Genomic DNA, 251755 nt, shown 5'->3' on the forward strand with positions numbered 1-251755 from the left:
TTTTCCACCCATTAAATATGGTGTGGAAATTATGGAAAACGAGTAGGAAGTGTCTTATGATGTGTCATGCAGCCGCTTTGCGGCCACGCAGTCCAGAAAGCAGCCTGGAGCGTGGCGGCAGTTGGGTAGTGGAGGTTGGCTGCTGGGGCTGGGTCCCTTGGGGGAGTGGGGGAGGGCTCTCACCCTCCCCACTCTGGGGTTTCCCAAGTGAAAACTGCACGAAGTCTGGTGGCATGGTTACGGGAGCCTCATTTTATGCTCCCTTCTGGGAGAAGCAGCCATGAGTTCTCAAATGATAAATAATTTTTAAAAATTTAAAAGTGGTAGATACCCAACATATGAAAGAATAAATGATTTTGGGTGCTAGCATTTTACACTCCCTTATATGTATGTGATTGAGCATCAGAGACTGGTGATAGCATGGAAGTGACTAGAAACATGCCTTCCAATGCAAAAATATATCAACACTTATGAAATTATCTTGAGGGGGAATGTATCTGAATAGGATCCAATCTCAGAATACTGAGAAGAAAATGACAAATTAAAGGAATTTAATTGTCAAAATCCAGCCTATAAGGAAGCATGAGAGGACAAATAACTTAATTTCTACAAATTAAAAAAGGAAACAGACGGACCTGTAGATCTTCAAGGCGATTTGTTTTTAAGAGAGCTAAATTATTGCACTGCAGAGGCACATTTTTGGGTTAAAATTATTTAATAAGGAAGGAAATGATGACTTTCTAAGTCTAGGAAGAAAATGCTACTGTATAGGACACAGCCAGACTGCAAAGGGATTGAAAAAGATCTGTTGACCACGAAAAATGAATACAAGGATATTTCTTTTATGATTTCAACAACATTTTATGTGGTTTTGTTTGACCATCAAAATTGGTGAAAGGGATAAAAACACAAAAGTTATTTACAATACATACCCAGAAAGGTTTATATCCTTTTCAGTGAAAAGATCTCAAACAATAAAAGACAGTCACCATCATAGAAAAAAATGAGCAGATGACTTGAAGAAATTCTTCACAGAAAGAAAATCCAAGTAAGCAACAAGCAAGACAAGTGTTGATGGTAAAGGCAAAATAAAACCACAATTAGATCTTGCTACACGCCCACCAGAATATAATTTAAGTATTGGCAAGGATGTACATGAACTGTGAAATTGCTGGTGGGAATGTAAATTGGTGTAACTACTTTGGAAAACAGTTTGAAATTACCTGACAAATTTGAAGACATACATCCTATGGAAGCTGTTAAAGATTTAGATTTAATAACTAGTTCTAAGAGAGGAAGGCCCCGATTTGTTGTGTTTTCTGATTCCTATGGTTTAAATACTCCCACCATGACTGATATAAGCTACTAATGTAGCACCACTGAATGGAGTTAAAAAGAATACCCAGGAACCACTCCAGCACCACTATGTAAGCTCCTACAGGCCTTGCTCCAGAGACTCATAAATCTTGAAAGAGATCAACAAAACCCAAAAATTTTTCCAGGCATCCGTGTGTTGCTGGCACATATAGGGCACCCTGGAGGTGGGGGGTGGGGTGGGGTGAGTCAACCCAGTGCCCATCCAAACAGAGCCCCAGCAGCTGCTGCTTTCACACTCCAAAATCACCGCCATGCCCATGGCCGGACTTCACTGTCTCGGGACTAAGCCTCATCCAGACATTAATCTGAAAAATTCAGGTATGTGAATTTTGTGACAGAGATCTCTATGCCTTCTCAGAGTCAGATGGGCTACCTCACCCCACCTCCCTGTACTTCTGCAAGTCCTGGAAGTCATGTCCACACCCCAAAGCTGCCACACAGTTAAAAACTTAACTCCAACTGTCCCATTTCTTTAGAAACTCTGGACTTCCTGGAGCACATAGCTGCAAATGCAGATGACATCTCAAACTCTACCACGCTGATAAACCAGTAGTAGCACACCAGATTGGATGGGATATAACAAAGAAGGCAACCAATATTAATTGACAAAACAGAAATGTTTGGGAACAGTTTTTCCCCAATGTGCCCAGACACATTGCACACCGGGTCCAGGCAGATGTGAAACAAAGGACGATGGATGCGTGGAGAAACTACTCTGGGAGACAGTCGATGGCCATTCACTTTATTGCCAAATACACACATATTTTATAGAAGGTCTCAGCTTAAGAGGATGGTCCAATCACATAAAGTTTAGTATTACTGACCTATCACCTTTCCAACTCTGCTTTACCCCAGCCCAATCTCAATTAGAGCTAGATCCTGCAGTTAGAAATGACTCGATAAGTGTAGGTGACAATTCTTGGGCAGTTGGGTGAGACTCAAGGTTGGATACCTGGTGCTTGTATAATGCACCAGATACTCCCTATCATGTCTCTAGCAGGGACAAGTCTTATCTGCTATGCAGGGACAGATCTTATCTGCTTTGGTGCCTGTTGCCATGCTCCACACATAAACACAGAAGGCTTAATCTGTAACATTTTAGTAATTCTCATACAAGAACTTAATGTCCTCATGATGAGATACAATTTACACTAATTTTCTTCTAAGGAAACTTTTTGATCATTCTGTTAGCAAATTATTGATAACAAGAAGTGTAAAATAAATTACTGAGGGTCTGCAATGAGAGCAGGCTTTAACGTGGTTGGGGAAATTGGAGACAATTTTGGAGAAATTGGAGGCAATGATGGAGGGAAGGTTTAATAGTGGTGGGAATGGTATTGGAATATTGAATGCCTGTAACAAATCATAGTGCAGCGGGTATTTACATAAGTCAAAATCCTATAGTAATCACACATTGGTTCTTATTGATTTATTTTCTGATCATTCTATTAGTCATTTCTAAAGGTTTTTTTTTTTGGAATAAGCAATATAAAGTAAATTTGTTATGTGCCTAAGAGGGCAGGTTAGGATCGAGAGGAAAACTGGGGTATTGGTAGAGGGAAGGCCACACTGGTGTGTCAGAACACTAAATGTGAGACCCCAGACCCATCCAAAGGGACCCAACGCTGACAGCCAAAAACCTCCAGAACTCAACCACCGTCATGCTCATGGCCGCTCTCCACTCATTTGGGCCAAGACTCACCCACAAGTGAACCTATACTTGGACAGGGTGGCTGCATGACACTTCATACCACACACCCTACCCATACTCCAAGAGCACCGAACCACATTTGAAGGGGTTCAAAGTAGGAGAAAACCAATCTTAGAGGAAAAGACTTTCTTTTTACATATATATAAAACATATATGTGTGTATATATAAATACATGCACACAAGACTCAACTTTTAACAACATGTTAGTGATCTCTTATAGAAGGGCTTAATGGTTCCTTGGTGAAGTACAACAATCTTCACATTCTTTCCTCTAAGGAAACTTTTTTGTAGTATTTTCAGTGGTTTTTCATAACAAACAATACGAAATACATTATTTCAGTTTTGCTTTGGGGCAGGGGTTTGGGTTTGGGATGGAAACATCTGAAATATGATGGTGGGGCTGGTCTTTAAATATTAAATGTAGGTGGGGGTATGGTGCCGCCAGCAGGTCAATCTGTACCTGTGAGGCGAGTGCATCAGCAGCCTGATGGCGCCTTCAGACTTCCAGATACCCCAAAATTGCTGCTGTGCCTTTGGCCAGACCCCAAAAACTTGGGGCAAAGTTTACCAAGAAAGTAAACAGCCAAAAGTTAGGTATGTGGGAAACACACCCACAAACCACCTCCAGCTCAGCTATATAATTGGAGGCAAGGCCTCTCTGGTTCCTGACTGAACTGCTTGATGGCCATGATCCCAGAGACTCAGAAAGGAATCTTGGAAACCAGCGGCTTTAGGTAGAAATGTGTCCGGTCCCTGCAGTAGGTTACGGGTGCTGGGCCAACCCAGGTGGGAATAGGTTTCGTGCCTTGGCCTGTTCCCCCTGGCGGCCCAGTGGCCGCCATCCTTCAGAGGCCACTGGATAGTCAGGTTTGGGCCCCCAGTGATGAGACACACAGGGCCTCACGGGATGGGGGTGGAGCCGGGCTTGTCCTCCCCACCCCAACGAGACCCCAAGTCATCGCCCACGAATGGCCTCTCTAGTTCCTGATCCAGCTGCTTAATGGCCATGATCCCAGAGACTCAGAAACAAATCTCAAAACCCTAGCAGATTCCAATAACTTAAGGTACAAAATCTGGCAAGAAGAAAAAGACCCCTTGAAAGACTTTCTAAAGGATAAAAACAAACGAACACCTCAAATAATTTTAGCCTGAATCTCAACTCCTCATTCCTCCGGAGGTGCTAATGAAGATAACTAGAGTAATGGAGGAAGTGCAAGAAGAGGCAGGAGGACAGCGACTTGACAATGAAACATTTCCTTATAGGAGCATGCGCTTGAAGCCTGATGCATTCAAACCTCTCTCCCTGCCCAAATTCCTACCATTCTCTCTTTAGTAAGATAAAGGGGGCAGCAAAAGTAACTCCTGAATAACTACTGGGGAGTTAGAAGAGAAAGGGAGGAAAGTACACCATTTATGACAATCTTGGGAGCTGCTTTCCTGCTGCAGCTGCTTACCACTTGAAGGGGCTTAGAAGGGCAAGGAGCAGCAGCTGGGAGCTCAGGTCCAGCACCTAATGTGGATCCTGAAGGGGCCTTGAAAAGCAATAAGGCCAGGTGCCCCTCAGTTGCTTTTCTATTGTATTGCCTCTCTGGCAGTGATTAAGTGGGCTCAGTGTCCCCTTAAACTTAAAGGGCTCCTTACCTGAGTACTTGAAGCCAGCGGCTTATGACAGCAGATGGCAGAGTCTTTGAAGGATATGACTAAAGAGAAAACCAGGTCACAGTATTTCAAATAGGTCTCCTACCTGCATACAAAATGAGCCACACAGAAATATAGCCAAGATGCTAAATGTGCTTTTCTATGGTTGTGGCTCCTGTTGACTTCCAGGTGAAAAAGAATTAATGGGTAGGCAGTGGTGGGAACTGGTGGACCAGCGTTGGGGAAGCGGTCTAAGCCAATTTTAGAAAAGATATCCACAACTACAAGTGTAGTTTCTCATAGAGCAGGAGATTAAAAACAAAACTTTCTCTGGATTTAACTCAGACGTAAGTGCGTTAGGGGGATACTAATGGCGAGCATCATACAGAATCTTACCTCGTTTTACTTCCAGGCACACACAAAGTGCCTTATCGTCCAGATCTTAGATATCAGCTCTCAAACCTGCTTGCCTCTGAATGCCCTGCAAGATTTGTTGAAATTCGGATTGTAGGGCTCCACCCCAGGGTATCTCACTTAAAGGTTTTGTACTTCGAAGAAGTTCCTAGGTGAAGGTGATGTTGTTGCACAGGGATGTTTCTAGATGCTTCTCACCATCTAAAATCTATGCATGGAAAAGGATAGTGATAATAGCTGAACTAGTGACATAGGGTGACAAACAGGATTCTTCTCAAATGTTTGTGTCTATGAGTTCGAGACGCATTGTCTGAAGCCACTGAGTTCAAAAGGATAGGGGGCATTCATTTGAACTAAGACCTAACTCTCTAAGGTACCCAGTGTCTCCCACTGTGAATGGATTAGATGATGGTTGAGGTTATGTCTGCCTATACTCAGAAGATTCCTAATAACTGTCAACTGAAATTGCTGACTTTTCAGAAAAATGGCTTAGGAAAGCAGGTACCAAAGACTCTATTAAAAACATTTATAAATGAGAATTGCTGAGCAGATGTTTGTTTTGTCTAATCGATTTGACCAAGATATGAGTGAAGTAAACATGTCAGCACCACATAGCTGAGTATATCATCAGTAAATAAAAGGTTTTTGCATGAGTAATTGATTTCATTTCCTGAAACTCATTACCTGTTTTCCTGCCACTCACACCTGCATCACCAAATGCATTGTTGTGGGGAAATTGCTGCTTTGCAGCAGAACATGCATTTGATGACCACATTGTACAACTTACAATAAACCAGTAATATACCGAGAACTTCCACTTATGGAAAGTGCTGCTATATTTATCAAGACATCTGAGTTGCATTTTTATGATTCTAAGGATAGCTTGTGTTTTCTTTATTTGCAGTGACTTTGAGAATGTTGAAAGTTCTGGTGGAAATTATGATCAAAGGGAACATAATCAGAGAAAAGTTTTAATTGAAAATATGGAATTTCAACTCTAAGAGTCCCTTATGACCAAATTTCAAATAATTATTGGAAAACATATTTAAATATTGATGGAATGTTTTCCAAGTCATGTTCCCCCTCCTGAATTAAGGAGTTTTGAATTAAGTTTCTGTTTCTCCTTCAAATATCATCTGTCCTTCTATGATTTGTCTCTATGAAAAACCTGGAAACAGCTATAACCTTCCCCTTTTGTGTATGCTCTCAGATCATCAGTGAGATTATTAGAATTAACTGCATCACCCAAGATAGCTATTTAAGGAAGGATTATAATTTTCAGAAAGATTTAAAAAATACATGTATATAACACATAACCTTGGTTGATTGTATTTCCTCTGCCTTAAACTTGAAATTTTCTCCCTTAAATCTATAAAGATACACTGCAAAGTTATAGTTCACAAGCAATTCTGAGACATTTAAGCCTAAGCATTAGCTGCTGTTTAAGGAAACTAGCATTAGAATGGAGATAACATAAGATGTAATGCTATTTTCTCTGACAATTTAAGTATAGCAAACCTTTAGAGACTGAGAGAATGGTGGCAAGAGCAAATGGAAAAGTTAGCTGTCTTCTATTTGGTGTTACTGACCCCATATTTTATAACTTGCAGTATAATGTTTGTGATGGGAGTGAACAGATATATAATTATGGAATATTTAAGTCATCTGTATCTTTGAGAGTCAGTATTCTCTATATGGGAGAAGATAAGATAAAAGAAGTTAAAGTAAAAATCCAAGAATCATGCATTTGAAGTAGAAATATTAATATGAACTCAAGGTATTTTTATTTAGCTTCCTAACTCTGCCAAAGAGGCCTAGAGACAATAATCTATTTGTTAGCAATGAGCATCCCTAGCACCCACTCTATGGTCTCAAAACTGGAGAAATGGATTATTTCAGGGACAGGTAGAAAACATACCACTATGAATCTAGAACATCCTATCATATTAGAAATAAGGGAAGCCATTAAAGACTAATAGTACTACATTTCTAAGGACTTGATAAAATCTCCATAAACCAGAGAATTCATGCAGTAATCAAAAATGTTTAAATGTGTAAGTTATCAGTAAATACATTATGAAATAACACTAAAATAAAAACAACTCTGGAGTCTGACAGGGAACAAGGTTTTTTAAAAATAGTAAATTTCTAGACCAGAAAGAGGGTACAACAGGTAAGGTGCTTTCCTTACATATGGCTAAGCCAGGTTAAATCTACAGAACCCCATATGGTCCTCCTACCCCTCCAGGAGTTATTCCTGGGCTCAGAGCCAGGAGTAAGTTCTGAGCACAGCTAGGTGTGACAAAAACAAAAGCCCTTAAAAGTAGTAAATTAAGGAGCAGAAAGGTTAGGAGGAAGAAGGGAACTAGAGGAGACAAAAGGGCAGTGATGGACAATCTTAGGCACAAAGGTAATTGAAAACCCAATTTGCTGATAAATTGATTTTCTATATCAAAGCCATAAACATTAATACTATTATAACTATTTTACAATCTATATTTTAAATTTTCATGCAAAAAATTTTAAATGTGGACTGGAGAGACAGTATGGGGGTAAGGCACTTACCTTACATGCCACCACTCTTGTTCCATCTCCAGCATAGCATATGGCCCTGAACTCCACCAAGAGTGATCCTTGAGCAGGGAGCCAGGAGTAAGCTCTGACACAGCTAGGTAGGGCTCAAAAGTCAAAAAACAAAATTCTTAAATAAAAATTGGGCATTTGCCTTGCTCACAGCTGATCTGGATTTGATCCCTAGCATCCCATATGGTCCCCTGAGCACCACCAGGAGTAATTTCTGAGTGTAAAGCTAGAAGAAACCCCTGAGCATCGCCAGGTGTGATCCAAAAACAAAAAACAAAACAAAAAAGTATTAAATTACCCTGAGCACCACTAAGTGTGACAAAAGCGGGGGAGGAGTAAATTAAACCACATTATTTCCCTGTTTTCTCTGTAAAAAACAGAATGACTAAGTAACCAATGAATATGATAACAAATTTCTGTACATAGAAGTAGATACCCTTGACTTCAAGTGCATTCTCTAGTCATTTTTAAAAAGTATATAACTCTGCTGTGTAACTAATAACAAGCAATAATATAAGGACATATATGTTATGAATGAGCCTGGGGTTCATTGACAAGGAATACAATTGACTGGTTCAGCATCTCCATGACTGCGCAAGGAATGCCAAGAGTGGGAAAGGCACAAACAAACGCCTGTCTTTGGAAACTCTCGAGCTCATTTGCCAACGTGGCCGGGCGCAAGCATTAGACAATCACAAGCTAATGTCAGAGCTTGCAAAGCTGTGCAGAGAAGCAATAAAGGAAGACCTCAAAGAGAGAAGAGCAGCAGTGTTGGCTGATGTGGCAGAAACCGGGAAAAGTATTCACAACACCCGCCTGTCCTTCACCAACTGTAAGACCAAGATCACTGCCCTTCGACGACCTAATGGATCTATCACATCTTCCAAAAGGGCAATGGAGAAGATAATCCACGACTTCTACTCGGATCTCTTTGATAGCCATGTTCACCTGCCCATATACCAAATTCCACAGGATGGATATGTTGTTCCCAACATTCTCCCTTCCGAAATCAGACACGCCATTTAATTGGCAAAGAAGTGTACAGCACCTGCTCCAGACAAGGTCAAACCTGAACACCTGAAGAATCTGCCACCAGTACTCATCAATATACTGGCTCGGCTCTTCACACATTACCTAACTGAATGCAAGGTTCTGTCCCAGTGGAAAACCAGCAGGACCATTCTGTTGTACAAAAAGGGAGACATCCACAACATCAACAACTATCGGCTCATCTGTCTGTTGTCTGTCATCTACAAGCTGTTCACTCAAGTCATCCTGAATAGAATAGGCAGAACACTAGACAAAGGACAACCACGCAAGCAAGCTGGGTTCCAAAAAAGATTCAGCATGATTGACCATATCCACACAGTGACCAAGCTCATTGAGGTTTCTCGAGAGCCCAAGATGCTGCTCTGTCTAACGTTCAATGATTGAAAGAAGACCTAAGATTCTGTTGAGACTGAAGTGGTCATCGAAGCCCTAGCCAAATAGGGCATTCAAACTCAATACATCAGGATCCTCTGCAATTTGTATTACAGATTCACCACCAGGATTTCACCATTCTACAAGGAAGTGATCATCGACATAAAGAGAGGGGTTCAGCAGGGTGATACCATTTCACTGAAACTCTTCAGTGCCACCCTCAAGAACGTCATGCAAAGACTGAAATGGGAAGAAATGGGAGTGAAGGTAGACAGTCAGCAACTATACCACCTCCGCTTCACTGATGACATTGTTCTAATAACACCAAACATTAGCCAAGCAGCACAAATGCTGGACGATTTCAACCATGAGTGTGGAAAGGTCAGACTGAAGCTGAATCTCATGAAGACAATGTTTGTAGGATAATACTGTTTTGTCCTTCTTCAGGTAGCTTAGGTTTATCGGGTCACACCCATCCCATTGCTCCCGAGTCACTCCCATTCTTTTGTTTATTTGTAACGACTTCTCTATGCTCTCTCCCCCATACAGTTAATCAACTTATTCCCCTAATCATTTTCTGTTAATTTATAATGTCAGCTCTTTCTAGGACACTGAACTTATATTGTAAGTTAATATTGCCTTTCTCTTCTCCTTACGTCTTTTTAATAGTTTACTTCAAAGCAATGTCCTTTTGTATGGACACAAGAAGACAATTAATATTATGCTTTTGTAACATGGGATTTAATTGGCTTCGAATATTATTCATTTCCAGGCATCTGCTTTCTCAACTTGCCCTCTGCTTTCTCAGTTGCCCTCGCTTCCTCTGCCGTCTGCCCCCAAAAGCAGGGTCCCAACGAGGGACTGGATGGAACCAGGGAAAGTGGTAAGCTATGTGCTACCCTGGCATCGAGCTGGGCCTGGCCAAAGCACCACAATTTTTAACTATAAGTTAAGAGCTTGGTCATGACAAATGCTGTCATGATCCAAAAATAACATTGAGACTAGGACCCTGCTAGGGATAGGAAAGACTAATCTGGCCTGAGCACTGTGGTTTGAGATTGAGATGACCCCAGGAGAGCAATTCTATAGACTTAATGCATCTCTTACTGTGTCCATACAAAATGATTAATATTATGAATGCTTATATGTTTGTTGAACAAGGAGAGGAGAAGCACATCCATGGGATTCCACCATCGGATGGTCCTACTGAAAGAGAATCTTTCCTACACATAGCGTCCCCTGAGGGAAAGAACTTTAACCCTATTTATTGTGACCACACCAATGTGTAAGCCCAGCCCCTCAAGCTTGTGGGGATTTAACTAGACTGTAAGAGTGGGCTGGGGGTGAAGATCAGATCAAGATCCAGAGCCAGAGCCAGGAAAGAGGGGTTCCAGATTGGGGGCCAGAAGAGAAGGAGAGAGAGATACTGCAGTAAACAGGGATGAAAATGGAATAAACTTCATCTGATCAATCCACCAGCTTGGCCCTCTCTTCCTCTGCCGTTTGCCCCAGGGCCCGGGCTGACCTAACTGGGAGGGCAGCCCAGGCCCCCCAGAACCTAGTTGGCCAGGGGAAGAGCCGTCGGAGTTTTTTACAAATGTTCATGAGAAATGAACTAGTCCCTGACATTCCATTTGCTCTCAACAGAATGAACATCTCCGAATGCAGCAGCTATGTGTACCTGGGTCGAGAACTCAACCTGAGGAATGATTTGGCACCAGAACTGCTCAGGAGGAAGAAAGTGGTGTGGAATGCCTTCAAGAGTGTCGAAGAAGTTGTTAAGAGGACAAAAAAACTCCGGCTCCAGGCACATCTTTTTGACTCCACCATTCTTCCTACACTAACATATGCCTCAGAGGCCTGGGTCCTATGAAAACAGGACGAGAACGCTATTTGGGTATCCCAAAGAGGAATCAAAAGAGCTATGCTTGGAATATCACATTTCACTTAAGTGAGAGAAGGAATCCGGAGTTCTGACCTCCATAAACGATCAAGAATCAAGGATGCTGTCTTGTTTGCCAAGATGTCGAAAATCATATGGGCCAGACATGTAATGCGATTTAGAGAGGACCACTAGACTAGAGCTGTTACCGACTGGATTCCACGGGACGTCAAAAGGATGTGTGACCGCCCACCTACGAAATGGTCAGACTTCTTTGTCAAAACCCTGAACAAATGGTTTGAGGCTCTTCGTGTTCCTGGAGCGAGCAGATGCAATTGGGCTACACTAGCATGTGGCAGAGATGAATGCAGACGTTACTGGTGCCCACTCTATCAAATCGAAGATCAACAGGATGACAAGTGACAAGTGACATATGTTATGAAATGAAAATAAAACTAAATGATTCACTGTATCACTGTCATCCCATTATTCATCCATTTACTCAAGCAAGCACCAGTAATGTCTCTATCCCTTCCAGCCCCAAGATTTTATCAGCCTCTCCTTACTCATCTTTCCTGATGATTGGAGGCTCTTTCAGGGTCAGGGGAAGAAGACCGGTTATCGTTACTGTTTTTGGCATATCGAATACACCACAGGGAGGTTGCCAGGCTCTGCTCGTGAGGATGGGATACTCTCGGTAGCTTGCCAGGCTCTCCGAGAGGCATATATATAATTCTCTCAATGATTTGTTTAAATTAAATTAAAACATATTTAATTTTCCACCCATTAAATATGGTGTGGAAATTATGGAAAACGAGTAGGAAGTGTCTTATGATGTGTCATGCAGCCGCTTTGCGGCCACGCAGTCCAGAAAGCAGCCTGGAGCGTGGCGGCAGTTGGGTAGTGGAGGTTGGCTGCTGGGGCTGGGTCCCTTGGGGGAGTGGGGGAGGGCTCTCACCCTCCCCACTCTGGGGTTTCCCAAGTGAAAACTGCACGAAGTCTGGTGGCATGGTTACGGGAGCCTCATTTTATGCTCCCTTCTGGGAGAAGCAGCCATGAGTTCTCAAATGATAAATAATTTTTAAAAATTTAAAAGTGGTAGATACCCAACATATGAAAGAATAAATGATTTTGGGTGCTAGCATTTTACACTCCCTTATATGTATGTGATTGAGCATCAGAGACTGGTGATAGCATGGAAGTGACTAGAAACATGCCTTCCAATGCAAAAATATATCAACACTTATGAAATTATCTTGAGGGGGAATGTATCTGAATAGGATCCAATCTCAGAATACTGAGAAGAAAATGACAAATTAAAGGAATTTAATTGTCAAAATCCAGCCTATAAGGAAGCATGAGAGGACAAATAACTTAATTTCTACAAATTAAAAAAGGAAACAGACGGACCTGTAGATCTTCAAGGCGATTTGTTTTTAAGAGAGCTAAATTATTGCACTGCAGAGGCACATTTTTGGGTTAAAATTATTTAATAAGGAAGGAAATGATGACTTTCTAAGTCTAGGAAGAAAATGCTACTGTATAGGACACAGCCAGACTGCAAAGGGATTGAAAAAGATCTGTTGACCACGAAAAATGAATACAAGGATATTTCTTTTATGATTTCAACAACATTTTATGTGGTTTTGTTTGACCATCAAAATTGGTGAAAGGGATAAAAACACAAAAGTTATTTACAATACATACCCAGAAAGGTTTATATCCTTTTCAGTGAAAAGATCTCAAACAATAAAAGACAGTCACCATCATAGAAAAAAATGAGCAGATGACTTGAAGAAATTCTTCACAGAAAGAAAATCCAAGTAAGCAACAAGCAAGACAAGTGTTGATGGTAAAGGCAAAATAAAACCACAATTAGATCTTGCTACACGCCCACCAGAATATAATTTAAGTATTGGCAAGGATGTACATGAACTGTGAAATTGCTGGTGGGAATGTAAATTGGTGTAACTACTTTGGAAAACAGTTTGAAATTACCTGACAAATTTGAAGACATACATCCTATGGAAGCTGTTAAAGATTTAGATTTAATAACTAGTTCTAAGAGAGGAAGGCCCCGATTTGTTGTGTTTTCTGATTCCTATGGTTTAAATACTCCCACCATGACTGATATAAGCTACTAATGTAGCACCACTGAATGGAGTTAAAAAGAATACCCAGGAACCACTCCAGCACCACTATGTAAGCTCCTACAGGCCTTGCTCCAGAGACTCATAAATCTTGAAAGAGATCAACAAAACCCAAAAATTTTTCCAGGCATCCGTGTGTTGCTGGCACATATAGGGCACCCTGGAGGTGGGGGGTGGGGTGGGGTGAGTCAACCCAGTGCCCATCCAAACAGAGCCCCAGCAGCTGCTGCTTTCACACTCCAAAATCACCGCCATGCCCATGGCCGGACTTCACTGTCTCGGGACTAAGCCTCATCCAGACATTAATCTGAAAAATTCAGGTATGTGAATTTTGTGACAGAGATCTCTATGCCTTCTCAGAGTCAGATGGGCTACCTCACCCCACCTCCCTGTACTTCTGCAAGTCCTGGAAGTCATGTCCACACCCCAAAGCTGCCACACAGTTAAAAACTTAACTCCAACTGTCCCATTTCTTTAGAAACTCTGGACTTCCTGGAGCACATAGCTGCAAATGCAGATGACATCTCAAACTCTACCACGCTGATAAACCAGTAGTAGCACACCAGATTGGATGGGATATAACAAAGAAGGCAACCAATATTAATTGACAAAACAGAAATGTTTGGGAACAGTTTTTCCCCAATGTGCCCAGACACATTGCACACCGGGTCCAGGCAGATGTGAAACAAAGGACGATGGATGCGTGGAGAAACTACTCTGGGAGACAGTCGATGGCCATTCACTTTATTGCCAAATACACACATATTTTATAGAAGGTCTCAGCTTAAGAGGATGGTCCAATCACATAAAGTTTAGTATTACTGACCTATCACCTTTCCAACTCTGCTTTACCCCAGCCCAATCTCAATTAGAGCTAGATCCTGCAGTTAGAAATGACTCGATAAGTGTAGGTGACAATTCTTGGGCAGTTGGGTGAGACTCAAGGTTGGATACCTGGTGCTTGTATAATGCACCAGATACTCCCTATCATGTCTCTAGCAGGGACAAGTCTTATCTGCTATGCAGGGACAGATCTTATCTGCTTTGGTGCCTGTTGCCATGCTCCACACATAAACACAGAAGGCTTAATCTGTAACATTTTAGTAATTCTCATACAAGAACTTAATGTCCTCATGATGAGATACAATTTACACTAATTTTCTTCTAAGGAAACTTTTTGATCATTCTGTTAGCAAATTATTGATAACAAGAAGTGTAAAATAAATTACTGAGGGTCTGCAATGAGAGCAGGCTTTAACGTGGTTGGGGAAATTGGAGACAATTTTGGAGAAATTGGAGGCAATGATGGAGGGAAGGTTTAATAGTGGTGGGAATGGTATTGGAATATTGAATGCCTGTAACAAATCATAGTGCAGCGGGTATTTACATAAGTCAAAATCCTATAGTAATCACACATTGGTTCTTATTGATTTATTTTCTGATCATTCTATTAGTCATTTCTAAAGGTTTTTTTTTTTGGAATAAGCAATATAAAGTAAATTTGTTATGTGCCTAAGAGGGCAGGTTAGGATCGAGAGGAAAACTGGGGTATTGGTAGAGGGAAGGCCACACTGGTGTGTCAGAACACTAAATGTGAGACCCCAGACCCATCCAAAGGGACCCAACGCTGACAGCCAAAAACCTCCAGAACTCAACCACCGTCATGCTCATGGCCGCTCTCCACTCATTTGGGCCAAGACTCACCCACAAGTGAACCTATACTTGGACAGGGTGGCTGCATGACACTTCATACCACACACCCTACCCATACTCCAAGAGCACCGAACCACATTTGAAGGGGTTCAAAGTAGGAGAAAACCAATCTTAGAGGAAAAGACTTTCTTTTTACATATATATAAAACATATATGTGTGTATATATAAATACATGCACACAAGACTCAACTTTTAACAACATGTTAGTGATCTCTTATAGAAGGGCTTAATGGTTCCTTGGTGAAGTACAACAATCTTCACATTCTTTCCTCTAAGGAAACTTTTTTGTAGTATTTTCAGTGGTTTTTCATAACAAACAATACGAAATACATTATTTCAGTTTTGCTTTGGGGCAGGGGTTTGGGTTTGGGATGGAAACATCTGAAATATGATGGTGGGGCTGGTCTTTAAATATTAAATGTAGGTGGGGGTATGGTGCCGCCAGCAGGTCAATCTGTACCTGTGAGGCGAGTGCATCAGCAGCCTGATGGCGCCTTCAGACTTCCAGATACCCCAAAATTGCTGCTGTGCCTTTGGCCAGACCCCAAAAACTTGGGGCAAAGTTTACCAAGAAAGTAAACAGCCAAAAGTTAGGTATGTGGGAAACACACCCACAAACCACCTCCAGCTCAGCTATATAATTGGAGGCAAGGCCTCTCTGGTTCCTGACTGAACTGCTTGATGGCCATGATCCCAGAGACTCAGAAAGGAATCTTGGAAACCAGCGGCTTTAGGTAGAAATGTGTCCGGTCCCTGCAGTAGGTTACGGGTGCTGGGCCAACCCAGGTGGGAATAGGTTTCGTGCCTTGGCCTGTTCCCCCTGGCGGCCCAGTGGCCGCCATCCTTCAGAGGCCACTGGATAGTCAGGTTTGGGCCCCCAGTGATGAGACACACAGGGCCTCACGGGATGGGGGTGGAGCCGGGCTTGTCCTCCCCACCCCAACGAGACCCCAAGTCATCGCCCACGAATGGCCTCTCTAGTTCCTGATCCAGCTGCTTAATGGCCATGATCCCAGAGACTCAGAAACAAATCTCAAAATCCTGTGGCTTTTGGCAGAAATGCATCTGGACCCCAGAGTATATTACTGTCGCCGGGCCACCCCATGGGGGAAAGGGTGCTGTCCCTCCACCTGTTTCCCCCTGGCGGCTCAGTGGCCACCATCCTTCAGAGGCCATTGGACAGTCAAGCTTGGGCCCGCAGTGCGAAACTTGTTGGGCTTTATGGGATGGGGTGGAGCCGGGCCTGTCCTCCCCACCCCAACGAGACCACAAGTCATCGCCCATGAATCGGCCTCTTTGGCTCCTGATCAAGCAGCTCAACAGCCATGATCCCAGAGACTCAGGAGCAAATCTTGAATCCCAGTGGCTTTTGGCAGTAATCCCTCCAGATTTAAGTGTTAAAATTTCGGAATTTCAAAATCACATGGCCCTACCTGAGCCACGCGACATCATATGTTATTCATAACCAGCAATAGAACACAAATTGTCTATTGTTGCCTTTTCAGCATATCTGAGTGTTGGGGTAAAATCTCAAATAATAATGGTGGGTCTGGTGTCGAAATATTGAATGTGATCAAAGTAGAGAGAGAGTAATGTGGAAATCATCTGCCCCACAGGTGGGGGAGGGTGTGGGATGGGGGTATTCTAGGGTTTTTGGTGGGCACTGGTGAAGGTACGGGTGTTTCATTGTATGACCGAGACTTAGACACAAAAACTTTATAACTGCTCTCACGGCGATTCAATAAATAAAATTATAGAAAATGGGGAAAAAAAGTAAGGTGGAGTTCATGCACAATTCAATCAGCTAATCAGTGGCTGAATAAATAGCAGTACTCCTACAAAAAAAAAATTAAATGTAGGGGCTGGAGCGATAGCACAGCGGGTAGGGCATTTGCCTTGCACACGGTTGACCTAGGTTCAATTCTCAGCATCCCATATGGTCCCCTGAACACCACCAGGAATGATTCCTGAGTGCAGAGCCAGGAGTGACCCCTGAACATCGCCAGGTGTAACCCAAAAAGCAAAAATAAATAAATAAATAGAAATAAAAAATAAGGGTGTATGGTGCCGCCAGCAGGTCAATCTGTACCTGTGAGGTGAGTGCATCAGCAGCCTCATGGCGCCTTCAGACTTCCAGATACCCAAAAATTGCTGCTGTGCCTTTGGCCAGACCCCAAAAACTTGGGGCAAAGTTTACCAAGAAAGTAAAGGGCCAAAAGTTAGGTGTGTGGGAGACACACCCACAAACCACCTCCGGCTCAGTTATATAATTGGAGGCAGGGCCTCTCTGGTTCCTGATCGGACTGCTTAACAGCCATAATCCCAGAGACTCAGAAACAAATCTTGAAATCCATGCCTTTTGGCAGAAATGTATCCAGTCCCTGCAGTAGGTTACCGGCGCCGGGCCACCCCAGGTGGGAATAGGTTTCATGCCTTGGCCTGTTCCCCCTGGTGGTCCGGTAACCGTCATCCTCCAGAGGCCACTGGAGAGTCATGTCTGGGCCCACATTGACGAGACATGTGGGGCCTCACAGGATGGGGGTGGAGCTGGCCCTTTCCTCTCTGTCCCAATAAGACCCCGAGTCGCTGCCCACGAACGGCCTCTCTGGCTCCTGATCAAGCTGCTTAATGGCCATGATCCCAGTGACTGAGGAACAAATCTCAGAACCCAGCAGGTTTTGGCAGAAATCCCTCCAGATTTAATTGTTAAAATTTCAGAATTTCAAAATCGAGTGGCCACTACTGCAGCTGCGCGACATCATATGTTATTCATGACCAGAAATAGAAAACAAATTGTCTGTTTCCTTTTTGGCAGATCTGAGTGTTGGGGTAAAATCCCAAATAATAATGGTGGGTCTGGTGTCAAAATATTGAATGTAATCAAAGTAGAGAAAGAGTAATGTGGAAATCATCTGCCCCACAGGTAGGGGGAGGGTGTGGGACAGGGGTATACTGGGTTTTGGGGGGTAGAGAATGGGCACTGGTGAAGGCATGGGTGTTTCATTGTATGGCCGAGACTTAAACCTGAAAGCTTTGTAACTGCTCTCACGGTGATTCAATAAATAAAATTATAGAAAATGGGGGAAAAAAGTAAGGTGGAGTTCATGCCCAATTCAATCAGCCTAATCAGTGGCTGAATAAGTAGCAGTACTCCTACATAAATAAATAAATATTAAATGTAATAAAATATTGTGAACTACTTCATAAATTTAAAAAATTTAAAAAGAAAAATAATGTTTGAAACAACTGTATAATAACTTTGTAAATCATGTTGCTTTTAATTAAAATTAGTTTTTTTAAAAAGAAAGAATACCCAGTAGCACATCACTTTATAGTACTACTACCTGACAGATGTAGTAAGAAGTAACCTCAAAGGCAGAAAAAATAATCAGGAAGTAATATCTTAATATATAATTGAGTTATATATTAGTTATAGAAATATTTAATAGCAGTTTGGAAATTTGCTTATAAAACTCCTAAAATTTTTACTTTAAGAATCTAGCATGAATCGGTTCTAGAGTATAAACTTCCAGGACCCCACCCAATAATGAGAAATTCCATGATACCTTAGATAACTGTTTATATACACATATGGAGAAACATTCAAAATCTTGTGTATGGGGCTGGAGAGACAGCACAATGAGTAGGGCGTTTGCCTTGCACACAGCTGACCTGGGTTCAATTCCCAGCATCCCATATGGTCCCCAGAGCACCTCCAGGAGTAACTCCTGAGCAGAGCTAGGAGTAACTCCTGTCATTGCTGGGTGTGACCCAAAAAGAAAAAAAAATCTTGTGTATGATCATTCAAAATGGGAACTAATCCTAGAACCCAACTATATATATATAATTATATAATATATATTATATATATTATATATATAATATATGTATATATTCAGTATGTTCATACATTGAAAAGGAACAATGAAAAGGAACCGGGGATACATGTAGCACTTAATGTTGGGTGGCACAGATAGAAGAATACATCAGTACATGGGCAGGGCCCCCATTGTACGGCAGGAAGTGTGCTTGCCTTGCATACAATCAACCCAGGTTCAATACCTGGAATCCTGTATGGTTCCCCCAAGCACCACCAGTAGTGATTCCTGAGTGCAGAAAAAGGAATAATACCTGAGCACCACCAAGCGTGCTTCCCAATCCCCCCCCTAAAAAAAAAAACACAACACGAGCACAACTTGGTTTTCATAAAATTTAAAAGTAGGCAATGTTCTATAGTTTCAAGACATAGTCACAGGTTTTGAAACTACTTATTTGGGACTGGAGAGATAGTACAGTGATTAGGGCACTTGCTTTGCACACAACACTGGGAGCTTGCCAGGCTCTGCCATGCAGGCAGGATACTCTCAGTAGCTTGCCGGGGTCTCTGAGAGGGATGGAGGAATCGAACCTGGATTGGCCATGTGCAAGGCAAATGCCCTACCCACTGTGCTATTGTTCCAGCCCATAAGCACTTAATACATTTTAAATGTCAACAAAACAAATAATGCCATATGTAAAACAGGGTGATGATTGAGAGAAAATGAAAAGTTCTACCGATTCTTAACCCAAAAATTTTAATACTGGATGCTGATGGTTTTCTTCATGGGAGATAACAAATGTGACTTAATGATCCTGAAGTTCAAAAAAAAATTACTTTCCTTGAACAATTTCTACTCATTGAGAACTAAATCAAATTACTTCTAACATATTAAGTATTACCAAAACTTGTACAAATTTCATGATCTTGGTTTGGACCATGTCTTTAGTGTTTCAAAAGAACAGAACAGAGCTTTCTGCCTCGACTCTGCAGACCCTGGTGAAAGAAGCTCCTCTTCAGCCTCCTCAGGAGCACCTCCTTCATCCATTTGAGTCTTCAGTGTGTCTCCTCAGGAGCGCCTCCTCCATCCATCCAGCTCCTCAGTGTGTCTCCTTAGGAGCGCATATATATATATATATATATATATATATATATATATATATATATATCACGATCATGACCATCCTGTTGTTCGTCGATTGCCTCAAGCAGGCCCCAGTGACGTCTCCTTCTTCCTAGCCCTGAGATTTTTTTTTTTAAAAGTGCCATATTCAAGGCTCTTTCAGGGTTAGGAGAATGAGACCCACCATTGTTACTGGTATTTGGCATACTGGGTATATCACGGGGAGTTTGCCAGACTCTGCCGTGTGGGCAGGTTACATTCGGTAGCCTGCCATGTTGTCCAAAGTAGGAATGAAATGATAAGATGACGCGCGGCCTTGTCATAAAATATTAAATATATTTAAATATATTTAAATTATATTAAATTTAAATATAATAAATTATATATTTATATGTGTGTGTTAAGTGGAAAGTCCCTTTTTTGCAGACTGGCAGGAAATCTGTGTGGCCCAACACCAGTCTGAAGGATTGACAGTTGAAAATATTGGCTTAAACCTTTGTTTAAGCAGTACATGTGTCCTCAAAACTTTCCTGTGTTGCATTTCTCAATTTTTTAAGATTTATCTACAGGAGTACCTCTAAGCATAATTTTCAGCTAAACTCAAGATAATAATGTAAATGCATGCTAGAGAAATAGAAAAGATTTAGCAGAGAGTAAGAATCCAAAGCATGGCCACAGAGCCAGGGGCCCTGAGCAAAGGTTTCTACTTTCTAGAAATAATTGACCTTATTGAAATTGAGGCTATCCATCCACTGCCTGAGGTCCAGTTATGTCCACATGCTGATGTTTTTAGCCACAGAAAGCACTAGATAGGGCCAGAGAGATAGTACAACAGGTAAGGAGTTTGTCTTGAATGTGGCCAATCCAGATTCAATACCCAGCACCCTAAGTAGTACCCTGAGCTTCACCATGAGTGATCCTGAGAGTGATTGAATATGCTCCACTCCCCCTAAAAAAAAACACTAGATGAATACATTCATAGAGGGTTCTTGGGTCAATGGTAAACTTCATGATCTGAGGAACTTGGAAAAGACAGATTTGAGTCTCTGTCCTCACGGAGAAAAATACCCCTATTAGCTTAATGTCGTCCTTATCTATGCATTCTGCAGGGGCAACAAGCCATTTCTGGGAAGGCTGGCAGGGCGATAGTAAATGTCTCTCATAGATAAAACTCAAGTCACAGTATTTTCAAAACAAAAGTAAACCTGTACAATGAGCAAGCATTACTTAAGTTTGGCACCAAAATCAAAATTTGTTTTTGTCTTCCTCTGACCCCTGAAGTGAGGAGTAATATTTTTCAGAGCCTGAATGACATCTTGGGCAGGCTTTAGAACTGTCTGATACCCAGAGCTGTCTGTTGCTTATGGACATAGACAGTTTCAATTACAGAAATTGCATGTGATGTCTGACCTCGGTTGTCAGTTGCATGTGATGTCTGACCTTGGTTGGCATTTCATTACATTGTCTCCTCTCTTGGTTCATTTCTACTTCAAGATGGAAAACTTCATAAGGAAGAGTTCTTCCTTCTACCTGTTCGTCTTTCCTTACTGAATGCCATCAAGGTCTCTCTCTCATTTTCTTCCCTCAATAGTTGTCTCAGAGAAGGGGGTTATGGGATGACCCTGGTAGTCAAACTTGTTTCACATGGCCTCCACAGAGTTACCCCTCATTCCTCACAATAGATATCCAAATTTCACATAGTCCTTGAAACTGTTAACCCCTAAGTATCCAACTTCATCCTGCTGAAAGTCACTCCATCCTACAAGCTGGCCATACTGAAGGCAACAAAATGGCCTGTGTAAGTATTTCCCTATATGGCCCAGATCTGCAGTGAACCATATGCCTTCCTCTTGTCCAGATTAATTCTAGAAATGCAGTTGTATCATTTTGGCCAGTCTTCTTAACCTCAATATAGAAGCAGTGGGTCATATCTTTCCTCTTCTGAATTTCCTGAATAGAAGTAGAAGGAAACCAGGCCCCATCCATTGTTCATTTTAGCTTTGTGTGGTATTAGTTAGGCCTCAGTTCTAGTACTACAACTGGATGGAGTATAGATAAGACTCTATAATTGGTTTCCTAGAACCACCTTTTCTAAGTTTGTAACAACTTTCTACAAAAGGAAAGGAATGGGACTCAGAAGAATAAAGCTATTCATGCACCAAGCTCCACAACAAAACTCATCCTTACCTGAACTTTTCATTGTTTTGATCTGGCTAAGATATCTATGAGTCACTGAAATGATTGTGTTCATTTGTTAGGATTGTTATAGTAAAGCACCACAGACTGTGTGACTTGTAAAACTAAAAAACAGTTTCTCAAGGTCTGAAGCTAGAAGTATTAGTTAATATCAGGTTGGCTTCTTCTGAAGGCATCCCTTGGACATACCTATCATACTTCAAATAAAAACATTTCAGCAAGCATCCATGTAATGCTATCACTGGCATAAGCCACTCCTTTCTGAGGTTATCCAGCACTTAATAGTGAAATATATATTCTTTCCTCCTTGAGACAAAAAAAAATAACACGGATGACACTAATTTGGCTGGACAAATAAAAGATTCCTAATAGACATACAGGTGAGAATCTGGACAAGTGTTTGGCAACCAGCAGAAGCAACAAAATCTATCTGTGATTGCTTCAGTTTCTCTCTCTCTCACGTCAGAGTTTCTTTTCTCCTGAAAAGTGGTCATTTGGAAGAGCAGGCAAGTAAGCGGCAACCAAGAGGAAGCACTTAAGAAATGATTGATTCACAGTACTTGTAAATGACTTAGCCTCTCCTGCCTCTCAGTAGTAAAACAAAGAGGTTAGACTAGACTACTTTGAAGGTCCTGTTCTGCTCATAAATTTCTATTGTGTTCATTTTGGACTTATTACATTGAGTAATTGAGTTCTTCGACTGGGTGACACAATCAAAGGCTCTTAAGATTAAAGAGCATGGAGTTTCCAGAGCCTGAGGAAAAAGTGGTGCATCATTCTTGGTGGTCCTAAAACTGGGGCCCTCTAGTGGATAAAAAGTTTATTTCGATTTCTAAAAAAACTGAAATGAAACCTCTAGAGTGAAATATTTAGGATCAGTGGCTGGTTCTAAAACCGAGGTGGGGTTTTCTTCCCTCTAGCACTATTTCTTTTTTTAAAAATATATATCATCATGTTTGGAGGTTCTAGCAGGGGAGCGCAGCTACTCATATACCCTCGACCGAAGACCGGTCCGTCTCTATCGGGGAAGGCCGTCCTCTTCGACTGAGCGCGCAGCTTCGGGAGGGATGCACATGGAGCGGTGAGGGAGGAAGGGGACACCCGCCTAGCCAGCCAGATCAGCCGAATCAACCCTGGCAATCAATGGGGTGACAGATGTCACAGCCAGATCGCCCTCACATCTTTTTATGACATCTTATTATCTCATTCCTACTTTGGACAAACTTGCAGGCTATCGAATGTAGCCTGCCCACAGGGCAGAGTCTGGCAAACTCCCCGTGGCGTACCAAATATGCCAAATACCAGTAACAATGATGGGTCTCATTCTCCTAAAGAGCCTTGAATATAATCTCAGGGCTAGGATGAAAGAGACGTTACTGGGGCCTGCTCGAGGCAATCGACGAATAACAGGATGATGAAATGAAATGAAAAATATATCATCATTGCATTGGTGAAAGGAAAAACTTTCTTTACACAGAGTTAAACTGAGGGCTGCCTCTCCCTTTTCCACCCAGGGCAAAATCCATGGACCAGAGGTAATCTGCAGGTGTAAAAAGGTGAAAAACCACTCTGCTACCATCTTGATTATAAGTACCAGTCTATTGACTGGTCTGCCAGAACAGATGCATTAAAGAGATGAATTACTGCTATACATAGTTGGAATAAGCAATTTATTTATGTAAAATTTCTTTTTATTTTCAAGAGGGAAATTTTACTTTGGTATTTAAATAACAAAGCATTTGTCTCTGATAGTACAAGGTAATTCCTGACATCCTGACTAAACTAGAAAATGCATAAATTTAATACAGCTCTTAATCTTTGAGGCAGAAACAATTTCTAGGTTTGAAGAAATGCAAATTAAGAGATAAAATTCATCATTAAGATTTTTTAAAAAAATTACTGGGGATATTAGTCGTGGGGAATGTGCACTGGTGGAGGGATGGGTGTTTGATCATTCTGTGATTGTAACCCAAACATAAAAGCTTGTAATTATCTCATGGTGATTCAATAAAATTAAGAAAAAATTTTAATAAATAAATAAATAAAAAGATTTTTAAAAAATTAAGTCTGTAGTTAAAGTACTTGCTTCATAAGCATGAAACTCTAAGTTGGATCCCTAGTTCCACCCACGTGCACCAACCCCTGCTTCAGTTCTTGGCAGCCCTGACAGCTCTGTTATGTGTGATCCTTCGCACTGCCAATCATTTCCAGCCTAATCACACCACAGTAAAGAGTATGTGAGCTCTACAACTAAAGGATATTACCTCTCTTCCCCCAACCCCCTCCACCCCAGTGAGCATCACAACTGAAAAAGAGATGTGCAGGGCTGGAGAGACAATACAAGAGCTAAGGCACTTGTCTTATATGTAACAGACCCTGGTTTGAACCCTGGCACTGTAAACAGTCCCTCAGCATTGCCAGAAGTGACATCTGAACACAGATCCAGGAATATGCTAGTTTCCCCTATAGAAACTAGTGAGAAAATGAAACCTTCAAGGGCGGCATCAGAAATAGCAGTAAATCCTGCAAACCACATTGTTTGGATGTCCAAAAGGGTTAGTCTCTGAATAAAGGAGGCTCGCAAATGATCGAACTGGGAAATGCTAGGTTCCCCTTATATGAGTGAGATGTGACTTAGCAGGAGAAAGCTTAACTGAAGGAACATGGTAACACAAACAAAAATAGGTCGATGGGGCAGGAAATGTGGCTCAGGTGCTAGAGCATGTCTGTCTGCTCAGGGATCACCCCTGGTGGAGCTTTAGGGATAGACCCAGGCTGTCGCTGTACAATAGCTCCTCCAGCCCCCTGGAGCACACTTGTGAAGTTGGGGTCCCTTCTTCCACATGCCCTGCCTCCTGCCCCTCCCCTAACAAGCCCTTAGCTCAGCTGCGGAGGGAGCGATTCACGTGCACACAGAAGCCTCGAGAACTTACAAAAACTGAGGCGAGAAGATCGTCTAGTGACTAAGGCGCTTGCTTTACACACGTCACCGACCTGGGTTAAAGGGTCGCCTCCAGGAGGAGTGAGTACCACCGGGTGTGATCCAAACACAGCAGAAGAAAAACGATTGCCGTCTTTAGGGCCAGAGAGACAGTACTGCCAATAGGGTGACTGCCTTGCACACAGTCCATCCGGCTTCAAACCCTGGCACCCTCACGAGGCAAGGCAGTCCCAAAAAGTACCACAGGAGACACGCAGCAGAAACAGAACTGGGCTACCCTAGACTTCTCAAGTACTTCGGAAGGGTGCAGGACACCTTGGGGAGTGGAGGCCCTGACTGGTTCCAGCCCACGACAAGGAGCCTTGCGGTGGGACGCCGCCACCACAGAGGCTGCAGAAAGCCACTCGCGGCGTCTGTCCATAGACGCGGAGGAAAGCCATTCAGGGCGCCTGACGCGCAGGCCCGAAACTCGGGTGCCCGTTGGTGGATTGGCCCCATTGCCCCGCCCCTGCCGCTGCCCCTCAAATGCTACTTCCGCTTCCGGCCTCGGGCTGCAGTGGTGGGCGGCTCGGGCCCAGACGAAGGGCTGTGGATGCCTGGCGGCGGGAGAAGGCTTCGCGCGGCCCGTAGACTCCTGCGAGGGGTCGCGTCTGCCCCAGCGGGTAGGGAGGGACGCCTTGGGCGGATGCGGCAGCCGCAGCTTCTGTCTGGCCCCGCAACAACCCTGGGGCGTGAAGGTGAAGCACGAGGCCCGAGGAAACGGGGCCGCAGGCCAGGGCTAGGCCAGGCAGGAGGCACTGGCCCTGAGGCCGCGGGGCGCAAGGAGGGCAGGCAAAAGAGAATGGTGGCCCTGGTGTCCAGGAGAGAAGAGGTGGAAAGTGAGAAGTCCAGTCAGGCATCCGGCGCCGAAAAAGCTGCAAAGTGTCGACTGGACGGGCCTGGCAGTCCGACGGGCCCCTCCAAGCCGTCCAACCTGCGGGGCTTAGAAGCAGCGAAGGAGGTGGATTTCCCCTTGCATTCCGGAAGACACAGTAAGAAAGCGCTCTGTGCTATATCCCCCTTAGGCTTTTGCACCTCAGACTGCTTTCAGCCGAGTCTCAGGACTTTGAGCTTGAAGTAGTGGGGGTTTGTTTTACTGATGCATAAGGTTGACCGGAAGGGGTAAAAACAAACCAAAAGGGGGGGGGGGGGAAGCCCATGAATTCTCTTACCAGAGAATTCTCTTAAAATTCTTCTGCCCGGGGGCTGGGGCTATAGTACTCTGGGTAAGGCACTTGCCTTACAAGCTACCAACCCACGTTCTATCCCCAACACCATATATGGTCTCTCAAGCTCAGTCAGGGGTGATTCCTGAGCGCCCGCAAGGTGTGATCTAAAAACAAAGGCAAAAAATTATCTGGGCCCAGTAAGGACCCCTTGGTAAGAATTACTATGAGAGGTATTCCTACTAGCGATCCATTTTGGCCAGTATGAAATAATGTTCATAAAGGTAATTTAGCCATTTTAGAATATGTACGTGTTTATATGTAGCTCCTTAACAAATTCTTGAATTTTAAAACACATGCATATTTCCATGCAGCAATTCGGGGAAATAACAGTGGATGGCTTCACAATTTTTTCTTTTAAGGTGTATTTTTCTTCTCAATATAAAATGTTTTTCTGGTATGTTTTGTTGTTTTGATCAGCCAAGGAAAAAAGAAAAATTGCTGAAGCCTCAAGTGATGATCCACAGCCAGGGATTGACCTGGTAAGAAAGGAATCATTAACCAGTTCGGAATCTTTTCAAGCAGTGGAGTGCAGTGAATCTCAAAATATGGTTTTCTTGCAATCTTTGGATAAGGAAGGTTTTGTAGACAGTATTAAAAGACGAATTCGAATTAAAAAACCTAAAAGTTTAGAAATCCAATCTCTCAAAATGACGGAAAATAAGACTATTCAAAATATTAAGGCTGAATTTCAAGATGAACTTTGCAAGAATACACCAAAATATTCTTGTAACAACTTGTCACCTGGAATAGAAAATTATTCTCTTTCAGAATTATGTGATTACAGTTTTCCCCAATCCAAGGATTCTAATGATGAAAGCAGTCTTGCATACAAGCCTGATAATAGATGCATGCAAGTACCAGAAAACTTGAAGTTAAAGGAAGAAAATCTTAGGAGTCCTGCAGATAAGAGTAACACAAATAATATTTCTCACCCTATTAAAATTGAAGAAAACTTATTGGGAGTACATAAGTCACTGGCTGAAGAAACTGATTTATATCAAAGTAAAAACAATGGCTTGCTTTCCTGCCTTCAAAGTGAAAAAAATGAATATCCAGTAGAGGAAAGCAGTGTTTGGAGTAAATCTAGGAAAAGGAAATTGTCTGAAAAAGGAAATGAAATAGTTGCTGAGATGAACTTGCCTAATGTGTATAACAAGTCAGAATTGGCATTACCTGAAAATAAAGCAGATGTAGAATGTACAGAAGCAAAAATTTTAGAAGATAAAAAAAGTCCTTTAAAAGTTTTGAGAAAATTAAACCATAATACATTCCCTCAAATGGATCATTTAGTAAATCTTACAGAAATAAGAGAAAACAAAACAAGTCCTGAACATCATATAAATGCTACATTTCAGAAGACCCTTGGGCCAGTCTTGAAAGAAGAATCAAAGGATGCCTTAGAGTCCAAAGACTGCATAAGCATGGAACCAGAAGAGTATTTTCAGTCAATGAAAAGCTCAATAATGAAATTACCCAGTGATTACCATCCTGGTGAAAAGAGATCTTCACGGGAAGATGTGAGAATTGAAGCTGAAGAATTGAAGTTAAGCTGTCGCAGAACAATACCAATGACTGGTAAAAGAATTTGGCCTTTTTATTCATGTGCTAGAGTAACTGCCCATTGTTGGAAAAAGGCTTCCTTGCCAGAATCAAATTGCTTTCAGAAAAGTTTAAAGCAGGATGATTTTCTTAAACACCAAATGAATCAAACTCTTGTAACTGAATCCAAATCATTGTTACAAACTTCTATAGTTGAAACAAACAGTGAATCTATGAGTACAGAAAAATTAGATTCTGATTTAAATTCCTTGTCTTCAGTTTCTGCAGTTAAACCCACTGTAATTAATACAAAGGAGCCTATAAATAATGACAATAAAAAGATGATCTCAGAGGAACAGAATAGAGGCAGGTCAGAGGTACGACCTACTCAAGATAATCAGTTTAGTGTAACTCAGAGCTTAACAGGAAGTAGAAAAAAAGATAGGGTGAATTTAACAAAACTTCATTTGACTTCCCAAGATGTCCAGGAAGCTAATAACTCTACAGGCAAAACTATAAATCGAAAAACGTGCGTTGCTAAGCAAACACTTGTTCCAGATTTGGTTAAGATACTGAATACCGGACGTCTGACTAATTTTAAAATTCCTCTACTTAAGAATAAGACAGAAAAGAGAAAAGAAGTAAATGCCAAGTCATCAGGGAGAGAAGCATGTAGTCCCCTAGAGCTTCTTGATAATTTATCTGGAGCAGAGGTCAGACAGAGTAGAAATAAAGAAAATGTTTCTACAGTATCTTCAGGATCTAAATCTTTGAGCATACAAAATAGTTTAACTCCAATGCAAGTTTGTTCTGACTCATACTATAGTAAGAATTCTTATGGTATTTCCCCAAGCTTTTTAAAGCAAAGCAATGATAATTCCTCTAATCAAATCTTTGAACCAGGCAGTATTATTTCTCATAAGGAAGCTGTTTCTTTGACAGTTGAAAATAATACTTTCTCTTATAATCCCGGGTGTACAGAGAAGCATTCTTCCTTCTGCTCTGATGAACAAGAAACATTTGAACCAGTTTCCTCTGAAGTTAGTGGTAGAACACTGACTCAGAACTTTTCAGAAATTAAAGTGGAATTTCCAGATATTCTTAAAGCATATGAAGATGATGTCCTCTTAATTGATGTTATTCAAGATGACCCAGACCTCTTTGGAGTCTCTATGGAAGGGGAACTCTCACTTACTTCAGAGGCCCCCATGATAAACCACGAACCCAATGTTGCTAAAAAGCATCACTCAGCAAACTCCAAGCGCATGGAACTTCCAGGAAAAAAAGAGCCAAATGATGACTTAAGGTATGCATGTTCAAGAATACCTTTTTGGTTTAGATATTTTGGGGGTTTCAAAAACACTTTCCTTCCTTAAGTGTCACTGATTCATTTAGTGATCATTGAAGCTCCATTTTAAAAATTTCAGTTAAGTGTTAACAGCATATTGCATGTAAGACCTATAAATGTCATACTAAATTTAGAGTTGAAATTAGCAATTTATAGTATGTATAGATGTACATGTCTTGAATATTAATGAAGCAAATAAGATGTTCAAATTTTTAAATAGTTTATAAGGAATCCTTTTAAGTTAATGGCATTGCTTCTTTTATAACTCATATTTATTTTTGTTTTTAATTATAACTATACAGTTATGTTTCAGCCAAGTTATTAAAAACAGTGCCACATATTTTAACACATTTTCTATGGCTTTCTCATTACATACTTATTTTTTCAAAGAACAGAGAAGCCTTGGAAAAGTTTATTTGAAGTAATTAGATCTTGAGAGTAGAATCTAAAACTAATTTTAAGAGAAAAGCAGCATGCATTTTTTTTGTATGTGTGTGAGGGCTTTACTTTTAATTTTAAGGTGATGATTTTCAATTACTTTTGCTCCCAAATAGGGGAACTTTGCCTAGGACAGCTATAAATGGAATCATATATTAATCCCATGCTCAGAAACTCGATCTATTCTGATCGTCCCAACTTTATTTACAAATTTCACAAAATTTCTATAGTTCTTCCAGCTCCAGTTCATATTTATATAATACTTTAATATTGGAATAATTCACAAACTTAATGACATTTAAATTCTCTGGTATTTATAAATTTTAGTTTCATTATTCCTGATGTTCTTGGTATAAGAAGAATTTATAACTTCCTACCAAATAGAATTCCTTCAGTGTGATCAAGGGAAAAGCTACAGTTTTCTTTATTTAACAATATAACTAATTAAGTAGGATGGCAAGCTGTCCATTTTGAAGATATAAAAAAAAGTGAAGAGGACTTCTGTCACTTTCCCAAGGTTCCATTGCCAATAATAATCTAGATTTAAATCTAGATCTGGGAGTCAGAGAGATAGTACTTGCCTAGCATGTGGACTCCAGTCCTATAGTCCTACATAAGTCCTGCTTATGGTCCCCCAGCACTGCCAGATCTGGACAGCTGAGCCCTGGTAGCCCCAAAACAAAAACAGAAAGAAAGGGAAAAAAACAGACTTTTATAGTCTGACCTAAATTTCAAATCTTACTGCCACCTAATACGCACAATTTTTACAACTTATATTCTTACCTGTAAAGAAAGAATGTTCTTGTGAGGGTTGTAAGGATTAAATCTAAGAATTGTTGGGTAATATTTAGCATGATACAGAGAGAATAAGTAGCTAGAACTCCATAGAAGGTAGTTGCTGATGCTTTTCCTTTGAGGAATATAAAGGTAAATTAGAGCAAATTCTAAATTCAAGAGCAAGCATTTGTTTACTGACAAAGTGTTGATGGTATACTATCATCAAAGCTAGAAATAAATGTGAATTGGGCAAGTTTATTTTTTGGAGTAATACTGTGTTTATTCCATTGAAAGGGGGAAGTCCATAATCACAAATAACAAATCAGTTGCTAAGAATTTGTATGCCCCATTCCAAATATTTTCCTAAATGGATACATGAATATAATTTTAGAAAAACCATATCATGCCATATTTTAGTTAAAACATTAAATTATTATTCTTAGCCAGGGAGTAGGAGAATTGAAGTGAAAAATAAGGGAACTGCTGACTCAGCATATTTCTTTACTATAAGAAATTAGTTCCTAAAAGATTCTCTTGATAAAATTACTTAAACATTTAAGTTTCATTATCATCACTTCTGAAACTTATGCTTAAAGTTGAGATAGCAGCAAAGACCGGTCTGTATTTAAGCTGATTTAGTTCTCTTTACTTTCCTCTTATTTGGTTCATTTTTTAAAAATTTTTATTAGTGAAACACCATGAGGTACAGTTGTAGACTTAAAAATTTTTGTGCTTGGGTTTCAATTATACAATGATCAAGTACCCATCCCTCCACCAGTGCCCATTTTCCACCACCACAGATCCTAGTATCCTTCCTACCCCCCAACCCCCCATCCCACCCTGCCTCTATGGGGGGACATTCCCTTTTGTTCTCTCTCTCCTTTTGGGTGCTGTGGTTTGCAGGAGAGGCATTGAGTGGCAGTCATGTTCGGTCTATAGTCTACTTTCAGCATGTTTCTTCCATCCAGGGAGGATCCTCCCAACACCCTTTATTTGGTGCTCCCTTCTCTATCTGAGCTGCCTTTTCCCCTAGCATGTGTGGCTGGCCTCCAAGCCATGGAGTAAACCTCCTGGTACTTATCTTGGCTATTCTTGGGTGTTAGTCTCCTATTTTGTTACTCTATGTTCCCCAGATAAATGCAATCTTTCTATTTTTATCCCTCTCTTTCTGACTCATTTCGCTTAGCATGATACTTTCCGTGTAGTACCACATGTATGTAAATTTCATGACTTCATCTTTTCTAACAGCTACATAGTACTCCATTGTGTAGATGTACCAAAGTTTCTCTAACCAGTCATCTGTTCTCGGGCACTCAGGTTTTTTCCAGATTCTGGCTATTGTAAAGAGTGCTGCAATGAACAAACAAGTGCAGATGTCATTTTGACTATACTTTTTTGCCTCTCTGGTATATATTCCCAGGAGTGGTATTGCTGGGTCAAATGGGAGCTCAATTTCTAATTTTTTGAGAATCGTCCATATTGTTTTTCAAAAGGCCTGAACCAGTCAGCATTCCCACCAGCAGTGAAGGAGGGTCCCTTTCTCGCCACATCCGCACCAGCACTGGTTGTGGTTCATTTTTCAATTGGCAAGATTTTAGAACAATTTTATTTTTTGAAAAAGGGTTTGATTATTATGTTCTCTAAGAATATGGCTACATAAGAAAGAGTGTTGTCTTAGAGCTAATTAAATATAAAATCTTTTGTCTGTGTTTATCTCCTCACAACTATATAGTCTTGTCCCTCCTTGCTTTTTTACTGAGGTTAAACTGATTTTTTAATGCCCCTCTCAAAATTACTGTTTCAGCCATTTACACCTTTTGTTTTGGGATTGTTAATTGCATATCCATCTTTCCTTGACAAGGGGAGCCATTTTAATTTGTAGTTATCAAATTTATTTTAAATTTTCTAGTGTTGTCTTTAAACTTCATTTTATTTTCAGACATAATGATTATTTTTTTTGCTTTTTGGGTCACACCTGGCGATGCACAGGGGTTACTCCTGGCTCATGCACTCAGAAATCACTCCTGGCAGTGTTGGGGGACCATATGGGATGATGGGAAACATACCTGGGTCAGCTGTGTGCAAGGCAAAAGCCCTACCCGCTGTACTATCTCTCCAGCCCCGATTATACATTTTTTTACTTCATTTTTATCTGTGTCTGAAGTTCTGTTTTCAGATAATTAGAAATTTTCTTCCTTTAAAATTTTTTATTCTTGTTACTATTATTATTTTCAGTTTATCGACCACATTTGGCAGTGCTCAGGACTTATTCCTGGTTCTGAGCTCAGGGATCACTCCTGGAAGGGTGGAGACTATATGCTGTGCTAGGGAGAGAACCCAGTCAGCCACATGCAAGTCAGGTGCACAACCCTCTGTACTGTTTCTCTGGAAGTTTCTTTTACTTTTGGTTGACTAGTTTATATATTCCTTCTTCACTCTTAAGAGTCTAAGAGGCTGAAGCCTAGAAGAATGGGCTACTATAGTTTGTACAAGTATAGAAATAGAACATAGGAGAGCTAGGCCCAAATATTGTTAGAAACTCAGAACTGCCTCTATATGTAAATAAACCTGAATTGATAGTATTGGTAGTGTTATAGGGGGCTCAGGTGCTCCGGTTTTTGTCCTTAAGCAGTCAGAATTGAAAGCAAGGGTCTAGAGGTCAAATGATTTCAAAAAAGACTTTGTTAAAGGAAAGGGACTGGAAGGCAGAAAATCTCCTTCCTTTTTATGGGAGTGGTTTCCTAAAGAAGGATTTAAGAAAGTCAGAAACATTTCCCCTTTTATGTGCTTTTAACAGCATTTCTTTATTGTGTTCCAAGGATATTGTTCATTAGAACAGGAGGGAGAGGATGCTAAAATGGTTATTTTGTGTCCAGATCAAGATAAGGCCTAGGTCAAGGCCTAGGTTATCCAGGTTATCAGGCACCATCTACCCTTGTGATATTCTATAGGGGATTATTTCTTTTCTTAGGGCCATATCTCTAGTCCCACCCCACCTGCTCTCCTTAAGTCTCTGTCATTCTTGGATGTAGTCTCAGATCTAATTAGGGAGAATTTGTAAGGTTTTAAATTATGATAGGATACTTACTGTCAATCTCCACAGAGAGGAAAGTTCATTATTAAAATCCAGGGGCTGGAGCAGTAGCACAGCGGGTAGGGCATTTGTCTTGCACACAGCCGACCCAGGTTCGATTCCCAGCATTCCATATGGTTCCCTGAGCACTGCCAGGGATAATTCCTGAGTGCAGACCACGAATGACCCCTGTGCATCGCTGGGTGTGCCCCAAAAAGCAAAAATAAATAAATAAAATAAAACCCAAACTTTAAAAAATAAATAAACAAAAATAAATACAATGAAATCCAAAGAACTAGGAACATGTTAGAATTCACTAACACTGCTAATGAATTTGGAAATGTGTCATGAGTGATATTGGTTAAACTTTCAAATTAGCCTCATTGAGGAAGATGATCTGAAAGCACAATGCGAGTGCTATATAATCTGTACTAATACATTAGACTTTCTTCAGCAGTTCTGAAATATGCTGAAGTTGAGTTATCATATATAGTGGATCTAATACTGGCCCAAATGAATTAAGAGCTGAATTCAATTATTTAGAAACCAGGGACTAAAGAAATAGTTCAGTGGGGTGGAGTGCTTGCCTTGCATGCAATTCACCTGTGTTTGATCCCTCATATCATATTGCCTCAGCCCTGTCAGAAGTATTTCCTGAGCACAGATGGCTGTGGCACAAAAACAAAACCCCAAAAAATTCAAACCAGGGAACTCTTCTGGACCTGGGTCAGGGACTGTTGTCTTCACTTTATTCTTTCCCCAAAAGCCTAAAATAAGGACAGGTTAAATCCTTACTTCAAAACCTTTGGCTTAGATTTGTAGATAAAAAGGACTATGGCTCAGGGGATCAACCCACAAAGGTATTTATTGATCACTCTGCAACCCATCCCTTTCTAGGGATGAAAAGAAAGTAGAATGTGCTTTTTTTTTTCTTTATAAAAGCTCCTTATGCTTATACAGCAAGAAAAAAGATTTTCGGGACAACAAGTCTGCCATCTTTTCAGATTTCTCTCTTTACTCACTCTCAGCTTAACTGCATTTTTTTCCCTTTTCACTTCATATCTTGGGTACATTGCCTATATTATAAAATTTTACGCTTAATTCCTACAACTGATACTATGTGCTGGATAAATTATTTCTTTTAGTGGAACAGTTTTAAAGCTTTAAAATCCAAACGGATTAATGTTGCACCAAACATATAACTAGTATCAGAGCTGAGATCTAAACCCAAAGCATCCTACTGCAGTCTGTATCCCGTCCAAAACTACATGCTAATAGCATTCTTGGTTCTCTCTGTGGTTTTAATCTAATTAACTTTTTGGGGGATCCCTTCTTTCATTTCTTCCTATTTAAAGTAGTGAGTACGGCAGGATGAAGAGGCGGTCTCATTTTTTCTTTCTGCTCCCTTGGGCCACATAAACAATTGTTTCTTGTCTTTGCTAGAATCAATAGTATTGTACTTGATGGAATAATAACTTGTAATTATCAGGAGACCCAGCACTTCACAGCATGGCATCAAGCTAGGAAACCAACGACCCAGTGAATTTAATACAGTACTAATTCTTTGCTTTTTAGCCATTGTTATCTGCAGAATAAATTGTTCTAGTAGATTTGTAAACAGAACTATTCAGAAATAGAATATGTGAGTGTGAAATTAAATGAATATTGATCAAAATAAGCTAGTGAGCATCTGAAAAGAAAACAAGATTCTGAATTTTTTTAGGCAGTAGTTTCAAACTCCTTTTAAAAAAATTATTGAGTCGCCGTGAGATACACAGTTACAAATTTGTTCATGGTTGAGTTTGTCATACAATGTTTGAACACCCGTCCCTTCACCAGTACACATTTCCCACCACCAATGTCCCCAGTTTCCTCCTACTCATCCCCCACTCTTCTGTCCCTACACTCCCCCTACAGTCTCTCTCCATGACAATTTTCTTCTCTTTCTCTCTTTGTTATTTTCCTTTTAGGCACTGTGGTTTGCAGTATTGTTATCGGGAGAGTATCATGCATATCACTTTACCTTCTTTCCACGCTCAGTTTTTGTTTAGAGGGATCATTTCCAACTATTGTTGTCATAGTGTTCCCTTCTCTATTACAGCCACACTCTCCCTTCTTTTGTGACAAGCTTCCTACCATGGCCAGTCCTCTTGGTCCTTGTTTCTAATATCTTTGGGTATTATTCACATTCTACATTTCTGTTTTTTTTTTTAATCACACACATGAGTGCAATCATTCTATGTTTGTCCCTCTCCCTCTGACTCATTTCACTCAGCATGATACTCTCCATGTCCATACATGTATAAGAAAATTCCACAACTTCCTTTTTCTTAGCTGTGTAGTGTTCTATCATGTGGACGTACCATAGTTTATTTATTCACTCATCTGTTCTCGGGCACTTGGGTTGTTTCTAGATTTTGATTGTGAATAGTGCTGCAATGAATATAGGAATGTAGATGGCTTTTCTGCATTGTGTGTTTGGGTCACTAGCATATATTCCCAGGAACAGTATTTCTGGGTTGTATAGAAGCTCAATTATTAGTTTTTAGAGGAATGTTCATATTATTTTCCAAAAGTATGGACCGATTGGCTTTCCCACCAGCAGTGAATGAGAGTCCCTTTCCCTTCACATCCACACCAGCGCTAGTTGTAGTCTTTGATGTGTGCCAGTCTCTGTGGTGTGAGATGATAGTTCATTGTTGTTTGTTGTTTTGATTTGCATCTCCCTGATAATCAGTAATGTAGGCCACTTTTTGGGGGGGGGGGGGTTGGGGGGAGGTCACATCCAGCAGTGCACAAGGGTTACTCCTGGCTCTGCACTCAGGAATTACTCCTGGCAGTGCTCAGGGGACCATATGGGATGCTGGGAATCAAACCTGGGTCATCCATGTGCAAGGCAAGTGCCCTGCCTGTTGTGCTATCTTTCCGGCCCCTGTAGGCCACTTTTTCATGTGCTTTTTGGCCACTTGTATTTCTTCATTGAGGAAGTTTCTGTTCCTCTCTTTTCCCCATATTTTGATGGAGTTGCATGACTTTTTTTTTCTTATAAAGTTTGCTAGTGCCTTATGTATCTTGGATATTAATCTTAATCCCTTATCAGATGAGTGTAGGGTAAATAATTTTTCCCATCCTATGAGCTGTCTTTCTATTCTGGACATCATTTCCTTTGAAGTGCAGAAGATTTTTGATTTGGTCTCATTTTATTTATCTTTGCTTCCGCTTGTTTGGTCAGTAGTCTTTCATCCTTTGAGATGCCATTGGCTTCAATGTCATGAAGAATTCTGTCACTGTCAGAGACATTGTCATTGTCCTGTTCCCCTGGTGCATTTGGGGTTGATGGCTATCCCTATGGTGATTGAACAAAGGAATGAGGCCACAGACAGGGAATGAATGGCACTTAATTCAAATCCATCAGGATTATTATAGAGAAATCATAAAGGGTTGGGGAGCAACAAGTACACATAGTTGTGGTTGAACATTAACATAAACAATGAACACATGTAAAGCCCCCTTCAGGGGAAATTCTTCTAGGAGACCCACTCAAGTACTGAATTTCATCTAGGGACTCCAGTGCTCTAGATTCCTTCTAGGCGATTCAACCAAAAGCAGAATACAAGCTGAGGGCATATTGCTTTCTACTTTCCTTTACTGGTAATCCATTTAAACAGTCATATTAAATTTAAAAAGGTAAAGGCCCTCCCGTCGATCGTCAATTTGCTCGAGCGGGCCCAGTAACGTCTCCATTGGAGACTTTGTTGTTACTGTGTCTGGCATATCGAATACTCTCGGTAGCTTGCCGGGCTCTCCGAGAGGGGCGGAGGAATCGAACTCAGGTCGGCCATGTTGGCCGCTTGTAAGGTGAACGCCCTACCCACTGTGCCATCGCTGAAAGTAGTGAGTGGTCGCAAGGTCAACCTAAAGTCAACCTGCAGCAAACTATATTAAATTTACTTCTTAATAATAATTCTGGTCATTTTGTATAAACACAGTAAGAGATATAGACTTTTATCTATACCTTAGATTAGCTTAAATGATCTCTCTGGACTCATGGTAAAGGGTGGCTTTTCCTGGGGACATCTCGCTATATTTCCCAGACTATAGTCCTCAGGCCAGGTTAGTTTTTCCAACCTCAACAGGGTCCTTATTTAGTTACTTCTTTTGGGGTAATGTTAGAGTTTGTTCCACAACCATGCTTTAAACTTATTATACTTCTTATGGTGCTTAGGCTGTCCCATGTTAAAGCCAGAGTAGCGTCCACTTGCCCTGTGTCCATCCAAGTTCCTCGCTGGGACCCACCTTTTGGAGTGTAAAGGTCTAAGGTTAATCTAAGGGCAACTGAGGCTTAAATCAAGTAAATATGACAGATGCTTTAGAGTAAATATTATTTGGATTCAGTTAACTTCCATATTACAAAAGTATAGCATGTACTGTCTTCCTGTGTCTATACAAAAAGGAGGTTGCTCTAAAATAAAACAATGCAAAGGACATAAAGAGAAAGGCAGTATTTCACATATATACAAAATCCAGAGCCATCAGAAAGTTTGACTTTGTAAGTTAGTGTCTGATTTGGAGATATTTGTGATTAACAGTTAGGGAAGAAAAAGCACAAGGGAGAGGGTAAAGATAAATATGGAGGATTGGAAGTGCCCCAATGGAATTAGGTGTGCCTCAGGACCACTGTGGTAGGTGTAATTCAGTTAACCAAAGCTCCCTGTGGGGGGGCGAAAGGAAAACCCAATATTAAGCCTAAAATGCTTGGAACTGTCATCTCACACCTCCCCCTGTTCTGTTTGCAAACCACAAAAAAACTGAAATAGGCTTGATGGGCCATGCCCTCAGCATTAGCTAGTCTTTCCCACAAGAAGTAGAATCCTACAATCAATAAAATAGACATGATAGGTAAGGCTGCACCAGCGCTGCCAACAGTATGGGTGATACTTTGCCACCATGACCTCTTTTTGAGGCCTTATAATGCATCTGAAGTACCCTGGGCTAAGTTTTTCCTGGGTGTTTATTTTTGAAGACTCAAGAATCTCGTCCTGAAGCCCGAGAGTGTCTAGAGTCATATTTTCCTTTTAATCCTACATCCCTCGGTGTACTTTATGAATTCAGGTCTGATATCAAGATTCTTAATTAATTTTTATTTGACTTTTGTGTATGGCATTAGAAAGAAGTCTGAATTAATTCTTTGCATGTAACCCATTTTTCCAGCAGCAGCAGCAGCAGTTATTGAAAAGGTTTTCCTTTCTCCAATTTATGTTTTTTGCTATAGCACAGCGGGTAGGGCGTCTGCCTTGCACGCAGCCAACATGGCCGACCCGAGTTCGATTCCTCCGCCCCTCTCGGAGAGCCCGGCAAGCTACCGAGAGTATTCGATATGCCAGATACAGTAACAACAAAGTCTCCAATGGAGACGTTACTGGACCCGCTCGAGCAAATCGACGATCAACGGGAGGGCCTTTACTTACTTACTTACTTATTGAAGATTCACTGATTGTATCGCTGAAGGTCTATTTCAGGATGTTTAAGTCTATTCCATTGATGTAAGGGTCTTTTTTCTAGTACCAGGCTCAAGCTGTTTTAATTATTACCACTTTGTAGTACAGTTTGAATTTGGAGAAAGTAATGCCTACCATCTTTCCCCCCAAGGATTGCTTTAGGTCTTGAAGTGATTTATTGTTCTATGTGAATTTAAAAAGTAAAGTAAAGGCCCTCCTGTTGATCGTCGATTTGCTCGAGCGGGCCCAGTAATGTCTCCATTGGAGACTTTGTTGTTACTGTGTTTGGCATATCAAATACTCTCGGTAGCTTGCTGGGCTCTCCGAGAGGGGTGGAGGAATCGAACTCGGGTTGGCCATGTTGGCCGCTTGTAAGGCGAATGCCAATTTAAGGTTTGATCTATTTCTTTTTAAAATTATATGGGTATTCTTATAGGGACTGCAGTGAATCTGTACAGTGCTTTGGGGGAGTAGTGCTTTTTTTTTTATGTAGGAGTACTGCTATTTATTCAGCCACTGATTAGCTAATTGAATTGGGCATGAAAACCACCTTACTTTTTTTTTCTTTTATAGTTTTATTTATTTTCATCTTATATTTATTTATTGAATCACTGTGGGAGAAGTTACTAAGCTTTCAGGTTTGAGTCTTGGTCACACAATGATCAAACACCTCTCCTTCACCAGTACTCATTTTCCCCACCAAGAACCCCAATATATCCCCGCTCCCACCCCTCCCAATGCCTGTGAGGCAGATAATTTCCACTTAACTCTTCTCTACATTGATTAAATTCATTATTTCAACAAAAGATGCACCATTATTGTTTAGAATTTCCCCCCCAACAATCAGAATTGCCGAAAAGGCATTGTGAAATACTTTGTTTTCTGTAGCTGGTTATGAGAATCATATAATGTTGCACAGCCACTATTGCTGCCGTGCAATTTTGGATTTTTGCAAAGAGCCAGATAATTACGAGATTGGTTTCTGTGCATCTGGTGTTATGGCTGTGCTGAAGAGCCGCTCGTGGGGGGCAACTCAGGACCTCGGTAGGGCGTGAAGGATGAGCCGGTACTGTTCCCCGTCCCATGAGACTGCAGTTGCCCTGTCACCACCGGCTCATACCTGGCTTTCCAGTAAGCTCTGAGGCAGTGGCCACGTTGCTGCTGGGGGGAGGAGAAAGGCAGAAGGGAGCAACACCCTTTCCCTCCCGGGGAGGCATGGCTCTGTAATTTAACGCATGGTCCATTCACTTTTCTGCTGCAAGCTGCTGGGTTCTAGATTAAGTCCTTTTGCCTCTGGAGCCATGGCTATGTATGCGGTCCAGATGCATTTCTGCCAGAAGCCTCTGGGTTTCGAGATTTGTTTCTGAGTCTCTGGGATCATGGCCATTAATCAGCTTGATCAGGAGCCAGAGAGGCTGTTTGTAGGTGGTGACTCGAGGTCTCATTGGGATGGGGAGGAAAGGGCCAGTTCCACCCCCATCTGGTGAGGCCCTGAATGTCTCATCACTGCAGGCCCAAACCTGACTTTCCAGTGGCCTGGACGATCACCGGGCCGGCAAGGGGAACAGGCCAGGGCACAAAACCTATTCCCACGTGGAGTGGCCCAGCCCAAGTAACCTACTGCAGAAACAGGATGCATTTCTGTCAAAAGCCTTTGGGTTCCGAGATTCGTTTCTGAGTCTCTGGGATCATGGCCGTTAAGCAGTTTGAGTAGGAACCAGAGAGGCCATGCCTCCAATTACATAGCTGAGCCAGAGGTGGTTTGTGGGTGTGTCCCCCACATACCTAACTTTTGGCCATTTACTTTCTTGGTAAACTTTGCCCCAAGTTTTTGGGGTCTGGCCAAAGGCACAGCAGCAGTTTTGGGGTATCTGAAGTCTGACGGTGCCATCAGGCTGCTGATGCACTTGCCTCAAAGGTACATATTGACCTGCTGGCGGCACCATACCCCCAGAGTATTGCTGTTTTGATGATATTAATCCTCCCAATTTGTGAGCAGGGGACATGAAATTTCCATTTCCTCACATCTTCTATTATTTCTTAAAGTAGTGTTTTGTAATTTTTATTTGTATAGGTCTTCTACCTCTTTAGTTAATCTTATTCCAAAGTACTTGATTTTCTGAGGCACAATTGTAAATGGATTGTTTGTCTTTTGGGTATTGATTTTATGACCTGCCATTTTACTATACAAATACATTGTTTCTAGGAGCTTTTTTGTAGAGTCCTTAGGATTTTCCGAGTATAGTCTTGTGTCATCTGCAAATATTGAGAGCTTGACTTCTTCCTCTCCTATCTGGATGTCATTGATGTCTTCTTGCCTAATTGCTCTCATAAGTATTTCCAGTACTTTATTGAGTAGAACTGGGGAGAGTGGACAACCTTATCTTGTGTTTGATTTTAGAGGAAAGTCTTTTAGTTTTTCTTCAGTTTAGTATATTTGCGGTGTGTTTGTAATTAATGGCTTTGACTATATTGAGGAACGTTCTTTCAGTTTCCTTTTTATTGAGTTTTTATCATGAATGGGTGCTGGATCTTGTCAAATGTTGTCTCTGCAACTATTGATATGGCCATATGTTTTTTTTTATAGATATGGTATAGTATGTTGATTAACTTGTGTATATTACACCATCCTTGCATTCCCGGGATGAATTCTACTTGGTCATTGTATACAATCTTTTTGATGAATTGTTGGATTCTATTTGCTAGAATTTTGTTGAGGACCTTTGCATCTGTGTTCATCAAGGATATGGGCTTGTAATTCTTTTTGTTTTTTTGGTGTCTCTTTCTGCTTTTTTGTTTCAGGGTGGTGATGTTATTTCATAGAAATTGGGAATGTTTATGTTTCTTCAGTTTCCCAGAAAAGCCTAAAAAGGATTGGAAGTATAGGTTCACTTTAAAGGTTTGAAAGAATTCACTAGTGTATCCATCTGGGCCTGGCCTTTTATTTTTGGGAAAACTTTTGATTACTATTTCAGTTTCCTCAATAGTGATAGGTCTGTTCAGGTATTCCAAATCATCTTGGTTCAGCCTTATGCGTTTATGAGTCCAGGAATTTTTCCATTTCTTCTAGGTTCTCTCCTTTTGTGGCATTTCTTCTAGGTTCTCTCCTTTTCTCTCCTCAGCTTCCCAGAGTAGGGAGCTGGAGCAATAGCACAGCGGGTAGGGTGTTTGCCTTGCACGCGGTCAACCCAGGTTCAATTCCCAGCATCCCATATGGTCCCCTGAGTACTGCTAGGAGTAATTTCTGAGTGCAGAGCCAGGAGTAACCCCTGTGCATTGCTGGGTTAGACCCAAAAAGCAAAAAAAAAAATTCTCAAAGTAATTTTTGATGATCCTTTGAATTTCTTTGGTGTCTGTTGTGTGAGTCTTGTTAGCAGTTTATTTATCTTGTTTATTTTTCAAAGAACCAGCTTTTGGTTTCACCGATGTTGTATTGTTTTAAGTTTTATTATTTCTTTAATCCTGCCTGGTTTGGGCTCCTTTTGTTGGTCATTCTCCAGTTTCTTAAGTTATGTAGTCAAGTTACTTCTCTGGGTTCTTTCTTTGTACATAATGAAATGTTCATTGCATGGCAGAGATTTAATCTCCAAACAATGGAGAATTGTTTCTCCATTTCAGTTTGTGACTAACTTCTACTTTCATTACATCATGGTCTGAGAAGATAGTTGATATGATTTCTTTGCTCTTGACTTTGTGGAGGTATGTTTTGTGTCAGCATTTTGTGGTCTGCATTGGAGGAGAACGTATATTTGGCCTTTGAGGATGAAAGACTGTGTATTTTACACACACACACACACACACACACACACACACACACACCCTCTGTTACATTTCTTCCCTCAAAAAAGTATTTCCTTGTTGATCTTTAATCTAGTTGATCTATGAAGGGGTTACAAAGCAGTGTTGAAATATCCAACTACTGTTGTGTTGCTGTCAATGTTTTTCTTCATCTTTTAGTTGTTTTAAGTATTTTGCTGGTCCCTCATTAGGTGCATATACATTTAGGTGTGTGCATTCTTCCTGTTGTATATTTCTCTTGATCATTTAGAAATGACCAAGCTTTCTCTTACAGCCTTTTTCAGCCTGAAATCTGTGTTCTCTGATACTAGTGTGGCCACTCCAGCCTTTTTGAGAGGGTTGTTTGCTTGAGAAATTGTTTTCAAACCTTTAATTTTGAGTCTGTGTTTGCTCTGTCTATCCAAATGTGTTTCTTGAGGACAGCAGAGTGTTGGGTTCAATTTTCTAATCTGTTCTGCCATCCTGTGTCTCTTAATTGGTGCATTTAGCCCATTGATATTGAGATAAATTGTTGTTAGAGTAACATGCCATCTTTCTGTAGGAATTCTACATGTTTGAGGGGCCTGTCTTGTCTTAAAGTATCCTGCTTAGTTCTTGTAACAGTGGTATTGAAGTTCCTGAGTTGTTTATCTGTGAAGTTGTGTATTATTCCTTCAAATCTGAATGAGAATCTAGCTGGGCAAAGGATTCTTAGTGATGCATTCATTTCATTGAGTTTTTTCGCTATATCCCACCACTGTCTTCAGGCCAGAGGGTTTCTGGCCTGGCAAGTCTGCTGTAAATCTTAAGGACTATCCTTTATATATAATCTCTGCTTTTGCTGCTTTCAGTATTCTATCTCTATCTGTGATTTTTGTCCTTCTAATTATTCTAATTATGATGTATCTTGGAGTATTTTTATTTGAATTTAACTGAAACCCTTCAGGCCTCCTGGATCTGGGTGCATACACTCTTCGTGCATCTCGGCAATGATGTCTTTGACTTTTGCTTCTTCATCAGGGTTGTCTTTCTGCTTTTCTGGAACACTGATGAATCTTATGTTGTTCCTCTTGAATTCATCCCAAAGTTCTCTTGTCATTTATTGGTTTATTTTGAGATTTTCCTCCACCTTCTTCTGCAATCTGGAGATTTTCTGCACTTCATCTTGGAGCTCACTGATTATATCCTCAGCAGCTGCTGAGGCCATCCATTGAGTTCTTCATTTCACCTACGAAGCTTTTCAGATCTGTCATTCCTGTTTGTAGTTTCCTCATTCCTGTTCTCATATCCTCTTGTGTTTTATTGGTGGTCTGTTTCATTGTTTCTTTGAGCTCCTTATACATCCTCAACAATTCCTCTCTAAGTTCCTTCTTAGAGAGGTTTTATAGCTCATTATTTCTAGTTGGGTTTTTCGGGTTAACATCTTCACTCACTAAACCTGGTGGGGTTCTGCATTGCTTTACCACTTTGATCTTTGCAGTTTGGAGTCATTTCTTGTGTGTTGTTGTCTGGTTAGGTATCTGATTTAGGAAGTCTTAGTATGTTTATGGTGAGTTATAGAGAGGTAAAGAAATGCCTGCCTTTTAGGCAGGGGCAGCAGAAGGGAATATTCTTGACTTGAGGGAGCAAAATGGAGATACTGAGTAAAAAGCCTCAAACTTTTTTTTAAAATTTTATTTATACAAAGTTGTTCACAATAATTGATTACTTTCAATATTTTAAAGCAAATCCCAATTTTATCACCATTACAACTTCCCACCACCATTATTTCAAATTTTCCCACCACCACTCAAACCTGCCCCACAGGCAGATGCTAGATAATTTTTTTGTATTGCTTGTTATGAATATCATGAGATGTGTGGCCACAGAAGTGGGCACACACTTCTGGAATTGTAACATTTTAAATAGTTAGGATCCATAGAAATCTCTGCAGTGAGCTGCACGGTTCTGAGATTCTTTTGTGAGTCTCTGGATCATGGCCATTAATGCACTTAAATGGCACCCGGAGACAGTATGTGGACTTGACAGCCAGGACCCAATAGGGGAGGAGATATGGAAAGGAGCAGCCTGTCCCAGATCCCTTGAGGCCTGGAGTTTGCAGTCACTGGTCCCATGTACCTGGGTTTTTCGTTGGGTTCTGGAGATTTGCAGCTACCAGGATTCATAGGGGGCAGGTAAAGGGATGACACCAGCACCCATCTGAGCCTCAAACTTCTTATGCTAGTAGTTATTCTAAGACAGTCATCTCCAGTTTTTTTTCCAATTTTTTAAATTATCTACAGTAAAGATGCATTTTATTTTATCAGAAACTTATAAATGCATAAAATACCACAAAATCTTTATTATAGAAAATATATATACATATATACACACTTATGTATATATGTGTATATATGTCTATATCTATATCTATACACATCTATATGTATATCTCGTTTGGAAACTACTAAGGAAACATCATCACTGTACTGAAAAGTTCTCTAGAAAGGATAAACTTGATCTAATCTCTGTAATTCTTCAGAGTGCAGTTGTTATTTTCTTTGCTCAGTTCTCCTCTTTTGATTCTCTTTATATTATACATCTATAGCCTCAACTGGTCTGTTTCATCTTTCTACCTTTTGTCCTTCATCTCCCCACCTTCTGTCTTGTCACAGCATAGCTATAACTTAGTACTTTAATGAAGAAATGTAAAATGTGAATTTTAACCTCTATGTTTAATTCAAAATTAAGTTCTACAGGATGCATTTGCAATTTTACCTCTTTGTAAGATTACGGAAAAATTGCAATTTAAAGTATTTTAAATAGCAATATTTAAAATACTTAATATTTTGAAGTTAAATCCATACAGTTTGTATAGTTCAGAAATAATCAGTCAGGAATTATACCTATTTATGAGTGGAAGTTTCAGAATAATTGAAAACAAGATTCCTCAATTCTTAATTTCTTGAGTTTTGTTCATGTTATTACCTGTGTCTCACATTTTTCCCTTTCTCTCAGTTCTCACTGCTACTGTCTTGTTCATCCTTCTCCTAGATTATTATGAGATCTTAGTTAATATTTTTGAACATTCAGTATATCCTCTATCACAGTGGTAGTCTGAAGTGGAAATTGATCTGCCACTGACTGCTTATAGTGCCATAATGGATTTCAGCCACCTGAGGATAGAACCTAAATTGCTTGGCATGGCTTTTTTCAGGCATCCATTCTCTTGACAACTATGGTATTGGGGTGAAAATTGTGGTGAAAGGTTAATAAAAGATAAATCCATCGAGTAGTTCAGTATGTCCACAATCTCATATAGTTGAATCTTTTTGTATATACTTCTATCTGGAAATTCTTTTCTTCTCATTCAGTTACCATTCAAATAATACCTAAAATTTTTTGTACAGTGTTGCTCCAATAGTTTTCTTGATATTTTAGTATACCACATATGTTTATAAGTGAGCATACTCCTATACTGGGAGTTTCTAGAAAAGAAAGTCATCTTCATTTGGATCTTCCATGTCCCTGGACATTGTACTCAAGGAACTTTTAGACTACCAAGAGAGGCAAATTGACATTTAATTGCCATACTGAAATGGAGATACTCCAGATGAATCTAGAGCATTATGAATTGGGGAAGAAGGGTGGTAAGTGTATGGTTTGAGTGTGGGGAGGGGTCGTTGGGTTTTATTTGTTTTGGAGGCCACAGCTTATAATGCTCATAGCCTCTAAGATGCATATTAGGGAAATATACTTCTGTTTTCCAACCAGTTTAAAGAATATACAAATGTTTTGTGTAATGAGTGTACAGTATTTTATTTAGTTTTCTTTCTCAGCTAGGAAGTAGTCCTGAACCAATGAGTGGTTGTACAGCTATAAAATAAAAAATTTAATGAAACCCGTTTATTGGGTCCACATATGTAGTTCAGTGGTAATGGCACAAGCCTCCTGTGTGTGAGGCTTTAGATTCCATCACTGGTATTTCCCTCAGAAATAGTCTATTAAATAAATGATAGGATTGTGAATATTGTATTCTCTGTCACTGTCACTGTCCTCCCGTTGTTCATTGATCTGCTCGAGCGGGCCCAGTAACGTCTCCATTGTGACAATTGTTACTGTGTTTGGCATATTGAATACGTCACGGGGAGCTTGCCGGGCTTTGCCATGTGGGCGAGATACTCTTGGTAGCTTGCCAGGCTTTCCAAGAGGGGTGGAGGAATCGAACTCGGGTCGGCCATGTTGGCCACTTGCAAGGCAAACGCCCTACCGCTGTGCTATCGCTCTCTCTATATTTCCCTCTATATTTTAAACTTTGCTCAATTAAAGAAATGGAATTTTTTCCCTTTTTCATTTGAAAAGCTCTTATAGATGCCCCTTTTATTTGTCGAACTTAGAACTATTAAGAATATTTTACCTCACTTAAACCTCAAAATAGTCTTGTAGTTAGATGGTCTTATTTTCATGATATGGTAAAGCTCAAAAAATTCAAATAATTTTTCTACAGTTTGTACAGTGTCAGAACAGAATTTAAATCCAGGTTGTTCTCTGATCTCCATAGTCTTTCCCATGAGATCATGTTTTCTTCAGACTACCAAAACAAAACAGAGCCACCTCATTTTTTACAGTTGTAGGAAGATGTGCATTTACATGCTTGAGCAAAGAAGTTAAACACTATGCTGTATTTATGTAATACTTAAAAAAAATTTAATGCTTGGTATATGTCATTACGTTTTCTCTGAATAGCAAAGTTCTAGTGGCTGCAATCCCTAACAAGGCACATGTGATAAAGAGTCAAATGAAAAGTCTGTGTATGTATATTGAGTTCTGAGTCCTAATATATACTGACTTTGGAGAAGTTATGACATATATTTAACTATGTTTTATGTATCAGCTGCTAGTAGTATTTTCTGATGTTTAGAGATGTGATTAATTCTGTGTTGAATATGTTATAATGTTTCAACCGTGTTTGCTTTGTATTAGAGAACTTCCTAGACTGAATCCTGAATTGATGAAATCAGAAGTTTGTGCTCCCTTGTTAACAGGTAACATTTAACATTTTCAGAATTTTAGGTATCTTAATTGAGGTATAGTCAAAATGACATTATTAATCAATTTTTACTTCGAAACTGGTTAACCAAATGTTTTATTTTTCTGTTTTTGGTTAACAGATCAAATGTTTAAATACCATTTTTGACTTTATAAAAGATAATTGACCTTAGAAATTTATCTTTCAAGACTTTTTTTTGCATTTTTTTGTTTTGTCTTGTTGGGTTGCAGTCTTTTATTTTTTTGTGAGTGGGGAAGCACTCCCTTACTTGCATGCAGTGTTCAGGACGCCCAGGAGCCCACCAACAACTCATGGCCAACCTGGCTGTCTATTCAATGCCAAGGGCCTTAGAAAGCAATGCTACTCGGGCCCTGAAGTACTGGAGATACCCAAGCCACCCTGGCTGTGGTAGGGGCCTCCAGAGCTGACCCATTGATACTTAGGGGATTATGTGGTACTGGACATTGATCCTGGATTGAGTACTTGCTAGCATATGTCCTGACTGCTGTACTATTCCCAACCCCCATCTTTCTGAAATTAAAAAATATATTTAAATATGATCACACTTGGAAACTGGAGAGATAATACAGCGGATAGGGCACTTACCTTGCGTGCAGCTGGCAGGAGTTTGATCACCAGAATCCCAACTATTTCCCCCAAAGACTCCCAGGAGTGATTTCTGAGTGCGGAGCCAGTGATTACCCCAGAGCATCACCAGATGTAGTCCAAAAAGAAAAAACAAAAAAAGTATGATCACATTTTAAATCTGACTCCTTTTAAAATGTTTTAATTTGGAACGAATTGTTAAATACTGTAAATAATCAATTTACTTATAGATTATAGTCATAAATAAGTTAAATCCAAGTTGTAAGCTTAAATGAACTTAAACCTTCTTTGGAAATAATTTGAAAGTAAATTTTACTTGGACTTTCAGGTTTTTAAAGTGTTGAAAATAGCTGGACTTGATCAAAAAGATTCTTAAATTTACTTTTCTGCCTGTCAGTGTATTACTGTGAATTCTTTTAATATCATATGATGGAATTATTTTATTGAAAAAGAATAAATCATTTATAATTTGCTGAAAATACATATTTGCCACATTGAACTTTAAAAGTTTCTAAATTTTAACATTTTACAAGTCTTTTAATGACTTGGTTACTTTATAATTTATAATGAATATTTTATTTCAGCAAATGAAATAAAACATGATTCCAAAGGTGAAAACTTGGGAGAAGTTACAGATGAGACCTCTAAAAATGAAAAACTGGGAGATTTTGGTGAACAAATAAAGAGTTCAGACTTGAATGAGAAGGTACTAAGGAATCTTTTTTATTTTCTTATTTCTCAGTTTATGTAGAGGTGATACAGAAATTTATCTTTTAACATCAAGTGATAAATACAACTTTTTTAAGACTTATTTTAAATTTTACCATTTTTATTGAGGTTCCAGGATTTACAATACTTTTAATTATACTTTTCATGCATGTATCATTGTAGTATCACACCTGCTACCACAGTGCTCACTTCTCTCCACCTATAACTTTTTTATTGAGTGAAAGAATGTCATCACTCCTCCTGCTTGGTAATTTGTGCAAAAGTCAGTGTTAATAGGATTCCCCTTGTTCAGAATAATGGGATATGTTGTTTAGTTACCTATTTAACTTTTTAGTATCTTGAAAGTCATCTCAAAAGTTTAAGTCTTTCCATATTGTTACATATTTTCCTTCCTTGTTGAATACAAAATACTGGTATCACTTGAGTATTTTTGGAAATTTTAGACTAGTAGCACAGCGGGTAGGGCGTCTGCCTTGCACGCAGCCAACATGGCCGACCCGAGTTCGATTCCTCTGCCCCTCTCAGAGAGCCCGGCAAGCTACCGAGAGTATTCGATATGCCAGACACAGTAACAACAAAGTCTCCAATGGAGACGTTACTGGGCCCGCTCGAGCAAATCGATGATCAACGGGAGGGCCTTTACCTTTACCTTTTTAGACTAGTATAGCACAGGAGGTCTTTCAGAGATACAGAAGGCATAGGAATTAGAGCTAAACCTAACCTGTCACTAGAACATACGACTGACATATGGGGTTCAGGGTGGGGATGGTATTTGTTATCATTTTTTTTTCGTTCTTGTTCTCTGCCAGGTATTGTATGTGATTGAACCATTTGCATAATTTAATTAATTCCCAGGCAAAAATTTTATATTTTCTTCCCCTTATAGCTCTAGTTTTCTCATTCATGCTTATAGGTAATAAGCTAGTTTTCTACTTCATTAAGAAAATTTAAGAAATTGGAAAAGAATTTCCTAATTTCCCATCAGTATATATTAGTCCAACTTACCTGCATATGCCTCCACACTTCAACATGCTTTCTATTAAAGGCCTTTCCACCACTTTGGTAGAATTTTATCTCTTCTCTTAAAATATTTTTTAGTAGTTCTTATATTTTCATCATCCTCATCAGTATGCTTTTCTTCCTTCTTTAATAGAAAGAACTCTTCACTTGCCCCATTTTTTTTAAAGTTGCTATTCTTTTCTCAGAAGACTTATCTCTACCACTATTTTCCAGTTTCTCGCCTCCCATTCTCTTCCCATTCTAAAGAAAATTTGTCTTTACCCCACCAAAAACTATCCCTCTCTGCCATAGAGACAGGGGAAGGGTTGGGAAGGAGGGTGGGTGGATACTGGGGACGTTGGTGGAGGGATGGGTGTTTGATTATTATATGACTGAAACTCAAACATGAAAGCTTTTTAACTGTATCTCATGGTGATTCAATAAAAAATAAATAATAAAAACTATCCCTTATTAATTTTTTGATTGAGGTAACTTTGATTTAGAAGACTGTAAATTTTTTTTATGTGTACAGTGTTATCATACCACTCCATTGCCAAAATACCACTATCCTTCACCAAACCCAGTAAAATCCTTTTCACCTTTTCAGCCCATTGTCTCTGCTGCCCCCTTAACAAGTTTATGGCAAGAATCTAAGGGATTATTTGAATTGTCTCTTCTCTTCTTTCTTTGTTCTCACTTGTATATATTCAGTTTTTCTGTTCCTTCTTCTTATTTGGCTTAGCATCACCCCCTCCACTCCACCCATGTTGTAGCAAAAAGCAGAATTTCTCATCTATCCTTATAGCCAAGTAGTATTCCATTGTGTATTTATAACACTTCTTAATATCTTCCTCTATCATTAAATACTTGGCTTCTTCCCAAATCTTTGCTATTATAAATAGTGTTGCAGTGAAAAGAATGGTGTTTTCAGATTTATGTTTTTTGGATAGATGTGTAGGAGTGGAACTGTTAGATCATTTAGTAGTTCTAGTTTTAGTTTTGAGAAATCACTGGGACAATTTATATGCCCACCAGAAGTGTATGAGGTTTCTTTTTCTCCACACCTTTGCCACACCTGTTTCACTTAATCACTTAACTTCCCGTTAGTCGGCGATTTGCTCGAGCGGGCGCCAGTAACGTCTCCATTTGTCCCTGTCGCGTGCTAGTGTAGCCCAATGGCATCTGTTCGCTCCGGGAACATGAAGGGCCTCAAACAGATCGTTCATGATCTTGACGAAGAAGTCTGACCATCTGGTAGGTGGGCGGCCACGCAGTCTTTTGACATCCCGTGGAATCCAGTCGGTAACAACTCTAGTCCAGCGGTCGTCTTTAAATCTCATTACGTGACCAGCCCATCTGATTTTCGACACCTTGGCAAATGAGACAGCGTCCCTGATTCTTGATCGTCGATGGATGTTAGAACTCCGGATTCTTTCTCTCATTTGAGTGAAACGTGATATTCCAAGCATAGCTCTTTCTATTCTTCTTTGGGAGACCTGAATAGCGTTCTCATCCTGTTTGCGTAGGGCCCAGGTCTCTGAGGCATATGTTAATACAGGAAGAACAGTGGAATCAAAGAGATGTGCCCGGAGCCGGAGGTTCTTCGTCCTCTTAGCTATTCCTTCGACGTTCTTGAAGGCGTTCCAAGCCGCTCTCTTCCTCCTGCGCAGCTCGGGTGCCAGGTCATTTGTCATGTTGACCTCTCGACCTAGGTACACATAGCTGTTGCATTCGGAGATGGTCGTTACGTTGAGAGCGAATGGGGCATCAGGAACGAGGCTGTTTCTCATAAACATTGTCTTCGTAAGATTCAGCTGAGAGCGAATGGGGCAGCAGGAACGAGGCTGTTTCTCATAAACATTGTCTTCGTAAGATTCAGCTGTAGTCCTACCTTTCCACACTCACGGTCAAAGTCGGCCAGCATTTGTGCCGCTTGGCTGATGTTTGGTGTTATTAAAACAATGTCATCAGCAAAGTGGAGGTGGTGTAGTTGCCGACCATCTATCTTCACTCCCATTCCTTCCCATTCCAGTCGTCGCATGATGTTCTCGAGGGTGGCACTGAAGAGTTTCGGTGAAATGGGATCACCCTGCCGCACCCCTCTCTTGACATCAATGATCACTTCTTTGTAGAATGGTGAGATCCTGGTAGTGAATCCGCAATACAGCTCACGGAGGATCCTGATGTATTGGGCTTGAATGCCCTGATTGGCTAGGGCTTCAATGACCGCTTCCGTCTCAACAGAATCAAAGGCCTTCTTTAAATCAATGAACGTTAAACAGCACCTGTTTTAGCACCTGTTTATGGCCTTTTTTTAATATGGGCTATTCCCACAGCTGTGAAGTATAATATCTCATTGCTTTGCGTTACTTTCCTCTGGTAGTAACTGATAAGTTTTCCATGTGTCTGTTTTCTGTATGTATGTTGTCCTTCTGTTCAGCTCTTATCCCCATTTTTTTGAATAGGGTTATTTGGTTTTTATTGTTGAAAAAAACTGCTTCTCTAACTCTTGACAGCCCATTACTGAATCTAATAGGCATATCTCACTATTATTCAACCTATCACTAGTAAACAGTTTCATTGATCACTCTTTTTTTTTAATTTTTCTTTCACTTCCAGGATAAAAATGCCTCGTTTATTTTCTGTCTAATTTTCTAATTGGTTTTCCTAGTTTCTCTTGATGTCTGTGTCATGTTGGAGTGACTCAGAGACCAGACCATGAATCTGTTCTTTTTTCCTATCTAGGTTTGCTCCCCAGGTGGTTTCATCCAATCTTGTTGCATTAAATGCCATCTGTGTGCGATGATTCTCATATTTTATCTTCAGCGCAGACTTCTCTAAACTGCTGACATTTATGTCTAATTGCTGCTTGATTTTTCTACTTGAATGTCCAGTTAAACATCTTAAACTTAATATGTTCCAGGTTGATCTCCCATTTGATATACCCTCTCTTGCCACAAGGGCTGGAGCGATAGCACAGCGGGTAAGGCGTTTGCCTTGCATGCAGCCAACATGGCCGACCCGAGTTCGATTCCTCCACCCCTCTCGGAGAGCCCGGCAAGCTACCGAGTGTATCTTGCCCGCACGGCAAAGCCTGGCAAGCTCCCCGTGACGTATTTGATATGCCAAACACAGTAGTAATTGTCACAATGGAGACGTTACTGGTCCCGCTTGAGAAAATCAATGAACAACGGGAGGACAGTGACCCAGCGACTCTCTTGCCACAAACCATCTTTTCTGTTAGTGGCAACTCCATCCTTTATTATTACTCAGATCCTAAAATTTTATCTCCTTATTTTCTCTCTCTCCCTACTCTCTGTCTTACTCCCAACCCCCTCTCCCTCTCCCTCTCCTCCTCCTTTCCTTCCTCCCTTGATCCCTACCTCCCTCTCCCCATGTCCAGAAGAAATTCGGTTTTATCTTTAGTTCATATCTAGAAACTGTCTACTTTTACCTCCCCATCAGTCTCTCACAGACTAGATTCGTATCAGTCTTTGCATAAATTATTACAGGAGTCTCCACACAGATATCTTGCTTCTAATAGCCTCTTGTGTTTCACACTGAATGCAGCATAGGATAAATCCTGTCATTCTTCCTGCTCCAAATACTAATAGCTTCTAACGTCCTTCAGAATCAACAGTATATTTTCTATTTTACCTCCCAGATTCCTTCAGAGACTATCACTCACTTGATCACTTGATATCTCCTTACTCATCGATTTGCTCAAGCGGGTGCCAGTAACATCTCCATTTATCCCTGTTGTGTGCTAGCGTAGCCCAATGGCATCTGCTCGTTCTAGGAACACAAAGAGCCTCAAACCGATCGTTCAGGGTCTTGACGAAGAAGTCTGACCGTCTCGTAGGTGGGCAGCCACGCAATCTTTTGACATCCTGTGGAATCTAGTCAGTAATGGCTCTAGTCCAGCGGTCATCTCTAAATCTCATTACGTGTCCAGCCTATCTGATTTTTGACGCCTTGGCAAACGAGACAGCATCCCTGATTCTTGAGCAGAGGTCGAAACTCCAGATTCTTTGTCTCATTTGAGTGAAGCGTGATACTCCAAGCATAGCTCTTTCAATTCCTCTTTGAGAGACCCAAATAGCTGTTTCGGGTCTTTCAAACAGCTATTTTTCCGGACTCATCCTGTTTTCGTAGGGCCCAGGTCTCTGATGCATATCTTAATGCAGAAAGAACAGTGGAATCAAAGAGATGTGCTCGGTGCTGGAGGTTCTTCGTTCTCTTAGTTATTTCTTCAACGCTCTTGAAGGTGTTCCAAGCCGCTCTCTTCCTCCTGCGCAACTCTGGTGCCAGGTCATTTGTCATGTTGATTTCTCGACCTAGGTACATTATACCTGTTGCATTCAGAGATGGTTGTTCCTTTGAGAGCGAATGGAACATCAGGAACAAGACTGTTTCTCATGAACATTGTCTTTGTGAGATTCAGCTGTAATCTGACCTTTCCACACTCACGGTCGAAGTCGGTCAGCATTTGTGCCACTTGGGATATTTGGTGTTATTAGAACGATGTCATCAGCAAAGCGGAGGTGGTGTAGTTGCCGACCATCTATCTTCACTCCCATTCCTTCCCATTCCAGTCGTCGCATGATGTTCTCGAGGGTGGCACTGAAGAGTTTTGGTGATATAGTATCACCCTGCCGAAACCCTCTCTTGACATCGGTGATCACTTCTTTGTAGAATGGTGAGATCCTGGTAGTGAATCTGTAATACAGTTCACGGAGGATCCTGATGTATCGAGTTTGAACGCCCTGATTGGCTAGGGCTTTGATGACCGCTTCCATCTCAACAGAATCAAAGGCCTTCTTTAAATCAATGAACGTTAGACAGAGTGGCATCTTGAACTCCCGAGAAACCTCAATGAGCTTGGTTATCATGTGGATATGGTCGATGGTGCTGAATCCTTTTTGGAACCCGGCTTGCTCTCATGGTCGTCCTTCATCTAGTGTTCTGCCAATCCTATTCAGGATGACTCGAGTGAACAGCTTGTAGATGACAGACAATAGGCAGACTGGGTGATAGTTGCCAATGTCGTGGATGTCTCCCTTCTTGTACAGTAGTACAGTCATGCTGGTTTTCCATTGGGACGGAACCTTGCATTCAGACAGGTAGCATGTGAAGAGCCGAGCCAGTGTATTGATGAATACTGATGGTAGATTCTTCAGGTGTTCAGGTCTGGCCTTGTCTGGGCCAGGTGCTCTTTGTTTCTTTACCAACAAGATGGTGTGTTGGATTTCGGAAGGGAGAACATTGGGAACGACATATCCATCCTGCGAAATTTGGTATGTGGGCAGGTGGACATGGCTATTAAAGAGATCTGAGTAGAAGTCATGAATAATCTTCTCCATTGCCCTTCTGGAAGATGTGATAAATCCATCAGGACGTCGGAGGGCAGTCATCTTGGCCTTGTAGTTGGTGAAGGACAGGTGGGTGTTACGAATGCTTTTCCCGGCTTCTGCCGCATCTACCAGCACTGCTGCTCTTCTCTCTTTGAGTTCTTTCTTGATCGCTTCTCTGCACTGCTTTGCGAGCTCGGACATTCACTTGCAGTTACGTGAGGCATGCGCCAAGCCACGTTGACAAATAAGCTCAAGAGTTTTCGAAGACAGGCTTTTTCTGTGGTTATCTCTCTCTTGGCATTCCTCACACAATCATGGAGGTGCTGAACTAGTTAATTGTATTCCTCATCAATGTCAATGATGGCATCTTCCAATGTTGCCGCAACAGAGCCAAAGAGCTCCCAGTTGGTGGTTGTTCTGGGACTTCTCTTCTTAAACTTTGCATTCCTTTCTCCCCGGTCTGTGAAGTAGAATTTTGCACGGAGATAGTGATCTGATCCTATTTGGAATTTTGGGATAACAGCGACATCAGTCAGGCAAAACCATCGATTGAATATGATGTGGTCAATTTCATTGTGGAACCATCCACTGGGAGACTCCCATGTCCAATGTTTAGATTCGGCCTTTTGGAACTGTGAGTTACCATGGATGGTCTTGGTCGACATGATGAACTCAGACAGTCTGTCACCCTATTCATTCCATTCTAGGCCATGGGTCCCAATGTGGAGTTCTTTGGCTGATCTTCTCAGTCCTATCTTGGCATTCAAATCACTGACAATGATCTTGTAGAAGGTGTGGTCTTCTTTATAGAACTTCTCCAGCTCCATGTAGAACTTCTCAATTTCTCCTTCATCATAATTGGATGTTGGTGTGTAGACAACGAAGATAGAAACTGCCGGCAGTGAGCCACATCTATTCAAGTGTAATCATCTGATTTGGGTTGTTAGGCATTCGAATTAATCAATGCTCATGGCTAAGTTCGTGTTGACAAGGACACCGACACCACCGATGCCTCTTTTGTTGCATGTTCCAAGGAACAGTTCTTCTCCAGTGTTAAAAACAGCGTGATGTGATTGATGCCTTCTCATCTTGGTCAGACCAATGATGTTGTACTTGATCTTTCACTGTTTTACTGACTACACTGAGTTCTGTTGTTGGAATATATTGGACCTTCTTCTACTTCAGATCCTTTACCTTTATCATTGTACTTTACTGAAATGTTCTTTCCTCCCCCCCCAAAAAAAAGATTGCTTTTAATTTCCTTCATATCTTTTTTCAGATTTTATGTTCTCAGATCTTCCCTCATCATCCAACCTAAAATGTCAGTGTTTTATCTTCTCTCAGCATTTCCTATTCTCTCTTGTAATTATCATGATCTAATATCATATATTTACTTACATATGAATATTTCTTCTCCACTTGCCTATTGAAACTGTGAAAGCAAGGATTTATGTTTTCTGGTACCTAGACTCTAGTTTCTAGAACAGATGTCAAAACAGAAAAACAAGCAATTGAGTGAATATTGAATGAAAGCATCATTAGTCTGTTGAGTGCTGTATGCATCAATATTTTACGTGTGATAGTATCCTATAACATAATAAATATTTTTGAGTGTTTAATGATAAATGGGCTGGAGCGATAGCACAGCGGTAGGGTGTTTGCCTTGCGCACAGCCGGCATGGCCGAGCCGGGTTCAGTTCCTCTTATCTAGTCCCCTCTTACCCCTTACAGTATAGTTATATAAAAATCATGAAGAGTTGGATACACATAAGTGAGGTTGAACATTGTCATAACAACAAACAGAGGTAAAGCTACTCCTTCAAGGGAAGTTCTAGGAGATTACCTGAAGGACAAAATTTCATCTGAGGGTTTAGCACTCCAGATTACTAGGAGATCCACTCAAGGGCCGGATTCCATCCAGGGTGTATTGCTTTATCCTTTCCTCAGCTAGTAATCCATTTGATCAGTCATAGTAAGTTTACTTATTATAATATTTCTAGTCATTTTGTATGAATACAGTAAGCTTAAAGGTTGGCTCGTTGGCTCTTTCTGGGAATCATCTCACTATATATCTCAGTCTACAGTCCTCAGGCCAGGTTAGTCTTTCCTAACCCCAGCAGGGTCCTTATTCAGTTACTTCTTTTTAGATCATGACAGAGTTTGTTCCATGACCATGCTCTTTACTTATTATATTTATGGTGCTCAGTTTATCCCCTTCCGTTGCCAGGATAACTTACAGCTTTCCCTAGGTCCATCCACTCCCTTCGTCCTTCATCAGTACTCTGCTTTTAGAGTGCTAGGAACTAAGGCCAACTGAGACTTAAGTAAATATGGATGCCCAGGATTAAATACTATATTGGAGTCAATTAACTCCCATGTTCAAAGCATAGCATGTAGGATTATTAGTGTTTAATGGAATTGGGTGTGTCTCAGGGGCACTGTTGTGGGAGTAACTCAGTGAACCTAAGCTTCCTGAGGGAGGAGTAAGGACAACCCAATATTATCCAACAAATAGGTATTACACCTGATTTTGTATGTGGAGTTAGGGGGTTTTATTGGGGTAGCTGGATTTTTTGGAGAGGGACACGCTTGTTTTACTCCTGACTCTGTGCTCAAGGATCACTCCTGGCAGTACTGGGGAACCATATGCCATGTTAGGCGATTGAACCAGAATTGACTGTGTGCCAGGCAAGCACCTAAATTCCTATGCCATTTTTCCATCTTTTTTTTTATATATATAATGTAGGAGTGGGCTGGAGCAATAGCACAGTGTGTAGGGCATTTGCCTTGCATGTGGCCGACACAGTCAACCTGAGTTAGATTCCTCCACCCCTTTCAGAGAGCCTGGAAAGCTACCGAGAGTATCTCGCCTGCACAGCAAAGCCTGGAAAGCTACCCATGACGTATTTGTTATGCCAAACACAGTAACAAGTCTCACAGTGTTACTGGGCCCGCTCAAGCAAATCGATGAACAACAAGAGGACAGTGACAGTGAATGTAGGAGCTCTGCTATTTATTCAGCCATTGATTAAGCTGATTGAATTGGGCATGGACTCCACATTGCTTTTTTTTAAAATTTTTTAATTTTTATAAGTTGGTTCACAATGTATGATTACATTCCACATTCAGACACCAATCCCACCACCATTACACCTTTCCATCACCAAACTTGGGATGTTCCCATCCCAAACCCCAATCCCTGTCCCAAAACACAACCGAAATAACATATTTCATATTGTCTGTTATGAAGAACTGCTGAACATACTTACAAAAAAGTGTTTATATAGGAAACAGTGTGAAGATTGTTCTACTTTGGCAGGAGCCATTAAGACATTCTATAGGATATCACTAACATGTTGTTAAAGTTTGGGTGATGTGAGCTTTGGTATATATTTGAAAATATGTATATATGCATATATATATATTTCCCTCTATGATTTGTTGCCTGCTATCTGAATCCCATCAAATGTGGTGTGGTAATTATGAGGAATGGGTAGGTGGTGTTTTAGTGGCCGTGCGTTCCAGGAGTATGTTTACTCATATGTGAGGCCCAGTGCGAGCGTGTGGAAAGTGGCCTGGAACGTGGCAATGGTTGGGTTGTGGAGGTTTTTGACTGCCGGAGTTGGGTCCCTTGGGGCAGAGAGGGCTCTCACCCGCCCCCCTCTGGTGCACCCCATGTGAAACAGCCACGCAGAGTCTAGTGGCATGGTTATGGGGGCCTCGTGTTATGCTCCCTTTTGGGAGAAGTAGCCATGAGATCTGGATGGTAGCTGATGATGAGATTATCTGTCGCCGGCAGGAGGTGGCTTATGGGGGTTGCGGGAGACTGGGGAAAGCAGGCAGAGGATCTCCGCTCTCGGTCCCGTTGAGCCCAGAGTCCAAAGTCACAAAGTTCCTCATTATCTGGGTTCAGTAGGACTTCACTCATGCATGAGGCTCGGCCCGAGCACGTGGCGAGCGGCCTTGAGCATGGTGGCAATTGGGTTGTGGAGGTTTTTGGCTACTGGAGCTGGGTCCGTTTTGGGGGGAGACAGCCTTTGTTTTTGTTTTGACTTTTTTCTTACGTGATCTCCAGTGATCACTTTTATTTATTTTTTAATTTTTACTAAAAACACCATGATTTACAAAGTTATTCATTATACGGTTGTTTCAAGCATGTAGTGTTCCAACACCACCACTGTGACGATCCCTCCACCAATAGTCCCAATTTTCCTCTAAATCCCAACCTGCCCCTTTAGGCACATAATAAATTTAATTTATGTTGCTTATACAAGTTTAAGAAATGACAAATAGAATAGCACTGTCCTCCCCTTGTTCATTGATTTGCTCGAGTGGGCACCAATGACGTCTCCATTGTGAGACTTCTTGTTACTGTGTTTGGCATATCAAATATGTCAGGGTAGCTTGCCTGGCTTTGCTGTGCGGGCGAGATACTCTCAGTAGCTTGCTAGGCTCTCCGAGAGGGGTGGAAAAATCGAACTCAGGTCGGCCAAGTAGGCCACGTGCAAGGCAAACACCTTACCCGCTGTGCTATAACTCCATCACAAATAGAATAACAGAAAATAAATCAGTAAGAGCCAATTTGTGATAACTATATGTAAATAAAAACAGTAAAATATAATAAAATGCCTATTCTCATTTACTTACAAGTTTTTAATTCTGGGATCTAAAGCGTATTACATTGAATTTTGTTTTATACTTGGATTTCATTATTGGTAATAATCATGTTTCACCTGCCATAAAACTTTAAAAGTAATTCTATATTAATATACTTTAGAATTTACATGGAATAGGTAAAGCCTGCATATGTATATTTGTCCTCTGCGCTTTTATATAAACACTGTGGTTTACAAAGTTGTTCATGATGACTTGTTACAGGCACTCAGTATTCCAACATGAATCCCACCACCATTAAACCTTCCCTCCATCATTGTCTCCAATTTTCCCAACCACCCCTTAAAGCCTTCGTGCATAGCAAGCTCTCAATAATTTTTTATATTGTTTATTCTCAATAATTTTGCTAACAGAATAATAAAATGTTCCTTAGGAGAAAATTAATGTATTCGAGACTCCATGTATGAGAGATTATTAAATTGTTACAGATTAAGTCTTCTGTGTTTATGTTTCATTAATTGAGATTGGTTGCCTTCTACGTTGCATCCCACCAAATCTGGTGTGCTAATACTGATTTATTAATGTTGTAGAGATTGAGGTATGCAGCCATGCACTCCAGAAATTTTTCCAGGTTCTTGATCTCTTTCAAGATTTTTTTTATGTCTCTCCTGTAATCACTTTTAGAAAAACTTCCGTACTGATTGTTTCAATAAGTAATGCCCAAAATCCATACGTAACAATTTTTGGGATAACCACTAGAGCAATTGCTTAATTATTCTAATTTTAAACCCCAGCTATTTAAATTGCTAATGTACTTTATTTTTAATTTACTTTGAAATGATTGTAGGTTCACCGGACTTTAAAGGTTGTACAGTGAAGATGAGTGTACTCTTCATCTAGTTTTCTCCAATGGCTCCATACCAAAAACAGAAATTTATATTAGTACAATGAGTATTTTTATACTAAAAACTATTAATACAGTTAGTAATTTATATAGCGTAAAGATTTTTGTGGCCACTGCTCTTGTTAAGATAATACTTTATTTCTACAAAGTTCTTTTTATTACCCCTTAATCACACCTCCCTCTCTAATTCTGATATCATTATATCCACTAACTTCCAGATTATTAATTTTGTTGCTATTTTTAAAAACTCACTATAGGGTTTAATGGTTTTTCTTTTGTTTTAATTTCCATTTTGCTTATATCTGCTCTAATTTTCTTCTGCTTGGTTTGTATTAAATTTCCCTTTTTATAGTTTCTTAAGGTTGCAGCTGGGGGTCATTGATTTAAAACTTATTTTTCTCAGAGACATTCATTGTTAAAATTTTTTCCATAAGAGAGAGAACAGAGGGGAATGCCCTGCCACAGAGGCAGGGTGGGATGGGGGGATGGGGGGTGGGAGGGATACTGGGATCCGTGGTGGTGGGAAATGGGCACTGGTGGAGGGATGGGTATTTGATCATTGTATAATTGAAACCCAAGCACAAAAATGTGTAAGTCTGTAACTGTACCTCATGATGTCTCACTATTAAAAAATTTTTTAATAAAAAATTTTCCATAGATACCTCTTTAGCCACGTCTATTTTCTTTTTCTAATTTTGAGATAATTGTAAATTCACAGTTATAACAGCAGCAGTATCTCAATGTATACTTTACCCAGTCTTCCCCCCGGAAATAACACATTATCTACAAATAAAATTGTAGTACAATATTATGACCAGAATTAATAGCATTAATACCTAATATTCTGACTGTAATATTATACAGTGTCTTGATACAGACCATTTCCATTATACCATGGATTGCTCATGTTGCCCTTTATAGCTAAACCTACTTCTGCCTTAGCCAGCAACAACCAGGAATCTGTTTCTCCATTTCTGTATTCTTATTTTAAGAATGTTATGTAAATGAAATTATCCAGTATGTTGCCTTCCAGTATGTAGCCTAATGTATTGGATTGTTTTCACCTTACACAGTCTTGGATATTTATCTTTTTTTTTTTTGCTTGTATCAGTAATTCTTTGAGGACCAGAGAGATAGTTGAGGTGGTCAGCTGTGTGCAATCCCTGGAACCCTGAGCACTGCCAGGAGTGATCCCTGAGCTCAGAGCCAGGAGTAAGCCCTGAGCACAGCTGGATATAGCCCCAAAACAAAACAAAAGTAGTTCTTTCCTATTAGTAATTCTCCAAGGTACGAGTTGCCATTAATTATTCACTTTGTGAAGGATAACTAGATTTTTTTCCCCAGTTTTTGGCTATTACGAATTAGACAGCTATCAATACTCTTATACAGATTTTTCTGTGTTTTTATTATGTGCATCTAACTTTTAATTTCTGTATGATAAATGCCTCGTTATGCAGTTGCTGGGCTGTATGGTAATTGCAAGCTTGGTTTATAACTTGGTTAATTCAGCCTCTGTATATTCAGGTTCTCCTGTAGTCACAGGTAGTTGAAATCTTCAGTCAGTTCTCTTAGTCTTAGCTGGGATATTTGGAGTCTACCTTAACATGTAGTTCCATCATTAGGTTGAGATTTTGATCAATTCATAAAGAGTTGGAGGTTTCCTCTTTTAGATTTTCTCCTTTCCAGATTCCTAACTTACAGCCCAGTTTCCGACTCTCATAAATTGTCCTCAATAGGCAAACTTTTGGCCTTCCTATGTGTTTCATCTAGATTCTACATTTTGAAATAAATTCAGAAAAACAGGACAATTTTCCTGTTGCTAAGTCTTTTCAACTATATACTTTCCTCCAGATTTCTTTTTATATCTCTTCAGTGTTTGTGTGTGTGTGTGTTGTTTTGTTTTTTTTTTTTTCTTTTTTTTTTGCTTTTTGGGTCACACCCGGCGATGCTCAGGGGTTACTCCTGGCTTTGCACTCAGGAATCACTCCTGGCGGTGCTCGGGGGACCATATGATATGGGATGCTGGGAATCGAACCCGGGTCGGCCGCGTGCAAGGCAAACTCCCTACCCGCTTTGCTATTGCTCCAGCCCCCTGTTTTTGTCTTATTGCTTTTGGGGTCACACCCAGCAGTGCTCAGGGGTTACTCCTGGCTCTGCTCTCAGAAGTCACTCCTGGCAGTGCTCAGGGGACCATATGGGATGTTGGGAATCGAACCCAGGTCAGCCTTGTGCAAGGCAAATGCCCTACCCGCTGTGCTATTGCTCCAGCCCCCTTCTTCGGTGTTTTTAAGGTAGAGACTTTTAATGTTTTTTTCTAGGATTTATAGTTGTTGCTTGCAATAGAATTAGCCCAAGACATTTCTGTCATTAATATTTATATAATTAAACTATTGTATTATTGTTCATAATACTTCAGGAATTGTAATATACCATTCAGTATCTTTTTAAATTTTTTATTTGGATAACATGATTTATAATAGTGTAATAGTCTAGGAATACAATGTCACTGTACCACACCCCCAACAGAGTATCAGTATTCCTCACCACTGACTCTACATCCCTATTCCCCTTCACCCCCCTCCCCCACGACTCCCCATTTGGGAGATTCTGTAGGAAGACTCTCAGGATGTTATCATTGACCACTGTTTATTCTCTTATTATGCTTCCTCATACTCCACATATGAGTGAGACTGTTTGAATTCGTTCTTTTTCTCCTGTCTCATTTTGCTCTACATCACACCCTTTAATACCTTCCAAGAGGCATAAAACTACAAGCATTCATCTTTTCTTATAACTAAGTAGTATATATCACAATTTCTTGAACCACTCATCTGTTGTTGAGCACCTGTGATATTTCTGGATCTTTGCTATTGTAAATAATGCTTCAGTGAATATAGATATGGAAATATCTTTTCAAATTAATACTTCTGTGTTCTTGAAATAGATGCCAGGAGTTGAATTGTTGGATCATAATGAAAGCTCTGTTCTTTTTTTTTTAAATCTCCATTTGTTTTTCATAAAGGCTGAATCGGATGACAGCCCTGTTAACAGTGAGTGAGGATTCCTTTTCTACTGCATTGCATTCCCATCCAGTGAAATAGCACTGGCTGTTCAAACCTTTGAAGTGAGTCATTTTCCCTGGTACGAGTTGATCACATTGCCATTTTTATTTGCATTTCCTGAATGCAAAAAGTGATGATGAACACTTTTTCATATTCCTTTTGGTCTTCTTTCATGTCTTTGAGGAAACATCTCTTCAACCCTGATTACTTTAATGGGGTTGTTTGTTATTTTTGTTTTTCTTTTGTGAATGCTTTATATATCAGCTATTAGCCTTTGTGAAATATATGGTGAGTGAATATTTTCTCTCATTTAGTCAAAAAGTTTTTTTTTTTAACATCTTATCTTGGCAGTATGGAAATATTTTAGTTTGTAGTGCTTTTGTTTATTCTTTTATCTTCTGTTTTCTTAGCCAGTGGTACCAAGCCCTTGAAGATACCTCGAAGTCATTATCATGGAGAGTGGCTATGTTTTCTTTAAGTCATTTTATGGATTGGGGTCTTTGATCCATTTTGAGTTAATTTTTGTGTATGGTGTAAGGAAGAAATAGGGATTGAATTTCTTTTCGGTACCACAGTTTTGATTATCATAGCTTTATAGTATAATTTAAAGTTAAAAATAAAATACCTGCCTTTTTCCCCTCAGGATTGCTTTGACTAATTGGGGAATATTATTACTTCATATAAATTTTATAATTACTTGTTCCAAGTTCCTAATAGTATCATTGGAATTCTGATGAGAATTGCATTGATTCTGTGTAGTGTTTTGGGTAATATGGCCATTTTAGCCATGTTAATTCTTCCAGTCTATGAACAAGGAATATGTTTCTAGTTCCTTATGTCTTCATCTATTACTTCATCTATCAATTTGTAGTTTTCTTTGGATAATTCTTTTATCTCTGTTGATTCTCAGATATTTGATTTGGGTGGCACAGTGTTACTCTTTCTGTAACTCCTGGTTGCAATTTTCATATATATATATACATATATATATATAGTTAAAGGTCTCTTCTGCGTTCTTCAATTTAGTGAACATTCATATCATTGTCATTTTCAGTCTTCTCCTCAGGAGCACCTCTCAAGGTTCAATCTTCATTAATCTGGTCTCCACTTCATTAGGTCAGCTGCTCTATGAAGGGAAGGGGCAGGCAAGGATCTGGTTCTGTACTGGTTTGAGTGGCAATCTAGAGTTCCCATTCTCAATTGCACACAGCCTTTGGGGCTGAGGTTGTGTTGCTAATGTTGCATCTTTACAGTACAGACCTGTGCTGCCCCCAAGCGTTCAGTTCCTGGTGCCTCACTCTGGCCCCACAGTTCTGATGTTGGGGAAGCCCAGCTTAACCGAACCAGTTTTTCTTACTCCACGGAGCAAATCGTTGACTCTGGGTCTGCACTCAGATGCATTTTTGGAAACAGTGGAAGCCTTTGTCTAGTAGTGCTGGCAGTATGAAAGGGGAAGGTATTGCCTTGTGTGTCTGGGATCACAGAAGTGCAGCTTCAGGTGCAGACCGCAAACCCTCTTGCCTCCTCTCCCACTCCCTGTGGCTTCTTATCTCTCCTACAAGTTTCCAGAGACTCACCTCTTCAGTATACTTCCTCTGTTGTGCCATACTGGGATTCTGTGATCACTGAAGTGTTTTGTTGCAGTTTGGAACTGATGTAGTTTTTCACAGGGTACCCTTCTCCACCATCCTTTCTATACTTAAAATATTATGGAGATTCTTTCCTTTCAAGCTATGTAATGATGCCTTGTTTGCATAATTGCATAATTAGCCGCTGTAGGAATATACTCTGTACACCAAGCCACACTATTGATAAACACTTAGTTTATTCTCTTTTTTTCTATTTAAATATTGTTGCCTCATGCATCCTTGAGCATAAGGCATTTTGCATATGTGCGAGCACTTTTTGGATTAAATCTTAGAAGTAGAATGATCAGATTGGCCTACATAGTTTCCCTTGATTTATGCTTTCAACAACATGTATAGAATGCCAGTTTTTTTCCCCCCACACACACTATTAAAAATTTTGTCCATCTGTCTATTTTTGCAAATGACGTTTAGTTTTAATTTGCTTTTCTCTTATGAATCTAATTAAGCATCTTTAGTACATTTAAATGGCAGTTACATTTTTTCTTGTGAACTTTATTTTTATGTCTTTTGCCCATCTTATGGGATTCCGCCCCCCTTTAAGAATTTTTTTTTTACAGACATTCAATATTCAAACACCAATCTCACTACCATTGCACCTTAGCACCACCCTAATTTCCAATTTTCCCAACCACCCCTGAAGCCTGCCCCCATAGCAGGACCTCAATAATTCATTTTATATTGCTTGTTATTTAAAAAAATTATAAAAGGATCATCAAAAAATCTTTCTTAGAAGAAAGTTAGAGAAGATTGTTGTATCTTATCATGGAGCCATTAAGCTCTTGCATAAGAAATTACAAAGATGTTGCTACAGGTTATGCCTTCTGTTTTATATTTTGTATGTTTTGTTAATCAAGATTGGTTGCTTTCTGCATTACATATCACCCAATCTGGTGAGCTACTTTTGGTTTATCAATGTTGTAGAGTTTGAGATGTCACTCCAGAAAGTCCAAAATTTTCAATAGGGTGATACAGCTGGAGTTAAATTTTTTAACTGGGTGGCAGCTTTGGGGCATGAGAGAGACTCCCAGAGCTTCCAGAAGTACAGGGTGATGGGGGTAGTAGCCCTCTCCCGACTACATGAAAGCCTAGAGATTGCAGTCACAAAATCCACATACCTGAGTCTTTCAACACATTAATTTTTGGATGAGGTTTATTTGAGCAGTGGAGTCCATCCAGGAGCATGGCAGTGATTGTGTCATAATTTTTTTTGGTAGGAACTTTGATATAGTAAACATATTTGTCATATGTTTTCATACTTTCCCCTTTTTCATATATTATTCTGACTTTAAGACATTTACATTGAAGGAGCATTTTGTTTTTATTTTGTTGAAATAAAACTTTTCAGTTTTCTTTCATGATACTAGAGTTATATTCTGTTCCCCATTTAAAGATTTTTAAATTTTCTCCTCTTCTTTTGTATTTGATTTAGTTATTTTATAGGAGCTACACCTGGCAGTGCTTAGATTCAACAGTGCTAGGCCCAAAAAGTGTTTGGGGGCCAGCCAGATCCTACAGTGCAAAGGAAGCAGGCCATGCAGTACTCAGGGTCTCTAACCAGAGAGGCTTTCTCCCCAGCCCTATATTTATAATTTTTATCAATATAAATTCTAAGAGGAAAAGAATGTAGAAAAACTAACCTTTTATTTTCATTTTGCAGGTGACTTTTGTATTCTTTAGGATATGAAAGTATCTTAAATGTTTGTATTTTAAAATGTTATTATGGGGCCTGGAGAGATAGTACAGTGGGTAGAGTGTTATCTTGCACACGGCTGACCCAGGTTCAGTCCACAGCACCCTATCTGGACCCCTGAGCCTGCCAGGAGTGATCCCTGAGCACAACGCCAGGAGTAAGCCCTGACCACCACTGAGTGTGTTCCAACCTCCCCACAAATTAACATAATTCATAGTTTCTGCCTCTAATTTCATGTGCAGACTTTTTCCAGCCTCCAAATTTATAATACCCATCTTTATAATTTGCTAAATTTTTGGTACTTTCAATATTTAAATATTTATAAACCTAAAGGGTATTTTGTTTGGAGGCCACACCTGGTATTGTTTTGGGTCACTCCTGACTCTGTACTCAGAGATCACACCAGAAAGTGCTTAGGGGAACAAGAATCTAACCCGAGTTGTCCCTAACCACTTGCCCTACCTGCTGTACTATTTCTTAGGCCCCAGGGTATCTTGGTATGTGCTTAGTTAGCACCCAGCTTTTTTTCTGTTTAATTTGCTTATTATTCTGTTATCATTTATCGAATTATTTCCTCACAAATGTTTGATGTTTTCAATTTTTTTTTATAAATGTAACTGTTTCTTTTGTGTTTTATTGATCACTCAGGTCTTATATCAGTACCATACTATCAATTAAATAATAAAAATAGTAAGGAAGGTTTGCTCTAAAAGTATCAAAAATAGCACTTTAAGGCCATACTTTATTTTTAATGTTTAAATTAATTTGGGAGAGTTATCTATACCTTTAATATTCTTATTCAGGAATGTGATAATACTAAACTCAGTTAATATTTTGTTTCTTGATTGATTTTTGTAGTTTACCTAAGGCTTCTTTCTGTAAATATGTACAATATATTCCATTATTGCAAAATATGACTATATACTTCTAAAAATGGAGTGGAGCGATAGCACAGTGGTAAGGTGTTTGCCTTGTGCGCAGTCAGCCTGGCCGAGCTGGGTTCAATTCCTCCGCCCTTCTTGGAGAGCCCGGCAAGCTACCGAGAGTATCTCGCCCGCACAGCAGAGCCTGGCAAGCTACCAATATTCAGTATGCCAAACACAGTAACAACAAGTCTCAAAAAAATGGAGACATTACTGGGCCCGCTCGAGCAAATCGATGAACAGCAGGACAGTGAAAAGTGACAGTGACTTCTAAAAATAGTATAAAGATATAAAGTACAATATTAAGTGGTTACATCTAACTGTTTAAATGATGAATGATTTGGGCTTTATTTTTTCAGGCGCCATTTTTTAGAATATTTGAGCATGTGTAACTTTCTTATATTTGAAAATCTTAATTCCCAAAGCAGTGATGATGGAATGTTTTTCTTTTTTTCTTAAATGTTTTAAATAAGTCAAAATTTTAAATATATATCAGCATTTCTAATAAAAAATTATAATGTATGTTCATAAAGACCCCCTAAAAATAAAATTTATCTCAAGCTGTTTTTCTGAATGAAAGGAAAAATGTACATTGTCCATAGTAATTTGAAATGTTGACTTGTGTAATTAAAGATAAATGTAATTAATCATTGTCTGAAAAAAATTGTATTAATATTTTTAATTTATCTTAAACCCATGGGAAGTTTTTATTTAATATCAGTATTTTAAATGTCAAGTATTCTAGTTGAGTGTAGACTAGTTGTTTAACTCCTAGTTAAATAAATCTTGTAAACCTCCTAGTTAAATATGAAATACAGAGATGCTCACATGTTACTTTTTACCATAATCTCTTCACAGTGTAGCATTTTAAACAAGGTGACTGTTAAAGAAGAAAATGATTATGAAGTTTACAAAAGGTCAGTGACATCATTTTTTAAATTGCTTTGATTTTCCCTTTCTGTTGCAGTTGCAATGACTATGCATCCCATACAGACTAGAATGCACCAGAGACCATACACACTTGTGTGGCGCTAGGGATCCCAGTGGCAGTGCTGCTGCAGCAGTGTCTGCAAATCTAACTCGGAGCCTCACACTTCCAAAGCAGATGCTCTAGTGCTGAGCCACATCCCAAGGCCCAAAACAGTTTATCCAGTGCCAGATATCAAATACCAGACCTCACATATATGCAGGGTATGCACTATGCCACTGCCACATCCCTCGCCTCTGGAATATAATTTTTAATTTTTTTAACTTCAGAGTAGGTATTTATGAAATTTGTGTTGAGTGTATTTTTTATTCTCATCTGTCTGTCTGTATATTCTTGGATTTCTCTGCCTTAAGCCATACATGAGTATTAATGTCTGAGGTGTATCTATGTCTGGAAATAAATAGATTACAAATTATCTTAAAGCTATCACACAGTTTTTGAGTCATTTTTTTTTAATTTTTGAGAAAGAAGTAATGATTAAACTACAAGGACTGTATATAAGATTTATGAGAAGTGACTAAAATCAGATCAACTTTGGAATTTCTAGATATCTTATATGACTTTAGTGATTAATAATTAATAGTTACAGTACACTCACTAGAACAGTGATTTTCAACCACCATTGCCAATCCATAAGTTTGAAAGGGTTGAAAACCATTGTACTGGAACATATACAAATACTAAATAGGAAGTTGAAAGGTACCTTGAAAATCAGCAGATCATCTTCCACCCCCATTTTACATTGAAGCAAGGCAACACACTCAATTCAAGTACCAAATAATATTCAAGTATTTTAATGTTTTGACATTGATCTTAGAAATGTAATCCTTGATGCAGCAGCACCACATGGAAATTTAGCAGTAATACAAATTATCATACCCACCCCAGCTACTGAATCAAACCTCTGGAGATAGGGTGCTCCAATCTGTGTTTTCACAAGGTGATAAGTTTATTCTTATACATGCTCAAGTTTGAGAACCATTACATTGAGGTAAGAATTGGATATGCCCAGAAACTCAAGATTAACTTTTTTAGTGGTAATACTTAGTTTACAAATTATTGTAGTTTTATTCACCTTGTGTCTGCCAAATAACCAATAATGTGATATTGGACAAGTCATTACCTTACTTTGGGCTTCACTGTTCCTACCAAAAATAATTTTACTAGATAAACTTAGGGGCTGGAGCCATAGCACAGCAGATAGGGCGTTTGCCTTGCATGCGGCCGACACAGTCGACCTGAGTTTGATTCCTCCACTCCTCTCGGAGAGCCTGGCAAGGTACAGAGAGTATCTCGCCCGCACAGTAAAGCCTAGCAAGCTACCCGTGACGTATTCGATATGCCATACACAGTAACAAGTCTTACAATGTTACTGGGCCCGCTTGAGCAAATCGATGAACATTGGGAGGACAGTGACAGATAATCTTCCATCTATAAAATTCCACAGTTGCTGCTATTTTGTTACTGTTTTTGTAGTTTGTGTATGTGGTTGTTGGGTTTTTTTTTTTTGATTGCAGATATTAGTGATATTCCAAGTTGGAGAAAGCAATAAATGTATTTTCTATGTAATTTTTTAAATTCCAATAAGTACTAGATTTTAGCTGTTAAAATTGTGGGCCACTCTGTTTTTTGTTTTTACTAGCCCAAATAACCCAACTGAAAAGCTTATCTGAGTATGGGTAAATCTTTCCTCCTAAAAAGTAAATTTATATATCTCTGAAAAGCTTACCACTACCGCTCTTATTATTCGTTTTAAGCAGGTTACTTCAGGATTGATTTATATGATCACAAATGTTGAAATATAGTCAAAGCTGTTTAAATCAGCAACCTAAAACAATACATTTTATACCTTCTTTCCAAAGGAAGCTCACAAATAATATGCATAAAGCTATTATATATACTTGTCATGATGAATAATTTATAAATCATTTCATTGCACTTTTATTAGAATAATTGGATGATCTTTTCTAGGTTAAAAAAAATGTTGTTTTGTTATTGTTTTTCGGTCACACCCAGCAATGCTCAGGGGTTTCTCCTGGTTCTGCACTCAGGAATCACTCTTGGTATACGGGAGTGCCAGGGGTGAAACCCAGGTTGGTTGCATGTAAGGTAGACCTTCTGCCTACTGTACTGTCGCTCTGATCCCTCCTAGATTTGCTCGAGCGGGCCCAGTAACATCTCCATTGGAGATTTTGTTGTTACTGTGTTTGGCATATCGAATACGTCACGGGGAGCTTGCCAGGCTCTGCCGTGCGGGTGAGATACTCTCGGTAGCTTGCCGGGCTCTCCGAGTCGGGTAGAGGAATCAAACTCGGGTCGGCCATGTTGGCTGCGTGCAAGGCAAATGCCCTACCGCTGGGAGTCAGGATGGCCGAGTGGTCTAAGGCGCCAGACTCAAGCTACCTCCTAGATTAGAATATTAATAACCTATTTCCTCCTCAAAGTCATCTGACTTGAACAAAAATAATTCACTGAATTTTTTTATCCCCACCACCCCCTCCTTCACTTGAGCCATTTAATAAGCACAGCTTTTCAGGCATAGTATGATAATTAGCATACCTAGTCTTTCTATTGTATTCTAATTCCTTTAATGCTTTTTTAGTAAATTTAAAATCTGGCTTTTTTTTTCACTCATACAGCAAAGATTCTAGAAATGCAGAGATTGTGGTTGGTGAATGTCAATTAGCAGCAGTGGGCCCAAAACCTCTGTGCTTATTATCAGTACCACCTTTGAATCTTAGTACTCAGCAAGAAGACATTTTACTGAAGCCCTGGATGAACGGTACTGTTTTCTTAATAAAATTTGTTTGACTTTTAAAAATTTATAAATATATGTATGTTTCATTAAAAATAAAAATTATAAAATCAAAGCAAGCATTAAATATGTTAAAATTAGGTTTATATACCTTTACTTGTTTTTAATGGCACAATTTTTTAAATACCTATGCAAGTGATATTGGTAGAACTGTAACACTGTCCTCCTGTTGTTCATCAGTTTGCGCAAGCAGGCACCAGTAACATCTCCATTGTGAGACTTGTTGTTATTGTTTTTAGCATATCGAATATGTCACGGGGAGCTTGCCAGACTTTGCCATGCTGGCAGGATACTCTCGATAGCTTGCCGGGCTCTCCAAGAGAGGCAGAGGAATTGAACCCGAGTCGGCTGTGTACAAGGCAGATGCCCTACCCACTGTGCTATCGCTCCAGGTTATACACAAAAATTTTGATTGAGTATTTTAGAATGTATTTTAGAATTTTGTCATTATTTATACCTTTTTAAAAACATAATTGTTATTATTCTCCCCTTTTTATTGTAATGAATGAGGGCTTACACGCTTGATTATGTTGCTTAAAGAAAAGGGTCTCACACTTAAATTGTGCTGTGTTGACTCACGCTTGGATGCAGTATGCCCCAGATCACACTTTGTTGTAGCTTCAGGAATCTCAAACATCAGTGCTGTCAAGCTAGCTTGCCAGATAGTGCTGGGGATTGAACTATTTGTCCATATGCTTGCTTTGAGTAGATTTTTGCCTCTGTTCATTGTTTTGGTAATTTGTGATGCTTTGAACAAAATAGATTGAAGAATGAATTTAGAAACAATAAAATTCCTTTGTATAGCTCACAACTAACTCCTCTGTACTATATTTTTTTCTTTTTTTGGCCCATACCCAGTGGTGCTCAGGGCTTAATCCTACCTCTGTGCTCAAGGATCATTCTTGGCAGGGATCAGGAATCATATGTTGTGCCAAGGAATTGAACCTGGCTTGGCCACATACAGAACAAGCACCCTATCTAATGTACTCTCACTCTGGCCCTATTAGTACTATTTCTTGTCGACTATAATGTAATATAGCAGAAAACCCATGATAGTTCTTTTTTTTTTTTCTTTTTGGGTCACACCTGGCAATGCACAGGGGCTACTTCTGGCTCTGCACTCAGGAATTACTCCTGGTGGTGCTCAGGGGAGCATATGGGATGCTGGGAATCAACCCGGGTTGGCCGCGTGCAAGGCAAATGCCCTACCCGCTGTGCTATTGCTCCAGGCCCTCTGTCTTATATCTTAAAAATATGTAGCAGCTTCATAATAACAATCACTGAAAATCTGTGCAGCAAAAGCTTTTACTTATTCCAACTTATATCTGGATATTGCTAAGAAGAAAATAAAATTATCATCTATGTGTAGTGCTGGGGATTGAGTCCAGGGCCTCGCACGTGCAAAACAAGCTCTCTGCTGCTGAGCTATATCCCTGGCCAGTAAATGAAATTATTTAAAATAATAAGCATTTTTGTTTTTATCTTTATAAAAATCTGTTTAAATGCTCTAATTCACATTGGAAAAGACCCACATTAAGAAATACGTACCCAGTATGTTAGCTTAGGCTGCCATAGCAAAATACCAGATGTAGTGACTCAAACAACAGAAACTCATTTTGCATACTCAGAAGGCTTTAAGCTCAGGATCAGAGTTCTGGCATGGTCAGATTCCAGTGCTCTTCCTGGTAGATAAACAATAACCTTCTCACTAAGTCTTTACATGGTACCTCTTTGCTGCATGTGCTTGGAGAGAAAAAGAGAAAGCAAGCTTTTTCTTTAAAAAAAAAATAGAGTTGCATAATTCCCTCCTGTGATGGAGATACCATCAATATACTTTGTACTTACTTTTATTCCCAAAAGTCAATATTCATTAAATACAAACAAAATCTCAGACATTTGTTTGCCCTGTCTTACATTTATTCTCCTATTAACCCTCATAATAACCACATGCACATAGATACTACTTTTTTTTTAAGATAAGAAAAGCCTCACAAATAGGTTAGCATTTTGAATAAAGGTCATCTAGCATCCAGAAGCTGGGATTCAAGCCCATGTGCTCTGATCACAAAACCTTCATCCTTAACTACTGTGCAGTACTGCCAGTAATGGTTTATTATCTCATTTAATGTTGTTCAGAACCTAGCAATATACTTCCTGCCACTATTTTGTAGATGGGGAAATAGGAACTTAAAGTGGTCATGGAATTGGTATAGGTGATACTTACAGGGAATGACAAATGATGTTTTAAACCAGCCCTTTCTTCAGTATTTTTTATAAACACACTTACACGCCCATCTTCCTTCTTCAACTCATTCTCTTCAGGTAACCTCAGTTCGGTTATCACTATTCACTAGTCTTCTGTTTTGTCCATTATTTTTATATCCTTAGCGATAGCACAGCGGGTAGGGCGTTCGCCTTACACGCAGCCAACATGGCCGACCCGAGTTCGATTCCTCCGCCCCTCTTGGAGAGCCCGGCAAGCTACCGAGAATATTCGATATGCCAGACACAGTAACAACAAAGTCTCCAATGGAGACGTTACTGGGCCCTCTCGAGCAAATCGACGATCAATGGGAGGGCCTTTACCTTTACCTTTACATTGTACATACAGGTGAAATCATCCAATATGTCCCCCTTTTCATTTATTTTTATTTCATATAATTCCTTCAAGGGGCTGGAGCAATAGCACAGCAGGTAGGGCGTTTGCCTTGGATGCGTCCAACCTGGGTTCGGTTCCCAGCATCCTATATGCTCCCCTGAGCACCGCTGGGGTTAATTCTGAGTGCAGAGCCAGGAGTAACCCGTGGGTTACTTGCCAAGTGTGACCCCAAAAAGAAAAAAAAATTCCTTCAAGTTCCTTCCATTGCAAATGGCATGATTTCATCTTTAAAAATAGAAACCAGTATCCCCCATTATCTTAAATTTTTTATTTCTTTTTTTGCCTTTTAAGTAGTTCTCAGGAGGCCCACAGGTGACACCGGACAAACTAAGCTAGCTGCTGTCACCTGAGGATGTGGACCTGTTTGAGACCTGCAGTGTTAGAGCCACCATGGAGCTGCTTAGGGCCCTCTAAAGCTACACGTGGTGGTGCAGGTTCATATAGTTCCAGAATTCAAACTCATTTTGCATGTACACCTGAATGTTGAGTACTGTCCCAAACCCTGTTATGTGTGTATGTATATTTAGTCTGTTTGGGGGCCACATCCAACTGTGGTCAGGACTTACTCCTGCCTCTGCACTGGGGATCACTGCTGATGGTGCTTGGGAAATCAGATGGGGTGACAGGGATCAAGTATTTTGCCTTGCATGTGGATCAGCCACATTTAAAGCACTTCCTGTCTTTCTGTTCCCTAGATAGAGATTTTAGGTGCTTCGTTAGATATTATAATGTCCCAGTAAACATTGGAAAAGTTGTCACTTTTTTTTTTTTAATTTTTGGGCCAGGGAGACAAGCCAAGGACTAAGTTTACTTGGTTTGCATGTGGAAGATCTTGGTTCCATCTTGGGTGCGTGGTACCCCAGACACCACCAGGAAGGGCCCCTAAGCACTGTGTGGAGAGTATCCCCATCTAAGCACAAGTTATGTCCAAATTTTTTTTAGTGTATTCCACATCTCCTTTTGCTACTACAGTGACTAAAAGTCACATTCTATGTTGTTCACCATGGGTTGCATATTTGTTTGCGGTGCTTGCATATGTTCCCCATGGGTTACACACTTCAGTTGTAATGCACTTAGTTGTAGTACTCTGGAAATTGAACATTTTGTTGTAGTTCCAGGGATCCGGATAGCGGAATTGCTAGAATCACGGGAATGTGAAAGCTGTTGCCATATATTAAACTCATTACCTCACTAGCATCATGTTTAAATGCAGACTACTTGCCACAAGGCCACCAGGATAAATAAAACTTTTTGAATTCATGGGTTGGAGCGATAACACAGTGGGTAGGGCGTTTGCCTTGCATGTGGCCGACGCAGGTTCGATTCCTCTGCCCCTCTTGGAGAACCCAGCAAACTACCAAGAGATCTCGCCCTCACGGCAAAGCCTGGCAAGCTCCCCGTGGCATATTCGATATGCCAAACCCAGTAACAAGTATCACAGTGGAGATGTTACTGGGCCCACTCGAGCAAATCGATGAACAACGGGAAGACAGTGACAGTGAATTTATATTTTCATATTATCCAGATAGCCAAAGTAGGGTTGCTATGTCTTATGGTGGCTCTGTCTTTTAGCTTCTTGAGGAAACTTAATAACATTTTTCAAAATGGTCACACCAGTTCTCAGTCCCACTAACAGTACATCAGAGCTTCTCTTTCTCCATACATTCACCAGCTGTTGTTTTATTGCTGCTTTGGGGTAAGATTCATGCAGGCATGAGGTGTTCTAGTTTGCTTTTCTCTAATGATAAAAATGATGATGAGTATTTTTCATATGCTTGCCCTCTTTGTATGTATGTCCTCTTTGAAGAAGTGTTTATGAAAATCTGCCCCCTCTGGAGACTGGAGCAGTGGTACAGCAGGTAGAGTGCTTGCCTTACATGAACCCAACGAAGATTCAATCTCTGGCACCTTATTATGGTTCCCTGAGTCCCACCTGATCCCTGAGCACAGAGTCAGGAGTAAGCTCTGTGAACCACTGGGTGTGGCCCATAAGACAAAATCTGCCCGTGTGTGTGTGTGTGTGTGTGTGTGTTTAACTCTGTAAGTTCTGTGATGCTCAGACCCAGTAGTGTTTGGGGACCTCCAAGGTCACACATTGTGTTCCTTAGGATCTTTGTGGTGCCGGGGATCTAATGCAAGGACTTGAGTATGTAAAGCACAGACCTCTGAGCTATCTCCCTGGCCCTGGTTGTGTGAGTTCTTTAAATGTCTTGGATGTTATTAGCCCTTTATTTAAGATATTTGATACCCAGATATCATATCCATTCACCAGGCTCTATTTTCATTCTTTGTACATTTTTTTGTACAAAAGTTTTTCAGGGGTCTGGAGTGATAGCACAGCGGGTAGGACATTTTCCTTGCATGCAGTTTACCCAGGTTTGATTCCCAGCATCCCATATGGTCCCCTGAGTGCTGCCAGGAGTTATTCCTGAGTGCATCGCCAGGTGTGACCAAAAAAGAAAAAGAAAAAAAAAAAGGCTTTCCAGGAGCCAGAAGTAGTACAGTGGGCAGAGCACTTGCTGTGCACGTGGTAGATCCAAGTTCTATCCTAGCACCCCATCTGGCTCCCTGAGCCAACTAGGAGTGATTCCTAAGCTCAGAACCAAGACTAAACCCGAAGCACAGTGTCCCCCCCCCTGAAAACTGCAATACAAAACAAAAAGGGTTTTCAATTTAATGTCCAAATTTAACGTATTTACTTTTCGGGCTGGAGAGATAGTACAATAGGTAGGGGGCTTTTCTTCTATGTGGCCAGCCTGAGTTCAATCCTGGGGACCCCCTATGGTTCTAAGCACCATGAAAAGTGATGCCTGAAAACCACATTAGTGACCCGAAAACAAAAGAATAGAATATGAAATAATTTTTTTATTTCCGTTTTCATTGCTGTTGAGGTTAGGTACCCAAAAATATTGCTTATACTGTAGCACTGTAGCACTGAGCGGGCCCAATAACATTTCCATTGTGAGACTTGTTTTTGACATAGCGAATACACTACGGGGAGCTTGCCAGGCTCAGCGCTGTGGACAGGATACTTTCAGTAGCTTACCGGGCTCTCCGAGAGGGGTGGAGGAATCGTACCTGGGCGACCCAGGTCGGCCGCATTTAAGGCAAATGCCCTATCCGTTGTGCTATCACTCCAGCCTTGCTTATACTAGTGTCATGGAATGTTTTGCCTGGATTTTCCTCTGTTAATGGTTTTGGGTCATACATCTAGATCTTTAACCCATTTTTTAAATAAATTTATTTATTGAATCACCGTGAGAGCAGTTACAAAGTTTTTGGGTTTAAGTCTCAGTCATACAGTGATGAAACACCCATCCCTTCACCAGTGCACATTTCCAACCACCAAAAATCCCAATATACCCCCCATCCCAACCCCTCCCCTACCTGTGTGGCAGATAGTTTCCACATTACTCTCTCTCTGCTTTGATTACATTTAATATTTTGACACCAGATCCACCTTTTATTTATTTTTTTCATTTTGGATCACACCCAGCAATACACAGGGGTTTACTCCTGGCTCTGCACTCAGGAATTACTTCTGGTGGTACTCAGGAGACCATTTGGAATGCTGGGAATCAAACCTGGGTCAGCTGCGTGTAAGGCAAACGCCCTACATGCTGTGCTATCACAGATCCACGATTATTATTTGGGATTTTACCCCAACACTCATATCTGCTGATAAGGTAACATTAGACAATTTGATTTTTATTGCTGATAATGAATAGTATATAATGTCGTGTGACTGCATTAGCAGCTGCACAATTTCAGATTTCAATTCTGAAATCTTAATAATTAAATCTGGAGGTATTTCTGACAAAAGCCGCTGAGTTTGGAGATTTGTTTCTGAGTCTCTGGGATCATGATTTAAGCCACTTGTTGAGTAGCCAGAGGGCTCATTCATGGCTGCGACTTGGAGTCTTCTTGGGGTGGGGGAGGAAAGGGCCGGCCTTGCCCCCATTCCATGAGGCCCCACATGTCTCCTCAATGCAGGCCCCCCACCTGGCTGTCCATTGGCCTCTGGAAGATGGCGGACCCCGAGCCGCTAGGGGAAACAGGCCAATAGATTTTTAACCCATTTTGAATTAACTTTTAGTTGACATTAGAGAGAAGTCGGGGTTTTTTTCCTTTAAATGTGTCTAATTTTTCTTGCACTGTTTGTTGAAACTTATTCTTCATTATATCATCTTAGATCCTTTGTTATAAGTATCCTTGAAATTAAATATGTATATTTATATCTGGACTTCCAGTTCTATTCCATTGAGCCATATGTCTCTTTTATTTTAGTACCATACAATTTAAATTTCTGTCATTTTGTAGAGTAGTTTGAAATCAGCGTGATTCACCATTTTTATTTTTCTTCCTCAGAATTACTTTTTTAAATTTTTTTTATTTTATAAGTTATTTCACAATATTTGATTACATTTAATTTTCAAACTCCAAACCCACCACCATTATACCTTCCCACTACCCAATTCGGATGTTTCCATCCCAAGCCCCAAGCCCTGTCCCAAAACACAAACGAGAGAACATATTTTGTATTGTCTGTTATAAAGAACTGCTGAACATGCTTACAAAAAAGTGTTTATATAGGAAACAGTGTGAAGAGTGTTCTATTTTGGCAGGAGCCATTAAGACATTCTATAGGATCTCTCTAACATGTTGTTAAAATTTAGGTGATGTGAGCTTTGGTATTTATGTCTGAAAATATGTATATATGCATATACATATATTTCCATCTATGATTTGTTGTCTGCTATCTGAACCCCATCGAATATGGTATGGCAATTATGAAAAATGGGTGGAGAGTGTCTTATGAACATACTCTTGCAGTGCCAGGTGTATGTTCACTCATGTGAAGCTTGTCCCAAGTGTGTGGAAAGCGGCCTGGAGTGTGGCAGCGATTGGGTTGTGGAGGTCAGCTGCCAGGGCTGGGTCCCTTGAGGCGGAGAGGGCTCTCACCTGCCCCCCTCCCTCAGAATTACTTTCATTACTTAAGGACTTTTTTTTCCTATTTCTGTGGGGGGGGAAAGTCGTTGAAAAAAATTAGGTGAATTGCATTAAATGTTGTAAATTTTAATAGAATAACATTTTACTATATTAATTCTCTCCATGCATTTACGTAGGAGGGGTGCTCAAGGCTTATTCCTAGCTCTGTGCTCAAGGGTCACTCCCAAAGGTGATCAGAGGACCATATGCAGTGCCAAGTATTGAATGATGGTCAGCCTTATACAAGGCAAGCACCTTGCCTGTGGTTACTATCACTGTAACCACCAATTTACCATTCTTTTTCTTTTCTTTTAAGTTTTTTTGGGTCATAACCGGTGATGCACAGAGATTATACTGGCTCTGCTCTCAGGAATCTCTCCTGGCACTGCAAGGGGGACTGCTATGAAATGCCTGGGATAGTACCCCCTGTACTATCTTTCCGGCCCCCCATTTGCTATTGTTAACGTTGTACTTTGTCTTTAAATTGTATATTGTAGTTTTCGTTATACAAGTCTTTGATCTCTTTTGTTAAACATGTTCCACCATATTTGATCCTTTTGTGTAGAATTATTTTTTTCTTGTTTATTATTTGCATATAGAAATGAAGTAGATCTTTTTATATTGATTTGTAGCCCACTACTTTGCTGTACTCATATTTTGTGTTGTTGTTGTTGTTGTTGTTTGTTTTTGGTACCACACCTAACAGTGCTCAGAGGTTACTACTGGCTCTGCACTCAGCATTCACTCCTGGTGGTGCTTAGGGGACCATATGGGATGCTGGGGATCAAACCACATGCAAGGCAACTATTGCTCAGCCCCCTTTGTTGTATTCATTTCTAGTGGAATGTTTAGTATTTTCTGTATTATCATCTGCAAATAATGTTACTTTCTCTTATTTTCTCATCTGAATTCCTTTTATTTCTTGTCTATTTGCTCATTATAAGACCTTTTCTACTACAGAAATAACTCTTATAAATCTGAGATATTTTCCTTCTGGCCCCATTCTATTGTAAATTTTTATCAAATAGTAAAATTGTTGTCAAATACCTTTTCAGCATTCATTGATGAATAGGTTTTATTTTTTATTGATAGCTTATTACAATGATTTATGTAGCACGGTAGCACTGTCCTCCCATTGTTCATCGATTTGCTCCATCGGGCCCAGTAACGTCTCTATTGTGAGACTTGTTACTATGTTTGGCATATCGAACACCTCACGGGGAGCTTGCCAGGGCGGGATACTCTCGGGCTCTCCGAGAAGGGAGGAGGAATCAAACCCAGGTCAGCCAGGCCAGCCTCGTGCAAGGCAAATGCCCTACTGCTCTGCATCTTTTAATTTATAATCATTTAAATGCAGTGCCTAAGGCTGCTACATAAAAATTTAAAAACTATTTTTTTTACCTTAAGATGAACCTATTTTAAATTGAGGTCTACAGATATCTATGGGCTAGAGCGATAGCACAGCGGGTAGGGCGTTTGCCTGGCGCATGGCTGACCCGGGTTCGATTTCTGTGTCCCTCTCGGAGAGCGCACCAAGCTACCAAGAGTATCCTACCTGTACAACAGATCCTGGCAAGGTCCCCGTGGCATATTCGATATTCCAAAAACAATAACGACAAGTCTCACAATGGAGACATTACTGGTGCCCACTCGAGCAAACCTATGAACAACAGGAGGATAGGACAGACAGACAGATACCTCTAGAGTGATTTATATGAAGGCTTAAATCATCTGTCTCATGGGAATACTCCACACACAAAGTAATGCACTTTCTGAACTGAAGTGTAAAGTGAAGTAAAGGCAGCAGTGGTCAACTGATTGGTTATAAAATGAGTGAGTTGTGACATCATGGGTTTCATGTTCTCCTTAAACATTTTTTAGATTTCAGGTTTCCAGGAAAACATTCTGTCATCAAGCCGCAGAATCCTGAAGTTTGTGAAATATTTAAGAGGGATAAAAATATTGGGGTAAGTTTGCCATTTAAAAAAAAAAACAAAAACGTATGAAGTATATACTCTAATTGTTATAGAGTTAGAGGTTTTATATGGATTTTTGAGTGGTAATTGATGGTAACAGACAGAAGATGAGTTGAAATTCGGGGGATTTTGCAAATAACTAAGAGTTTAGATATCCAAATTAGAAATGATAGGATAAGTAGTTCCATGTGAAAAAGATAAAAATAACAATATAAGAAAAAGCAATAAAGTTTGTTGGAAAAAGCTTTGAGTCTGTCATTTGAAAATTATTCCGAAAACTTAAGGGGAAAAATGGCATTAATAAATTATAACAGAATTACCTTTTTATTAAATTGAAAGTATTACAAATAGAAGAAGGGGGTGTATAAGCTTTAAAAAAATGTTTAAAGAAAAATAATGAAAGGTTATTTTCTAGACTACAAAGATAGTACAGCGCTTTATCTTGCATGCAGGCAACTCTGGTTTGTTCTGGTACCCCACATGGTCCCCCGAATATCACCAGTAGTAATCCCTAAGCACAGAATAAGTATTAAATCCTGAACTCTGCCATTGTAATCCAAAACCAAATAGAAAAGAGGAAGATGGTAATTTTGAAATATTTTACACTAAAGGAAATTGCCAAAATTTAGTCAAATAACTTTTTATTATTCTTTTTAGTTTTCTATTTATTTTGTTTTTTGTGTTATTGTGTTGTTTTGCTTTTTGCACACCCAGCAGTGCTCAGGGATTACTCTCATTCTGAACTCTAGAATCACTACTGGCAAGGTTCAGGGACCATGTGTGGTGCTGGAGATTGAACCTGGGTCAACTGCATGCAAGGCAAGCACCAGACCTGTTATACTGTGTCTAGCCCTGATTTTTCATTATTTTTGAAGTATAAATTGAAACAAGCAGTTTTTCTTGGTAGTATTTTTGGATTTACAGTGTTTTTTGAGTGTTTCAAATATCTTCTCACTTGATTTTGTTATTTCTAATTTTCTAGGTGTTTCAAAAGCTCCTAGGATTGGTGATACCTCATAGATATTGCAAATTTCATTTTAATACATTACGTGGCTGTGAGCGATCACAATGCAAGTTTGCTCATTTGCCTGAACAAGGAGATGAAAAGGTAACATTTGTAAAATCTTTGAAGGAGAAATTGTTCTTATTGTCATACTCATATATTTAAATTTAAATTTGCTTTTACATAGCATATGTAAACTTTACCTAGCTTTGTGCTGTATGTAAATGGAGTCATACAATTTATATTCTTTCATTTCTGGCTTGTCATTTCTTTGAAATTTTTGAGATTCCTTTTTACTTGTAGACATTTTCTCATTGCTCTATTATAGTGAGTATTCCATTATGTGACTACATGAAAATTCTGTAGATAAAAGATAATACAGTACAGACATCTGGGTGGTTTCTGAATTTGATAATTACAATAGTTATTCTGTTAGTGTTCTGCATTTCTTTGGTGACTGTATGTACATGCTATGATGGATTATATTTAAAACTGGAAAGGCTGAATCATAAGATATGCATTTTTCTTCTTTAGTAGATATGGTCAAACAATTCACAGTGGTTTTCCAAATTACATTTTTATGAGAAATGTTGAGAGACACTAGTTGCTTCACATCCTTATCAGAGAATTGTATTCTTATCCTTTAAATTATTCTGATGATTGGAAAGCAATCCTTCTCTTATAATTGTAGCCTACATTCTATGCATTTTTTTTTTTTTGCTTTTTGGGTCACACCCGGTGATGCTCAGGGGTTACTCCTGGCTCATGCACTCAGGAATTGCTCCTGGTGGTGCTCAGGGATCATATGGGATGCTGGGAATCGAACCTGTGTCAGTCATGTTGGCTGCATGCAAGGCAAACGCCCTACCCGCTGTGCTATCACTCCAGCCCCTCTATGCAATTTTTTTAACTTCATTTTAAGGATTCTTTATTGGTCTGGGAATATAGTTTAGGGTCAAAACACTTGTTCTGCGTGTGTAAAGCCCTAGATTCAGTTCTCACCCAACACACACACACACACACACACACACACACACACACATAGCACAGCACATGCTTGTGCACACGCACAATTCTTTTTTTGTTTTGATTTTTTGCTTTTTGAGTGTTACCCAGTGTTACTCAGGGGTTACTCCTGGCTCTGCACTCAGGAATCACTCCTGGTGGTGCTTGGGGGGTCCATATGGTATGCCAGGGATCAAACCCGGGTCAGCCAAGTGCAAGGTGAACTCCCCACTCGTTGTAATATCGCTCTGTCTCCCTCTCCCCACCACATACATTCTGAATATAATTTTTTGCGGGGGGGGAGTTCATGTAGTTTATACTATTTCACAGTAGCCTGTTCAGCCTCTTAATGGTGTCTTGTATAAAAGGAATGTCTTGATTTTTATATTGTCTGCTTTGTCTAATATTTTTACTTATGATGTTAACTTTTGTATCAATTGAAATCCATGAAAAGATTATCAAGATAATACCTTTTTCTTAAATGTTTTATCTTGTGCATTCAAACCTCTAGAATGAGTTGATATGACACCATTTACTTTAAAAAAAAAAACACCTTATTTTCACACTTTAACACGGTGTCACTAAGTCATAAGTCAGCCAATTTTATATAGGTGGGTCTATTTCTAATCTTTTTAACTTAATTTTTGTTTGGTTTTGGTTTGGGACCACACCTAGCTGTGTTCAGGGCTTACTCCTGGCTCTGTGCTCAGGGATGCTCACTCCTAGTTGCTCATATGTTGTATCAGGGATTGAATTCAAGTCAGTCATGTGCAAGGCACCGCAAGGCACCTTTATCTCTTCAGTCCTCTAATCTCTTTTTTAAACTGTTGGTCAGTATGTTTATCCTTGTGCTGGTAAATTTTGTTTAATATATAAATAAGATCTGGGTTTGGATGATAGTACATAATGAGGAGGGTGCTTTCCTTGTATGCAGCTGACTCTAGTTTAATCCACAGTACCACATATAGTCCACTGAGCCCACCAGGCATGATCCTTGAGCAGAGACAAGAGTAAGCCCTGAGCACTGCCATGTAGCCCCACAAAACAAAAATGACATAAGATCTTTTGTTAAAGAATTTCCTTCTGTCCTCAAGTCCTTCCAAATCTCAGCTATTTTCCTTGATTGTTTCTTTGATAGAACTTCTGTAACCTAGGTTTTTGTAATTAATTGAATGTTCATTGCAAATGTCAACCTAAAATCAATTTTATTCCATTGCTTTAGTCTTTTAAAAGAAACAAGAATTCAAGCTTTTTATAAAGTATGTATGAAAAGGTAATTTTTCCATATTTCATGATTTTTGCAGATTTGCATGGATGTATTTAAGAAATATATAAGTATCAATGAACTATGTTTGCTACAACGTGCAGGTATGAGACAATGAAATTAAATCAGTGTGCTGTTATTTTATGGTTTGAAGGTAAATTTAGTACTTTTAAGTATGAAAACCAAATGCCTTAGACTGGATGTCAGTGTTAGAAAATACTAAAAGTGCTATGACTGGTTAATAAAAGGAATTGTGGGGGACTGGAGAGATAGGACAGTATATAGGGCAATTTCCCTTGCAAGAGGCTGACCTAGGTTGAATCCCCAGCACCCCATATAGTCCCCCAAGCCTCACCAGCAGCACATCATATTGTCTCCAAGTCCAACTGGAAGTGTCCCCTGAACACAGAAACAGGAGCACCCAAGCACCATAAGGTATGGCCCAAAAAACAATTCTACCGTTTTATGCTATAAACTTTTGACTAGTATTTTCATGACAAACTTTTTATAGGTATGACATAATAAGATTATAGTTAATTAACTTAAAATCTTTCTGAAAGGAACATGCGGAAACTGGATCATCTCTACTTCATTCTCATTGTACACTTATTCCTTAGAGTCTGTTCCCATCTCTCTTTGCAGTCCTTTAAACAAGCCAGGCTGTGTTATAAATACATTGCCATTACTGTCACTGCTCACTATGCACAGAATGCTTTTCTTCCGTCCCTTTCCCAAGCAAAAACTTTGGTCTGTAATCTATGGTCTTTCAAGTCATAAAAGAGGAATCCTCTGTTATTTTTTTGTTTTGTTTTGTTTTCTCCTGATACTATATTGAACACTGGCATATATTGAACACTGGCAGTGCTCAGGGATTACTCTTGACTCTGCATTCAAGAATCACTCCTGGCAATTCTCTGCAGATCATATAGGATACTGGCAGGGTTTGAACATGGGTTGGCCATGTGACTTACCCACTGTAGTCTCTATCTAGCCCTCTTTTTTCAGTGCTATCTGAGTCCACAACCCCACCCCATTTTTGCTTGAGGAAGGAACCATGCTTTGTTTGTCATCCTGACTTAGCCAAAAAAAGGCACATCATATAAGAGTAATAGAGCACTTTAAATTGATACTCATCTGTTTGAAGTATCTCTAAGAATTAAAAGAAATATATGTGAGAACTACTGTTCTGAACTTTTTCTAACTATAAGAAGGAGAAAGTAGTAAGATAGAACTAATAGGAGCCTATGTAGGAAATGCATTTTCTGAGTAGTTATGACAGCAGAGGAAGAGAAGCTAAATAAATGGTTATTTAAGGATGTGCATTTCTGTCCTAGAAGAAACCTTATTATATGAAATGTGAAAGAAAGAGGATGTCAGGGAAGGCAGTGAATGTCCCTAAAATGTAATTCTGATTGTGTAATTATTCAATATAGTAACAGGAGAAATCTCTGAATTTATTTTTAAAACAACAAACGTGGATATATCAAGACCTATAATAAATAAATAAATACAGAAATTAGTGAGAATCCCTGAAAACTAAGGTGAAAGTAGAAACAGAGATCTGTAGAGCAGACAATCACAGAATAGGCCCAATGTTATGAATAAAAGTTTAGTGTTTAGGGGCTGTAGTTATAGTGCAGTGGATAGGGCATTTGCCTTGCATGCGACTAACCAGGTTCTATCCCCAGCATCCCATACGGTCCCCTGAGCACCACCAGGAGTAATTCCTGAGTGCAGAGCCAGGAATAAACCCCTGTGCATCACTGGGTTTGCACAAAAAAAAAAAAAGCCAAAAAAGCCAAAAAAAAAAAGTTTAGTGTTTAAGAAGATAATCAGGTTTGGAAGGGAAGATACTAAGTGTGGATCTAATTTCTTCAACCATAGAGGTTACAAGGACCACTTTGATGTGCAAGGGCAGGTAGCTAAATGCATAGCAGTCCCCATCACCACTATATGTTCATAGAGCCTCCATCTGTTTTATATTATAATTTCCAAATAATGTTTTCTCTCCAGAAGTTTTATGACTAAAAGCATTTTTAAAACTACTACTGTTTAGTGTGACTGGAGCAATAGCACAGCGGGTAGGGCATTTGCCTTGCATGCAGCCAACCCGAGTTTGATTTCTCTGTCCCTCTTGGAGAGCCCAGCAAGCTACCAAGAGTATCCCGCCTGCACGGCAACCTGGCAAGTTCCCTGTGGCATATTCAGTATGCCAAAAACAGTAACAAGTCTCACAATGGAGATGTTACTGATGCCCACTCGAGCAAATCGATGAACAATGAGAGGACAGTGCTATAGTGCTACTGTTTAGTGTATATTAAAATGAATTAATATTATTTTGTATTAACAGATCACTAGAAAAAAAGTCTTTTCCATAAGAGTTTTTAGGAAGGTGATAATTTAGTTTAAAGAAAGATAGAGCCAGAGAAATAGTGCAGAGGTTAAGGCATTAGCCTTGCATATAGCCAACTCCAGTTTGGTTCCCAGCTCTACATACCCTGAGCATCACCAGGGTTAACCCCTAATCACCAAAGCTCAGAACCAGGAGTAAGCTGAATATTAATAATCATCATGGAAATGCAATCAAAACAATAATGAGATGCACCAAATACCATAGAAAATAGGCGTTCATCAAAAAGAACAACAACTAGTATTGTTGTGGATGCAAGGGAAAAGGGAGCCTCATTCACTGTTGGTGAGAATGTTGACTGGAAGACAATATAAATATTCCTCAAAAAGCTAGCACTCGAGCTTCCATACAACCCAGCAATTCCACTCCAGGGCTATACCCTAAGAGCCTCAAAACAATGCAGAAAAAAACATCTGCACTCCTATGTGCATTGCAGCACTTTTCGACCATATCCACACCATATCCAAGCTCATTGAGGTTTTGCGAGAGTTCAAGATGCCATTCTGTCTAACGTTCATCAATTTAAAGAAGGCCTTTGATCCTGTTGAGACTGAAGTGGTTATTGAAGGCCTAGCCAAATAGGGTCTTCAAACTCAGTACATCAGGATCCTCCGTGAGCTGTATTACGAATTCACTACCAGGATCTCACCACTCTACAAGGAAGTGATCATCGACATAAAGAAAGGGGTTTGGCAGGGTGATAACATTTCACCGAAACTCTTCAGAGCCGCTCTAGAGAACATCATGCGACGACTGGAATGGGAAGGAATGGAGTGAAGATAGACTCTGCCTAGATAGAATTACAAATCCGACAGCTTCGATGAGTCGGACAAATTTCCTAAAAACACAAAACCTACCAAGACTAAGTGACAAAGAGAAAATCTTAACATACTTATAACTATTAGGGAGATTGCATGAGTAAGTAAAAATCTACATAGAAAAATTCCAAAATTTCTTGACTGAACCAGGGTTCTGCCAGTAAAAGCAATTGAGTATATAAGGATTTTTTAGAATAAATGTGAATAATAATACCTGTAATATATTTGTTGAAAGTTTTAAGTTTGACATTAATTTTTCCATTATCCATTGAATTTTATCATTGGCTGCTTCTGCAAGCAACACCAACTAATCAAGTATTTTGGGTAGGAAAAAAAATAATTGTTTACTAAAACAGTTTCAGTTAAGTTTATAGATTTTTTGACATGGGAAAATTTTCAAAGGAGAAAAAATGATATTTTTACTTTATATATGTAAAATTAATGAATAAAAATTGGAAATATGTAGTATAAAAATCAAGTAAGTAATTAAATCAAAATAGCATTACTTTCTCAAAGGAAATTGATCTTCTAATTTTTAGTAGAATGTTCATAATTAAGGTGAAATGAAAAGGACTAAAATGAAAAGTATCACCAAGTAGGTTTCAGTAAGGAAAAGTATATGTCAGAATAGTCTGCACCCACCCGAAATTACATAGTTTCCTATATATGACTTGGTCACTGCCTCAGGAGTATAAGTTTATGTTGGGACTATGATTGATGAAATTTGAACCTATTTTTGTGAATAGCAGAAGTTATCTCTCATTTTAGTGTCTTAATGTGTCAGAATTTCTTTAAAATTTACTGCTATTAAACTTTGCTGTAATTTGTTTTCATTAAATATTTATAATACTAAATTTTATAAATGAATTTATATTACTCAGTTTTTAAATGTTTTTATTACTCAGTTTTTAAACATTGAAAGATTATCTTAAAAGTAATGTATATATTTTAATATATTTTTTCACTTTCAGTAAACATATTTATGGAATATTACAGAAAATTTCCTCCAGGTGTACACTTTGATTTACAAGTGCTAAATGATCTCCTAATTTCTTTACTCAAACATTGTTTATTGAAAGAAGTATTTCAGGTAGTGAATCTCAGCATAATGATTAAGATCATGGTAAGTAGCCCAAAAATATTTTCATATTTCTTTAAATTTTTAAATTTTGATCTCATTATTTAGATGTAAAATTACTGCTTATTGAATACTTGTGTCGAATACTTCTGCTTGTTGAATACTTATTGAGAACACTTGTGTTTTTCAGCATAAACAAATTTGAAAAATTTTAAGTGAAATTTCTTAAAGTGAAAAACTTAACGTGAAATTCGTTGAATACTTGTGTTGAATGCTTCTATTTGTTGAATACTTGTTGAGAACTCTGTGTTTTTCAACAAACTGATTTTAAAATCTTAAAGTGTACTGAAATAAGACATGAAAATGAGTTTAATATTTTTTGTTTTATTCAGCCTGCTCTGAATATATTACTAAAAATATTTGAGCATGTGGCAGCCATGAAATTAAGAAATGCTGTACCTGCTTTAATTGATATACTTCGCAAGGTATGCAGTTTTTTGCTTTAATAATAATATCTTAAAAATAATTGTTTCTAAAGTATGAGATTAATACCCAAGAATAGCTGAGATCAGCACCAGGAGGATTACTCCATAACTTAGAGGCCAGCCGGGTATCCTAGAGGAAAGGGCAGTTCAGATAGAGAAGGGAGCACCAAATAAAGGATGTTTGGAGGATCCTCCCAGGAGGGGAGATGCATGTCGAAAGTGGACTATGGACTGAACATGTTTGCCACTCAATGCCTCTTTTGCAGACCACAACATCCAAAAGGAGAGAGAGAACACAGGGGATTGCCCTGCCACAGAGACAGGGGGGATGGGGGGATGGGGGTGGGAGGGATATTATCCATGGTGGTGGAAAATGGGCACTGGTGGAGGGATGGGTATCTAATCATTGTATAATTGAAACCAAAGCACAAAAAATTGTAAATCTACAACTTTAAAAAAAATAAAATAAAATAAAGGGAAAAAAAAATAATTGTTTCTACTTATCCTCGCTGTTATTTTGTCTTTATGATCCTAGAGATCAGACCTAGGGTTTCAAACATACATAGATTGCATTCTACTACCTAGCTATATCCTTGTCCTCCACTTCTTATCAAAGAATTTTTTTCAGAAATGTTATCTTGGGGGCTGGAGAGATAGTACCATGGGTAGGGAACTTGCTTTGCACCCAACCAACCCAGGTTCAATCCCTGGCACCCCATATGGTGCCCCTAGCTCTGCCAGGCGGCATGATCCCTGAGCACTGCCTAGCATGGTCTAAAAATGACAACAACAAAAAATGTTCTTTTTTTTCCTAAGTAGGATTTATCAACTGACTTTAATGACTGCCGTGCTTTTACTTTAAATTAATAGTTCCAAGCACTCCCAGAAGACTATTGATTTGTTACTTATCCTCATCTCAATTACCTGAAGATAATTAAGAAAATTCTTTTTTCCAAAAAGATTGTAGGCATTTATAACAGAAATACATATGCAAATAAATATATCAAGAAAAGTATGACCAAAACAAAGAGAGAAATGTGGTGGCTATAAAATATTATATTTGGGGCTGGAGTGATAGCACAGCGGGTAGGGTGTTTGCCTTGCACGCAGCCAACCTGGCCGACCCAGGTTCGATTCCCAGCACCCCATATGGTCCCCTGAGCACCGCCAGGAGCAATTCCTGAGTGCATGAGCCAGGAGTAACCCCTGAGCATCGCTGGGTGTGACCCAAAAAGAAAAAAAAATAAAATAAATAAAATATTATATTTGGCATTAAACAAAAGAAAAAAATAAGAATTGTATGGTTTTAAATATATTAAATTTAAATTATATTAAATATATATTTTTAAATTTTTACTGCTTTCTAAAATTTGGCTCAACCCAGACATCCACTTCAGAATAGATCTTATAGTAGGTAAGTCCACATCTTCTTTAGGAAAAAGCATTGGAACCACTGTAGCAGTTTAACAGATATTTTGGTGAATGGTTCTAGTTCTACATTGCAAAACTTGACAAAATTACTTTCCTAGAAAATTTTCAGAAGGGCCATGCCTATTGGCTCTCAGGGATTACCCCCAGCATGGTATTCAGGATCTCCCAGAAGTGCCCCAGGGTTCATGTAACATCAAAGATTGAATCTTGGTTTCCCATGTGGAATTTTAATCTATCTCTGCAGCCCCTTGCCTAGAAATTCTTTCACTCAGAAAGTATTGATCACTTTCAGTAGTTGTTGAAAACTGTTAACTCTCTTAGAAAGTTCAAAGGCGGTGATAGACACTGCCAGTAATAATAACTACCAAACAGGAATTGCAAATAATGAAATGAGTGGGATAACAGTATTCAGTGTCTTAATTATTTTGCAAAGAGCTTCCCAGACAGTACTTATGAGATCTTGGGCCCACTATCAGTGATAGCTCAGTACTAGGGGATACATCCATGGTAATACTTGGGGAGTGATGTCGTGTCAGGGACCTAATTTGGAACCTAGCATGTGCCAGACATGTGCTTCAAGCATTTGAGCTGTCTTCTGTAAGCCCAAATATTTTTTAATTCAAAATTATTTCCATTTTTTGCTTTATATTTTGAGATAGATCATTCGCAAATATTTGAAGAAATAGGTTTCAAATATATTTTTTTAATTTTTATTAGTGAAACACCATGAGGTACAGTTGTAGACTTACAAATTTTTGTGCTTGGGTTTCAGTTATACAATGATCGAGTACCCATCCTTCCACCAGTGCCCATTCTCCACCACCACTAATCCCAGTATCCCTCCCACCCCCCATCCCCAATCCTACCCTGCCTATGTGGCAGGGCACTCCCTTTTGTTCTCTCTCTAATTTTGGGTGCTGTGGTTTGCAAAAGAGGAATTGAGTGGCAATCATATTTTTAATGAATTTTTAATTCTACTTGTCTCCATGTTTTCGTTTCTTCCATTAGTCTCAGTTGTTGCATGCAGTTTGGTTTTCAACTCCCTCATGTTTTTATAAAAATAGCTAATTTTATTTTCTCTTCTAAGCTTGTAGAAGCTGGGATGGTGCTTGACCCAGAACACTTTAATTATATTGTTAAGCTTTTATACCAAGTACAGGCTTCCAAACAAGAAATAACTGCAGTTTTGGATATAAAATCAAGGTAAGGAAACTTATCTCTGTTAAGGCTACAATATAACTGTTTTCATGGGAACGCATAAATGATAAAGGCAAAAAACTTTGTCACAGCTTGTATGTCCAAATGTCTAGTCATCTACCATTCCATCTCTTGGCTTTGTCCAGGTCACATTGACATTAGTTGAGATTCCTTTGACTGATATTCCTGGGAGCCTTGCCATCTCATTCTTAGAACCTAATTTCATCTGAATATTAAGTGTTATGTGCATACCTGGAACATTAAATGTTAAAGATATCTCCCGTCTTCTGTTTTACAACTTAATTCCACTGATTACACTCTTTTCTGTATATAAAAATTGCTTGTTTTTCTCTTTTACTCACTGTCATATTAGCTAAAAATATTTTAATGCCTCCCGATTTTTTTCACTTCTTTGCTTCAGCTTTCTGAACTTCTAAAGGACTTACATAAAATGAAGGCATAAAATCTGTAACAGTGATAATAGTGCCATTTAATTCTCATATTGAGAAAAAGGAAATCTGTGATACTTTTACTTTGTTTAGTGTGTAGAAAAAAGAATACAAATTATAAGTACAAGTATTTTCAGGTTCCAGAGTCCTTAAGGATATCCAGTTTCAACAACTGCCTTTTTTTCATTGGAAGAACCTCTCGAACAGTTCTCAAGAGACCTGGGAGCTACTTCTAGTGATACTCATACCAGCTATTCATGCCTGATAGTTCAGCGCATGGGCCTGGTGTTGTGGTACTGCTTAGGCTCAGTGGTTCAAAGGATCACCAGAGCTACCCCTGTCAGTGCTCAAGGGGCCAGTGCTAGGGATAAAACTTGTAACATCATATCTGCAAAGCATATATTCCAATCTCTTCTGATTTGTCTTCCAGAGCTGTTTTTGCCTCATTTCTAATTGTCTTCTAGTAAAGAAGGAACACATTTTTTTCTTGCTTGAGAGTCCATGGTCAACTTGAAATAAAATTTATAATAGTATTGGTTTAATTATATCTGACAGATGATACTTTCAAAATTTAAAATAACTTGTGGAGAGGGCAGAATGATGTATAGTGGGGTAGGGCATGTGCTTCCCATGCAGCCAACCCAGACTCAACCCCCAGCACCCCATATGGTCCCTTAAGTACTGTCAAGAGTATATTCCTGAGTACAAAGTAAGAAGTAATCCTGAGCATCTCTAGGTGAGTCTCATAAACCAAATAGGAAAAAATAAAACGACCATGGAGCCTTTAAGTTGTCAAAACTAGCCCACAAATGCTAGTTTTCTCTAGCATTCTATATGCTGTTTCACACAGGTAATTGTACGTCTATAATAACTTCGCTTCAAGTGCCAGCAATGGAGATATTTTTTCAATTTTTTAATTCTATGATTTTTAAATTTCATTACTGATTGTGTTTATGCAAAACTGACATCATTTTAATACATTGGGGCTACCTCAGAAACACAGTTACATAAGAAAAAATACGTTTATCTTATTGCCAGGGATATAATCTACATATAAGTAAGGGGCATCTATAATTTTTTCCAAATACTTCCTCAGAGCCATATGCTGAAAACTCCATAGTAGGGCAGGAGCAGCCATGTTATAGAACTCAAATGACTAGCTGTTGTTCACTCCTTTTCCATGATGTCCTCCTGCATTGCTATATCATTGAAAGGGTGAGCTGCTTTTTTGGAGAAAGATATGCATTCTGTGACATTCATGTAAGTACAAAATCACATACTAATCCATTTTCAGAAGCTGTTCCTGTTAAGTGATACATTTTGTGCAGAGGATGATAAGAGACAGCTATGAACAAATACACCAAGAAATTGAACAATATTAAAGAAAAACATAGTATGATGGAGAGATACTACATTGGGCAGGGTGTTTATAATGTGATGGTTATGCAGTAAAAGGTTATAAGCTAGTTTTTGCAATAAAAAATGGTGCAACAATTATATGGTGATATATAGATAGAACGGATAATACAATTTTTTTTATGTAGGAGTACTGCTATTTATTTAGCCACTGATTAGGCTGATTGAATTTTGCATGAACTCTACCTTTTTTCCCCCCATTTTTTATAGTTTTATTTATTGAATCACCATGAGAGCAGTTACAAAGCTTTTGGGTTTAAGTCTTAGTCATACAATGAAACACCCGTACCTTCACCAGTGCCCATTCTCCACCTCCAAAAACCCCCAGTATACCCACATCCCACACCCTCCCGCTACGTGTGGGGCAGATGATTTCCAAATTACTCTCTCTCTCTACTTTGATCATTTAAACACCACACCCACCATTATTATTTGGGATTTTACCCCAACACTCAGATCTGCCGAAAAGGCAACAGTATACAATTTGTTTTCTATTGCTGGTCATGAATAATATACTATGTCGCGTGGTTGCAGTCGTGGCTGTGCAATTTTGAAATTCCGAAATTTTAACAATTAAATCTGGAGAGATTTCCTGCCAAAACCTGCTAGGTTCTGAGATCTGTTCCTGAGTCTCTGGGATCATGGCCATTAAGCAGCTTGTTCAGGAGCCAGAGAGGCTGTTTGTTGGCGGCAACTCGTGGTCTCTTTGGGGTGGGGAGGAAAGGGCTGGCTCCACCCCCATCCCATAAATCCCCGCGTGTCTTGTCACTGCAGGCCCAAACCATGCTGTCCAATGGTCTCTGGCAGATGGTGGCCACCAAGCCACCAAGGTGGAGCAGGCCAAGGCACAAAACCTATTCCCACCAGGGGTGGCCCAGAGCCTGTAACCTACTTTGTGGCCCACACACATTTCTGTCAAAAGTCGTTGGGTTTTGAGATTTGTTTCTGAGACTCTGGGATCATGGCTGTTAAGTAGCTTGATTAGGAGCCAGAGAGGTCGTTTGTGGGTGGCGACTCAGAGTCTCATTGGAATGGAGAGGAAAGGGCCGGCTCCACCCCCGTCCCGTGAGGCCCTGCATGTTTCGACACTGCAGGCCCAAACCTCACTGTCCAATGGCCTCTGGAAGATGGCGGCCACCAAGCCACCTAGGGAGAGCAGGCGGAGGGACATCACCCTTTACCCCCTGGGGTGGCATGGCAATAGTAACCTACTGCGTGGCCCACACGCATTTCTGCCAAAAGCCTCTGGGTTTCGAGATTTGTTTCTCAGTCTCTGGGATCATGGCCATTAAGCAGCTTGATCAGAAGTTAGAGAGGCCGTTTGTGGGCGGCGACTCAGGGTCTCGTTGGCACGGGGAAGAAAGGGCCAGCTCCACCCTCATCCCGTGAGGCTCCACATGTCTCATCACTGCAGGCACAAACCTGACTGTCCAGTGGCCTCTGGAGGATGACGGCACAGCACCAGTAGCCTACTGCAGGGACCGGACGCATTTCTGCCAAAAGCTGTAGGGCTTCAAGATTTGTTTCTGAGTCTGGGATCATGGCCATTAAGCAGTTCAATCAGGAACAAGAGACGCCATGCCTCCAATTATATAGTGAGCCGGAGGTGGTTTGTGGGTGTGTCTCCCACATACCTAACTTTTAGCCGTTTACTTTCTTGGAAAACTTTGCCCCAAGGTTTTGGGATCTGGCCAAAGGCACAGCAGAAATTTTGGTGTATCTAGAAGTCTGAAGGCGCCATGAAGCTGCTGATGCACTCGCCTCACAGGTACAGACTGACCTGCTGGCGGCACCATACCCCCAATACTACAATTTTGTATGAAACTGTGTAATTCCCAGAATAACCAAAGCAATTCTAAGATTGGCGATATTGCATTTGTTGACCTTAATTTATACCAAGAAACTATAGTAATTGAGTTTCATATTGTAATGATTAAAGATTCACATTCGGACAAAAGGAATAGCATTTAGAACATAGAAGTAAACCCTCTGATATATGGACAATTTGTCTAATCAGGGATATAAACCCTCTGATATATGGACATTCATTATAATGGACATTGCATTCCCATGGGAATGTAATGAAAATATTCATATATTGATAACATAAAATGGAAACAGTTGGCAGTTTCTAAAAACTGAATGTGCATCTGAGAAAAAATGAGATGGGAGATATCGCAATCCCTGATTTTATTTTATTTTTTTTTTAAACTTAAAGGAGAAAGTTTATTCTTTACTTTTTTTTTTTGATATTTTATTTTATTTTATTTTTTTTTATTTATTGAATCACCTTGGGAAAGGTTACAAAGCTTTCAGGTTTAGGTCTCAGTCATGCAAATATCAAACACATTTCCCTTTACCAATACTTTTTTTTTTTTTACCATGAAGAACCCCAATAAAACCCCACCCCCCACCCCTCCCAGTCCCTGTGGGGCAGATGAATTCTAGTTAACACTCTATCTGTTTTGATTAGATTCATCGTTTCAATAAAAGATTCACCACTATTATTTAGAGTTTACCCCCCCCCCCAAATCAGACATGCTGAAAAAGCATTATGATGTGATTTGCTTTCTACAGCTGGGTTCAAGAATTAAATGTTGGTTTTGGATTTCTGCTATTTTACTTATTGACCCTGGAAGTATTTATACTGAAAGTCAGATAGTTAAGAAATTGGTTTCTATGCTCTGGAGTCGTGGCCGTGCTGGAGAGCCGCTAGTGGGGGGCAACTGGTGGCCTCGGTAGGGTGTGAAGGGCGGACCGAAACGCCCCCTTCCCATGAGGTTTTAGTCGCCCCCACTCCCCCGGCTCATACCTGCTGTCCACAAGGCTCCCATGCGGCCACCATCTTTCTTTCCAGAGAGGAGAAGGCGACTGGGGCAACACCCTTTCCCCTCCGGACAGACATGATGGCCTGGATTAACGCATAGTCCTTTCACTTTTCTGCTCCAAGCTGCCGGGTTCTGCATTAAGTCCCTGTGCTTCTGGGACTGTGGCCGTGCTGGAGAGCCGCTCGCGGGGGGCAACTGGTGACCTTGGTAGGGCGTGAAGGACGGACCGGAACGCCCCCCTTCCCATGAGGTTTTAGTCGCCCCCACACCCCCGGCTCATACCTGCTGTCCACAAGGCTCCCATGTGGCCGCCACCTTTCTTTACAGAGGGAGGAGGGCGGAAGGGACCAACACCCTTTCCCCTCCGGGCAGACATGATGGCCTGGATTAACGCATAGTCTTTCACTTTTCTGCTCCAAGCTGCTGGGTTCTGCATTAAGTCCTTGTGCTTCTGGGGCTGTGGCCGTGCTGGAGAGCCATTCGTGGGGGGCAACTGGTGACCTCGGTAGGGTGTGAAGGACGGACCGGAATGCCCCCCTTCCCATGAGGTTTTAGTTGCCCCCACACCCCCGGCTCATGCCTGCTGTCCACAAGGCTCCCATGTGGCTGCCATCTTTCTTTCCAGAGAGGAGAGGGCGAATGGGGCAACACCATTTCCCCTCCAGCAGGCAATCCCTGATTTTAAATCACCATAAAGCTGCATTGTACTTTAGATTTATGGAATGATTTGTTACTGAAATATAAACAGACTCAAACAAATGTAATAGAATTGAGACCCAAAAACAAAACACTCAGATACATGGACAGCTAATTTTTGACAATGAAACTGGGTTCATGAAGTGGAATAAGAAAGCCTCTTCCACAAATGATCTTGGGGTAACTAGGTAGTCACACTGTCACTGTCCTCCCATTGTTCATCGATTTGTTCAAGTGGGCCCAATAATACTGCGAGACTTGTTACTGTGTTTGGCATATTGAATAGATCACGGGTAGCTTGCCAGGCTTTACTGTGCGGGCAAGATACTCTTGGTAGCTTGCCGGGCTCTCAGAGGGGGCGGAGGAATCGAACTCGAGTCAGCCGTGTTGGCCCCAGCCGCATGCAAGGCAAACACCCTACCTGCTGTGCTATTGCTCTAGCCCTAGGTAGTCACATGCAAAGAAAATAAATGAAATGGGATCTATATGTCACACCATACAGAAAACTTAGAGTGGACTAACGACCTTGAGGTTGTACCACAATCCATAAAATATGTTAAGGGAATCATAGGCAGAACTCTCTAGCATCTAGCCCTCAGAGTCTTCATTGACCTCTTTCCTTAGACAATCTCACTTCTTTGACAAAGAAAACAACAGCAACAAAATTAACAAATGGAACTCTGTCAAACTGAAAGGTTTTTGCATGACAAAAAACTCAGGCTAAAGCTAAGACAGGGAAAAATGTTTGCATACCAGGCCTAGGAAGACAGTGCAGGGAATTCGGGGCTTGCCTTGCAAGTAACTGATCCTGATTCAATTCACAGCTCCACATCACCAGAGTACTGCCAGGAGTAAGCTCTGTGCACAGCCCGGTGTGACTCAAGAGCAATAAAAAAATGCTTGCACATGATAGATAAAGACTGATAGCAAAGATATCATAACAGCTGCATAGTATTCCATTGTAACATATATGTGACATAGTTTCTTTAATCAGTCATCTGTTCCCAGGCACTTGGGTTGTTTCCAGATTCTGGCTATTGTGAATAGTGTTGCAGTGAACATAGAAGTACAGATAGCATTTCTGCTGTGTGTTTTTGAGCTCTTAGGGTATATTCCCAGGAGTGGTATTGCTGGGTTGTAGGGAAGTTCAATTTCTAGCCTTTTGATGAATGCCCATATTGTTTTCCAAAAAGAAATTCCCACCAACAATGAAAAGGAGTTCCTTTATTCCCGCATTCACACCAGCATTGGTTGCTCTTGTTCTTTTAGATGTGTGCCAGTCTTTGTGGTGTGAAATAATATCTCATTGTTTTTTTGATTGGCATCTCCCTGATGATTAAGTGGTATGGAGCATTTTTTGTGTGCCTTTTGACCATTTGTATTTCTTCTTTGAGAAAGTTTCTGCTCACTTCATCTCCCCATTTTTTCATGGGGTTGGATGGTTTTTTTCTCATAAAATTCTGCCAGTGCCTTATATATCTTGGATATTAACCTTTTATCAGATGGGTATTGCATAAATAATTTTCCCAGTCTGTGAGCTTTCTTTGTATCATGGCCACCATTTCTTTTTGAGGTGCAGAAGCTTCTTATTTTAATGTAGTCCCATTTGTTTAGCTTTGTTTCCACTTGCTTGGTCAGCAGTGTTTCATCCTCAAAGATTCCTTTACCTTCAATATTATGGAGGGTTCTGCCCATTTTCTTCATGTACCTTAAGGAACAAGGGCCAGGACAATTGGTGCACCTGCCTCGAGTGCTAGGGGAAAAGGCAGTTGGCCACTATGACAAAGATAGTTGGAAATGATCACTCTGGATAAAAACTGCATGCTGAAAATAGGTAAAGGAACAAACAGGATAACCTCTCTATCTGTATTGCAAATCATAATGTCCATAAAAGGGGGAGGGGGGGTAAGAAAGGAGAAGGGGGAAGGGCGGGGAGGGAGGAGAGAGCATAGAAACAGGCTCGGAGGAGGGTGGCAGAAAGGAAAAAGAAAACTGGGGACATTGGTGGTAGGAAATGTACACTGGTGAAGGGATGGGTGATGGAACACTGAATGAAACCCAAACATGAACAGTTTTGAACTCGTATCTCACAGTGATTCTATTTTAAAAAAAGAAAAAAACTGATGAGGCCTGAGAGGTAGTCCATGGTTTAAAGTGCTTGCCTTATGTCTCACCAATCCCAGTTTGAATCCCTGGCACCAGGTAGTAGTCTCCTAACACTGGTATAATCCAGAAGCCAAAAACAAGTGAAAACTAAATGTGCAAATGCCAGCTGCATCTTTTGACCTATTGGCCATTTTTCCTAGAGAAGTCTTTGTTTGCATTAAACTTAGTGCATAAATATTCATAGCAGCTTCAATTACAGTAGCCAAGAACTGGAAAAAAAAACAGCATGTTCTTCAATAGTTGAAGTAGTAGTTGAGCTTTGATCATGCCAAAGGATATTATTCCTATCTTCTGAGGAGAAGTCAGGTGCCTCTGACTTCTCTGCTGAAGCTCATGCTAACAGAAAACAGAAGGGTTGGGGTCTGACCCTGGTTGCTCCAGATCTCTAGGCCTCTCAGGTACCCATCATAAAGATCCTCCGACAATTACCCAGCCATTGTCTTGCTGGCCAGAAAGAAGCATTCCCTGAAAAACTACCTTGTCTCTGTTTCTTCACTGGTCTAAGAACCTATTCCTTCATATCCTTTTTCCACAGTCCAGTGGCCTGTGGCACCTTTGTAAACCAAAGGGTGCCCTGTGGGGCTCCCATTTCCTCCTTTTTGCCCTGCTATCAGCAGTGGACCTCAGCAAACTTTGACATTTACTTGAAGCTCCAGATGTATGCCTTGGATCTGGGCAGAGTAGGAAGCGACTCCAAATCCCAACACCTGGGGGTAGGGGGAGTGTTGGGAGGGATGTTTCTTGGTCAGGCTCTTGTCTTCACCCCTCCCTGATCTTTTAAAAGGAGGCTCAATTTCTCCAGTAGAAACTTCTGGACAAATTCTGTTCTAACTCATTGCAGTATGTATACAAACCAACTGTCTTGAAATTCTGCTTGTGCAAAATTCTGTTATGTATATATGTTTCTATTTAAAAGAGATTTACTTAGCCATAACTATAAAAAAAATGAATTTTTTTAGTGAAGTAAAAACTGTATTGTTCATATAAAAATGAGCAGATGATTAAAACATGAGACAAGTTGAATTGATGTCAAAGGAACTGCGCTGAATTTTATAAGCCAGTCTTAAAAAAGCCACCTGCTGCACAGTTCCACTTATGTAATATTCTCAAGATGAGATAACTCCTTTGAGTGAATATCTGATTAGTGGCTGACAGAATAATGGATGAGTGATGAGTTAAAGGGATTGCATGAAGAAGTTCCTTAGTGATCATGGAACTGTTCTGTATCTTCTGTATGGTGATGCTAGTAATCTATACATAGGATAAAAATACATACAAACGATGTGAGTGAACAGTGGTGAAAATGAAGTAAGACCTTCATTGTAGATAACTGCCTTACCAATGTAAATTTCTGAAATTGATACTGTACTAAACTGAGTCATTATTGAAGGAAGCTGGGTAAAAGGTACCCAGGTCAGTATTGGTTTTAAAAATACCTGAAAATTAAAAATCATTTCATAATGAAATTGTAAGAAAAAAATGTTGTATTTGATATTGCCAAATATTACTCAAGAAAAGTGTAACATTTGTATTCTAACCAGAAATATATGTAGCACTGTAGCATTATCCTCCTGTTGTTCATCAATTTGCTTGAGCGGGCACCAGTAATGTCTCCATTGTGAGACTTGTTGTTACTGTGTTTGGCATATCGAATACGTCATGGGGAGCTTGCCAGGCTTTGCCATGCGAGCGAGATACTCTTGGTAGCTTACCTGGCTCTCCAAGAGGGCCAGAGGAATCGTACTTGGGTCGGCTGGGTTGGCCGCGTGCAAGGCAAACACCCTACCTGCTGTGCTATTGCTCCAGCCTAGAAATATATGAACTTTCTTTATTTCAGTACAACTTTATGAACATAATGTGTTGTACTTTTTAATCTTCTCCTACTAGATAACAAATGATGCTTCCATGGTGTATTTCTTTCATTATGAAAACTTATTTTTTACATATATTTGAGGGCCATACTGTAGTAGATTGTCTGTTCATGTACTTACCCCATTTTTCTACTTTGTTTAATAAATTTTGAGTTCTTTGAAGCGGGGGGGGGGGGGGGGGCAGTTCCCAAGTATTGCTCAAGAGGCCTGTGAGCCCTACCAGCAATTCTTGGTAACAAGGCCATTGGTTTAGTGCAAGAGCCTGAAGGTTTAATGTGTTTGTTCATGTTCACAATTATCTTAAAGCTTTGTCATTCTCTGCCTTCGATTGAGTTTCAAGTGGAATTTCAGGTGGAGTTTTTTTTACCTCTAGTATTTTAGGTGTAAACTGTGAAACAAATGAATTAGAAGAGTAGTAACTTTTTGTGGGGTAAATATGATTAACTTTTTTTATGTTGTTAAAGGCTACAGATGAGGCAATTTAAGAAGACCTGGAAATGTGATTTAGAATCAGCCTTGAATGAAATAGAGGTAGGACACTATTTACATTTAAATAAAATGTTGGAAACTCATAGCAAAAACTTAGACTGGTAAACCTAGTTTGGAAAAAGTTTTAGAAATGTGAGTGTTAATCAGAAATGCTCAAAGGAGAGAATTTGGGTTTTAGTTTTTAACAAGTCACCAAGTTCCTACTTTAAAATGTGAACAAAGCATCCAAAAGAACAAAAGCAACCACTCTTGGCATGGATGTGGCGAGAAAGGGACCCTCCTTCACTGCTGGTGGGAATGCCGACTGGTTTAGCACTTTTGGAAAACAGTATGGACAATTCTCAAAAAATTAGAAATTGAGCCCCCATTTGACCCAGCAATACCACTCCTGGGAATATATCCCAGAGAGGCAAAAAAGTATAGTCAAAGTGACATCTGCACTTGTTTGTTCACTGCAGCACTGTTTACAATAGCCAGAATCTGGAAAAATACCTGAGTGCCTGAGAACATATGACTGGTTAAAGAAACTTGGGTACATCTACACAATGGAGTACTATGTAGTTGTTAGAAAAGATGAAGTCATAAAATTCACATACAAGTGGCACTACATGGAAAGTATCATGCTAAGCGAAATGAGTCAGAAAGAGAGGGACAGATATAGAAAGATTGCATTCATCTGAGGAACATAAAGTAACAAAATAGAAGACGAACACCCAAGAATAGCCAAGATAAGTACCAGGAGGTTTACTTCATGACTTGGAGGCCAACCATACGTGGTAGGGGGAAAGGCAGCCCAGATATAGTAGGGAGCACCAAGTAAAGGGTGTTGGGAGGATCCTCCCAGGATGGGAGATGCATGCTGAAAGTAGACGCTAGACCAAACATGATTGCCACTCAGTGCCTCTTTTGCAAACTACAGCACCCAAAAGAAGAGAGAGAACAAAAGGGAATGCCCTGCCACAGAGGTGGAGTGGAATGGTGGGAATAGAGAGGTGGGAGGGATACTAGGATCTTTGGTGGTGGAGAATTGGCACTGGTCGAGGAATGGGTATTCGATCGTTGTATAACTGAAACCCAAGCACAAAAATTTGTAAGTCAACAACTGTACCTCATGGTGTTTCACTAATAAAAATTTAAAAATAAATATTAAATTTTAATATTTTAATCATCAAAAAATGCGAACAAGATTTGTGAACTATTCAAGAAATAATTCTAGAAATAATTTTTAACCTCAAAATTATATTCAGTGTTAAGGCATAAAAATCTAGATTGCTTTAATTGGCAGGGAGAAGGATTTAAGCTACCCTGGCAAAACTCAGGGGGCTACTTCCGGTTTGGTACCCAGGTTCTCTCCAGACAGTGTTCAAATGGTAATACCAGGGATTGAGTCTGGATCTCATGTGTGCAAAGCACGTGCTCAACCCTTTGAGATACCTCCCTGATCCTAGTCTCGTGTGTGTATGTGTGTGTGTGTGTGTGTGTGTGTGTGTGTGTGTGTGTTTAAGTTAGCATTTAATTCTTGTGTGGAATGGGGTCACTCAGTGAACAGGAGAATTGGGTTTCTTCTCACCCGTTGATGCCTCTAGTATATGAAATGACTGTGGACATTGCATGCTCCAAAATTAGAATGTAAGAACTAGAAAACTTTCAGGATAATTTTATTTTTTAATTTAAGATCATTTGTACTCATCTAATAATTGTAATTCTAGTCTATAATCAGTATTTATATCCTTGAAACAGTGTTTTTGTTTGTGGATAAAACCATTACTTGGCTTATAATAGAAAATAATAGGAAGTTAGAAAGTTTACTCAAGTTTATTTTTAGTAGCTCCCTTTTTAGGGAAAAATATCATGGCTAAAAAGATACATTTCAAATGACCCCAAATCATAAATGGCCAAATGACAGTAAAATAAAATCTCCAAAGTAATAAAATAATATATTGCTCTGGAAAGAGCTCAAACCATACTGCTAATCGTCTGTTCTACACAAAATCTACATTTTCTTAGGCTTAGGAGTGACATCATTAAGTACACTCAGAAGTAGATAAAACAGATGTATATTGCCATCTTGAAATGATAGAGGTTTTGCTATTATCAGAAAAAGGAGACTGGACCAAGTTGGGACATTTATACATTAATGTAAAAATGGGCTGTAAAAACTTTGCAGATTTCCAGAGATTTTGTGTTTGTTTGACTGAAATACTAACAAAAGATTGCAAAGAAGAGAGACCATACTGCTAATCATCTGTTCTACACAAAATATACATTTTCTTAGGTTTAGGAGTGATATCATTAAGTACACTCGGAAGTAGATAAAACAGATGTCTATTGCCATCTTGAAATGATAGAGGTTTTGCTATTATCAGAAAAACAAATTATACAGTAGTGTGTTATTGATATTGTAAAAAATGACAGTACATTTACAAGATTTTCAGAGACTGACTTACATAACTACTTACATAATATGTTTACCTAAATAACAGCCTTCTTTTTCTGTTTTGTTTTTAATAATTCTGATAGCTTTGTAAAGAAAAAGGAGACTGGACCAAGTTGGGACATTTATACATTAATGTAAAAATGGGCTGTGAAAACTTTGCAGATTTCCAGAGATTTTGTGTTTGTTTGACTGAAATACTAACAAAAGATTGCAAAGAAGAGAGACCAGGTGTTCCATTCTGTGAATTTGCTGAAGCAGGTAAAATGTCATTTTGTCAGTCTGAATTTTGTGCATTGATATGTATCACTGTATCACTGTCATCCCATTGTTCTTAGATTTACTTGAACAGGCACCAGTAACATCTCTATTCCTCCCAGCCCTGAGATTTTAGCAGACTCTTCTAACTCGTCTTTTTCCAACAATTGGAGGCTCTTTGAGGGTCGGGAGAATGAGACCTTTTGTCGTTACTGTATCTCTCATACCAAATACGCCATGGGGAGCTTGCCAGGCTCTGCCCATGCAGGCCGAATCCTCTCCGTAGCTTGCCGGGCTCTCTGAGAGGCATATATTAATTTTATTTATTTTATTTTTTATTTTGACAAGAAATGCACCATTATTATTTGGAATTTTCCCCTAACAGTCAGACCTGTTGAAAAGGCATCGTGAAATAATTTGTTTTCTATTGCTGGTTATGAGAAGCATATGATTTTGGGTTTCTGATATTTTACTAATTAAATCTGGAGGGAATTCTGCCCAAAGCCTTATAGTTCCAAGATTGGTTTGTGTGCCTCTGGGGCCATGGCCGTGCCGGAGAGCCACTCGTGGGAGGCAACTCGTGGTCTCTGCAGGGTGGAAAGGACGTGCCAGTTCTGCTCCCACATCCCTTTAGGCCACAGTTGCCCTGTCACCACTGGCTCATACCTAGCTGTCCAATAGGCTCTGAGGCGGCAGCCACTGTGCCAGGAACACTTTCCCTCCTGGGGGTGGGGGGGCGCGGTGCTGTAGCTTACTGCATAGTCCATTCACATTTCTGCTAAAAGCTGCTGGGTTCCTAATTATGCCTGTTTGTCTCTGGGGCCGTGGGCATGCTGGAGAGCCGCCCATGGGACGTGGGGCAACTCATGGTTCGGCAGGGTGGGAAGGACGTGCCAGTTCTGCCCCCCATCCCATGAGGCCACAGTTGCCCCATCACCGCCGGCTCATACCCAGCTGTCTAATAGGCTCTGAGGGAGAGGCCACCATGCTGGCGGGGTGTAGGGTGGGTGAGAGGGGGGAAGACGGAAGGGACAGGCACCCTTTCCCTCCTGGGGAGAGGCATATATTTATATAGCATTGATACGAGATTATGTTTTTAACAGGAATATAAAGTTTTTTTTTTTTTTGAGGGGGTTGTTTTTTGGGTCACATCCGGCAATGCTCAGGGGTTATTCCTGGATTATGCACTCAGGAATTACTCCTGGCAGTGCTCAGGGGACCATATGGGATGCTGGGAATCGAACATGGGTCGACTGCATGCAAGGCAAACGCCCTACCTGTGCTATTGCTCCAGCCCTGAATATAAAGCTTTTAATAGTTGTTACATTGTTAACATAGTAGTTTTTAGAAGTTTATATGTTATAATTTTTAATCTATTGTTACAATTTTTAAACTATTTTAAGTTTATTAATGATTAGAGGTCAAATATAATTCCAAACTGACTGGGTTGAATATAATCTCAGGGCTAGGATGAAGGAGACGTTACTGGGGCCTGCTCGAGGCAATCGACGAATAACAGGATGATTTGTGATTGTGTGATTTAGAGGTCAAAATGGGTTTTTAATATTAATGCTTCATGTTCTTTTCATTCAAATTGTTATTGCTGTTGACTAGCAATTTATAAGGGAACATCTGAATCTTTGAGTTTTTAAAGTTGTTACTATCTTCTCTGTTACAAGCTAGCAAAATTTATATACCTTTGAGACTTTTTGGACATGAGTACTTCTATGCTATATTCTCTATTGGGCCAACACACTTTCTGTAAAGGATCAGATAGAAATTGTTCTAGGTTTTGCATAGGTCACAAATCTGTAAAAAATAATTTTTTTTCCAAACATTGCTTTAGAATAGAATGATCATTCTTAACTCTCAGCCTATGTGAAACAGTACAGGTTAGATTTGACCTATGGATTATGATTTTTCCAACAGCTGCCCATTGTGGTCATATCAGCAATTTCATATTAATTTTACTTTTCTATCATTTTAAGTGACGTTCATTTTGTGTTTCAGTTAGCAAAGATCCACAACACAGTGAAGTAGATAAGACTTTACTGGGCAGAATTGGAATCAGTGCTATATACTTCCATCACAAGGTGTTGCAGTGGTCCAAGGTACTTCATTAACCATTCTTTTGACTTGGTATAAAATGTGACTTTTTAAAATTTTGAACAAAATGTAAATTAGTTCAGCAACTTAACACCCATCAGCTTAGGTGGATGATCTTTATAATGCTCTAAATGATAGTACTTAATGACTGTTCATTATTTTTTCTCTAGGGAAGGAAGGTCTTAGATAAACTCTACGAATTAAAAATACATTTTACAAGTTTGAAAGGACTTATAGGGCCTGAGAAGTTAGCATCACGATGTCAAATTGTGAATATTGCAGCAGAAATTTTCCTAAAAAGTGGAAGCCTAGATGGTGCCCTTTGGGTATTAAGAGGTAAGTTCTTACATGTTTAAATATAAATAACTTTTGTTATAAACCCATGTCTATTTGTTAATTGTTTTGAGTTCATATTGAATTATAGGTGATAGTTTGGTTTAAGCTATGATCATATGGGTTAGAAAAGTAGTTACTGTGTAAAATAAAAGGAGGAAATTAATCAAGCTTTAAAAGAGAGGTTATATGAACCTTTGTTTTTGTTTCTAAAAAAAAACCAAACTAGTTTTTTTGTTGATGTTTCTGCTGTGGGGCTGTTCCTAGTGCTATTCAGTTCTCAAGGACCACTGGGATCATCCCCAGAAATTCTGGTGGGGAAAAGCATTTGGTGCCAGGGTGTTCCATAACCTAACCCACACCCCCACCCCCAAAAATCTTTGACCTAGACCCGAGTTTGATTCCTCCGCCCCTCTCGGAGAGCCCAGCAAGCTACCAAGAGTATCTCGCCTGCACGGCAGAGCCTGGCAAGCTCCCTGTGAGGTATTCGATATTCCAAACACAGTAGCAACAAAGTCTCCAATGGAGACGTTACTGGGCCCGCTCGAGCAAATCGATGATCAACGGAAGGGCCTTTACTTTACGTACTTACCTGAAGTGTTTTGGTTAATCTTCATAGAAACCCTGTCAGTTTGGAATTATTTCAGTTCCCATTTTATATATAACAAAGTGTTGTCAGAGATGTTACTCAGCTTACCAAAATGACAAAACAATTAAGTAATGGAAGTAATGGAGGCCAGATTTAAACCCTGACAGTCCAGTTTCAGAGCTCAGGCATCATCTGCTATTTAACAGGAAATCCTGATTGCAATTTGCCTAAACTCTATCTTTGCATGTACAGGCAAACATGACTTCAATCCGTGACAAGTAAAGCTAACTTCTCTGAGTAAGTCAATCCATCTAGCAGAAATTACAGTGAAATTAAGACAGCAGAATAAGGTTAGTTTGATATGTAGAAAATAAAAACTTAGAGAGCAAAGTAGTAGCACAGCATGGTATCTAATGGTAAATAAGGCTGTTTTGATTATCAAGCAGATTTTTGTTTGATAAAATTGCACAATAAATAAGTGAGAATCTCAGGGTTTAGATTAGAAGATGGAATATATGAACAAATAAAAACAAGTAGATCTTTACACAGACACATACATGTTCATGTAATATGTATCTCTGTGTATATACATATATGTGTCTATATATATTGTATATGTAAAACAATTGTATTCAGTTTCTAAGAGTTTATGCCCAAGTTGTAAATGGACTTGTTCATTTACTTTTAGAGAAAGTTAGGTTTTAGAGAAAGGTTTTCTTTAACTTAACATAGTGAGGTTCCCTAGAAAGGGAAGAGTAATAACTATTACAAAAATCGAAATCAGTGAGTCCAGAGGGATAGTACAGTAGGTAGAGTTCTTGCCCTCCACACATCCAATACAGCTGCAGTCCCTGGCATCCCATAGGTCTCCTCGGCCCACCAGAAGTAATCTCTGAGCTTAACTAGGAGTAAGCCCTGAGCACTTCCAGGAGTGGCCCAAAATCAATAACAATAATAGAAATTAGTAGAATGCAAGCCAGAGCTCACAAATGCTGTGAGAAAAGAGGTATGGGAAGGATAAAAATTTACAACTTTGATGCTTTCATTTTGATAGTCTCTTTTTCAATTCTTTCTGTATAAACACAGGATTTCCTTTTCCAGTGACCATTAATGGAAGTGATTATTTTTCTAAAAAGTTATTTTCCTAAATTAAACTTTATTTGTTCAAAATCAGTACCCACCATGGGGGGGATGGGAGGTGGGAGGGATGCTGGGACTTGTGGTGGTGGAGAATGGGTGCTGGTGGAGGAATGGGTACTCGATCATTGTATAACTGAAACCCAAGCACAAAAATTTGTAAGTCTATAACTGTACCTCATGGTGTTTCACTAATTAAAAAAAAAAAAAAGAAGTACCCTCCAAAGTATGCTAGATTGTTCTGTAAAGACTAGAATTTTTCTATTTTGAAGGTGTTTTCCATTTTGAGGGTGTGTTATTTTGATTACACAGCAGATAGGGCATTTGCCTTGCATGCAGGCGGCCTGGGTTTGATTTCTTTATCCCTCTCAGAGAGCCCGGCAAGCTACCAAGAGTATCCTGCCTGCCCGGCAGAGCCTGGCAAGCTCCCCATGGCATATTCATTATGCCAAACATAGTAACAAGTCTCACAATGGAGATGTTACTGGTGCCCACTCGAGCAAATTGATGAACAACAGGAGGACAGTGCTACAGTACTACAGAGAATGTTTTCAGGTCAGAATCTATGGCTCACTGAAAGAGTGAGTCCCTGCATTCCATCCCCAGTACTGCAAATGAGTGAGTGAGTGAAAGCTTTCTCCAATTCTCAGGAATGAAAATATATGACCCCGTAACTTACAGTGAGGATAATGTTCACTGTAGTGAGTGAGATATATATGTATGGCATATATTTATATATATATTTACATATAGTAAAACACCTGTCAGAACAGCAAAGATTAGTTTGATGATATACTTTTGTGAAGGTACAGAGAAATTTGCATATCTTGTCTTTCTGGGGGTTTTGACAAAATAATCTGTCAAAATAGCTGGAGAAATAGTATAAATGTTAAGGCACTTGCCTAGCAAAGCGATTGTGACCACAACCCTGGTTTGAATCCTGCCACATCCAGCTTTGGCCCCTGAGCTCAGAGCCAGATGTCGCCCCTGACCACCTCCAGGTGTATTCCAAAACCCAAAAATGACTGTCAAAATTTAATCACTGTCACTGTCACTGTCACTGTTCTCCCGTTGTTCATGGATTTGCTCGAGCGGGCCCAGTAACGTCTCCATTGGAGACTTTGTTGTTACTGTGTTTAGCATATCGAATACGTCACGGGTAGTTTGCCAGGCTCTGCTGTGGGGGCAAGATACTCTTGGTAGCTTGCCGGGCTCTCCGAGAGGGGTAGAGGAATCAAACTCGGGTCGGCCATGTTGGCTGCGTGCAAGGCAAACGCCCTACCGCTGTGCTATCGCTCCAGCCCCAAAATTTAATAATGAATATTTTCTTTAATATTAATTTTACTCCATTACCTATGAATTTGCCCTGCAAAGACATATCTGCACATGTGAGTGTGCAGCAATAAGATTTCTGGATTTCTTTTTTTTTTTTTTGCCATCAACAAAAGATTTCAGACAACTTGAATATTCAGGAGTATCAGTTAAACTGTATTAGTCATATGATGAAATAGAATAAAGCATACCTACAGATAGTAATTTAGGATTATCTCCAAAATCTGTTACCAAGTAAAAAAAGGAATGTGCAAAAAAAAAGTGCAAACAATGTGCTATCTTTTGTATTTTTAAAATGATGAGCCATAAAGATAGTTCAGGGGTGGGGCCAAAGCAATAGTACACTGGGCAGGGCATCTGCAGTCCCCAGTGCTGCATAAGGGCCACCAAGCTCAGAGTCAGGAGTCACCCCTAAGTACTGCTGGATGTGGTCCCAGCTCCCGCTACCTTCCCCACATAAAAAGAATACATTTTTGCATATATTCCCGTAACTACTTATAGAAGAAAGCCACCTATAGTAATATAGAGGAACTGAGTAGGGGACAAGACTGGTAATTACGAGGGCCTTGGGAAATAGTGTCTGAAGACACTTGCCTTACATTGGGCTCACCCTGGTTAGATGCTGGCACACTTAAGATCCCTGTTGCACCATCGGGAGTGATCTTGAGCTCAGCTGGTTATGGCTCAAGATCTCCTGAAAAATAATTACTAAAACTTCCTTTTTTATACTTTCCTTTTAATTTTGCACTAAGTTGGGTTTGGAGATAGTACTGTGAGCAGTTAGGTTAAATTCCCAGCTCCACATGGTCTCCTGAGGCCCCCAACACTTCAGGGTTTGAACAGTATCACACCCGCATATCTTTGCACTGAACTACTAGCCTGGTTCTCTGAGAATTGCCAGTTAGGTCCCCAGACCTCCTGATTACCACTCAGAAGGCCTCCTAAAAATGTGAATTAATTATGTATTTTTCAGTAATGGAGATTGAAGTAAGAGCTCGTCCATTCATGGAGTAGGATCTACCACTGAGCTACATTCCTATCCAACCTACTTTTTATTTAAATTGTTACATATTTATCATTCATGTTTTAAGAACTATAGAATATTTTATTTAGTGGGTAGCTGATTTATGGTGAGAAGTTTTTATTTCAGCTTTTCAATTGTTATTTAAAACTTTCTCAGCATTATAATACCTTGAATCCTGGCAAATGAGCAGAAAATTTCTTTTCTGCCCTCTTCCTTTAACACACTACCAGTGGTTAAAAAGCCTTAAACCTGTATTTTATAATCATGATTTGAAGACTCTCTATTATACAGAATTTGTAAAGAGTTTGGACATTTATTGAGATATTGTTCCTTAATTTGAAACTAATTTGCATTGTATTTAATAAATGATTAATTGTAGATACATATAAAATACTAATTAAACTGATGACAAAAAAATTTTAACTGTTATTTGGGCCATACTCAGCAGTGCTCAGGGCTTACTCTTGGTTCTATGCTCAGGGATCATCCCTGGCAAGCTCAGGGCACTATACAGAATGCCAGGAATCAGACCCTGGTCAGCCACATGCAAGGCAGTTGCCCTACCCACTGTACTCTCTCTCCAGCCCTGGATGATTTCTTGTTCGGCTAAGGAGATTGCTCAAAGGACTAGAGTACAAGCTTGGCATGCAGAGATGGGCAGGGGTGCAGGCTTGAGATCAGTCCTCCGCACAATGATTCCCTGAGCACTGCTAGGTGTGATTCGAGGGGCCCTCAGCATTGCTGGGCCCCAGCACTGCTTGGGAGCGCCTCAAGATAAATTTCTTACTGTTAACAACTATTAACCACTTTCATGCTACTATACAGACTCTTTGATACTTTGCACTTCTTTTTCAGGAATTCTTTTACTGATAAGTTTTTTTGGAAGGAATATTCTCCTGTGATATAACTGATGAGTACAAATGGCTTTCTCTCATGAATAAATATATGCCTATCTATATCCCAGTATATCCATTAATTTTCTTTTCTTAAGCTAGCTTATTTTCAAATTCCTTTGATAAGTAATCCTGCTAAACATACCTGTTAAATTTGAATTATGTCATTTTGGAATTTCCGCTGGAAATGCTAAATTTAAAGATGAGGGCAGTTTGAAGCTTTTTGGTAGATGTTGGCAAATTTTCCCTTATCAAATTTGTACATGTTATTTGGAGTTTAGTAGAAAGCCTACCTTTGTGAGAAAATCCTAGAAAATGTTTGCATAAGCTTTTCTTCCATATTTAAAGACATTGCCCTTTCAGGGATCACAGGTGCAAATAAATAGTGAAGATTTTAAGCCCTGTATTGTGGGGTTTTGTTATTAAAAAGACTTGGTATGTTCCATCTATACAAACCCAAATTGGCTGTTCAGTACATGCATTTCCAAGTCTTCTTATCTCTGTGAATACAATATAGAAGCATACCAATAGGAAGATTGTACTGATTACATTCTTTATACTATTGTGTGAAGATACAGCTCTGAATATTTGTTTTTCTTATCCCTTTGCTAGTTTGGTAGGAGAAAAGTGATGCTCATGCTTTACTTGACATTTGATTGCTTATTAGAAAATTTAACTTTTTATAAATTTATACTGCTCTTTTGTAAATTACTGGTTCGTGTTTTTGGTCTGTTTTGGACTTTCAGTACTTCTCTTCCTGATTAATGTAATAATAATTTGATATTCACTACTTACCAAGCAGTGTGCTAAATAAATAACATGTTAACTAAGAAATAACTCACGTTATTTCTTTTTATTATGTCAACTATATGAGGTAAGTAATAATCTCAGAATGAAAACACTGAGGTTTAAAGATCATACAGCAAATAAGTATGCAACAGGAGTTCCAGCACATTTTGTCAGATTGCAGTCCCTCTTTTTAACATTACACCACTTCCTTTATTTCCCTAGCCTTTCGTTTAAAATGGCTTTATAAAATTGAAACTAAAATGGAAGAACTAACCATACCAATAGGCCAGGATCTAAAGCCTGTTAGCCACCTAATCAGAATGGTAATTCTGATCTTGTTTTTATGAATCTCAGACAGTTATTCTCAAACTTGATTATTAGACAACCCAGGCTTATTAAAATTCAAGTTGGTTGGCCTGCCCCAGATTTTCTGACTAAGTCTGGGGTGGGTCTGGAAAATTTCTCACAAGTTCTCAGATGTAGCTAGTCTGAAGGCATAACTTTGAAAGGCTACAGCCCTAATACCCAGCCTCTTTCAGTTTGGTTTGGTTTGGTTTGGTGGGGGTACACCCAGTAGTGCTCAGAGGCAACTCCAAGATTTGTGATTGGGATTTCTCCTGGCAGTGCTGAGGAGACCAAGCAGTGCCAAGGATCAAACTTGGGCCTCCCACAAGCAAAGCAACCTTTTGAGTTATCTTTCTGCTCTAAAACTAGTTTTTTGACCTTTGGGCTGCAACCCTACATGAGGTCATGTAACTTTTAAATATTTTTGTTTTAGAATAAATTGCTTTACGATTTATTCTTAGTGAGTATCTGATTTGTTATACCTGTTTTATATTCATTTATACCTCGGTTCACATAAAAAATTTTCCGCAAGGGATCTGAAGAAATACAGGGCTTAAGGACCGTGCTTGCAAGGCCTGCAACCAACCCAGATTTTCTCCTCAGCACCACTTGATCACCCTTGCAGTGAACCCCATTGGACATGGCCCAAGAACACTACTGGTGCTGGAAATCCTAGGGTCTTGGATTCATCCACTGGTGGGCAGGAAGTCCCCAGCATTTCCTGAGCACTGCTTCGGAGTTCCCCCTCCCCCCAACATACACACACACACACACACACACACACACACACACACACACACACATAATTCTCAGTCAAATAGCGTTATGAGTAAAAATGTTTAAAAAGCACTTCCCTGGATCACTCTCAAATGATGGCTTTTCATATCTCATTTGTCTTCCTAAGCAATACTTTTCCCCCCCCCAGTTTGTTAACCACTGCTCTAAGAGGAAAAAAAAAAAACCTTCTTTAAATTAAATTGAGAGTATCTCACCTCTGTCAATTTCTAATTTGTCTTTGAAAATTTCAAAAATTACTTGGGAGTTTTTAAAAGTGTGTGTGTGTGTGTGTGTGTGTGTGTGTGTGTGTGTGTGTGTGGAGTATTTTATTTTTTATTCTTGTTTTTAGTAAAGTATTAATTTTCACACTCGGAAATGTAGCTTGAAAATTAACTCAAGTGGGGCTGGAGCAATAGCACAGCGGGTAGGGCGTTTGCCTTGCACGCAGCTGACCCAGGTTCGATTCCCAGCATCCCATATGGTCCCCTGAGCACTGCCAGGAGTAACTCCTGAGTGTAGAAAAGAAGAAAATTAACTCAAGCACCAGTGACTCACTATGATACTGTCACTGTCACTGTCCTTCCGTTGTTCAGCAATTTGCTCGAGCGGGCCCAGTAATGTCTCTATCGTGAGACTTTGTTGTTACTGTGTTTGGCATATTGAATATGTCACAGGTACCTTGCCAGGCTTTGCCCTGCGGGAGAGATACTCTAGGTAGCTTGCCAGTCTCTCCGAGAGGGGCGGAGGAATTGAACCCAGCTCGGCTGGGCCGGCTGCACACAAGGCAAATGCCCTACCGTTATGCTATTGTTCCAGTATCATAACATATTATGTTGTGATACTAACATAAGCATTAAAAACAATTTTAGGGGCCAGGAATGTGGTTCAGTGGAGTGTGGAGTGCACATGCCTTACTGTGTAAGGTCCTGGATTTGATTTCTGACCTTTAAAAAAAAAGAGTTTTTTTAAACATTATTTTCAAAGTGGCTCTGTGTGGGACTGAAGAAATAACATAGCAGTTAAACTGCTTGCCGTGTATGCTGCTGACCTAGAGTTTGATCCCGGCACCACCAGGTATCTCACAACCCATGGCCCCCCCAAAACCAAGCACCAAGTGATCTCTGAGCACGGAACCAGGAGTAAGCCTTGAACTCCACTGGGTGTGGCCCAGAAACCAAAAAAAAAAAAAAACCCAAAAACATAAAATCACCCAGTATAGTCTCATCCTACGCAATAATATATATGAAATCACAGTATGGACTTCATATTTTTATGATATTTATAATCCATAAATGATACCATCTGAGGTGAGTTCAGTCAATATCAATGGTGTTAACATCGTGTTACAAATAAAACAAATTTATTTTACAATTGTTTTATATGTTAAAGATAATAGGCAAGGCCAGAGTGATAGTACAGCAGGTAGGGAGCTTGCCTTGCACACAGCTGACCTTGGTTCAGTCCCCAGTTCCACTTATGCTCCCCCAAGAAATTCAGGAGTGATCCCTGTGTGAAGTGGCAGGAGTAACCCTTGAGTACCTCCAGGTATCTCACAGCCCATGCCCCTCAAAATAGATAGTACAGTTAATTAACTTTTGGATATTTGCAGTTACTCGTTTCTCATTTTATTTTACAAAATGTCTTCTTTTGCCCAACTAATTTTCTACTTAAAGTGCTTCTTAAATCTTTAATCATTTGTGTATTCTGATTTAGGCAGCCCTTAGCCATGTCCATATTACTATTCACCCATGTTTTTCATATTTTATTTTGATTTTGATGTGAGGTGGGGCCTAATTTTACTCATTTCTTCCAAAGACCCAACTCATCTCTATCCTTCACTCTTTTATTTGAAAGAGTACTTTATTACATATTAGAATATTGTAAATGCTTGACTCAGTTTCTGTACTTTTTCCTTCCAAGAATCTCTATTTCTTTAGTTGTGCACCTTTAGATTGTGTTGTATGTATCTTATATATATGCACGTGTGTGTATGTAAGATCACACTGTTCCTTTTATTTTCCAAAGTATTTTTGTCATTCTCAATTTTTATTTTGCATGAATTTCAGAATTATTCGTCAGGTTTTAGTAGTTATGTAGGAATTTGGGTTTTTATTAAATATACACATTAATGGGAGAGCAGATATATTGACATTCCAGTAGCTGTGTTCACCATAGTAAAGGTTAGTTATTTGATAGTCTCACTGACTAGCCTGGAAATTAATTTCCTACAGACTGTCCTAATAGTCTTTATATTCTCAGTGCCTACATTCAAAATCTTGTACGAGTAATGACTGAATATGCATATATTGGAAGGTAAGTAAATAAAGAATGGCTGTTATAGAAAATATGGTTGCCTTTGACTCTGAAATTTTCAAATAGTAGAAAATATTTTCAACTGCAGAGCAGAAAATGAGGATTAATCCAATAAGGGCATATATTATCGTAAAACTAGTATTAAGTATTCCAATAAACTGGTTTTTATTCTTGAGAATTAAATTTTTATTAGAATTTTTATAAAAGTAGTTTGAGGCTGGGAGATGACACAAGTCTGGAACACGTGTTTAGCATGGAGAGAGCTCCATCTTCCATCCCTGGCTTGGTCCCCCACCCCTCCCCAGTGTGGCCTAAAAAATCAAATATAAATTAATAATTAATAATTTTAAGGTTTATCAGGGTATTTAGTTTAATAGAACTAGTTGGGTTAGTTTCAAGTTACTGGTTTCCAAGGAACTTCCCAGTTATTTCTGTTAACCTTTCTATGTAAAATAACCAACTATTCAGATATTTTAAAATATAGCTACAAAAAAAATTGGCAAGTTTTCAGAATGAATCTCCTAAAATATATATTCTTATGTGAAAGTAGAGATGGTACTCCCAAGTGTTACTCCGGACAGCCCAGGGCCTCGCCCAGCAATAAATACTCAGTCCAACTGTGCAGTCGGCCCTCAAGCTGGCAATGCAGTGCTGCTCAGAGTAGTAGTCAGGGCAAGGTGTGGGAGGACCATCAGGGCCACCCTTGGCAGTGCCATCAGGAATGGGAAGAATCATATATCACTAGGGATAGAACTGGGGGCTGACACGGCATGCACTCTAGCCCTTTGAGCTGTCTTCCTAGCCCCAGGTAGGTATTCTTTAAGAAGATGCAGCCGTAATTCTACCTAGATGATAAAGAGTAGTAAAGAACATTGCAGGTTTTTTAGAAGTTCTATTTATGACTGGGAACACAAGATAAATAACACATTAAGGTGCAAGTACAACATAAAATTAAATGCAATATATTTTAGATGCCAGAGTTGAGAACTTATTTATGTAAATGAAAATAGGCATTGTATCATATTAAATGATTGGGGTTTCTTTACATAAGTTAAAATCATATGGCAATTAATCATCACAAATTGACTTTTATGGGCTGGAGCAATAGCACAGCGGGTAGGGTGTTTGCCTTGCACGCAGCCAACATGGCCGACCCGAGTTCGATTCCTCCGCCCCTCTCGGAGAGCCCGGCAAGCTACCGAGAGTATTCGATATGCCAGACACAGTAACAACAAAGTCTCCAATGGAGACGTTACTGGGCCCGCTCGAGCAAATCGAGCAAATGATTGGTTCTTTACATAAGTTAAAATCATATGGCAATTAATCATCACAAATTGACTTTTATGGATTTATTCTTTTATTAGTTAACTTTTTACCTAGTTTTTTTTTCTTATAGCTCCATGATTTACAATGTTACTCATAGTTGGGTTTTAAACATACAGTGTTCCATCACCAATCCTGCCAACAGTGTCAGCTTCCCACCTCTAGGTTCAGTATTCTACTCCACCTCTCACTCCCCATCCTACCATCTTTGCAGACACCTTTTTAAGTTTTGTTATTAAAGTTTGGGTCTCATGATTTCAATGTTATTGACTCTGTGATTTGGATATTTAGCTGTGTAATTTCTTAACACCACTGATGTACTTTGACCCTTGCCCCTGTTGCAGGTTTATTGTTGTTTAATGAGAGAAAGCTACAGTCTTTTTTGTTAGCATGATGTCTTTGCCAATATGTGGTTAACAAAAGGTAACTGAAATTTTTCATCACAGTAAAATTCCTTTAATAAGGGCTTGCTAGGGGCTGGAGCAATAGCACAGCGGGTAGGGTGTTTACCTTGCACACGGACAACCCGGATTCGATTCCCAGCATTCCATATGGTCCCCTGTGCATCGCCAGGTGTGACCAAAAAAAGCAAAAAAAATAATAATAATAATAATAAGGGCTTTCTAATCCAAACACATAAACATTAATAATCGAGCAGGAGTGATATTACAATGGATAGCGTGTTTGCCTTCCACTTGGCCGGCCCTGGTTTGATCCCCACCCCATCCCCACCATCCCTACCCCTGCATATAGTCCCCCAAGCCCTGCCAGGAGTAGTCCCTGAGCACAGAGCCAGGAGAAAGCCCTGAGTACAGCTGAGTGTGGCCTAAAAACAAAACATTAATATCTTTATATATGTTACTTTAAAAGTGTTTAAAGTATTGTAATTTTAGTTTTTCTTTTATGGGAAGTGTTTACAGATGATTTATGAAGTCCTTAGGTATTATGTTCATTTAAATTTCTTCATCTCTTAAAATTAAGCAAATTTAAAATTTAGAAGTAATCTAATGAATGTAGATATGTAAAAGAAATATTCATAAAGTACTAAATTGATAAAACGTTGTTAGCACAGTTATAAATCAGATCAATCAAGTAGAGTTTAGTAATTAAAAAATAAAATCCTGTTTCAGTGCTGAATGCTTAAGACTTATTTTGGAGTATGTATTTGAATCACCATTTTTTGTATTATTCACTGTGATGAAAGGACCACAAAAGGATTGCATGAGTCCTACACTTAGTTGGAGTGAACATGGATATTGAGTGTTATCTAGCATATTTTGTTATGTATATAATTATTGAGTTAGATGTTAAAATATTGTTATTTCTAGTATTTTAGGATCTCGTGTTCTTTACAACAGTTTCAGTGGTATTTTTTTAAATTGGATCACCATGAGATAAAAGTGTTACAGACCCTTTGTAGTATTTTCTTAATTGAATCACCATGAGATAGAGCATTACAGAATTGTTCTTGATTGCATTTCAGTCATACAGTGTTTCAGCACCCATCCCTCCACTAGTGTAATTTTCCAGCATCAGTGTTGCCCGTTTCCCTCCCACTCCTTCAAGCCACCCCCCACTTAGCCTGCCTCTATGACAGGCACCTCTCATCTCTCTCTCTCTCTCTCTCCCTCTCTCTCTCTCTCTCTCTCTCACTTTCTCTCTCTCTCTCTCTTTTGGGCTTTATAATTTGTGATACAGACGCTGAAAGATTATCATGTATATCCCTTTTACCTGCTTTCAATACTCAGTTCTTGTCCAGAGTGATCATTTCCAACTGGTATTGTCATAATGGACCCTCCTCAACGTAACTACCATCCATCCCCCACACTATTGACCAACTGTTAACCATTCCTCCTGACCCGTTTTCCCTGCCATTGAATATTAATGTCATACTGTTGTGTTTTTTATATCCCACAAATAAATGCAGTCAGACTCTTTGTTTTACTCAATCTGAAAATTAGGGCAGAAAGTAAGGAACATCATATTTGTTTTTAAGATATATGATGGGATTAAATAAATAAATAAAAATAAATAAAATGAAAAATAAATAAATAAATGTTTTAAAAAATGGTTTTGTACCTTAAAAAAAAAGGATGTGTGATGGGTACGTAAGAGTTAGTATTGTCATTATGCTTTTTATAATTTGCATATGTTAGAGATTACATTAGTATAAAGTATTTACAGAAATATTTTATAATCTTTTTAAGGTAGATACAAGCCAAGGAGCAAAGAACACCAAATATAATTTAATTATTTTTATTGTATTATCTATGATATTCTTTAGTGTAAATTGTTGAACTTTCCACACAAATATCTTTCACTAAAAAAATATTATAATCTCAACGTTTTTATCATAGAAAAATTAATAACTGATTAGTACTCTTAGAAAACTGAAGAATTTTTTAAGTAACTATAATCTTGGGATAATGATGATTACTGTGTAAATTATTTCTAATAAATTTGAGTCATGGTTATCTGTTCTGAGTACACATGTCTAAGTATTACCAGTTTCTTCAAAAGATATATAAAACATTAGTTGTGGCTATACTCTTGAGTGTGATTTTCATAGCATAAAGTGTTAGTACATTTTTCTTTTGGAAGAGTCAGAATGGATAATCAATACACCGCTGTGGCCTTGTGATAGACTGGATGTACTCAATCGTCATAATCTGCTCTGTACAATTGCACATGAAACCTTAGCCAAGAGCCTTTACAGACAGACATTTGAAGTTTTGCAAAATCTACCAGGTTTTCAAAATTCTCAAGGTATGTTTTTTAAAATGTAGCTTAATTATCTTTCACCCATCTGCAGTTTAACTATTAATAAGAAACTGTTCACCTGTTTTGATAGAGTTTTATTTCTAGTATATATTTTTAATTGTTGTTTTCTATAAAATGTGTTCCCTAAAAATTGTATGTTTTCTTGATTGTTTGGAAAAAAAATCAGATCTTTGAGTTATCAGCACTTTCTAACAGGAACATTTTCAAGATTTTCCTTTCTCTGTCTTTATCACTTCAACAAGCAATATGCAGTATGTGTATGCTAGCTGTGTATCTTAAAAGAATGCATTCCATTGAAATACTGAGGCATATTTTTTTATTTTGTCACTTAACAAATATAGAAATTAGTTTCCATTACCTTGTAACATAGATAAGCATGGAATAAATGGAGCAAATTAAGCAGATAAAAAGTTTAAAGAAAGAGCACTGATGTGGCAATAATACGTAGTCAGTGCTTTAGGATATTAAAACTCAGTATGACAGAAAGGAGAGAATCCATTTTATGGGAAGATAGTCAAAACTTTGAGCAAGATTGGGTTTAATGCTGGGTTCAAATGATGGGTTAACACTTTATCCTGGTCTTCCCTCGGTGATTGAAAGTTAGTACATTGTACCCCATTTTCCTTGTATGTGGCCAGCCCAGGTTTAGTCTCCCACACCCCATTTGATCCCCCAAACCCTACCCTGAGAACAGAGCCAGGAGTAATCTAGCACCCAGAGGGTGTGGCACCAAAACAGACAGATAGCAACAACAAAAAATTATGCCTTCCCTAATTACTTTATCAGTCAGAGTTGGTAACTTAGGGAAGTTCCTTGTTGGTAATGCTTAGGAAAAGATAAAGTTAGCAGATGGATTTTCTGGTAAAGCCTTGACCACTGAAAAATACTCATGTGATAAAGGCCTAGAATTGATGTCCGAGACTGAAGTGACTCTATAATTAAAGAAGTAGAAGAGTTGAATGTTTCCAAAGTAACATTACTTTTTTCTAAGTAGAAAAAATTAAAGAACTGAAATACCTAATAAAGGAATTTTTATTTGAGAGTGATTGAGATGATTGTTTATTTTTAGTCCTGGGAAAAGGACTATGGCTATAATGCAAACAGATTCCTCCTGTCATTCTTTTGAGGTATTGCAGATGCTCTCACCATAGGGATCATAGAGGTGTTTTTTGTAGCCTCTGAAATCCTTCTCAGGTGTCCTTTCATAGTCACTACAAAGTAAATAAAGGGCTTTGCTTTTGTTGAATGGGTTATTTTGTTAGCTACTTAGATAATTTTGCCTGTAACTCCTGTGGTGGACAGAAATATACTAAAAGACACAGAGGGAAAAAGGAAAATGGTAAGAGAGAAGTTTAAAAAAACTAAGAGAGATCAATTTCATTGTCTCAAACTTTTTTTTTTCCAGAAACAGTGGTGGTCTCCCAGTATAGCCTTCTTTTTAATAAACTTCTAGATGCCTGTATAGAAAGCAACAGTCTTGGTATGTCGTCCTCTGTAGCAGAATTCATGATTTCAAAGAACATACCTATTGATTTTTCCTTTCTTAGAAGATTAATTACTTCTTTAGGAAGGAGTAGCTTATGGCTCAAAGCCAGAGCCCACTACAAAAGTAAGTTATATTTAAATTTCTTTAATTATAATGATTTGATCTTCATTTTCTAACCCTGAACATTATATTTACAACTATGCATTTAAATGTTTTTTAGAACAGTTGATGCACATTTAAAGATAGTGATACAGACATATTTGTGCTCTTCTGAAACCTGTTTTCTTATTTCTTATATCTCTGATGATTGCTTTTATCTTTGGAGGGGGGGGCGGGAAGAAACATATGTACATCCACTGGAGGGCACAGAGCTTAAACATATAAGTATTTCTTTACATAGAAAGAAGATTGGGTGGAATGAAGTTTAGTAAGGAATATTTACACACAGTGGGGCTGGGTTCCCCAGCAGTGTTTTAGGGTCTCGGGACCACATCCAGTGATGCTTGGCTGAGTTTTGAAAATCTGGCAGGTTCTCAGTTGGTGGATGTGTTGCTGCTCAACCTTGCAGTGCTGGAACCACCAGGACTACACCCAGCAGTGCTGGTGGGGGCCACCCTAGAATGCTTGGGATTAAACTCAAGGTTTAATCTCTTAAAGTGTCTCCTTGATCCTGAAATATTTTATTTATCCGTATCCCTAATTTTTTATGACAGGATATTTTTTAGATATTTTTTTAACTTAATCATCATGAAATTACAAGTCATTCATGATTGGGTTTCAGGCATACAACATTTCTACTCTGATCCCTTTACCATTGTCCACTTCCCTTCTCTAATCCTCCCCACCCCCGTTTACTTTCCACCCACCCACCAGTCTGGTTATACGAGAGACACTTTTTATTTTAAATAATTTTTTGCACTGTGGTGTACAATCCTGTTGCGGATAGGGTTTCATACATTACACTTTACCGCCTTTCAGCACCCCTCTTCCTCCTGGTTGAACACTTTCCTCCACCACAGATGTTGCCCCCTTCCTGTCCTATTCCCCAACCCCTGCAAGTGGCATGTTTTCTGCTGATTACAAGTTCTCATGTTCTTGGTTCTACTGTCTTTGGGCATTCATTTTTCCTTCATGTTTCCTTATACTCTGCACATGAGAGCATTCTGTGTCAGTCTCTCTCCCTCTGACTAACTTCACTCAGCACGATACTTGCCACATCCCTCCATGTAGCAGCAAACTGCATGACTTTATCTTTTCTGATGGCCGAGTAATATTCCACTGTGTTTATGTACCCTAGTTTCTTTATCTAGTCATCTTTTCTTAGAAAAGGCAGTTGTTTCCAGATGCAGCCTGCATAGGAAGTACAGAGGCTGTTATTAGATTTCCGTATGATACATAATAATTTTCACATAATTTCTAGTAATAGAATTTTCTTAAACTATTTGCTATTTCTGTCTAATTAGTGAGTTCAGGAAAATTAATGTTTTCTTTAGTTCAAGCCATGTTACAGCTATTTTAATTAGAAAGTTATTCTTTGTAGATGTTGAAAACAGTTCATGTCTCCATTTGTTCAGTATTTTTTTTTTCAGTCTCTATTTCTGTTATGTATACAGGAAACATTTGTGGGCTAGAAAAGTAGTTCTGGGCTGAGCACAAGCTTTGCTTATAAAATACACAGATTTGCTCCCTGCTACATCATAGTCCTCTGACCACCACCATGAGTTACCCACAACACAGAGTCAGAGCAGCCCTCAAGCAGCACCTCAAAAACCACAAAAGATGCCCGGTGAAATAGTAAGAACTTAAGGTGCTTGCCTTTCATGCAGCCACCCCCATTTTGGTCCCTGGCAATGCATATGGGCCCCCAAGCACCTCCAGAAGTGATTCCTGAGCACTGCTCGATCCCACCCCCCTCAAAAAAATAATGATGATAGTAAACAGGAAAGAAAAAAAAACACATTTGAGAGTGCTTATTTGGTATCACCAGTGTGATATTCACACATTCCCTCCACCTCTGCCAGCAAAAGAAACTCTGAACTTGGAAATGTTTTCCTCACTGCCAGCTGTGGTCAGCTGAACAGATGGTAACTATTTTTCCCCAATTTGTATTCATTACAGGTATGAAGTTAAGTATTGTTTTATAGCATTTTGCTTCAGTAAAATACATGTATTTATACTTAGTGATTATATAAATGTATTTCTTATTGTCTAGCACTAGCACTGTCCTCCCATTGGTCATCGATTTGCTCGAGCGGGCACCAGTAACATCTCACAACAAATTGTGAGACTTGTGGTTACTGTTTTTTGGCATATCAAATACGCCACAAGGAGCTTGCCAGGCTCTGCCATGCGGGCAAGATACTCTCGGTAGCTTGCCGGGCTCTCCGAGAGGGGCGGAGGTCTCCACGGCAGATCCCAAGCTGCAGGGACCCAGGAGCACCTCCGCCCCAGAGCGGCCGCTTCCAAGCCGGTCCCGGGTCTTGAACATTCACAGTTAACTGCATGAAAAAAGAAATGACAAAAGAGACAACAGCTGAAAGTCAAACACCACTAATTTTCACCTAACCTTGGGGATTCTGACTTGGCCAAATTCTGTGTGCAACTCCAGTTCTATCTTCAGCCCAAGAGTGTCTTCTCTTTGCAGAGTTTTGCAGGGAAACAACACCACTCCACAAAAATAAAAATTCTAAAGCAAAATTAAATTTTCATGGATGATTAAATGCACATAAAAATAGAATTATTTTTTCATAATAATTTATTTAAATTTTGTGATTATGTTTCAGCACCTTACATCTTTACAGAAATATTGCTTCCATAGCAAGAAATTATAAATACAGGGGCCAGGAGCTAGTGCAGAGGTTAGGAGATAGACCTACGTTCAGTTTCCAGCACCACATTCTACTCCATGTACCTAGCTCTGGCCTGGGAGCCCCCCGAGGCCCCCAGTACAACCATGATAGTCCATATATCCCCAGCACTGCAGAGCCTGACAGCATTGAATCCTCAGGCCCTTAAAATGAACTGCTGGCTGAGGATTAACGGTGGCTGCTGGGTCTTCCAAGCACACCTTGGGCACATTTCACTGCCTAATACCTCCCCAGAAAAAAAAAAAATCACACAGAATACTATTTTGTATCATTTTATTTTAGTTTTTTAAATAAGGGCTGGAGCGATAGCACAGCAGGTAGGGCGTTTGCCTTGCAGGCAGCCAACTTGGCCAACCCGAGTTCGATTCCTCCGCCCCTCTCAGAGAGCCTGGCAAGCTACCGAGAGTATCTCGCCCGCGTGGCAGAGCCTGGCAAGCTACCTGTGACGTATTCAATATGCCAAACACAGTAACAGGTGTCACAATGGAGACGTTACTGGGCCCACTAGAGCAAATCGATGAACAACGGGAGGACAGTGACTCCCTTTTAAATAAATGTTTTGCCTTGCACGCAGTCAACATGGCCAACCCGAGTTCAATTCCCCCGCCCCTCTCGGAGAGCCCAGCAAGCTACCGAGAGAATCTCGCCCGCACAGCAGAGCCTGGCAAGCTCCCTGTGATGTATTCGATATGCCAGACACAGTAACAACAAAGTCTCCAATGGAGACGTTACTGGGCCCGCTCGAGCAAATCGATGAACAACGGAGGACAGTGATACAGTGAAATAAATGGGTATTCATTTTTCAGAATTCTCCAGATTGGGTAAATTGCTATAAGAAAATTATTTGGTTTAGTTTTCATTTTTCTACTTTAAATTTTTTCATTTTATATGGCTATTTTTTTTTATTTTGCTACTTTTTACTTCATTTCGATTGATTTAATTAGGGCTGGAGCGATAGCACAGCGGTAGGGCGTTTGCCTTGCACGCAGCCAACATGGCCGACCAGAGTTGGATACCTCCACCCCTCTCGGAGAGCCCGGCAAGCTACCGAGAGTATCTCACCCGCACAGCAGAGCCTGGCAAGCTCCCTGTGACGTATTCGATACGCCAAACACAGTAACAACAAAGTCTCCAATGGAGACGTTACTGGGCCCGCTCGAGGAAATCGATGAACAACGGGAGGGCCTTTACCTTACCTTACCTTATTTTTAATAGGTTTTTGTTTAGTTTTTGTGGGGGCCACATCTGTAAAATAATAAAAATCAAGTCATGCTTCAGCCTAATCATAATATATTTTTAAAAATTTTTTGGCATTGAATTTAATGCCAAAATAAGCAATTAATGCCTAGCTATAATATAGTATCTTTCTTATTGACACTTTTTCTCTTTTAAATATTTTTCTGTATAATATATTTTTCTGTATAATAATTTTATATGCAGTAAATCTTCTGGGACTTAGGGAACTAAGATTTTAGGATTAAGAGTGTTTTGTTGTCCTTTGAGAATACCTGAATTACAAAACAAAATGAGTAATTTATAGTCACTAATTATTCTTCAGAACATCTGATTTTCTGACAGTGTTGACATTTAAAATATATTGCAGCTCTATTTCTCTTCACATAGTTTAGCAGTGACTAGAAGCCTTCCAAAGTCTTATAATCACAGCTAACAGGACTTGATTTTTGATTATTTTACAGATTTTGAAAATTACACTTACCACAAAATTCACCCACTTGACATATACCGCGCATTTTTATTATATTCATAGAGTCACACAGCCATACCACAACCCAATTTTAGAAAAATCTTCAACGCCTCCAAAAAAAGAAACCTTAGACACATCAAGCATTCCTCTTCCATATTCTAGATATCTCACCCAGTCCAGCCCCATCTGTTTCTATGAATTTGCCTGTCTGGGCAATGGACTCATTCAATGTATAGTTTCTTTCGAAGTGTCTTCTTACACTTAGCATATTTTTTTACATTCACTTTTTTAATTAAAGAACTGTGATTTACAAAGTTATTGATTGTTGAGTTTTAGGCATATAATATTTCAACACCAATCCCACCACCAGTGTCAATTTCCCTCCACCACAACCCCAACCCATCCCTGCCTGTCCGCTTTATAGGCACATTACAAAGTTTCTGTGGTTGCAGCTTAGATCTCATATTTTCAGTTTTGTTGAGTCTGTGTTTTGGATATGTGGCTAGACCACGCACTCATATCACTGGTATAATTGAAACCCTGACACTTATTCATACCCCTTACTTCCCATTCTTTTCTTCCCCCTTGATTTCTTTTCTTCTCTTTCCTTATCCTTTCTAAACACTGGAGTCAAGGGTGATCTGGGCTTCTCCCGTTTAGTACAATTCTGTATACCACAGATAAGTAAGATCATCCTATGTTTGCCTTTTGTTCTTCTGGCTTACTTCACTCAACATCCACATTCCAGCAAATTGCATGATTTCCTTGTTCCTTTCAACTGCCTTGTATTCCATTGTGTATACATACCACATCTTTATAATCCATTCATCTGTTGCATTTAGCATAGCATGTTTTTAAGATTCTAGTATACATTAGTACTATATTCCTTTTTATTGCTGAATAATAATCCATTGTGTGAAATTTATCCATTAATTGATGGACTTCTGAGTAGCTATATTTTGGCTATTAGAAATAACACTGCTACAAACATGCATATGCAAGTTTCTTTGTAGATACATTTTTCTCTTGAGAGCAAAATTGCTGGCTTATAGGGTAAATCTATTTAGCATTTTGAGGAATTGCCAGACCATTTTCCAAAGAGGCTTTACCAGCTATGGAGATAGCTCACAGGGGTTAGAGTACATGTTTTGCATGCAGGACCCCAATATTCAACCCCCAGTATCGAATTCACCAAGGCATCGACAGGTGTATCCCTTTTCTCCCCTAAAAAGAGAGAATCGTCTTTTAATTTCTTGTTTTGTTCATTTGTTTTGGATTTTGGTTTTGGTTTTGGGACCATACCTGTTGATATACAGGACTAACTCCTGATTCTGCTCTCAAAGATCATTCTTGGCAGGACTCAGGGGACCTTATGGAGTGTCAGGAATTAAACCCTGTTTGGTCGCATGCAAGGCAAGTGCCCTACCCGCTATACTATCTCTGAAGCCCCATCTTTCACTTGTCCATTTATTTTTTCTCTACACTAAAAATAAAATTTTACTGTTGAGTCATAAGAGTGTGTGTATATGTAAATACCCACACATAGTCGCTTTTCATTATCATTGTCATTCATATGTCATTTCATGAAGTTCCCATCAGTACTGAATGATAGTGAACCCCTTATGCTGTACCCAGTAGCCTGGATGTGGATAAGCTAAGTTTACAGGTTTCTGTAATTACACTCTATGATAGTTGCATGACAAAAATCACCTAATAATGCTTTTCTTAGAACATAGCCCCATCATCAAGTGACTTATGACTGTGATACATACAGTCTGATATATACATGATACATATACCCTGAACACACATCCCAGGTCAGATATATGGATTTCAACTTTTTTTATTCTATGTTGTCTTTCACTTTTATTTTTCTAGACTCAGCTTTTGTTTCCAGACTAATTAGAAGAAAATTGTCTAAGGACAATAAAGTTGTCTTACTAGAAGTTCCTGATTTTTTCTCTCTAGACCTAAATAACCACTTTATTCTCAGAGCTAATGTTCAATCAGGAATGGAAGAGTGGTGGTGTTCTATTACCTTCCTCCCGCCCTCTAGAGTAAAAGTAATGTTAGTAAATGTTGATTCAAGATATGCCAGACACAGTAACAACAAAGTCTCCAGTGGAGACGTTACTGGGCCCGCTCGAGCAAATCGACGATCAACGGGAGGGCCTTTACCTTTACCTTTACCATACTTTTACCAGAAAAGTAAAATAGAAATATATGTAAATTATGTATGTAAGAGTTCATGAGTAGTTTGTGGGTCTTGACTATCACTTAGGGTTGCCATTTGGGAATTTATTATCTGTTAAAAAAGAAAAAAAAAAGGCTGTTCACCAGAGCTCCTCCTCTGTAATCTGGGCATTGTACGTCATTTTAAAGGTAGTGATTTATCAGGTTAAATACATACAAAGCCTGGTTTTTTAGCACAGGTTTCTAGCACATAGTTGACCTCAAAGATTAGTTATCGTCATGCACATTAAAAAGGTTACTTGAGCTGGAGAGATAGCTCATTGATCTGGAGCATGTGCTTTGCATGCAGGATGCACAGCTTTAGTCCTCAGCCCTGTAGAGTCCCTCAGCCCTGCTCAGAACAACCCCTAGCACCCACCCCTGCAACTCCAGGTGCAGCCCCCAAACAAAAGCAAACCAATATATTTCTTGAATAAATATCAATAAACATTTTGAATGATTTTCACATCAGATCGATTGGTTTCAGAGATTAAAAGAATGTAATACTGCCTTTATGCAATTTGGATATCCTCGCCCTTGAGCTGTCCCTATATTTATTTCACTTATATTAAGTACTCAACAGCTTAAAAGTTAAATTTCTTTTCTTGAAAAGGAATTTCTAGCATATGAGATGGGAAATATAGCTGTAACACATTGAGCACCTACAGAACTGAAATGTATTCTTTTGTTTTTTATATTAGTACTTAGCTCAGTGCCAAACATAAGGAACGGTATTTATTACAGAAATGGAGCATAACAACACTTTTTAAGTACTGCACTTAAAAATCATACAACTGTGATAGTTAAATCTTTAAATTTATTTTCTTCCAACATTTGCATTCATAATTCAAAATAGACAAATATATGCCATCACATCCCCTTAAAGCTAAACCCAAGTAACTGTTTTGGTTTTTAGTTATTCTGAAATTATATTGTGTTCATACACAAATAACTGAAAACTGAGTAGTAATTGCCATGGTGAAGCCTAAGTCATTTTTTCTCTGTTTTTATCTGTATTGCTCACTTTATAGTTAATATTTCAAAAGTATCTTATATAGGATAATTTCATATATGATTATAACTTATATACTAAATGTATATTGTATGTTTATAAATGTACTCATAATTTGTATACCACAAATTTATATACTAAATCTTCTTCTGATTTTTCTGTACTGTAATTATTGTAAGCATTTTGGAAGTCTAAGTGTTTACCGATTGAAATTTCAGTTAAGTATAACCTGTTATTTGATTTTCAGATGCTCTTTCATTGGGTTGCTATCCACCTTTGGAGGGAAATTTTTACCGAAAACTTCTTATGATTCCATCTTATTTATCTGAGATTGAAATGCTTTTGGCCATTGAAATTTTCCTGGTATCTAATGCTAGTAGTATTCAGAGTCCTGGACCTTCTGCACAGACACTGCAGATAGTTTTGAAAAGGTTAGTGATGTTCCTTCTAATTAGAGTATACTGAAAGCAGTATAGCTCCCCACATCTGCCCAAGGTGGTGATGTTTGGAGACATACATATACACAAATACACACACACACATACACACACCTGTGTGTGTATATGTAAAAATATATATTTATATAACATATGTAAAAATATATTTGCGACCTAGGTGATATTCAAATCAGGAAATAATTTAACCTCTTTGAGACTTAAAAACAAACAAGTCAAAACTCAGTGAACTTTAACAGGTTCAAAGAGATGAGTTCTCTTTGGGTATCTTTCTCTTGTATAGTTAGATATAAGGTTAAATTAGATATATGTATAGGACTAGGTTATATATGAGAACCTAAAAATTATTTTATTATGATTAGCACAAAAGATTTTTCAAATCTAAAAGGGAAGTAAGGGAAAGCTGTTAGGTCCAGTCAGCCCTATTGAAAATAAAGCCATGCATACATATTATAAGGTAGCTATTGGACACGAATAGCCATCCCCTGAATAATTTTGTTCAAAGTCCTAGAATTCAGGATTCTGTCACTCAATTTTGTCCAAGAAGCTTACGATGTAAGGATCTTTTGCGATTCTGGTTTTAGAGCTTCTTGACAAAAATAAAATTGTTTTGGTTTATGATTTATAAACCAAATCCTCAGAATTAAGTATTATACCAGTTATTTTTTTACTATGTAAAATTACCTCAAATTTTAATTAAAGCAGCAAATAGTATCCTATTTTCTGTGAGTCAGGAATTTGAGCATCTTAGCAGGATTATTCTGGCTAAGGGTCTCCTGTAGCTTGAGTCAGAATGTAGTTAGGAGCTGCAGTCACTAGCTCATAGGAAAACAGCCATGAGGTATGAACGTCATTAAAGTTGGAGACCTCAGGAAACGTTACAAGATGAGTAAATTTACAAATACAAAGGAGATGCTCTACCATAGCTACATCCCGGCTAACGTAAATTCTGGCATTTAGTAAAGTACCTTGTACCAGAACTAAAAACAGTAACCAGAAGTTAAATGAAGGCATTTAGCTTGTAATTTGTTACCACATGTCAGCTACATATTAAATATATGCTTATAATTTAATATAGTTAATAATAGGGTTGGCAGAGAAAGAGTAAAACGGGCAAGGAACTTACCTTGTACAACACGGACCCAGGCTTGATTTCTGGCACCTGATCCCCAGGAGTGATCCCTGAACAGAGAGCCAGGAATAAGCCCTGAGCACCATTTGGTGTGCACCCCCAAATATATATATGAATATATATACATACATATATATACACACACATATATACATAAGTATTAAGGTGAACTATGAGTTTCAAAATCTTAACTTCATTAAATATGCATTTTAATGATAATTATGGAGTTATCAACTTTGTACAAACATAGAAGTTACTAGATTTGTTTTCAAACTGCCAGTTAAAGCCAATTTTGTGAAATCAATTTAGGAAATAGTAAATTTGTTAAAAAATGGAAACAGAAGTAGAGTGCATTATAGGGATGTCGTTTTGTTGAGCTTTAAAGTAAATACAAAGGTAAATTCTGTGTTTTGTGTGTGATGGTAAAAATATTTTTGAAGGTTACTGTTAATATAATAAAGACCATCCAGGCTTAGTGCCAGTACATGTAAATAAATCTTTGGAAGAATCTACAGCTACTTTTAGAGTTTCTGAATTTATGAGGTGTTCACTTTTAGATGTGAAGAAAACAAAACTCGAAGCAAGGATGATTATCAAGCTGCAGTGGAAAGATTAATTATGGCTGCTCGTATATCGGATCCAAAGCTTTTCATTAAGCATATGACTGTCAATATTAATAAGGAACAGGTTTATAGTTTGGAACATGGTTCTGCCTTGAAATGGTTGAAAGGGAATATGAAGTGGGCTGGAAAGTTTTGGCTTTTCAGTAACCATTAGTTAATAAAGGCTTTTTTTTTTTAAGTTCAAGTAATCATTGTAGAAAATAAACAGCAATAAAAATTCGGTTTTCACTATATTTAGCTTTTGCTCTTTATTCATTCACGGTTACTACTTTTCAAACACAAAAATTTTTATATGTAAGGGTTTAATACACACTAATTTTTCTAATTGCTTTTTGGTCTGGGCTGGAGCAATAGCATGGCGGGTAGGGCATTTGCCTTGCACACAGCTGACCTGGGTTCAATTCCTCCACCCCTCTTGGAGAGCCCGCCAAGCTACTGAGAGTATCCCGCCTGCACAGCAGAGCCTGGCAGGCTCCCTGTGGTGTATTCAATATGCCAAAAACAGTAACAAGTCTCATAATGGAGATGTTACTAGTGCCCGCTCAAGCAAATAGATGAACAACGGGAGGACATTGCTACAGTGCAGTGCAACATTTTGGTCTATCTTAATTCTCATAAAAAGTATTTATTATGAAATGGGAACAGTGAATAAAAGGAATTATGTGCAGTGTTTAATGAGAGAAACTCAAAAGAGGAAAAGATCCAAGTAGTTAACTGGAGCATTCAGAAAAATCTACAAAAATGGGACCCAAGGATATATATGCTTGAAGGAGAAAAACCCATGCTGCTTCCTCTGGCCCAGCCTCACAGCTCCATGACTGTTCTTGAAGATACACTTACTTGCTGAATCCTCCCCGTCTCATCGCTCCTTTAGCACACAGCCACATAGGCAGCCATGCGACACCTAATTTCACAATACTGACAGCCCAGCAGGAGCACACAAATTAGATGGGGAAACTCACACAGAGGCTCAAAGAGTGAAAACAATAATACAAAAGGCTCAGCTAGCACCTAACAATTCAGTAAATCCTCAGTGACTTTATTAACACTATTGTGAGATGCATGTTGTAACAAGCAATATAAAGTCAATTATTTTGTGCCAACTAAGGGGGCAGGGTGGAGGGGGAGCTGGGGACATTGGTAGAGGGAAGGTCATAGTTGTGGTGGGATTGATGTTGGAATATTGAAATGCCTGAAACAACTGTTTGAACAGTTTTGTAAATCAGTGTTTAAAGGTTCAAACGTGTGTGTGGGGGGGGGGGGACCTATTTCAACCAAATACATCAGATGTAAATATTCAAACAAGGAATTGTTTCTTTTATACTAGGTTTGCTGAAGTAGTCTTCACTGTAGGAGGAGGAGAGTTGGGCCACACACCTGATGGTATTCAGGACTTACTATTGATTCTGTGCTCAGGGAACCATATGCCCCGGTGTTGGGGATCATACAAAAGTCAGCAGCAAGCCAGGCACCAAGCATCTTATCCCCTGTACTATCTCTCTAGCCCTGCTGAAGTAACATTAAAAATCTGTAGCCACGGGGCTGGAGCAGTAGCACAGTGGGTAGGGCATTTGTCTTGTACACGGCCGACCCGGGTTCGATTCCCAGCATCCAATATGGTCCCCTGAGCACCGCCAGGGGTAATTCCTGAATGCAGAACCAGGAGTAACCCCTGTACATCGCCGGGTATGACCCAAAAAGAAAAAAAAATCTGTAGCTGGGGCCAGAGAGATGGTAAAGCAGGTAGGGGGTTTGCCTTGTACGTAGCCAGTCTGAGTTCAATCCCAGAATCCCATATGGTCCCCTGAGCACTTTGAGGAGTGACCCATAAACTCAGCAGCAGGAATAATCCCTGAGCACCACCGTGTAGGACCACCCCCCCCCCCAATAAAATTGAAAGGTTCTTTCCTTGTGTGCTGTCACCCTGATTCAACCCGGCCAGAGCACCACCAGGAGGGACTCCTGAGCACTGCTGGGTACAGCCAACCTCCCACTCTGCTCAAATTTGAGTAAGGTAATAAATCCTGACTAATAACTAGAGTGTTTTCTCAAAGGAATTCCAAAATATTGTAATGAGGGGCTGGAGCGATAGCACAGCGTGTAGGGCGTTTGCCTTGCATGCAGCCAACATGGCCGACCCGAGTTCGATTCCTCCAGCCCTCTCGGAGAGCCCAGCAAGCTACCCAGAGTATCTCACCCACCCAGCAAAGCCTGGCAAGCTACCCGTGAAGTATTCGATATGCCAAACACAGTAATAAGTCTCACAATGGAGATGTTATTGGACCCGCTAGAATAAATAATGGGAAGACCATGACCATGGGCTGGAGAGACAGTGCATCACATAGTGCGAACTTCCCTTGCACATAGTCAAACCAAATAGTCCTGGGCACAGAACCAGGAACAAGCTCTGCACACAGCTGTGTATGCCCCCCCCAAAAAACAACAAAAATATAATGATAGTATTATTGTAATAAATTTATGACTACAAAATTCTAGTGCTTCTGTAGTACATCAGTATACTCAAATTATACTGAAATATATTTTACTTATGTAATAACATTCTATTTTAGTTGTGATTTATTATATAATTGTGTCTACAATTGTTACTCAGAATTATTTAAGACTTACTATGGTGGGGGCTGGAGCGATAGTACAGCGGGTAGGGCGTTTGTCTTGCCCATGACCGACCCAGCTTTGATTCCCAGCATCCCATATGGTCCCCCGGAGCACCGCCAGGAGTAATCCTGAGTGCATGAGCCAGGAGTAACCCCAGTGGCCAGGAGTAACCCCAGTGCAATGCCAGGTGTGACTTAAAAAGAAAAAAAAAAGACTTACTATGATGAAATGGGGATAAGTGCTGTGAAATACGGGAAGTAGAGGGAGACTTCAAAAGTAGACTCCCAGAGGCCTGGAAGCTGGCTGAGCAAGTAAAAGTCCTGCCTTACAAGGGTGACCTGCCAACACGCTCCCACTCTGTCACCTGCTGCGTTGCTGTCTGGGACCCCAACTCAGCAGCAGCTCACTGCCAGTTGCGTGCATTCTCAGCAGGTGTGCGACACCTGGCTAGTCTGAGCACCACAACGGAAGGAATGAGTCCCCTGGAGAAGTGTGTGACCCCAGACATGGGGAGAGGTGGAATAACATCAGTAGGAGGCTACAGTTCTCTCGTTTGAACAAAATGGGTGGCAAGAATGTCATTCATTACCAAACTTTTAAATTCGATCTGGAGGTGACCATCAGTTTAAGCTGACCTGAGAACATTATAAATGTCTTTTCTATAGAGAGTAACAAACGCAAAGAAATTAGAAATATGGGACTGGTTTGAGATGCTGGTGACAAGGATGCATCGAAGAAGGTGCAACGGAGAATATGGAAACAGCCAGAGGACTGTCGCGGCGATCAAAGTCCAAAGAGAAATGCAAACCCTGGAAGAGATGTCTATTTTTAATTACAGTGACGTCCTTGGCAAGCCCGAGGACGCAACACTCGTGCGATCAGACTTTAGGAATGCAGAGCGATCCTAAAGCGTCAGTTAAGCTCCGTACCCTGCGGGCCGAGCGCCGGGGCAGCCTCGCCGCCTTCGCGGGCCGCGGGCAGTGGGGACCGGGGGTGGGGCGTGGGGCAGGGGCGGCCGGGCGCATGCGCGCGCCTCCCCCGCCCCCCCCCCTCCTCGGACGCGTGCGGGGTCACCCGGCACTGCCCTGCCCGCCGAGCCCGGGACCCGGCCCCCGGCCACCTGCCGCCTCCAGCCGGCGCGGCTCCCTCCGCCCGCTCGGCATCTCGGCGCGCTCGCCCGCGCCTCCTCCGGCTCTGGGCACCGCGCGCAGAGCCCCGCCCAGGCCTGCGGTAAGGAGGCGGCGGGGACGCGGGCTCCGGGGACGCTGGGGACAGCGGGCGGGCACCTGCGCGCTGGCGTCACCGGGAGGGAGGCCCGGCGCGCTGCAGCCAATGGGAGCGCGGGGTGCGGGCCGGGCTTCACCTTGAGCGACCCGCGCGATGGACGGGTGGAGCCGTGCGCGCCCCGCCGGGATTTTCGGGGGCGGGAGCCTGTCCGAGCCGGCCGGTCGCTGGGGGCCGGGGCAGGCGGCGGCGGCCGGGCCTGGGCGCGTGCTCGGTGGCCGCAGGGGGCCCGCGCGCATGCGCCCCCGCACCGTCCTGCGGGGAGAGCGACCACCCTCCTCGCGGTGCCCGGTGGGAGGCGAGCTGGTTGCAGAAAGCCCTCGGCGGACCCTTGGCAGCACTGTAAGGAGCGGGAGGGGACGGGCCCCAGTGGTACCTTCTGGCTGCTCGGGGCTGGGACGGGGCGGGGGATCGTGGTGGGCAGCGCGCTGTCACCTTGGGTGGACATGCCAATTTGTGAACCCAAGCGGTGCCTGGGGCCTCACGACCCACCGCGCGTCTCTTTTTTCACTTTTTTTTTTTTTAATGTGAGAAACCGAAGATGTTGTAAGTTTTGCTGTTCTTCCAACTCCTATTTCCCTGAAGAATTGACTTAATATAGGAAAATATTCTGATTCAAATCGTACAGCCAAAGATTTAAGGGAAAGACGTTTTTTAAATATATATATATGGGTTTTTTTGCTTTGTTTTTCCCCTTGCCTTAGAAGTTTAGAAGTTTTCAGCTTAAAAAAAAAAACTGAAAATTTTCCAGCAACTGCTTTTACAAACCTTGCTAAATAGTTACAGAAATAGAAGGCAGTTGAAAGGAAAATCGCCTGGGGATATTCACTGTTAAATAAGTTACTTTCAAATAGAAAGTGGGCCAAAAGGCCAAAGATCTACCCTAGGTTCTTCTGTACTTGACAAACACAGCTCTTATTTACCTATCAGAAGTAAATAAAACATAGCAAAATAGTTTTTCCTTGAACTGCCGGTATTGTGGCTTTTCTTCCAGTTTAGTTATCTCTACGAAAAGTTATTTGAAACTCTACCAAGTTTAAAATCAAACTTTGCTTTTTATGAAATAGAAGCCAATATTGCTATGAAATAAATCACAGACACTGAATTGTGCTCTTCTCCCTCTGATACCCTTTCCCCTTCTCCAGAGAGGACACTAAAAAAATAAATAAATAAAAGTTTTCATTTTTGAATTTAAAAAAAAAAAAGCCCTTCCAGAGGAAACACCCACCTTGCCTCTACCCTCTGGGTTCTTGGCTGTTCTTGGGCTAGTGCTGGGAATTTATCATAGTAACTCTGCTGAGCCATATCATTTCAGTTCCTACCTTGCTTTTTTTTTTTCATGTTTTATAAGGATCTGCTTGTGTTGTCTGTCTTTTTCCTTCTCTCCCTTCCTCTTAGAGTTTTTGGGGAACTTACTTGGAATTGTCATCGTTTCTGTACTTGCATAGATCCTGACACATAAGTGCTCTGTAGATGCCTGTTGATGAACCAGAGAGCCCCGGGGATCTGCTAAAGGCAGTGTGGCCCTTTTAGCTACTCAGTAACAAGCGTTACTGTGGGAACCACACTGCATGATGGACCACCTTGGGTCACTCCAAGGTGCTGTGAGTGTTCATAGAGGGTGCTGGAAATCTTGCTGCCAGGGGGTAGTGAAGGAGGTAGATTTCCAGGGTAATTTCCAAGAATTATACTGAGTTATTCTTCTCCCCACTCCCCCCAACACACACATACTGAAAAGAGAGCAGTAGCCCAAGTAAGTCTGGGAACTTCTGGTCTAAATATACCACAGTTTATTAATCCATTCACCTAACCAGGGGCATCTCATCTGCTTCTGAAAGTTTTGGTAATTCTGAGTAAAGCTATTGTAAAGCTATTTGGTAATTCTGAGTAAAGCTATTGTAAAGCAAATATCTATGCAGCTATAACGTTTCAGTTCAACTAGTTAAATATCCAGGAATGTGATTGCCAGATCATATGCGATGTTTAGTTTTATTTTGTTTTGTTTTGGGTCACACCCAACAGTGCTCAGAGGTTACACTTGGCTCTGCACACAGGAATTACTTCTGGCATTGCTAGGGGACCATATGGGATGCCAAGTTCTTAACTTGGGTCAGCCGCGTGCAAGGCAAGCACCCTACCCACTGTACTATCTCTCCAGTACAAGTATGTTTAGTTTTTTAAGAAATTGCCAAGTGTCTTCCAAAGTGATGAAAGCACTCTGTATTCCAACCAGGTAAGGTAAAGGTAAAGGCCCTCCCGTTGATCGTCGATTTGCTCGAGCGGGCCCAGTAACGTCTCCATTGGAGACTTTGTTGTTACTGTGTCTGGCATATCAAATACTCTCGGTAGCTTGCCGGGCTCTCCGAGAGGGGCGGAGGAATCGAACTCGGGTCGGCCATGTTGGCCGCTTGTAAGGCGAACGCCAGAATGAAATGAAATGAGAGTCCTCTTGCTCCACATCCCTCCCAGCACTTACTGTTTAGTGATTAGGTTTTTTAACCATTCTAATAGATGTGTATTGGTATCTGATTGTTTTAATTTGCAATTCCCTAGTGACCTTGTGTTGATTATCTTTTCATGGGCTTAGTTACCATCTGTATTATCTTGTTTGTTAAGATCTTCGGCCCACTTTCTAATTGGATTGTTTATTTTCTTATTGTTGAGTTTTAAAGATTCTTTGAAAAAATAATTTTTTAATGAAACAAGATAGTTACATTGAAAGAAATTTATTTAGAGAAATGTGAGGTGAAAGAAAGAAAGAAAAATGTGTTCTGGGGACTGGAGCGATAGCACAGCAGGTAGGGCATTTGCCTTGCACGCGGCTGACCTGGGTTCGATTCCCAGCATCCCATATGGTCCCCTGATCACCGCCAGGGGTAATTCCTGAGTACAGAACCAGGAGTAACCCTTGTGCATCGCTGGGTGTGACCCAAAAAGAAAAAAAAAGAAATATGTGTTCGGTGGAGAACACAAACTTCTCCAGAGGGGAAAAAGACTAATTTTTTTTAAATCTAATTTTTTTTTTGGTGGAGGCAGCTCCTAGTGCCCAGAGCCCCACTAGGGGCTACACCTTGTTTAATGAACTGTGAGGTACTAAAGATCAAACCTAGACTTTGGTCCTGCAAGTCACATCCTCTACCATTTGAGCAACATCTTTGACCCCAGAATTTTTAAATTTCTTTGTTTTTTCTTTTTTGGATAATAGTTGTTTATCAGATGTGTATATCTTTATATATTTTTTTTTTGCAATCAGTGTCACATCAACTTTTTTTTCTAAAACTTTATTTAAACACCATGGTTTACAAAGTTGTTCATTATACAATTGTTTCAGGCATTCAGTGTTCCGACACCAGTCCCACCACCAGTCTGACCTTCCTTCCACCATTGTCCCCAGTTTCCTACCCAATCCCTCCCCAAGCCTGTCCCTGTAACAGGCACAAAATCATTTATTTTATATTGCTTGTTATAATAAATGGCAAGTGGAATTATCAAAAACTAGATCAGTAAGAGAAAGTTTGTGAAAATTGTCATATCTCACAGTGAGGTTATCAAAGTCATTGAGGATTTACTGATGTGTTTGTTGCTAGTTGCACTTTCTGTGTTGCTGTTTTTACTTACTGGGTTTAGTTGGCTTCTGTGCTACTTTCCCATTTAACTTGCAGGGCTCCTACTGGACTGTTGGTATTGTGGAATTTGGAGGTATCCAGGAGCTCCTTGGCCTGCCCCTCTCCAGAGGGGGACGCAAAGACTGGTGTCCCTGTGACTTTCATTGGCATCTCTTCTGAGATTAGTCATGAAGCTGTGAAGCTGAGCTGCTTACATGGCAACACCTGTGGTCTGTGGGTCAGATATGTATATGTTTTGACCATTTCTTTTAAGACTAACTCATCTTTTTCTTTCCTTCTGTTTTGTCCTTCTCTCAGCACAAGTTTTTCAGCATTGGTCAGGAAACTGGAGCTTGAGAGCCATGACCTACACTTTTTTCTGTGTTGTTATCTTCTAGGATATCTTTTATCTTTTATTTATTTATCATCTTTTATTATATTTTATCATTTATATTTTGGTCTTTGCATTAAAGTCTATTTTGAGTTAATTTTTGTGAAGGGTTTAAGGTCTCTGATAATTTCATTGCATGCAGACATCCACATGTTTCATGTGTCTTGAAAATTGGGTATTTGCTCCATTGTATTTCCTTTGTTTCTTTATCAAAGACCAGTTGACTATATTTATAAAGATCTCTTCTGGGCTCTCTGTGGATCCTTTTTCTCAGTTTTTATGTCAGTACAAAACTAACTTGACAGTGGTTTTATGGTTAGTCTTATTTTTTTTTTTAATTTATCATTTTTTTTTATTAGTGAAACACCATGAAGTATACTTATAGACTCACAAATTTTTGTGCTTGGGTTTCAGTTATACAATGATCAAGTACCCATCGCTCCACCAGTGCCCATCCTCCCCCACCACGGGTCCTATCATCCCTCCGACCCCCCATCCTCCCCCCCCCCCCGTCCCACCCTGCCGCTGTGGCAGGGCATCCCTCCCTGTTCTCTCTCTCTTCTTTTGGGTACTGTGTTTTGCCAGAGAGGCATTGAGTGGCAGTCATGTTTGGTCTATAGACCACTTTTAGCATGTCTCTCCCACCCTGGGAGGGTCTTCACAACACCCTTTATTTGGTGCTCTCTTCTCTATCTGAGCTTCCTTCTCACCTAGCACATGTGGCTGGCCTTCAAGTCATGGAGCAAAATTCCTGGTACTAATCTGAGCCCTTCCTGGGTGTTAGTCTCCCGTTTTGTTGCTTTATGTTCCCCAGATGAATGCAATCTTTCTGTGTCTATCCCGCTCTTTCTGACTCATTTCGCTTAACATGATACTTTCCATGTAGTACCACTTGTATGTAAATTTCATAACTTCATCTTTTCTAACAGCTACATAGTACTCCATTGTGTAAATGTACCAAAGCTTCTTTAACCAGTCATCTGTTCTCGGGCACTCAGGTTTTTTCCAGATTTTGGCTATTGTAAAGAGTGCTGCAATGAACAAACAGTTGCAGATGTCACTTCGACTATACCTTTTTGCCTCTCTGGGATATATTCCCAGGAGTGCTATAGCTGGGTCAAATGGGAGATCGAATTCTAATTTTTTGAGAATCGTCCATACTGTTTTCCAAAAGGGTTGGACCAGCCTGCATTCCCACCAGCAGTGAAGGAGGGTCCCTTTCTCGCCACATCCGCGCCAGCACCTGTTGCTTTTGTTCTTGTGGATGTGGGCCAGTCTCTGTGGTGTGAAATGATATCTCATTGTTGTTTTGATCTGCATCTCTCTGATGATTAGTGATGTAGAGCATTTTCTCATGTGCCTTTTTGCCATTCGGATTTCTTCTTTGCGAAAGTTTCTGTTCATTTCCTCGCCCCATTTTTTGATGGGGTTGGGTGATTTCTTCTTGTGTAGTTTAACCAGTACCTTGTATATCCTTGAAATCAACCCCTTGTCGGATGTGTATTTGGTGAATATTCTTTCCCATTCTGTAGGCTGTCTTTGTATTTTGGTCACTGTTTCTTTTGAGGTGCAGAAGCTTCTTAGTTTAAGATAGTCCCATTTGTCTATCTCTGTTTTCACTTGCTCGGCCAGTGGCGTGACGTCTTTGAAGATACCACTAACTTCAATATCGTGGAGAGTTTTGCCAACTTTGTCTTCAATAAACATTATGGATTCCGGTCCGATGTTGAGGTCATAAATCCATTTCGATCTTACTTTTGTGCATGGCGTTAGGCAGAGATCTGAGCCCACTTTTTTGCATGTAGCCGTCCAGTTTTGCCAGCACAATTTATTAAAGAGGCTTTCCCTGCTCCATTTCACTTTTCTTGCCCCCTTATCGAAGATTAGATGATTATATGTTTGGGAGGAGATGTCAGTATATTCAACTCTATTCCAGTGGTCTGCAGCTCTGCTTTTGTTCCAATTTTTGTGCTTGGGTTTCGATTATACAATAATCAGATACCCATCCCTCCACCAGTGCCCATTTTCCACCACCATGGATAATATCCCCCCACCCCCTTCCCCCCATCCTCCCCTGCCTCTGTGGCAGGGCAATCCCCTGTGTTCTCTCTCTCCTTTTGGGTGTTGTGGTCTGCAAAAGAGGCATTGAGTGGCAAACATGTTCAGTCCATAGTCTACTTTCGACATGCATCTCCCCTCCTGGGAGGATCCTCCAAACACCCTTTATTTGGTGCTCCCTTCTCTATCTGAGCTGCCCTTTCCTTTAGAATGCCTGGCTGGCTACTAAGCTATGGAGTAATCCTCCTGGGCGAGCACTGACTTCTTGGCAATATTGAGTCTTCTTGCCCTTGAACAGGATTATTCAGTTTACCTACTTCTTTGATTTCTTTCCTCAGCATTTTACAGTTTTCCTTATAGATCTTATACATATTTTACTTATTTCTAAATGTTTTACTTTGGGAAATGTTAATGTAAATGACAGTGTATTCTTAATTTCAAATTCTACTTGTTCATTGCTATTATCTGTTTTAATTTTTGAAGCAATTAATGATGCCTGGAAGCTGACAGACATAAATATTCAGAAATGTTTTGTCACCTGAGACCTGTGAAAAGGTAAGTTTCATGGTCCAATCTATAATTAATATTGGGGGTGGCAGTAGGGAAGACAGAGAACAATTTGAGTTTGGCTAATCTTAATGTATCAGTATCTTTCTAATTCTAAATTTCTGTTGAAGGGGTTAAACAGAAAAGGAAAATAAAAGTTTATATATACACTCGGGTGCTCCAGATATCCATTCCAAGAAGAAAGTGATTAGAAAACTACATCTTTCAGAGTAGTTCAGAGAAAATAATTTGCCCTTAGCATAATTCTTCTCATGATACATTCAAGCCTGTTGCTACCACATGGTAAACCACTTTATATTTAAACCCCATAGTGAGGACCTGGACTGGAGTGATAGCACAGTGGGTAGGGCATTTGCCTTGTACAAGGCCAACCCAGCTTCGATTCCTCCACCCCTCTCGGAGAGCCCAGCAAGCTACTGAGAATATCTCACCCGCACGGCAAAGCCTGGCAAGCTCCCCATGGCGTATTCGATATGCCAAACACAGTAACAACAAGTCTCACAATTTGTTGTGAGACGTTACTGGTGCCCGCTCGAGCAAATTGATGAACAACGGGAGGACAGTGCTACCGTGCAGTGCAGTGAGGACCTAACTTATCTGACTACCACACTTGCCATTTATTTATGCACTGTAGCACTCACTCATTTACTTATGAATAATCTAAATCCATCTATTTTAAGAAAGAATTTAAGAAATTAAGTAATATAAATTCAGTTGTCATGTTAGAGATCAGAAGCCCTATAGAAAAAGATCGTTATGATAAAGAGCATACCTGTTATATTCAAATAACAAAATCAGTCCTGACTTCCTGGTAGCCAAGACAAAAATTGAAAATAAATTTTCATTTGGCTGAGAATTCACCAGTCAGGCCCTGAGTTAAATCCTGCCACTTCAAGGACAAAAAAGAAAAAAGATCAAAATATATAAGCAAAATATAATTTGACCTGTATGTATAAGTCATATGTGTGAAGTATTAAAAATTTCTAAAACAAAAGAGCCATAGCACTGTTCTGTGTTTTGTAATTACTGTGAAAAGGAATTTCTTGGGGAGACTTCAACTTTCTCCACCAGTTCCATCTATAACAAGGATTATCAAGGGGAAGCTTTTTTTTTTTTTAATTGAATTTAGGACATTAAGTTCTTAGCTAGAAGAAAAGGGATAGAAACAGAGAAACAAAAAGACTGTGAGATACTAGACAATGCCCTCAGGACCTTCTGCAGTTGTGGAGACAGTCCAGTAGTCCAGTGTGAAATTTTTAAATGCCATGGACAGGCAGTGAATGGATGCCTTTGCATAATAGAACCTTACTTGTTCAGCTTCTTTGAGCCCAGTCTGTAGAAAACTTTTTTTTTCTTGTTTTTGAGCCCACACCTGGCGATGCTCAGGGGGTTATTCCTGGCTCAGTATTCAGGAATAACTCCTGGCAGTACTTAGGGGACCACATGGGATGCTGAGGATCGAACCTGGCTTGGCCATGTGCAAGGCAAGTACCCTACCTGCCATCTTATTTCCCTAGCCCCTATAGAAAACTCCCTCACTTATCACACACACACACACACACACACACACACACACACACACACACACACACACATTATAACAGTGGTTAACCTTGCCATATACAATATCTGGACATATTCTTTGCTTTATTGTCTTTTTTATTTGTTTTTGGGCCTCACCTGGCAATGTTCAGGGGCTACTTCTGGTGGCACTTGGGGACCATATTCAATGACAGGAATCAAACCCAGGTTGACTGTGTACAAGGCAAGCATCTTAACCTTTGTTCTATCTCTCCAGCCCCTCTTCTTTTTATCAAGGTTAGTTATACCCCAAAAAAGTTGATTTCATGACATATTGATTGAGGAAAAACACAACTTCTGAGTAATTGAAATACAACTACTTTATTGGTAGTAATGAATCAAATTATGTATGTTTAGAACTAACTCGAGACCTTGGTGACATTCTGTTATTCCTTCCACTTCAGTCTGTGAATCCCTTATATCCCATCAAGTGCTATTAATGATTTCCTTACAGTTGAATTCCATTGTGCTCCCACTCATGCTTTAACATGCAGCCTAGGCCTGTAGCTGTCCTGCTAGAACACAAAGATAAGTAGACATAGCACAAACACACATGATCACCAAAACCTGAAATCTGTCAGATCCTTGATAAAGTTTGTTGGCCCCTGTCCTACTGATTCCATCAGAAATCTCATACTCAACCATGGATGTAACATAGTAGAATATGTATTGCATATATGAGGTCCTAGGTCTAATCCTGGTGCCAAAAAAAGTGAATAAATAAAAGAATTCTGTTCGGTTTGGGGCCTCACCCAGAGGAGCTCGGGGCTCACTTCTGACAGGGCTTGGGGATCCATACAGAGTTCAGGGAATCAAACCCAGTTCAGCCATGTTCAAGGCAAGTGCCATGCCCAATCTACTATCACTCCATCCCCAATGAAAAAATTGTTTTAAAGAAAAAACTATAACCCTTTACTATTCTTCTAAATCCAGCTTGTGCTGAATTTGCTTAAGTTAAAGTAACACAATGTTTAGGTTTGGGTTCAGTTCTCCTGCATTCAACTAAATTTCCATTTATATATATACCTACACAATGTCCATTTCATGTATATTAACAATAATACTGGTGCCAGACCTGGAGATGTAGCCCCCTAAGTCTTCACATCCTTGGGCTGTCGGTGATTGAACAGAGCAGGAATCCCAAGGCAGGCTCATTCCTCCAGGACACAGGACTTTCTTGGATGGATGGTGTTGGTTTCGTTGTTGTTGCTCATTTTTATTGATGTATTGATACCTACAATCCTAGAATGAACAGATGCCACACAACAGGGATGAATGGAGACGTTACTGGCACCCGCTCGAGTAAATCAATGAATAACGGGGGATCAAGTGATCAAGTGATACCTACATAAGTAGTCCAGTACCTATTTCAGCTATAATACAAATATGAATTTTTCAGAAGTACAATCTTCTGAGAAGTGTATACACCACGCTGCACCCATTGCCAAAGTTGTAGTATAGGGCTCCACCTTTCAGTGGACCCGTTCCTCCTTGGCAGGTTGACTTCGATCCAAGAGGCAACCCCTGGACAGAGGGTGCTGCCCTCCAGGACTGTCTGCCCAGTGCTCCTTCCTCCTCTCTCCTGCCATACCATCTGCCCTGAATCACAGTCTGAAAACTCTCCCTCCCTCCTTTCTAGTAGTTCTCTCACACATCTAATCTCTCCTGGCCTCTGCTTGTAGCATTCCAAAGACAAAAAGACTCTATCTCTTGAAGATATAGAAGGGAAAGTTCTAGGGAAAATGGGTCCATTCCCTGTGGGCACATAGTAGGTCTACAGCCATCAGTTAGTGAGGATGTGCAGTTTGCTAGGTAGGGGATAGGGAGGGGGAGGTATCAGGGCTTAGATATGGGGTAGAAGAAAGAGAAGAATGAGGACAGTGACAGGGAACTGGAGCTGAGGGTCTCTCGAAAGAAGTGGGGGTCAGTTGGAAAAAATCGACTGGAAATGATTATGGAGCCCCTCAAATACCAGCCTAATGAACAGATTTTATTCTGCCAGAGTTGAAACACCACTGAAGGTGTTGAAGCAGAGTATGCAGTGATGTGGAAATTCAGGAAAATCAGTCTGTCAGATACATCGTTCGTGAGGAGAGGCCCAAGACTAGACTAATCAGGCAGCTGTGCAGACCAATTCTCAAGTGGTGATTGGTTTAGAGAAAACGGGAAAAAAGAAGGAGCAATTTCAGGGGTCATGATAAAGTGAGAACAAAACCAGAGAGATTGAAAATGGGAATAGTAGTCTGGGCAGTGGTAGGTTCATCCAAGGTTTTCTGCTTTATCAACGTTGGGCAAACCAGTACCACAATGGCAGAAATTAACAGAACCTGGATTGAAAGTATTCCTACCTCTCTGCTGACTGTGTCCAGGCTGGGTTTAGAAATAAAACAATGACCTCTGCTCCCTTTTTTAGACAAGTGACATGCCAGAGTAGCTAAGTGCCTATCAGATGTTTGACAACAAAACTGGAGCTCAGACGGGGAATAAATAAACAGAATTGCTGCTATAGCCACCACATATTTTTATTGCTTCCTGTTCAATTAATAACAGTTCAAACCCCTGTTATCTCTCTTAATGCACAACCTATATGTTGACTTTATAAAAGACTCAAATACATGTCAAAGACAGGGTGCTAGTATCTGAAGATACATGTGTGGTCTCCAGATTGTTAAAATTTCCTGAATTATAGAATACCTACCATTTTAGATAAAATATGTGAATATTAATATAAATATGATTTACATAATGTCAGAAATATAGATAACAATATACATAATATATAAAAATAAATGTGTGGGTATAATATATAGATATAAATATTTGATAGTATAATATAGTATATGTTAATAAATATTAACATTTCCCAACAATTCAGTATACCCAACATACGAGACCAAAATGTGCACAATACTTAGATTTTGTCTCTGAAGGCCATTATGGAATGGAAAGATAGGATTTTTTTTTAATTGAATCTGCGTATTCAATATGCCAAAAACAGTAACAACAAATCTCACAATGGAGGTGTTACTGGTGCCCGCTCGAGCAAATTGATGAACAATGGGAGGACAGTGCTGGACTAAATTACAAACTTACAAAGTTATTCATGATTCAGTTTCAAGTGTACCATGTTCCAACACCCTTCACTAGTATCCACTTCCCTCCACCAATGTACCCAGTATCCAGTCTGCCTTTTTCTTTGAAGGATAGATTCTGTCATTCAAAAGTAGATGTTATATAAATAAATGTTTCCTAAACATGGCAAATAATTTCATGTGATATAAAACTTTTTTAAAAGATGATGTATATTGTATGACTGAACCGCAAGCATGAAAGTTTGTTAAGTCTGTAACTACTGGATCTCACGGTGATTCACTAATAAAAAATTTTTAACAAAAGGTGATGTGTAAAAAACCTGAAGAATGAAATGTTAAGTTGTTCAACCTAGAAGAATTTTAACTTGCTAGTAATAGGCATTTTGTATTTCTTTTTAAGCACTTAAAATCACAAAATATTTTTCACTGTCGAGAAAATATTTGACTAATATTGAGAATTTTTAGTCTGAAAAAGAAAATGATGCAGAAAAGTTATCATTTGCAGTGAATACGATTAACATTTAAAAGTATATTTTGACGATAATTTTTATTACAGATAATGCTTTCGTATGTTGCTTCAGAGATATTGATATCCACTATGTTTAGAAACTGTTTAGAGCTCGTTGCTTGTTAAACTTTGTGGACTACAGAAAAACAGAATATTGCATTTTTTATTTCTCTGTTTCTGTGGTATTTTCTGCATATCCTAATTTCAGGATTACTGTCAGGTCATGCATTGAGGGTTTGTGTGTCAGTGCATCTGTGATTAATAAATGCACATCTCTTTTTTAAGGTTATGTCTAGAGAAGATCTTTCCACATTGGTTTCTCTACTCAAGAGCTTTATCGGGAGCGGAGGCAGTCAATGCTTTGAGACCATTCTATTTTGCAGTACATCCAGATTTCTTTGGACAGCACCCCAAAGAAAGGGTAAACCTTTTTTTTAATCTTTAGTCTACCTTCTAGTTTACCTTTGATATCATGTAATACAGAGAGCTTTCTAAAGTTTAATTGTTCTGTTGTGATGATGTAATCAGTGCTTTGAACTAATTTGAGATATAACACTGATCGTTGAAAATGTGGCTTTGTTTTATGAAGAATGTCATCTTGTTGTTATTGTTATCGCTTTGATTGTTTGAGGGTCTCACCTAGTGATACTCAGGGGTTACTCTTGGCTCTATGCTCAGAGATCACTCCTGGCATTGCTCAGGGGACAATATGCGTTGCCAAGTATGGAACCCCAGTCAGCCACATGCAAGGCAAGTGCCCTATCCACTGTACTATCTCTCTGGCCCCAACGGTGTCATCTTTTATGAAGGCAGTAAACCCTACCATAAAAATCCTTCATTACTATGTCATATTTTCTACAACCTGTGTGTGTGCGTGTGCATGTGTGTGTGTGCGTGTGCGCGTGTGCTTATTTGTTTTTTGGTTTTGCCATGCCTGGCAGTGCTCAGGATGTTCTCCTAGGTTTGTGTTCAGGGGTCACTCCTGGCAGTTTTGGGTATCAAAGCAGGATCAGCTGTGTGTAAGGCAAGTACCTTTACTCCTTTGCTTATCTCACCAGTAGCACTTTCTAGAATCAAACTGAAGGTGTGGCAGAAATTTTGAGGCCCCTATACCATGACCAGTCCTTTTTTCAAAAAAGAGATAAAAAGAAGATTTTTTTTTTAATGCGCTGATGTTGCATGCTGAAGCTTTGCTGTTCCACAGCCGCAATTATGTGTGCTCAAGGAACACAAAGGGACGTGAAAAACAGCAACACCAACTCAGGAAAGTCTGTGTTTGTAGTATGAAGTAATCTATTATGAAGCCAAATGCTTTGGAACTGTCTTTGGTTTCTTCATCTTCATTATTATTGACATTGAGCTTAACAAAAAGAAATTAAAAACCTTTAGGCCTTAGAACACTTCCTCTTGCAGTAGAAAATCAGTTTTCCTTCTCTGATCTAAGAAAGAAAGTCTGATTATGGTATTTAATATATACGTTGACTATTCAAAGCTAAGCCTTTCTGATTAATCAGTAAATTGAATCAATAGAAAAATATCCATTACCAGCCGAAGAGATGGTACAGCGGGTAGGATTGGTACATGGCCGACCCAGCTTTGATCCCCGGCATCCCATAAGGTTCCTGAACCTCACCAGGAGTGATCCTTGAGTGCAGAGCCAGAAGTAACGTGCCCACCCCCCAAAGACAACTGGGTGTGACTCCCAAAACAAAACACACACACACACACATAATACATTATGTGTGTGTATGTATCATATATATTTTTTTTCATTCCCTTGGGAACGTGTAAGTAATATAAATATGGAGAAATTAAGCCTAATAGTAGATGAGTGGTTTTCTTTTTGTTTTGTTTTTGTTTTTTGGCTTTTCGGGTCACACCTGGCATTGCTCAGGGGTTACTCCTGGCTCTGCACTCAAGAATTACTCCTGGCGGTGCTTGGCAGACCATATAGGATGCCAGGGATCGAACCTGGGTCTTCCATGTGCAGGGCAAACACCCCACCCACTGTACTATTGAACTGGCCCTCTACCAATCCATCTTTTAAACTCAGATTTCTGGTTAAACTTAACAGGGCTCCAGGAGAAAGCAGTTTGCCTACAAGAGGCCCAGGTTTGATTCCCTGGGACCACATGTTCCCCCTGAGCACTGGCTGGGAATAATCCTGAACACCACCTAAGTGTGGCCCAGAAAGCAAAGGAAAAAAAGTAGAGAATGTGAATTTAACCAGGCTTAGGGTGAGTAAGGCCTGCACACACTAGACCGCTGCTGCCCGTCTTGATATGAGCCCCATAGTCTGTCCTGTTCAATAATCTGTTTTGTTAGCTTGAGACCTCGGGCCAGAGAGAGACTTTCTGCTAATGACACATCATTGAGGCAAATGCCTCTTTTTGTGTCTGAGGCCTTGCTTTACGTTGGGATACTGGAAATTGAGTAGCTGAGTCAGTCACACGGGCACTTTGTCTGTGGACCTGACACCCAGTAAAGACACTGGACACTGAGATTGCATGGGTGAGGTTCCCGGGGTTAGCAACACTTTAGGTCATCTCACACTGTTGCTGGGGGAATTAAGCACCGTCCAAAAAACTCCGCTGGAGAGGGATCCCTGGAACTTGGTTCCTGGTGTCTCCTGGGCTTCACCCAGCCTCCCTTTTCCTGTGACTGGTTTCAGTCCTCATTCTTCGTTGCAGTGAACCAAACTCTGAGCGACAGCTTCTCCGTGATCTGTAAATCCTTGTAGCAAAGGGGAGAACCCAAGAGGGCCTTGGGAGCCCCCCAGCCCTGACATGGTTGTTTTGGTAAATGTTGCCTCCCCTTTTAGTTGTTCACTCTGTGTTTGAGCATCTGCCCTGTGCCAGACCTGCTCTGGTGCCCCCTCCCCCATGCAGATCATCCTGCCCCTAAGGTCTCCCCAAGAATGTTTCCCCAAGCCTTGGTATCCAAAGTTTTTTACTAGGAGTCAGTCATGTAGCGATGACTTGTCCTTGACTTTCTCACTGAAGTGCCTTCTTTTCAGTGAGGCTCTCTAGATGACCTTGCATAAAATTGCCACCCATGGGGTCAGGGCAGGAGTAGTTCAGCAGGAGAACATTTACCTGACATATGTGAGACCTGTGGTTCAGTCCCAGGCCTCACACATGCAAGCAAGGAAAGGAGAGTGGCCACCCACCTCCTCCCCAGTGTCTTCCCTGTTACCTGCATACTTGACCTGCTCTTTTTGCAGGAACCAATCTCACACATTTAGAAGTATAATTTTTTTCCTCTCCCATCTAAATGTATGTGATCTCTGTAATGGCTTCTTACTCTAACTTGTCAGCATACACTTGCCCCTTTTCTAAGGAACAGACATAATGACCCAGCTACTGATGACATCAGGCCAGGATCTCAAAGAGAAGCCTAGTTGTTTTTAACAAAAACGGTTTGCTTATTGTTTGAGGGCTACATTTGGCTGTGGCCAGAGCTTACTCCTGGCTCTGCACTCAGGGATCACTCCTGGGGGTGCTCAGGGGGCCATATATGGTGCCGGGGATTGAACTCTGGTCACCTTCATGCAAGGCAAGTGCCCTGCCCACTGTACTATCTCTCCTACTCTACCCTCTTACTTTTAATCTAGTTTTAAAACCTGATGCAAACATTAATATCTCACTGTAGCACTGTACCACTGTCCTCTCGTTGTTCATTGATTTGCTCGAGTGGGCCCAGTAATGTCTCCATCGTGAGACTTCTTGTTACTGTGTTTGGCATATCAAAAAAGTCATGGGTAGCTTTTTAATATCCCACATTAAAACTAAATTCAAAGTTTACTCAGAGCCTCAGGCACATCCCTATTTCCTTTATCCTAGTCCTGTTAATTTCCTGTAAATGACTTTTTATTTGTTTCTATCTATTTATTTCTGGCAAACATAAACACATACATCAAAAAATAATTACCATTCTTGAGAGATAGCTCAACAGACTGAGCACATGTTTTGCTTTTAGGAAACATGGTTTTGCTCCTGGCACCACCAGGAGTGACACCCCCCCGAACACTGCCAGAGGTGGCCCCCAAATCCAAAGTCATTAATAAATAAATACTTACAAAATTATTAATAAATAATGACAATTAGTTTTGCCACTAGTAAGAAATGTGCCTCACTTGCTCGGGGGTTTTTCATGGCTTAGAACAACAGACCGTGATAAACTAAGCAAGAATAAATGGACTATTTCTAATTGCATGTTACACCCTGTGTCTGGAAAGTGGTGATTTGTGCCTTTCTCTAGACTTGTTTCTTCACTAAGGAACACATATTTTTTTATTTAACAATCTTTCCTACAAGTCATTCCCTGGTAATTCCAACATGTCCCTGTTTTGGGTGTGGATTGTGTAATGTGGCATTGAAGGTCAAGCCCTGAATGAATGTACATAACATAATCTAACCCTTCTTTTCTGGATGGGCATTTTAAGATTCACTTACATAGAGAGAAATTAGTCCTTTGCCGCAAAATGACTTATATATGTTCTGCAGTTGGTTGTTTCCAGACTGCTTCCGTGCCCTTGTGGGCTTTTGAAAGGTTTAAATTTTTGCATCTAATTGGATTTATCTATCAGTAATTGCTTTGGGATCTTCAGTCATCATTAGGCTTTGTCCACGAAGGGAATTCATGCTTTCTTCATCTCGTCTGTGATACTCATTGTGCCACAGGATGTTAGATATGGATTTATTTTCTCTCTGGTAAGAGCCATGAATCCCAGCGTTTTTTAATATGCTCACTAATATTTAGAAGGCTGAGATGTAATTACCATTGTTTTCTTCTAGTTATATGTAAATATCACTTTAATATGTTTTCCAGGAAGTCAATGAAAATTCTCTTAAGAGATTAAGTGTCTACTTAGAAAATATCCAGAAACCAGGCATCAAGTCTCTGAAACCAACTCAGCTCATGTTTTATGTCAGAGAAACAGACCAGAATTCATCGGATGGCCAGGAATCCTTCGGTGCTTCCGGTACATTTTCTTACTTTTAGTGTCCCCCTTGCAAGCTCCATGTTAAATGTGTTCATTTGCTCTGACATTGCCATCATTTGGATTGAAGCCTCTAAGAATAGCAATAATGTTTAACCAACAATTTTTCTAAAATTAGAGTATATTTCTGACTTTGTATGTTTGAACAAGCTGTTCTTATTGTGTTTCAGTGTTTTTGTCCATATAAAACTGAAGCGTTACCATTTTTTCCTTTCCTATTTTAGTGCTGTTTTAATTTTTTAATTATTAAATACCAACGTAAAAAAAATTAGAGCTGGAATGATAGTATAGCTGGTAGGGCACTTAACTTGCATGCTATTGATCTTGGTTCTCTCCCCAGCACCCTGTATACACCCCCTGACCCGAGCCCACCAGGAGTGATACTTCAGCACAGAGCCAGGAATAAGCCCTGAGCACAGCTGAATGTGGTCCAAAACAAACAAATAAGTAATGAATTTAAGTACAGCTTATATTCTTTTCGATAGTCCTTCAGGTACTCTGGCAATATTTGTATAGTTGTAACATGGCCAATTACTTTCCCTGGATTCTGGAGATAGAATATGGGTCTTGGGCTGGAGCGGTAGGACAGCTGTTATTGCATTTGCCTTGCATGTGGCTGACTCGGGTTCGATCTTCAGCATCCCATATGGTCCCTTGAGCATTAGGAAACATGCTTTTGTTTCAAGAGTAATTCCCGGGGCTGGAGGTATAGCACAGCGGGTAGGGTGTTTGCCTTGCATTCGGCCGACCCGGGTTCGATTCCCAGCATCCCATATGGTCCCTCGAGCATCGCCAGGAGTAATTCCTGAGTGCAGAGCCAGGAGTAACCTGTGTGCATCTCCAGGTGTGACCCAAAAAGAAAAAAAAAAAAGAGTAATTCCTGAGTGCAGAGCCATGTAATCCCTGTGCGTCGCTGGGTGTGACCCAAAGAGTCAAAAAAAAAAAAAGAATATGAAATATGGATTCTTGGGGCTTGAGAGTTAGTACAGCGGGTAGGGCATTTGCCTTGCATATGGCTGACCCGGGTTTAATCCCTGGCATCCCTTATGGTCCCCCAAGCACTGCCATGAGTGATCCCTGAATACAAAGCCAGGAGTCAATTGAGTACAGCCTGGTATCATCCAACCCCTGCCCCTCCAAAAAAATTAAGAATATGGGTACTTTAGTATTCTTTTTTTTTTTTTTGGAGTTGGGAGATGAAGATGGGAGGGCCTACAACTAGGAGTGTTCAGGGGCTGTTCCTGACTCTGCTCAGAAGCGAACTCAGGGAGCCCTCAGGGGACTATCTTTGGTGTCTTGGGATCATTGAACCAGGGTCAGCCACCGGCAAGTAGAGTACTTTGCCTTCTCTGCCTCTCCCCTGCCCATTCTTCACTATTAAAATGCAAGGATAAGACTGGTCTGCACACAGTTGAGTGTTGCCCAAATCCCCCAATCCCCCCAAAATTTTTATTTTTAATAATTTTTTTATATTTGTTTTCAGTGGTTCTCAGAACTTAATTCTGGGTCTCAGGATAACTCATGGTAGGACTTGGGGACCCTATGGGGTGCTAGGATATTTATCTAAAATAAAGTAAGGAGTAAGGCACTATATCTAAAATAAAGTACTGAAGCAGGATATAGCATTTGGTAGTATATTTTCTTCATTTCTTTGCCCTTAACTGAACATGGAAGATTTCAAATTCCTTTCCTTGCCTGTTCCCTGATCTCTCTCTGGTATAAAGTTTGCTAAAACCAGACCCTATTCTTTATTACAGACAAGTTGTTCTCAAAGACGTAATGTCCCCATGGTGGAATATAACAATTTCCACAAATTTTCTTTCACTGAAATATATTTTTATCATTTCATTGGCCATTTAGTGGTCACTGTCCTGTCCTGTCCTCCCATTGTTCATCGATTTGCTCGAGTGGGCCCAGTAACATTGTGAGACTTGTTACTGTGTTTGGCATATAGAATATGCCACAGGTAGCTTGCCAGGCTTTGCTGTGCATGTGAGATACTCTCGGTAGCTTGCTGGGCTCTCTGAGAGGGGCGGAGTAATCAAACTCGGCTTGGCCGTGTCGGCCACATGCAATGCAAACGCCTTACCTGCTGTGCTATCGCTCCAGCCCAAGTGTAGCCATGATAATAATTATTTAGCCTTTAAAATAGTTAAGCATATAAACTTTTAACGTAAAGGCCCTCCCATTGATCATCGATTTGCTCGAGCGGGCCCAGTAACGTCTCCATTGGAGACTTTGTTGTTACTGTGTCTGGCATATCCAATACGTCACAAGGAGCTTGCCAGGCTCTGCCGTGCGGGCGAGATACTCTCGGTAGCTTGCCGGGCTCTCCGAGAGGGGCGGAGGAATCGAACTCGGGTCGGCCTTGTTGGCTGCGTGCAAGGCAAACGCCCTACCGCTGTATCTCGCCCGCACGGCAGAGCCTGGCAAGCTCCCCGTGACGTATTCGATATGCCAAACACAGTAACAACAAAGTCTCGAACAACAAAGAAGACATTAATTCTACTATCAGTTCTGTCTCTCAATTTGCTATAAAAAAAAGAGTAAATATTGAACAAAATAAGCTTTCCAAATTTCCCTCTGCACTCTCATACTGGGTTTATTTTTAAAAATCCATATGCATTTATTTCTTATTCTTAGTTCAGTGTTTTGATTTACAAGTCACATTCTTTTAAAGAATTTATTCTTTATTGTTACTAATCATTTTTGCCATTATGACAGATTGGCACCTTGAAAAAGGCTGTCACTGTCACTGTCTTCCCGTTGTTGTTCATTGATTTGCTCAAGCAGGCACCAGTAATGTCTTCATTGTGAGACTTGTTATTACTGTTTTTGGCATATCGAATACACCACAGGGAGCTTGCCAGGCTCTGCCGCGTGGGCAGAATACTCTCAGTAGCTTGCTGGACTTTCCAAGAGGGACGGAGGAATCAAACCCAGGTCGGCCGCGTGCAGGGCAAACGCCCTACCTACTGTGCTATCGCTCCTCCCTTTTGAAAAAGACTAATTTTTTAAATAATCATATTATCTTATTATTGTTTAAAATCAAGTGTTGGGCAGGAGAGCTCAATGGGCTGAGCACATGCTTAGCATGCAGAAAGCCCAGATGTGATCTTTGGCACCTCATGGCTCCCGAAGTTCCATCAGAGCAAACCCTGAATCCATAGTCTAGAGGAGGAGGAAAGGGGAGGGGAGGAGGGGGAAAAAAAAGAAGAAAGAAACAGAGTCCAAAGGAGCACCCCTAGGTATGGCCCCCCAAATAATAACAACAACAAAAACAATAATAATATTAATTTAAATATTTCTAGAATGCTGGAAATTAATCATGCTTTTTTATTATAAATTAGGATAATAGGGTAAAATACTTACTAATGACTTTCATTTCTGGAATTAAAGAGGCCTGTCTGTCATTTCAGACCTGTCTTTTTAGTGGTTTGTGGGGGGGAAAATTTATTATAAGGGGCTAGAGAGATAGTACAGCAGGTAGGGCATTTGCCTTGCACGTGGCCGATCCGGATTTGCTTTGATCCCTGGCATGTGGTCCCTGAGTACGGCAAGGAATGGTCCTTGAGCACAGAGCCAGCAGTAAGCACTGAGCTTACGCCACACAAACGCACTTTAAAAAGAAAGAATTAGTGGGGTGGTAAATGAAAATGGAAACTGGGGCATCTTTCCTGACATAGTTCCTCCCTTCATTTGGTTTTTGGGCCACACCCAGCAGTGCTCAGGGCAAACTCCTGGCTCTGCATTCAGGGATCACTCCTGGCCATATGCGGTGCCAGAGCAGCCACATGCAAGACAGTCAACCAACCCACTATACTATCACTCTGCGAGTATTTTTTGGCTTTGGGCTTGGGGATCACACCCAGTGGTGCTCAGGACTTACTCCTGGCTTAGGGGTCACTCCTGGTGGTGCTCAGGAGACTGGGTCTGGCCCCATACAGGATAGGTGCTTCATCCCTGTAGTATCTCTCCAGCTGTGATTTTCTTCTTCTTCTTTTTTGTTTTTTTGTTTTGTTTTGTTTTATTTGGGGGCCACATCCAGCGGTGCTCAGAGTAACCTACTCACTGTACTACTCTGGCCCCATATGATTTTATTTTTAAAAAATATGAAACCTAAGTCCTTTTATTTCTGTTCTTTTTCAACATTTCCTGACTCTTAGCTTCTGCCTTTTCCCTCTCCCTCCTCCTGCTCAGTGCAGGGATCATCTTTGGCTGCACTTGCTCGTGAAGCAGAGCCTTTGGTCTCTGAGACTGGAAGAGCCAAATGATGGCCAGCAGGGAAAATATCCTGAACCCTTCTTAGACCGTGATAGGTTTGGTGACAAACGGAAAACCAAAGCCAGCGTTTGTAGGAGTTTATGAAGATTAGGATGACAGGGTCTAGTTTCAGAGAAGAGAGCCAGGTCTCCATCTACAGATGATCAGCCAAGGGGATGGCTTTTCATTCATGGCAGAATGTTTTAAAAGTTTTTAAGTGTCTATAGATACTGCATCTAAAATATTTTTTAAAGTAAATAATCATCTCTCTTCATTGTTTGGGGGACTTGTATTCTCCAGGATTCCGAGCAGTCAAATTTACTTTGCACACCAGAGATCTGCTGAGCACAGTATTATATATTCTCAACTCCTGCAGCTTGTCTGTTGAACATATCCAGAGTTTGAATACCAGCACACCCTCCCAGCCTCCCAAAGAGGCGAAGAGGGGATCCGACAGGCCCATCAAATGGGACAAGACTTACTACACTTTCACCGGATTCAAGGATCCTGATGAAGACCTTGAGCACGTGTCAAGAATGGAAACCACCCTCACGTATGGAGAAAGTTTTATGTTACTCAGTGTATTTATAATTCATATTTACAACTAAAGTCTGCTTTTTCAGAAGTGGTCCTATCTGTCTAACTATATAATAATAAATGTAGATTGGGGGGGTTGTTTTTTTGTTTGTTTGGGTTTGGGTTTTTTGGGTTTCTTTTTGTTTTTTTACTTTTTGGGTTACACCCAGCTATGTTTAGGTGTTACTCCTGGCTCTGCACTCAAGGATTACACCTGGTGTGAGCATAGAAATAGTGATTTAATTCAGTACATCTCATCAGATTGTGTTTACTTGAACTTACCAGTGGCCTTCAGCTAATCAAAATTTATTCATGAAAGCACGTTAAGATATTTCTAAAACTTAGGACACAAGTTAAAAAGATAATACATTGGACTGGAGATATACTAGAGTGGGTAGAGCGTGTTTGCCTTGCACATGACTGACCTGGGTTCAGTCCCGGGCACACCCCACCCCACCCCCCAAGTACCACCAGGAGTAATTCCTGAGCACAGAGCCTCGAGTAAGCCCTGAAGTATCGTCAGGTATGGCCCGGGGTGGGGGGAGGGAGAAGCAAAAAATAATTAATTTTTTTAAATACAAAATAACAGTATTTAATATAGATTTAATTATTTTTCTGGCAATCTCAGAAGATTGAATCCAGGGCAATTCAAAGCAAGTGTTTTCTTTCTCTGAGCCACCTTCTCAGTGCTACATTCAGGCTATAGTTATTTCTTACCATTTTGAAATAAAACACAGAAATTGGGGCCCGAGAGATGGTACAGCAGACAGCCAGCCTTGCAGACAGCCAGCCTGACCCCTGGCACCATGCATGGTATCCGGAGTACAACCAACACAGAGCCAGGTGTGACCCCAAAACCAAATATATAGATCTTTTTTTATTAATTTTTATTAGTGAGACACCATGAGGTACAGTTGTAGACTTACAAATTTTTGTGCTTGGGTTTCAGTTATACAATGATCGAATACCCATTCCTCCACCAGTGCCCATTTCCCACTACCATGGATCCCAGTATCCCTCCCACCCCCCATCCCCCCAATCCCACCCTGCCTCTGTGGCAGGGCATACCCTTTTGTTCTCTCTCTCCTTTTGGGTGTTATGATTTGCAAAAGAGGCATTGAGTGGCAATCTGAAAGTAGACTATAGACCAAATATATAAATCTTGAAGAGAAATCAGTTGGGTTTTGAGGGCCTCCCAGGAAGCACTTGGGGAATCTGGGGCCACTCCTGGAGACACTTGCTTGGCCAAACACATTGTACTCTTCAGTGTTGGGCCTAGGAATGCAGCGCTGTCAAGGCCCAGTGGTCAAGCCCTGCTCCTCAGGCAGTCAGGCGGTCACCTCTGACCTCTGTCCCATCTCCCCAGCTCAAGCTGACTTTAAAAAAAAAAAATAGAAAACTTGGGGTTGGAGCAATAGCACATTGGGTAGGGCTTTTGCCTTGCATGCAGCCGACCCGGGTTCGATTCCCAGCATCCCATATGGTCCCCTGAGCACCGCCAGGAGTAGTAATTCCTGAGTGCAGAGCCAGGATCCGCCCCGAACATCGCAGTGTGTGACCCAAAAAGAAAAAAAAAGAAAAATTTTCAAGTCATAAAGGTTCCATTTAATCTATTTTCACATAGTTTTGCTTTGTCCTTTAAAAAATAGAAACATTTTATCAGTATATTTAAGAATTGTTTTTCAGAGCTGGAGCAGGAATTCCTGGACAGTGGGTCAGGTGTTTGCCTTACACAGCTGACCTGGGTTCTATCCCTAGTATCCCATAAGGTTCCTCAAGCGCCCCCAGGACTGAACCCTGAGCACTGAGCCAAGTGTAACCCCTGAGCATTGCCAGGTGTGGCTCAAATTTAAAAAAAAAATTTTTTAAAAGAATTGTTTCTCAAAATCCTTATTTCAGGCATATATACAAACGTGTGTATGCTTACGTGTAAGGTGTGTGTATTGGGTCACCACTTAAAATATTTTGTGGGCTGGGAGGATGCTCAAAGGGCTGGAACACACATTTTGCATGCTGGAGGCTCAGGAGCGGCCCCTGAGTGAAAGGAGAGGTGAGTGCAAAGAGGAGTCCCACTTGGGTAAAGTTTTAGTTGTAGATTCAGCTTCATAGTTAGTGGCTGTGCTTTAAGGTAATGTGTCTTTTATTAGTAGAAATGCTTGCAGTGTAATTCATATTGTTAGTATCAGAAAGTAAATGCATATGTATGTTTACATGTATCTGGGTATCTGGTATGTGTGTATATGTATATATATATATATATATATATATATATATATATATATCTGTTTTCTTCTTAGATCGTGGTTAGATAACAATGGAAAAAGTGCCGTTAAAAAGCTGAAGAATAGTCTGCCACTTAGAAAAGAACTAGACCGTTTAAAAGATGAACTATCTCACCAGCTGCAACTCACAGACATCAGGTAATAAAGAGGAAAAAGGTAATTTAGGGATTAAACTAAACTAGTGTTACCTATAAAGCAGCTCAGTATTTGTATCCTTTTTTCCCATCAATACGTAAATAGTCTTTTTTTGGCTAGGAAGCAATATTTATTGTCTGTTGGGGAGTGGGGGGGCTTGCACTCAAGGGAAATAGGAAGGAGTCAGGAGGGATAACTCCAAGGCTCTTGGGAATTCAGGGCCCCGCGTGGAGGTATCTGGACCAGAAGGAAGCATGAGCAAGGATGTACCTGACCCCATACCCACCTGGGATGAGCCACTTTTACAGCCACCATGCCTTCAGACTCATCCGCATTAAACTCAGTAAAGCGCCATTGGACATGTGGCATGCTTGATGGCTGGGGAACTTGAGGTTGGCCACTCTGGAGTTCAGTCCCATCATGCCCCTGGTTCTGAAGCCTGGAGCAAAGGCCATGATGACTTGTGAGCCCCGGCCACTGAGCCTCAGGACTTTGAAAGACACACCTGCCTAGTGCCTGAGATTGTTGCAGCTAGTGTCCACTGCAAAGGCTGTCTCGGGGGTTCCTTAGGGCGGCCTTTACAAGCAGCCGGCTGTGGACATTCCCGCGGGAACTGCTGGGTGCCTCTAGCACACACAGGGCCCCACAGGCCAGAGAGCACGGTCGGATGTGTTGGCTGCAGAAATTGGGCTGGAGAGATGGTGCCACACGTGAGGCACTTGTCTTGCACAGGGAAGACACAGGTTTGGTCTCTGACACCTCATATGTTTCCCCAGCAACACCAGGACTGATCCCTGAGCAAGCTCTGAGCACAGCCAGGTGTGGCACAAAAGTAAAAAATACAAACAGACTCAATATGTCTCTACCGAAGTATTCTTCAACTGTCATTTTGTGAATGTAATCAAAAGTTCAGGGGCTGGAGGATACTGTTGCAGTTAGGGTGCATCCTTGGTGTGGTCCCCCCAAGCACTGCAGGGTGCCGTGCTAGAGGCTCCCAGGTACCAACAGATCACCCAGAGCAGCTTCTCGGTTCTCAGGGCCCTTGCATTGAACCACCAGCCCCGTTGGCTGAGAATCATGGGTGGCCACCAGACTTACCAAACTCCACTTAGGAGGTGTCCCCAGAAAAAGTAACCAAATGTTCATCTATATAAGAAAACTGTTACTTCTTATTTAAAATTGTGAGGGGGGCACTGGAAAGATAGTACAGCAGGTAAGGCATTTGCTTTGCACACAACTGACCAAGGTTCAATCACCGGAACCCCAAATGGTTACCTCAGCACCACCAGAAGTAATTCCTGAGCACACAGTCAGAACTAACCCCTGAGCACCATTGGGTGTGTGGCACCAAAACCAAAATCAGTAGAATCATGAGGGAGCAGCCAGGGAGATATCTCAGAAGGCTGGCGCACATGCAGAAGCCCCAGATATAACTCCAGCACCAGGGGGTCCCCAAGCACCCCCACATGTGACCCCAAAACCAACAAGAAAGAGAAAGGAAGAGAGAAATAAAATGAGGATTGTATTTTTGGTTCTATGTTTAGCATGACTTTTTAAATATGTTTCCATGGGCAGAGAGAGAGAGAGTATAAGGGATGAGGGGCTTGCCTTGCATGCAGCTGATCTTGATTTGATCATCAGGAGTGACCTAAAAGCCTGGGGGAAATAAATATTTTGCCATACACACATATATGGGCTGGAGCGATAGCACAGCGGGTAGGGCGTTCGCCTTACAAGCGGCCAACATGGCCGACCCGAGTTCGATTCCTCCGCCCCTCTCGGAGAGCCCGGCAAGCTACCGAGAGTATTCGATATGCCAGACACAGTAACAACAAAGTCTCCAATGGAGACATTACTGGGCCCGCTCGAGCAAATCGACGATCAACGGGAGGGCCTTTACCTTTACCTTTACCTTTTACACGTATATCATAGGTAAATGAAGATACACACTGAAGCTTATTGTAAAAATGGATTTAACTGCTGCTAAAACTAAGAAAGGAGTTCTGTGATTCAGAAATGGAATTCCCCGTTATAGGAACCCTGGAAAATTGTCACCTGGTCTTAAACATTTCCATGACCTGCTGCAGCCTGTTTTACTGTTTTCAGTCCTGACAGTGAGAACTTTTTTTTCTGACGACAAAAGACTATTTGCATGTCCTGTTAACAACTTTCCTATGCTCACAGAGTACAGATAGTACGTATATGTTCTCTTCTCATCTAGCCAAGACTATTCAGAGTTCAAAAGAACATTTCAGTTGAAGTCTGTCTGATGCTGGGACTCATGCTCTGAATCATGATAAAACCCTTTTATCATCACATCATCTCTAGCCCATGCTTTGATATGTACGGGGTTTTTCTTATTCCATAGTCAAGTGACAGATTTTTATTCCAGCTGAAAGCAAAATATTATGTTCTTTTAAATGTCTACGAAGTAAAAAAGTGCATAAGAATAATTTTTCCTAGTATGTATTTTAAACATTCTATCAAAACAGACTGGAAATACAAAAATGAAAAGACTAAACCCAAAAAAGGAACAAGCTGGAAGGATTGTACAGCGGGTAGGGTGTTTACCTTGCACACGGCAGATCCGGGTTTGAACTCCAGTACTCTGTATGGTACCCTGAACACCACCAAGAGTTTTCCCTGAGCACCACTGAGTGTGGCCCAAAAACCTAAAAATGAACTGAATAAATGTAGTAAAAACAGCATTTGCTAGCCTTGTGAAAATGTTAATTTTAAATTATACTTCATTTTTCTTATTTGATTGTTAAAAGATAGAACTTACAATCCATTTCATCATAACAGAAATGACATTCACGAGCATTTAAGTGTTTGAGCCCTTTTTTGAGTACCTTACCGTTTGCTTATATTATGAACTTTGATTTATTCTTCCTGTGCAGCGGGCAATGCCCCCACTTTCCATCTCTGAAAGAGAACTCCAAGGAAGATTAGAAATACCCTGTTCAAAGCCCCAGAGCTAATAAATTGCAGAAGTAGAATGCAGAGGTGGATGCTGACCCCAGCACGCTAGCGGTGTGCATTGTGCCTCAGAGACTCCATGAAACCTTCATTTTTCATTGTGTTGCTAAGATTTTATCTTCATTTATGAAATGATTCGGTTCCATTATGTAGTAAGTCACTTTGTCTAGACTAAAATGTTCTTTTAAAATTCAGTAAATCTGCAGGAATCTCTCCTTAGAGCTGAAACTGAAAACAAAGTCATCATCATTGAACGAGGTGAAAAACAAAAAGTTGTGGGGTTTGGGGTTTGTTTGTTTGTTTGTTTGTTTGTTTTTTCACTCTTCTTTTAAAATAAAGACAAAAGAGTGCTTTTGCCTGTTGAAACTCATCTGGTAGCTGAAGACAGTAGTGATAATCTCATCCTCTGATAAGCAGTTTCTTCCCCATTTGGGTTGCATTATGAGAAATGAAGTACCAGGCATTTTCACGAAATCTGACGCATTTGGAAAGATGTTGTGTGCCAACCTGAGAAAGAAACCCCTTGGCTTTCCCCAGGAGTCAGTCGGTGGGGGAGGGCGTGCGCCTCCTAGGGGTGCCAGGGCTGACTGCCTGCCTGTTTATCTGTTGGACCAGGTGGCAGAGGAGCTGGGGCATTGCCCACCGCTGCAGCCAACTCCACAGCTTGGGCCGCTTAGCACAGCAAAACTCGGAAGCACTCAGGAATGCCAAAGGTAAACCATTTCCGTTTTCTTGTCACATCTCCCTTAGAAAGGCAGCTGAAAGTCTTCACATATGTGATATTCTCTCAATTAAATTTGTTTAATCTGTTGGAATAAAATGCGACATAAAAACTTAGCCCCCAAGCTTCTCCTGAGTTGAGTTCTGAATATATGCCCTACATTGAAGTAACTATTTGAACAGTGCTGAAAGAATGAGGCATCTCAGGACAGTGACCAAAGGGTTTGTGTTTTATCATCAGGATGTACGATAATATTTACAGACCGTTCCGGCATGAGTGCGGTGGGCCATGTAATGCTGGGGACAATGGATGTCCATCATCACTGGACAAAAGTAAGAAACAGCTTAAAGCAAACTCCCCCCAAAAGTTTTGAATTGTCATTGCCCTACTTTTGTGTCTCACAGTACTATTGATGTCAAAGAGCTATAAAATTTAAGTCATTAGCTTCAGCTGTGCTTAGAAATTCAACATCAAATACTTAAAAATACTCAGAAGACTGATTTTCAAGTTTCTGTTTCTGTTGGTAGATGTTCTGAAGTGCAGCTGAAAGGTCCTGCTTCCTATTGGTTTGGTTTGGTTATTTTTTTTTCAAAGAGATTGATTCTGATTGCTCAAGGCGTCTGGTGTGTATCTTTTGATGGAATCTGACATCCATGAATACCCAGGAAACCATTAACACAGTCAGGACTGCAAACATACCCACCACCCAGGAACATGGCCTGGGCCCTCTCCTGCCACCACCTCTTCCTCAGCTCTGCACGGGTCCCGCTTCCTATCATCAGAGATGAGTTTGTACTTCCTCTGTCTTCCTTAGCTGTTATCAGAATAGCCTCTGTGGAAGGTGGGAGACTGATTTCTTTCACTCAGCATGATCCTTTGAAATTCATCACACATTGGGGGTGGAGAGATAGTTTATTGGGGTAAGGCCTTGCATGGTCTTCTGAGGCCCCCACATGGTCTTCTGAGCTCACCAGGAGTGATTCCTAAATGCAGAGCCAGTAGTCACCTCTGTCTGAGGATTGCCAGGTACAGCCCAGACTGTGCCCCCTCCATCTCCTCCCCCCCCCGCCTGTCCCCGCGCCAAAAAATAAAAATCCATCACGTTTAAGTGTTTATTGCATTGTGTTCCCAGATAGTGTCCAGTGTATGGGTGCACCCTGCTTGTCCAGTCACCTATTGAAAGACCTGGGGCTGTGTCAGTTGGGGGCCTGCAGTGTTTTTTCACACGTGGGAAAAAAATATGTACATGTAGTTTCTTTTCTCTTGGGTAAATCCCTGGGAATGGGGGTGGGGGCTGAATCGTACAGTGGCACATTTGACTTTTAGATACCGCCAACACTGGCTGTGCCATCTCTTTACCGTGAAGCATCCTAATGGGTGTGCGGCACTGCTGTCTCCGTTGCATTTGCATTTCTCTAAAGAGCATGTTCTCTTGCGCTGTTTGCCATTCTCTTCTTTGGCAACGGGTCTGCTCGTATCAGCTATTTGCTGTACAGTATTTACAAGCCTGGCAAAATCTGTGTATCCAGAATCTATAAATTGCTCTGAAAGCATGTCACTAAACAATATAGATGGATGACAGATAAACACAAGAAAAAGACATTTGACCTTGACCGTGTGAACACAAAAAGACAGCAGCAGTCTATCTCTCCCGCCACCGCCTGCGTTCAGTAGTCTCAGGGAGACTCCCTGAAGACTCTACTCCTGGGAGGTCGATGGCGATGGGGAGGTGAAGGAAGGAAACCAGGGCCAGACTGGTTAGTCTTAGTTGCAGTTTTTCCAGTTCCTCTCCATTCACTCCTGTCTCTCCTCTGCCTCCTCCAGCCCATTCTTACAGTCTCATTATATCCCATAGAAGAAATTTATGTCATGAAGGGCCAAGGTTCTCTCATACCTGTGACTCCAGGTTCTCTCAGACCTGTCACCCTCTTAGAGAGCCCCGAAATCTCCTTTCATTGATCATGGTACTGTTGGGATCGGGAGTTCCCTAGCCCTGGGAGGCACGGAGAGACCAGATAGACACAATTCCTGCAGGAGTAAAAACGGGGTTTATTTAGACCAGCATGCTGGGGCTCCGCAGCATACCCCAAAAATGGGCAGTGGCTGAGAGCCCCGAACTTCTTCAAAGGGGATCTTATATAGGCCTTCACTGGCCTTTACAGCAAAGCCCGCGCATTTCATAGCCAATAGATTTGTAACAACATATACTTTCTTAACCAATCCATTTAAAATTACCTCACTCCTTAGCCTATAGATTCAAAGATCAGCATTTACGTACATCGATTGTCAGCACAAGCAAGGTTATAGCCGGAATCATTAAGCCTTAGGTAATCTCCCTTGACCATCCTCGTTTTGAGTTACCCAAGTCTGCAGGGTGCTTTAGTGAAATAATACATTCCAGGAAAGGGCAATTTCCCCCAACCACCTGCATCCTGAGTTATCCTTTACCCAAATCTGCAGGGTGCTTTACTGAGACAATACATTTAAGGAACAGTAAATACACCTGAATCCTGTCATACTTGGTTTAGAAAGAAGTTATGCCCTGTTCACTTTCCAAGTCCCCTCTCCCCCAGGTGCAAAGCAGCCAAGCAGTTTTACAGAAAGCAATGTTGCAAGTTAGCTGAAGTACACAAAAATTTGATGCCCTAATATGGATTCTTTCAGTACCTCAAAAGAACACAATGCAGTGATGTCATCAAAAGGAGTTACAGAAAGAACATTGAGGCAGCAAAACATACACTGTTTCTTTGCATCTGCAGGCCAGTAATTTTGGCCTCCAGAAAGAAGATACAAAACCAAAACTGAAACCTTTCTTGGGCTACAAGCACTCGGATTTGCATCCCAAAGACTAGTCTTGCTAGAGCCTGGAATCTACATCCCAAAGATCAGTCCTGGCTAGCACCTGAGATCTGCATGTGAAAGACCAGCCAGGTTTCTGTGAGAAAAGGAAAACTGCCCCTCACAATATACTGAAATTATTTACTGAAGGCAGTTTGAAGGGGGGAAATGTTCAGCCTCATCCAAACTAGTCAGGACACATGAGAAATTTTCATGGGTCCCTATGTTCCTGCCTGTTGTGCAGTGCAGTCTACATGGGCTCATCCTGACAGCTCAGTCCAGCCCAACAGGTTGGGGTAATAATTACACATACGTGTGTCACAATCAAAGGGGTAGAGTTCTTTCCCTCGGGGAAAGTCGCTTCTAGGACAGATTCTCATTTAGCAGATGGACCCACCCTAGAACGGAATCCCCTGGGTGTGCTTCTCCTATCCTTGTCCAGCAAACAAATAAGCATACTTATTATAAATCATTTTGTATGGACAAGTAAGAAATACTTTAAGCTTATAGAATTGCTCTCCTAGGGCCATCTCGATCTCAGACTACAGTGCTCAGGCAGATAGTCTTTCCTATCCATAGCAGGGTCCTAGTCTCATCTTTTGGATCATGACAGCATTTGTCTATGATCAAACTCTTAACTTTTAATTAAGAATCATGGCATTTTGGCCTGGCCCATTTCGATGCCAGGGTAGCTCACAGCTTGTTCTGGGTCCATTCAGTCCCTCGTCGGGACCCTGCCTTTGGGGTGCTAGGAACTAAGGGCAACTGAGGCTTAAGTCGAGAAAGCAGACGCCCTGGAGTGAATAATATTCAAAGTCAATTAAATCCTAAGTTACAAAGCATAATATTAACGGTCTTCCTGTATCTATACAAAAAGGACATTGCATTAAAAAGTTGTTAGGGCGCAGATCGTGATCTCCCTTTAACAACAAAGAGACTCCAGCGACTGCAAACAGCAAGCAAGGTTTATTGTAAGACTGGCTAGCCAGGGTCAAGCCGCCTACACAGACACGCAGGTCAGTTAGGTGAGGCAAGACCCCGAACTTTTTCAAAGGGGATCTTAAATAGGCCTTCACTGGCTGTTACAGCAAAGCCCGCGCATTTCATAGCCAATAGATTTGTAACAACATATGCTTTCTTAACCAATCCATGTAGAAGTACATCACTCCTTAGCCTATAGATTCAAAGATCAGCATCTACATACATAGGCATTGTGGCTAGTGGGCATCTGGTAACTCGGACATTTGGTTATCACCTGGCTTCCTTTGATTCTCAGCCCTGCATTCGGTGGAAGTGGATAAGGGAAGAGTTCCTAAGGGAGGTAACAAATAAGGAAGGCCCAACAAATGGTTCCCGAATTTACATCCCAACAGGGAAGAGTCAACAAATGGTTTCAGAATTTACATCCCAATAAGGAAGGGCTTCACAGCTAAGGCTCTACTAGGGAAGGGGCAGGAAAGGGAGAGTTACTAAATAGTAGAGTTTTAACTCTGGAATCTCCCTCGGGGTCCCAAAGGTCCTTACAAAATAAACTATTCAAAAGACTTAAAGAGAGGAGAAAGGCAATGTTAACTTACAAGTTCAATGTCCTAGAAGATCTGACCTTACAAATCAACAGATTCTGACTAAGGAAAACTGCTGATTAACTGGTTGGGGAAGAGAGCATAGAGAAGTGCTATAGATAAAAGAAGGAATGGGAGTGACTCCGGATGTGATGGGTGTGACTCAGTGAACCTAAGCTCCTTGTGGCAAGGGAGAAAGGACAAATTAATTGTTATCCTACACTTGACCATCCAGAGAAATGCAAATCCAGACTGCTCTCCTCCCATCACGGTGGCCAATATGAAAACCACTGATTTCCTGGCCCTCGCCCATGCCCCACCTGCTGGCAGAAATGCAGAGAAATCAGACACTCATCCATCCCTAGAGAAATCAGACACTCATCCATCCCTAGTGAACACAGAACAGTAGCAGCCATCTGGAAAGAGAGAGGGCATCCGTTTCCTCCAGCACCATCCAGGCCCCTGTAGATAGCACAGCCATTGCTCGCGTGGGCGTCACTCGAGGGAAGTGAAGTCACATCTGAATATGTATTTTCACTGGTCCTCTAGTGAGAAAAGCCCTCCTGAGGGTCAGCATGCGCAAGGTTAACTGTGGTCAGCATGTGCAGGGTTAGCTGTGGTGTATGTGTGGTTAGCTGTGGTCAGCAAGTGCGGGGATAGCTGTGGTCAGTGTGTGTGTGGTTAGCTGTGGTCGGCATGTGTGTGGTTAGCTGTGGTCGGCATGTGTGTGGTTAGCTGTGGTCGGCATGTGCAGAGTTAGCTGTGGTCGGCGTGTGTGGGTGTGGTTAGCTGAAGATAGCTGTCGTTGGCATGTGTGGGGGGATAGCTGTGGTCGGCATGTGCAGGGATAGTTGTGGTTGGCGTGTGTGGGGATAGCTGTGGTTGGCATGTTCATAGCTGTGGTTGGCGTGTGCAGGGATAGCTGTGGTCAGCATGTATGTGTGGTTAGCTGTGGTCGGTGTGTGCGGGGTTAGCAGTGGTCAGCGTGTGTGTGGTTAGCTGTGGTCAGCGTGTGCGGGGCTAGTTGTGGTTGGCGTGTGCAAGGATAGTTGTGGTCAGCATGTGCGGGGATAGCTGTGGGGCCACGCACAGGGGGATGCATGGGCCAGCCAGAAGGAAGGACCTGCTGGTGTGTGCGGGTGCAGAGCTCCAGGGTAGTGTACACCGGGGAAAAGGCCAGTATGTCCCAGTTAATGAAACATCCTTAAGGCCACAAAATTCTAGAAACAACACGTTGGTAGGTGCCAGGGTCAGGGCGTAGGGAAGCAGAGGCGTCTGTGGTCATAAGAAGAGGGTGCAGGAGATCTTCATGGTGGGCCTGATCAGAACCCGATGAAAAACTCGTCCCACTGCCCCACACAGGGCACAGCCCACCGTCAGATTCACACGCACACGGCGGCAGGCAGCCCGAACAGACAGAGTGTGAGTTCCCTGGTCAGGACACTGGACGGCTATTTAGCAGGATGTTACCTCCAGGGTGCACGGCCATAGTACAGTGGGGAGGGCGTTTGCCTTGCACGTGGCAGACCCAGGTTCGATTCCCAGCATCCCATATGGTTCCCCGAGCACTGCCAGGAGTCATTCCTGAGTGCAAAGCCAGGAATAAGTCCTGAGCATCGCCAGGTGTGACCCACAAAGTTAAAGAAAAAGAAAAAAAAATGTTCACACCCCCTTCCCCCAGGGAAATAGGAAAAGATGTGAGAATACATGAGCCTTATAAAGAAAAATAGATTTCCAAGGGTTGTTGCTGTTTACATGGAATAAGTCATTGAGTGAAACGTGGAAAGATTAAGTGGTAAAGTCATTTTACACAGCACTAGAACATAGAATTTGTAGATTTTTATACCTTTAGTATAGCAGACTTTTTGAAGCCTTTTAATTGCTCTGAATGTTTTTTCTTTTTTGGTGGGCGGGCGGGGAGGCCGTTGATTTGTTTGAGGGGAGTTTGGGGTCACACTCAGCAGTGCTCAGGAGTAGTGGTGCTAGGAATTGGACCAGGGTCTGCCCCGTACTAGGCAGGCGCCTCACCCCCTGCCCTCTCTCCCTGGCCCTGGGCTCTGACCATTTATATGCTCTGATCCTCTCACTAAACTCCAGCTGAGCCAGGCCTCTGGCTTCAGGATGTTTGCCCCTGCCCACTCCCACTATGTGCATGCGCTCTGTGGCGCCCCGAGCCCCGTGGGCCCGCTGTGCTTTCCGAAGCCCCACTTCCGTTCCCGTTCCCGAGTCATGGCCTGAGTCTCTGTAGGCTGTTCCAGCAGCCTCTTCGTAGGCTCACCCAGAGGCGCCCCTCGCAGGGTGGACTCGGAGTTTTTTTTGTTGTGTTTTGTTTTTGTTGTTGTTGTTGTTTGTAGGAGTATTGCTGTTTATTAGAACTCGGAGTTTTGCTGTGTGTCCTTGCACCCTGAGTCCACAGCAATCGGGGACAAATTCTGCCCACTCCAGGTGCCCAGCTCAGTGCTTAAGTACACAGTAGGGTCTGCAGTGCATTATTCCATTTAGTTGAATTTAGTTGAATTAAAGTAAGTTCTGAAGGGAACAGTCTTGGCATTGAAATATATGTACTTTGTGTCTGGAGCACTTCTTTCTACATTATATCATTTAATCTCTCTAAAGTAACTGAAGATTCTTACCTGAATATTTAAACCTCAGTATTTAAGACTTATTTCCACTTTGGAACATGCTTATTATTATTATTATTATTATTATATTATTATTATTTCTGTCATCTCTTTAGTTCCCCACCTGAAAATTCCTGAGATTACAGGGATCCGTTTTGAGTATTAGTATTTTTGTCATTTCATTTTTGCCCTTTGGCAAATCATGTACTTGAACGTCCATTCTAGGAAAATCAATTTGTTGTTAAAATTTCTCAGTCTATGTATTAGAATTCTAAAGTTTAGCTATGATGATAGCATAAAAGTAAATTTTGCTTCTCTCTCTCTCTTCTCTCTCTCTCTCTGTAGCTTTTTGAAAGATTGCCAACTTACTTTGACCTTCAGAGGAGGCTGATGCTGCTGGAAGACCAGATCAGTCACCTTCTTGGCGGCATCCAGGTGGTTTATATCGAAGAGCTGCAGCCAGTGCTGACCCTGGAAGAGTATTACTCTCTCCTGGATGTGTTCTGTAGTCGGCTGTTGAAGAGCCGAGTCCCTTCTCATCCCCAAAGTCTGCGTGGCTTACAAATGATCCTTAACAGGTACGGTCTGAAACAAAGAGAGCGTTTCGCTGGCTCACGGGTGCCCAGGTGCATTCAACGGCTTCGTATCGTTACTAGGGTCCCTGCATCCGCTCATACACGCACGCAGCCAGCCAGCCGAGGAGGACGAGGGTCGTGCCTGTGGCACCTTGTGTGACTCTCACAGTCACAGGGCCCTTTCTTAGGTGGGTGGAGAGCATGACCTGCGCGTCCGAAGTGGTGCCCAATGTACATGGTCCCATTAACCCCTTGGTGTGGAGTGGGCCACACCCATTTTGCAGAAAAGGGAGGTCACTGGGCGTGACGGTCATGGTCTGGGGTCTCTGTGGGGTAGCAGTTAAGTGTCTGGCTCTGCTCTCACAGGGGCAGTGCATTTGTGTGGTGGGGGGAGGGGGAACGGGGGGGATTTCTAGGGACAAACCTTTCCGGTTCGTCAGACTCCTACTTCCGTCAGGGCTGCAGTGGTGGCAAGGAGTGGGGGCAAGGAGGAGGAATCAGTGATTTTTTTTCCTTCCTTGAATGTGTTACTTCATTCTAGCGACAGATATGCGCCCAGCCTGCATGAACTCGGGCATTTCAACATCCCAACCCTCTGTGACCCGGCAAACCTCCGGTGGTTTATTCTCACCAAAGCCCAACAGGCAAGAGAGAACTTGAAAAGAAAAGAAGAGTGAGTGTTGTCAGCCCCCTGTCGTTTCAGTGTAACAAAAATCCAGGGATTCGGAACTCACCTGTAGGACATCCAAACTGTCTTAGAATTAGAAGCCAGAGCGATAATCCAGTGGGTAGGACGCATGCCTCGCATGCAGCCTCCCCGGGTTGGATCTCCGCTGCTACATATGATCCCCGAAGCAGAGCCAGCAGTAAGCCCTGAGCACCGGCGGGGTGTGACCCAAAAACAAACAAACGTGTAAAACTACATTGGAATTAGAAGCTTGTCTCTCTGGCTGTTTCATACTATTTGTGCTCCACCATATTCGGCCAGGGATTGAATGGGACTGTTTTCTACCACATATGATAACCTAGATTACATGACAACCGTGTGCCCCAATTTTAGAAACTGGGTTTATTCATATAAAAGTCATCTCGGGGCTGGAGCAATAGCACAGCAGGTAGGGTGTTTGCGTTGCACGCGGCCGACCTGGGTTCGATTCCTAGCATCCCATATGGTCCCCCGAGCACCGCCAGGAGTCATTCCTGAGTGCAGAGCCAGGAGTAACCCCTGAGCATCGCCGGGTGTGACCCAAAAAGCAAAAAAAAAAAAAGGAGTATCAGAAAGAAATTCTCCAGATGGAAAAAGGTAGCAACAAGGAAGAAGAATCCATTTAGAGTCAGGGAGCTAGTACAGCAGGTCAGGCACTTGCCTGGCATATGGCCGACCCAGGTAGAATCCCCAGCACCTTGTCATATGGACATATCATATGGTCCCCAAGACCTACCAGGAGTGAGAGCAATCCTGAGCACAGAATCAGGAGTCAGCCCTGAGTGCTGCCAGTAACCACAAATAAAATAAGGCAACCATTTAAATTAAATGAGAAGACATTTTTAAGTGAGGATAAGAGATGATGATTAAGTTCAGTTCATAAGCATCACTGTGTCTGTGTGATTTACATCTTTGTTTTTTTTCTTTTAATTTTTGGACCCCAAAATTTGGAGGATAGCTGTTTACTAGAATAGCTATCCCCAAAAATTTGCTCCCAGTGGGCAAAAAAGCATTAAGGACACCACTTTCTGCCCTGTCTGCGTTATCAAAACTGATGTGAGACCAGTCAGGGCAGCCCTCAGCAGAGGGAGCTGGAGAGAGATTGAGCATGAGGAGACTGCCCAATGCCGCCTATACTTACTGATTTGGTGGTGCTGAATTTTTTGTTGTTGTTGTTTGTTTGGGGGGGTTGGGTCACTCTTAGCAGTACTCAGGACCACTCTTGGCTCTGCACCCAGGGATCACTCCCCACAGGGTTTGGAGATCATAAGTGCTACTGAGGATGGACCCTGGGTCAGGTACGTGCAAGGCAAGTACTCTGACCACTATGCTGTCGCTCCACCCTTGGGATCTTTAGAAAGCATCACTTCCAGGCCCAAACCATAGGGAGCCCCAGGGGCCGGAGCGATAGTACAGTGGGTAGGATGCTTGCCTGCACGCAGCCAGCCTGGGTTTGATCCTCAGCACCCCATATGAGCTCACCAGGAGTTACTCCGGAGCACAGAGCCAGGAGTAAGTCCTGAGCAACACTGGGTGTGCCCCCAGAACAAAACCAGAGGGAGCCCCTAAAGTGAATTACAGGCCCCTCATCACAGCCAAACAGATTTGACAAAGACTTGTGAAGATGCCTGTGGCAATGACTCCCAGAACGACAGGGCTATTGGCGTGCACATACATATCTAAGCATGCAGTCTGGCCTTTGTGGAGTCCATGTTCAGAGGACATTTAGCCCCGAATAGATTAAACAATAGACCTCCATTGTTTGTTGTTTCATTTGGTTATAGCTCGTGGCAATATCCTGTTTGTTTTGCATGTGACAGGTTAAAGATTATGGAAAATGAATTGATGCAGGCTTCCACAAAGAAATTTTCTCTGGAAAAGTTCTATAAGGAGCCCAGCGTTTCTAGTAAACAAATGGTGGACTGTTGCAAGAGACTTCTAGAGCAGTCACTGCCTTATCTACAAGGGATGCACCTCTGCGTGTCACATTTCTACTCAGTGATGCAAGACGGAGACCTCTGTATCCCCTGGAATTGGAAGAACGGAGAAGCCATTAAGTAACCCAGAAATCGGTATTATTTTTTAACCAGAGAAGGAACTGTTAAGCTTATTTAAATCCGGGATTTGAGATAACAGTATTATTTTACATGTTTCAAGAACAGAGTTTCTAACTGCTGCTTTGAAGGTAACAATTTTTTTATTATTAATTTCTGCTATGAAAGTGGTTTTAAAAGGGTATGCTCCCGATTGGAACACCAGATTGGCAAAACTAGGTAAATTGGATGTTAGTGTGAATGAGAGATTCTCCAGAGCTCTATTTTTATAGAATGAGTGATGGCCACTACACAGGTCTCAGCCCGTATATCTCAGATGCCACGGGACTCATCTCCATGGCTGACATGCGAGGCCACACAGTTTTCTCAATGCATCTGGTGTATCTGGACACGTGAATATTTTGCAGCCAGGCAGGACAGATTTAATGTTCCTAACAGATGACTGGTGACTAGCAACGTTTAGGTGACCAAATTTTGCCTAAAGGAGAGGCTGTCTAAGGAACAAAGGGATAGGTTGAGTATCTGGTCTGGACATTATCACTAGCAGTCCGATTCCTGTTGTTCAACATCTTCAGTGACACAGAAGCTAGTCTTAAACCCCGAAGTTTTCCCACCCATTCAGTCTGTTGGTAGCATGAAGTCAACAGAGAGCTTTTGAACTGAAATCCAAATAGGACTTTGAAGTCATTAGATGGGGTGAGTCATTTCTTTTCATTAGTAAGCACGACCCAGGAAAATCGTGGCTTGTTCTCCAAGGGTCTTGGCAAACAAGGCCCCGTGACCATGGCTGCACTCATGCCATCTCTGGCTCGTCTCAGACCCTGTCCTGCCACAGGGACTGGCCAGTGCCTCAGCATGACCCCTGCTCCAGAGCTGTGGGCACCCCCATGGCCACAGCACAGACTCCCTGGACAGAGTCTTCAGGTCATAGTCTACACTGGACCAAACCGTGTCTGCCCCTTGTCAGGAGGGAAGGAGAATACCAGGTTGGGACGCTATTTTTTGACACTGCAAACGAAATGAGAAAGGAGTTTTTCCCACAGCTCGTTCGACAGGAAAAGAGATGTTAAAAACGTTTCTTGAAGTATGTTTTAAGTTGACACTGATTCTTTAAAATTTCCAAACGTGTTCAAAAGTATTAATTTCTAAGTCTCCTTTACAAATTTCATCCCTTTTAATCTCTGCCTGACAACTGTACTGAAAACATTTTTTTCTAATGTAGCAAATGGTGTTGTCTATAAAGATTTTTCCAGAGCCAAAGGATTGGGTTTAAACAATTCCATAAAGGCCATATAAGAAAATATAATTGGAAAAATAACGTTGGATTATGCCATTTCTCGTATCTACTAATGTGGAATTCTCAGTAGTATTTTTTGAAGTGAACTTTGTCTCAGAGCTATTTGTTACATAATGAATTATATAATAATCAGATTACTGTTTGTCTTGTTATTATTAACAGTTTACAACTATTACAGTACAATAGGAAATTATAAGAAATTGGTGTCCTGAGGTCAGAGTGATAGTACAGCAGGTAAGGTGTACTTACCTTGCACGGGGCTGATCAGGATTTGATCCCCACCATCCCGTCTGATCCCCCAAGCCCACCAGGAGAGATTCCTGAGTGCAAAGCCAGGAGTAAGCCCTGAGCACCACCAGGTATGACAGAAAAAATGCAATAACAAAGCAAGAAAATGGAGCCCTGTTTGATCTCTCTTCCAACCTAACATAGAAAGGGAAATTCTGTTCCATCTCTGAAAACCAGCTGCAGGTCCCATGACAAAGCCGTCAGCTCCAAAGAGACCCGAGCTCCACAGCCAGGCCGAACCCCCAAGGCAAAACCAGCCAGCATTCACTGGCTGGCCCACAGGCCTGGCAAAGCCTCTGCCTCCAGGAGCTAGTGAGAGGGAGGAGGAGGAGGAGGAGAGCTGGCCGGATCGGGGCCTCCCCTGAGGCAGCTCCACTCAGGAATTGCTGAACCTGTGCAGATCCCAGCTCACCGTCCCTGCATCTCAGTGGCTGCTTTGTACTGAGCCTCTCCCCCAGGCTGCCCCCACAGGCCCAGTGACCCCGAAGCCGGCCAGGCAGACATGGGAGACTAATGGGCGTATGGTCTCAGCATGTCCACCTCAGGCTCCAGAGCTGGGAGTTTTGGGGCACTGACCCCCAGAACCAGGCTGGAGGAGGCATGGGTCACTGGGGAGTCCCAGCAGCTTGCTGACCACAACTGCTTGCCTGCAGTCCACCTCAGGTCCTCTAGCGTAATGGGGCGATTTTAAGAGCCTGGAGAGACCCTTGTCCCCCACCCGGCGACGCTGCTACCAGAAACCAGTTCTACTGTTTGCTCAAGACCCTTTCCCAGTGCAGGATTGTTCATTAGGGAGCATTTTAGGGATTTCCCCCATCACCACCACAAGCTGACAGTGTTGTATATGGGGCAGAGATGTCCAAGAGCCTGGTGCCAGGTGCAGGCATGGGAAGTGGGATTCTCGCCTCCATGCCCCTGCCACTCAGGTGCTCCAAGCTCTAAGATCAGGTAGATGCTCATCAATGCCAAAGTAGGTGGGTCTAGGTGAGTCCTGACCAGTGAGACCCTTGGACCAGTACTGCCCCCTGGTGGAGACAGGGGTCTGGCATAGCAGAGACAGGCCACCATGGCGCGAATAGGCCAGCAGGTGGCAGCACTGGCTTCTCTGGGGTTGCTCTATCAACTGCGGAGTATTCATGCTCTCAGTGATAAGGGAGGACAGTGAGGCCGGTCCTCGTCCCACCACACTCCAAGTCGGACTGTCTGTTCATTCAACCCTTCACCCTCCACTGTGCCCCTCCCGGGCTTTCCCAGGGAGGCCTGGCTGCAAACCCCCTGCTAAGGCAGGCACTCAATCTGGCCAGGATAAGAGCTCACCAATGAAGTTCAGGTGAAGTTCATCAAATCTGAGGCAGCCCATCCAAGACCCGGCAGGGGGTCAGGGTCTCCAAGGCGGGCAGCTTGGGAAAAACCCTGTAAGTCCAGCAACGAAGGGTGTCTGGGGCACACACCCTCTGTCCTGGCCTTGGCTGCCCACACTGGTCCCTTCTGGGTGTTCCCCATCTCTCTCCAGGGCATCCTCCATTCCTGGGAGTCTGCATCCCAGCCTGGGGCTTGTAGTTCCTCTAAACTTCCTTTCCCTCGAGGGTCCCCCACCCCCTCATTTTTCTCCCCACACCCCTGCCTCGTGTTTCCGAGACTGAATGTCTTTGCTTCCCTGTCTGTCTGCTGAGATTCTTTCCCGCAAGAATCCACGGGCCAGGTGAGGATGTGACTCCCATGTCGCATGTCCAGCGCAGGAGCTGGCGCTGGCATCTTCACATTGCCCACGGGGGCCGCTCCCGCCGGAGGGTGGAAGAACACCGGCCCCTCTGTGGGTGGGGGCCCCTCACCTCCCCCAACTGCCCGAAGTAGGCACCACAGAGAGTCAGAATCCCTTTCCCGTCATTCTCCTACCTGGTTAATAACTTTTGCATTCGACTTTCCGTGTTCATTTCCCCCCTTGGTGCAGAGGGCAGGGCGCCACCTGGCAGAGCTCAGTGGTGCTTGACCGGGCGGGGTACCGGGAGCAAACCTGGGGGGCCCTGTACTCCAGACCTTTGACCCCTCTCCCCAGCCCAAACCTCCCAGTTTAAGTGTTTCTTCACCTTCTCCTGTTTTCTTGTTCACTTCTGTGTCTTCCCGACACTTTCTCTGTGCCCCACACCCTGCTTAATGCCTTTAAGCTTCTACAATAGTGTTACAACTTCTTGTTGAAAATCTCTGCACCCCACTGCTACCAGTTTCTCCCACGGGACCCTGACTAGCCTTCCACAAGCGGAGGGTCGCTGCAGCTGGCCTGCCGTGTGGTCTGGTGGCAGGGACGATCTAGGATTCCACTGGCAGGGAAGGACACTCTGGGCAGTTCCTGCCATGTTTGTGGACTCAGCCCCCGAGGATTGTGGGACCTGGGAGGGTCCCGGCTCTATTCCTGTTTTGGTTCTCACCCCACCCAGAATTGGAGCATTGGGGCACAACTGTCTTCTCAGGCTGGGGGACAGCCTAACCCACCCTGTGCTCTGTGGCCCCCAGACGGACCTGTGTGGCTTGGGGCCACCTCTCACGCGGGCTCCTTGTCCTGCCCAGCCCAGCTGGAAGTGAACCCAGGAAGTGGTGTCTTCCCTCCCTCAGGGACACTGGCCCAGGCACCAGGCCACAGGTAGCTGTCCCCAACAAGGGGTGGCCCTGGGTCATGGGGAAAGAGTAGCGTACAAGTGAGGGTCCCTCCCAGGGGACAGGGAGGAGGAGACACCCGTTTTCCTCTAAGGTGAGGCCACAGGTAGAGCAGAGGGGCTCATGGGAGAAGCCGAGAGGCAACTTGAAGACAGGCATCTCTGGGTTGGGGGTGGGGGAGGAGAGCCCCAGGCCCTTTTCTCCTCACTTCTCGCTGCGCTAGCCCCAGTCTGGGACTCAGGCCCTGGCCCCTGCATCAGCCCATAGTGGGCACTTTTCATTCATGACTCTGGGCAGGGTGGGGATGGCACTGAGCCCTGTGCACACAGGGCGGAGGGGAAGGTCAGCTCCGGGACGGCCGTGACTGCGTGTCCACATCAGCCGGGCAGGGAGTCCCCAGGTGCTGGGGGATGGGCCCATCCTTGCCTCCCATGTACCTGCCGGGATGAAGTGTGGCGCTGTCCCAACCTGTCCTGCAGTGCCCACAGAGTCCCCACAGCCCAGGGCTGGCCTCCCTCTCTCCCAGGCCTCTGGGCGGGGCCCAGAACCACCCCCACCCCCCCACCCCGCCCCCAGAGACGACTTCCATAGGAGGGGAAGGGAAGTAGCCCTAGGAGCCGAGGAGGGGCCCGGGGACTGAGCCTAGCCCGCTCACGGGGGGTGGGGGGTGAGGGGTGTGTTCCCTCCTGGCTCTAGGACTAAGGCTTGGGAGCTCAAGAAAGTTGTAGAAAACGTTACGTTCCAGCAATGAAGTTCAATGGGTATTGGCGAGGTTCTCCGGGCGCCCGTGCGTTTCTGGGGGTGCACGGAGGCCAGCCCGGGCTTGCTGGACTGCACGGGGTCTCGGGGGCCGGACCAGCTCGGGAAGGGGCTGTGATGGCGCGGGCCCCCGCGGACCCCCGCGGTTCAGAAGGAAAAGCGGTGGCCACCGGTGAGGACTTGCCGCAGCTTGCAGGGGAGCGCGCGGCGCGGGCCGCACGCGGCAGCGGGGCCCAGAGGCCAGGGCGGCGGCGGGCTGCGCGCGTCCCCGGGGCCCGCGTCCCTGCGCACCCCCGCGGGAGGCCCCTGCTCGCCCACACGCTCCGGGGACGGGGACGCGGCCCGCGGCGGTGGGTGGGTAATCTCGCCCGTGATCTCGTTCAGCCAGAAAAACGCGTCGAGGGCTTTCTTCCCGTGTCCGGTGTGGCCCCTGGACATGGCTACGAGAGAGCAGACACACGGCAGGGGTGAGGCTTCGCAAAGGCTGTGCGCAACGGGAAAGGGGCGCCCGGGACAGGGATCTCAGGACCCGGGAGCGCAGGATAGGGGGTGCTCAGGCCAGGGGCCTGGATGGGGGGCCCAGGGCAGGGGGCACTCAGGACTGGGCAGGGTGCGCCCAGGGCAGGGACACTCAGGGCTAGGGTTTGCCCAGGGCAGAGGTCACTCAGGACGGGGGTCAAGATGCGTCCAGGGCAAGGGACAGTGAGGAGTGGGGGTGCCCAGGCCAGAGGGCACTCAAAACAGGGGCCAGGAGGTGCCCAGGACAGGAGGTGCTAGGGATAGGGAAGTCCAGGGCAGGAGGCGCCCAGGGCAAAGGCCTCTCAGGACAAGGGCATCCAGGAGCGGGGGCTCTCAAGACAGAAGGTGCTAAGGAAAGGAGTCAATCAGGAGTGGAGGACGAATTGGCGCCTGACCGACACATCCGCCTGTCCGAGGATAAGCGGGACCAATGCTCCCAGGACCTCCACACCACCCCCAGGGCCTCACAGGGTGCTCCAAATAAATTCTAGAGTCATTTTTCCCCCATATTATGTTCAAAGCTGTAAATCTTAACCAAGTATGCCAAATAAGTGTACTTTATGTTCTGATCTGGGGTGTGTGTGTGTGTGTGTGTGTGTGTGTGTGTGTGTGTGTGTAGGAGACCAATTTCCCAGGGTTGACTTTGTTGTGAGCAATGGTTCCTTGAGCTTAGCTTTTCTTTGTGATTTAACTCATTTATGTGCTGAGGGCTTCCTCTTGGCTCTGTGCTCAGGGAGCACTCCTGGCGGGGCTTGGGAGACCATAGGGGTTGCTGTGGCGTGCAGTGTAAGCGCTCTCCCTGCTGTATTGTCACTCCAGCCTCAGCTTTACTATATTTGACTATAATCATTAGATGTGTGTAACCAAAAAGGCCAAAATGATAAATGACTAGTCATCATTTGAAAAACAAATTAGGAGAAGAAAGAAGGTACCAAAAAATGGGAGCTACAAAAGACAACCAAAAATCACCCTTGCATGGACCCTATAGGGTCAGAAGAATGTTTGTCCCCCCTCCCCCCACACACACACATCCCAAATGCCTGTGCCCTGGTCCCTGGAACCCGTAATGACAATCCACCACACTGGCAAGGAGGACTTCACAGATACGATTAAAGTGGTGGAGGTTAAATCAGGGGTGTTCCCTGCATTTTCTGAGAAGCAGGCGGCTTGCTGTGGTTGGGCCCAGGAAACCGGCAGAGGAGAGTGTGTGGAGCGTGGGACAGGCTCCCGCTGTTGCTGATTTGAAGGCAGCATTCCACTAAAAGGCGAGAGTGCATGAACCTGGAAATGTATTTCCCCGTCCCTCCGTCAGGGCCCCAGAGAACAGGCCAGGCTGGACAAAACCTCAGCATCATTTTCTGAGACCGTTAGCAGAACACCAAGACAGCCTTGCCATGCGCAAGCAAGTCTGACACTCATGGCTTGGCCTCTTGTAGGGTCATTTTTCACATCAGCGAAGGAAAAGGTCTGCACAGGTGAACCCTTTCCTGGGCCCAGAGCCAAAGAGGCCATGAAACTGAGACTCCCTGAAACCCTTATATGTGCAGACCTGGGAGACACTCCTACTTGTGTCCAGCGGGCCACTTGCTTTGCCACTTTCAGAACTGGAGTAAGCGCACCAGAGGATGCCAGCAAGGCTGCAAGGGCTGACACTGGCCTTCTGGGAACTGATTTGCCACCAGGCAGAGGGTTCCCCACCCAATGATCCACAAGGTCACAGGAAGCCAGGATGTCCTGCAAGAGTCCCAGGGTCAGGACAGCAGTGGTCATAGAGGCTGAAAAGTTGGGACAGAATGGTCTAGGGACTCAGATATACCTACCAAGAGGTGCTAAGGTGGAGGAGTTTGGTGAGGCGCTTCAGAGAGGAAGAGGGGCCTTAGAAGAATGGGGGCTCTTAGCAACTAGATCTCTTTAGTGTGATGCGTTTCCCTTCTGAAACAGCTCAGATTCTGCCTGTGAATTCAGACCATTCCAGGGCATGTGCGTGCACGCACACACACACACACACACACACACACACACACACACTCATTCCCTCACGCACATTCAGATATACATACTCTCACACACTTGCATTCACACACTCAAACACACACTCATACAAACACATTGAGACACACTCAGCATACACACATTCACTCACTCACAGTCATATGCACACAACTGCACTCGTTCCCTCACGTGCTCCCACACATTCAGATACACATACCCTCCCATATACACACTCAGACACTTGCTCACACATATTCACTCGCACACACATTAAGACACAATCATACACACATTCACTCACAGTCACAAACATACACAACTACACTCATTCCCTTACACACACATTTCGCTACACTTATTCACACACACACACACTGAGACATTTGCTCACACACATTCTCACACAATTAAAATACACAACATTCACTCGCGCACACACACATACACACTGCTGCACACATATATATACTACTCAACTGCACAACATTCCCTCACACATTCAAATTCAGATATACATACTCAAACTCTCACTCACACACATAGGCACACACACTCAAATACTCTCACACATTCACTTACACACTCACATATGCACACTAGTGCACTCATTCCCTCACCCACACACATTCAGATACACACACAAACACATTATCACACATATTCACTTTCACACACACATTCAGACACTCACATAACACTCGCACACATACTCACACACACATATAACTGCACTTCACACTCAAACATATTCAGATATACACTCACTCACACTCAGCCACTCACTCACACTCACATACTCACACACATTCACTCACACACTCATATTCAAACACTTGTACTAACACCCTCACACATACACACACACACACACACACACTATCACACACCCTCACAACGCTCCTCTCTGTCATCTTGCCCGAGAGCCCAGAATTGTGATATTACTGGCATTAACCTTTCTCCTTCCCTAGCTCCTAACCTCTGTCAACCCTCTCACACGCCATGTGTGCAAGTGTTTTCTAAAGCATAAACTTATTGACAGGGTATGGGATCCTCCTCTGGTGGGATTCCTTCACTTCTGAGGTAACAGTGGTCCGGGCTTCTGGGGTTATGACTCCTCACAGACCTATCCCTCCTCAAACCCTTCTCCTGCTTCAGCCCCATACATGAGCTGCCCGTGGCTCTTCTTCTAAGGTTTGGTTCCAGTCCAGGTCCACCTTGAACCCCCACCAGCCACCTCTGAGCTGGGCCCTGTGTCCTAGCACTGACCCCTCACATTGACTTGAGGCAGAATGGCAGTGTCATTGCACTGGCCCCCAGTCATCCAACAAGGCTTTCCCTCTCTTTGTGTCTAACCTAAGTGGGTCAAGCTACACATCGGCTAAAGCAGGGATCCTTTATCTCCACCTTCCCCTGCCCTGCTGTATCCAGCAAACTGCCACCGGCTACCTTGCTCCATGGGCATTTGCCAACGCAGATCTCACCGACCAGGTGACAGAGCACAACGGGTAAGGCATCTGCCTTACATGTGGCCAACCCAGGTCAGATCCCCAGCCCCCATATGGACCCCGAGCCGCACCAGGAGTGATTCCCGAGCACAGAGCCAGGAGTCAGCCCTGAGCACTGCCAGGTATGGCTCCCAAATGAACAAAAACAAAATAAATTTCACCTAACCACTGTGGGACTGTCCAGAGCATGAGGTAGTGTCCCCACCCCACTTTCTAGGTCCCAGGGAGCCTCCTCAGTACCTGACCCTTTCCCCCCCTCACGCATGCGCTCTTTCTCTCTCTCTCTCTCTCTCTGTCTCTCTCTGACCGCACACTCCACGAGTCCTGTTGCATTGGGTCCCACATACCGGCATCTCTCATTACTGCCTTGCAGCCGCACACAGCAACCAGGGACCGAGGGCTGCCAGAGCACCATTGCTGCTGAAGCTGTACTGCAACTCTGGACTCAGCTTAGATGATCCTAATTCTGTTGGACACATCCGAGACAGCCTCATCAGGGGCCGGCTGGTGTGGGGTGTCGATGAAGTCCTCACTCTACTGCCCCTCCACTGCTCTCATTGTGTCCACACCTTCATTCCCCCTCCACACACACAGCATTCTTCAGTGCACCTGGTTTTGCTTTGGTTTGGGTTTGGGATCACACGCTCAGGGCTTACTCTTGACTCTGCACTCAGTTATCTTTCCTGGCAGGACTCAGGGGACTACATGGGATGCTGGAGATCTAACCAGGTCATCTGTGTGCAGTACAAAGGTCCTGTTCACTGTATCATCACTCCAGCCCCCATCTGTGGTTCTTTTGTTCATGTCCTGTTTTGAGTTTCTAAATGATATCAAGGTCTTGTTTTGTGTTTTTAAATGGAAGGCAATTTGCTCTTCCAGAATAGGCCACTCCTCCAAATTACATTTAATTATCAAGAAATGGGAGCTCCTCTGACTGACTCATAAATATATTTTGAAAGAGATCAACAAGTTGTAGAGATGCCTTCAGACTCCAGGCTGGGTCTCATCTGAGGCACCCGGGAGGGGAGCTGGTAAGCCCACCACCCACCCAAACAGAGCCCTGGCAGCCAAACAACCTCCATAATCCAGTCTCACTACTGGACTCCACAGGTTCAGAAATGAATCTGTTGAAAGGAATCAAGTATGTGGGTTTTGTGACCAGAATCTCCAGGCTCTTGTGGAGTCAGGGATGGGCAACCTCATGTTTTTCCCTGCTCATTCAGGAACCTGTCAGTCATACCCATGAACTACCTCTGGCACCATATAAGCTCATTAAATGGCCATGATGTAGAGACTCATAAGCAAATCTTGAAATAAATAAATCTCATAATTAAATCTTAGAAAAGATCAACATTCTGCAGAGATGCTTCCAGACCCCACAGTCACTATCCAGTTAAAAATTAAAAATTTTAGAATTCCTGGAGCATGACATCTCATACCCTACACCACTGATATACCAGGATGGGATGTAAAGTAAAAGGTAACCAATATAGATAAGAAAATATTAACACAAGGCTTAAACTGTTGCCAACATGAGTTAAGATTACATGTTAGTAATCTCTTATACAAGGGCTTAATGACTCCAGGGTGAGATACAAGTCTTCACACATTTTCTTCTAAGGAAATCTTTTTTTATCACTTTTAGCAAATTATTCATAACGAGCAATACAAAAATAAATTATTTAGGGCTGCTACTGGTTGGTGGTTGGGAAAGTTAGAAATAATGGTGGTGGGAAGGTGTAATGGTGGTGGGTTCATTTGGAGATATTGAATGCAATAAATCATCATGAACAACTTTATAAAAATGTCACTGTCACACTGTCCTCCCGTTGTTTATCGATTTGCTCAAGCGGGCCCAGTAACGTCTCCATTGTGAGACTTCTTGTTACTGTGTTTGGCATATTGAATACGTCACGGGTAGCTTGCCAGGTTTTGCCGTGCGGGCGAGATACTCTCGGTAGCTTGCCGGGATCTCCGAGAGGGGCGAAGGAATCGAACCTGGCTTGGCCAGGCTGGCTGCACGCAAGGCAAACGCCCTACCGCTAAGCTCCTCTGTCTAAAGAGACTGCCCTCACTCCAGCATCCAGGCTGTCAAACACAAATAGTTGCCTGTTCCATGTGATGGAGAAGGTGCTTTTGTGGACAGGTCTTCAGAATGCTGGGAGCATCCATTGTGACAGGGAGACTGGGTGAGGGGAGGGAACGAGACCCTGAGGTCATAAAAGGCCTGTGGTTGGGTGTCAGGTCTTCTGTCCTTTGCAGTCTACCTGTCTAGACCCACTGAGCATGGCCTGGGGTCCCACATTGCACTCTTGTCCCAGGCCCCCAAAACTTCCCACTGCTCACACCTGGGAACCTGAACTAGCCCAAGGTAAGGGCTTTCTAACAGCACCTCAAAGAGCATCACTCATACTTGACAGAAGAAACAACCTGCAGGTCCACAGGAAACGGCTGCTGTCTTGGGGATTATTGGCTGACCCGGGATTGAAATACGAGACTGAATGTTCATGGGAGTGAATACAGGCTCTCAACATTTGGTCTAGTATTCATTCCTGTGTCATTCCCCCATCCCAGCTCAGGCCTTCAGAGTAGGAGGAGAAGGTGTGGTGGCTGCGTCTCTCCCCATCAAACTTGGTATGGGCTTGGCAACTCATGACAGTCTCCTGCTCCTAGAGTACTGCTGGCCAGTCTGGAGAAGGCTGGGTCTCTGCGGCCATGGAGCAGCTCATGAGAGCCCAGGACCATGGGGCTCCATGGACCTTAAGCTGGACACAAGTGAGGTCGTGTGCATGGTCACAGACCTCATCCAGGCTCTCTTCTCTTGTTTACTTACACTTGGTGGTGCTCAGGGCTTACTCGTGCCTCTGCACTCAGGGATCACTCCTGGTGGGCTCAGGGAGTTATATGGAGTACTGAGGCTCAAACCCAGGTCAGCCATGTTCCAGGCAACCACCCTAGCTGCTGTACTATCACACCAGCCCCACTCCTCTCCTCCAGATGTCTAGAAATCAGTTGGGATCAAGTAACAGTCTTCTGCCTACCGTTATGTGGGTCAATAAAATCACAGCACAGATCACCTATCCCATGTTCAAGATGGATCCTTCAGCTTCAGATGGAGCCTTAACTGTGGGCCCCTCTCTGGCCATAGGACTGGGCGTGTGGCTTCTCCCAGTGGGCTGAGACCCCCGCTGGTCCCCCACGTGGACAAAGGGTACAGAGGCAGACCCACAGCATAGAGCTACCTGAGAGCAGACTGCATGCCACTGGTGGGCAGGGGCTGCTCCCTCCCGCCTCTCTGGGGTCCGACCCCTCCACGAGGTCTTCTGCCATCACCCCCTAAGCCTCTAAACTCCCTCTTCCCCTCTGATCATGTCACCCCCCCCCCAGTCCGGAGGCTTTCCCACCTGTATGATTTGTCCATGAAGGTGATGTCCTTCCATCCCCAGAGAGTCATCCTTCATGCCCTCTCCTTGACCCGCAGGACCCTGCACTGGGCCCTTGGAGGTTTTCAACCCAGCTTCAGTCTCTATCTGGTTTGACTCTTAAAATAGCTCAAAATCTAATCATGGGATTTCCAGATATTTATTTTCTCAACTTCCAATATATCTAATTCTTTTAAACTTAAGTGGACATGGCTATCGAAGAGATTTGAGTAGAAGTCATGGATAATCTTCTCCATTGCCGTTCTGGAGGATGTGATGGATCCATCAGGACGTCGGAGGGCAGTCATCTTGGTCTTGTAGTTGGCGAAGGACAGGCGGGCGTTACGAATACTTTTCCCAGCTTCTGCCGCATCTACCAGCACTTCTGCTCTTCTCTCTTTGAGGTCTTCCTTAATCGCATCTCTGCACTGCTTTGCGAGCTCGGACGTTAGCTTGCAGTTGCTTGAGGCATGCACCAAACCATGCTGGCGAATTACCTCAAGAGTTTTCGAAGACAGGCGTTTTTTTGTGGCTATCTCTCTCTTGGCGTTCCTCGCACATTCATGGAGGTGCTGAACCAGTCGATCGTATTCCTCATCAATGTTGTCAACAATGGCATCTTCCCATGTTGCCGCAATAGTGCCAAAGAGTTCCCAGTTGGTGGTCGTTCTGGGAGTTCTCTTTTTGAACTTTGCAGCCCTTTCTCCCTGCTCTGTGAAGTAGAATTTTGCACGAAGGAGATGGTGGTCCGATCCCATTCAAAATTTTGGGACAACAGCGACATCGGTCAGGCAAAACCGTCGATTGAATATGATGTGGTCTATTTCGTTGTGGAATCGTCCACCGGGAGACTCCCATGTCCAACGTTTAGATTCTGCCTTCTGGAACTGTGAGTTACCATGGATGGACTTGGTCAACATGATGAACTCAGACAGTCTCTCACCCTGTTCGTTCCATTCTAGGCCATGGGTCCCAATGTGAAGTTCTTCAGCTGATCTTCTCGGTCCTATCTTGGCATTAAAATCACCCATGATGATCTTGTAGAAGGTGTGATCTTCTTTATAGAACTTCTCCAGCTCCACGTAGAACTTCTCGATTTCTCTTTCATCATAATGAGATGTTGGTGCGTAGACAACGAAGATAGAAACTGCAGGCAGTGAGCCACATCTATTCAAATGTAAACATCCGATTCGGGTTGTTAGGCATTCAAATGAATCAATGCTCTTGGCCAAGTTTGTGTTGACAAGGACACCGACGCCTCCAACACCTCTTTTATCGCATGTTCCGAGGAACAATTCTTCTCCAGTGTCGAAAACGGCATGGTGAGATTCGTGCCTTCTTGTCTCAGTCAGACCAATGATGTCGTACTTGATCATTCGCGCTTGTACCATCAGCGCGAATGGATGTATCTGATGCTAGCATACGTGCATTGAAAGTACAGACAATCATTTTTGTCTTCCTTCGTTGTGACAGCCTAGTTCGGCCTTGAGATTTTGTTGGCCTCTCCTTTCTCATCCTTCTCAGTGCTGCCATGTCGGTGAAGCCTTCAGGGTCAGGTGAATGAGACCAGTTGTAGTTACTGGTTTTGGCATATCGAATACACAACGGATAGCTTGCCAGGCTCTTCCGTGCGGGCGGAATACTCTCGGTAGCTTGCCAGTCTTTCCAAGAGGGATAGACGCTTTTGGGGCGACCTCTAATCACCCTTGTAGGTGTTACCATATTTGAACCCTATCAAATATGGTACGACAATTCCGGCAGATGGGTATTTAGTGTCTTATGATGTGTCGCATGGCCGCAAAGCAGCCGCACGGGTCCGGAAAGCGTCCTGGAGTGTGGCAGTGGCTGGATAGTGGAGGTAGTGTCCACTTGCCGACATACCAAATTCCACAGGATGGATATGTCATTCCCAAAGTTCTCCCTTCCGAAATCTGACACACCATTTCATCGGTAAAGAAACAAACAGCACCCGGCCCAGACAAGGTCAGACCTGAACACCTGAAGAACCTGCCGTCAGTACTCATCAATACACTGGCTTGGCTCTTCACTTGCTACCTGTCTGAATGCAAGGTTCCATCCCAATGGAAAACCAACAGGACCGTACTACTGTTCAAGAAGGGAGACATCCATGACATTGGCAACTATCGCCCGATCTGTCTATTGTCTGTCATCTACAAGTTGTTCACTTGAGTCATCCTAAATAGGATTGGCAGAACACTAGATGAAGGACAACCATGCGAGCAAGCTGGGTTCCCCAAAGGATTCAGCACCATCGACCATATCCACACGATTATTAAGCTCATTGAGGTTTCTCGGGAGTTCAAGATGCCGCTCTGTCTAACGTTCATTGATTTAAAGAAGGCCTTTGATTCTGTTGAGACGGAAGTGGTCATGGAAGCCCTAGCCAATCAGGGCGTACAAACTCAATACATCAGGATCCTTCATGAGCTCTATTGCGGATTCACTACCAAGATCTCACCATTCTACAAAGAAGTAATCATCCATATCAAGAGAGGGGTTCGGCAGGGTGATACCATTTCACCGAAACTCTTCAGTGCCACCCTTGAGTGGCACTGTCACAGTCATGCAACGACTGGAATGGGAAGGAATGGGAGTGAAGATAGATGGTCGGCAACCACACCACCTCCGCTTTGCTGATGACATTGTTTTAATAACACCAAACATCAGCCAAGCAGCACAAATGCTGGCCGACTTTGACCGTGAGTGTAGAAAGGTGGACTACGGCTGAATCTTACGAAGACAATGTTTATGAGAAACAGCCTTGTTCCTGATGCCCCATTTGCTCTCAACGGAACGACTATCTCTGAATGCAACAGTTATGTGTACCTAGGTCGAGAAGTCAACATGACAAATGACCTGGCACCCGAGCAGCGCAGGAGGAAGAGAGCAGCTTGGAATGCCTTCAAGAACGTCGAAGAAATAGCTAAGAGGACGAAGAACCTCCGGCTCTGGGCACATCTCTTTGATTCTACTGTTCTTCCTGCATTAACATATGCCTCAGAGACCTGGGCCTACGCAAACAGGATGAGAATGCTATTCAGGTCTCCCAAAGAAGAATAGAAAGAGCTATGCTTGGAATATCACATTTCACTCAAATGAGAGAAAGAATCCGGAGTTCCGACATCCATCGACGATCTAGAATCAGGGATGCTGTCTCATTTGCCAAGGTGTCAAAAATCAGATGGGCTGGTCACATAATGAGATTTAAAGACGACCGCTGGACTAGAGCTGTTACCGACTGGATTCCACGGGATGTCAAAAGACTGCGTGGCCGCCCACCTACTAGATGGTCAGACTTCTTCATCAAGATCATGAACGATCGGTTTGAGGCTCTTCATGTTCCCAGAGCGAACAGATGCCATTGGGCTACACTAGCACGTGACAGGGACAAATGGAGACGTTACTGGCACCCGCTCAAGCAAATCGACGACTAACGGGAAGTTAAGTGATTAAGTGATTTAAACTTAAGAAAATCTAGTGTTTTATTCTTTATACTGAAGGTTCTTACATCTTTTGCATTTTAGAAATGAAAAGGACTCATTAGGGACCAGTAGTAGAGCAGCTGTACATGCACGCATGCACATACACGAATAAATGCACACATACACACAAACATGCACACGCTCATGCACAAAAAGCATGCACACATGGGCATGCACAGACATATGCATGCATACTCAGTATTAGAGTACTTACATGTGCATGTGCGCACACACACACACACACACACAATTATTTTTTTTGATTTTGGATCACACTCAGCAGTGCTCAAGGTTTACTCCTGGCTCTGTACTCAGGGATCAGTCCTTGAGTGGAGTCAATAGTAAACCCTGAACACTGCCAAGTGTAGTTCAGAAACAAAATAAAAACGATAGGGAAGAAACTAACCTGCCACAATCACAGTTGATAATATTATCTACATAGGAAAACCAATGGCAACGATATATGTTTTCATCAAGCAGTTTCAGTATGGTCAGAGACATAAGACCAATGTAGCACTGTAGCACTGTCCTCCCATTGGTCATCAGTTTGCTCGAGCAGGCCCAGAAACATCTCCATTTTGAGACTTGTTTGTACTGTGTTTGGCATATTGAATACGTCATGGGTAGCTTGCCAGGCTTGCCGTGTGGGCGAGACACTCTCGGTAGCTTGCCAGGCTGAGAGGGGTGGAGGAATCAAACCCAGCTCGGCCGGGCAGGCTGGGTGCAAGGCAGATGCTCTACTGCTGTGCTATCACCCCAGGCCCATGTATAAAAATAAAATTTTGTTAATGCAGAAGTCAATAAAATATCCAATAAAAACTAGAAAATATAATTTCAAAAAAAACTTGATTCGGCATTTGGTCATATGACAATTTCAGAATTTCTGAGTCTCCCTAAAACTACTCCTCGAAGAGGTCAAACAGGAGAGTGAGGACGAAAACATGGTGCTCCTCAGCAAGAATATCAAAGGGGATCCCCAAAGACCCACAACAAATCAGGGGAGAAGACCTCAGGCTTCTAACTTTCCGCTACATTAAAGAGCAGGGCAAGACGAATAGTATAAGGTGAAGGCAGTTGACTTGCATGTGGTGGACCCATTTTGATCCCAGCACTGAACATGGGACCTCACACACCACCAGGAGTCAATCCTAAGTACAAAGACAAAAACAGCTTCTGAGCACTGCTGAATGTGGCCCAAACCCCACCCTCATTTTTTTTTAATTTAAAAATTTAAAAAAGGGGATGGAGCAATAGCACATCGGATACGGAATTTGCCTTGTATGCAGCCAACTTGGGTTTGATTCCCAGCATCCCATATAGTCCCTCGAGCACCGCCAGGAGTAATTCCTGAGTGTATGAGCCAGGAGTAACCACTATGTGTCGCTAGGTGTGACCCAAAAACAAAAAAAAATCTAAAAAAAAATAATTATGAATAACTAAAGAAAAACATCTCATTACTTGCATCTCCCACAGATTTCTGAAAACCAAGACCCATGCTGAGTCCCGAGAGTGGCAAAATTAAACATGATTTTCCAGTGAACAGGGTCCTTGTTAGAGTTGTGGCTGTTATTGTGAAGAAACAAGACACTGAGGGGGTGAGAATGGAGTTATAAATTTCAAAGAAGTGGGAAATCTTACATCCCTACAGGGCGCCATGCCCTTCCATTCCTAAGAGTTAGCCTCCTTTCACAAAAGGTAACTACTGGGCGGTCTAGAATAACCTGCAGTGGCTCCCCCAGAGACCTTTCCTCCAACACATCGTTGGTGCACCTCAAAACCTGATCCCACCAGCAATCTTTGTTTTTATACCTACAGCTAGACTCAAAGGATGGAGGTCCAAAGTAGGACGGTAAAAAGATATACACTCTCCCAAACGTGCAGAATTTTTCCAGTCCCAATTTTATTTTATTTTTTTCGCTTTTTTGGGGGTCACCCCCAGCGATGCTCAGTGGTTACTCCTGGCTCTACACTCAGGAGTTACTCCTGGTGGTGCTTAGGGACCATATGGGATGCTGGGGATTGAACTCAAGTCGGCCTCATGCAAGGCAAACACCCTACCTGCTGTACTATCGCTCTGGCTCCTTCCAGTCCCAATTGACAGAAATCTGGGGGCATATGGGCTGGAGCGATAGCACAGCGGTAGGGTGTTTGCCTTGCACGCATCCAACATGGCTGACTCGAGTTCGATTCCTCCGCCCCTCTTGGAGAGTGTGGCAAGCTACCGAGAGTATCTTGCCCGCATGGCAGAGCCTGGCAAGCTACCCATGATGTACTCGATATGCCAAACACAGTAACAACAAGTCTCATGATGAAGACGTTACTGGGCCTGCTCGAGCAAATCGATGAACAACGGGAGGACTGTGACTGTGACTGGGGGCATACACAGGAATAGACGTTAAGGGTATGGAATAGAGACTGAAAGATGCTCCAAAGGATTGATACCTCACCATCTCCCTGAGCAGTGCCTGAAGTGATCCTCAAGTGCAGAGCCACGAGGACCCCTGAACACTGTATAGGCCCAAGAGGCAACCCATCCCAAAAAGGCTATAGGATCACAGTAGCAATATAAAGTCAGATCAGGCTGATATGGGCTCATATAAGCAGAGACTCGGAGTTCGGTGTTTTGAGAAGTTAAGAATGGCTATTAATAGTTTCTTTGTTGGTTGGCATATATACCCAACATAGCTCACATGAATTGGGTTTAAGTACCAGTATTCCTTGCTATGTTGGCTGCGTGCAAGGCAAATGCCCTACCGCTGTGCTATCACTTTGGAGCGATAGCACAGCGGTAGGGCGTTTGCCTTGCACGCAGCCAACATGGCCGACCCGAGTTTGATTCCTCCGCCCCTCTCGGAGAGCCCGGCAAGCTACCGAGAGTATCTCGCCCGCACGGCAGAGCCTGGCAAGCTCCCCGTGACGTATTCGATATGCCAAACACAGTAACAACAAAGTCTCCAATGGAGACATTACTGGGCCCACTCGAGCAAATCGATGATCAACGGGAGGGCCTTTACCTTTACCTTATTCCTTGCTATGTTACATAGCCAGAATTTCAAATACCTAGGAAGACAGAAATGCTTGAGTATATTTATCATTAAGACCTGCTCACCCAGCCTTGAGAAGAATCTAGACAAGGGCACTTCTTTCATCAAGGTTAGGAGAAATACGTTCATGTCCCAGGAGTTCTACCTGGGGCGGAAATTAGGGTAGCAATGGCAACCCGTGAATTGGGATTCCCAGACACAATAGGGGCTATGAATCCCAAGGAGCCAGGATCCACGTGGTAAAATTCACCAAAAACAAGGTGGGCGTAGCTTGTGCATTGGTGGGAATGGAATAAAAACAATATATGAAATCAGACCCCCAGAGGCCTTCAGTGCTAGCTGATCAGTGTCCCTGCAATATAAATGGGCAAGCAGCCTATTAAAGTTGCTTCACTTTTTGTCTCTTTTTTTTAAATTTTAGGCCATAGCTGACTGCGTGCTCAGGGCTTACTCCTGGCTCTGTACTCAGGGATCCCTCCTGGAAGTGTTCAGGGGACCATATGTGATGCTGGGAGCAAACCTGGGTCGGCAGCAAGCCAAACGCACTCTTGTACAAGCTCTCTGGCCCTAAAGTGGGGAAACACCAGGTACGTGGCCAGAAACCTGGCCTGAATTATCAAAAGTTACCACCTTCCACTCATTCCAGACGTGAGCCAGATCTGTATCTGCTTGAATAAAGAGTAAGAAGATCCCTTTGAAGCAAGTTCTGCTACACTTGACAACTCATTATTTCCATCCTAGTTTCCTCCAAACACACCTGGGGGCTTTCTCAGAGTGTTCAGTCATCAGATTTTTCTGGAACTTCCAGAGACTGATTCTAAACTGACACTAATTACAAGACTCAAAATGCTTCTATGGCACCGTCAACCTCTGGAGGTCAGATGACCAGTGGGGTCTGGGCTCAGATCCATCCCACAGAACTCCTGAGTTTCTGAACCCATAATATGCTCATTTTTCCCAGTATTAAATTTATAATTGAAATAGATGTAATCAGCAATTTGCAGGATCTCCACATATAGTTCCTAACCCATGAAGTAAAACTACTGCGATAGCAGAGACCAGAAATAAGTTTCTAGAACTGCCCTTACCAACAAAAATAGTAAATCAAAGCAACGTATCATTCCTGAAGAAATTGCCATGTTTCAGAACACCATCAAAGATGTGAGTGGATGTAGAGGACCAGTTTTTTCCAACAACACTGGTTAGAGACTTTCTTTGCTTCTCCTTTTTTTTTTCTCCTTCGTATACTGGAGGGTTTGTCTCAGTATATTCAACTCGATTCCATTGATCTGAGGATGTCTTTATACAAGTGCCATGCTGTTTTAATTACTACCACTTTGTAGTATAGTTTGAAGTTGGGGAAAGTGATGCCACCCATCCTCTTATTCCCAAGGATTGATTCAGCTATTTGGGTATGAAGTGGAGGGCTTACTGTTCCATATGAATTTCAGGAATGTTTGATCTATTTCTTTGGAAATATTTTGGGTATCCAACAAGCTCCCGGGAGAGCACAAGGCAGAGTCTCCTACCCTGTGTCTGACTATCCTCGCCAGGGCCCAACAGCTGAAGACTTCCAGGCCCCAACCAAGGCCTTACTGGAGCCACTCTCCACACACTTGGATAAGCCTCAGACATAACCGAACTGGCAGAGGAACCCAGGTGTGTGGGACCCGGGACTGAGATCTCTAAGCCTGCACGGTTTGGGACTGGACCTGTCAGTAGCTAAACAGTTACACCCTCCAACTGCCGTGTAACCCCAACAAAGGCCAGGATCCAAAGATTATCACAACAAGCTCCCGGGAGCGCGCGGCCGCATTTGCGGCCGCGCGACTATTTATTTAGTAATTTTCAGGATACCTTAAATATCCTTAAATATCCAACCCACATGGCAGAGCCTGGCAAGCTATCCGTGATCTATGCCAAATAGACCAAATTGATATGCCAAATCCAGTAATAAATGGATCTCATTCCCCTAGCCCTGATTATGCAGAGTCGAGAAGGATATGGAAGGAGAAACTGATAAAACACCAAGGCAGACATGGGCTGCCAAAACGCAGAAAAACAAAAATGATTGTCTGTACTTTTAATGCTCGTACGCTGGCATCTGCTGCATCCATTGAAGACCTTATGGTACAAGCACGAAAGATCAAGTACGACATCATTGGTCTGACCGAAACGAGAAGACATCAATCCCATCATGCTGTTTTCGACACTGGAGAAGAACTGTTCCTTGGAACATGTGATAAAAGAGGCGTCGGTGGTGTCGGTATCCTTGTCAACACAAACTTAGTCACAAGCATTGATTCATTTGAATGCCTAACAACCCGAATCGGACGATTACACTTGAATAAATGTGGCTCACTACCGGCAGTTTCTATCTTTGTTGTCTACGCACCAACATCCAGTTATGGTGAAAAAGAAACTGAGAAATTCTACATGGAGCTGGAGAAATTCTATAAAGAAGATCACACCTTCTACAAGATCATTGTCGGTGATTTTAATGCCAAGATAGGACCAAGAAGATCAGTCGATGAACTCCACATCAGAACCCATGGCCTGGAATGGAACGAACAAGGTGACAGACTGTCTGAGTTCATCATGTCAACCAAAACCTTCCATGGTAACTCACAATTCCAAAAGGCTGAATCTAAGCGTTGGACATGGGAGTCTCCCGATGGACGGTTCCACAATGAAATAGACCACATCATATTCAATCGGCGGTTTTGCCTAACCGATGTTGCTGTTGTCCCAAAATTCCAAACGGGATCAGACCACCGTCTTCTTCGTGCAAAATTCTACCTCACAGAACGAGGAGAAAAGAATGCAAGGTTTAAGAAGAAGACTCCCAGAACAACCACCAACTGGGAACTCTTTGGCTCTGTTGCAGCAACATGGGAAGATGCCGTCATTGACAACATTGATGAGGAATACGATCGAATGATTCAGCACCTCCATGATTGTGCAAGGAATGCCAAGAGAGAGATAACCACAAAAAACCGTCTTTCTTCGAACACTCTTGAACTTATTCGCCAACGTGGCGTGGCACGTGCCTCAGGCAACCACAAGCAAACGTCCGAACTGGCAAAACAGTGCAGAAAAGCCATCAAGGATGACCTCAAAAACAGGAGAGCAGCAGTACTGGTAGATGCAGCAGAAGCTGGGAAAAACATTCGTAATGCCCGCCTGTCCTTCACCAACTACAAAACCAAGATGACTGCCCTCCGACATCATGATGGATCTATCACATCTTCCAGAAGGGCAATGGAGAAGATTATTCATGAATTCTACTCAGATCTCTTTAATAGCCACGTCCACTTGCCCACATACCACATGATGGATATGTCGTTCCCAATGTTCTCCCTTCCGAAATCCAACATGCCATCTCGTCGGTAAAGAAACAAAAAGCACCTGGCCCAGACAAGATCAGACCTGAACACCTGAAGAACTTACCATCAGTACTCATCAATACATTAGCTCGACTCTTCACACGCTACCTGTCTGAATGCAAGGTTCCATCCCAATGGAAAACCAGCAAGACTGTACTACTATACAAGAAAGGAGACATCCACGACATTGGCAACTATCGCCCAATCTGCCTATTGTCTGTCATCTACAAACTATTCACTCGAGTCATCCTGAATAGGATTAGCAGAACACTAGATGAAGGACAACCATGTGAACAAGCTGGATTCCGAAAAGGATTCAGTACCATTGACCATATCCACACAATAACCAAGCTCATTGAGGTATCTCGGGAGTTCAAGATGCCGCTCTGTCTAACGTTCATTGATTTAAAGAAGGCCTTTGATTCTGTTGAGACAGAAGTGGTCATGGAAGCCCTAGCCAATCAGGGCGTACAAACTCAATACATCAGGATCCTTCGTGAGCTCTATTGCGGATTCACTACCAAGATCTCACCGTTCTACAAAGAAGTAATCATCCATATCAAGAGAGGGGTTCGGCAGGGTGATACCATTTCACCAAAACTCTTCAGTGCCACCCTCAAGAACATCATGCGACGACTAGAATGGGAAAACATGGGAGTGAAGATAGATGGTCGGCAACTACACCACCTCTGCTTTGCTGATGACATCGTTCTAATAACACCAAACATCAGCCAAGCGGCACAAATGCTTGCGGACTTTGACCGTGAGTGTGGAAAGGTTGGACTACAGCTGAATCTTACGAAGACAATGTTTATGAGAAACAGCCTTGTTCCTGACGCTCCATTCGCTCTCAACGGAACCACCATCTCCGAATGCAACAGTTATATATACTTAGGTCGAGAAATCAACATGATGAATGACCTGGCACCTGAGTTACGCAGGAGGAAGAGAGCGGCTTGGAATGCCTTCAAGAGCATTGAAGAAATAACTAAAAGGACAAAGAACCTCCAACTACGAGCACATCTCTTTGATTCCACTATTCTTCCTGCATTAACATATGCCTCAGAGACCTGGACCCTACGAAAACAGGATGAGAACACTATTCGGGTCTCTCAAAGAGGAATCGAAAGAACTATGCTTGGAATATCACGATTCACTCAAATGAGAGATAGAATCCGGAGTTCTGATCTTCGTCAACGCTCAAGAATCAGAGACGCTGTCTCATTTGCCAAGACATCAAAAATCAGATGGGCTGGACATGTAATGAGGTTTACAGACAACCGCTGGACTAGAGCCATTACTGATTGGATTCCACGAGACATCAAAAGATCACGTGGACGCCCACCTATAAGATGGTCAGACTTCTTCGTCAAGACCCTAAATGATCGGTTTGAGGCTCTACATGTTCCTAAAACGAACAGATACCATTGGGCTACGCTAGCACGCAACCGGGATGAATGGAGACGTTACTGGCACCTGCTCGAATAAATCGATGAATAACGGGGATTAAGTGATTAAGTGATTAAGTGATCCTTACTGAAGCTATAGTGAATCTATACAATCCTTTGGGGATTATTTCCATTTTTGATGATATGAACCCTCCCAATCCATGAGAAGCCATGAAGAAAAATAAGTCATAGAATTTGCTTATACATGGGTGGACATGGAGTGTCCATTTATTTCATGCTGAGTGTAATGAATTAGGGGAGGAGAGACAAATATAGGACGATTGCACTCATTTGCAGGATATAAACAAAACGTAGTATGAGAATAATACCCAAAGACAAAAAGAATGAGGGCCAGGAGGACTGGTCCATTGTGGAAGAAAATGTACACTGAGGGGACAAGTGTTGAAACATTCTTTGACTAAACTCCATCATGAACAACTTTCTGTGTATCTCACAGAGGTTCAATAATAAAGTTTTTTTTTAAAGAACAATTTCTGGGAGTCAGAGAGAGAGAACAGGAGGTTAAGGTACTTTCTTCTCATGTGGCTAACCCAGATTTGATCCCTAGCACCACTTATACACCACCAGCACCACCAGCATCACCGTGCATCACCAGGAGTGACCCTTAGCTAAGCCCAGAATCAGGACGAGTCCTGAACACTGCTGGGTGTGGCCAAACCACCCCCTAAAAACAAATACAATTTAACTTACTGGATTTTCAATAAGGTAGGTATTACTCCCCCACGAAGTGCATGGACCTTATTCCATTAGCTGAAGAGGATAAAAAGATTGGTTTCCTTCATGCAAGAATTCTCTGGTGGTCTGTCCTTGAATTTCATTTACGACACCAGCTCTCCATTCTATAAACATCTTTCCAACCAGAACGTTGACTTCGCCTGGTTCTCAACTCATCACCCTCCATTAAGCATGTCAACCAATTCTTTATCATGGATCTTTAGCAGAGAAGGGTGAGCTCCTGGCTGTGCTCAGAGGCTACTCTGGGTCCTGTGCTCAGACAAGTGACCCCTGGCAGTACTCAGGGAACCATATGTGGTGTAGGGGATACTTGCAAGACAAGTTCTTCTAGCCCCTATGATGAATCTTCCAACACACACACACACACACACACACACACACACACACACATACACACACACACACACACACACACCTATTAGTTACTTCTGAGAAATGGGAATGCGACTTGTTTCTAAGAGAGTCACACCTGGTGGTGCTAGGGAATGGAGCCTGTAGTGCCAGGGATCAAGCCCAGCCTCCTCAGACATCCCACTGAAGGTACCTTCCCAGACCTTCCTTCCTACAGTGGGTTTTAGAGACTTGCACCCAAATTTCCAAGGATTCTTCACCCTAGCAATGGCAATTCTTTTCAGTAGTGCCAGGTGTGTTTTTCCTGAATACAAAATCAGGAGAAAGCCCTGAGCACAGCAGGCTGTGATCTAAAACCCAAAACCCACCAGAATCAAGGGGCCAGAGCACTCAATGGAATGAGTGCGTGTTTTAGATATCTGAGGTCTAGGTTCAGTCCCTGGCAGTGCATGGTCCCACGCACTGAGTAGCTCTAAGCACTGCTGATTGTGCCTCCCCTACCACCACCACCACCACCACCACCACCATCACCACCACACACACAAACACACACACACACACACATACACAAAATGGGAAGTCAAGTGCTATCACAGTTCCAAGTAAGTACCTGGAGTGGCAGTTGTGCTAAATTGACATGGGAGTGGAGGGGCACAATTGGTGGTGCATTAGGATTTATTTCTGGCTCTATGCTCAGGAGTGACCCCTGGTGTTGTGTGGCTAAAGTGTCGTACTGGGGATTCCAACCTGTGTGATGAGGCAAGCACATTACTTCCTATACTATCTCTCTGGCCCAAACTTGATAATTTCTTTGCCTCTTAGATATCATGTGAACAATTCTTTATAGTTATTTTCATTAATCAATACGTGGAACCAGAGAGACTGTACAGTGAGTGGGTAGAGTGCTTGCCTTGCACAAGGACAACCCTGGTTCGATCCCTAGCACACTATATGGTACCATCACCAAGAGTGATCCCTCAGCACAGAGCCAGGAGTAAGCGCTGAGCACTGTCAGGTGTAGCCCAAAACCCCAAAATAAATAAATGATGAAATAAGGGGACTAGATAATATAGGGGATAAGCACTTGCCTTACACATGGCCAACCTGGGTTTGATCCCTCACATCCTAGATGGCCCCCCAAGTACTGTCAACAGTAATTCCTGAGTGCACAGCCAGGAGTAACCTGCCAGCATTGCTGAGTGTGACCCAAACATCAAACAATATTAAGAGGCTGGGGCTTACTAGAGGGTGTTATGCCTTGTATCTGATCCAGGTTCAATCCCCAGCATCACACGGTTTTCAGAGCACTGCCAGGGTGGCCCTGGTGGAGCCCCAGCTCCATAGAGTGTGAGCAGAGCTGTATCATCAAGCCTGGAACTGAATCATTGGTCCAGTTTGCCAAGTATCACAGGTAGGGGCCTCCAGAACTCCTGAGAACCACTTGGGCGTAATATATCTTAATATATTAAGAATACTTAATATAGCTTTAGGTTCCGAAGATTTTTTTCTGTACAAAACCTGTTTGGTGACTATCTTAAACTAAGAAGCTTCTGCACCTCAAAAGAAAAAGTGACCAAAATACAAAGACAGTCTACAGAATGGGAAAGGATATTCACCAACTACACATCTGATAAGGGGTTAATTTCAAGGATATACAAAGTACTGGTTCAACTCCACAAAAAGAAAACATTCAATCCCATCAAAAAATGGGGAGATGAAATGAATAGAAACTTTCACAAAGAAGAAATCCGAATGGCTAAAAGGCACATGAGAAAATGTTCCACATCATTAATCATCAGGGAGATGCAGATCAAAACCACAATGAGATGTCACTTCACACCATAGAGACTGGCCCATATCCACAAGAACAAAAGCAACAGGTGCTGGCGAAGATGTGGTGAGAAAGGGACACTACTTCACTGTTGGTGGGAATGCCGACTGGTTCAGCCCTTTTGGAAAACAGTATGGTTGATTCTCAAAAAATTAGAAATTGAGTTCCCATTTGATCCAGCAATACCACTCCTGGGAATATATCCCAGAGAGGCAAAAAAGTATAGTCAAAGTGACATCTGCAATTGCCTGTTTATTGCAGCACTCTTTACAATAGCCAGAATCTGGAAAAAACCTGAGTGTCCGAGAACAGATGACTGGTTAAAGAAACTTTGGTACATTTACACAATGGAGTACTATGTAGCTGTTAGAAAAGACGAAGTCACGAAATTCACATACAAGTGGTACTACATGGAAAATATCATGTTAAGCGAAATGACTCAGAAAGAAAGGGATAGACATAGAAAGACTGCATTCATCTGGGGAACATAAAGTAACAAAATAGGAAACTAACACCCAAGAATGGCTGAGATTAGTACCAGGAATTTTACTCCATGACTTGGAGGTCAACCACACATACTAGAGGAAAAGGGAGCTCAGATAAAGAGGGGAACACCAAATAAAGGTGTTGGGAGGATCCTCCCAGGATGGGAGATGCATGCTGAAAGTAGACTATAGACCAAACATGATTGCCACTCAATGTTTCTTTTGCAAACCACAACACCCAAAAGGAGAGAGAGAACAGAGGGGAATGCCCTGCCACAGAGCCAGGGTGGGATGGGGGGGATGGGGGGTGGGAGGGATACTGGGATGCATGGTAGTGGGAAGTGGGCACTGGTGGAGGGATGGTATTTGATCATTATATAATTGAAACCCAAGCACAAAAATGTGTAAGTCTGCAACTGTACCTCATGATGTCTCACTATTAAAAAAAATTTTTAATAAAAAAAAAAACCTGTTTGGTGTTCTTAGTGGGGTTAGCACTTACTTAAAAGGTGTTGTAGCTTGCATAAAACACTTGTGAAGCCAGGGAAACAGTACAGTGGGTGGGATGCATGTCTTGTGTACTGCCAGCCAGGTTCAATCCCTGGCCCCCCCAACAGCCCCATGCCTACCAGGAGTGATCTCTGTGTGCAGTCACGAATAAACTGAGCACCATTGGTGTGGCCCCAAAACACAAACAAATAATCAGACAAAAAAACCCGTATCTACTCATTTTCCTTCAGCTACCTATTAAAATGAGATGACTAAGCATCGGGAGCCCCGAGTTCCATTTTCTTAAAACTTGGAGTCTATAATTCCTGCCTTCATGTAGTCATTTCCAGGCAAGGAGTAACAGGAAATAGAACAGTCTAATGTCCTAGAACTGAAGCTGCACAGATCAGCTCGAGCACAGCCTAACTCCTTGCTCACCGTGCATGCACCACTCCAGACTCATGTGGCAGTTCAAGTTTCTTCACAAATGGCCATTGGTGCTGCTTCCTATTTTTGATGGTGAGGAACCTGAAGCTGTGAGAGATGGAATAACTGGGGGGAAACAGGGTGTCCACAAAATCCTAAGTTGACAGGATCCATGCTTTAAAATATTTTTATTTAAATATCTTAGGCAAACAGTTAAGAACCCACCACACAATCTCATCAAGTCAACATGCTGGCCCCATCTTCACCAACTTTTAAAAACAAGGAAGATGGCTGAGGACTCCAGGTGCCGGTTTCCCCAAGTCCATCAGCAGCTCCTGCCCCGGGAAGGCAGTGTGTGACCATCACATACCACAATACACAGTTTTATACTTTTACTTCATATAATCTGAATCCACAGAAAATATATTATGCAAAACAACACTGCTTACTGATGCCAGCAAAGCTCAATGCTGACAAACTATTCTAAGTACTTTACATGCATTATCCTGGCCGCAGTCTCCCTGTGAAGTTAATAATACAATTTCATTTTATAGAAAAAGTGAAACACTACAAAGTCGGAACAATGTGCCCACACAAACAGGACTTCTGACTTTACATAAGTGGCATACTGTATGTGCCTTCTGTAACTTCCTCAGCACAGCATTTACCTAAATTGAAGACAGAGCCCTGACTCTGCGATTCACGACCCAAAGTCCCCAAAACAACCCTTTCATCTGTTCTTCCACTGCTGGACTTTTTTTTCTTTTAAATTTTAAGGCTTTCCCCCCACCCCCACTTGCTACCTAAACAATAATGCCAACAATACTGACACGGACATTTCCTTCTTCACATGAAGCTGTTCCAGGGTCTATGCAGGAGTAGAAGTGCTGGGCGGCAGAAGACACCAGCTTTAGGCTGAGACTTTGCGTGGCCACGCAGCCATGACTTTGCTTCCCTGCTCCACACCCTTCCCCAACTAGGGACAGTAAATCTTTTTCTTTTTGGGTCACACCCGGCAATATGCTCAGGGGTTACTCTTGGCTCTGCACTCAGAAATTACTCCTGGCCATACTCAGGGGACCATATGGGATGCTAGGAATCGAACCTGGGTCAGCCTCGTGCAAGACAAACACCCTACCCGCTATATTATTGCTCCAGCCCCAGGAATGGTGAATCTTTGCCAACTTGAATGAGATGATCCAGATCATTTACCGTCCCAGCCGCCCAGCCTCCACCCTCAACAAGGAAGGCTGATGGCACAGGCCAGAAGACCCAAACTCTGAGTCCCCTTTTGGGGATGTCACGGCCATCTGGGCAGCCCACAGACCTGACCTCTGCTCTTCCGAAAGAACAGAAGTTGGTATGAGGCAGGAAAGTGAGGACCACTTCAAGTTCTCCAAACCGGCTGGGAAGGGGCCAGAGAGCCCCCACCTACTGGCAGTCGGGTTCCCCATCAGCAGGAGTGCTTGGGGGTGGTTTCCAGGGAACACGTCTCTCCAGGGCCTTGGCGGGAACCTCAGATAAGCACCCGGCTCTGGCCTCTGGGTGCTCATCTTAAGTGATTGCAGCAGTAATCACAGGATCTGGAGCCCAGATAATACCTAATGAAGCAAACATGGGACTGTGAGAAGTGGGCCAGGGGAGGGGTCAAGGAGGGCTGTGGGCCCCGAAAAACTGGCTGTGAGAAAGGCAGGCCCCATGCCAGCACAGACTGTAGTCCGGCCTCCCAGCCAAGGGACAGTGCCAGGGGCAGCCCTGTGAGGCAAGCAGGTCAGATCCAGCACTGACCTGTCCCCAGAGGGAGAGGTCAACTCCCATGAGCCAGACTTCCCCTTCCAGCTAATCTGGGTTTGCTGTGTTTCTATAATCATTTGCTAATTTACACAATTAAAAAGCTCGAGTCACTGAACAGACCGTGCAGTGCAATCCCAAAATACTAATGGTTTACCTCAGTATAAAGGAAAATTCCATTTCACTTTTCATTACACCTTAAATTTTGATTTGAATGTCTAAAAATAAGTATATCTCATTTTATAAAAATGGCAGTTAAAAACCCCTATTGAGGCAGAAACTCTATGAGGTACCAGGCACCACAAGGAGTGGTGAAACACGAGGACAGGAAAATGGTCATCCCCTTGGTTGGGCCCTGCCCGCTGTGACAGCCGCAGCCCATGAGGGCTCTAGTCCCCAACAGGAACCTCCACCCACAACCTCAGCTTGGACCTGCACTCTCTAACCCTTGGAGTCAGAGCACAGCCAGACATCCTCATCTCACACCGGGAAAACACAAAAAGAGGGCCCGTAGCATCCCCAAGATCTCCCTGCCGAGATGGGCATGCTCAAGCCTCGGACCCAGATCCACATCCTTTGAGGTCCCTCCCAGGATGCAGGGCTCCACTCCATACCCTGTCACCTGTAGTGCCAGTGGGGGCAGTGTGCCCGACCACAGATAGTGGGCAGTTACAGCTGAGTGCAGGCAAAGGTGTAGCAGACCCCAAGGGACCAAAATGTCCCAAGAACAAAGGTGAGTGGGCACCAAAGGAGCTGCAAGAGATGCCTGTCCCAGCACCTCACTCCTGGCCACCCCGTGGGACCTCACACACAGCTCCAATCTTCCAGTGCCCACAGACGTCAGAATGAACGAGAGTACCAGCACTGGACGAAAACGGAAGGGCGTTTCCAGGTGTAGAAAAAACGGCCTGCACCACAGACGTGCCCCAGCTCACAACCATAGGCGACATGAGGCCTCGGAAAATTCAGGCTGGGGGGAGGGTGCCCCATTCACGGAAATTGGAATGACAACTGCACAAAATTTCTGCTCTGCCATTTCCTCGAGTTCTGAGGTCTGTGATTCACCCGTGAAAATGCGCCTCAGATTTAGGCCATATGGTGCCTCAAGTCAAAACGGCCGCAAAGCTCCAGCTCTCCCACAGAGAAAGGTTAGCTCAGTCACAGCGAGGACCCCAATGCTGTGTGGAACCATCCACAGTCCCTGAGAGCCCGCTCTCACAGATGGCTCTGTCCATGCTGGGCGCAGAGCCTACCTGACATTCCCGGAGGCGATTGGTCCAGATTCCATCTCCAGCACCTGGCCCGAAAGGCCTCTGCTCTGAATTATTTCATCTGCAATACACAGGGCCACCCCAAATACCCAACATTTCATTGGTCCATCTGTTTATAACTGTGAAGATACAAGATACCAAAGACAACATACATAAAATTTCCTGCTCCAGTCACTGCTGCCATAGTGCCTGGCACACAGGAGTACTCAGTGGGGACTCCAGACCACTGCTGCCACCACACCTGTGGGCTGGTCCTGCCCAAGCTCTGAGGTTCCCGGGCAATGGAGCCAAGCACTCTGCCCTCCCTCACTCGCTGCTCGATCCAGCTCTACTACTGATGGCAGATGGGAGAGCTGGCAGCGCAGGTTACAAACTTCATGCCACTGGGACTCCCCAGGAGGCACCTGGGTACCCGGGAACGGTCACTGCTGCTGTTTAAACGGTCCGACGGAAATACCACAGGCCCCATCCGAAGAGCAACTCAAGATCCCTCTGGCCCCTCCCAGCAGCCAGTTAGTCCCACCAGAGAAGGCAACGGTTCCTGCCTTCAGAGTTCCCAAAGGAGATCTGGCTCCAGAGGGGGCACCACGAGGGCTCGGAGAACTGTTCTGACCCTGCCCCAGAATCTCCCTTCCCAAAGGCCAGGCCAGACGGCACCCCGAGTTCTTCAATCCTCCACATTCAGACGAGTTTTCTGCGTTCTTCCCCTGGGACAGCAGCAAGGTGCCCATCCTCCACAGTCCCATTCCAGCCTAATCTCTGATGTGGTTCTTCATGTGCCGCGCCAAATTGGAAGACCACCTGAAGGTCTTCCCACACTCCCTGCATTTGAAGGGCCTCTCTCGAGTGTGGAATCTCTTGTGGCTTGTGAGTTGTGAGCTCTTCTCAAACGTTTTCCCACACGTGCTACACTTGTGGCACTTCTTCCCGGGGGACATGCCCTGGAGTTCGGGGAGTACGGGGCTCTGCTCACAACTCTCCTCGCAAGCTTCGAGGGGTTTCTCCCCACTTGGCTTGAACTCTTGTAAACTCAATCCCGTGTCCTGCGAGGACGACAACCCAAGCAGGTCACATTCATCCTGCATCACTCGCGTATGCTTTCTCTGATGAATGTTGAGGGTATGTCTCCCGATGAAATCTTTCCCACACCACTGGCATTTGAATGGTCTCTCTTTCGTGTGGATTCTCTGATGGTTAACAAGGCGGTAATTTCTGTCGTAGGATTTCCCACACAGGTTACACTTGTAGCGTTTCTCTCCACTGTGTATTCCCTTATGGTCTAAAAGAGATCTCTTCCGGGTGAAGGATTTGCCACACTCTTGGCACCAGAAGGGTTTTCCATCAGAGGAGATTTGCGGCTGCATGCTGGTCAGATTTTCACTTTCATGGTATTCGTACTGTTTTTTCAAAGTGTGGATCCTCTGATGTCTAGAAAGGTTAGAGCTCCATCTGAAAGTTTTCCCACACTCCCTGCATTTATATGGCTTCTCCCTGGTATGGATTCGCTGATGGATAAGAAGGAACGAGTGGTTACGAAAGGCCTTGCCACACTGGCCACATTTGTAGGGTTCCTCTGTGGCGTGACTGCTCTGAGGAGCTTGGAATGCTGTGTCCTGACTGAACGACGGCTCGTCCTCCGATTTCCTTTCCGTGGCGTGCTGCTTCTTGTGAAAAACAAACGCTGACCGATGAGTGAACTCCTTTGGACATTCACCACACTGGTATGATTTCTCACCTGTGTGAGTTTTCTGATGATTAATAAGAGACTTCTTTCGAATAAAAGTTTTCCCACACTGCTGACACAGAAAAGCTTTGTCCTCCGTGGGCGCAGTCTGGGGCTGGCTGTAGTTGGAGGGCTGCCGGAAGTCTTCGCTATACTCCTCTTGATCCGGATGCAACTGTTCTTCTCTGTGGGGCTCCTGGTCTTGATAGAACTTTTCTTCGTGGTGTAGTCTCATGTGACGAGTAAAGTTTGACCTCCACCGAAAGGTTTTCCTACACTTGGAACATTTATAGGGCTTTTCCTGGGTGTGGATCCTTTGATGTTCAAGTACATAGGACTTACAGTGAAAGGACTTTCTACACTGGTTACAGTCAAAGAGTTTCTCCCCAGTCTGGTCCCTCAAATGATGAAGAAACAATGGACCATAGGTGAGAGCGTCCTCATACTGAGTGCAGTCTAGAAATTTCTGCTTGGCATGGGTTTCCTGGTGCAGGCGATAGGCAGACAAGCGTTGGAACGCCTTGTCACAGAAACTGCACTTATAAGGTTTGACTCCAGTGTGGATTTTCTCGTGCCGCACACAGTTTGAGCTCCACCTGAAGGCTTTTCCACACACCCTACATTTAAAGGGTTTCTCTTGAGTGTGGAGTCGCTGGTGGCAAGCGAGGTAGGAGCTACAGCTGAAAGTCCTGCCGCAATCACTGCACTTATACAATGTCCCCATTCTGTGCAGTGTCTGCCCGAGCTGGTGATGAGCACTAAGGCTGAAGTTTTTCCCACACGCATCCTTTGCATTCCCTTTCAGGCCAGCATGGATTCTCGGGTGTAGGCTGAAAGTGCCAATCATGCGTCGAAACCCTTTCCCAAACTCCTTGTGGTCGTAGTGGTACGGACCCCCTCTGAAGTGCCTGCCGCTCAAACCATGCTTGAGGGATCTCTTTCTTCTGGGAACTCTCACATATGTAACATATTTCAGATTAAGATTATTGCTTATTCCTAATTCTTCAGCTTCTTTTCCTGCCTCCTGGCTGAAACCGGCATCTTCTCTCTTGACGCTCACCTGAATATGGTTTTCGCCTGGCTCCTTTAATCTCCTTTTCTGGTCAAAAGACACTGCGAGTCCTTTCCCATCAGAAATTCTTGCTGCAGGACATCTTGATGGCACCCCTGGTGCTTCTGCTTCTTCCACAGGTGCATGCTTTAAGACAGGCTTGTCTTCGATCTGAAGCTCACCTGGTACAAAATAAAACACAAGAGGCTCTGCTCTTTTCTATACTTGAAGCTGAAAGTAGGAACAACAACAACAACAACAAAGCCAGGAAACTGGGTGGTGAAGCAAAACACAAGGAGTATCCCAGGAGGAAAAGCAGGAACACCCCAGCAGCTTTACAAACACAGAAATCCCATCGAGTAACAATAAAAAGAATGGAGAGGGGATGCGAGGTAGTGAGAGAGGGGAGAGAAGTTGGGCATAGAGCCTGACAGGCAGGCTCCCGAGAGCTGAGAGCGGAGCTCTGGGAGAGCTGGGCGAAAGTGGGGGGGGGGAATGGACCCCACAAAGAAGAGGACAGAGTATGACAAGGCCTACTGAGAGCACAAAGCAGCAGCAGACCTGGGGAACTCGGTGGGAGCACGGCACAGGGCTGAAGAGGAGCACTGATGAATAGGGAAGGAAGGAACAGTGGAATCAGCAGTGGGGAGACCTATTACCTAACACAGCAATTTCACCTACTAATCTGTAGGCCAGTACTGGGTGACAAGTGTAACCCGTGAAAAGGCTGAAAACCAGTGGTCTACCTCATTCAGTTCTGAGTGGGTTTTTAACTATTGGTCAGAAGATGGCTACCAGTCTGAAGGCACAGACAGGATCAAAATCAGTGACTAAAGGGAGCTGTTGGGAAAAGGCTGGGCCAGAAATGTACATCTAATAGACCAGGATGGAAGGGAGAAGCCCAGAGGCACAGAATTGGTTAGCAACACTGTTAAATACTTTCTTCTAGCGAACAGTGAAATCAGGTCCTGGTGACTTGGTATGACACACTTGAAAGGGAACCTGGTAGGTTCTCTGGAACTCACCTGCAGAGGGAGTAGCTGGACTGTCCTTCGGCTGATTCGGCTGAGCAACGGGGGCATTCAGGCCCCATGGCTCTCTTGCTTCCAACCAGGAGATGAGAGCAGGCTTGGTGCATGGTCCCACTGCGGAAAAGAAGAAATAAGCTGAGACAGGGAGACAGAGGACTCATACAGAACTTCTCTCTAGGACCCGCTCAGGCCTGACGTCCATGTAGGAAGGAGGCAGGTGGAGAAAGTTAGAGCTGGAGACCCAGATGGCCATGTCTAAGCGCCCAGAGCAGAGAGGAGAGAGGTTAAGCGAAGTCAAGCTCCAAAGGATCAGGAGGATTCTCTAGAGGTGGAAACATGAGATAAATCTGTTGAACCAGCCAACACTCTAGGGACACCTATTACTTTAATTTTTTGTTTGGGGGGCCATACTCAGCTATGCTCAGGAGTTACTCACGACTGCACTCGGATCACTCCTGACCAGCACTGGGGACCATATGGGGTGCAGGGATGCAATCTAGGTCAGCTGTATGCAAGGTAAGCAGCAAGGCAAGCGCCTTACCCACTGTGCCAGCTGTCTCTCCACCCCCGGTACACATTACTTTAAAGGAAGGTTGAAGGAAGAGCATACTGATTCCTTACCCAAAGGAGTCACATTCCTATAATTCTCCAGCATCACATCTTTGTACAGGTTCCTCTGGGCTGGGCTCAGCCACCCCCACTCATCCTGGGAGAAGGTCACTGCCACATCCTTGAAAGTCAGAGCCTCCTGAAAAAAAAAAAAACCCTGCATTCCTATGCCCTAGAACTGGAGACCAGCTCCAGCTTCAGGTAGGCACAAGACTATGGCTGGCAGGCTCAGCAGAAGACAGATTCAGAAAGAGTGAAAGAGAACAACAGCACTCAGCAGAAGAGTTCGAGGCTCAAGGGAATATTGCCCTCTCCAGAGTGCGGGTCCATGAATGGGCGGGCACAGGACAGAGACCCAGGTTGGGGAAGCCATAGCGACTCTATTACCCAGCAACACTGGGGTGCCAGGAAACATTGAGAGCCTGTGGATGGTGACCTAAGGACGAGGCCTAAGTCTGTAGGGTTACCTGCTCTTCGGGGCTCCCCTCTATCTGGAACAGGGCAGGCACCTGAGCAGCAGGGGGCTCTGAAAGAAAAAAAGAACCATGAGCCAGGGCAACCCACCGAGAAACCCACTCCCCCAACTCCAGGAAGGGCTGGCAGCCCACACACAGATCTGGATGGCTGTATACCTCCCCATTTCACAGTGTCTGCTGGGAGTCAAAGAGTGGGGGACACGGGGATGTGCAACAAAAGGGGAACTAGTCAGGCAGAGGCTAGAGAAGGGGAAGAACACAGAGTAAAGGGACAAGACAGGACAGATGGTGGAAAAAATAAGATTATGGGCCACTCCTAAGACATGAGGCATAAGGCTGAGGTCTTAGAGGCAGGCCACGAGTACCAGACGGTCCAGCCGGGAAGTCGTGCATCCCCGTTTCAGAGAGAGGCTCCTGGTGGTCCTCCCGAGCGGAGCTGCTCCTGAGAAGTGAAGCAGGGGGCCAGACCTGTGCCGCCTGCAGGGCTCCTGTCCCCATCCAACGCACATCTGGGCTCTGGGCAGGGGCGGGGTCCTGCCAAAAAGGAAATGTCATGAGAGGAGCCCTAGGGTAATCCAAACGCAACTGTAAGCAACAAAGCCCACAAAGAGGTTAGCTAGGCCCTTGCCACCGAAAAACGAGACACGGGAAGGGAAGGAGGGAGAGAAAACCCAAGGAGGGTCCCTCACCCCTCAACCCACCCTTCATCACAGGGTAGGCCCCAGAGGAGAGAGGCAGAGCCATTCCAGCCTGAGCTAAGAAAGTGCAACATTCTCCCCCCTGGACCTGGAACTTGGAACTGCCAAGAAGAGATATTTGCCCCTAAGCATTGAACTTGTACTAGTTCCCAGCTGAAACGCAGTGGAGTAACGGCTACTAGGCACTACTCAAGATGAGCAAAGTGATGTCAGAGCAGCACAACAGCTCCTGGTCAGGAAATAGAACTAAAGAAGCCAGGCTAGGGTCACACAGATGGCTCAAATATGCATTGCTCATAGGAAGTCTACTTCTAGGTTAAACTCCCAGCGCCTGCAGCAACTGCATCCATGAGGTGCAGACTCAAAAAGATAAGGAAAACAAGATAGCAGTATTAATCCCAAGGACCAGCTGTGGAACCAAGAGAGGGGAAAACGTCTCCAGTCAAAACATGGGGCTGGACAGACAGTACAGTGGGGAAGGTCTTGCCTGGTAGGCGGCCGACCCAGGTTCAATTCTCAGAATCCCTTATGGGTCCCTAAGCTCCACCAGGAGGGATTCCTGAGTGCAGAGCTAGGAGTAACCCTGAGCACTACGAGGTGTGGCTCCAAAACAACCAAAAAAAAAAAAAAAAGAAAAAAAAGCTAGTGCTCAACCAAGCAGTGCCCTGGACAGAAATGGCACTTTCCCTGGGATTTCAGATAGATCGGGTCTCTTCAGCAGGCTCTCTCCTGATGATGATGAAGTCACAGCCAATAAATTTCGAATTGTTTTGGTCCCGAGGCCAACACACTCTTGACACTGATATATAAATTTTAGATCAGCTTGAGGCTGTGGTGTATCTCATCCAGATGTATCTCATCCACCGACTAAAGATGACGGTCATAGTTATCTGCCTCCAGTTTCTCCCAAAGAATGAAAAACAACACAGAAGCACAGCCAAAAGAGCCTTAGCAAACTCTCTCATTTTCTGTTTCTGATATCTGGTTACACAGCAGGTAACTGTCAGCTACAAGCAGCTTGAGGTTTCCTGTTTATTTTTTGGAATTTGGGAGGCTTTCTCCCAGCCTGTGTTTTATGCTCTACTTACCATTTTTTGGTTCTTGAATCACACCCAGTAGTGTTCAGGAAGTTACTCCTTGCTCTGCACTCGGGAATTACTCCTGGCAATGTTCAAGGGATCATAAGGGGTGCTGAGAATTAAACCAAAAAAAAAAAAAAAAAGCCCAAAACACCTCCAAACAGAGTCAGAGGTATAAAACAGTGAGTAAGGCTTGTGGATAACCCAGGTTCAATCCCTGGTATCCCACATGATCCCCCAAGCACTGCCAGGAGTGATCCCCAAGCAAAGGCAGGAGTAAACCCTGAGCATTGTCAAATGTGGCTCCAAAACAAAAAACTTCAAGGACAGAGGAGGTACTGAGAAGCTTCCCTGGGCTGGGGGGCAGGAAGAGTGACTCTGACCTTCTCTGCTCTACCCACAGCTTGGGCACTGGGGCTGCTGGGAGAGCAGCCAGCCTGGGCCAGGCACGGGCAACAGATGCTCCAACACGTCCTGAACACGAGTCTTGTCCCTAAATTGCCTCGGCATGCTCAGTTCAATGAGCAGGCTCTGAAGCACACACAAATAACGGAGGCTATGAAATGAAGTTAAGATGGAAATCTTCCCACCTCCTAGCCCCTGGCTACCCCCTCCGCATTCTCCCCCTCCCCTTCCCAGTACAGAACCAATCCTCAAAGCCTCCCAAGGAAGAAGATGCACAGAGACCACTGTCTCAAGTCCTGCCATGCACACAGAAGCCCCAGGCCTGGCCAGAACACCACACTCCCCCTCCCTGCCCACCACGTCCCACCACCGCCACCTCCCAGGTCGAGTATCCAGGCCAGCTGGAGAGTGGCGAGGACAGATAGTCACTGCATGCCAAGTCCCTACTATTAAGTATGGCTTCTCACTGGCCTTCCTCCTGGAGCTTATCCTCCTCTGGAAAGGTGCAAAGTGCTTCCTGTCAAAGCTCTGTGGCTGAGTCCAGCTCAGGGACCACAGGAAGAAAATGCTGCGATGCTGAAGCAGAAAGAAGCCCACCCCCTGCTGCTCCCCACGAGCTCTCTGGCAGGCAGAGTTCAGCGGGCGCCCCCCACCCCCATCACACTCACCCTCAGTAGGGTCCCATCAAGGTCCCTCTGCAGCTCTTCCAGCAGGGCCACAGCCTCCTCGCCACTCTCAGGGTGATGCAGCTGTACCCAGGTGCGCAGCTCCCCAGGCAGGATGCTCAGGAATTGCTCCAGCACCAGCAGCTCCAGGATCTGGGCCTTGGAGAGCACATCGGGCCGCAGCCACCAACGGCAGAGCTCCCGGAGTCGGCTCAGAGTCTCCACGGGCCCAGAGGACTCGTGGTAGCGAAGCTGCCGGAAGAGCTGACGGAACAGTTCCTGGCCGGGCCGATTGAGCGTCTGTGGCCTGGCGGCCTGCACGGACGCGAAGCCGTCGTCATCGTCTTCCTTCTTGACCGGCTGCAGTCGGCCCCGCTCCCTCAGAGCCTGGGCTTGGGCGGGGCGGACGGCGTGCCACCTGCCCGGAGGCATCGCGGAGGCTCAGGATCCGCCCGGCAGGATGCACACCACGCCTGAATCTGCCGTGTCACTGCTGGGTCCTTGGAAGCTCTGTGGCTAGCACCTCGACGGACAATGCCATTTGCTGGAATACATGATGTCACTGGCAAGAGACTGAAATAGCCAATTTTACTATTCAGAAGGCCAGTGGAAATGAGGTAAAGCAACTACACCCTGTTAGCTGGAATCACCTTTAGCTGTACAAGAAAAAAGCAAGTGACCTGGAGAGGTGGTACAGAGGTCGATCCCCCAGCATCCTATATGGTCCCCCCATGTCTACCAGGAGAGATTCTTGAGTGCAGAGCCAAGAGTGACCCCTGAGCATCCCTGGATGTGGCCTCCAAAACAAACAAGAACAAAAAAGAAGAGAGCACATGAGCATTTCCACGGAGGAGCAAGCAGACCCCCGCTACCTCTTTGTGTGTGGGAGTGAACTAAGACAACATCCCAGAATCTACCAAGTGCCTGGCTGGCACAAGACACCAATGGACCAAGGGGAGAGGGAGGGGCAGGAGATGGCCAAGCACCCAGTGGCATGGTGAGTTCGATGCCTCATGCCAGCACAGGTGCCAAGTACAGCCCAAGCCACTCTGCTCCTTGTGCCCAGCAGATCTGCTGTCTGTGATCTCCAGTTACGGCCCAGCCAGGTGTATACGAACACAACCAAGGTGCACACCCCAGGCACGCAACCCCAGACGTGTCACATCAATAGAGGGGAAGGTGGGGGGGGGGGATATGAATAAAGTAATAAAATTCTGTTAAACTAAATTATTCACAGGGACTGAGGAGATAGCTCAATGGGCTAAAGCACATGATCTCATGTGGGAGGGCTGCGTTTGACCCGACACTACGTGGTCCTCTAAGCACTGCCAGGTATAGTCCGGGAGACCCCGGAACAGTGCTGGGCATGGTCCCCAGGTACTGTCAACCTGGAAGAGAGGGGAGAGGTGAGGAGGGGAAGGAAGGAAAGGAGATGAGAGGGAGGGGAGGAGAGGAAAAAGGAGAAGAGAGGACAGAGGAGGACAGGCAAGGAAAGAGGAGGGAAGGGAGGGAAGAGAGAAAAAGGGGAGGGGAGGGGAGGGGAGGAGAGGGGAGGAGAGGGAAAGAGGGAAGAAGAGAAGAGGAAAGGGGAGAGGAGGAGACAAAAGTGGAGAGGAGAGAGAGCTGAGAAGAGAGGAGGGGAGTCCTGATGCTTCCTGCAACCCAGCTTCCTGTGATTCCTCTGTGGTGCACCACCACCAAGTGTGTGACGCCTGGTGAGTACTGTGATTCAAGTGTGTGACCACCCCCAGTTCCCCATGCCCCTTCCCCACAAAGAGAACTGCCATTTCAGAGTGTGACCCCCCCCCCGAGCACCACAACTATAGAGGTGTGCAAGCACCACAACTAAGTGGTAGCCCCCAGTCAATGCAACAACAACAAAGAGAAGGGAAAAGTTAATCTGCTAAAAAACACTTTTAGGTATATATTTTTAAAAGAAAATAATTCTATTGATAAGCACACGAAAAAAAATAAAATATTTTGGAATGAACTTAAAACAGCAAAACCTGTACCCTGAAAGTTGTGAAACACCAAGAAGAGATTAAAGATTTAAACCAAAGACTGAGGGCAGGACAATCCCAGTGGGTTTCCTGCGGTGGACTGAAAAGCAGGGCCGGGGGACAGCACTACAGGACAGCACCATAGTCCCGCAGGCCAGGAGTTCAACACCCACCAGTACCCCACTGGCCAAGAGCGATCCAGGCACGAGCAACTGAGCACAGAGGGTAGAGGAGTATTTGCCTTGTACGCGGCCAATCCGGATTCAATCCCGACATGGCACATGGTCCCCCAAGCACGGCCAGGAGTGATTCCTGAGTGCAGAGCCAGGAGTAACAGGGTGAAGCCCCAAAACCACTAAAAGGAGAGTGATCCCCAGCACTGCTCCACATGCCGAGAGGCATCTGTGAGCCCTGCACCAAAAGAGTGTCTAAGCAGCAGAACTTGAGAGTTCAGTGACTGGCAAATGCTTTCAGAGTAGGCCTTGGGCATCCAAGGTGCAGCCTATCCTGCAGCAGCATCAGGAAGGGGGAGGGGAAATGGAAGATCAACTCATGAGGCTAATTTATTGTTGACAAGGGCACAAAGACCTGGGCCGGAGCGATAGCACAGCCGGTAGGGTGTTTGCCTTGCATGTGGCTGACCTGGGTTCGATCCCCGGCATTCCATATGGTCCCCCAAGTACTGCCAGGAGTAATTCCTGAGTGCAAAGCCAGGAGTAACCCCTGAGCATTGCTGGGTGTGACCCAAAAAGCAAAACAAACAAACAAACAAAAAACAAACCAAAAAAAGACCACTTACGGGGTCTTACGGGGTCACTTACTCAATTGCCTGCCACAGAGGCAGGGGGTGGGGTGGGGTAGGGTGGGGTGGGGGTGGTGGGAGGGATACTGGGGACATTGTGGTGGAAAATGTGCACTGGTGGAGGGATGGGTGATCGATCACTGTGTGACTAAAACTCAATCATGACAGCTGTGCAGTTGTATCTCACAGTGATTCTACAAGAAAAACAAAACAAAACACCCTAAAATAAATAAATAAATATCACTTCTCAGCCTCTGTGTGGGTGTTTGTTTGACGTGTGAACAAAGACTTTGAGACTAAATCCTCTTCTGTAACCCAGAACTCACTGTTCTGTACAGATAAGATAAGTTCTGATACAGATAAGAAGAAACATGATTTTTAAAAAAGGAAGAAAAGATAAGATAAAGAATTAACTTCACTGTCAGAGAGAGCTCAAAGGGAGAGCCTGGCTTTCAATCCCCAGCACCACACAGTTCCCCTGAGCATTACTGGGAACAGCCCTCGAACCCTCTAACACAAAACCAAAGCCAGGAGGCCCTGACCACCACCCAGTGTGGCCCCCAAACAAACTGAACCCCCCCAAAAATTCATGGAATATAGCACAGCAGGCAGAGTACTTGCCTTGCAAGTAGTAGAAATGGGTTTGAGTACCAGTACCCCATATGGTACCAAACCCCACCAGGACCCCTGGTTCTCTGTGACCCCTGCACAGAGAGCCAGGAGTAAGTCCTGAGCACCTCCAGGTATGGCCCAAAAACAAACAAATAAATAAAGGGAGGGACGGAGGATAGTACAGATAGTAGGGCGTTCGCCTTGCACACGGCTGACCCGGGTTCGATCCCTGGCGTCCCATATGGATCCCAAGCACCACCAGGAGTAATTCCTGAGTGCAGAGCCAGGAGTAACCCCTGAGCATTGCTGGGTATGACCAAAAAAGGAAAAAAAAAAAAGAAAAGGAGTGACATATGAACCAGGTAATTTAAAATCTCTTATCTAAAACACTCAAAAGTAAACCACTGACAGAAGGGTAAATGTATACACTCATCAGGAACAGAACGGCAAAATGAACATTTGCAGCAAATAAGTCCTATTATGTGCCAGGAATTTCACTTCTAAGAATGCAAAATTTAAAACCATATATTTTACATTGGCCAGAGTGAAAGCACAGCGGTAGGGCGTTTGCCTTGCATGCGGACGGCCCAGCTGAGCCGGGTTCAATTCCTCTACCCCTATCGAAGAGTCCGGAAAGCTACCTAGAATATCTCGCCCACACGGCAAAGCCTGGCAAGCTCCCCATGACATATTCGATATGCCAAACACCGTTACAACAAGTCTCACAATGGGGACGTTACTGGGCCCGCTTGAGTAAACTGATGAACAATGGGAGGACAGTGACAGTGATATTTTACATGAGTATTTACCATACCACAGTATTAGAAATAACATACTCACAACAGCAATGCTAAATAAAAGTAGAGCATGTATAGGATACAATGCCACACAACATTTAGACTGCACTAGACCCCTGAGTATCAACATAATTGCTTCCCTGATCACTGGACGATGAAGCTGACCACCAGTGGGACATACTTGTGACCCTTTGTGACCACTTCACAGTCAATCTGATACAGGAGAAGCAGGTGACAGCACCACACTACAAGCTACTGTAAGAAGCACTGCCCCCTCACTTAAGAGGTCTGAAACACACAATGGGGGGGGGAGGGCTCTGAGCATGGCAGCCAAAAATATCTGCGATGGGGGCTGGAGAGACAATACAGAAGGCAGGACATTTGCCTTGCAGAGAGCCAATACAGGTCCCATCCCTGGTATCCCAGGTGGTCCCCTGAGCCCCATCATTAGTGTTCCCTGAGCACAGAGCCAGGAGGAAGCACTGAGCACAGCTGATGTAGCCCAAAAACAAATAAACAAAACTAGTAGGAAGAAAAACTTCATCTAAGCAGATCATGGGCAGTTAGATTAAGCATGAGGGAGGGAAAACTAGTCCCCCACCTAAGGCACAAGCTTGTGAGGGCCCTTTCTGGGGGAAGAGTGGCAGTAGCATGGGCTCGCACTCAGCAGTACCTGAAATCACTTCCAGCAGTGCTTGGGGGACCGGGCAGTGCCCGAGACTGAGCCTGGGGCTCCTGTGGGAGTAGTCCTTTGGGCCAGCAGGAGAGCTTTTTATCTCTTCACAAGGAAACGTTTTCGCTTCAAAGCCAGTCTTAAGTCTCCCTGCAAAACAGGAAAAGCTGTCCTGCTCTGATCTGTTAAGTGGAAAAGGCCATGCTAGAGTCCAAGGATACAGCTCAGTGGTAGAGTAATTGCCTTGCATGAACGAGGACATGGGCTCAATGCTGTTAAAAAAAAAAGAAAAGGAAAGAAAGAAAGAAAGAAAGAAAGAAAGAAAGAAAGAAAAGAAAAGAAAAGAAAAAGAAATCCAAGGTAGAACTGCAGAAAAAACTATGATCATACGTGTATAATAAGTATCTGGGTGTGTGACATATACCATAGACATCTGCAAAGGAACTAAAAGCAGCCTAGAGGGGCCAGAGAGATAGTACAAAGGGTAAGGAATTTGCCTTCCATGTGGACAGCCCAGGTTTGAGCCCTGGGATCACATATAGTTCCCAGAGCCAGCAAGGAGTAATCCCTGAGCACAGAGGCAGGAGTAAGATGTGAACACTGCCAGTTTGACCCCCCCTCCCAAAAAAATGGCCAGGAAGGATTCATAATGTAAACACTTATAAACACTTAGCAATGTTGAGGCCATTTGTGAACTGAACATCCCTTTTATAAACTATAATTTTTTTGCTGACTATGCACCGATAAAAAGTGCTGACAATGAACTCTTTCTACTGTGCTGACGACTAAAAACCGAAGCTGCTGAATTTTAGAATCAGACCCACTGAAAACAAGGATTTCTTCGGGAATAGAGAAGATATGATAAATCCCAGTGAACTGTCAAGACTCTGACCTTCAACTACTCATAATGAACTACAATAACATATGTAATTCAGGTTAACATTCTCAAGAAAGTAAATACACACTCCAGTACAAATCCCCTGCACAGGACACTCTGGCTTTGCCCTGGGCTTTGTGCCAAAATTGTAACTCCCTGGAAACCAAATAATTGTTCATTTTAGAGTTCTGCAGAAACTGACAACAGAAACTCTAGTTGTGGGCATAAAGTTGGGAATGACACTTTAAAACTACCGTGACTTGATTTTCCCCCCTCCCCCCGCCTCTTGACTAGGTGGGATCCCCAAGATGTGGGACCAAGGACTGAATTCTGGGCCTTGTGTTTTGAAAGGCAAGTTCTAAAAGCAAAAGCCATCTTCCAGGGCCCCGGGATTTTTTAACACTACATACACAGACTATTTCTTTTTTATTCCTAGAGTACATGTAGAAAATGATTAATGCAAATATGCAAAAATATAAGAGAGCTTACTCCTAAGTTTTTGAAATTACTGTTACTTTCCTCTTTATGCGTTCCGTCTTTTCCAAATTTCCCAGAATAAATTCACATAGTTTGGGATGAGAGAGGGAGCACAATGGGCTGAGCTCAGGCTTTGCACATAAACTCTGCATGCCTTCATTTGGTCAACAGAAACTATGGTTGCAGGGACAAAGAGATAGCACAATGGGCAGGGCACTTGCCTTGCACACAGCCGACGCAAATTTGATTCCTGGCACTTCATCTGCCCCCACCCACCCACTAAAGCCCCACCAGGGAGCACAGAGCCAGGAGTAGGGCTTGAGCACTACTGGGTGTGGCCCAAAAACCAAAAAATGAAAGAAACCTGGCTGCACTGCACGGATCCCCAAACACCGTCAGAAGCAACCCACCAAGCAGGGAGCCAGGAGTACGAGTAGCTCCCTAGGACTGTCAAATGTGGCTCCCCAAAGAAGTAAACAAAAAACTTGGGGGCCAGAGAGAGAATTCAGAAGGCTGAGCATACACTGTCACAGACCTGGTTCAAAAATCAGCATGACATGGTCCCCTGGACACTGAAGGGAGCAGCTCGAGCACACAGAGCCCAGAGCAGCCCCCAAGCACTACTGGGTGAGCCCCCACAACAAAATGTTTTCAAAATTAGGGACAGGAGAATAGTGATAAAGTGTTTGCCTTGCAGGGGGTCGACCCCAATTCAATCCCTGGTACCACATGGTCTCCTGAGCATGGCTGGGTGTGCCCTCCCCCAAACAGCCATATTTGCAGAATTACAGCTACGAAAAAAAAATTTGTATTTTAAAGCAAGAATGTACACACACAAGCAAAACTCTTATAAGAGTCTTCCTACGTGTTTTCACTCATTATCTCCTCTACCTGTCCTCCTCCTTCCTGTTTTATCTATACTCCTTGAACTGGTGTAATAGCAAAATGATCAATAATTCTGTGTTTAAAAGAAAAAAAAGAGGGGCAGGAAAGAGAGTCCAGGTAAGGGCACTTGCCTTGCACACAAATGCCTTGCACACATACCCAGCATCCTTATACGGTACCCCAAGTCCCATCAGGAGCTGATTCATGAGCAAAAAGCCAGAAGTCCTGAGCACAGCCAGGTGTGGCCCAACCACCACCTTCAATTTAAAAAAAAAAAAAGGGACAAAGGGATAGGGAGACAGTACAGTGGTGAGGGCACTGGTATGCATCCAACACAGGTTCAATTCCCGGCAACACAATGTCCCCGAGTATTGCTGGGTGTGGCCCTAAGGACCTCGGCAACAAAAAGGGATGGTCTGGGTATCCCTGGCACTGCAGGACCCATTCAGCACCAAATCCTCAGACCCGCAGGCTCAGACTACTGAACCACCAGTTCAGATAGCCAAGAATCACCAGTGGGACCCTGAGAACTCCCAAGCATCATTTGAAAGACCTCCCCAGTAAGAAATAAACACAAAGCAATAGATAAGGACTGATGGTAAAGTGCCTGCCATTCAGTCTAAAGGCTGTGAGATCCATCCCCAGCACCGACCTATGTGCCCACATGCGCTGTCGTGGGCTCTGCCGCGTGGGCATGGGAGCCCATCCCCCCACCCCCAGTGCCACCATGACGCAATCCCTGGTGCACAGCAACCAAGGGTGTGGGAGCACCAGGAGGGAAATGAGCGGTCACTATGAAGCTCTGTAGCGAACAGCGTGAGCACCCCCATGAAGGGAGTGACCCCAGGGAGCACGGCCGGGAGTGGGGGTAGCACAACCAGGCGTGCGCAATCCCTGGACCACCACAGAAACCAGCGAGAAGGCAAAAGGGGGTGTGGGAAGAAGCATGAATGCTGAGCTCACCGCCTCCCACGCCTCCCACGTTCTGAGAAATCAATACCTGCTCCCCATCTCCCAGGCTGTCCAGGAAACTGGCTTAACCTGTTTTCCAGAAAAGGAGGATCCTGATCCCAGGGCCAGGCTGAGCTGAGGAAAGAACTCAGCAGAGATCAAGCCTGCTGAAGAAGCTGCTGGAGTTTGGGCAGTGAACAGGGAGGGATGAGGGGAGAAGGGATGGGGAAGGGGAGGGGAGGCCGGAGACAGACAGGAAAGGAGCCAAGGTACTTATCTGGCAAACGGCTGACAGGAGTTCAACCCCAAGTACCCCAGATGGTCCCTGAGACGATCCGGGGCAGGGGGTGGGGGGTGGGGGAGTCCCTCCTGAGCACAGAGCCAGGAAGAGCCCCTGAACCCTCCTGAGTGTGGTCTTCAAAAAGAGAGGATGGGGGGAGAAACAAAACCGGAAACTAAGGAAAATGAGAGAAAACAGAGTAAAGTGAAGACCTACAGAGTGGGAGTGAGGCAAGACGACACAGCCCCAGGGAGAAGGGCCGCCTTCACACCAAAGGGGGGGCGGGTCCCAGGGGCAGGTCCCAGCCTTGCCGGGTTCCTGCAGGTAAAACAAATGAGCAGCAGAGTCAAATGCTCAGGAGGAAGCTGAAAGCCGAGGCTTTCAGGGTCCAAAAGGGGTGGGGCTGCAGCTCACTGGGAGGGCCCTCACCTTGCACATGTGAAGTGTGCCCTGTGTTCCATTCCCAGCACCACCAGGAAAGGCCCCAGCTCTAAAACAGCCCTGGCCCAAAACAAAAACTGGAGAACAGACTGGAAAGGTGAAAGGAAATGAAGCGTGGGGGACACTGCCTGACTGGCTGGAGCAACCGCTTCCCATTCAAAAGGGCCCATTAGCCCCGACAAGTCTGCCCCACCCCCCACCCCTTCCAGCAACACTGGGAAATGAGCCCCACCCCCACGCAAGGCCCTCCTCAAGTAACAAGCAACAAGCCGGGAAGAGACGCCCATCCTAGGACCTGCAGAAGATGTCCCCAAAACCAAGAATGAAACAGAAAATGAAAGTATGAGAAGAATTAGAATGATGCGAAGGGTGAAGGAAAGCCTAGTGGGGTTACAGAAAAGAATTTTGGGGTGAGAGATAGTACAAGATAGTCAAGACCTTGCATCCTGCTGGCCCTGATCCAAACAGCCCAGCATCACAGATGGCCTCCTGAGCACTGTTAGGGCTCCCTCCTCAACAAAGGGCCAGGAAAAACCCCAGAGCACAGCTGGGTGTAGCCCAAAACCTAAAGAAAACAGACTCAGGCCACACAGAAATATTGGGAAGGGAAGAAATAAACATAACATAAAGGGCATCTGATCTATCTTCGGAAACTGAAACCCACAGTGAAATTACCACCAAAAATAAGCCTCTGAACTGATCTGCCTGGAACTGCTGCTGCTGCATAAATGTTCAAAGAGATAAGAGCAGTATTTGTCAAGAACGAGCAGACAGAAAGATAAGAACATCGCCTATAAATATTGCAGAGGATTTCAAGACCTCCAATCAAAGGAAAGTTTGGGGCTGGAGAGAGAGAATAAAGCAGGTAAGGTGCTTATCTTGCACATGCTCAACCTGGTTGATCCCCAGCACCCAGGATAGGTCCCCTGAGCACTGCCAGGAGTGATCCCTAAGCACAGAGCCAGGAATAAGCCCTGAGCACCTGAGCACCACTGGGTATGGGGAAGGGGGTGTGGGGGAGGAAAGAAAGAAATGAAGCGAAACTTTACAAGGTCAAAGCTAAAAAACTCCTAAGCCATTCAAATTTTCCTGAATGAAACCCCAGAGCAAACTGATGGACGCTGGGCCTAGCCCCATAGGGAATGATTCGGGAGCAGGGAGCTAGGGTAGCCTCTGAGCACCACTGCGAATAACACCAATGGCGGCGGGGGGGGGGGGGCAGAGGAAAGACAGGGACCAGTGAGCTGAACTACCCTATTAAGAGCAGGCATCCTCAAGGTTGGAGCGATAGCACAGCGGATAGGTTGTTTGCCTTGCATGAGGCCGACCCGGGTTCGATTCCCAGCATCCCATATGGTTCCTCGAGCACCACCAGGAGTAATTCCTGAGTGCATGAGCCAGGAGTAACCCCTAAACAATGCCGGGTGTGACCCAAAAAGAAACAAACAAATAAAAGAGCAGGCATCCTCTCCTCCCAGCTCTGAATTTACAGAGGACAAAAGGAAAGCTTCACTAAATCAACTTACTAAGTATATCATAACTGTGAGTCCCTGGGGCTGGGGAGCAGCCTGAGCTGAAGGCGGTGTTCTTTCCCAGCACTTCCTACCTAACCCTGGATGCCCTCCAGAATGAAAATGGATTTAATTGAGCAGGGAAGTTCCAGAAATTTCCTGAGAATTTTCAGGGACACTGTGCTCCTTTTCTCTTTGCAGCTTCATCTTTCAAACTAAGTGAAGCTTAGTTTGTTTTCCTTTGAGAATCTTCATTAAATATCTCTTATTCTCACCTACAAACTCCGCAAAATCAGGTGAAGTGTATGTGATTTCACTCTCAGCCAAGTCTCTGCCATCACAGAATGCTTCCATAGCAATACTTCCATGAGCCACAGAAAACTTAATGGTGACAGATTTCCTTTTAAGTACATGCTGAAGATTAGCTTCAAAACATTCTCCTACTTTCATCCTGCAGTAAAGGGTGATTGCTTTAGAAAACCAAATTTGTCTGCCTTTCTTCAGCATTAACAGAACACGTAGGAACAGACTCATCATCACCTCCTAAACAGCCAGACTGTGAGGAACAGATCTAGATAGCTTTTTCAGATCCTCTTTAGAGGAACAATTATTGCAAAATAATTGTTTTTCTGTCCCTGAGCAAGGAACTCCGATACAGGTGCTCCGATACAGGTGCCCCAAGTTGCAAGTCCCGAGAAGGGTGAGGGTCAGACCAGATAACCAGATGTCTCTCACATGACCCATGTCACAAGACCCAGGACTGCCCTAAAAACCAGGACGTTCTTAAGCACTGACACAAATGCTGACCTTTAAACTATAGGCTAAGGAGTGATGCACTTTTAAATGGATTGGTTAGTAAAGTATGTGCTGTTACAAATCTATTGGCTATGAAATGCACGTGCTCTGCTGTAATGGCCGGTGAAGGCCTATATAAGATCTCCTTTGGAGAAGCTCGGGGTCTTTCCTAACCTGCTGGACATGCGTGTCCACGTAGGCAGCTCGACCCTGGCTAGCCAGTCTTACAATAAACCCTGCTTGCTGTTTGCAGTCTCTGGAGTTTCTTTGTTGTTAAAGGGAAATCTCGATCCGTGCCCTAACACAGACGAGCTGACATTTTCTCACAAAATAACCAGCCAGTATTGGTGGGTTTTCAGTTTTCAACTACAGACAGATGGAAACAGGATGATGCTCTTTCCTGGCCATCACTCTCAACTTAGGAAAAATATTCTTGATTTCTCAGGTCTATATAAGGACAGTGGAATTGGCTTCAAAGGTTAGAGCTGAACCCTATGATTAAAGACTATTCCTTGTACTCTTTTCATTTTGAAAGCAGAGACAACCACTAGAAAAAAAAACAAAATGTGTCCTTTTCTTCACAAATACCACGCATTACACATGTAAATCTTCATGTAGCCTATATGGAGCTGGCGGGGGGTGGGGGGGTGGGGATCAAGGTATATACTTGCATAGTGTTCTAATGTTAGCATAAATTTTTTTTTTTTGCTTGGTTTGGTCTGGTGCCAGGTGTAAAGGTGCTGGAGGTGTGACTCAGGGAGGAGCAAGCAAATATTCCCCATATTCTGTATGAGGAATAAAAGTCAAGATTCCCCAATGCGAGGCATCACTCCAGTCCTCAGAGCTATACCTTTCTGGCCCACAAATTCTAAACGATTTCGGAGAAGAGAGGCATTCCACAAGTTAAAGATAAATCTTCAAAAAGTAACAATATAGAGGTCAGAGGTTAGGGCGCATGCTTTGCATGCAACAGGCCTGGGTTTGATCTCCAGTACCCCATATGATCCCTCTGAGCACCACCAGGGAAGAACCCTGAGCACGGAGTCAGGAGTAAGCCCAGGGCACCAACGGTGTGGCCCAAAAGGCAAAAATATTTTTTTTAATTAGGTAATAATGTCAATATACTTAAACGCCACCAAATTATGCTTTTAAGTGATGAAAATGGAAAGGTTTTGTGTCTTGAAGTAAACAGGTAATTTTAACCCAGTACTTTAAAAGGTTTGGGCTTTTGTTTTGTTTGGGCCATATGGGCCCGGACTCAGAGGACCATAAGGGGTGCTGAGGATCGAACCCATGCCACCCAGGTCAGAAGCAAGCAAGGCATAAGCCCCGCCCGCTGGACTGTCCAACCCCTAAAAGGGGGGTATGTGCGTGTGCGTGCGTACGTGCGCGCGCGCGCGCGCGCGTGTGTGTGTGTGTGTGTGTGTGTGTGTGCGTGTGTTTAAGAAGCAGGAAAACCCTGGTTTGCATAAAATGTGCGTTCGAATCTAAATCAGCATGCAAATATTTCAAAGCCAGGTATCCCGCATACAAAAATCTCCACCTTCGCAGTTACTTTTACTTTTTTCTCACACTCACCGGGGGGCGTCTACCTATCTGATCGTCCCTAATTAGTCTCTTTGTTCGCCTAACGACGGCGATAAGGCAGAGGCTGCAGCGCGTTCCCTGGGCCCCACCTGGGCGCCCCGGGGCGGCCCCGCAGGTCCCAGCGGCGCTCGCAGCCGCCGCCCCCCCGAGCCCCGGCTCTGCCCCCTCGCGCCCGGCGCTGCCTCCGGGCCCGGCCGCCGCCGCCCCGGCGCGCCCTGCGCCCCGATCCCTCAGCGCCCCTGGGCCGCCCCGCCGCCCCCAGCCCCGCCAGCATCCCGCCGCGCCGCTCACCGACTCGCGCGGACACCGGACACTCGGACCTCCGGCCGCCGCGCCGGGCCTCACGCCCACCGCCCGCCCTTAACCTCCGCCGGCCGCATCGCGCACGCGCGGCGCCGCCCCAGCCTCGGCGGCCTCTCTAGGAACCCGGGAGGGCCAACGTCTCGGCTTTCCTCCCCTGGGAAGTCCAGGGCTGAGCCCTGCAAGTCAGCTGTGGGCCTCTACTCTGTGTGTGTGTGTGTGTGTGTGTGTGTGTGTGTGTGTGTGTGTGTGTGTGTGTGTGTGTGTGTGTGTGTGTGTGTGTGTGTGTGTGTGTGTGTGTGTGTGTGTGTCTCTGTGTGTCTCTGTGTGTCTCTGTGTGTCTGTTTGTGCCAGGGGGGTGGTCTCACCTCACAGGGAAGAATAGAATCCAAACCTAGGGCCCCCAGTGGACCTAGCAAGATCTACATGCTAAGTTTGGACTGAGAGGGCGGCTAGGCAGGAGGGTGGCCACATGCGAAGGGATCCCTGATATTCCAGGAAAATCATCTTCCATCCTCCTCTCCACCCCAACACCCCCATCCCGTGATCATTCCCATACCACGGGCCGCCTGGCTTTTTGTTTTTGTTTTGTTTTTTTCCTGTTAAAAACAAAATTCAACTGACTAAATTGAGTATGACTTATCCGCTTTTAATCAGTAATTATGAAAGGATAGTTTTGCTGCGGGGGTGGGTTAGGAAAGGGAGTGAGGGTAATAATTCACAAAAAACATCTCCTTGAGGTTTTGAGAGAAATGTATTAAAGAAGAGCCGGAGCGATGTCCCGTCCCGCTGGACTAGAAAACTGGGTAACAGGAAGAGGGTGCGAGAGTGAAAGAAAGAGACAGACAGCAGGATTAGAGTATAGTGAGCTGAAGCTGCTTTATTGTAAGTTCAACAACACTTATATACGTGGAGCTTAAGCTTTGTTCCTCATAGCTTTGGGACAAAGGCAGATAAGGGTAGTCATGGAACAGATGGGGGAGATAACAGACTAACAGGGGCTTTTCAGAAGGCTACTCGTTAAACCACAGGCTGACATCAAGGATGTCACGAGCTGTTTTTTAGTTTCTGTTGGCAAACCATCCTGTTCTTGTAAAATGCCTCTCTTAACCCTGTAGATATTTTATAGGCAATGTCTTGCGAAAGCTATGTACCCAAGAGCCCGCTCACCACAGAGCGATAGTTCAGCAGGTAATTTGCCTTGCCCATGGCCGACCTGGGTTCACTCCCCGGCACCGCCTATGGTTCTCTGAACTTGCCAGGAGTGATCCCTGAGCGAAGAGCTGGGAGTTTGCCCTGAGCATACTGGGTGTGACCCAAACACCAAGAGACAAAAAGAAAAGAAGAAAAATGTATTAAGAATTAAAGACTATTTATAGAAAATCACTTTACATGGGATGGGTGACTCCTCTGTCCTAGGATCTCACATCCATCCTCTTATGCATGCTCATTTAATATCCCACTAAATGTCCTATTAGGGATACACCCTGCTGTACTGAGGAGTTTTTCTGGCTCTGCTCTCAAAGATCACTTCTGGTGGTAATCAGGGGAACATACAGGGTGCCAGGAATCAAACCAGGGTCAACAATGTACACAGCTAATGCCTGACCTGCTGTACTATCTCTCCCAAATATCCTATTTTTAATTTAGTTTTGATGACTCCATCTGGTGTAAAAATACCAATAAGACAGTTGCAGGTCTTGTGACTGTAAAAGAGTAGTAAATTGATATGCTGACCAATGCCATGATAGTATACAAGAACTATAATAACCCCAAGATGAGCCTTAGAAGAAACTAAAAGGGGTGGAACCCTGGTTCCTGAGGAAACTTCTTCCTGTTCTCAGCAAACTTATAAGCCACTCCCTGCCTTTCACATAATCAAAAATGATCATTTAAATGCTCTACCCGGGGTTGGAGAGATAGCAGAAACAGTAAAACCCTTGCCTTGCATGTAGCTCACCCTATTGATCCCTAACAGTATCAGGTGTGAGCACAGAGCCAGGTATGAGGACTGAGCACAATTGTGCAGGGCCATAAACCAAAACCAACTCCCTTTAAAACTGTACCCAACTACAAAAAGGACACTGCTTTGTTCTGTCTCCTGAGTCACTTCCTGTCTTTTAATTGCTTAATAGATTCTACTTTGAGAGCTGTACCTTCACTGTATACTTCAGTAAAGAAACACTTGCCTTGCATATGTGTAGCACTGCATTGTAACACTGTCCTCCTATTGTTCATGGAATTGCTCAAGTGGGCCCAGTAACATCTCCATTGTGAGACTTGTTGTTACTGTCTTTGGCATATCAAATACCTCACGGGGAAGCTTGCCAGGCTTTGCTGTGCGGGCAAGATACTTTCAGTAGCTTGCCAGGCTCTCTGAAAGGGGCGGAGGAATCAAACCCAGGTCGGCTGGGCCGGCCACGTGCAAGATGAACGCCCTACCGCTGTGCTATCGCTCCAGCCCCCTGCATATGTGTAGCCCTGCATTAATTCTATTTCCACAAGTATACAAATCTTTGTCAAAAACCCTGTGTTCACTTTAGCTGGTAGCAGATAATCTCGTCATCAGTCGCCATCCAGATTGCATGTCCTTCTCTCCCGGAAGGGAGCATAATATGACGCTTGCCATAACCATGCCATCGGTCACTGCACCAGGCTGTTTCACTCGGGGCACATCAGAAGGGGGCTGGTGAGAGCCCTCCCTGCCCAAAGGACCCAGCTCCTGCAGCCAAAAACCTCCAGGATTCAACTGCTGCCATGCTCAAGGCCACTATCCACATACGCAGACTGAGCCTAACCCACCAGAGAACCTTTTCCTGAACTGTGTGGCCACATTTGCAGCCATGTGACACTTCATACCACACAACCTACCCATACTCCAAGAGTACTGCACCACATTTGTTGGGGTTCAAAGTAGAAGGCAACCAATCTTAGAGGGAAATATATATATATATTTTTTTCTTCTTCTTACAGGGCTGGAGCAATAGCACAGCGGGTAGGGCGTTTGCCTTGCACGCGGCCGACTAGGCCGACCCGGGTTCGATTCCTCCACCCCTCTCGGAGAGCCCGGCAAGCTACAGAGAGTATCTCGCCTGCATGGCAAAGCCTGGCAAGCTATCTGTGATGTATCGGATATGTCAAACACAGTTAACAACAAGTTTCACAATGGAGATGTTACTGGGTCCCACTGGAGCAAATCGATGAACAATGGGAGGACAGTGCTACAAATATATATACAAAAGCCCACCAGGCTCGACCTTTAACAACATGTTAGTGATATCTTATAGAAGGTCTTAATGGCCCTTGCGGAAATAGAACAAGCTTCACACACTTTCCTCTAAGGATACTTTTTTTTGTAGCATTTTCAGCTATTTTTCATAACAAATACTGTTACTGTTACTGTTCTCCCATTGTTCATAGCTTTTGCTGGAGGGGGCCCCGTAACATTGTTGAGACTTGTTACTGTGTTTGGCATATCTAATACCTCACGGGGAGCTTGCCAGGCTTTGCCGTGTGGACGAGATGCTCTCTGTAGCTTGCTGGGCTCTCTGAGAGGGGCGGAGGAATAGAACTTGGGTCGGCCATGTTGGCTGCATGCAAGGCAAATGCCCTACCGGCTGTGCTATCGCTCCAGTCCTTCATAACAAATAATACAAAATATATTATTTCAGTTCTGCTTTGAGACAGGGATTGGGATTCAGGATGGAAACATTTGAAATATGGTAGTGGGAAGGTGTAATGGTGGTGGAACTGGTGTTCGAATATTAAATGTAATCAAATATTGTGAACTACCTTATAAAATGAAATAAATTATAGAAAAAAGAACCCTGTGTGCTTGAGGCTTCAGCAAGGACCTTGCCTCCTTTTTCCCTGTATTGTTGATGCTGAAGTCCCAGGAACACTGGTCTCTGAGGTAATCTGGGTACCTGAGTATTTCAAGCATAATTACAATACATGCTGGCTTCACTTCTAGAAAAGTGTACATCAGCCATGGGCAAATGGTGCGGCTGTTCCAAAAGAAAAATGGAAATGTTATAAACCCCAAGGTTCTTCAGCTCTCAGTGTTAGTAGAAGTGGATCCGTGGATACATGGAGACTGAGGTGAGTTTGCTATAGGCTTCTTCTGTGGAACAGTGAAGGAAGCTCCAAATCTTATGTCTTAACTGACTCCCATAACTGGGGCAAGTTTTCTAAGGCAGGTAAGAAATGATATATAAGTATTCAGGATCAGAAGATGCAAGAAGCTGAGTTCACAGACACAGTGGAAAAAACATGCTTTTATACATCTTAGTAGCACTGGTTAAATCTCCAGCCCAGGACGATATTTCAGTATTGAGAGAGAGTTCAGTATTGGGAGAGAGTCAGCGAGAAATCAGAGGCGGGGTTCATCTTGACATAATCTCCTTTAGTCTGTTTTCTTCAGTGAATTCTATATTCTAGTAATCATTCTGCTTTTGATTTCCTATGAGATATACTGCTCAAAGATGCATGCACACCATTCTGTTTGGGAGTGATCAAATCGGAGCAGTGGACTTTGTGGTTCAGATAAGGTGAGGTCCAGGACATAGACACTGTTCAAAGACTCATTTCTGCATGGTCAGTTTTGAGGTACGGGGTAAATCCCCTAACCACTCTAAAATCTCAGGCTGGATGAATAAGCAAGACAGCAATAGAGGGGGTGTGGTGCCACCAGCAGGTCATCCTCTACCCAAGGGGTGAGTACATCAGCAGGCTGATGGTGCCTTCAGGTTTCCTGATTCCCCCCAGATTGCCGCTGTGCTTCTGGTCAGACCTCAACAATTTGGAACCAGTTTCCTGAGAAATTAAATAGACAAAAGTTAGGTATGTGGGAGTCATGCCCACAAACCACCTCTGGCTGTGCTATACAAGCTCATTTACCGGCCTTGCTTCAGAGATCCATAAATAAATCTCAAAAGAGATCAAGAGCCGCAGTTGATGCATACAAGGCTGAACAGATCAGGGTAAATTGTAGGGGCGTGGGTAAGGCTGGTGCCTGCCCAAGCAGAGCTCCTTGCAGCTGCTTGCTTCCACAATCCAAAATTGCAGCAAAGCCCCAGCCAGACACCACTGTCGGGACAGACCTCACAGACACAGTCTGCTGAAAATTCGGGTATGCAGGTTTTGTGACTGAACTCTACAGGCTTTCTCAGGGTCAGAATGGGCTACCTCCCCCAAACTCCCTCAGTAGTTACACACACCCCAAAGCTGCCACCCAGCTAAGCTACTCCAGCCTTACCTTCCCCATAAAAATACTGAATACCCTGAACAAATATGATGACCTCTTAGTACCTGTATTGCAAGTCATAATGCACAAAAGGAGAAAGAGAAAGAAGAAAAGTGCCTGCCATAAAGGTCAGCTGAGGAGCAGGGGACGGGGGTGGTGATGTTGGGGATAGTGGGAGGGAAACAAGGAACATTCGTGGTGGGAAATGTACAGTGGTGGAGGATGTGTGTTGGATCATCATATGACTGACACCCAATCATGAACAACTTTGTAATGGTCTATCTCATAGATATTCAATTTAAAAATTAAAAAAGCAATAGACAAACTAGTGAAAGCAAAATAAGTTTAATAATCTGAAATATAAAATTTACTAATACATGTTTAGGCCAGGGAAGAGCTCAAATAGCTGGAACACATGAGAGTGACTGGTTCAATCCCTGAAATCACATGGTCCCCCAAATATTGATGAGAATAACCTCCAATCACCAAAGTGTACTTTTTAAGCATCACTAACATAACGCATCCCCCTAAATTAATAAAAATAAAAGCAATATATGTCAATTATTTTTTAATTAAAGATACATGTATGACAAAATCTCTCATTAATCTGTTTTTTAGTAAAAGTTCCTTATTGGGCAAGGACATAACACAGGTGGAGGTGGTAGAGTACAGAGTATTTGCAAGGTCTAAATGTGAAGGCAGCAATGTCTGACCCCAGACTCCCCGGCTATGACTTCCAACCCCTCATAACCCAAGAACCATTGGCTGGAGGAGTCTCATCCTGACTGAGGGACCAGCCATGCCTGGTCACAAAAATTCCAAAGCATACATCGAGATAGGAGGGGGAAGGCTTTACATTTGGAACTGAAGCTGAATATCTTGAAAGTTTGAGTTTAAGCATCACTAACCTCAGAAAAAGAAGGGCATCAAACAGCCTATGAGATGGTGAGAGGCTTTCTTGCATTAATTTTCTTTTTTAAAATAGAAAATTCTGGGGCTGGAGCGATAGTACAGCGAGTAGGGCGTTTGCCTTACATGTGGCTGACCCGGCTTTGATTCCCATATGGTCCCCTGAGCACCGCCAGGAGTAATTCCTGAGTGCATGAGCCAGGAGTAACCCCTGTGCAACGCCGGGTGTGAGCCAAAAATAATAAATAAATAAATAAATAAATAAAATTGAAAATACTAAAAATGATTTGGTTGTTTTTTCTCTTTGGGGATGTAGCCAGCAGTACTCAGGCAATAGTGCTGTTCCTACACTCAAGGATCATCCCTGGCAAGCTCGGGAGACCAAGTGGGGTGCCAGGGAATAAAACCAACTTGACTGAGCGCAACACAAATTCTCTACACACTGTACTACATTTCTGGACTAAGTTTGGTCATTGTTATTGAATCATCACTGCCGGTTAAAGATGTTAAAGGTGGACTGAAAGCAAAAACTAAAATGGACTCTTTCCTGTTCATACCCCCGAGTGCAGAAGAACTTGAAGTCAAGACCTGTGTTCATGTTGGGTGCAAAGGATGATGTGAAGGCAAGAACATCCCTGAGTGTCAAATCTGCTCAAATCCCAATTGGTATTTCAGCTAAGCAATGAGTTGGTGAGAGCTAAGACAACACTTTAGAGAATCGAGAGGGCCCAGGAAAGAGCCGATTCCAGACAGAACCAGCAGGACTGTTTCTGGGATAAAGCCCATGACAGGAGGGGGGGGGGGGGGTTGGAAAACAAGATGGCCATTAAAGCAGAGGAACCTATAGCAAGGGCCACAGAGAGGGGAGAATCAGTTGGGTGAAGGGGAGGGGACAGTGGGCACCAGACCCTGTGGATCCCTGTGGGGCTCTCCCATTCTTTGTGATGCAGGCAACACTATATAAGCCAGAGCCACATGCTCACACTTCGGTTGCCTCAGGCAGCTTCGCTACCAAGATGCTAGTGTTCATGATATGGACTCTGACCATCTTAGTCATGACTTGAACTGCAAATATTCTGAGTTTAGGCTCAGTGATGGTCAATAACTGACATCACTCCCATTTTCCAGGGGGTGCTTAAAAATTTTTTTTTCCTAATCTTATACTTGGCAGTAAAAACTCTTTGGACTTTCCATGAAAAGAAAGCACACCAAAAGGTAGGAGCCAGGGCATGTGCCTGAGTGAGTTTGAGTGGTTCTGGGAACCAGGAGACATAAATTGGTCTTGGGCAGTGGATGCTCAGACTCATGCTTGCAGCATGGCTGAGACATAGCCATCCACACAGGCCAAAGACCCATAGTCATAAGACAGAGCTTATTAGGAAAGGCAGTGGTTAAATGGAGGTTGATGGAGAATGCCTCCATACACTAACGAGTAGGTGGTGGAGGGAGGCAGGATATTGTTAATGACTAGGAAGTAGCTGCTGGAGCACTGTCCTTGATGCTCTAGAGCAAAGGCAAGGTTGAAGTATTGCTGACACTGAAAGATGTCTGTTTCCCAAGTCTCAAGCCATAGGCCATGGGCATATCAAAGTCAATTAATCTATGTTATGCTTAGAACGTTGGGTTCCCCTGCAACAGCCCAGTTCCCAGAGAAGTTGGAACCTGGGGGGACCTCAAGTGGTCAAGGGTTTATGCCAGGGAGAACTCCAAGACGTGGTGATGGTGACGTCTAGTTCTCTCCCACACATTGGTTAACATTAAAATTCTGTCAACCTCAAAATCCCTCTGTTGGATACAGGAGGTCAATGGAAGTGTCAAAACAAAACAACTGATCATGTCTAACGATGAGCCACTGATGTTTGTGCAGGAGTTCTGCGGTTATGAGGTCATGAGTGTCTGAGTTTCTGAGAGAGAAGGGAAGAAACGGGTCCTAAACTCTCATTGATTTCTTTCTCAGCAGCAGGTCAAAGCCAGAAGAAGAAGGGGAGCAATCCGGAGGGATGAGTTTCTGCTTTTCCCACCTGTTCCCTGCAGTGCCAGGGTCCTGGTCTCTGAGAATGGCTGTTGCTTTCACAGACCTTCCCTGAAAGCAGGACCCTCAGAAGAGGTTCTGGGGGAAAGGCGGTCACAAGTTGAGACGCTTTTCTGATCCTGCTCTGCCCTACTCTGGCCACTGAAGCAGGCAGAGATGAGACAATGGGTGCTCCCCGCTAGGTGGTCATGAGAGATAGTGAGAAGACAGGACTCATGGCTCTGGGTTTGTCAGAGTACAAAGAGTTGGCAGAGAGCAGGTTCCACTGGGAGGTAACCGCCTACCTCTGACCACCCGCCCTCCCCCCCCACCCCTGCATCAACCTGGGGAATTCAACTTCCCAGAAGATGATGGCACTGAAAGGACTTTGGAAAGGAAGCAACAGACCTCTGTGCATCTTTGACCCTTTGCTCCTGCTTGTTGATTTTTGAGTCTCTCAGAGAAGAGCATCCCAAGGTGCCCTGCATGGGGCCCTGCGTTGGTGTCTGCCACAAACTTTATGAATAGATGCCACTCTCCCGGATTCCTAGATTTCAGGAAGTGGCACTCCAAAAATACTGTGGCCGAGCTAAGAGGAAGAAAGCGCTTGAGAGCTAAGAGGAAGGAAAGGAGAAGACACATTCAACTGCAAAGGTGACTGTCCCTGCCCCTCTTTCTGACTGAAGAAGGAGTGGCGCTGGCCTGGTCTGAGGGGAAGCACAGGGACAGAGATGGGAAGGCAGGCGTGGGGGCGAGTCTGGGGGCAGATTGGGAAGTCAGGGCTGGAGATAGTGGGAAGGGGGGTAGGTTTCCGCAGCCCTCCCTTCCCAGCCCTCTCCACCCCCTAGGCTAGCAGACCCTCCAGTCCCTGTTTGCTCCTCTCCGTCTCTGTCCTTCCTGTTTTCTGCAGAACCTGGACCCAGGATGAGGGTAACCTCACAATTAATAACAACTGGTGCAACTCCTTACAGGACCAACGTTAAGTCACATTGCAAGGGGCCCGGCAGCCCCAGACCACGCACTGTCTTATGGATCATTTTTGGCTTTAACATTTGACTGTTTTTCCCTCATTCTTCCTGTTCGGTTCTCAGCCTCTCCCGGAGATCCCGTTCCCGTTCCTCTGGCCCAGCCTCCCCCGCCAGCCCACTCCTTCCTCTGCACTCTTACCCCCGTGTGGGGTATGCTCTGTAGATCCCCCCTGGGTGGCTTCTCGCCAATGCCTGTTTTAACAACTTTTGGCTCTTAAACTTGATGCTTTCGGCCTTGAACTTGATGCTCTCAGGCTGTGGCACTTTGCTCCACCCTCTCTCATCCAGGAGCCTACCAGTGCACACAAGGACCAACTTCCTGGAGCCGGCCCCTTTAGTACCAGCAGGACCACTGACCCTCCCTCCCTCTGAGCCTCCCGCCCTCTCCCCAGATCCCTGTCCTCTTGGCATACACAACTCCAGTCCTCTACCGCCACCACCAATGAAGTTTAATTGGTGTCGTCCCCCCCCCACCCTGCAAACCTTGCAAGAGGCAAGGGGGAATCCAGAACAAAAACACCCTAAACCAGTAGCATCCTGGGGAGGAGGAAATAAGGAGACACCAAGACGGACCCACACCCCTGGCCTCTACCTCCGAACTACTTGGCAATGGGGAGTCATCGAACACTACCCGGGTCAGTGATACAAATATCACTCTACCTCTTTCAGTTCCAGGCTATACAGCGGTGAGGGATCTAAGAGAGGAGCAGCTCCCATAGACCAGAAACCCGAGTAACAGCTGTGAACCACTAATTGCTTGTTAGCAAAATCTTTCCAAGCAGAGAAGTATCATTGTAAGATTCTGGTGTAGGGTCAGGAACCCCAGGCACTCAGGCACAAGGGGACAGGCACCGAATGCAGGCTGTCTAAACAGAGCCCTGACATTTTGGCTGCTGTGCACCTATAACAGACCCACCTCTTAGAGTGCTCAGAGTGAATCACAAAACTCCCTTTTCCGTGGGAGTGCTCCTACCTCTACCCCTCATGCTAGCCACCCCTAACTTAAAGATCTGTTGGGCACCACTGCCCCTATAGAGGCACAAAAACAGCCGACACCCACCCTAATCCCAGACTCTCCCCCATTAAATAATGTTAAATTCTCAAGAAGTGTTTTGTCTACGGTGTTAGGGGTTGGGGTCGGAGTTACTAAGAGGCAGATCTCAGGGAAAGGAAGGAGTTTGTTCAGCTCTTTGAAAGGCAGCCCCTTCCCTGACCTCATGGCATCAGGAAGAACCATGAGCCTCCTGCCCCAGCTGTTCCCCTGGGAGGAGCTGCAGGAGATCTTTATGGTCCCCAAATGCAGAGCATCCCAATTCCCCCTCATTGGACACTTTCTCACCATTCGAAGGTCGCTGAAGGGGGTTCCCTGAAGAGAATCAAGAACCTGAATAGATAACCATGCCACCAGACCCTGCACCAGGCTATATCATTTTTTTCTTTTTTGGGGGGGAGCCCCCAGAGAGGGGCGGGTGAGACCCCCTCCCTACACCAAGGGAATCAGCTCCAGCAGCTGAAAATCTCCAGAACTCAACCACCAACATGCTCACAGCTGCTCTCCACATGCTCGGGTCAAGCCTCACCCATGAGTGAACCTATTTCTGGACCACGTGGCCACATTCGCAGCCAAGCAAGAATTCATACCTCACACCACCCATACTCCAAGAGTACTGCCACCACATTTGATGGGGTGTAAAGTAGGAGACAACCGATCTTAGAAATAATTTTTGAAATATATATGCATATATATACATATATAAGCACACAAGGCTCAACCTTTAATAACATGTTAGTGATCTCTTAGAGAAGGGCTTAATGGTCCCTTAATCTTCACACTCTTTCCTCTAAGGATACGCTTGTGTAGCACTTTCAGCAGTTTTTCATAATACAAAATAAATGATTTCGGTTCTGCTTTGGGGCAAGGGTTGGGGTTCAGGATGGAAACATCTGAAATATGGTGGTGGGAAGGTGTAATGGAGGTGGAACAGGTGTTCAAATATTAAATGCAATCACATATTGTGAACTAATTTATAAAATAAAAATATCCAGAAAGAACACGGATAATTCTCAGCAAAATAGTCGAAAAGAATGATGGCCTCCTCAATCTTTAGCGCCCAGTGATCATAGGATGACAACGGAGGTGAAGTCTAAATGTGGGATCATATGGAGGGGGAACAGCTGCCTCAGGGTATGGGACCGTAATCTGGGTGCAAGAGAGGATCCTGATCTGGTTGGGGTGGGGACCCTGACTGGCTTAGAGTAGCAGACCTTTACTTAGAGCAGGGCCAATTGTCAGCAGAGATGGTGCTGCTTTGTGTGTGAGGGAAACATTCTTTAAACTTGACCCTGAGATCACTCCACTGGAAGGCTCCTTAGCTCAGAGAAACAGTGAATGGGCGGCCAATAAAACACAGGGAAGGAGAGCAGAAATGAGAAAACGACAAGCAGAAATGACAGAACTAAAGAATTGGTAGGTGAAATAAAGTAACACTGAAAGGTCTCAGCAGCATCAACTTCAGGATTTAAAAAGTTATGAGACAGGGCCATTTCTATCATTTCCACTGATAACAACACAATAGTATCTGGAGATTTGGACACCACTCTATCACCACTTGAGAGACAAACTCCATTAAAAGTCAGCAAGGAACTGCTGGACTTGAAGAAATGGAAGAGAGGAACTTGGTATAGATATTCAGGTGGATAAATAAATGTGGACAGATGGCTTTTAAAGCCCCAAAAATAGAATACACATTTTTCTCCAAAATACACGGGACATGCTCCATGATGGATCATATGATAGACCATAAAAATACCTTCATAAAGTCAAGAGCATTGAAATTTCAACTGGGACCAAGGCAATAGTACAGTGGGTAAGGTGTTTGCCTTGCACATGGCTGACCTGGGTTTAATCTCCAGCATCCCATATGGTCCTCTAAACACTTACAGGAGTGATTCCTAAGTGTAGAGCAAGGGGTAACCCCTGAGCATTGTCAGGTGTGCAAGAAAGAATGAAAAGAAAAGAAAAAAGAAAGAAAAGAAAAGAAAAGAAAGGAAAGAAAGAAATAAAGAAAGAAAGAAAGAAAGAGGTAGGTAAGGAGAAAAGGAAGGGAGGGAGGGAGAGAGGGAGGGAGGGAGGGAAGGAGGGAAGGAAAGAAAGAAAGAAAGAGGAAGAAAGAGAGAGGGAAAGAAAGAGAAAGAAGGAAGGAAGGAAGGATGGAAGGAAGGAAGGAAGGAAGGAAGGATGGAAGGAAGGAAGGAAGGAAGGAAGGAAGGAAGGAAGGAAAAGAAAAATGATATCAATTATTTTTTCAGGCAATAATGCTCTGAATATAAAAGTTAACCACAAACAGAAACTGAGTTCCAATTCTAGTATATGTGCTGCTGAAGTGAGCACAAGCAGAACCTGAGAAATCAAACACCTGGAAATTAAACTGCTCACCACTGAACAACCAGTGGGTGACAGAGGAAATCAAAAGATTCCTGAAAGAAACAACAATGAGGACACAAGCTACCAGAACGTAATAGAGCAAAATTAGTGTTAAGAACAATTGTTTATAGCCATGAACTTTTCATTAGGATGGAAGAAAGGGCCCACATAAAGAACCTTACAGCACAGCTTGAGGAACTGGAAATTGACCAAGAAAAGGAGCCCAAAGCAGGCAGGATGAAGAACATTAAGAAAAATTAAAACATAAATTAATTATTCGGAATACAAAGAATCCAAAAGAGCTGATAAAGCCACTGGCAAGACACACACACACACACACACACACACACACACACACAAAACCTTAATTAACTGAGTCAGAAATGAAGAGGGTTATCACAACAGATACTACAGAAATGCAAAAGATCATCAGAGATTACTTTGAAAATCTTTCACTTCACTTCACTTTCATCACTTGTCGTCCCATTGCTCATTGATTTGCTTGAGCGGGTGCCAGTAATATCTCCATTCATGCGTGTTGCGTGCTAGTGTAGCCCAATGATGTCTGCTCGCTCCAGGAATACAAAGAGCATCAAACCGATCATTCAGCGTCTTGATGAAGAAGTCTGACCATCTTGTAGGTAGGCGGTCAGATGTCCCATGGAATCCAGTTGGTAACAGCTCTAGTCCCGCGGTCGTCTCCAAATCGCATTATATGTCCGGCCCACGTGATTTTCAACACCTTGGCAAACAAGGCAGTGTACCTGATCCTCAATCGTCGAAGGAGGTCGGAATTCCGGATTCCTTCTCTCACTTGAGTGAATGTGATACTCCAAGCATAGCTCTTTTGATTCCTCTTTGGGAGACCCAAATAGCATTCTCATCCTGTTTTCGTAGGGCCCAGGTCTCTGACGCTTATGTTAGTGCAGGAAGAACAGTGGAGTCTAAAAGCTATGCCCAGAGCTAGAGACTCTTTGTCCTCTTAACAACTTTTTTGACACTCTTGAAGGCGTTTCCTGAGGCACAATCGTGAGTATTATATAGTGAGTACTTTATAGTTCTTTTCATGAGTACTTTATAGTCGTGAGTACTATAAAGTGCTAGTTATTAAAACAGTGTGGTACTGGAATAAGGACAGACCCTCATAAAATGGAATAGAATGGAAAACCCAGAAACAGACCTTCAGGTATATGTCACTTAATCTTCGATAAAGGAGCAAAAAAAAACAATGAGGTGGAGCAAGGAAAGCCTCTTCAATAAATGGTGTTGGGAAAACCAGTCAGCCACATGCAAAACTATGAACTCAGACCTCTTTCTAACACCGTGCACAAAAGTCAAATCAAAATGGATTAAAGACCTAGATCCCAAACCTGAATTCATGTATTATATAGAGAAAAAATATATGCAGAACTCTCTATTACATTTCAGCTAGAGACATCTTTAGGATGAAATACCACTGACTAAGCAAATAGAAGCAAAGATCAACAAATGGAATTACATTAACTAAGAAGCTACTGCACCTCAAAAGAAATAATGATCAGAATACAAATATAGCCCACAGACTAGGAAAAATTATTTGCCCCACCACTCATCCAACAAAGGGTTAATATCCAAGATATAGAAAGCACTGTAGTTATAAATTTGTTCATGACTGAGTTTCAGTCATACAAAGTTCCAACACTCAATCATTCATCACTGTATATTTCTCACCACCAGTATCCCCAGTTTTCCTCCTGCCAACCCCCAACTCCAGCCTGCTTCTATGACAGGCACTTTCTTCTCTCTCTCCCTCTCTCTTTCTCTCTCTCTCATTTACTCTCTCACTTTCTCTTTTGTTCTCTCTCACTTCTGGGCATTGTGGTTTCCAATACAGGTACTGAAAGGCTATCACTTTAGTTACTTTCAGCATTCAGTTCTTCTTTTTTTTCTTTTTGGGTCACACCTGGTGATGCACAGGGGTTGTTCCTGGCTCTCAGGTAATTCCTGGAAATCAGGAATTACTCCTGGCGGTGCTAAGGGGACCATATGGGATGCTGGGAATCGAACCCAGGGTTGTCTGTGTGCAAGGCAAATGCCCTATCTGCTGTACTATTGCTCCAGCCCCTGGCATTCAGTTCTTGTCCATTAATGATCACTTCCAACTATCATTGCCATAGTGTTCCCGTATCTATCCTAACTGCACTCCCCCTCTTTCTTAATTATAAGCTTTCTACCATGGACCAGTCCTCTTGCCCATGTTTATAATTTCCTGGGGTAAAAAATAATTGTTTTAAAGGAAAAAAAAAGCACTGGTAGTACTCCACAGGAAAAAAATCCAACCCAATCAAGAAATGGGAAGAAAAGATGAACAGCAACTTCTTCAAAAAAGAAATACAAATGACCAAAAAGCACTTGAAAACATGCTCTACATCACTAATCATCAAATCAAAACAACACTACAAATCAAATCAAAACAACAAAGAAAGGCAAAACAAAACAACAAGGAGATGCCACACCACCGCACAGAGACTTTCACTTATCAAAAAAAGAACAAAGACCCTTGTTACTGAGGATGTAAGGGGAAAGGGACCCTCATTCATTGCTTGTGGGAATGTCGACTGGTCCAAACTTTTTGGAATACAAAATATTGACAACATTCCTCAGGAAAACTAGAAATTGAGATTCCATCTGACCCCACAATTGCATTCCTGGGAATATACCTCAAATCAGAAAAGACACTTGCACTCCTATGTTAACTGCAGCACTATATACAGTAGCCAAAATATGGAAACAACCCAAATGCCCTTGATGGATAAAGAAACGATGGTACATCTACACAACGAAATAATACTCAGCCTTCAGAAAAGATGAATTCATGCAATTTGCTGCAAAGGATGTATCTGAACAATATCATGTGTGAAATCAGTCAGAGAAAGAGGAACACACTAATAATTATTTCTTTCATATGTGGGGTGTAAAGACCTTATAGGCAATATCAAGTGCTTAATGGCAACAGAAATGAAGAGCAGAACTGGTCTTCCGTGGCTTGGCACTGGGACAGGGACCGGGGATAAGTGAGGGAAGGACACACTAGAACAGTGAGAGAGGGGGAAAAGTGACTGCACAGAGGCAGGTTGGGAGACGGAAGAGAAACTGGGGACATTGGTGGAGAATAATGGGCCCAGGTTAAGGGATTGGTGTTGGAACAATGGGTGCCAGAAAATCAATCATAAATATCTTTGTAACTTTGTAATTCACAGTAATTCATAAATTTTTTGCCTTTTGGATCACACCCAGCAATTCTCAGGGGTTACTCCTGGCTCTGCACTCAGGAATTACACCTCTGGGTGCTTGGGGGACCATATGGGATGCCGGGGACTGAACCCAGGTTGTCCGTGTGCAAGGCAAACCCCCTATCGGCTGTACTATCGCTCTGGCCCCAATTCATCAAAAAAATTTTTTTAAATCTCTCTCTTACTTTTAAAAAGGGAGTAAAACTTGTTTATGCACATAAAGATTAACTTGTAGAGAATCATATCAGTATTTTTATACTCCGTGCTTTCTCTCCTTTACTCCTACTTTCCTCCTCTTTGGTACAATAAAATAATAAAATAGTGAATAAAACAGAAACAGAGAGACTTAGAAAAAGTTCCTGTGACAGAGCAGATAGGAGACAATTAGTGCTTGAACCAGTGTTTGGGGAAGCAAAAGGAGAAGTGAGAAACATTCCTAGGGAATGATCTATGGGAGAGAGGAGGAGGAAGAAGGGGAATCACGGTTGTGGAAGGTAGCTGTGAACATGTAGCAGTGTGAGAAAACCTGGGTTTATAGAAAAAAAGTGAAATTTATCTTATTTTATTGGAGTTATGGTCATACCCAGAGGTTCCCAAGGCTTACTTCTGTCTCTGGCACTCAGGGATCACCGCTTCCAGGAATCAGGGAACCATGTGTGATGTTTGAGATTAACTCAGATTAGTCGTGTTCCAGGCAAGTGCCCTAACTTATGTGTACCTCTCATTCCCTGGCCCCTTCTTTTTTATTTTTAAGTCGGGATGGGGGCATTTGGGCCACACCTCATGAGTGGTAGAGACAGGATATAAAATCACTCACAGAAGGACACACGAACACCATTGCTCATTGCTGCACTCCCATAAAAATAGCTAAGATATGGAGTCAACACAGATGTCCAATAAAGTGATGAATAGATGATGATGTGGTATAGACAGACAAAGGAATACTATGCAGCCCCAGGAACAATTAAATAATGCAATTTGCTGCAACATGGTTGGAATTGGAAGATATGTTGAATGATGTAAGCCAGAAGAAGAAATACAAAAAGAGGATGATCTCACTTGTCTATGGTATATAGAATACCAAATGAGGAAATGTATTGTAATAAAGGGGGAATGCCTTGTTCACCGTATATTCAAAACACAGACTCAGTGAAACTGAAGACATGATATCTAAGCTGCAACTGCAACTAAAACTTTATAGTGTGCATCTAAAGTTTACAGGCGGAAATAGGGTGGGGGTTGGGTGGGAGGAAATATGGGAATACTGATGGGGGGAAGTTAACACTAGTGGCGGGATTGGTATTGAAATATTATATTATATGCCAAAAAAATCAACTATCAATAGCTTTGTAAATCACAGTACTTTGAATAAATAAATAAATAAATTGATTGAAATGAGAAAAAATACTGATTCAAAAAGATAATGGATACCCAGGATTACTGCAGCACTATTCATCATAGCCAATGTCTGGAAAGAGCTGAAGGGCCTGACAACAGAGAAGAGGCCTAAGAAACTATTTGTACACAATATATATGGGATACTAGTCAGCTATAAGAAATACTTAAGCCACTAAGTATGGTGCTCTGAATGTTCACCATCCTCCCCCCTATATTAAATCCTATTTGGGTGAGGATACCTGTAACAAGGGAATTCCTGGGGGCCTTTTGGACTTAAGAATACACAGAAAGGTCTGGAATATCTTCTCCCAAACTACTTAGATCTTCTTACATCATTAATGATGTCTTTCAATAGCTAGGCTACCCTTTACATACTTAAACGGAGGTGGGGTCCTGGGGCACTCACCTAAGCCGGTATTAATACAGGGAGGTTGTAATGGTTATCTGGACTACCTGGATGGCTCAGTCATAACCAAAGTCAGGGTGGTATTCCCTCAGGGATTGTTGTTGATGCAATGTCAGCTTTCCCATGGTGTTAGTTATGGGGTAGTAGGATCAAGTCTAGTACTAGAACTTAACCCAGACCCACAGTGTCAGTCATAGAGAAATCTAAACTCAAGGCCTGGATGCACCTGACATTCACAGCCAATAATGGCCAACATGTGGTCCCCAGAGGAGTTCTCCACAGTGAACTTGGGAAGAGGGCAGGCCAAGTTCCCGGGCAATCGAAACCCTTACAGCTGCATTCACACCCCAATAACTGCTACCATGCCTACACTGGACTCCACCACCTCATGACAGAGCTCCACAGAGATGCCAAACTGCCCCGAAACTTCAGGTACTCTTTTTTTTAATTAAAACTCCAGCATTCTTGAAATGGAGGTGAATGAACTCCACCCCTCCCCCAGTACTTTTGGACGTGCTGGTAGCCACACTCACATACCAGCACCATCATGTAAGCTCACTATACAGTTGAACATTCTGGATTTTCTCAAGTGACAACTCCAAACTTTACAATACTAACAACCCATTAGGAGCACACCAAATTGGACAGGAATGTAGTGTAGAAGCCAAATCACAAATCACAAATCACAAATCATCCTGTTAATCGTCGATTGCCTCGAGCAGGCCCCAGTAACATCTCCTTCATCCTAGCCCTGAGATTATATTCAAGGCTCTTTAGGAGAATGAGACCCATCATTGTTACTGGTATTTGGCATATTGGGTACGCCACAGGGAGTTTGCCAGACTCTGCCATGTGGGCAGGCTACATTTGGTAGCCTGCGAGTTTGTCCAAAGTAGGAATGAGATAATAAGATGTCATAATAAGATGTCGCGCGGCCAAATAAGTTAGGTTAACTAAAGAAGCCAAATAAGTTAGGTTAACTAAAACATTAACACAGAAGGCTCAACTAGCAGCAACAGCTTAGTAAACCTTCAGACAAGGACTTAATGTCCCGATGGTGGAATATAACTTGATCACTTGAAGTCCCATTACTTATCGATTTGCTTGAGCAGGCGCTAGTAACATCTCCATTCGTCCCTGTCTCGTGCTAGTGTAGCCCAATGGCGTCTGCTCGATCCAGGAACACGAAGAGCCTCAAACTGATCGTTCAGGTTCTTGATGAAGTCTGACCATCTCGTAGGTGGGCAGCCACACGATCTTTTGATGTACCATGGAATCCAGTTGGTAATGGCTCTAGTCCAGCGGTCATCTTCAAATCGCATTGTGTCCAGCCCATCTGATTTTTGACATCTTAGCAAACGAGACAGCGTCCCTGATTCTTGACCATCAATGGAGGTTGGAACTCTGGATTCTCTCTCTCATTTGAGTGAAACGTGATACTCCAAGCATAGCTCTTTTGATTCCTCTTCAGAAGACTCGAATAGCATTCTCATCCTGTTTTCATAGGGCCCAGGTCTTTGATGCATATGTTCATGCAGGAAGAATGGTGGAGTCGAAGAGATGTGCCCAGAGCCAGAGGTTCTTTGTCCTCTTAGTTATTTCTTCGATGCTCTTGAAGGCATTCCAAGCCACTCTCTTCCTCCTGTGCAACTCAGGTATCAGGTCATTCGTCATGTTGAGTTCTCGACCTAGGTACACATAACTGCTGCATTCGGAGATGTTCGTTCCATATATATGGGATACTAGTTTGTGAGAGCTATGGAACGTCAGGAACAAGTCTGTTTATCATGAATATTGTCTTCGTGAGATTCAGCTGCAGTCCAAACTTTTCACACTCATGATCGAAGTCGGCCAGCATTTGTGCCACTTGGCTAATGTTTGGTGTTATTAGAATGATGTTATCAGCGAAGAGGAGGTGGTATACTTGTCAACCAATTATCTCCACTCCCATTCCTTCCCATTCCAGTCATCGCATGACATTCTCTAGGGTGGCACTGAAGAGTTTTGGTGAAATGGTATCACCCTGCCGAACCCCTCTCTTGACATCAATGATTGCTTCCTTGTAGGATGGTGAGATCCTGGTAGTGAATCTGTAATACAGTTCATGGAATATCCTGATGTATTGAGTTTGAATGCCCTGTATGGCTAGGGCTTTGATGACTGCTTCAGTCTCAACAGAATCAAAGGCCTTTTTAAAATCAATGAACATTAGATGGAATGGCATCTTGAACTCCCGAGAAACCTCAATGAACTTGGTTAATGTGTGGATATGGTTGATCATGCTGAATCCATTTTGGAACCCGGCTTGCTCACATTGTTGTCCTTCATCTAGTGTTCTGCTAATCCTATTCAGGATGACTCAAGTAAACAGCTTGTAGACAACAGACAACAGGCAGATTGGGCGATAGTTGCCAATGTCGGTGGATGTCTCCCTTCTTGTACAGTAGAACAGTTCTTCAGGTTTTCCTTTGGGATGAAACCTTGCATTCAGACAGGTATTGTGTGAAGAGCCGAGCCAGTATATTGATGAGTACTGACGGCAGATTCTTCAGGTGTTCAGGTGTGACCTTGTCTGGGCTTGGTGCTATTCACTTCTTTACTGACGAAATGGCATGATGGATTTCAGAAGGGAGAACATTGAGAACGACATACCCATCCTGCGGAATTTGGTATGTGGGCAGGTGGACGTGGCTATCAAAGAGATCTGAGTAGAAGTCATGGATAATCTTCTCCATTGCCCTTCTGGAATATGTGATAAATCCATCAGGACGTCAGAGGGCAGTCATCTTGATCTTGTAGTTGGCGAAAAACAGGTGGTGGGTATTGGGAATGCTTTTCCCGGCTTCTGCCTCATTGACAAGCACTTCTGCTCTTCTCTTTTTGAGGTCTTCCTTTATCACTTCTCTGCACTGCTTTGTGAGCTCGGACATTTGTTTGTGGTTGCCCGAGGCTTGTGCCAAGTCACGTTGGCGAATGAGCTCAAGAGTTTTCGAAGACAGGCATCTTTTTATGGCTATCTCTCTTTTGGCTTTCCTCACACAATCATGGAGGTGCTGAACCAGTCGGTCATATTCTTCGTCAATGTTGTCAATGACGGCATCTTCCCATGTTGCTGCAATAGTGCCAAAGAGCTCCCAGTTGGTGGTCGTTCTGGGAGTTCTCTTCTTAAACTTTGAAGATGAATAGATGTGGCTCACTGCCGGCAGTTTCTATCTCATTGTCTGCATACCAACATCCAACTACGATGAAGAAGAAACTGAGAAGTTCTACATGGACCTGGAGAAGTTCTATAAAGAAGACCACACCTTCTACAAGATCATTATCAGTGATTTTAATGCCAAGATAGGACTGAGAAGATCAGCCAAAGAACTCCACATCAGGATCCATGGCCTAGGATGGAACAAACAGGGTGAGAGACTGACTGAGTTCATCATGTCGATCAAGACCATCCATGGTAACTCACATTTCCAGAAGGCCGACTCTTAACGTTGGACATGGGAGTCTCCTGGTGGACAGCTCCACAATGAAACTGACCACATCATATTCAATTGACAGTTTTGCCTGACCAATATGACTATTATCCCAAAATTTCAAACGGGATCAGACTACTGTCTCCTTTGTGCAAAATTCTACATTACAGAGCGGGAAAAAAGAGATCTAACAATTTTCACAAATTTTCCTTTACTGAAGTATGTTTTTGGTAAGTCCATTAGTCATTTAGTGGTAATATGCAATATAAAATAAATTATTTTGGCCTGCTATGGGAGTAGGCTTGAGGGCTGGTTGGGGAAAATGGGGACAATGGTTGATGGAAGGTCATGGTGGTGGTAGGATTGGGGTTGGGATATCAAATGCCTGTAACAGGTGCATTATGAGGAACGTTATAAACCATGGTGTTTAAGTAAGGTGAAAAGAAATAAAGCTGCTCAGCATACTCTGTGGGCAAAGATAAGTACCAGATACTTTTTTTAAGCATATAAAAATTCTGCAGCAAGTTTTCTGATACCTCTTTCTTTTCTTGTCCTTAGCACTCCCCTCTCCTCTTTCCTTCTTTCTATTTGGTGGTGCTTGGGTTCCAGCCCAGATACTGTGCACGTGCAGCACATTCTCCATCACTGAGCAGCAGCATCTCCAAAGGGCTCATGCAGAGACACTCAAGAGGCACGAGGACGAGGGTCTTGTGAATATCCTGCTTCTATATGCAAATCACTTTTCAAGGTGGCGATGTCATACCCTCTGAGATAATAGACTAGAAACTTTGCCTCTAGATTATGCAGTCCCCATATGTGTTCCCTATTTTCATTGCTTCCTTGGCCCTCCCTAGAGTGTTGAGTTATTTCAGGAGCATTTAATAACCCTATCCGTGGAATAGGGTTGGGGAAGCGATAGCACAGCGGGTATGACATTTGCCTTGCATGCAGCCAACCCCTGTTTGATTCCTCCATCTCTCTCAGAGACCCCAGCAAGCTACAGAGAGTATCCCACCCGCTCAGCAGAGCCTTGCAAGCTCCCCATGGTGTATTCGATATGCCAAAAAATTAACAATTCTCAGAATGGAGACGTTACTGGTGCTCACTTGAGCAAATCGATGAATGAGAGGATGGAAAGATCTATGGAATGAGCGCTGGACCTTTTTCTTTACAGAGATTGAGTAAATTCACTTCTTGGAGACTCAGATGGAGTGAAAGCAGTCTGGGCATCACACTATAGTATGATGATGATGATGATGATGATGATGATGATGATGATGATAATGATGATGACGATGATGGTGGTAGTAGTAGTAGTAGTAGTAGTAGTAGTAATAGTAATAGTAATAGTAACTGACTGCACAAGATAAAGCAAGCCTTTTGCTCTGCAGTGTCCATACGAAGTCCCATACCGTGATCATAGCTCTGAGATGCACACACTAGGCTCGATATTTTTCCAACGGACTCAAAGTCTATCTTTGTTGAGATCACTAGGAGGGGGAGGAACAGAGCTGTAAGATGTACCTGGGTCGCCCGGACTCTGAACAGTCTGAGACACTGCCAGGTGCCAGCACACAGAGTGGTTGACTCCTCGTCCTGGCGTTAACGGTTGAGGTGTGGTGGTTCCCACATGCAACTGCCACTGTACCCAGGCGGGAGCGCGCTCCCTCGTTCCGGAGACACTTCCGGGAGGGGGGAGGGGTCCCTGCAAGGGGCCCCGGAAGCAAGACTGGAAACGGGACCGGAAACGGTACCCTTCTCGGTTCCGCCCGGCCTTGCGTCCGAGCTGCGGTGGTGTCAGGTGTGTAGCAGTCATTGCTGGCTACCCCGGTGAGCGTACCTGGGTAGGGGAGGGAGGGAGGGCAGCACATTCTCCGTCACTGGGCAGCAGCATCTCCAAAAGCTGCTGGGGTCGGGGGTCGCAGGCTGGAGACCCCCCAGGTTGCAGGCCTGTTCAGGCTCTGCTCTGGGGTCACAGAGAAGCCGCCCGCTATCAAGCCACCCCTGCGTCCCCTGGTTCCCGCCAGCCCTGACAGGCACAGCGATGCGCAGTTAGACGTGGTCAGGTGAGCGGGCGCAGCAGAAGCCTGGCCCCACGCGTGACTCCTGTTTCAACCTTGCGCCGGGAGACAGTGCAGAGCGGCAGAAGTGGGCCGAGCGGTCTGGCACTTTCAAAGGTGGAAAGTCATCCTGGGAGATGCCAACGTGCAGATGAGATCACTCGCTGAGCGCTGGAAATAGGAAAATGGTCTTCACTCTCTACACGTGTGGCATCTTGGAGCAAAATAAAAAAAAATTTTTTTAAGTCCATCCTTGTCTTTTAATGAAATGGAGCCTTGCAGGGGGGGAGCGGGGGGGGGGGGCGTGGAAGGGGGGAGGTGGCTCAGCAGTAAAGCACATTCCTTGCATGTGTGATACCTTGGGTTCATCCCTGGCAATGGGAGAAAGAAAGGAAAACAGGAAAGAAAGAAAGAAAGAAAGAAAGAAAGAAAGAAAGAAAGAAAGAAAGAAAGAAAGAAAGAAAGAGAAAGAAAGAAAGAAAGAAAGAAAGAAAGAAAGAAAGAAAGAAAGAAAGAAAGAAAGAAAGAAAAAGAGGAAATTAAGGCCTGCAGAGAAGTAGCTAAGCAGGGTACTTAGGGACATGATGAATTGAAAGAATTGCATTGATGCCTTCTATCACTTGAGGTGCCCACTGGGAGGTCACCTGGTGGTGATCAGAGCTTACTCCAGTGTCTGTTAGGGCATCTCTCTTGGCACTGTTCATTTGTGGTACTATAAATCAAACTGGGTTGGCCACACACAGGGCAAGTGCCCTTCCTGAATAAATAGTTTTGCTCCACTTCAGTACCACTTAAATAAACCACATTCATTCATTTACCAAGGAGGTGGCTCTGTGCCATGTACCTGCACATCTGGACAAAGATGTCTGGGAACCCTCCTGCCCTTTGAGGCCTGCATAATGCTGGGGATAGGAGGTGGGGGTGACAACCCTGCAGTCTGCAGACAACTGGTACCCTAGTAGAAGTTTGAGTGGAAAAGATTCTCATGGACTCTCTGAGGCAACATTTTTTGGCAGAGGTGGTTGAGCAGAAAAGGTGTGTGGCTTTTTTTTTTTTTGCTTCATTGTGTTATGTTCATTCAGTGATTTTCTTGCAGTTTCCAGAGTGTGAAATGATGGATTATAATGAACTAAAAGATAATTACTCCAGAACTGATCTACCCAATTGAATTTAGGGGGCGTGGGAAGTTGGAAGAGAGAGGCATTGGGGTCCTTGGGGGGGAAAGTGGGTACGTTGGTGATGTGTCTTGTGTTGGAATTATGAGCATAAGAGATCATAAATAACAGTATTGTACATCAAAGCACTTCAGTAAAAAGTCTTAAAAATGGAATAGAGATATGGGGTCTTAGGAGATAGTACAATGGTTAGGGCACAACAGCCCTATAGACCCCTGAGCACCTCTAGGTGGCCCAAGTATCCCTGGCACTGCCGGACAAACGAGTTGTATTTCTTTCTAAATATTTTTGTTACTGTTATTATTGGGTCACATGTGGCAGTGTTCAGGGTTTCATGTTGGCTCTGTACTCAGGGGTCTCTTCTGGCAGGGCTTGGGGTATCATCTGCAGTGCTTGGAATCACTCGGATCAGCCTTCTGCAAGGCAATTCCCCTACAAACTGCACTATTTTTCAGGTCCCATTATTGCATACTTGGGCCCCTGTGCTGAATCATCACAGATGCCCCCACCCCACAATCTCCTGAGCACTGCTTGGGTCTTCCCCTGCCAAATTAATGAAAAATAAATAGAGGTCAGCTAGAAGAACAAAGAGGGAAACTGCCAGTTCTCTCCTGCAGGGTGCAGTCAGGAAAACCTTCAAGAGAAAAATGGTATTTGTTTTGGAGCTTGACAGATGAGCAGGAGTTTGTGAGAAATTGTAAGGAGTAGCCAGACCAATTGTATAGCAGGTAGGTCTTTTGCCTTGCACGTGGCCAACCCAAGTGATCCCAAACACCTCATATTATCCCTGAGCTGACCAGGAGTGACCCCTGAGTGAAGAGCCAGGAGTAAGCCCCAAGCAGTGCTGTGTGTGGCCCAAACCTACCCTACTCAAACAGAAAAGTTGGAGAAGACTGATTCCAAACAGGGAAAGAGTATATATGACTTCTAGCTTTGTTTCTAGAATTTTAGTCCCAAGTTTTCTCTATCTGTATCACAATGGGGAAAAATAGAAGAGCTTTGAGTATACACTTTCAACTTAGGTTTGTTGTCAGTTAAATATACTTTTCTTTTTCAATACTCAACATGAAGCATAGTACATGCTCTACCCTTTCAGTCTCAGCCTCTGGTTGTTTTTCTTTGTTTTGTTTTGGGGTCATACCCTGTAATACCCAGGGTTTACCCCTGGGTCTGTGC

At 42.8% G+C, this 251755-nt stretch overlaps 3 protein-coding genes, 1 non-coding gene and 1 pseudogene across 5 annotated transcripts; 3 read left to right on the top strand and 2 right to left on the bottom strand.

Annotated features, from left to right (window-relative positions):
- Positions 1-25654: 25654 nt before the first annotated feature.
- TOPAZ1 (testis and ovary specific TOPAZ 1) lies at positions 25655-132379 on the top strand. Its single transcript, XM_056129726.1, has 20 exons — positions 25655-26000; positions 26655-29082; positions 47650-47711; positions 48907-49028; positions 69105-69163; positions 71874-72016; positions 81579-81664; positions 82656-82781; positions 84986-85049; positions 89145-89296; positions 89644-89736; positions 92255-92370; positions 102255-102321; positions 104800-104974; positions 106982-107082; positions 107248-107413; positions 120534-120698; positions 122119-122322; positions 130263-130446; positions 132160-132379. The coding sequence occupies exons 1-20, from the start codon at positions 25655-25657 to the stop codon at positions 132377-132379; spliced, it is 5079 nt and encodes a 1692-aa protein (XP_055985701.1).
- A 3829-nt stretch (positions 132380-136208) lies between these two features.
- On the top strand, positions 136209-175672 carry TCAIM (T cell activation inhibitor, mitochondrial). Of its 2 annotated transcripts, none has more exons than XM_056129615.1 (11): positions 136209-136467; positions 142663-142734; positions 148213-148348; positions 152758-152911; positions 157493-157745; positions 160066-160188; positions 163780-163877; positions 164126-164217; positions 171252-171484; positions 172023-172154; positions 174008-175672. In XM_056129615.1, exons 2-11 carry the CDS (start codon positions 142706-142708, stop codon positions 174246-174248), a joined length of 1491 nt encoding a protein of 496 aa, XP_055985590.1. In that variant the 5' UTR covers positions 136209-136467; positions 142663-142705; the 3' UTR covers positions 174249-175672. The 2 variants fall into 2 exon arrangements, with proteins under 2 accessions (XP_055985590.1, XP_055985591.1); XM_056129616.1 differs by lacking the exon at positions 136209-136467 and adding an exon at positions 139197-139215.
- On the bottom strand, positions 160734-160867 carry LOC130037964 (small nucleolar RNA SNORA70). The gene has a single exon (XR_008794541.1). It is a non-coding gene; the product is annotated as a small nucleolar RNA SNORA70 (small nucleolar RNA).
- Positions 175673-206201: 30529 nt separating the features above from the next.
- Positions 206202-213625, bottom strand: ZNF445 (zinc finger protein 445). Its single transcript, XM_056129147.1, has 6 exons — positions 213197-213625; positions 210712-210880; positions 210338-210396; positions 209883-210009; positions 209256-209375; positions 206202-208412 (listed from the first exon to the last, which is right to left on the bottom strand). Exons 1-6 carry the CDS (start codon positions 213623-213625, stop codon positions 206209-206211), a joined length of 3108 nt encoding a protein of 1035 aa, XP_055985122.1. The 3' UTR covers positions 206202-206208.
- Positions 213626-216251: 2626 nt separating this feature from the next.
- LOC130037978 (uncharacterized) lies at positions 216252-216369 on the top strand (annotated as a pseudogene).
- The last annotated feature ends 35386 nt before the right edge of the window (positions 216370-251755 follow it).

This window comes from Sorex fumeus, unplaced genomic scaffold (genome assembly GCF_029834395.1).
Source record: "Sorex fumeus unplaced genomic scaffold, SorFum_2.1 ptg000072l, whole genome shotgun sequence".
NCBI lineage: Eukaryota > Metazoa > Chordata > Mammalia > Eulipotyphla > Soricidae > Sorex > Sorex fumeus.

Bases quoted from the DNA above. Each gene is read 5' to 3' on its own strand.
- TOPAZ1 (XM_056129726.1), top strand. From the start codon at position 25,655: ATGCGGCAGCCGCAGCTTCTGTCTGGCCCCGCAACAACCCTGGGGCGT. The intron at 107,083-107,247 runs GTACTTCATTAA...TTTTTTCTCTAG, and splicing joins AGGTGTTGCAGTGGTCCAAG to GGAAGGAAGGTCTTAGATAA. The intron at 122,323-130,262 runs GTAAGTTATATT...TTTGATTTTCAG, and splicing joins AGCCAGAGCCCACTACAAAA to ATGCTCTTTCATTGGGTTGC.
- ZNF445 (XM_056129147.1), bottom strand. From the start codon at position 213,625: ATGCCTCCGGGCAGGTGGCACGCCGTCCGCCCCGCCCAAGCCCAGGCT. The intron at 210,881-213,196 runs GTGAGTGTGATG...CCTTTTTGGCAG, and splicing joins TTGATGGGACCCTACTGAGG to GACCCCGCCCCTGCCCAGAG. The intron at 210,010-210,337 runs GTAACCCTACAG...TTTTTTTTTCAG, and splicing joins AGGGGAGCCCCGAAGAGCAG to GAGGCTCTGACTTTCAAGGA.
- TCAIM (XM_056129615.1), top strand. From the start codon at position 142,706: ATGTTTTGTCACCTGAGACCTGTGAAAAG. The intron at 142,735-148,212 runs GTAAGTTTCATG...CTCTTTTTTAAG, and splicing joins CACCTGAGACCTGTGAAAAG to GTTATGTCTAGAGAAGATCT. The intron at 171,485-172,022 runs GTACGGTCTGAA...ACTTCATTCTAG, and splicing joins TTACAAATGATCCTTAACAG to CGACAGATATGCGCCCAGCC.